Here is a 288358-nt window from a genome sequence, read left to right on the forward strand (position 1 = left end):
CACAAGAAATGAAAACCTAGGACCTAAATTAGGACCTAATTTAGACTAATGAGTTCATGGCTCTTATTACATTTACAATGGCTTCTTAAAGAAGCAACACACTAAGAAAAACCAAAAAGAGGAAGACCTTAGAAGGGTGCTCCTACACCAAGTGATAAAAAAGAACACAAGACTAAACCAAGAGATAAAAAGGCATTAGAGAATATTACGTGTGGTCCAAGCTACGAAGCCTCCTACAAGTTAATCTCCTCTTCACAATGGTGTACCTACACACATGCAAGAAAGGAAAATGTTGGGGATTGTGTTCTGGAGCCTACCTACTTGTCAAACACCCATTTTGGTGTTTCCACCTCCATGGACAACCCAAGAAACCATGAGAATAATAAAGTGATAAAGGTAATTGAAAAGATGCAATAAGAGATTGGTAAAAGATATTGGCAAATGAAAGAAAAGGATCAAGGAAACTCCCATTCCATAAATGATTGTTGGAAATGTCGGCATAGAGTGCTTGAAAAGCTACAATGATGGTAATGCTTGTAGAATATTGTCTAAAGATAATCTCCAAAAGCTTCCACCTGCAAAAGATCATCAACTTTCCCAAAGAATCCCCCCAAATTCCTTTGAAATTGATAGATAAAGGTCTTGGAAGGAAATTGAACATTGGTGGGTGCGTACAAAGGCATTATGATTCCTTCCGGGCGTAGGCATAATGATAAAACGGCCACCTGTGGACTGCCAAATTCAAGGGATGCTAGCACATTGTGTGGATGTCTTTGAGTTGCGCCAGTGTCATTGAAGGTGATAGGTTAGCGGCATTGGTGATACTTTGACCAGAGCTGACAATGATGATTTTAGTGGATAAAAGGACATGATGGAAAATCCTGACCTCTAATGACAAGGAGGAAGACACCATTTGTTTCACTAATCATGAGGGATAATGTTTTTTACATTACATTTTTTCCCCACTTTAGTGAGCATGCCCTTGCCAAGGGATATGAAGCTAAAGTAGAGGAAGATCCAGAGAAATAAAAGTCACAACAGGGAGGCAAATTTTTGTTGATCAAACGAGGTTGCCCCCAGTGAGATGATGTTTAAGATTTGGAATAGATATTGGTACTTGGTACATCATAAATATGCCAACTTTAGACTAGCCTGATGGATGGTGAGGTAGAGGAAAGGATAAGATAGCGTAATAGAAACAAATTACCTTGCTTTGGAGGAAAGCCCCTAGTTATGGAAAGATATGAGATAAGCGGCCACCATTGGTATAAGATAGGCCAGTATGGGTAGAAAATGGGTTATGCTAGATGGCCATATGATAGGGCGTGATATGTCAGTATGGATAACCATACGATAGGGCGAGATAATTGCCAGTATGGATAGCGACATGCTAGATGACCATGCGATAGGGCAAATAGGATAATTTTTTTGGCATGGGTAGCAACATGCTAGATAGCCATGCGATAAGGCAGATAAATTTAGTAAGTAGTATATTGGCCCCTAAAAAGCCAAACAAGAGAGAAAAATAAAGAATGTTTGGCCCCCATGTCAGTGATCTTGGAAAAAGATCAATTGGTTTGGCCCCCACCTAGGCAAACATGAAAAAGTAGTTAGCAAAGGAAATAAATGCAAGAGGCAAAAGATAAAATGCAAATATGATGGCCCCCCTTAGAATGATATGCATGGAAAGGTATGTCAGTCTAAGTAGAAGAGCGATTGTGGCATGTCAACATAGAAAGATGTTTTCATGGAATGCCACCAGGAGCAAGTGGCACATAGATATCCACAACATCAAAGGATCCAATACAAGAGGACAAGGGGATCTGATAGTCTAGCATCAGAACCGAGAGAAGTGTCAAAAGGATATATAGTATCACTGCGAGATGGGTGTATCGTCATAGCACCAAATTTATTGAATCTGAAGAAGAGCACATGAAGACAAAGATAAAATAAAAATTAGGGTCACCATGGAAGGCAAAGAATTCCCCCAATGCTTTGCATCGTTCCTGAATGGTGAAGAGAAAGATACAACAAATAGAAGAAGGAGATAGAAAAATAGAGGAAAGTGTAAGATAGAAAATTGCTTGTATTCGAGCACCTATGGAGTAACTCGGGTCCTTCAGAGGAGCACAATAGATAAAGATAGTCAACCTCCTATATCCAAGTACATACAGAGTAACTTGGGTTCTACGGAAGGGAACAAATATATAAAGCAAGCACGGAGGAACACAATCATGCATACATGCAAATAGATGTAGAGGAAAGATAAAAATCCTAATGATCAGCCCTTAGGAGGGGATCATACTATAGGAGATCATCGTCCTTGAGGAGAGCCTCATCCTCCCAATATAGATCATAGGGAGAAGGGGAGAAAGCTCGAAGAGGGAATATCAAAAGGGCTGCATCGGGTACCTCACCAGCAATGAGAGAAAGAGATGAAGCAACAACGACATCTTCGTCTATAGGCTCGGAGGAGGCAAGGGTCAGCGATCACGTAAAGATCATAGACAAGGTCAGGATCAAGGAGGCAAACATGAAGGCTTCTGTGGAGGAAGCAGGTGGTCCTCACTTGGAGAAGATAAAACAATAACAGGACTATCGGCCTCTGGAAGAGGGGTAGTAATAAATTTGGGAGAAGACGGGGCCTTCTTGATGATGCACATAGAGACAGGTAAAATAGCAGGCACTAAGACAGGTAGAGGAAGGGGTGAGGAACATACCTATGAAGACTTGCATCATCAAAACTCCAAGATAGGGCCTTGTTTGAATTTGTGCTTACATGGGATAGGAGTTTCAGGCCTCCTACTAACCATAGCAGGCTGAAGGATCCCAAGAAAAATTGGATGCTGGAGCGGTGGTGAAATAGGTGGGGCAAACAAAGCTGCACTGGGCACCACTTGTGTGTGCAACATATTAAGTTGTCGAGACATGCGAGACATGTCTAGCAAAAAAGTGATAAGAGGAGGTTCTAGGGAAGGAGCGATGAAGACCTGCACCCACTTAGGGGGAGGTTGATCGAAAGCCCCTGAAGCGGCAGGGAGCCAGATCGAAATAGATGTAGAGACAGGAGCAACCGAAGGGATAGGCTCTGAATTAGTAGCACAACACACTGGTTCTGATGGAGGTGGGGACCACCAATCAAATCCTGAGAGAACTAAAGAGAATTGTGCTCCATAGGAGAGGCCTCTGGAACTATTTCAGGGACAGGAGAAGGCCCAACTATCACAACAAGAGGTGCATCTGGGAGAGGCACCACATTCAAAGCAACGGGCGCCCTACCTTGCTTCTCTTGAGGAGTTGTTGGAGGAACCGAGGATGCCAACATAGCCTATGACGAAGGAGAAAGTGGAGCTGATGGAACATGAGAAGAGCACTTTCTTTTCTCATAACGCGAGGGCTGAGGAATATCAGCCATGATCAGGAGCTCGAAGGGAGGGTGGGCCATGAACTTCGACAGCATGGGTGCCTTTCCCTTTGTTGCACTAGGTTCAGTCATAGGAAAAGTAGACACCACTAGAGGTTGTGTAGTCCTAGGTGGATGCGGAGGTCTGTTCGATGGAGCAGGCTTAATTTTGACCCTTGATGATGAGGGGACATGAGGCACTACCCACGCAAAGACCAGAATTGATGGAGGAGGGGTCGATGCAGAAGGTGGCAATGAAAAACTAGGCTACATAGATCTAGGGGCCAACTCCCCCATCTTATATTTATAGTAAGTGTGGTACATTAAATATTCACGGGGAAGAATGGGCCCCACCAGATCAAGCCAAAATCGGTCCAAAGAAAAATCCCCACAGGCGAGCAGGGGTCGATATCCAGTGTCCTAGATGACATGCACCATGCCCTCATGGAGGAACTTAAGACATTTGTGGACAATTGAAGGGATTGCATCCATGGAAATCAACCAAGGGATACCAAGCTTAACTCAGAAGAAGTCTGACTTGGGGATGATCACGAACACAAAGGACACCGCCTTAGGCCCTACAAGAACCATCAAGGTGATACTACCCAAGGGGCAGATACAAAACCCATCATGCATCCTCAAGGTTGCATGGAAATCATCATACGTAGGCCTATTCCAACCATTCACAAAGAGAGTCTCCTTTGTGATAATGTTGACTCTGCTCAATGGGTCAACTATCACTCCTATGATAGTTTGACCGTTCAACATGGCAGGGACATAAAGGGAAGTAGGTTCTTTGCAATACGGGGCATCTAGAGGGGCAAATGACAATGACAAATCATATACCTTCCCCTTCTGGGTTAGAGGTGTGCTAATGGGGGTGATGGTGACCATGTTCACATATGGACCATCATCCGAAGAAGGCTCAGATACAAAAATGAAATTCGTCAAGTTCAGAGGGAAGGGATCGGTGAAGATTTGCAAGTCACTATTGGTTTTGTCAACAAACTTGTTTGATTTGTGTTTTCACGCATCCACCTTGATTGCACCACTGTCAATGTGGTCTTGGAAAATATGCCAAAGGCAATAACATCGCTTAGTATCATGACCAGGCACATGGTGATAATGGAAGAACTTAGATCCATTATACAACGGGATAGGGTCGACTATCAGACAGTGGTTTAATTTTTGAAAGGGTGATGAGATTGTCTTTCAACAACCATTGCATTATTCTCAAGTAAGAGTCATTCAACTTAGTGAAGACTATTTTTTTGTGGAGCTTGTGCAGTAGCCATTGAAAAAATAACCACAACATTAGTGACGGCTTTATTCTTTTGAGACCCATCCATGGACATGCCTACAAAGGACACACCACAAGGGTTTGAAGAGGCATCTTTGAACTGCGACATAGTGTACTGGTAGTCAGTAAGAGCAGAGCACATGTTAGCGAAGTTCTGATATCAATTAAGGGATAGTTTCTCCCTCAATGCTGGATGTTGATTGCCGATAAACTATTAGGATAACCAGTGAACAACTAAGAGGGGGTGAATTAGTTGTTAATAGATTAAGAGAATTAAAGCACTTAAAACCTTATACTAGAATCACTGATTAAGCATTAAAGCATAAATGAAAACTAGAGAATCAATACCATAAAACTATGATAATTATTACCATGATTTGTACGTGGAAAACCTCAATGAGGAAAAACCATGGTGGGAAACCCTACCCACAGTATAATGATACTTCGGTAGCAAGTATATGATTACAATAGGGGCCTGCACATGCACGAAGGCACACTTCCTAGAGCGCACTGCTCATCACAATGGAGTCTCACTAACTACAAAGATGTCAACCACCTCAATTTATTTGGACTATAATCCAGAGAGAAGAATTGTCGGTGATAGCATCAAACATTGCAAATTATAGTTCCGATTAAGCTCAATACCGGAGGTCTAAAACCTCTTACATAAACCCAACTCGATCACCTATGATCGACCAAATCCTTTGCACAAATGATTATTACATTATTCGCTCCTTGCCTATTCCCATATGTCCACACCTAACCTATAATGAGATCTTACATACATTTATACCAACTCGGGACCTAACCAATTTGGTCGGCCACATAAATGATAATACGATAGATCCATTACATAATCCTAAAATAAAATCATAACACATGTTGACCTAAGGCCAAACAAATATCATCCAATCAATAAAACATACCGGAAGTGCATCTGAGGATCCACTAACACATTTCATGCAAACCGGTCCATAACCTAGATAGCACTAGATCTAAATCAGATCCACACACGCCAAAGAAATGACACCAATCAGTCGAGGCATGAACACAATCACCATTAGCATCCCAAATCCCTCCTAGAAGCTACACCAACACCACTTATGCATTACATCAAAGATCTTCAATAAAGCTCTACCAGTGAAACCCTTACTAAACCAATAAAGCAAGCTTACTAGAACATAAGATAGCATCCAATCATCAAGTCAATACCAACTGACTGAAACATACTTCAGAAACATATGAACCAGCCATAGAAGCATATTCCATCATCTAGATCATACCAGTGGATATCAACTGATTAACTTCCCAATCCAATCCATCTATCAAAAGCTAGTAAATAATCATAACAGCAAGAGTTGATATCAATGACAAAACATCAGTGCAACACATAATCAATTCCATCATATGGCCAAAAATCTCCCCCTTTGGCATTGATGGCAACACTAGATGTGAAAAACATCCAAGTACAAAGAAAATGCCAAACAAGTCTCCCCTAATGGAAGACCACCAACAATCTCCCATGAAATGATATAGCAATGAAGCTCTGAACCAAAACTAAATCAAAAAGACCAAATACCGCCAAAATCCCCCCAAGGAGTACAATCAATAAATAGCAATGGTTTTTCACATATATTCCTCCCCCTTTGACAGCAATGCCAAAGAATCAAATAGAAAATGAAAACTCTAAATCTGTGAAGGTGCGGTGGCAGGGGGGTCAGAGGCTGAGGCCGCCAGGGGCCAGAGAAGAAGGGCTGTCAGGGGCCAGAGAAGCAGGATCGTCGGGGGCCGAGGACTGGCGGGGGCCAGAGAACGGGGCCGGACTGTCTGTCCACGGTATTGATTTTTTTTTTTTTTTTTTTTTGAAAAATCAGAATCCGGCCTGCATGTCGTAAAAAGGCGAAAAAAAAAAAATTTGAAATTTTTTTCTCAAACTGTGTACCAGGGTCGTATGACCTGGATCTAGGGAAAAAATACTCCTAGAGGCTCAGGAACCAAAATAGGTCAAATTTTATATGACCATAGGGGTTTTCGGGCCTTTTGAGCATGATGGTGAGGTCCGTTTAGGCCCAAAGTGCTAAAAAAAAAAAGCCAATCCCTAATTACATAAAAAATTTCCAAAACCCCAGATCTGCTTCTAATGCAAAAATTCTCAAAACAAGAACAGGTAGCTGCAGATCTGAAGCTCTGATACCATGTTGGAGTTGAGAAAATACAACACCACAGGAGCCCAAATGATCTCTGCAAGCTAAAAAACTATTACAAGGAGAAGCAAGGAAGCAAATGACAGAAGAAAGAAATACACAGAAAATATGCTCAAAAAGAGAGAACTCAATATTCACAAAATGTATAATGTAAAAAACCTTCTTCTTCTTACAATGAAAAGAATGAACTCAACCTTTAATAGGTCAAGAAACCCTAAAAGGGAAAACCTAGGTTTGCACATAATAATTAATAAAAGAATTAATTATTATGCACCTAAAGCTAGCTTAAGTGTAAAAGAGATAAAGGGAACTTAAATAATTAAACAAATATTGTTTAATTAATCAAGTAAATACTTGAATACTCTAACAACTACTCCCCTTGAGTAGTAGCATTGATTCATTAATCTGGAGCAAAAGGTAGCTCTGATAATGCATATCAGACTGATGCACAACTGCATGAATTAAGTCTCTACCAGAGGGGTATAAAGCCCCAATCTATCTCTCAAATACTCAAATGATTCCTGGGACAAAGGTTTACTAAAGATGTCTTCTATGTGCTCTTTAATGTTCACATAAACCAATCTGACTTATTTTGCTTCCACCTTTTCCTTCAAAAAGTTATACTTGATTGATATCTTCTTAGTCTTGGAGTGAAATATTGGATTCTTTGATATGTCAATAGCTACAGAGTTATCACAATGGATAACTATAGGATCATTACAACTCACTTATGTATCCTTCAACATCTACTTCATGCACAAAACTTGAGTACAATTGGTTGCGGGTGCAACATATTTAGCTTCAGTAGTAGATAAGGACATGCATGACTGCTTCTTGTTGATCCATGAAACCAACTTCTTCCCAAGGAAGAATGCTCCATCAGATATGTTCTTTCGGTCATCAACATCACTTGCCCATTCTACATCTGTATATGCACATAAAGAAAAGTTGTCATCTTTAGGGTACCATAAACCATATTTAGTTGTACCTTGCAAATACCGGAATATCCTTTTTATTGCACTTTCATGATTTTCTCTTGGATTACTTTGAAATCTTGATACAATATTGACTGCATTCATTATATCTCATCTAGTTTGAGTTAAATATAGAAAACCACCAATCATGGATTCATATCTTGTAGAATTTATTGAAGGGGATACATCCTTAAGTGACAATTTTTCACTTGTAACCATAGGAGCACTAACCAGTTTAGAATTTTCCATACCAAATTTCTTCAAAAATCCCCTTAGATACTTAGTTTGATAGATAAAGATGCCTTTGTCAGTCTGAGTAATCTACAAACCTAGAAAAAATCTTATTTCTCCAGTCATAGACATTTCAAATTCACTCTGCATATTATCAGAAAATTCCATGCACAATTTTTCTTCACCCCCAAAAATGATATCATCAACAAACACTTCAATAATCAGAATATCATCATTAGTGATCTTATAATATAGGTTACTATCAACATTACCTTTTATAAAATCAAGCTTCAAAAGATACTTATCCAACCTTGCAAAGCAAGCTCTAGGAGCTTGTTTTAGTCCATATAGGGCTTTCCTTAATCTGCAAACCATATTTTTATCATCTGTCAGTAAAAATCCATTTGGTTACTGAATAAATACTTCCTCTTCAAGTTCTCCATTTAGAAATGCGCACTTAACATCCATCTGATAGACCTTGTAGTTCTTATAGGCTACATAAGAAAGAAATAGTCTAACAGCTTCAATTCTAGCTGTAGACACCTAAAAATGGTCAACGCTTGCGGGATCATACTTTAACATTTGCGCATTGCCTCATTTTAAGTTTTTGCATCGCATTAACATTTCTCCTATGTCACGCACTTGGTTTTTATCATTTGCGAGCATCGAGTCTTTCTTCTTCATTCTTCATCTATCTCGCTTTCGAATTTGGTCTTGTCGATAACAATCTTTAATCATGATTTTGGTTGATCTTGCCAATCTCTTATCAACTTGTCAATCTCGTCATTTTACAATCGATTTGACATCGATCATCATCCTTCTCAATCGTGTCAATTTGGATCAATTTGTCATTGTTCCTCGTCAATTGGCGCATTTCATCAATTAAATCATTTATCACATTGGTCATTTATCAATCCAAAATTAAATCATGATCGAGTCAATTATCTTTCAAGACCTAATTGTCATTCTTGCATTGCTAATTCATCTTCTAGGGTTTTGTGATTTCATCATTTAACCTGGTTTGTCATTTCCTCCTTTAGGATTAATAAATTGTTTATTTATCCTAAGTCTTCTCATTGCAATTAAATGTTTATTTAATTGGCTAATTATTCCTCTTTGTGAATTAATTAATAAATGACAAATTATTAATTAATTTACCTATTTCTTAATTCCTAATTTTCCTCTTTTTCTATTTTCCTAATTTTCTAATTCCTAATTTCAATTTCCTCCTATTTCTCTCCTAAATTCATGGAAATGACATAGAAATTTGTCATAATTTGTCATAATTGACAATCAATCAATCCTTGCATAGCAATTTGTCATAAATCATCAATCAACAAATTTTGCATAGAAAGTGCATAATTTGTCATAATTTGTCATAATTGACATAATTGATTTGCAATTTCCTTTTGAATTGAATCATGCTAATCTTGTCATCTCTCCAATTCTTCTATAAATTGGATGATCTTCTTCAATCAAACCCCTTGATTCCTAATCCTTAATCAGACTATCGAATTTACGCTTCTAGTACTCTTGTGCCAATATCAATCTTGCTTTCTCAATTAGGTGTATGCACTTGAAGGTGAGATCCACAACTATTTGGAGAGGAAAGAAGAACAATGGAGCCGCATGGAAGGAGCATTCAAATCGTCATCTGGTTTGCACAATCATTAGTTTTGTATGCTTTGTTTTCATGTCTCTATTGAATGTGTCTTAGGATAGATTCATTGCAATGAATGCATTTGTGATTGAGCTATTATGTTTATTTTGTTTGTAATGATTTCCTATTTCCTAATGTACACTAGCTACCAGTGCAAAAGTTTCACCATAATCAATTTCTTCCTTCTGAGAATATCCTTTGCAGACCAATCTAGCCTTTTTCTTACAACTTGTCCATCCTCATTCAGTTTTTTTCTAAAAACCCATTTAGTTCCAATAACATTCTTATTTTTAGGTCGAGGAACCAAAGTCCAAGTATTGTTCTTTTCTATCTGATCTAATTCATCTTCCATAGCTTTCATCCAACATTCATCTTTACAAGCTTCAACTACTAATGTCAGTTCAATCTGAGAAATGAAACATACCTCTTGATTTGTCAATCTTCTCCTTGTCATAACTCTCATGTTTTTGTCTCCAATGATCTGATTTTTAGAATGATTTAGCTTTACACACCTTGGTGTTTTCTGATTTTTCAGGTTCTTTGTGCTTCTCTTCAATTACAATTGATTTTTTTGATGATGTCAGGGTAACTGGTTCAGTAATTTGTTCCAGTAAAGGAACTACCAGTTTAGTTATGATCATTTTCACTGTTGGTTCACTGTCATAAGATTTAGCTTGGTCTTTGTACTACTCATCCACTTTCACATTAGCGCTCTCCACAATTCTCTGCAATCTTTTGTTATAACATCTATATGCTTTACTTTTAGTTGAATAACCAATAAATATTCCTTCATCAGTTTTAGGGTCAAACTTTCCAATGGAATAATCTATTTTGATATAACACTTACTTCCAAATATTCTGAAATATTTAAGAGTAGGTGAATGACCAAACCATAATTGATAAGATGTCTTACCAAAATATCCTTTGATATGAACTTTGTTGAATCTATAAATTGTTGTACTTATTGCTGGCATTTGACACTCAATTGGTTGGTTTCAATATGTTGTCATTGATGGCAACATGGCAACATGTTTTGGCTTCATATTTTAGTTTAGTTGTGTATTGGTAGACACTTCACTAGAACAAGCATCGGCAAGATGGAAGGAATTCTTTGGTTACCGACAATGAAGGCTAACATGGTTTATATTCAAGTTATCGGTATTGAAGGCCAACATCATTTGGGAAATCTAGCATCGGCAATTATTTTTGATATTTATGTATAGATATGTTATTTAGCCAACATGTATATTAATTTTGTAATTATCTTTGTAAGCCGACATAAGGCATGATGAATTGTAAAGGGTATATAGGTCAGTTGGTTAGATCATTTTGACATATGAAAGATGTGTAAAGATATATGGAAGGTTGTAATATGAATTTTATGTAAGAGGGTATTCCAATAAGGGTTTAAGGTTTTAGAACGGAACAGACAGAGCTTAACCGGAACTATATTCAGGCATAGAAGATGCTATCATTACAATTCAATCATTTCTTTGGGTTGTACTCTGGATTTTTATGTAATCAGTAACGCTCCTTTTGTGATTGAGTAGTGTGCTCTAGGCTGTAGGGCTTCTTGCAAGTGCGAGCCCCTATATTTTGTAATATCTTTTCATAGAGCCAGTGGATTGATATTGTGGGTCATAAATCCCACCATGGTTTTTCCTCTTTGAGGTTTTCCACGTATAATTCTTTGTCTTATGGTATTCATTTGTATGATTGGCTTATTGGTTGTTTTACTTCTTTCAATTCTATATGTATCGGTATATCGGTTGGTGAATGCATGTTTTAATAAGGTTAAAATTAATCATTTCAGTAGAACACTGATTCAGCCCCCCCCCCCTCTCAGTGTTCTTGGATTCCAACAATTGGTATCATTTTGTGCCTCGAAGGAAGTTTAACAGCTTGAAGAAGATCTTGAATTTGGAATCCATGGATATGAGTTTGAAAAAGAAAATTAAGGTAGCACTTGAAGATTATGATGTTGAAAGGATGAAGAACTTGAATTTAAAAGATGAATTGCTCAAGAATTCATTCTTGTCCTACAGGAGAGACTGTAAACTATTCAGGCTAGGAGGAAGGAACTTTTGTAGAATGAAGATAATGAAGAAAAAGATGCCCTTAATGAGAGATGTCTGAAGATGAGTTAGGTGAACATGGTTATGAGGAATGAAATGTAAGCTATAACTATGAGGATGTCAAAAGAGATTGACGACCAAAAGAAAAAGAAGAAAATCTTAATGTATGTTTGAAAAACAAATTTGAAGAATGTTGAAGGATGGTTCATGAAAATGATATGTTGAGAACTGATTTAGTACAAACCCAGAGTAATGAACAAGAGATTGAGAGACAAATGATAATTCTGAGAGATGATTTGACTATTGCAAGTGGGTATAAAGAAAAATTCAAGATTAGTTCAGCACAACTTGATGAGTTATTGAAAAGACAAAGGCAGAATGGATATTCCAGTGGACCTGGATTTGAATAAGGACAGAGTTCTAGTACTGCTAGTGAAGACAAAACCATAAGGCACCAGTAAGGCAACTTAATTCTTATAAATTTAATGGTAGATGCTTTGTTTGTAATAAATTTGGTCACATGGCTAAGCAATGTAGAAATAGAGAAAATCAAAACTATAATCCTGCTCCCAGTCAATTTTTTGAATGCAATAAGTATGGTCATAAGATAGAAGATTGCAGAATGAATGTTAAATGTTACGCATGTGGAAAATTTGCTCATATGGCTAATCAGTGCAGGTCAGGCAATTATACCAGTTTTACCAAAGCAATTCAAAAGAACAATGTTACATGTTATGCATGTAATGAGGTTGGATATATTGCTAAGTTCTATAGAAGTAGAAATCCACTGATTGGTAATGAAGGATCAAATGAGAAAGGGAAAGAGAAGGTAAATGAAATCCAGCAAGATCATACCTAGAGATGGGTCAAGAATTCATAAGAACAATCAGTAGATGGAAACACTCTGGTTACTCAACCGATAGAGAAGGCTGCTCCACCACTGGCAAGATGCTCATCCGGTAACTAAGGCAAATGCCTTAGGGGTAGGCAAAATTCATCATAATACTGCTTATGCCCTGGGAAGAGGTTCTGAAGATTTTCCAGACATTGGAGATGCTTATCCGGCATGGAGATGTTTGATCAAGATTCAGTATCTTCCACCAGAAGTCATTCATGTCAATGATGGATTAGTATTTCTTGGAGGTTAAAAGGATGAATTCACTTCATTTCTGATCACTTTTCATTCAGATAAATTTAGAGAGATTCAAAGGAACTCTAAGGTGATTCAGTGCAATTGATATCATCTTGAGCAATTTCACTAGCGATCGGAAGAGTTCTTTAGGGTTTTTTAGTGGCAGCTATTCACAGGTATGTATCTTTCATCATGGAAGTAGGATCATCATCTGTACCTATGTTTATTGTAAGTCCTACTATTGTTGAGGTCAAGGACTGTCCTAGGTCTATTTTTAAATTATGCCCACATATATCTACTTGGATGATTCAGTTGGCACATTTTCCCATGTCCCGGAAGGAGTCATGTATGTTGAAGATATTAGAGCTTACATTCACTATCATATTGAGGATTTGGGAATGAGTGATATTAAGATCATGTACATGAGTGAGTTAATGGGAGATTCTAGAAAGGTTAAGCCTGAGTACTAGCATATTGAGGATCTAGGGTTTACCAGCATTCTGGATATTCCAGAATTTGAGGATGAAATTGCAAGATATGTCTTAAGCAGAGTACATGGGGAATTTATCTGGTTAGATAGACCGTATAAAATCTCGAAGGAGGCCATCAAGGAAATCACCGGTTTACCGTAGGTTGGACAACATTCGGAAAAAAAAGGTTTCTAATGATCAGGTCAACAAGATCACCGGTGCAACATTAGACAAGCGATCAATGAGGATTAGTACTGTCACCGATAGAGATGTTAGATTTGGAAGCATGGGCATTGGTTACAAGGTAACACAATCAAATTGATTGAATTATATTTCTAGCTCATGCATTTATGCAGCTCATAAAATGATGAGAGAAAATGAGAAGTTAGATCTATGTGGTTGGATGTTGGATGAATTGTCGATTAACCTAGGAAATATAAAAGGAGAGAAGAAAGAAACATTTCAGTATGGAAACCTAATTGTTTATTTAATGTTGTTTTTCATCAATGAGACTCCCGGCTTTGGGAAGAGACAATGGGCGTTTGATATCCCAGTAGGGAGGCAACTAAAATAATCCATTGCTACATTGGGTAGTCAAAGAGATGACAAAGTATGGGGTTATTTTAAGGAATTCCAAAAGGCTATGAAATCTAGGGAAAGGATTCCAAAGCACAATGTTGAGAAGTACTCAACCGAGATATGCTTCATGGTTAAGAAAGATGAGACTTTGATGCAATTTGTAAGGCCCCGGAAGATTTGGATTGAGGAAATGGGTTATGAAGTTGATACACATATTCTAGATGCATATGCACAAATGCTAATTGATACACCTATTGATGAGGCAGTAAAAACATTTGGTATTGCTAAGCAGAAAAAGAAAGAGGTTGAAATTGAGTTTAACTAGAAGAAGAGGGAGAAGCAACAGGGCAAGGCAAGTAAGTTTGTGGAATAGGTTTCACAAGACATTAAAGCATTAATTAATGTTGTTCCAGAGAAAGGTAGGAAGAGAAAAGAACCAGAAATATTCATTGATCCAATTGCAGCAGAATCTGGATCTGATGATGACATACCCTTAGTATTCAAAAGGGTATTGAGGAAGAAAACTGAAGAGACTTAGGTAGAAGCAAAGAAGAAACCGGTTAGGAAAGTTACTATCAGTGTACCGGTATAGAAAAGAGCACCAAAAGAAACACCTTCAGCCCCATCCGGTACTGGAAGAAGGAAGAAGATGGATGCCATTAATCTGGCACTTGTCATCGATAATGTAACTATTATTCCACCAAAGACTTGTGTAGAATTAGTAGATGAAATAAATAAAGATGGTATGTTCAAGAATGTATAGTTTTATTATGAGCATTTGGATAATAATGAACAGAGAGAAGTAGACGAATTAGTTTTGTTGTATTTGGATATTTATAAGAAAGCCTTGTTAGAAATTGAAAACCAAATACCAGCACAGTTATATGAAAAAATAGATGCTAGAAGATTATCAACAATGGTGGAGGATAGGAATATAAAGATTTAGGAGTTGTTATCTGTTTGTGTTTCTATTACTCTAGTAGAGATGGACATGACTCTTGAAGTTGTAGATAGGAAAATATTTCATAGCAAGCATAGAATAATCAGTCTTATGTTAGGTAGGGTCAATGAGATAGTCAAGGAGACCCACAAGGCATGGTTTAAGTTCTTTGAAGCAAACCGTGGTTTTTATACTTCACCAGATCCAAAGACTAATACTACAGACATCCCGGTTGAAGGAAAAGGTAAAGGTAAAGGTATTGTGGGTACTTCACCCTCAATTTTGAAAAACATTAAGATATTGGATATAGAGCCCCCAATAGAAACTAATGTAAAATAAAATGTTGAGATACCAGCAAAATCAGAGAGTGTAAAGGTTGCAAGTGTATAGGTTACTAATGTTGAGGACGATAGTCCTCCAGATCAGAATGTATAGGATGAGGTCATAGTTTCTAAGGAGGAACTGGTAGTAACTAAGACTGCACCAAGTGGAGAAGCCACTGGTGCAAGTGAGGAAGCTATAAAAGTTAAACCATCAGAAGAGAAGAAAGGGGAATCCGGCAGGGAACTGATAGTGAGTCCATCATTGTTGTCAATCGACACCTCGCAAGTTGAACAGAAAAGCATTACCAAGATGAGTTCTACTAAACTCATGATGATGGTTGCACAGAAAATGATGAAGGGTCTATGGACAAAGGGGTTATTGATCAATCTATCATTGTTTTGCATAGACTTTTTTTGGAGTGTAAATTTGACAAAGAAGTGAGCCCATCCGACAAGCTTAAAATTATCATAGAGCACATTTCAAAGGATTTTCAATCTCTCTAGCAAATAACAAACCGATAGGCATTGGAGCAGTTTACACAAGCAAAGAGATCAATGTTTGATCAGATCATTGATTTGGAGAAGAAGGAGATTCATGATAAGTTGAAGTTGATAGATAACTCTTTGAGGTAATGTACTAATATTTATAGAGTTTGTTGTAACACAGGTTTACTTATAGTAGATTTTGATAAAAGGATTAAGGATATTCAAGAGGAGATTATAGGTATAGTCAGTTCTTTTGATGGTTCACATTCATTCATTACATCTATTGATGGTCAGATTTTGGTTTTGGAAGCTCAAGTTTCTACTCTTGAGAAGGAAAAAGATAAAATCATAAGGAGAGCCAAAAGTCTTAGAGGATTGGTGAGTCCCTGGTTGGATTCATTAAGTGTACATAAGAAGGAGTGTATAGATATGGTTGGTAATCCCACACCAATAGAGCTTAATGAGAAAGAGTCAGATGCCCATATTCTTAATGGACTTTCTTGTGTTTCTGGCACACTAAAATAAGGTTGGGATACCTATCTAGATCTTTTGGAGAAATCCTATCCGGATATTTTCAAATACATTCAACTCCGATAAGGTATTATGGGACATTCTTTGTATAGTCTTTTATTCTTTGTCTCGGTTTATGTTATTTTTGGGCACTGATGTCAAAGGGGGAGATATATTGATGTGAAAAAATTTGAGTTGTATATGTTAGGGGGAGTATAGGTGAATAATATTCAGGAGATATGGAGTATTTTTTATTATGATCATAGATGGATATTCAGCTCAGGAGGAGCAAGCTCGAGATGAAACCGACAGATGGAAACCATGATCATTTTTCACATGAGTGTTGCCATCAATGCCAAAGGGGGAGATTGTTGGAAATTGACACTCAAATGGTTGGTTTCAATATGTTTTCATTGATGGCAACATGGCAACATGTTCCGGCTTCATATATTGGTTTAGTTGTGTACCGGCAGACACTTCACCGGCACTGGCACCGGCGGGATGGAAGGAATTATCTGGTTACCAGCAATGAAGGCCGACATGGTTTATATTCAGGTTATTGGTATTGGAGGCCGACATCATTTGGGGAATCCGACAACGGCAATTGTTTTTGATAATTATGTATATATATGTTCTTTAGTCGACATGTATATTCATTTTGTAATTATCTTCATAATATTACATAAGGCATGATGAATTGTAAAGGGTATATAGGTCTGTTGGTTAAATCATTTTGACATATGAAAGATGTGTTAAGATATATGGAAGGTTGTACTGTGAATTTTATGTAAGAGGGTATTTCGGTAAGGGTTTAGGGTTTCAGACCAGAACAGATAGAGCTTAACCAAAACTATATTCAGGCATAGAAGATGCTATCATTGCAGTTCAATCATTTCTCTGGATTGTTGCCTGGATTTTTATATAGTCAGTGAGGATCCTTTTGTGATTGAGCAGTGTGCTCTAGGCTATAAGCCTTCCTGCAAATGCAAGCCCCTAGATTTTGTAATATCTTTTCATAAGGCCAGTGGATTGATATTGTGGGTCACAAATCCCACTGTGGTCTTTCCTCTTTGAGGTTTTCCACATATAATTATCTATGTTATGGTATTCATTTATGTGATTGTCTTATTGGTTCATTTACTTCTTTCAATTCTATATGTACCAATACACCGGTTGGTGAATGCATGTTTTAATAAGGTTAAAATTGATCATTCTGGTAGAACACTGATTCACCCCCCACCTTCTCAGTGTTCTTGGATTCCAACACTTACTGTTGTTTATGGTAAAAATGGAATAACTGAAGAGGGGAAAAGACTAGTGAGGTGGATTAGATAGCAAATATGCAAATCAAACATATAGATATATGAAATTGAAAGACATAATAGGAAATGCTCAAAACAAGAATGAAATACACATACCTCACAAACCTTGTACCTTCTCCTTCGGATGGAGCTTGATGAAGTGAAGACACCCTTGGATGATGCTCCACTTGATGTGCTCCTCTTGCTTACTTAATATGGATGGCTCTCCAATGTTGTGCACAATATGAAATGGATTTTGGAGGATGATATGGATGAGGTGATTAAGTGTGGATGAGATATGATTTTGACATGGTAAGGTTGCTAAGATGATTTTCCTAGGCTCAAAAGGGCAGCATAAGATTACTAAGCTTGGAGATGAAAAATGGAGGGATGGAGCCCTCAATTTATAAGAAGAGGGGAGGAAAAATGGATGGTTAGGATGGATCCAAGATGGAGGGCTAGGATTGCTTGTGAGATCACACAAGGCCCAAGAGAGGGTGTGCAGACCAAGAGATATGCCTTAAAGGCATTTCTTGTCTCCACACTCCTCAAGGTGCATTGGGAAGACTTCCCAAGGTACCTTGAGAAGAGCAAGGTGCGTTGGGAAGACTTCCCAATGTGCTTTGAGAGGAGCAAGGGATGTGACATTCCTTGAAGAATGGAGAGGAGGAATTTAAAAGTCTCCAAAAGGGGAGAATCATGGGGATTGGAGGGATAAGAAGGAATTAAAAATTCCTTGGGAGAGGAGATGCCTAGAGCATTGTGAGATTTTGAAAATCTCACATTCACCTAGGAAAAGAGCATTAAAAGCTAGTGGTTGGATGGAAGGGACAAGGAGTTGACTTTGTGGCTAATCATGAAGATTAGCCACTAGCAACTCATTAGGAGGGGATTAGAGGAAAAATTAGGTGGGATTTGGATTTGTAAGAGGATTTGACTAGGTGAGAGAATGAGTGGAGGGAATTAAAAATTAGAAGAATAAGGTTAAGTGAGTTTAGGGAGTTGCTAGAAGAATTGATTAGGTTAATGATGGATTAGGAGGATGATTTGTAGGAATCGTGTACGTTAACTAATTAATCAAAATTAATTAGCTAAGAGGAGGATTTGAGAGAATTTAACTTTTTAGAAGAATAAAGAGAGCAATAGTGACAATATTAATTATAATTAATTAATTAATTATGTGAGGAATTAAAAATAATTAAAATAATTATTTTTAAGTGTCTACATTTTGCCCCTCTTTTACGCAGCGGCAAATTTGGTGATGGGTAGAAGATAGAAGAAGAATGAGATGCCCCAGTGTGAAGCATGGGTGGTGTATGTCCCCTCAAGAATTTTTTCAGAAAAAAGACAAAAAAATCTTGAAAATAGAGGAAGAAGAATTAGGGTGGAAAGGATAAATGAGGAAGAAAAATATGAAGTTGTCGTGAAGAATTTGGAAAGAAGAATAGGAGATGTGAGGTCGCGGAGGAAAAGGGGCCCTCATGGGGGGCCCATATAAGCCACAACGGGCCCAATGAGGGGTCATTGTTACACACAAGCCTTTGAGCCACTCAGAGCGAAGAAGAAGAGAAGGAGAGATGGACCGCATTCCCATTCATGATCACCGCACCGAGAGGATCCGACAATTTGACCGACCGATGAGCTATGGACCACCGGTGAGTAGGTCTATGCCTCTTTTGAAATTTTTGCTTTTAGGCAAGTTTTTATGGCTAGAATTAGGGGTGGAGATTAGGCGAGGCGCTCGTGCTGATCATCATTTCAGTGCACATGCCCCTAGGTCAGCACGAGAACTAGCAATCAGCGTGGGCACTCATGGTTGGGTTAATTAGAAGAAGGGTTTTAGGAGGGAAGTGGGGGATCAGCACGAGTGGTCGTGCATTAGCGCGAGTGGCCACACTTTGACACGAGCACTCCTGCTTTAGTGCGAGCGCCCAAGGGGTAACACGGGTGCTCACATGAAGGGGGAGGATCGACACAGGCTGATTTTGACCGATTACAGCAGGAGCGGGATAGCTATCGAGCGAGGCTTCATTCCATGGAGGATGAGCTGTAGGTAGAGAGGGCTCAGAGGGAGAGCATGGAGGTAGATTTGGGGTGGCTGACATAGCAGATAGCTGATCTGACAGAGAGTCTCCATACTACCAGGACAGAGGTGGATTCCTTGAGGGTGGAGGGGGAGGAGGCAAAGAGGATGTTGGAGGAGGCCCGGATAGGTACAACTATTGCAGGGCTCGAGGATTCTCTTCATCGACAGGATGTTGAGTTAGAGGGATTACGAGCTAGAGTGCAAAGGGAAAAGGTAGAGGCGACATGGTTGCAGGGGGAGAGGGATGCAGCTCGACAGGCATTGGTGCTGGCAGGATTAGCACAGATATTTTCTAATAGTCTGCAGCAGTGAGAGAGAGCCGAGAGGTCAGCCCAAGAGGCATAGTATTACAGGGGATTATATCATGGAGTGGTGCCTATAGGACAATGAGCAGCCTCGTATACTGAGAGTGTGTGGTCTCAGACGACCCATAGTCAGCGACTGACTCAGAGTCAGCAGACAAGGGGATCAGTGGGTTTTCGACCACCAGTAGGGGGTGCAGAAGGATTAGGGGGGAGGTACAACAGAGGGGGGTGGTGAGACAGGAGGGGAGAGCTAGCTCCTTGTACTGCTTGTGTATTATATTTTGTCCCTTCGGGGTGATCATTGTATCATGACAGACACATTTTCCTCTTTATATATATACATGATTTGATTGGTGACAGATGATGTGTAGCATTTATTGTGATGGATTATTTTTGTTCTTCTTAAAATGTCATATGTGGATGCAATCATGAATGTGTTATGTAAACTTATTTTGTGATGCAGAGTGGATGCTTATACATGTGTATTTATGATGTGTTGTTAACATGATTTTTGGATGCAGGATGAGTGATTTTTATGTTTTTATGTATAAATATATATATGAAATAGTTTTGTGGATGTCTAATGATTTATGATGCAATCTAAATGTTATATGAATGAATATTTATGTGATGCAACCTAAATGCAGCCTTATATGCTAAATGTTTTGTGGAAAAATGACTATCTAAACAATGCAATCTATATTACGTGAGTAAATAACACAAAGAGGGAATATGCCAATAATAATATAATGATCTTAGATAGAAGAATATGGAATAGATGGGTAATGGGGGAAATTGAGAACTCCATGGGATTATTTGAGTTTAGAATTTTATGGAATGATGTTGAGATTTTATGCACAACAAATGTGGAGAGCCAACCTAGTTTGATATTGCCCTAGGTGACTTGCACCACTGATTATGAAAATCAAGATGCTATGAGTAAACCAGGGCGTGAACTGACTCTCAGATAAACAGGAATTCCTTACACACAGCTATGCAAGTGTTAAGAAACACTGATACAGAGTTGTGGGTATGTGCAAGGAGACCCTCAAACACATCAATAACCCTTGTACACAAAAAAGGTAGGTGTTGACAAACACTAATACCAAATCATTGGTTTATACAAGAGAGATCTAAAACATGCAGTGCTATGAAAATATGCCCCAGTATACGCCTATTGTAACATACCTAGATATGGAAAAACCTAGGCAATCGTAAATAGTTGCAGTCGTAGGGCAAAAGATGCAAGTCTAAATGAAAAGATCCAACAAAATCTAACAAGTCAATTCTTCTATGACCAAATGATACCTCTTGCGAAGAGTAGGACTTAGGATGATGGATTAAGTTGCTAGCCGAGGGAAGGCATCATCCCTAGGGAAAAGTGGATTTGTGGATTTAGGCAAGCAATTTAATGGTGTTTTGGAAGGTGACCTGTGGACTTGGGATTGTTTTTCAAGACTTCTTGAAGCTTACAAAGAGGCATGAAAGCTCAGTTTAATGGGATATTCCTTATTCATGACTCAGGCGAAGACTCATCATCATACGCGTGTTTTATTGGGAGGGGGAAGAGAAGGAATGTTGCGAATGGCCAGACTGAATGGCGAGTGATTTGCAGTGTCGATCTGATAGACAGTGGATCCATTTATTTACCTTGGCCCCTACATGGAGGTTTTCACCAATACTTGTCCATAGCGCCACAAAGTGGTTTTCACTGGTGGATGAATTGTTTTTCTTTCTTTTTCTGATTTTTTTTTTTGTGTGTGTGTGCCACAAGGTGCTTGTTTGCCAGGTTTTCACCAAAGTGACGATTTTTTCAGGATCTTTTTCTCATTGTTTTTTTTGTATTTTTCTTGATTTTTTGATTTTTTGATTTTTTGTGATTTTTGACAATTTAAGACTTTTTGAGGACTAGGCATAAAAACTTTTGAAGTGCATGATATTCATTGGATCATCCAAATGATCACCTTCAGGAGTAGCCAATTAATAAGCTCTTGATCCATATTTTGTTGTGATTACATATGGTCCAAGCCAATTAGGCTTGAACGTGCCTTTCTTTTCTCTTTCTTGTAGATTTTTCTGATTCTCCATGAGGATAAGATCGCCAATTTGAAATTTTTGGGTTCTGAATTTTTTGTGATAACTCATATGCAAGTAGTTCTGATATACCCAGAGATGGTTCAAGGCCTTGAGGTGCCTTTCATCTAACAATTCTAGCTCTGGTAAGGGGGCAATTCTGTATTCTTCCTCACGTAGGATGTTTTGCAGTGATACCCTTAGAGAAGGGATCTCGATCTCAAGGGGAAGGATGGCTTCAGAGCCAAAGACCAGGGAGTAAGGGGTGGCACCCATGGGGGTGCAGATGGAGGTGCAGTAGGCCCACAAAGCAGGATGGAGTTGGAGGTGCCAATCACGACCATCTTCATTGATTGTCTTTTTGAGGATTTTTATTAGGGTTTTGTTAGAAGCCTCAGCTTGGCCATTGCCTTGGGGGTAATATGGAGTGGAAAAGCGATGTTGGATGTTGAATTTTTGGCAAATTTCTTTGACATCTTGGTTTTTGAATTGTCTGTCATTATCTATGATGATAACTTTTGGGATGCCATATTGGCAGATCAGGTAGTTCAGGATGAATTTGGATATTTGCTTGCCAGTGGTAAAAGTAAGAGGGATAGCCTCCACCCACTTGGTAAAATACTCAGTGGCGGTGATGATGAACTTATGTCCATTGGAAGATGGAGGGTGAATTTTCCCAATGAGATCGAACCCCCACTGTGAGAAGGGCCATGGCATAATAAATGGCTGCAATTCTTGTGACGGTGCATTAATCTTGTCGCCATGTTGTTGGCAAGGGATGCATTTCTTCACATAGTTATATGCATCTACTTCCATCTTAGGCCAATAGTAGCCTATTCTCAAAAGTTTTTTAGCTAATGTGAGCCCACTTGAGTGTGCCCCATAGATGCCCTCATGTACTTCGCGTAATACCCATTCTGCCTCTTGTTTATCTAAACACCTTAGGAGGGAACCATCAAAATGCCTTCTAAACAAGGTGTCTCCAAGGATGGTGTAACGAGCACATTAGTGGATGAAAGTTTGTTGTTGGGTTTTAGTGAGATGTGGGGGAATAATGTTGTCTTTGAGGAAAGAAAAGGTTTCTTGGTACCAAGGGGACTCGGGACCAACGAGAACACACACCATTTCAGACTTTGGTAGGTCATATGCTGGTATAAACAATTGCTCAACCTAGAACTTGCACTTCTGACTGTGTGTTGGCATTTGAAGGAGGGAGCCAATGGTGGCCATTGCATTTGCAGCCCTGTTGTTTGTTCGTGGGATTTAATAGAACTTGATTGCCGTGAAATGTTGCTTAAGATCTTCAACCATAGTACAATAGGGAAGGAGTTTATCATCTTTTGTCTGGTACTCATTGTTGACTTGTTTTATGACGAGCTGAGAATTGCCATAGACTTGTAACTCCTTTATTTTCTAGTGAATGACCAAGCGCAAACCTATGATAAGTGCCTTGTATTCTGCTATGTTATTAGTACATGTGAAGGCTATCTTGTATGATTTTGGGATGCCATCATCTTGAGGTGTGACCAATAATATTCCTTCCCCTGATCCATTTTGGGTGCAGGAGCCATCAAAGTATAATCACCATTTGGATGATGTGGTAATAGTCATGATGAACTCATCTAGTAATTCTGTGAGAAGAGGATGGTCTCCTGGAAGTGGAGCTTCAGCCAACTGATCTGCAATGACTTACCCCTTGATTGCCTTTTTGTCCACGTATTCAATGTCAAACTCGCTTAAGAGCATGACCCATTTAGCGGTTCTGCCAATGAGAGCAGCCTTTAACAAGAGATACTTTAGTGGATCAATTTTAGCAATTAGTTTTGTTTTGTTGTTTAGCATATAGTGTCGAAGTTTCTATGTGCTGAACACCAATGCTAAGAATTCTCTTTCAATGGGGGTATAATTGAGTTCATACCCTACCAATGTTTGACTGATGTAGTAAATGGCATGTTCCTTCCCTTGGTCATCTGTTTGTGCCAATAATGCACCCAATGCCACTGTAGTAGCATATATATATAGAATAAGGGGTTTTTCGGGAGTAGGCGGCATCAACACTGGTGGTGATGCTAGATATTATTTTATTTTCTCAAAGGCCTTTTGGCATAAGAAATCCCATTTGAATTTTGTGTCCTTGCGCAAGAGGTGTGCAAATGGATGGCACTTATCTGCTAGTTGTGAAATAAAGCGTCTAATAGATTGTAGTTTCCCCTAGAGACTGCGTAGTTGTCGGAGAGTTTTTGGTGGAGGCATTTCCATGATAGCTTTTACTTTTGTAGGATCAACCTTAATGCCTCTGTGGTTTACAATGAATCCTAACAATTTTCCCGATGTGACTTCAAATACACACTTTTTGGGATTCAGGGGAAGTTTGTATTTTTCTAATCTTTCGAAGATCTAATTAGAATAGGAATGTGTTCTTGTCTTGTCTTGGATTTGCCTAGCAGATCATCCACATAGTCCTACATAATTCTATGCAAGAGGTCATGAAAGATTGTTTTCATGATGCGATGATATGTAGCTCCAACATTTTTAAGGCCAAAAGGCATGACTTGGTAACAGAAAGTACCCCATGGTGTTGTAAATGTAGTTTTATGTTGATCCTCATCTGCTATTCTGATTTAGTTGTACCTGGAAAACCCATCCATGAGTGATAGCATTTCATGTCCTGTTGTAAAGTCCACAATCATGTCTATATTGGGGAGCAGGAAATCATCTTTAGGACAAGCTCTATTTAAATCTCAGAAATATGTGCAGATGCAGATGCCTCCAGTGGGTTTGCCGACAGGTACAATGTTGGAAACCCATTCAGCGTAGTCTATAGGTTTGATGAATTTTGCATCTAACATCTTTTGAAGTTCGGCCTTGACTAGGAGAGTGATATGCAAGTGCATTTTGCACAATTTTTGTTTTACAGGTTTTGCATCTAGGCAGATGACAAGATTGTGAACCACCAAGGCGGGATCCAACCCTAGCATATCGACGTAGGACCATGCAAAATTGATTTTTACCTCTGTAAGGAAGTTGATAAAATCTTGTTTCTCTTGTTCTGTGAGTGACTTAGCAATGAGCACATTTTGTGGGATGCTTTTGGTGCCCATGTTGATGCTATCTATTTCTTCTATCAGCAAATTTGATATGTCCTGCAAAAGGTAACCAATGGTAGGGAGGTCAAGTCCCTCATCGTCAAGTGCCTTTTCTAGGTTTTCCCTTTCGGATACAACCTTTATTTTTATTTTTTCCTCACCCAAAGGCACCTCAGAGAGGTTTTCACCTAAGGAATCATGTTTTTTGCTTTGATTATCTTTTTTGCGACTAAGGGCATTGACCTAACTACCAAAGTATCCTTTTTCATGTAGTCGAATTCCCCCTACTCTGTTACAATCTTCCAAATTTTGCATTGTCAGGAGAGTAATGAGAGCATTATCATTGGCGCAAATATCTAATGTGGGTTTGTCTCATTGGCCCCAGTCTATGAGCTCAAGATGGACAAGATGTATCTTGTGTGGGGTGGAAGGGGAGATGGGGGAAATGGTATTGACGTGAGTGTCAAAGAAGATATCATTTTCATATTCATAAGGCATTTCATATAATTCCTCCTCATTAGCACTTTCAATATCCAAAGAAGGACTAGAAGGAGCACCAGCGATAGTAATCTTAGGCACCGGGGTGTATCCCAAGCCTTTGTTGTATTTGTAAGAGATAGGATTTATGGGTTCTTTTCTTCCCTTCTCCTCTGGTCCCAGGCCATGTCCTTTGTAACCCATTTTTTCAACTATGACTGATGCTTTTGGATACATCTTTTTGGATATTTTTGCTGGATCTTCATCCTTGATGAGGAGGTAGAGTAGAAGTTGGTCTTCTTTGAGCATGGTGGGCTTTTGTTCTCAATGTGCTTCCCAAATCAATCCCTAGGCACAAATGGGATTCTTCTAAACCTTTCTCCTATCTCCTCCTCTCTATTCAACACTGCTTGCACCCTATTGTATTGGACATCACTCCTCCTTACCTTCCATGCTAAGGCATTCAAGTCTGAAATGAGGTCCTCTTGTGTGTCACCAAAAATGAACAAGTTTGGTTGTCCAACTGGCTGAATCTCCTCTCTTCCAGGAATGGGCAACTGTTGTAGAACCATGGTTTACCTAATCTTATTTACACCTTTAAGAATTTCAATCATATTAATATATTGATTGAGCATCTGGACAGGTTTGCAAAGTATGATGACTGTCCCTCACCTTTCAAGAATGAAAATATCCAAATTGGATGCAAAGAACGTTGGTTTACTCAAGGCAACTTCTAGGTTCAAATGGTCATTTTGATCAAATGACTTAATGCAATGATATGGAGCTTGTAGTAGGGTGTCTCAGGGATTAACTCATCAATTTTGATGATTTGAAGCAATCATTTACTTTTCCTTCCTTACCGATTTCATGAAATTGTCAAATTTGCTCCAAAAAGGCTACTAGAATTAGCCCTAGTTTCTAGTGAAAATTGTTCACCCTGCTTAATCTATTAAACTTCATGACAAACCCTTGGAGATGTGGTCTATTGCTGATAAATACTCGAGGATTTTTTCTATGGCAAGTACTGTATGGACTATTTGAGGACTGTCCCACAAAAGAGGCATTTTTCAAGGGTTTTTGAAGGTTTTAGTGAGGGTTTGCAAATTCAAGATCTTCTCCATGATGCTAGACCCACTTTAAGTGTTCAAACCTTGATATGAAATCTATCAAACACTTCAAAGGATCCAAAGGCCAACTTAGAATATTTTCATTATGTCAAACAATTGCCATACTGCTGCCCTTACACAGAAAAAACAGTCTAGAGGACTGGGACAGCAATGTTTTTAAGATTTTGCATACTTTTTGAACATTTGTAAACCCAATACAATGAAAGTATACCAAATATGGATGCAAAAAAGACTTAACATGAGTTTGAACACCCTGCAAAGCAAATAAGAAGGGATTTTTATAACTGTTGTTCATACACTGCCATCACTGCACTTTAACAGCATTAATACTGTTACACTTTCTTTCTTTGTTTTAATTCACTTCTTCACTCTGTCCTTGGTCTGCAAAAAGGTGTTAATGGCAAAGTAAAACAATACATATATCCTCTTCAAGGATCTTGTAAATTTGAATGCTTAAGAAGATGCCTCAAAACATGACAGCATTATGAGACTGTGACAAAGAAATACACCTTTCTAGGATCCTTATTTAGGTCCTTTACAATCAAATTGTGCATCTTGTCTTCTTAGCATTAAAAACATCTATAAATACATTTCATGATGCATGAAAAGGGAATACATCATTCCATACTATCCATTTAGAGAGGTTGGCAATGAGGATCTAACAATGAAACAGTGACTCACTGTTTTGCAGTCTGTTTACACCTTTGCTTCTTGCATCCAACCAAGTCATGAGAGAGACAAGGATGGTAAAATACAAAAGTGACTCTTGCCAACTTATTTCTTCTTCAAAATTTCAAAGTACAGTGCTATGAACAACAAAGTACCATTCCAACAAATTTAAGGATGCCCAAGCCAAGTTATTCACTTCACATACTTGCCATGGGCTTACAAACACTTGTACATTGCTAGAAAAGGAAAATAGATATATGGTATAGTATGTACAGAGGATCCAACAAATTTCCTCAAAGCCATGGATAAAGAGACTTTGAAGAAATTAGTTGGACCATGAATGATCTTCCATTGGAACCACAAAACAATGCCTTTCCCAAGAACACTTCAAACAAAACTTGTTCTAAATCACTACTCAAACATCAAATGAGTTCACAAAAATCAAAAACAGGAGTAGTATGGACTCATGGAGCCATGGTACGGACTGTACTCTCAAAAGTGCAGGAAAACTAGTTAAAACTCACAAAATACAAGAACAAACAAGTATTTATTTTATTTTTCCAACATGAACCACACATACAATGATGGGAACATGGTTTTTATACATGTGCCAACTTATTGAAGCCTTTGTATGGATAGGTACAGGCTGGAACTAACCAAAACCACCAAAAGTCACTTTTTTGCACTTTTTGACAGCTTTTTGACAACTTTTGACAACTTTTGTTGCTCAAAAAGTTGCATTTTGACTCCCGGTGACTTGGCACTCAAACCAATGGCTCAAAATCATTAGAAACACTAAATAAACATTCTCCAATGCCTTTGAAGGCTTTACAACATCAAAAATTCAAAAATGCTCATTTGGACCCAAAATTGACAGTTTTTGGCCCACTGAGAAAAAAACAAAAATCTTGGAAACTCTTAAACACAAATGAATTCCAAACCTTATTACACCACAAAACAAACCTATTAAACCTACTAGAAGCATAAAATAAACACACATGCTTAATTTGTAACAAAATGTTATACCTGCTAGGATTTGAGCATTCAGGTGCTCAGGTGCTCCTACACCATACTCCCCTAAGGACAAAGAAGTCATGTGACTCCTTTGGGCAGTAAAGAAAGAGGAATTCCAGCTTTGAGAAAGTCATTTTCAGGTATCCATGTGGCTTCAAAAGCTAGTTTATCCTTCCACTTGATGAGATGCTCCAAGTAGGTATGGTGTCTTGTCTTTTTGATGACTCTTGAATCTAGTACCTGCTGAGGAATGGGAGTAGAAGAAGAGGGGAGAGAAAGATCAGAAAGGGAATGAGAAAGATCTGAAACTCTTTGTGAATCTAATGGTAGCTCCCCTTTGAATGGCACCAAATCAGCAACATTGAAAATAGGAGACATAGAAACTTCATTAGGCAAATCAACTTTGTAAGCATTATGGCCATATTTAGCCAAGATTTTGCATGGTCCTACTCTTCTCATTTGCAACTTAGTAGGAACTCCTTTTTGTAACCATGACTTGTTGAGATGGACCATCACATAATCACCCACTGAAAATTGAACATCTCTTTTTGAAGCATCAACTCTCTCCTTAACCTTTTGAGTAGTTTCCTGTAAAGACTTCTGTACCTGCTCATGAATTTCGTTCATAGACTATGCCATATCTTCTGCTGTACCACTCACATGCTGCAAATTAGTTACATCATTTAAATCAAAAACACCTCTAGGATGCATTCCATAAACAATCTAAAATGGGCTCTTACCAGTGGATCTGTTTACACTGTCATTGTATGCAAACTCTGCCTAATGGATGAGTTGATCCCAACTTTGCCCATATTCTTTGGTAAGACATCTGAGTAGGTTACCTAATGTTCTGTTCACCACTTCTATTTGGCCATCTGTCTATGGAAGGTAAGCTGAGCCAAAAGACAAGTTAGTACCCAATTTCTTCCATAAAGTTTTCCAAAAATGACCTAAAAACTTAGCATCTCTATCAGATACAATACTGGATGGCAAACCATGAATTCTTACAACTTCTTTAAAGAAAAGAAAAGCAATGTGACTAGCATCATTAGTGGTTTTGCAAGGTATGAAATGTGCCATTTTACTGAATCTGTCAACAACCACAAAAATACTATCACACCCTGCTTTAGTTCTAGGTAAACCTACCACAAAATCCATACTGATGCAATCCCAAGGCCTAGAAGGTATGGGAAGAGGCTGATACAAACTAGCATTAGTGCTAGTACCCTTGGCTTTCTAACATACCATGCATTGCTCAACATATTTCCTAACATCTGCCTGCATCTTAGGCCAAAAATAGTGCCTCTGAACCAATTCCAAAGTCTTATTAAGACCAAAGTGACCACTCAAGCAACCATTGTGCTTTTCCTATATCAGATTCTCCCTCATTGAACCTTTTGGCACACATAGCTGTCCACCCCTAAATAACAATCCATTCTGTAAAGTATAGTCAGCATATTCACTATGAAAAGTATTCTAGAAATCTTGACAAACCTTGTAAATATCAGCAAAATCAGAATCATGTGGATATAAATCCTTAAAACATTCTATACCAATACTTCTAATATGAATTTCTTGAACAGTAAGTAACCTCCTACTCAATGCATCAGCTGCTTTATTGCACTGTCCTTTCTTATGCTTGAAAGTAAAGGTATATGCTTGCAAAGACTCTACCCATTTAACATGTCTGTGACTAAGCTTATCCTATGAATTGAGAAAACTAAGTGCCTGGTTGTCAGTGTAAACCACAAATTCTTTAGGAAGAAGATAATGCCTCCATTTCCTAAGTGTCTGAACCAAAGCATACATTTCAAGATCATATGAAGAATATTTCTTCTTAGCATCATTAAGCTTTTCACTGAAAAATGCAACAGGTCTATTATCCTGACTCAAAACAGCGCCAATAGCAATATTACTTGCATCACACTCTAAGGTAAACAATTTGTCAAAACTAGGTAGAATCAACACTGGTTGGGTAGCAACTCTGACTTTCAACAATTCAAATCCCTGGTTGGCTGCTTCTGTCCACTGAAATTTCACTTTCACACCACCCTTAATGGTTTATAACATAGGTGCACATATTTCACTGAAACCTCTAATGAACTTCCTATAAAATTGAGCAAGTCCATGAAAACTCCTGACATCACTAGCATTCTTAGGGGTTGGCCAATTAACTATGGCTTCTACCTTACTTGGATCCATCTTCAAATCACCCCCTGAAACAACAAAACCCAAATAGACCAGCTCTTGCTTAAGGAAATCACATTTCTCTAGATTGATAGTAAGTTGTTCATCATTCAATCTTTGTAAGACAATTTGCAAATGTTGGAGGTGTTCTTCCTTGGTTTGACTGAAAATTAAGATGTCATCAAGGTACACAACTACAAACCTGCCTATGAAGTCATGTAACACCTCATTCATCAATCTCATAAATGTACTGGGTGCATTTGTTAACCCAAATGGCATGACTAGCCATTCATACAACCCCTCATTTGTCTTGAAAGCTATTTGCCATTCATCCCCCTCTTTGATGCGGATTTGATGATAACCACTTTTTAGGTCTATCTTACTGAAATATTTTTCTCCCCCTAAACAATCCATAAGATCTTCTATCCTAGGGATGGGGAATCTATACCTGATTGTGATCCTGTTTATTGCTCTTGAATCTGTACAAAGTCTCCAAGCCCCACCTTTCTTAGGTGCTAACACTGTGGGTACTGCACATGGACTAATACTTTTTCTAATCAATCCTTGGTCTAAGAGCTCTTGGATTTGTCTTGCCACTTCCTGATTTTGTTCAGGTGTCATTTTGTAAGCAACTTTGTTTGGTAAGGATGCACCTGGGATGAAGTCTATTTGGTGGCTAATGGCTCTCTAAGGAGGTAGAGAGGTTGGTTGACCATCATTAACAATTGACTTAAACTGATCTAGAAGTTGCTGCACCTCATATGGGATTTCTACCTTCTTTTCTTTCTTTTCATCAACTGGTTTTGTTACTAATGCAAAACCTATGCCATCACCTTCTTTTAAGGTATGAATGAACTCCTTTTCACCAACTAACAAAGTGTGAGGAACTTGTGGTTTTCTGCCCTCTCTTTCTTCATTAATGGACTGAATTTTATAGTTGATACCATTCTTGAAAAATGAGTATGAGTTTTTTTCACCATCATATTGTGCTTTCCTGTCAAACTGCCAAGGTCTTCCTAAAAGCAAATGACAAGCACCCATAGGTAGTATATCACACAAAATCTTATCTTGGTACTCACCTATGTTAAACTCTACCCATGTTTGTTCACTCACCAATACATGCTGCCCTTTTTCCAACCATGTGACCTTGTAGGGCTCATTGTGTTGTATTCTAGGTAGATGAAGTTTTGTAGAAGCTTCTTCTTATATGATGTTATCAGTTGATCCTGAGTCAATGATAACTTTGCACACCTTTCCTTGTATCTTACATTTGATCCTAAAAAGAGCTTTCCTTTGAGACATATCTTTCTGGGATGGTTCTTTCATGAGGACCCTCCTGATCATGAGGTTTTCACCTTCTTCTGATGGTAGACACCTTTGATTTGGTGTGGTTTCTTCTTGCACAAAATGGACTCTCTTATCACCTCCTTGAGATGAGCTTGGATTTTCTAGGCATCTATATGTTGGATGGCCTAGTTTCTGACAGTTGTAACACTTCATGGTGGAGAAGTATGAACCTCTTCCAGGTCCATTAGATCTACCCCTTCCTGGGTTGCCTGATCCCCTACCCCTATAGTTGTGTCTGCTCTGAGAATCCCCACTTTGCTCAATAAGCTTAGACTCTCCTTGGGACCTATGATCTGTGTTTCTTCCCCCAAAACTACCTCTATGACTGCCTCTATTTCCTCTGCCTCTGCCTCTACCATTCTATTCTTGTTTCTTCTTATTTCTCTCTTCTACCTTCAGTGCTAATTGAAAACACTTATGTAATGTGTTGGGACACCATAGGCTTAACTCTTCCCGAATATTCCATCTTAACCCATTGAGATACCTAGCTACCCTGACATTTTCATCTTCTTGTACCTTAGATCTAAGGCTTAGTTTTTGGAATTCTTCAGTGTAACTACTGACATCTAGGTCTTTCTATCTCAAGTTTTGTCTCTTCCTATGTAACTATATTTCATAATCTTCAGGCATGTAGGTGTCTTTGATTTTAGTTACCATTGTCTTCCAGGTAGCTAGGGGTTTCTTTCCCTCTTTCACCCTTTCCTCTTGGATGAACTTCCACCAAGTTAAGGCTGCCCCTCTCATTCTGGATTTGGCTACCTTCACTTTCTATGCTTTAGTAATGCCATCACATTCAAAGTGATTCTCTAGACCCTCTATCCACTCCATTAGTGCTTCTAGTTCCATCTTGCCACTAAAAAGGGACACTCCATCTAGGGCCTTTCCAGTCAAAGCTTTCAAAGCTTGTAAAAAGGTTTCTTGTTCTCTATCCAAGATTGGATCTGGTTCTGGGACTTCTTCCTCTAAGGTTTCCTTCTTATCTTCATCATTTTCTACTCTCTCACTGACTTCTTCAATCTTGACTTCTACTTGGTTCAACTTTTTTTTAAGTTGTTGTAATCTTTCCCTAAGGAGTTTATTTTCTTCAACCTGATCCTCCATCCTCTTTGCTAACTATGCATTGGTCACCATGTTGTTGGTGTTGTCTCCCACTAACTCACTACCTAACATGTGCTAATCTCTCAACCCAAATGTGAATTGGCTTTGATACCACTATGATGAGCAGGTAGAGTAGAAGTTGGTCTTCTTTGAGCTTGGTGGGCTTTTGTTCTCAATGTGCTTCCCAAATCAATCCCTAGGCACAAATGGGATTCTTCTAAACCTTTCTCCTATCTCCTCCTCTCTATTCAACACTGCTTGCACCCTATTGTATTGGAAATCACTCCTCCTTACCTTCCATGCTAAGGCATTCAAGTCTGAAATGAGGTCCGCTTGTGTGTCACCAAAAATGAACAAGTTTGGTTGTCCAACTGGCTGAATCTCCTCTCTTCCAGGAATGGGCAACTGTTGGAGAACCATGCTTTACCTAATCTTATTTACACCTTTAAGGATTTCAATCATATTAATCTATTGATTGAGCATCTAGATAGGTCTACAAAGTATGATGACTGTCCCTCACCTTTCAAGAATGAAAATATCCAAATTGGATGCAAAGAACGTTGGTTTACTCAAGGCAACTTCTAGGTTCAAATGGTCATTTTGATCAAATGACTTAATGCAATGCTATGGAGCTTTTAGTAGGGTGTCTCGGGGCTTAACTCATCAATTTTGATGATTTGAAGCAATCATTTACTTTTCCTTCCTTACCGATTTCATGAAATTGTCAAATTTGCTCCAAAAAGGCTACTAGAATTAGCCCTAGTTTCTAGTGAAAATTGTTCACCCTGCTCAATCTGTTAAACTTCATGAAAAACCCTTGGAGATGTGGTCAATTGATGATAAATACTCAAGTATTTTTTCTATGGCAAGTACTGTACGGACTGTTTGAGGACTGTCCCACAAAAGAGGCATTTTTCAAGGGTTTTTGAAGGTTTTAGTGAGGGTTTGCAAATTCAAGATCTTCTCCATAATGCTAGACCCTCTTTAAGTGTTCAAACCTTGCTATGAAATCTATCAAACACTTCAAAGGATCCAAAGGCCAACTTAGAATATTTTCATTATGTCAAACAATTGCCATACTGCTGCCCTTACACAGAAAAAATAGTCTAGAGGACTGGGACAGCAATGTTTTTAAGATTTTGCATACTTTTTGAACATTTGTAAACCCAATACAATGAAAATATACCAAATATGGATGCAACAAAGACTTAACATGAGTTTGAACACCTTGCAAATAAAATAAGAAGGGATTTTTATAACTATTGTTCATACACCGCCATCACTGCACTTTAACAGTATTAATACTGTTACACTTTCTTTCTTTGTTTTAATTCACTTCTTCACTCTGTCCCTAGTCTGCAAAAAGGTGTTAATGGAAAAGTAAAACAATACATATATCCTCTTCAAGGATCTTGTAAATTTGAATGCTTAAGAAGATTCCTCAAAACATGACAACATTATGAGACTGTGACAAAGAAATACACCTTTCTAGGATCCTTATTTAGGTCCTTTACAATCAAATTGTGCATCTTGTCTTCTTAGCATTAAAAAAATCTATAAATACATTTCATGATGCATGAAAGGGGAATACATCATTCCATACTATCCATTTAGAGAGGTTGGCAATGAGGATCTAACAATGAAACAGTGACTCACTATTTTTCAGTCTATTTACACCTTTGCTTCTTGCATCCAACCAAGTCATGAGAGAGACAAGGATGGTAAAATACAATGATGACTCTTGCCAACTTATTTCTTCTTCAACATTTCAATGTACAATGCTATGAATAGCAAAGTACCATTCCAACAAATTTAAGGATACCCAAGCCAAGTTATTCACTTCACATACTTGCCATGGGCTTACAAACACTTGTACATTTCTAGAAAAGGAAAATAGATATATTGTACAGTATGTACAGAGGATCCAACAAATTTCCTCAAAGCCATGGATGAAGAGACTTTGAAGAAATTAGTTGGACCATGAATGATCTTCCATTGGAACCACAAAACAATGCCTTTCCCAAGAACACTTCAAACAAAACTTGTTCCAAATCACTACTCAAACATCAAATGAGTTCACAACAATCAAAAACGGGAGTAGTACGGACTCATGGAGCCATGGTACGAACTGTACTCTCAAAAGTGCAGGAAAACTAGTTAAAACTCACAAAATACAAGAACAAACAAGTATTTCTTTTATTTTTCCAACATGAACCACACATACAATGATGGGAACATGTTTTTTATACATGTGACAACTTATTGAAGCCTTTGTATGGACAGGTATAGGCTGGAACTAACCAAAACCACCAAAAGTCACTTTTTTGCACTTTTTGACAGCTTTTTGACAACTTTTGGCAACTTTTGGTGCTCAAAAAGTTCCATTTTGACTCCCAGTGACTTGGCACTCAAACCAATGGCTCAAAATTATTAGAAACACTAAATAAACATGCTCCAATGCCTTTGAAGGCTTTACAACATCAAAAATTCAAAAATGCTCATTTGGACCCAAAATTGACAGTTTTTGGCCCACTGAGAAAAAAACAAAAATCTTGGAAACTCTTAAACACAAATGATTTCCAAACCTTATTACACCACAAAACAAACCTATTAAACCTACTAGAAGCATAAAATAAACACACATGCTTAATTTGTAACAAAATGTTATACCTGCTAGGATTTGAGCATTCAGGTGCTCAAGTGCTCCTGCACCAATCCTCTTCCCAGTACAGCCATGAAGAGACATCTACTTCGAGGCTCTCCTCATCAAGTGGGCCCCATTGCTGGAAGGTGGTGTCTTGGCATTGCATGACTAGTTTTGGGTTCTTTTTGAGCTCTTTCAGTTTGCCAAATGACTTAGGGGAGAGAGGGAGGTTCCTTATTAATAATACATCCTCAAATTTGTATTCTCCATAGCCATTGTCCAAGCTCTTGATTTGATTATCTAGTTGGGATGAAGTGGAGGCAAAATTTGATGTGTCAGATGGAGGGGTTGGCGAGGGTCTATTTAGTGGGAAATGATACGGATATTTCCCCTCTAGTGGTTTGCAATATTGAAAAGGTTGGGGGTCACCTTTGATAGTGATTTCTCTTCCATTATAGGGAAATTTGATGCATTGGTGATAGGTGGAGGGCATGGCCTGCAAGGAGTGAATCCATGTCTGCCTGAGGAGAATATTATAGGGGAGATCAAGATCTATTACTTGGCAAGGGGTTTCAATTATAATGGGGCCCACTTGAAGAGGTAAGGTGATCATGCCTTTTGAAACTCTTTATGCGTCATCATATGCTTTTATGGTGATCCTTCCTAATGTGTCTACCAAGTCCTCGAAAAGTCCCAATTGTTTTATTAATTTGTATGCACACAGATTAAGTCTGGATCCACCGTCTATCAAAATATGTTTGACCTTATGTTTTTGGATAAGGGCTTCAATGTGCAAAGGTTTGTTGTGATCTTCATCTATAGGAGCATCTTTGGAGGTAAATACAAGGTGCTGTTGGGTAGCAAGGTTTCCAATAAGAGCTTGGAATTGAGTGGCATTGATGTTATCAGGAATGCGGGACTCAAGGAGGGCTTGTTCCAAAATTTTCTTATACATAGGGGAAGTCTTGAGAAGTTCTAGAATGGAAATCTATGTAGGGGTCTTCCCAAGTTGATCCAGGAGGTCATATCGGTGGGTAGAAGACATGGGTGGGGGGGTTTGGCAGGGGAGGAACTCCTTGGATAGTGACTTTACCTTGGCATGTGGTTACATTACAGTCATTTTGGGAGGTGGGAGGCATGGCTCCTTGAATGACTATCCTAGCCGGATTTGGTCTTCTTTGGGGAGGGGGAGAGTTAACTCCTTGGATAGTTATGACATTAACATGGTTGTCTATAGGCTCGATGCGACCCACTAAAGAGTCAAAGCCAGTTATGTGATTTGTATAGTCATAACCCACTACGTTAGATGATGAGCCTTTTCCTTTATCATGCTTCGGGAATGGTTCCTGGTACATTTTAAGTTTGTCATTATTATTACCAGGTTTTGCATTTTCTACTTCAATCTCACCCCTATCAATGAGATCTTGTATGTATATTTTGAGCTTCATGCACTTTCGTGTGTCATGTCCCTTGATATGATGATACTCACAATACTCATTTTCATTGTACCATCTTGGTTTAGGTTTATTGGGATCAAACGGGCAAGTGATTGGAAACACCACCGCACCTGCTTGGACAAGTTTTTGAAACACCATTTCAATAGGCTTAGCAAGAGGAGTGAAGTCTCTTGGAGCTCTATTTTTTGATCGAGGTGGTCATCCCTAGACTGAGACATTGTTGTGAGGTTTTTGGGATTGATTTTGATTGTTTTGATTGTTGTATTGCTGATTATTGGTGGTGGTTTTTTGGGAAGCAGGCACTGTTTCGACCCATTTTGCATCAGTTACACCATCATTGACCACATTTTTGTTTTTAGACCAGAATTTTGGCTTGTCGTTAGGATAAGAGGGAGAACTTTGTGTCAATTTTTGGTAATGTTTCAAGGTCCCTTCCTCCAACAAGACATGTTCAAGAGAGAGGCCCTTATCGGTCAATTTTTGGAATGATTTGATACATTGGGATGTCAAGGGTCTGGAAAGTTCAAGCACCAAGTTCTTTTGAAATAGCTCAATTTATGTTGTTCTGGCATGTCCCACTGGAATTTTCTTGATTAGTTGTCACCATCTTTGTAGGAAGTTGGCGAAAGTCTCTCCAGGCCTTTGTTTTGTGTTACATAGGTCCATCATAGAAATGTCATTAGTCATGTTGTAAGCATAGTGGGCCACAAATTTCTCTACCAAGTTTGGAAAGGAGACAATGGAACCTCGTGGTAGAGATAAGAACCATGCTAGGGCGTCTCCTGTGAGACTCTTGGGAAAGAGTCTGCGAAGATAAAGGTCACTGTAGGTGACTTCTTGACATAAGATGTGGAATTCCTAGACATGGTCGCGGGGGTCTCCTTTGTCCTCATACTTGGTGAATTTAGGGATCTCAAATCCTGGAGGGTACAGTGCAACAGATATAGATGGGTCATAAGGACAAGGGCAAAATTCCTCAAACGAGTAAGGTTTCCTTTTGTTAGTCCCTTCTTTCATGTCCCTAATGATATTTTTCATGTCTTGAATTTCCTTGATGAGGTCTTGTTGTGAATTTTGATAATTATGAATTGTATTTGCCCCAAGAATTGGATGAGTCAAGGAAGGTGCACCACCACCGATGTATTGATATGATGAGGAGGAGGGGATGTAAGATGTGATAACCAATGTCACAGGGATTTGAGTGATAGTTGGTTGTGGTCCACAAACTGTTGTGACAGGATTGATTACGGCCCGGATAAAATTTGCGACATTGTTGCTAGGAAGGGAATTTTGTGGAATAGAAATCTCTGGTTGAATGGAAGGAGGTGGCATAGAAGCATGTTGGAGAATAGATGAGATCGGATTTGATAATGGTATAGATGGTAAAGAAGAAGGAGGTGGGATGGAGACCACTGTGGGAGGCGCCATGGGTGGCATTGACTGAGCTTGGATGATTTGTGGGGCTGAAATTGATTGAGTTTGGATAATAGGTGCAACACTTTGTGAGGAAGCAAGGTCTCCTTGTGGCTGTTGGCCGAGGGTGGGTTTATCAAATTCGGGTGGAAGTTGAGCTCCATTTTCAAGGAGGGTCTTTAGAAGTGCAGTAGGATTGTGTTGGATGAACTTTTCAATCATCTCTTGGTTATAAGAGTCCGCTAGAAAGGTTTGCACTTCCAAGGAGAGTTCATCTTAGATAACCATGTTAGGATTTTGGCTTTGATCGTGATTGCTAGGTTGCCCACTTTGTGTAGGATCTTGTGTGGGATCTTCATATAGGACACTAATGTCTGGCATGCCATATTGTTGTTCAGCCATCTTTTTCTTTTGGGATCAAGTTGTGACCATACACGATGAGAGTTATAAAAAGCTTGGAGGAGGAAATCTCTTGATGAAAGGACTTAGCAAGATGTTTATGGAATTTTGGATTTTGTCTTTGATGACAAAGGATTTTTTTGATTGGTGGGGTTCTTGGATTAGAGCCTGAATTTGATTAGGATTTGACACCTTAGTCCTTTGATGAGGATTTTAGGTGGTGAATTAAACCACAAGCAAGGTAATGACCAAGTTACATAGAATTTAGACCTGGGAATGATGATTAGAAAGCCTCTCTTATACTAAGGGTTGACTAATGACCCTAGGCAAAGTAGAGACGTGAGTTAAGAGTCTTGATCAACTCAAAAGGATTAGGCAAATGATACTTGGAGAGGATTCTTCTTCAAGCATGAGAGCCAATTGATCAATGATGAGGTCTAAATGGAACTTCACAAGGTATGCAACCTTGAAGTGAGGTTAAATTGGATTAAAGGATGATTGGATTTGGATTTTTGATGATTGATTTGATAGTGGTGAGAGATTGATTTGATGTGCTAAGTCCTTAGGAATTTTGAGGATGATTGATTGAGGAGGTGTGATAGTGATGACTTAGAAGAAAATTGATGACTAGGTTGTTCTTGGCATGAACATGACTCAAAAGAGGATCAATTTGAATGGCAAGTTGTATGAAGGGACACGACCACCTAGATTTTGACGATAGTTAGTGCTTCAAAGAAGGAATCTAAACCTTAATGGAGAGCATAGACTCTTAGTTTGTCACTTGAGCTTATGAGACATGGGACGGACGGAGTTTTGACGTAGTTTTGGATTTTATGTGGGTAATGACTTGGATAATTGCTTGTGTTTGGACAAATGTTTTGCAAAATGTTTGAGGATAATGACATGTTTTTAGTCTACTCTTGGCAAGTATGTATCAACCAAAGAAAACATAATGATAAAATGCATATTAACTCAAAGACAATCATGCTCATATACAACATTCTTAAGGCTGGCAAGGACAATAGTCATTGGATCCTAACTGGTTTCCCAGCTATGCTTACCCAAAGTGAACACTTAGATGTTTGACCCTACTAGCTCCCCTCCACGGAACTCACTTCTCGAGGCAGCCAAGCATCAATTCCCATGAAAACTCCTCATGGCAAATTTTGTGTCTCTACTAAGGGCTGTAAAAATATGGGTGGCTTCGGAGGTCCGACCTCCTGCACCAATGACTAGAAGGTTTTTGGCCACTATAAACAAGGTGTTTAGTAAGTCTTCCCGTTAGGAGCTACCCTTTGCAATTGCGTAAGTGCAATTGAGGCCTATATCCCAACGAAGCATCAAGAACTTAGTAGTCATGCAAGCGTGATTGAGATCTCTAGGATCCTACTAAGCACCCAATGTGAGAGTGAACTCTCATATAGCCCCAACCATTGACCCTTTCGTAGTCAACTACCTATTTAATATAGTGAGTTGGGAACCCCAAGTTTGGGTGTACTCACTTGGGTCGTTCCCCTCTTACCTTCTCAAAGAGAAAGTTGGGAGGGCATGCCCACTAGAGGTAAACACACAATCAAACAAGAAAACATTGGAGGGTCTAGATTTCTGATCGTCTAGTTAGACAAGAGCATACTCTCCTGCCTTTACGCTTTTCTTAAAAACATGCAAGACAATGGTTCATTCCATTTTAATTAATATCTAGGTGCCTAACTTAAATAAATGCACAATATTTGGTTGAATCTTCTAGGCAACCTACAAAACAGCAGGATTAGTAGTTTTTCTGATTTTTTTGAGTCTTGGACGGTCGGATTAAACTACAAAACTAAAAAGATGGAAATTATTCCTAATTGTACTGCACAGACAGTGGATGCGCTGAAGTGTAGTCAGCCACGCCGAAATGCTTGCGTATGCGCTGAACTAAATAAACCCGCAGACAAAAAATGACAGAACATACAAAATAGAAAAGGACTTTATACCTGTCCATCATGCTGGTCAGAAACACTCGCGTTGAAACACCTGCGCTCATGCTAAATCTAAAAAATGAGATCTGTGGGAGTTAACGAGTAAAATTTTCCAAATTTAAATTCAAATAACTGGGCGGGAATAACATAAAAACGCTCACGCTGATTAAAAATCGCCCACGCTAAAACGCCTACGCACACGATAAACAAACAGACAGATAGTAAAGTTTTAAATTTTAAACTGCAAGTGGAAAATTTTTAAAAAAGTGTCAGGTCGGTCGCGCTGATGTGCTAGTGCTTGGGCTGATGCGCCTTCGCTCGCGCCGAAGTAGGTTTTTCTATCGTGCTAAACCTGAGTCACTTGCACTAGTTTGCAGTCTCTCGCACTATTCTGAGACCTGCGTCTCACAACTCACAAAAACTTGCAAAAAATATTAGTTCTTAGGGACGTGGGTCCCACTGGGTGTGCCAAAATGAAGAGGGGAAAAGACTAGTGAGGTGGATTACATAGCAAATATGCAAATCAAACATATAGATATATGAAATTGAAAGACATAATTGGAAATACTCAAAACAAGAATGAAATACATATACCTCACAAACCTTGTACCTTCTCCTTCGGATGGAGCTTGATGAAGTGAAGACACCCTTGGATGATGCTCCACTTGATGTGCTCCTCTTGCTTACTTAATGTGGATGGCTCTCCAATGTTGTGCATAATATGAAATAGATTTTGGAGGATGATATGGATGAGGTGATTAAGTGTGGATGAGATATGATTTTGACATGGTAAGGTTGCTAAGATGATTTTCCTAGGCTCAAAAGGGCAGCATAAGATTACTAAGCTTGGAGATGAAAAATGAAGGGATGGAGTCCTCAATTTATAAGAAGAGGAGAGGAAAAATGGATGGTTAGGATGGATCCAAGATGGAGGGCTAGGATTCCTTGTGAGCTCACACAAGGTCCAAGAGAGGGTGTGGAGACCAAGAGATATGCCTTACAGGCATTTCTTGTCTCCACACTCCTCAAGGTGCATTGGGAAGACTTCCCAAGGTACCTTGAGAAGAGCAAGGTGCATTGGGAAGACTTCCCAATGTACCTTGAGAGGAGCAAGGGATGTGACATTCCTTGAAGAATGGAGAGGAGGAATTTAAAATTCTCCAAAAGGGGATAATCATGGGGATTGGAGGGATAAGAAGGAATTAAAAATTCCTTGGGAGAGGAGATGCCTAGAGCATTGTGAGATTTTGAAAATCTCACATTCACCTAGGAAAAGAGCATTAAAAGCTAGTGGTTGGATGGAAGGGACAAGGAGTTGACTTTGTGGCTAATCATGATGATTAGCCACTAGAAACTCATTAGGAGGGGATTAGAGGAAGAATTAGGTGGGATTTGGATTTGTAGGAGGATTTGACTAGGAGAGAGAATGAGTAGAGGGAATTAAAAATTAGAAGAATAAGGTTAAGTGAGTTTAGGGAGTTTCTAGAAGAATTGATTAGGTTAATGATGGATTAGGAGGATGATTTGTAGGAATCATGTAGGTTAACTAATTAATCAAAATTAATTAGCTAAGAGGAGGATTTGAGAGAATTTAACTTTTTAGAAGAATAAAGAGGGATTGATTTATTAAATAAATCAGTCACATACTATAGTGAGAATATTAATTATAATTAATTAATATTGAGGAGAATTTGAATTAACATAATTAATTAATTAATTATGTGAGGGATTAAAAATAATTAAAATAATTATTTTTAAGTGTCTACAATAACAATATTGAAAGACTAAATAGATTCAACCACAAAACCCTAGCCTAACAACAACAAAGATCCACCATAATATATGAAGATTATCTAAGACAATGCAAATCAAATGAAATCACAAAGATTATACCATCACATGTCCAATAGGGTTTGGATCTCCATTTTTCCTATCTCCATTGATCTTTCTTGATATATTTGCTCTCAAATTTTATGTGTGCACAAGAGCTCAACAAAGAACGGAAATGTGGTTGCTAGCTTGATCGCATATGAAAGTTTGAATGCTAGAATGCTTGAAGGTGCTAGTAGTTGAATAGGAGGATTGATAATGAAGGAAGCATCTCCTTATATAGAAGACATTGTAAGAAATGGAGGGATAAGATTGAGAGGTGTAAAAGATAAGTGGTCGGTTGGGATTAGAGGGTAGGTAAAAGAAATAAGAAAATAATGAGAGGGTAGGTAGTGTAGGAATTAAGAGATGAATGACATGTGTCATGGGTAGAAAAGGCTAATGAATTAATTAAATAAATAAAGATTTATTTAATTAATAGAGGAAGTGGGATCAATTAAATAAATAAAAGTATTTATTTAATTTAGGAAAAGACAATTAAAATAAATAAAGGTATTTATTTAAATGAGAAATAAGGCTAGAAGAGGATAAATGAATTAATTAAATAAATAAAGATTTATTTAAGTAATAGAAGAATTAGGCTTAAATAATTAAATAAATAAAAATATTTATTTAATTAGACATGACAATTTTAGGTGTCTACATTTTGCCCCTCTTTGAGACAATGCAGCTTGTTGCGTTGTTTCGAAGAAGATAAGATGAACTAATACAAAGTTGCCCCAATATGGGAATGATATGCCCCCTTGAGAGATTGGATAAAAATGTCTAAAAAGATCACAGACAATCTCTTGATAAGAAAGAAAAGCCAAAAAAGACTGACAAGATAGGATAAAGTGACAGAGTCATGGAATAAAGAAGACTGACTCGGGAGATGAGGGCTAGGGTAGTCTATAAAATAGACTCTAAGGGAAAACATCCTCATTGTCATCCACACACCTAAGAGATCAGAGTGCAGAGAGAGCATAGAGCAGTCAGCAATCAATAGTGATGGCATTGGTGCGTAGATTCGATCGCATTCACTGATATCAGAGGCTAGCAGATGCAGGAGAGCCGGTAAGTACCACAAAACCTCCTTGTACTTTGTTGCATTGATTGTTGTCATAAATGCATGTTAGGTAGGGTAATAAATGCGCATTAGGTATGTCTTTGAAAATGTCAAGCGGGTCAAAATACGGGAAGGCACGTTTGGGTAAGCTAGGCATGTCTTTGTTTGTGTCAGGTGCGTCTGTGTCGAATACATGCTTATGTCTTCAAGGTCAAATCGACAGTTCTATGATAAACATACGTTGTTGATTGGATAAGCTGCTAAGAGGATACACTCAAGAAGGTCCTCTAGGGAAGACTAAGATAATATATAGGGCTAGGATTGATAATTCTGTGATAGAACATACGTTGTCTATTGGATAAGCTACTAAAGAGGGTACACTCAAGTAGGTGCCCTAAAAGATAAAAGAAGCACTTTGTGATGAACAGTGAGTAATACTAGGATAGAGTTCCATATGATACATATAAGCACCAGGATAAAAAAAAGTAGCACTTTGTGATGAACAGGGCGTACCACTAGGATTGACACAATTGATTTGCTTGACTGCAGGGGGACCTACTGATGATGGAGTCACGAGAGACATTCCCTTCGACTCAGAGTTTATGAGTAGAGCTGACATTCAAGGATAGAGCAGCAGTTGAGGCTATGGGCTTACGATATATTATGTATATGTCATAGTTTCAAGCAAACATGGGATTGCTGACAGCATTAGTTGAGAGATGGTACTTCGAGACATGCACTTTTAATTTACCAATGGATGAGATGATAGTCACCTTGGAGGATGTATACAGGATACTGAGGATACCAATCATTGGGGAGTTAGTTCCTTACAATCAAGAGGGAGATCAAGATGCACTGAGACAAGTGTTTCAGGATCCAGGGCTAGAGATGAGGGCAGGACATGTGGAGTGGGACACTATGACAAGGGGAAGATGGAGAAGAGGAGGAGGATGAGCTACTATCCTTGAGAGAGATCTTCCAGGGACATGCAGATGAGATCTAGGATTTGGAGAGGGATGGGGCCAGGCTCAAGAGACAGTTGAGGGACACTAAGAGGGAAAGAGATCAGGCTATTTAGCGCTACACAAAGGCTGAGATAGCACTGAGGGAAGGGAGGGAGGTATCAAAGGACACAAGATCCAGATACGCCTATTTTCTATAGGAAGGGGAGGAGTAGCCTACTAGAGAGACCTGTACTATGGATTGGTGCCACCAAATTAGTGAGCTAAGAGCTTTCGGAGACCATCGCGGACTACAATGACCACTGGAGGGAGAGATAGGAAACAGGCATCTAGTGGTGGGGTCATGGGTCCTCCACCACCACCAGATAGAGGGGGTAGGAGAGATGATCTTGGGGTGGGTCCTTCCAAGGCTCAAACTTCGTTGAGGTTGTTGGATATCATTGGCATATGATGAACCGGTATGTTGATATGATGATAATGTATGTTGTCATTGATGTCAATAAGTTCATGTGAACCTATATGAAGAGGTATGAGGAGATTCAGTGAACCAGTGTTGGGGTTTCACTAAGTGTGATTACTTGTTGGTAGTCTCAGCTCTATGGTTATCGGCTTGTCGATCCAGCTTGTGTGACGAACTGATGATACTCTATGATTGAGGTGCCACATCAACTTTGAGTGCATAAAGGATTGAGGCATAAGAAGATCGACCATGTTTGAAGTCTACCTCAAGAATGATTATTCTTCTTAGTGGCATAAGAAGAAAACATGATGGGCTACTGATTCCCATGAGCGGTGATGAATGAACGATGTAGATTTACTTGTGATTTATTTGAAATTGTAAATGCTCTATTCAATATGTTTGGACGGTCAGGATGAGACCGCCTGTGTTGTAAACCTAAGATGTTTAGGGTTTAGGGTTTATGCCACCGACCTTTCTGTTACCTATAAGGTCGATGATGTTTGTATTGAAAATTTGTTGGCAAATATTGTGTGTGTATCTGAGTGAAGAGATACTTGATACTTGCCAGACTAGTAAAGAGGGAAACTGTAGAGTGTGATTGTAGAGTAGAGGATACGAAAAGGATCTGCCTTGGCATGTAGTGTTGTTATCAAACCATAGTTTTACCTGTTGTATTTTAACCATTGCAACAGTTGGAAAATCCCTTTACTGGGTAGCTTTAATTGGCTTATTGTAAAACCTGTAACCAGGTGACTCAAGATCATTGAGTTCTTTAAATCTTCTAGCGAGGTAATCTTTAACAGGGTATATAGCCATCCCTTAACTAGGTGATCTCTAACATGATCGGTTCCTAACAAGACCTTATTGTAAAGTCTTTAACCGGACTAGGCTCCTAATAGGGTGAGCTTCAAAAGACTTCAAAACAAGCTTGTGGGTATTCATTCCCACCGTGGTTTTTCCCATTTGGGTTTCCACGTGAAAAATATGTGTGTCATGTGTTATGTATTTTTCATGTGATGTTTATGAAGTATTTGGTTGAAAGATCATGCATGCAGAGTTAATAGGTTATGGTATTACTAGCATACCATATGCATATGTTTATGGGTGAAAGTTGATGTTGTACATTAATCGTATTTGAAGTATTTATACTTATCAGTTTATGGTGTCCAGTGTCTTACTATGTTTGACCGGTATTGCCATGGTTAAGTTCAGTAATGGTGATAACCAGTTGGTATTGCTTTAGCTAGATAAGTTGTTGAGAGTTTTTATTTGTACTGATTCACCCCCCCCTCTCAATATCTGTTGGGGTATCTTTTGTTCATCATTATTCATCAAAGGTCAGCTGGCTCTGAGGGAGGGAGTTTAACATAGCCTTAAAGGGATCCCTATGTATCAGTTTTGTACCATTTTGTATGATTATGTAGACACCTTTGGGTGATTGTAGCCATATGTATTTTGACATCATTGTATCATGCCACTTATGATTTTGAGATATATATATATGAGATGATTCATCCTTGCGGAAGCTATATACATGTGTACCTATGTGATGTTGGTTCTATGTGATGCTTATGATATGGATGCAAATATGTACATGATGAAATGCAATATTTTTTGTTCTTTTTATGTTTCTACATGTTATGCATGATGCAAATGTGAATATATGAAATGCATGAATATGATAATGCAAATAACTATTTACATGATGAGAATCTAAAATGTGCTAACATGTATTGTGTGCAGGATGTGATGTAATTGTGATATCTATATGTATGTATGAAATGCTAATATGTGGCAATGCAGGTGCAAACTACATGAAATGCAACTATTTTTTGGCGTGTCATTATACTCAATCATGTGATAGCAGGCTACACAGACTCCAGAAGCACAATGGAGGTCAATCAAGAAAGGGAGGTGGAAGATAGAAGATATGGAAGTGAAAGAGCTTCTTGTGTTATTATCATCATTGATCTTTATTATGGCAAATAGGTTATGACAATCCAGGTATATGTTTGACCCAAAAAGTCATTGTACCCATTTGCATGGAGATCAGATAGTCGCAAACAAGGAATGCCCCAGTTCATACTAGACTCATAGTGTCCTCATATCCTTGGACAAGTCATAGCATTACTAAGAGACAATCCACAGACAGCAAAGAAAAATAGATGATGATACCCCATCATTGCCTTTCTACTCAAAGACATCTTGGAGATAGAATCTCTAGTCAGAGACATCCCAGAAAAGCTAAAAGACATGTCACCAAAAAATAAAACCAAGACTCGACACCAACATCCACTGAAGTCCTCAAGTTTAGTGTCTCTTGTCACTTGTATAAGTCTTATTTGATTGTGGTCACAATGTTTACTTTCACAAAAGGATAGATAGCATTGAAACATAATGTTGTCTGAGTCTGTTGAAAGATTTAATTTTTTGAAGCCCATTGTTGCTGTTGTGTCTCATCTGAACTGACTGAATCCATGAAACTGATACTTTATTGCGAAGAAGGCGAAAATTTATTGTGGATCAGCGATGCAAATGTTGCTTTATTGTGGATTGTGTGCAGATAGACTAAAGAAAACTAGAAGAAACCATACTCCTTGTAACTTGTGATGCTCTTAGTTCCACACCCATCACTAGACTTAGGATATTCCTTAGCCACAGATAGGAGCTGATTTATTATGGATGGAAAGGGGTGAAAAGGAGGGATTATTATGAATGGCTAACCAATCTTAGGTAGATCAATAACAAGCCATGATGGGAATGGGTAAGTTTATTATGGATGGATAGGTTGTGAGTGTGTGTAAAGTGAAGGATGATATCAAATCCTGAAGGAGGAAGGAGTAATGTCTCTACACATGACGTCGGTGACCCGGTTTTCACCATGGTACTTGCTAGGGCGCCACCGAAGTGATTTTCACCGTTGGACAAATTTATTTCTCTTTACTTCTTTTTTTTTTTCATTTTTATTGTGTCACAAGGCGCCTATTTGCCAGGTTTTCACCAAGTAATGATTTTTTTATTTTTATGATTTTTTTGTATTTTTGATTTTTTTAATTTTTTTTTTCAATTTTTTTTTTTTTGTATTTTTGAATTAGGATACTCTGAAGAGCTATGTGTAAAACCTGCGAAGGTGCATGTTGTTGATTGGATCTTCCAAAGGTTCACCATCTAGTGTTGAGAGCTGATATGCACCAGATCCATAGAGTGTTCTAATGACGTAAGGACCAAGCCAATTTGGTTCGAACTGACCCTTTTTCTCTCTGTCTTGCTGATTTTGAGGATTTTCTCTGAGAAGTCACCTACCTCAAATGTGTGAGGCGTTATCTTATGATTATAGCTGCATTTTTCCTTGACTGAATGATGTGTAGCTAGAGTGACTGTCTTCCTTGATAAAGGAACTAAGATATAATTACTAGAGTGTGGACTACACAGTCCCATATGCATGTCACCTAAAGAAGTTTGGGCATCCCTGGTAACAAAGTCCCTTGAGGAAGATCCATTAAAGGTCCATGATGTATCGCCAAGAGGGGATGGATGTGTGTGTTGTTCACCAAAAGTGATAACCCAAGACACCTGCAAATCTATCTATGAGATAGCTGATCTCAATCAATGAAACACCTCAGGGCTTGGACAACATAACATAGGATCCTAATGATCCTCCTGCACTTCAGGTTCTGCTAGACCTATGGGGGGACACCCTTTTGATGCACTAAATACAACAATTATAGACACATAACTGCATCAACACTAAGCAGATAGATCATTTCACAAGCTCAATAGGTTAGGAAACATTACAGATTGGCTAGATCTATACAAACAATAGGATGAAACAGAGCTTGGAAAGAATAGAACACACACCCCTAAACATAGAGGGAAATAGATTTATCTTTTTAAATGTTTGATCTGAAACCATCCTGAAATCTGTCAAAGACCAGTGCCTTGTTCTTAGGGCAGCAGAGTCACTCACAGAACTACAAATATAAATCATAGATGCAAGTTTGTTTTCCTTAAACAAGATATTCATGCATCAATATCTTATATTAATGCACTATTTGATTCATTCACAAATTCATCATATTTGGATACATATTTCATTATTTATGACTGACTATAGAATTTAAACTCTTCATTGAAGAATGCCTACAAACAATCATACAATCTCCTTGAGATGACAAATTTCATCCTCCTTGAGGATTGAATTCATAATAATGAAAAAAAATATCACAGAGACAATCTTGTGGGAAATTACTCATGCCTGACACAAGTAAGACCTGCAATTAAAACCATATTTACAACACTGCACTGCAATCTCTATACCCTGAAACCAAACAGAACCATTTACAAACTTGGGTCATGATATTCAGAAAGTGGAAGCCATCAAATTTGGAGCATTTTCCAAATTTTTGGAACCCTTACAACTGAGAAGAATTGAGAATAAAAAGAGAGAGGGAACCAAATCAAATCTGCAACTGAATTGCCAAGTGTCTCCTCTCTAACTGAATTTCATTCCCATGGAAACTACTTCCAAAATATCTAATTTTTGCCAAAATTAACTTCATAATCAGATTCCACACTCTGAGAGCTTTCTGAAAACATATAACACTTTATATTTTGGTCAAAATTTAAACACTGGGCGAATTAATTCCCATTTGTGCTCAATTATTTAAATTTTTGAATTATTTGATATAGTTTAAACTATATCATTTACAATTTTAATTTTGATTTTTTGCCTTGAATGTGCTCTGATGCCTTGCCATGTGGCAGGATCTGATTGGCTGATGGAGTTGACCGGATGCCACCTAGGATGACACCTCATCACCACCACGTCATCTGCTTTGTCACTGCCACTTGGCCGCCACGTGTACGCCACCTCAGCACCACATCATCGCCACCTCAGCGCCACCTCACCAGGACCCGCCTACTGGACCACTGACTGTACCCGCCACCTGGCTTTTGCATCTTCACAGGGTCTAATATTCATGCATCTTCAATCTGTGAAACCGCGCGGGCTGTCAATCCATCTCGAACTTGCTCACTCGTTAAGCCGGCCTTCCTCTACAAAATTTCACCTATCTGTCTCGAGAAGCGTGCCTGCGTGGGGTCCACCTGGTCGCCACTCAGTCATCTCCTCTGTCACCTCGATATCTGTGCTCGTGCATGGGCCCACCTTGGGCGCCCATAGGCACCATCTGTCAAAAGCCTTTATGGTTTAGACATATTACTACTATAGGCTATTCCTTATAAACATTAAAAAATACCACTTCCCAGTGCATGTGGGATATTGTGGTTTTGCCTGTAGTTTCATGTTTGAAGCTTCTCCCTGGGTTTTAATGGCAAGTTCTTCTATTTGCACAAAAATGTTGATGCCCAAGCACCACGCAGGAGAGGGAAAATGCTGGCAAGGTCATGAACATTAGCTTTACAGCAGCCAAATGCATTTGCTACATGCTTAATATGGCCTCCAAACAGCCACGCAAAGGGGTTTTCTATTTCTGAATGCATTTTAATGTTTCAAATTCCTTTGTATAGATAGTTACCCTCTGTAATATGTCTGCAGTTGCATAATTTTTTAAAGCTACGACTTGCACGGCATGCTACTTATTTTCCTTGGTAACATATTGATAGCACAAATACTTCAATCGATGGATTTTCTACATTTTCTCATGCCATGCAAAGAACTTGAATGCTGCTATTGTGTCTGTAGCGTAGAAATTAGGAATCATCACAAGATAAGTAGATCAAATCAAAACATTAAACATGATAGCTCAATCATGAGAGCACTCATTGCAAATGAACCTAATTCTAAAGCACATTCAATGGAGGTATGAAAACAAAGCATTCAAGAGTAAAATTATGCAAACCAGATGTACAATTGAATACTCCTTCCATGCGGCTCCATTTTTGTTCTTTCCTCTTCAATGGGTTTGTGGATCTCACCTACAAGTGCATACACAATTGAAAGCAAAAAGCTCAAGAGTACTAGAAACGAAAGTTTGGTAGTTTTGATTGAAATTCGGGATTCGAGATTCAAGGATTAAGAATCAAGGGTCAAGGGATTTGATTGAAGAAATTCATCCAATTTATAGAGAAATTGGAGAAAAAGATCAAATTAGCATGACATGGATATTAGAGGCAATTGATTTCAAAATGGGAAAATTGAGTGGAAAGAAGAAGATTATGACACCTTCTATGTCATGAATTATGACATATTTCCAATGCAAAGCTTAGAGGACTAGAACCTTATGACATCTTGCTATGCCAAGAGTATGATGCATGAAGCACAAAAATAGGGAGCACTAAAGACAAGTTAATTAGGTGGAATTAAATTTGACAAATTAGAAAATAGGTGGAAATTAGGAATTAGAAATTAGAAATTAGGAAATTGATGAAAATTAGAAATTAAGTAAATTAATTAATAATTTGTCATTTATTAATTAATTCACAAAAGAGGAATAATTAGCCAATTAAATGAATATTTAATAGTGACAAGAAGACTTAGGATAAATAAATAAATTATTTAATCCTAAAGGAGGAAATGACAAACAAGGTTAGATGATTAAATCACGAAACCCTAGAAGATGAATTAGAAATGCGAGAATGACAATTAGGTCTTGAATGTCGATCATGATTTTGATTTTGGACTGATAAATGACTAATGTGATAAATGATTTGATTGATAAAATGCACCAATTGACGAGGAACAATGACTAATTGATCCAAATTGACATGATTGAAGAGGACAAGGATCAATAGCAAAATTGATCACAAAATGACAAGATTGACAAGGACAAAGATCGACCCAAAATCATGATTGAAGGTTGTTGTCGACAAGACCAAATTCGAAGGCGAGATGAATGAAGAATACAGAAGAATGACTCGATGCTCGCAAATGATAAAAACCAAGTGCGTGACATAGGAGAAATGTTAATGCGACGCAAAAACCTAAAATGAGGCAATGCGCAATTGTTAAAGTATGACTTCGCTAGCGTTGACCATTTTTGGGTGTCTACATTTTGCCCCTCTTTGAGACAATGCGATTCTGAGCGTTGTTTCAAAGAACAATAATAAAAATGCCCCAGACAATAATAATGACATATGCATGCCCCCTCGAGGAATTGGCCGAAAACATGCAGAAAAGAGGCCAATTGATCGATAAGAATGATAGAAAATGATAGGATCAAATGGACTACCAAGACTGACGGAAGAAATGTTAGTAAGAAGAAATTAGACAAAGGATAGTTAGAGATGAAGAAAAACTTGCTTTCAGTAATGCACTTTGTAGGTGAGAACCTTTATTTTTATTTAGCAAAATGAATGCGTAGCATCATGGCATTGAAGGCCAGAGCTGAAATGCAACCCTTTTTGCGAAAGACAGACACAACATAGACAAACGACAATCACAATCAAAGAAAGAGACCATGAGCCATCCCGGTCACTCTAAATCACTCAGTGACATCATCGAGCAACATAGGAACATGATCGAAGCCAAAGATAAATCAATAAGAAGATAAGACTCACAAATTCAAGCAAATCAAACAAACATCTTGATCTTTATTGTCAAAATTTGAATGTGCTGATAGGACGATCGTGCTGTCTGGTTTCAGGAAATGCGGTACCCCGTCTAAGATAGGACACAGTCTAGTTTCGAGTATACCACACCCTGTATAAGACCCATGATAATGTGACAAGGACAAATGATTTTTAATGCGGATATTCGATTGATAAGACAATTTGGATTAGTTTGAATGTTTGAGTTGATTGAAAAGGTTCATCTGTTAATGCGTGATTTCAGTTAAAGCATAATGTTTGATTGTGAGTCGTTGGATGTATACTCAGTGAGATGTCGATGCATAAAGGGAATACTTTATTGCAAAAATGCATTTTTTTTTTGAAATTTTTTCAGGACATTATTTGATTTTTTTGGAATTTTTTCAGGACTTTTTTCAATTTTTTATGGATTTATTCAGGACTTTTTTCAATTTTTATGACTTTCTTCAGGACTTTTTTCAATTTTTAAGACTTTTTTTAAAGACATTTTTCAATTTTTATGACTTTTTTCAAATTTTGCCCCCAGTGTCTAGCAAGGCAAGGAATATGACAGGTGAATAAATAGGCTTGCCGCAATAATGGTGGATAGAGGGAAGACAAAGGCCTTTTATTATGGAGACAACGCAGATGCAATTTCCAAGAACTATTGCGTGATGGGACAAGAGACTGGATATGATAATGTAAAACAGGAACATGGCATGAGGGACATGTCAAGAGGTTTTTGAAACCAAGTTTTTATTTTACGTCCTTATGTCAGATCAAGATCAAGGAATGAAAATGAGTGTATGGATAGTGATAAGATATGGATAGGATAAGCAAGACCAATAATGGATAAGGGACATGGACTAAAGGTCAGGATAGGATACGGGATAATGGCAGAAAGTTGCAATAAGACAGGGAATATGGATGAAAGGTGTAATAAGCAAATGGATAAATGACCAAAAGCTATGATAGACTAAAAGCTGCAAACAAGATACGTGATGCTCATGAAGATTGTCAGCCTTATCAAGATCAAAGGTGGAAAGAGGAAATGGACATGAGGGACAATAGGATATGAAGGGTAATGACATGGTAGGATAGTGAAGGGCAATAGGATATGAAGGATAATGACATGGTATGATAGGATAATGAAGGGAAATAGGATATGAAGGAGAAAACCTGCCCCTAAGTGTAGTGTGCAAGAAGTTCATAAATTACGCATGATGCCTGTTTGCCAGGTTTTCATCATGGTACTTGCCCAAAGCGCCTGTTTGCTAGGTTTTCACCAGTGGACGAATTATTTTCTTTATTTTTTTTTTTTCTTTTCTTTTCTCACTTTTTTTATTACTTTTTTTTTTTGTATTTTCTTTTTTCTTTTTGACTTTTTTTTTATTTTTTTGGATTTTGACTTTTTCAGAAGAAGACGGACACATGATAGGGAATGGAAGAAGGACTCAAGCGTCTTTTTTTTTTTTTTGGATAGTAGCCTTGAAATAAATGGACTATGACCTTTAAAAGTATGCTCAAAGACGTTGGTAGGAGAAGGACATGGAAAATGAGATGAGACTAAGGCAAGGATTTATGCAAAGGATTCGATCAAAGGGATGGAAGGATGGAAAATATGCATTGGATAATGGATAGGGTATTGCAAGAATTGGGCTTGAGTGGATGGAAATGAAGGCAAGATCGACATTGGCACACACCTTGAGGAGTGATGGACTGATGGAGGACAAATGTATTTTGGATATTGAGATTTTGATAAAGGAACGACTATGGATTTTGGGACATAAGGGCCCAAAACGGATGAAGAAGGTGGTGGAGAAATAGACTTGGAAGGTTTTGATGGAGGAACAACAATTTTGGATGCCAAGTTGGATGTTTCTTTTTGTGCTTCAAGGAGCTTCTTGGGAATCCACATGGTTTTTGACTTTTCATGCTTTTGTGGTTCCTTAGAGTGCATTGCTTGCACAAGGGATTTAGGAACCCATATATATTTTGACTTTGCTTGATTTTGCTCAGTGGGCTTTTGTGGCCTTTTGGATATTTCCTTTTCTTGATAGATCATATTGCTCTTTGTTTTGACATGTCGATTATATTGGACATGTTGATCTTTGAATACATGTGGATTGCTAGACTTATGACTTCTATACTTGGCATCCAAATTGCTTGGAGGAGAAAAGGAATGTCGGTGTGGATGGGAATGATATGGAGGCATGTGGGATGGATGGAAGGTTCTCCAAGATGTGTGCCTTTGCTGATGTTGCATAGGAGATGGAGGGATATAGGGACCTAGAATGGATGGAAGCGATGATGGGGAAGGTGGACATTTGGATTTTGACTTTGAAGGGATACCAATGCCTTGAGTGTGAGCTCTGTAGCCATGACCATTAGTATATTCTTTAACATGAAGGGGTTCTTGCTCATGAAGGTCTACTCCTTTGCCTTTATCAATATTTTGACTAATAGGACACTCTTTTCTTTGGGAAGAAGATGCGAGTCCATTATGAGGTCGACGTGATATGAGAGAAATAATGAGATCTTGAAGTGGATTGGATTTCACCAAAGTGGAAGAACCCATTATGCATGTTGAGGGTTCTGACACGTTAGAATCATGAGGGGTATCAGGATCACTAGGGGGACTAGGATTGTGTAGTAGACATGGTTCAATGATAGGCTCTTCAAGAGATGGAATGGAAGAAATAATGGGATCATCAAAAGGAATGAGATCTTGGAGTGTATATGGAGTATTAAGACAAGGAGATGGAGGAACAAAAGGATCTTGTGGAGGATCTGAAGGAATAATTTGATCTTGACAAGGAGGAAGATCATTGGAATCTTCTTTAAAGGTGCTTTGCTCTTGACTTTCAATGGGATCATCGGAAAGAATGGAAGGGATATCTTGATCTTTCTGAGGAAGTGGAATGTCAATGGGATTTGAAAGGACATTTTGCTCATTAAATGGAATGGGATCCTTTGGGATCGAATGGACTGGGATATCTTGATCTTGCCTGGGGAATGGAGTGCCAATAGGACTTTGGATAGGATGTACAAGAATAGGGGAATCATTATGAGTGTCTGGAGAAATGGGATCTTGGTCAACAATTGGATGGGGTGATAAGGTTTCAGGATCTTGATCTTGATTTGCTTTAGGACTCATTTCTTCGTGCTCTAAATTATCCTCTTGACATGAGGTTGGACTTTGGATATGCATGGAGGATTCTGACAAGGAATCAATGCTTTGGCATGAAGGGGATGCACTTTGAACATTTGCGATGGATTCTGGCAAGGAATCAATGCTTGAACATGAGGAAGAGGGACTTCGAATGGGGTCCTCTAAAACAGGTAATGGCAATAAAGTGCATGGTGGCATTGGGTCTTGTATTTCTGAAACATGACAAGGATGTGCATCATGAATTGGATTATCTTGGCAATCAATTATGCATAGCTCTTCGGTAATTGCATCCTTGGTTGTATTGTTTGATGAGGACAATATGGAAGGTTCTTGTGAAACTTTTAAAGGTGTAGGGATAGATGCCACTGGAGAGTCAATTTGTTTGTGGGGAGATGAGGCATTGCTAAACATAAGTGTATTATCTTTATCTTCCTCAAAAGACTCACTTAGTCGTTTCCTTAAGAGCATTGCAATAAGGCCACCTTTCTTTTTAGGTTTTGACATGATTGGACTTGGAATTTGAACTTGTTTATGATTTGATGTCATGTTTTGATATTGGACTTGATGTTGATCAGATTGGTTTGACATGTTTGAAACTTGGGTTGGTGTGTGTTGCAACCTTTGTTTTTGAATGTTTTGTGGCAGTTGTTGACATTGATATGTTGATTGAACTTGAACTTGTTTTTGATTTGATGTCATTTTCTGATATTGAACTAGATGTTGATCATTTTGGTTTGACATGTTCAAAATTCGGCTTGGTGCATGTTGCAAGTTTTGTTTTTGAATTGGTGATTGTGGTTGTTGACATTGATATTCCACCATTGGTTGAACCATTTGTTGACATTGTATAGTTGGTTGGACATATTGTTGAAATTGAACCATTGGTTGTGTTGGTTGCATATGTTGAACAATTGGTTGTGTCATTGGTTGTGATGGTTGAAAATATGATTGATAGTAAACACCTTCTTGTTCTTGTTGTGGAGGCACATAATGTTGAAATTGATGTTGTCTCCTTTCTTGTAATTGTTTCATCATCTCTATTTGGGAGAGGAGAGCTGGTATGTCTGATCGTTCAAGAAGAGATCTTACATCAATTGGCTCAAAATTTGGATTTTGACCTAGAAATTTTTGAAACATTTTGGACATTTGAGATCTTATCTTCTCACTGTTTATCACTTTTTGCTCCAATATCTCCTTTTCTTGAGGTAGTTTCTCCTCTAGTTTTTGTATTTGGACATTTAAATCATCATGATAAGTTTGACCGATATTGCCTTGTTGTTGGGTTGGATATAATTGTGATTGCCTTGGATTAAAATTTGATTGCATTGTTGGTTGATATGTCAAACTTTGTTGCATCATTGGTGCTTGGAACCTTGTTTCAATAGACATGTCACTATGCAAATGCAATATTTTTGGAATTTTTCAAGGATAATATATGATATGCAACTAAATGCGAACTAAATAAATGAAAATGCAATCTATGTTTTTGGTTGTTTTTGAAGATTTTGACAAAATTTTGGAATGCAAATCTAAGAGAGACCCTTAGGATATTGGAATGATGTCTAGACCTCAAAGGACAAAAGGACTTAAATGGCAAAGGACAAGATGACAATGTCTCCCCTATATGCTTGGATACTAAGCTAGGTTTGACGAAATGATATTGATGACAAAAGGACAAAAGGTTTGATAAGGTCTAGACTTCCTAACAATGACTTAGGGTTTATCAAAGATTTGGATTACTCAAGGATGACAAGACCTAGGTTTTTGAGACTATATGCAAAGGGACAATTAATATGCAAGTGATCTTAATATGATATGACAATGACTTAGACTTAATGAAGAGACTTGGGATATGCAAATGCAAATGTATGACAATGGTATGACTTTAATGTAAGAGGACACATGCAAATGGATGACCCTTATTGATATGCAAAGGAGTATGACTTAGGTGAAACCTAACCTTGGCAATGATCTTACAAAATGCAAACCTAGGATGAACCTAAATGTAAGTGACATGAATGTTGAGACAAGATTTTGACAAATGTTTGACAACCATGTTTTAGGAAGATGATCTTTGAATCTTGTTGAAATTTTGTTGGATGAATGTCTTTTGTGCTTAATCTTGTTTTGATCAATGTGTTTTGCTTTTGAAATGGGATAACATTCAACTTTTGACAATCAAAGAATACAAGATGTTACAACTTAGACTCAAGGCAATCATGCTCATTTCCACATTCCTTATGGTAGGCAAAGACATTAGGTACTTGAGAGGTAGACTCATTATGGGATTCAAGGAGAATACATAGATGCTTGACCCCACGGGCTCCCCTCCACGGCACTCACTTCTTAGGGCAGCCAAGCATCAGTCCCCATGGAATCTCCCCATGGCGAACTTAGTATCTCTTCCAAGTATCCGAACTTGTCCTTCTCAAGCAACTAGAAGGGTTTTTGGCCTCTAAAAACAAGGTATGTAGTAAGGATTTCTGTTAAGCGTTACTCCTTGATGTCATGCAAGCATGATTGAGACATTAAGCCCATCAAGATACCAAACAAATGTAGTCGCGCAAGCGCGATTTAGACCAAGAGGCCCTACTTAGATGTTGATATGAGAAAGAGTCCAAGGGTCATCACTTCCCAAGTAACTGCAATTCCCACGTAACACTTCCTTCAAAGCTTTCGCTCATCGGGTATTCTTTTATAGTGAGTTAGAATGCCAAGGAATTCTATCCGTACTCACTTTGGGTCGTCCCCTTCTCACGATTATCACTTGCTTGCTAAAGCAAAGTGGTCGGGAAGGCAGGCCCTCTAATGGAGACACTCAATCAACAACACAAGCATGGTATTGAAGATCTGGATTTTTGATCACCCTAAGAAGGATGAGAGCATACTCTCCTACTCCAATGTCACACTTAACAAACAAAGCAAAAAAGGGTTCATTTCCACCTATTTATAAATCACTAAGTGCCTAATTAAAAAAACTCAAACACACAATTTGGTTGTTTCTCCAAGGCAACCTGCAAAACACATGTCAGAAGTTTGATTTGTTGTCTTTGACCATCGAATCTGCATAACACATGCTAGTAGTTTGATTTTTAGTCTTTGTCATGCATATGCCAAGATCCTGCACAAATAATTAGTACCAAAATCCAAAGCACAGATGATCTGATTTATGAAAAGTAGATTACAATTTCAGTCCACTTTGAGAAGGCATAACTTTCTCATCCTAGCTCCGAATTACAAACCGTTTGATGCATTGGAAAGGTATTCAAATAATCTAGAACCAAATTTCGGAAACATCAATGATGTCTCGTCATGTTTCCGGCCACAATATTTGTCCACAAATGCACCAAAGACCCTCAAAATTGCAATTTACTAAAACATAGAAAATTTTTCAAGTAAAAACTGCATTTTTCACCTCTGTTCTGGACTTTACACAGGCGCAGAAGTTATGACACAGGTGCAAGATGTCTGACACAAGCGCAGAATGTCTTGACACAGGCACAAGACTCTTCAACACAGGCGCAAGATGCTTCACACAGGCGCAGAAGTGTCCAGAATACCCTGCACGGCCCTGTTTTTGAGTTTTTTTTGACCTGCAAATCAACTTAGAGGCACTCCAAAACACAGTAAGATGGTTAGAAGGTTAGTATTCACGTCAGGTTCACCAATTAATGTAGCGTAGAAATTAGGAATCATCACAAGATAAGTAGATCAAATCAAAACATTAAACATGATAGCTCAATCATGAGAGCACTCATTGCAAATGAACCTAATTCTAAAGCACATTCAATGGAGGTATGAAAACAAAGCATTCAAGAGTAAAATTATGCAAACCAGATGTAGAATTGAATACTCCTTCCATGCGGCTCCATTGTTGTTCTTTCCTCTTCAATGGGTTTGTGGATCTCACCTACAAGTGCATACACAATTGAAAGCAAAAAGCTCAAGAGTACTAGAAACGAAAGTTTGGTAGTTTTGATTGAAATTCGGGATTCAAGATTCAAGGATTAAGAATCAAGGGTCAAGGGATTTGATTGAAGAAATTCATCCAATTTATAGAGAAATTGGAGAAAAAGATCAAATTAGCATGACATGGATATTAGAGGCAATTGATTTCAAAATGGGAAAATTGAGTGGAAAGAAGAAGGTTATGACACCTTCTATGTCATGAATTATGACATATTTCCAATGCAAAGCTTAGAGGACTAGAACCTTATGACATCTTGCTATGCCAAGAGTATGACGCATGAAGCACAAAAATAGGGAGCACTAAAGACAAGTTAATTAGGTGGAATTAAATTTGACAAATTAGAAAATAGGTGGAAATTAGGAATTAGAAATTAGAAATTAGGAAATTGATGAAAATTAGAAATTAAGTAAATTAATTAATAATTTGTCATTTATTAATTAATTCACAAAAGAGGAATAATTAGCCAATTAAATGAATATTTAATAGTGACAAGAAGACTTAGGATAAATAAATAAATTATTTAATCCTAAAGGAGGAAATGACAAACAAGGTTAGATGATTAAATCACGAAACCCTAGAAGATGAATTAGAAATGCGAGAATGACAATTAGGTCTTGAATGTCGATCATGATTTTGATTTTGGACTGATAAATGACTAATGTGATAAATGATTTGATTGATAAAATGCGCCAATTGACGAAGAACAATGACTAATTGATCCAAATTGACATGATTGAAAAGGACAAGGATCAATAGCAAAATTGATCACAAAATGACAAGATTGACAAGGACAAAGATCGACCCAAAATCATGATTGAAGATTGTTGTCGACAAGACCAAATTCGAAGGCGAGATGAATGAAGAATACAGAAGAATGACTCGATGCTCGCAAATGATAAAAACCAAGTGCGTGACATAGGAGAAATGTTAATGTGATGCAAAAACCTAAAATGAGGCAATGCGCAATTGTTAAAGTATGACTTCGCTAGCGTTGACCATTTTTGGGTGTCTACAGTGTCCAATCATGGGAGGAACTTAGCTCATCCTTGCAATTCCCCAAGACTCCAGCTGCTACTTAGAAACCGCGCAGAGGGAGAACCACACACCATGCTATGATAGAGAGGGAGGACGTTGAGGTTTCAATGCCTTGCCATTTCCCACGTCCCTCCCCAGTCTCCTACGCTACTCTAGAGGCTTCTACGCTGGGGCATTACTCAGAATTCTACTACACTCCAAAGCCACGTACAGGGAGGCATTTTGCGTTGTCTTCTCCCACCTCATGAAGCTTGAATGTTGACTTTACAGCACCTTCCCATTCTCCACGTGCCATTGGAGGTCTATTTGGGGGCATGTGAGGAGAAGGAGGTAACTGGAATTTGCTTGTTTGAAAACCTTTAAAAGCATCCTTCCCAATCCACGCTGACATCCTCTGTAGTTTCCAAAGATTATTTTGGCATCAAATACGGTGTTGGTAGGATTAGCTGCAATCCCATTCTTAGCAAAATCACCAACAAGTCTTTCAATCGAGGGGAAAAGAAACCATAATGGGAGTGGTTACTAGATCATTAGCAATAATTTCAATTTTTTCATGCTACCACACTACTGTAAGTTATACCAAGATCAATGCCAATAGCCTTATCTTTGGTCTTTCGCCATGCTTAAATTCGAATTGTGTTGCCCACACCTCAGGGGATACATCTCTTAAACTCAAGTCAGTGGATCCATTAATGAAAGCATGAAAATAGTTGTGTATGCTCCATTGCCATACATGACATCAACCTACTGAAATGCACTGAAGTTACCATGCTCCAATGCATCCACAATGTGAATGATCGTTGAAAGTGCTTTTACTTTCCTGTTGTGCCTCATGTGGAAAACTTTGACACTGTGAGTCATGCTTTATGACTTGGAAACTTCATCCTATGATATCTTGCATGCAAAGCCAATAATTTGTTTGTTTATACTTTACCTCCACCATACCATGCTACCAGTTGCATCGGCCTGAAGTCTTGATGGCCTCCTCTATTTGCAACCACATCTTCCTGTGGAAGGAGTTACTTGAAGGGTTCTTTTTATCTGAAACCTCAACATTAGGACACCGGACCTCATTGTCAAAACTTCTTTCCCTCTTGTTTTTGGAAGATACGTGATTTTCTTTTTAGACCATTCCGTCATAAAACTAATGCACGGGCAGGAACCAGGTTGGGCCCCAAAGTGGGCTCAACTAAAAAAAAAATTCATTTTCATGCAACTGACCCCTGGAATGCTTCACGGACCTCAAACATATCTCTGGAAATGATCGGCATCGTTTTCAGATCATTAATCCGCATTTTACAACCTTCAGGCAATTACGCCACAATTTTCGCATTTAATCGCGAAGACATAATTTTCAAACATGTCAAAACACCTTTCTGGAGCTCGCCATCTGACAGACGTGTACTCTGATATACAAGGATGACTTCTACCAAACAGTTTCTCAAGACAAGTTCCGAGCGAAGAGATATTAATTTCTGAAAATGGCCAACTGGCTTTGTCGACACTGCGGACCTGATGAAGTTAATGTCCTGGCAACACATGATGCCTTTCTCAAAAATATCAAACGACCTCCGTAGGCCCTCAAATTTGAAACATAGGTACCTTGAAGTACATATTAAATCTTTGAATTCTCAGTTTGATCACCAGACTGACAAGATGCAAATGGTGCACTCACAAGAATAGCTACATTAACTGATATATCACTGAAAGTACGGATAACTGAATTTGATGGCAAAATGAGCTCTTTTGAAAACCAATCAAACGGATTGGTAGAGCCTTGAAATTTGAAACGTGGCTGATCATTTATACCAACATTAGCCTAGAACAAACATTCTGACATGATGCTTACTTAGGCAACTTTTACACTTGTGCGAAACAGGGCTCCGACTAGCTGTCGAAACAGGGACTAGTCAAACACACAAACTGCGAACGGATTTGGCTTTGAAAACTAAGCAAATGGATTCATCAAGACCTGAAATTTTGTAGGCTGACTCACATTAATGCATACAATTGAATCCATTTTTAATTTCTCCATGATGATCAACAGGGCAAAAGATGTAATCGCTCAAATTAGGCTACTCAATAAAATATGCATTTGTGCCTAAAATGCACTTCCAGCTCACCCCTCAAAATGGGTATCTCATAATCTTATCCAAATTGAATTCTGAAATTTGCACATCATTGAATAGGCCAAATGAAAGGTGTGGGACATAAATCCTAAGCCTTACCCTCTGAAAATCAACTGGCTTCATTTACCCCCTCTCTAACTAGGCCATTCAAATTGTCTTATTCAAGTACTTTTCTGACATACAGAGCAAAATTTTGAAATAGGCCTCTAAACTTGACTCAATTTTAAATAGTCCCAACAATGTGGAATAAGTGGATGAGTTATGAAGGCTTATGATTGTGAAAAAAAGTGAAAGTAGGATAGCATGATGGAGACTTAGGATCAACAAGTATACTTTTTGGCTTGAAATTTTATAACTTTTGCCCCCAATTATTTTGATATTAGGGGAGATCATCTCTTTCTATTTTTCTTTCATAGGATTTTTATCCTTGACCTTGATTTTTGCATAGTCCAATTGCTTTTGATTTTGATTTGGACTAAAGGACTTTTTTTTCAAAACTTGATTTTTGATCCCCAATTAGTAAGGAATTTTGTAATTCTTGTTGATCCAAGTCTTGAAGTGGAGTGGAAATGGAAGGAGTGGATGAAATAGTAAGGCTGTGTGAGTTATCAAGAGGGTTGGCGATACGCTCAATAGATTCTTCACTAGAACCACTCTTAGGACTATTGATATCAAGAGTTGCTTGCACCACTAGAGGAGATTTGCATTCGGACTTAGTAGCCACAACACTACGTGGTTCACACCCAATTCCTTCCAAATTGTTATAGATTGTTTCGGTCAACTGAATACCTTAGGAGATAGTGGGAGTTGATCAATATGAAAGATATACTCACCACATCCCATATCTTTAATCTTGAACCTTTCTTTGATCTCTGCTTGTTTTGATGTAGAAGCTTTCAAGGATTCTGGATCAACATATGTTGAAGATGGAAAACCTTCTCAATTGACTGGTATTATTATTTCTGATCTAGGTCACAGATTATTGCAATATATGAATGGATTTGGGTCAGCTTTGACGATCACTTCAACTCCATTATGTGGAAACTTGATACATTGATGATATGTAGATGGTATTTTGCTCATCTCATGAATCCATGGACGTCCTAGCAATATGTTGTATGTGAGCTCTAGATCAAGGACTTGACAAAACACATCTTTTGTAACTGGCCCAACTCTGAGAGGTAAGGTGACTGTGCCCTTGGAGGAATGTTCTTCGCCATCATATCCCTTGATGGTAATTTTTTTTGTAGCGTTCATATCTTTTTCTAAATATCCCAATTGTATTATTGTATTCAATGTACATATATTAAGACCAGCTCCTCCATCTATCAAAACTCGTTTTATTTGATGTTTGTGCAGGAAGGATTCAATGTGTAAAGGTGCATTATGTGGTTGGCTTATAGAGGCATCGTCAACTTCAGTGAATGTAAGAGAATATGGAATGGAAAGATATCCCACCATGGCTTGGAACTAGTCCACATTCAGATCAGTGGGGACAGTAGTGTCTCTCAAAGTTTTGTCAAGAATGGCTTTATGTGTGGGGATATGCATAAAATCTCTAGGATGGAGATAAGTATGGGCATCCTCCCTAACTGTTCTACCAGATCGTAATCAGGTTTGGTTGTTGAGGAAGTGGTGGTTTTAGTTGGAGCACCTTGCAAAGTAACCTTACCTCATTGAGTTGTGACATTACATTCAGAGGTAGATTCAAAATAAGGTCCAATGCCTTGTAGGACAACTTTGGGTCTTTGGGTAGAATTTTTAGGTTCTTTATCCTTTATGATAATGGTAGAGACATAATTATCCATTGAAATGTGATTAACAGTTGAATCAAAGTTATAGGATGCTCTGGTATAGTTGGCTTGCTCATGTGTGGCTTTGGCTTTTCCCTTGTCATGTTTAGGGAATGGTTCCTTAAACATCTCATGTTCTTGATTGGATGAATTTCCTTCAATCTCAATGTTACCTCTATCAATAAGATCTTGTATAATGTTCTTCAAGCGATGGCGATTTCCTATTTTCAGTCCTTTGCTCTTGTGATATTCACAGTATTAATCATCATTCCACCAATTTGGTTTGACCTTTGGCTCATATGGAGGATTGTCAGGAATTTTTATGATCTTGTTTGCCACTAGCTTCTTGAAAGCCAATTCAAGTGGTTCTCCCAATGGGGTATATTTCCTTCATGGTTTTCAAGTTGTTTGAGTATTCACTTGGTTGTTTGTAGAAATTGATTCAAAAAGAATGATTTTGGGTCTCACTGTGTTAGCATCGACAACACCATCATTTATTGTGTTCTTGTTCTTGTTCCAAAATCATGGCCTGTCTTTTCCTTTAAAGTCCTCTTTGTTTTCTTTGAATATATTAATTACTCCTTGTTCGATTAAGACCTTCTTTGTTGCTAAGCCTTTCTCAATGACGTCCTTGAAAATCGACAAGCAAGCTTTCCTTAGATCATAACCAATTTCTTTGTGGACATTCTGTGTGAACATTTCGACCATTTGTTTTTGTGGAATTTCATAAGAGCACCTACTAGCTAAATTCCTCCATCTTTGTAAGAATGATGAAAATGACTCCCCATCCTTTTTCTTGGTGTTGAATAAAGTGGTGACTGATATGTTTGTCTCTATGTTGTATGAGAAATGTTGGATAAAATCTTCTGCTAGATCACCCCAAGACTTAATTCTAGGTGGAAGTTGGGAGAACCATTCCATAGCTTGATCACCTAAGCTTTGTGGGAATAATCTCATCAAATACGTCTCTTTTGTTGCTACCTCAATGCAAGCCATGAAAAACTGTCTTATATGTGCCTTAGGGTCTCCTTTGCCTCTATACTTATTGAACTTAGGTGTTATGAAATGTGTAGGAAAAGGAGGCATTGGAATACTTTTGTCAAATGGATAAGGACATATTTCTCTCATTGTGTAAGTTGGCTTCAGTGTATTTATGTCCTCCATTTTCATTTGTAAGTCCTTAATTTGTTGCTCCAAATTGTTCTTAGGTGGAGACCGACTTCTTGGATCATATCCCATGCTTGTGGAACCGGGTGGAAGAGGAGCATGTTACATATATGGATGGTATTGATCATAAACATGTTCATATGGAGGAGGCCTATAATGAGACTATGTATAGGAACCACCTAGTATAGACTCATAATGAGGAATGGAATATCTATTTTGTCCATGTATACCGTACTCTATAGGCATGTCATGAGTTTTTTCTAGTGTGTTGCCCCCAAATTTGACATGGGGTTTCCTTGTGTCCAAATTTTGAGCATTCCTTTGGATATCCAATTTTTTTGGAGGTTGGTCCTTAGCATTGGTATGCAATTGTGTGTACTTATCTACATAAGACTTCCATAATAGTCTATGTAGACGGAGTTGTTCATGAGATGTTCCTTCATGAGTATCATAAGCTTGACCATGTGTATTTGGGATCTCAGATTTTTAAAACAAATATGATGGAGACTCAGGCACGAAACGTGGTCCTCTAGTACCTCCACTATTAGGTCTCCTTTGATCCATGTTGAGTTGAGTTTCTTGTATAGGTCGATTTTCCACTATTTGAGACATGTCAAAATCATGAGGTATGTTAGCTCCACTTTGTGTCATCACTTGTAAGGAATATTGTCTATCTCTTCTCATGATTTCCTCAACCAATCTATTAAAATGGGGATCCATGATGGAGTCTTCCACTTCTGCTGAATGTACGGAAAAGTTGTTTGCATTATCATTGTTGTTTGTGTTATCCATGTTCTCAACATTTTGAGTGTTTCTATAAGTGTCCATGTCAGGTAATGTGGTATGATCAGAATTGAAGAGGATATTGTTGTCATATTCATAGCCACTCATGTTTGTAGACTCTTGAGCCTCTTTAGCTTCTCTCCTAGATTTTTGGGAATGGGTTTCAACCATGAACTAGGGCTTGACCAAGATGTGTGAGACTAGATGACAAAAAATGGAAAGTGTATGGAAGACCAAGAGTTGGATGGAATGTGAATGAATCCGAGGTGTACTTGTAATGTCCAAAGTGTAAGGCCAAGTATGTATGTAGTAGAGTAGGTGTGGCTTCCAAAGAGATGATAGTTTCTCTTCATGAGGTAAGTTGACCTTGACTCTAAGTAAGACCAAATGAGACCCAAAGGTGATAGACCTTGATGAAGGACCACTTAGCAAAATGTTGTTGTATGTAGTGTGTTGACAAAGCAAGATGAGGACAAGCAAGTGACCTTTCGACTCAAGTTTAGACAAATGTGAATGTAATGCAAGGTGTAAAGAAATGATGAACTTTGTGAGACCCAAAGATAGGTTGAATTCTAAATAAAAATCTGGAGAAGTAACTTAGGAAGATCAATGAGTAGAAACTGACTACTCTTGTTTGTTGAACTCTAAGTGTTTTTCAATACTGAACACAGACATGTCTGTATACTTCACAGACACGGTTTACCAACATAGACATTTTTGAACACTGCACAAATGTGTTTCCAGAAACTGAGTGCAATTTTTCCAATGTGTAAAGATGTTGTTGTGACCAAATCTGAATTTTTGACTATTTTTCATGACAAGAGGACACAATGTTGATGAGGACTCAATGTTTGCAAGTGTTTAGACACAAAATGACTCAAAAGAAAGTGTGTTGTTTGATGTAAAAAATTTATGTTTTTGCATATAGTTGAAGACACAAAAGACACAATGTTTTGATGTTTGGTCTTGAATGTTTGAATGTTTAAACGAAGACAAGCACAATTCTTAAGGTTGGCCAGGACAATAGTTGTTGATCCCACATGGGGTTTCCCTCGAGGATACGCTATTCAGAGCAGATCCTTAGATTTTTTACTCCACTGGCTCCACCCTCGGCACTCACTTCTTTAGGGCAGCCAAGCATCAGTTCCCATGAAAACTCCCCATGGCAAACTTTGTATCTCTACTAAGAACCGTATGTGTGTGGGTCGCTCCAGAGGTCCAACCTCCTGCGCCAACAACTAGATGGATTTTGGCTTTTTAAAACAAAAAGGTGCTAGTAAGGGCATCCACTCGTGTGGCCATACATGCGACACTTTCAGCTCTGTAAATACAGAAGGCTCCCAGCCGGTAGGAGTTACACCCTACTATTGATCAAATAAATTTGATCAAACGGGTTTATGGGGAGACATAGTGTCGATATGAACTAATCAACACATGTTACCCATGTCTTTCACCATAAATACAGTTATTTATAGTGGTTCGAAAGAGGTGGGTTTTCCTCGCTACCACTTGGGTTGTTCTCTCCTCACTAGTAGTCCTAATGACCACACGGGGAGACAGGCACTCTAGAGATTAAACAAAAAGAGCCTATTGCTCAAGACACAAAAGACACTGGTTCAATTTTAGTGCACCAATTCAAGTGTTTAGTAATCTATGAAAAAAAGGCACATAGTAAAGATCAAAAACCCTTACCAAAATTCTGTAACAAAGATTTGTTAGTAGTTTTGCAATAATACCCCTCCTGCAAGCACACAAGTTAGGTAAATTTTAGATCCAAAAGACTATGAAATAGGGATCTTCGACAGGATGTTTTTTTGATAGATTCAAAGATCTGATTTTATATGAGTTATTTTGCATCATAAAAAACATACAACCTGTAAAATTTCAAGACATTTCCAAAAATGTAAGAAAATCCAAAAAAAATTCTAATTTGCTCCAAAAATTATTTTTTTATGAAAAAACATAAAAAATTCATAGAAAATGAAAAATTGATCCACAAAATCTGAAAGTTTTACTAGCAACTCCTCATAGCATTCCAAACCTGCATAAAAAAATTCCTGCAACAATTCCAAGCAGTTTGTGAGATATGATCAAAATAATGCAAAACCCTAACTTTTAAAGATCTGATTTTTTAGGAATTATTGTGCATCAAAATTAAAATCACAAAAAAAATATCCTATGTATAATTATGAGAACTTTCCAAATCTATAAACAAATCCAAAAAATTTGCTCATTTTCTCTCAACATTATTTTTTTATGAAAATGCATAAAAAATTCATAGAAAATTCAAATATGCTCTAAAAAATCTAATTTTTTTACTGTTCACTTCTGATAATGTTTTTAACCTGCAACAAAAATTGGATGCCAAAATTCAAATCTATTTGTGAGATCTGATCAAAATAATGAAAACCCTAATTTTTAAAGATCCATTTTTTTAGGAAATATTATGCATCAAAATTAAAATTACAAAGAACAAATCCTATGTATAATTTTGAGCGCTTTCCAAAAATGTAAGAAAATCCAAAAAATTCGCTCATTTGCTCTCAAAATTATTTTTTTATGAAAATTCATAAACAATTCATAGAAAATGTAAATTTTCTCCAAAAAATCTGAATTTTGGATTGAGAGCTCTTGATACTGTCTTCAACTTTCCAACAACATTTGGTGCAAAAATTCCAAGCCTTTTGTGAAGTTGGATCAGATCTTTTCAAGATCTTAATTTTGTGTTCAAAACCCTAACTGCACAAGGTTATTCTCTAAATTGTTTTACAAAACCGCAATATAGGGTTAGAAAAATCTGCAAAAAACATAGATCTAACAAAAAACCATGTCCCATAGGGCATGCCAAAATGTTTATGGTAAAAATGGAATAACAATATTGAAAGACTAAATAGATTCAACCACAAAACCCTAGCCTAACAACAACAAAGATCCACCATAGCATATGAAGATTGCCTAAGACAATGCAAATCAAATGATATCACAAATATTATACCATCACATGTCCAATAGGGTTTGGATCTCCATTCTTCCTATCTCCATTGATCTTTCTTGATATATTTTCTCTCGGATTTTATGTGTGCACAAGAGCTCAACAAAGAACAAAAATATGGTCGATAGCTTGATCGCATATGAAAGTTCGAATGCTAGAATGCTTGAAGGTGCTAGTAGTTGAATAGGAGGATTGATAATGAAGGAAGCATCTCCATATATAGAAGACATTGTAAGAAATGGAGGGATAAGATTGAGAGGTGTAAAAGATAAGTGGTCAGTTGGGATTAGAGGGTAGGTAAAAGAAATAAGAAAATAATGAGAGGGTAGGTAGTGTAGGAATTAAGAGATGAATGACATGTGTCATGGGTAGAAAAGGCTAATGAATTAATTAAATAAATAAAGATTTATTTAATTAATAGAGGAAGTGGGATCAATTAAATAAATAAAAGTATATTCTTTCTTTCCACAATGTCATTCTGCTGAGGTGTTCGGGGTGCAGATAACTGTCCTAATGCCATTTTCCTCACAATAATGGTTGAACTCACCGTATGTGAATTCATCACCTTGATATGATCTCAGACACTTGATTTCCATTAATCTCTCTATCTCAACCATAGCTTTAAAGATCTTGAATTTATCAAAGGCTTCAAATTTCTTCCTTAGAAAAGCAACCCACATCATTTTAGAATAGTCATCAATGATTAACATGAAATATCTATCACCATGAAAGCTTCTTGTATTAACAGGACCACATAGGCTAGTATGAATCAAATCAATAACATCGTTAGATTTATCAGGTATGCTCTTAAAAGAATTTATGATTTTCTTACCCATTTGACATTCTTTACATACCGGATTATGAGGCTTCACAATCTTAGGTAAATCTTTAACTGCCTTAGTTGAACTGATCTTTACAATGCAATCAAAATTTGTATGACACAGCCTCTTATGCCACAGACAAATTTCATCAATATGTGCAATCAAACATGTCTTTTCATTGGAGTTCAAATGAAAGATGTTACCTTTTGTTTGTGTTCTGGTTGCAATCTCCAAACTTGATTTGCTAATGATTTTTCACTTTCCATCCTTGAATTGTAATTGAAATCCTCTATCTACCAACTTTCCTACACTCAAAAGATTATGCTTCAGACCTTCAACATAATAGACATTATCAGTGTTATGCTTACCATCCAATAAAATGGTTCCTCTTCCTTTGATCATGTATGCCTTGTTATTACCAAATCTGAATTGACCACCATCAAATTCTTGCAGGATTAGAAAATTTCCTTTATCACCTGTCATATGATGAGAACATCCACTATTTATTACCCATTCATCTATGTCTTCAACTTTTGTTGCAAGGGCATTTTTCTCATTCTTGATAACTAGTTCTGGATCATCTTCCTTCATAACATAAAATACCCAATCTTTTCCATTATCGGATCCACTAGATGAATCTCTTGTCGGTTCTTCTTTTGAGTCATCAGTTACTCCTTCCTCATCAACATAGAAGCATGATTTATTTTTGTATTTCCTATACTTATGCTTGATCTGATATTCAGGGTTAGGCTTAAAATATCTTCTTTCTCTTTCTTCCAATTTTGAATTCCTTTCAGGACATCTAGATGCAAAATGACCTATCTTATTACATGCAAAATATTTGAAAGGAGATTTTCCTTCATACTTAGTTCCTGATGGACCTCTAGGTATCCTTCTAGCAAATAGGGCTTCAAGTTGCTCAAGCTCTTCATCTTCTTTCCCGATCTCTTCCAATTCCTTTGCATACAAAAATTTTGAATCTTGTTTTCCGGTTGATGATGTAGATGCCTTAAATGCAATATCAACCTTTGTAGCTCCAGGAGGAAAAAATTCTTCAAGCTCAAAAGCAAATATCTTCCCAACAAGAGTATCTCTATTGACAGAAGAATTAGGCTTGGTTCTTAGCTCATTAATTGTAGTTACCTTCATCTTATATGTCGGTGGAAAAACCCTTAACACTTTTGAAACAATCTCTTCCTCGCTTAGAGATCCACCATAGCACTGAATTCCCAATACAATTTCATTAACCCTTTCCATGGATGCAAAAATTATTTTATCTTCTTCCATCTTCAAGCTTTCATATCTTACTTAGTAACATTCAAGTTTTGCAATTTTAACAGTAAGATCACCTTCATTCAGAGTCTCCAACTTGTCCCATATAGCTTTTGCGAATGATTTGTCTAATAGTCCCATAATTTGCTGATCTGATAAGGAGTTTAAGAGGGCTTTTCTAGCTTTGCAATCATTCTCAATGTTCTTATCCAAGTTTGTCGGTGTAGGAATGCCAGATGTCGTATTATGAGGAGTGTAACCATTCTGAGTTATTTCCCAAATTTCCTTTCCAGTGCATCTTAAATGAGTCTCCATCTCAATCTTCCATACTCCATAGTTTGTTCCATCAAGCTTAGGGTTGTCCTTCTGGAAAACATGAGTTGAACTATTAGTTGCCATGGGATCTTCCTAAAGCAGTTAAGCTTCTGCAAAAAGAGGACCAAGCTCTGATACCAATTGTTAGGATAACTGGTGAACAACTGAGAGGGAGGGGTCAATTAGTTGTTAACAGGTTATGAGAATTAAAGCACTTTAAACCTTTGTAGACGTATAAATCTAACCACTTTCCTAATAAATATTAAATATTTATTTTAAACCCATTCCTCCTATTAATTAAATTTTATTTAATTAATTTCTTCACATTCGTCTATTTGATTAAATGAATTACTCAATTTATTTAATTAAATTCACCTAAACCTTTTCTAGCCTTTAATCAAATAAATCACTTTATTTAATTAATTCCCCTTTCTCCCTTTTTAATTAAATTTACATTTAATTAAATTGATCCTTGCAAATAAAGAAATCTAATTTATTTATTAAAATCCCCCACTTGTATTTATGTAAGTTGCATCTATTTTAGTTGAAATAAAGTTTGTTTTTTTTAATTAAAATCATTATCCTCCATCTACTTGCATTTTCCTACATCTCCCACTTGCCTTCTAAATCCCTTCTAGATTCTTCTAATCACTTCCAATTTAGCCTAATTCATCTCCTAATTGTTGGAATTGAAAGGATCCAAGAACACTGAGAGGGGGGGTGAATCAGAGTTTTGTCGGTACAATAAGATGTTAACTAATTATAACATACACATATAAATCGGTAAATGAAGAAACATATAACAGGAAGTAAATAAACCAGCCACATGAATGAACACCATAAAACACTGAATTTTATACATGGAAAACCTCAAAGAGGAAAAACCACGATGGGATTTGTGACCCACAATATCAATTCACTGGCCATATGAAAGATATTACATAGTATGGGGGCCCGCACATGCAGGAAGGCACACTGCTCCACACAAAAGAGTCTCACTGACTACAAGCTTTTGCTGAGACAAAACAGTAATGATGAACTCACAAAATGCATCTGCAATGCCAAAAAGAGTTCCGATTATAGCTCTATTATGTACTGGTTCATAAACCCTAGACCCTTTTACTGATTTCCCCTTTTCTCTAACAATGCTTTACAAACAATCTACTGATCATTGCATGATATAACTTTCATATACAAATGATCTACATACATATCCTTTGCATCATTTCTTCCTTCACATTGTTCTACACATATACTTATTTCACAATGACCTGATAAACTGACTTACATACCCGTTACAAACAATATGCCTTATGTCAGCTTACAACACGTTACAAAAGATATTCAATTTTGGCTCTATACAATAATTACAAAATGATTTTACAAATAAAACTTTTCGGATCCCAAACTGATGTCGGCTTCACCGAAGTGTTGGGTGCTAGTGCTAGTGCATGTTATGACCCTAATTACTCCAATGCTAGTATATGTCGGTGTATGCCTCCAATATCGATATCTGTCGGTATATGCCTTCTACAGAATCTTGTTGTCATCAATGACAACATATGAATCCAATGAGTGTCAATTGCCAACAATCTCCCCCTTTGGCATTGATGGTAACACTCATTTGAAAAATGGATTCCCTGTCGGTTCAACTGAAACTGAAACATGCTCCCCCTAAGCTGATTGACTATGATTGCAGTTATCTCCTCCTTTGATTCATATACTCTCTGACTGATATTTTCCCCCTAGGATTATATACACACTTTCCTTTTCTTTTCATTTTTCACATACATATACTCCCCCTTTGGCATCAATGCCAAAGACTGGTGAAAGAATTGAAAGAATTGTTAGGAATATGTGCAAAAGAATGAATAATTATAGATTACTTGCTAGAGCTTGACCAATTTCAAGATTTCTGAATAATATTTCTCTAGTAACTGTATATAAGTATCCCAGCTAGTTTTGAATGTTTCAGATATGGATACAAGTCCACTCAGTAAATGTGGAAGTAATTCTTTCTCAGTGACTTCTGCCGGTATGGGATTTGCAAGCATATCCATGCATTCCCTCTTATGTACACCAAGTGAATCCAATCTTGGACTCACCAAACCTCAGAGACTTCTTGCTCTCTGAATGATCTTATCTCTTTCCTTTTCAAAAGAAAAAATTTGGTTCTCCACAATCAAAATTTGTCCATCAATAGACGTTGTAAGTGAAGTTAGTCCATCAAAAGAGTTAGCAATATTAGCAATCTTTTCATGTAACTCCTTTATCCTCTCATCTACATTTTTTGTAAGAATCTCTATATTACAACAAACCCTTTAGATGTTAGTACACTATTTCAAAGAATTTTCAATAAGTATAATTTTCTCTTCAATTTTCTTTTTCTCCATCTCAATAATCTGGTCAAAAGAGGCTTTCTTAGCCAAAGTAAATCTTTTAAGTACTTGTCAGTTGGAAATGTATTGCAATGATTGAAAGTTTTTAGAGATGTACTATGTCAATACCTTAAGCTTGTCGGAAGCACTTGCTTCAGTTTCAATCATACAATCCAGAATCAGTCTGTGCAAAATTGTTATTGACTGATCCATTATTCCTTTGTCTGCAAATCCCTCCTTCACTAGCTTTTGAGCAGCCATCATCATTAACTCTATGGGACTCATTTCTGTGATGGATTTCTTCTCAACTTGAGAAGTGTCAATTGCCAAAAGTTTTGATGAGGAATCAACTGTCGGTATGGTACTGGGTGTCTTATCAGTCTCCTTTTCCTTTTCTTTATCCTCTCTTGGTGTATCCCTTTTCTCATCCTCTTTTGCATCGATGGCTTTGCCACTTGGTGCAGTATCTATTACTGTCGGTGAATTATTATCCACAATATTATCTGTATCATGTATATTATCTATTTTACCTTACTTAGACTGTACAAATGTTGTCTCTGTCAGTTTATCCTGTACACTCTTATATAATTGAGAATTATCTACCTATTCATTCAAAATTTGATCTGAGCTTCCCAAAATCCTTTTCCTTTGGATCTGTCCGAAAAGGTGGGAGCTATTGCCTTAGCAAATTATTCTTGAGAAGTAAGGAAATTGAGATTCTTTTGGAAGAATTTAGCCCATCCTTCTCTGGTCTTATTTATTATTTCATTGACTCTACCCATCATTAAGCTTATTTATTGAGGTTTGCTACTAAAAATTGTTCTATTGGCAACTTTTATAAATCTTTTCATTTCCTCATTATTTATAGAACCACAAATAACTAAAAGTTCAACTTCTCTAATCTCTATGTCCCTCTTAACTACATCTAATCTCCTTGCATCCAACTTATTATACAAAGATAAAGGAATTTCCTTCAAAATTTCTACCAAAGCCTTCTTATATATGTCTAAATGTAACAAAATTGCTTCTTCCATTTCATTTTGCTCATTTTCATCTAAATTCTCATAAAAAATTTGACACATTCTTCAAAATTCCATCTTTAGTTACCTCATCAATTAATTCTGCACAAGTCATATTACTAGATTCAATTGCTTCATCACTTTTTTTCTTCTTCATGTTGGGGGTTGTAGGAGTGGACAGAGTTGGCTTCCTCTTCTAAGTAGGTTTCCTTTCCGGAGGTGTGGATGTTGTTGTCACCTTTCTTACTAGCTTCCTCCTTGGTTCCACCTTCTCTTCTACTAGAGGCTTGTCAACTATCTTCCTATGTACCCTTCTGAATGCAAGAGGTTGATTATCCTATATATCAGAGTCAGGAGATATGAAGGTTGTTGGCCTCTTTACCTTTGGAGCACTATTCACTACAATTGTTGCAGCTACCATTGTCGGCTGATCTACCGATTTAGATCCAAAACCTAGTTTTGTATCTATCCTATGAATTAAATTTTGAACAAAAGAAGTCATTTTATCTATTTTATTTTCCCTTATTTTCTTATTGAAGCCAATTTTAACTTCAAGAGCCTTCTCCTCTTCAGTACCAAAGTGTTCAGTCTTATCATCCAAAGGGGCATCAAGCAGCATTTTAGCATATAGTTCAAAGATGTTGTCATCAACTTCATAGCCCAATTCAGTGACCCATATTGTTCTTGGTTCCACTGCTTCCATGAGGGTCTCATTTGTTTTCACCATGAAGCATATTTTAGTGGAGTATTTCTCCATAATGTAGTTGGAGATTCTTTCCCTCATTCTCATGTTCTTTCAAAAAGAATTGAAGAAACCCCATAACTTCTCATCCCTTTTGCTACCAAGACCAGTGATTGCATCTCTAATCTGCATACCTATCGGTATGTAATGATCCCATCATTTCTTTCCCAAACCCGGTAGCTCATTCATGAAATATAGCATCAAACAGACAATAATGTTGCCAAATCGGAATGTCCCTTTCTTAACAACTTTGATTTTTCCAAGATTTATCATTAATTCACTTCTTAACAATTTACACAAATCATACTTTCCATTATTCTTTATCATTTGATGTGCAACATGGATACAGGAACTGGAAACAGAGTTCAATCGACATGATTGTGTTACCTTGTAGCCGATGATTGTCTACCCCAACTATAATGACAATAATAATACCTCTAATTGAAATCTCAATCCGAAGTTTGGACATTCATATGGTAGAGTTTACTATTCTCATGGCTGGTGTTCATTTAGTTGTCAATCCAGGAACGTAAAACTTGAAATGGGTCTGCAATATATATGCACTAAGCTCCTTAAATGATTATTCTGTATTACTGCAAGAAAGGTAGGAATGGAAATCATAAAAGGCTAAATGAAAGCTTTACAAAATTTTGCTGAAATGATCTAATGAAAATAACAAGAATCACACCGTTCTACCTTGGCTGCAGGAACAGTCAAAGGATCTATTTCCAGTGGCTACAGGAGCAATCCAATCATGAACTTCTACTGCAACTAAGTAAAAACTAACTTCAATAATCATAAACATAGGATCACTCACCAAGTGGGCCCCCTTGGATGAGTGATATCAAACTCTCAGCAAAAGAACTATTAATAGATCAGAATAACATATTCTTATTCATTTCTTCTTAAAAGATGATTACATATTTTAAGAGAGAGAATTTAGAATGCTTGACAAAACCTCTGCTCAATCCCTTTCCATTTTGTCTAACTCTCAAAAAAGAAGGAAGAGCTTATTATAAAGAAAAGATAAACTACAATGGACAACTCTAGTTACGCCCAGAAGAAGAGGTGGATAGTCTGTCAGATGAAGGGGATAATAGAGAGCTTGGCTTCAAGAACTATGGATCTGAAACCGAACCACAGTCTTTACACGCCAAAGCGATATTTTGTGAATTAAACATGCACCAAAGTTAAACTCTCATGGTGAAGTACAACTACTCTGATTATGCCATACATTGCGCTCGCTTGAATCTCCTTCAGTTTGACCTCCATCTATCTGAACGTGATTCTCCAGTCCTTAGGTGCGAAAGAAAATCTTCCACTGCAGCATCAATTATTATCTGCACTAAAACAGAAACAACATACAAGGACATGCATATGTATCTTACTTAACTAATACATTCATTAACTCACATATGAAATCATCCTAAATAATCCGCATATCACAAGGACAAACCATTTGGCTGCAAGAATAAATTGGCATGGCTACAGGAATTAACCAACAAAGTTCAAACATGATTTCTTAAGTTTAGTTTTAAAACATGGATTACATATAGTCAATTCACAATATTTTACTATCACAATGCAACCCAAAAGATACCAAAAACCTAAGAGTCTTGATAAAAACATGTCAATACATCGACTTATCACGCCCCCCAACTTTAAGGGTTTGTTGCTCCTACAGCAAAAGGAAAATTTCTGATTTTTGCTGAAACTCTGAAATCACCAATAGTGTCCTGTTCGGTTCCCTTGGAAGGAAATTCCAATAAAATCCTTTCATTTTCTCCAGCCTGGACCATCTAGTTGTTTCTTCCACAACTAAATCATAATTATGTTCTATTGGTTGGCATGCCAAAAGTGGCCACATAAGGATAGGAGGCTGAAAGATTAATGGCAACCAATTATTGGATTTCTCCCTGTCTAGTTGTATGTACTTGGAGGCTCTTTGTATAGCTGCATGAAAATTCTGTAATGAGTAGGGTTCTCCCAGTTTTAAATGATCTGCTAGATGATTCTAGCGTTGAGTTAGCCCTTCTAGTGCTATTGTCCTGTGGGTCTGAACCAATTTCTCATACGCTTGATAGACTTCCTCTCTCATTGGAAGTACTATCTTACTAACATCATCTCTTATTAGCAACTTTTGCCAATCATAATACAGAACCCTGGGTGCTTTTGATTCCCTCCTCAATGGCAATGGACAGTCAAGTTCCAATTTTTCAAACTCCCTCGCTTGTGGTCCTATAATCATCTCATTTTGTATCCAAGACATTAGAGCTCAGAGATGGATATCCCCAATGTACAACAAAGGATTCCATTCTCTGTCCTGGGGTACAACATAGTTATGTAAATATAATTCACATAACAGATTCCTTATAGCATGTGGGGAGGTTTGATAAGCATGATAAAATTCCTCTAGTGTTTCCAAGGATGGATTAAGGTCCCTTACAATGTAGTTTAATCTGAAATTCAGATACCGTTCTTTCAAGTGCACTGCATAAATTCTTGGGGAGCCCTACACTGCATTATCTTAGGAACCATACCATAAATCTCTTCTACCTTAGCCTCCAATTATTTAATTCTATTATCTTTCTTCTCAATCTCTTTTTGTTGCTTATTAGTTATCCCTTGTAAGCTATCCTTCTCTATTTCCCATTGCTTAAAAAATGTTAAAGCAATTGATAAACTAGTTAGGGATGAAGGAGTTCTTATAGGTCCTATCTTAAACCATGGGATTTCTTCAATAAATTCCTCATTTTGGATTAGCATATCTCCCACATTTTCTTCAGGTTGTTGTGGAACATCATCAATAATCTCTTCACATTGCAATGCCACTGAAGCAAGATTTGCAAGCTTATCCATTACAATTTCTTCCTGAATTTCTTCTTGGATTTCTTCTTCCACAAGGTTTTCTTGAATTTCCTCTTCTGCGGGGTTTTCTTGAATTTCCTCTTCTATAGGGTTTTCTTGAATTTCCTCTTCTATAGCATCTTCTTGAATTTCCTCTTCTGCAGCATCTTCTTCTTCTGAAGTTTCTACTGCAATCACCTCTGCTGGATTACTCACTAGTTGAGTCTTATGTGTCCTCCTTCTTGTTCTCCTTACATACACTTTTGAAATAGATGTAGGATTTTTTGTTTTTGTTCGATGCCTCTTGGCTGCAGGAGGGATATGCGCTTCCTATGGTCGGATAACAAATTCTTCATCTGATTCCTCCTTTTCCAATTATTTTCCTTCCTTTGCAAAATAGGTGAATCTCTTTGAAGAGAGGTAGAGGGTTGTCCTTCGATTGACTCTGCTTCAATATTTTCTTCTATAATAATTGTGGCTCCTTCAGCAACTAGCAAACCCTCGTCTTCACCAGAAAGATCTTCTGCAACTATCTCTTCTTGAACCAGCGGATTATTTTCAATAGGGGCTTCATCTACCCTAAATTGTAGAATATCCTCAAACACATCCCATTCCATCTATGAAACATCTCTTAGGGATCATTGTACCGGCAATTTCACCAGTCCACGATGGCTAATAGAGTGATTTTCATATTTTTTAGTCTCCTTAGCACTTATAGAAATGAGATGATACAAGAAATTTGGGACATTAACTTGCCGGTCATGACGCAGATGACTAAGTAACTTGAAGTGAGGTGAATGGAGATTTGAATACTGTCCTTCACATGTAATATATTTCATAATATACAGAGATACCTGAGGCCAATGTGTTGGCAAAGAAACCCTTCTAGTCCCTTGCCTATCAACCATTGAGGGTCTGTCAGTAGAAATTGTGAACTCTGCCCTGGCACTCCTTGCATCCTTTGATTCTGAAAAGAGTTCTCCTTCCTGCAGCAACCCTGTGACCTCTACAATTCGCTGCTCTGTAGAAATTACCCTCAACCCTTTAACTGTAGCTTCTCCTTCATCAAAAGAATGCATAAATTTCATAGCTATTTCATCATTGAAATCCCTAATTCTCAAGAAATGATCCAGCCAGCCATGGTTTTGGAAATAATGCACACAAAAAACATCTTGCAGCAACCCTTCATGGACCGTTGGTTCATAATGAATCAGATCGCCACCCATCTTTTACTCTGATACTTCCGCAGCTTCACCAAAATGTTTGACTGATTCACAAAACCTAAAATCTATCTTAATTTTGGCGGCAGAACTTATTATTCATTCGCGTGAAATAATAATCATCATAAGTAATGTTAGTTAGGAAATCATTCGGGATAATAAATCTTATTGGGAAAAAGGACCACAAAGTACCCCCCCAACTTAACCTAGCACGTGTCCACACAGGCTGACGAGATTTCAGGTTTGGAGTGGATTAAAACAGGATTAAAATCATAATGACCTAATAAATGCATAATTAAAATAAAGTACAATATACACGTACCTACAATTGGGCGAAAATGATGGTGAAATGAAATGAAGTGATAGTTAAGAAAGTGGGATAGAGTGTAGTGGATGGAACTTTATGTACGGAGAATAATATTTCTCATGGAAATATTTTATTATGATACGGTAAATAGGTTCATTGCAAAGGCTACAGGAATATCACCTTTATCAACATGCTCAAATGCAATAGGAAGCTCATGAATTGATACCAAATCATTGGCAGTTGCTGCAGGAACCTTGTCAGTTGCTGCAGGAACTTGTATTTCATTGTGGGGAGCAAATTGCTACAGGAACTCTTCTCTAGTAGCTGGCTTGTGATAAAGTCGTAGTTGGTGTCCATTCACTAAGAGTTTAAATCAAACAGGATCTATTGTGGACAACTGGACTGCTCCATTCTGAAAAACTTCTTCTACCTCATAAGGACCCAACCATCTTGTTTGGAGTGTTCCCATAGCATCCTTATATCTGGAATCATATAGGAGTGCCCAGTCACCAACTTTGAATTTCTTTTCTCTGATATATTTATCATGCCATCTGGCTCTTTGGTTTTGAATCAATTATGTCTATTGAATAGCTATCTTTCTCCATTCATCAAGAGCATTTAATTGTTGAATGCATTCCTTCTGTGCTTCAGATAATGTCATATTCAGTTGTAGAGCTGTTCTCAAGGTTTTATGCTCAAATTCAATAGGCATCATTGTTGTTTTGCCATAAACCATCTCAAAAGGTGTAAATCCAATTGGTGTTTTCCATGTTGTTCTATATGCCCAAATTGCCTCTGAAAGCCGATGAGACCAATATTTCTTGTGGATAGACAATATTTTGGTAAGAATAGCCTCAAGCTCTCTATTGGTAACTTCTACTTGGCCATTAGATTGTGGATGATATGGAGTAGATTTCCTATGTCTTATATTGTATTCATTGACCAAAGCTTTTATCAATGTTGATGTAAATTGATGTCCCTGATCTGAGACAATTTCCCTGGGTACTCCATACCTTGTAAATATTTCTCCATAAAGAAACTCAGCTACCTTATTATCTCTTGCATGTTGCATAGCTCTAGCTTCTACCCATTTTGTCACATAGTCTGTACATACCACGATATAAGATTTGCCATTAGAAGGTGGATCAATGGGGCCAACAAAATCTAATCCCCACTTGTCAAATGGTGTAACAGATATTTGAGGATATAGTGGCATCTCATTAGATTTTGTAGGTCTACCCATTCGCTGACATCTGTCACACTTCCTTGTGTACTAAGCTGCATCCTTGTGTAGTGCAGGCCAATAGTAACCAGTATTGAGTATTTTCAGTGTTGTCCTTTTGGCAGCAAAATGACCTCCACATGGCTCATCATGACATGCATGCAAGATGTCATATGTTCCATCCTCTCTAACACATCTTCGCATGACTTGATTAGGTCCAGTATAAAATAGACAATCAGCAATCCATGAAAAGTTAAAACTTTTTTCAACTAGCAACCTTCTTTCCTTAGGAGAAAAAGAAATTGGTATCTTAGCTGCAGCTAAATAGTTGGCAATATCAGCATACCAAGGAGTAGGAGCTTGTATGAGAAACAAATGCTCATCTGGAAAAGTTTCATCTATCATTGTAGATTCTTCTTGCAATTGAAGACGTGAAAGATAATCTGCAACAACATTAGACTTCCCTAGCTTATCAAGAACTATGATATCAAATTCCTACATCAACAATAACCAGCGAGCCAGTCTACCAGTGATTGATGGCTTATTCATGAGATATGTAATTGCAGTATGATCTGTATGCACAAATATGGAATACCCTATAATATAGTGTCTAAACTTGTTAAGGGCATATATGACAGCTACCATTTCCTTTTCAGTAACTATATAATTCAATTCAGGTCCTTGCAAATTCTTGTTGATATAATATATTGCATTTTCCAACTTGTCAACTTTTTGTCCTAGCACTGCTCCTATAGCATAATCAGATGCATCAGTATGGATTTGGAATGGTAGAGACCAATTAGGTCCTTTTAGAATTGGTGCTTGAGTCAAAGCATGCTTAAGCTTTAAAAAAGCTTCATTGCATGCTAAGGTCCATTTAAATTCTGCATCTTTAGTAAGCAGTGTATATAAGAGACTTGCAATTTTGCTAAAATCTTTAATAAACCTTCTGTAGTATCCAGCATGGCCAAGAAAACTTCTCATATATTTTTGCTTCACAAGGTCATTAATATGTTGAATAACCTCAATCTTTGTTGGATCCACTTGTATACCTTGTACAGATATATGATGACCAAGGACTATTCCTTCTTCCATCATAATGAAACACTTTTCATTGTTTAGAGACAAGTTGTAGTCTTCACACCGCTGCAAAACTTTCTTCAAATTACCCAATGCTTGATCAAATTCAAAACCATAGGTTGTAAAGTCATCCATGTAAATTTTCATAATATCTTGAGAAATATCAGAAAAAAATACAGATGACTACCCTTTGAAAAGTGGTTAGAGCATTACACAACCCAAAAGGAAGAACAGAATATGCATAAGTGCCCAATGGGCAAGTAAATGTTGTTTTCTCATGATCCTCAGGAGCTATTTGTACCTGATTATAGCCACTAAATCCTTCCAGGAATGAAAAATATCTCTTACCAGCAAGAGAATCCAATACTTGGTCCACAAATGGCAGTGGAAAATGATCCTTCCTTGTGGCTAAGTTCAAAGCTCTATAATCAACACATACTTTCCATTTGCCTCCTTTTTTAGGAACTATCACCAAAGGTGATACCCATTGACTGTTAGAGATAGGATAGATAAACCCAGCTTTCAACAATTTTTGCAATTCTTCTTTAACTATCTCCTTTAGGGTAGGATTGACTCTTCTTTGAGGTTGTCTAAGTGAGCAACACTCATCCTTTATGTAAATACGATGAGTACAAACTACTGGATCAATTCCATTCATATCCTTGTAATCCCATGCAAAGGCATTTCTATGGAGTTTTAGCAAGTCCACCAAGCTATCCTTCTGAGTATCTACTATATTCTTATTGATGTTCAAATATTTATTCAATTCAACCTCTATCTTGATAGTAAGATCAATCTGATTTATATTAGAAACATAAGAATATGACAATTCCTGTGGCAACAAGGTATGCAAGATATCAGTGGCTGCAGGAAAGTCCAACCCTGCAATATTCGGAACCAATTCCTGCAATTTTTGGTCTTCTATTAATTCATTTATCAAGACCTTATAAAGGATTTATTCTTCATCATATAACTGCATGAGTGGCACTCAATTAATCATCATAAGGTGATTAATAGAGTCAATTTCTTCAGATTCCTCTCACAAAATAGGCCAAATAGCCTATTGCTACTCAAGTTGAGGTTGTGCAGGGGAATACAAGGCTAATGTTTTTGTGGAACTGCCATCTGAAATAGTCATGTCTCCTGATCTACACCCAATATATGCATCAGTTGTGGCAAGCCATCATCTTCCCAAAATGACTGGATATCCCCCAAATGTTGCTTTTGGGGATAAAATCATAAAGTCTGCAGGATATTCCCAGGAATCTAGAATGACCACTATATCTTCTATCATACCATCAGGTCTTACTGCAGAGCCATCAACAAGTTGGAGAACTGTGGGTGTGGCCCTTAAACTATCTATCTCTAGATGTTTCATTACTTCCCTTTTCATTACATTAATGGCCCCCTAGATCAACTAAAACATTTTTTATTTGACTGCCATTAATGACTATACTCACAACTGGACTATTGGCATATGAACACTACAATGAGACATTGTATGTGATTGAAGGTTTTGTCATTGATTGCAACCTTGCAATCCTATGGCACTGGCAAAGACATTATATTGGCATCAACAAAACACATTCTACACCAGCACATCAGGACACCGACACCGGCACAAAAGAAAAGAAGTATACCGGCACAGAGGCCGACAGGATTTTGTTATATAATATTTTGTTTATTATTGTAAGCCGACTTGGCAAATTGTAAAATGACTCTTATATATAAAGGAGATCATTGTAGACATTTGTAGGAGAGATATAGAAGCATTAAGGAAAATATTAGGCAGACCTAATGTGCGAAAATAGGTCAAGGGTATATGTAAAGAACAGAGCAGAAACCGGTACTGAATTTGGCATTGAAGATGCTATTGTAAAGCAGTACAAGTTATTGGATTAGTAAAATCCTTATTTGTAAGTCAGTGTGACTTCCCATTGAGCAGTGAGCTCTAGGCAGTTGGCCTTCCTGCATGTGCAGGCCCTATTGTAATTAATATTCTCTTATTGGCCAGTGAGTGAATATTGTGGGTTACAAATCCCACCGAGTTTTTTCCCACACTAGGTTTCCTTGTTAACATCTTGTGTTATGGTGTGTTTTTCATGTGAATGTTCTTAATTCTGTTTATTTCATTATTTCTTGCATACCAGTACACTGTTATATTATGTTCTGCATGTTTTAAGTTAAGAAATTCCACTCACCGATTAGATATTGATTCACCCCCCCCTCAGTATTTGTGGGACCCCTAACAATTGGTATCAGAGCTTGGTCTTCTATTTTCAAAAGCCTAACAGCTTGAAGAAGATCTTGACACCGGTAAAGATGGAAAATCTGATGAAGCAACTTGAAGGAGCTCTTACAGACTATAATGCAGAAAAGTTGAAAAATATCAAACTAGAAGATGATTTAAGAGCAGCTCAGGATATCATTCAGGCACTTCAAGAAAATTTTACCATTGCAAGAAATAAGAGAAGAGAACTTTGTGAAAAATTACAAAATGAGAATGATGAAAAGGAATCACTTAAAGATATGATAAGCAAGTTGAAACAAGAGATCATGACAACAAAAAATGAAATGCAGGATATAACTATGAGATTTTGCAAAGAGATTGAGGACAGAAAGAAGAATGAAGAAGAATTGACCAGAAGACTAAGTGATGCAGCAAATAAGAACACAAGACTTAGCTATGAAAATGACATGTTGAAGACTGATCTGATGCATACTCAGAATGACTCAAATGAACTGATGAGACAAAAAGAAATCTTGGAAAGAGAACTGGAAACTACAAATCAACACAAAGAAAAATTCAAGAAAAGCTCAGAGGAACTTGGCACCTTGCTGAAGAATCAAAAACCTAAAGGTGACACTTCTGGAATTGGCTTTGAAGTTGGTGAAAGCTTCGGTACTGCAAATACTCAGGATCACAGCAAACCGGTAAGACAACCTAACTCTTATAAATTCAATGGAAAATGCTTTAACTGTAGTAGGTATGGTCATAGAGAAAATGAATGTAGATCTAGAAATTATCAGAACATCAACACACCCACCGATTAATGTTCTAAATGCAACAAAGTAGGTCACAACTCTGAAAACTGCAAAATGAATGTAAGATGTTATGTTTGTGAAAGATTTGGACATTTATCCAATCAATGGAAAACACAAACTGGGATAGGTTATGGGAAAGCTATTCAAAAAAATAATGTAACTTGTTATGCATGTAATAATATTGGGCATATTGCTAAATTTTGTAGAAGTAAAGCAACACCGGTAGACAACAAAAGTTCTAGCTTGAAAGGCAAAGAAAAGGTCGAAGAGGTTAAACAAGAATTCTCAAAACAATGGATTAGAAAAGCTGATAAAAATATTGGGAATACTCCTCCACCGGTAGAACAAATCAATGCTTCGCTGGCAAAACAAAGTGATGCTTCACCGGAACGACAGAGCAATGCTCCACCGGCAGGAAGTTCTTCATCTAATTGAAGAAAATTTCCTTGAGGGTTTCGCAATCTATTTATACATGTGCTATTATTCCCTCGGTTAGAGATAAGAAGTTGAAAATTACTTATTACCGGCAAACAATGTTAAGTGAATACTTAACTGACATGCAATTAATGTGGTAGATGGCAAAGAGACATTATAAAGTTAAGGTTTTGGCTCCATTTCATTTCATCGAGATTTCAAATTTTCAGAGAGCGTGAAGACTCCAAGCTAAGACATTTCGAGCAAGAAGCAAGAACACTCCAAGCAATCATCCATCCAAGGTAGTAAAAGGTATTTAATCATGGCATCCACCTCTATAATTGAATACATAGCAAACCCTACTATTGTGGAAGTGATAAAAAGACCTAGGCCCGTAATTCAGTTAGTTCCTGAGATAGCAAAGAAGGATGATACCTTAGGTGCTTTTTCTCAAATTCCTAAGGGAGTTGTTTATGTTGAAGACCCCCGAATGTACATCCACTGCAACATTGAAGAGTTAGGAGATGAGGAAATCAAAACCATGTATAAAACTGTGATATGTGATAATACCGGAAATGTAAAGGATGAACACAAAATCATTGAGACCCTAGGATTTATAGAGATCCTTAGCATTCTTTAATTTCCAAAGGATGTGATTAGGATAGTTTTAAGCAGGGTACATGGAGAATTTTTCTGGTTAGATGCAATCCATAAGATCACCAAGGAAGCTATGAAAGTTGTCACAGGGTTACCAACCACCCGTAAGAGACCAGATAAAACCAAGAAGGTTTCCAATGACCTTGTTATAAACCTAACTGGTGCTACATTTGACAAAAGGTCTCTAAGGGTTAATGATGTAAAAGATGTCAATGTGAGATTCATCAGTATGATATTAGGTTATAAAGCCACTCATGCTAATAGACTTAATTCAGTTTCAAGTTTATGCATTAAGAGTGCTTATGATATGGTAATAGATAATGCAAAAATTGACATATGTGAATGGTTAAAGGATGAACTAATTGACAACCTTGGAAAGATCAAAAAGGACAAGAAAGGAACTTTCAGATTTGGAAATCTATTAGTATGCCTAATGCTACATATAACAAAATAGGTTCCCAGTATAGGTTACAAAGAACTTGGATATGACATACCAGTAGGAAAACAATTAACTGAACTATTCAATAACATGGGTGAGAACAAGGAAAACAACATTCATGACTTTTTCTAAGCATTAAAGACCAAAATGAAGAAAAGAATAAGGTTATCTCAGAAGATTGTAGACAAATACAAAGATGATATATGCTTTGTCATTAAGAAAGATGAAATCTGGATGGAAGCGGTCATCCCAAGGACAATTTGGGTAACTGAGATGGGATATGAAACAGATGATCACATAGTTGAAACATATGCTAAAGCACTTCTGGAAGCCCCCAAAGAACCAAAGGAAGAAGTATTTGGTAGTGCAAAGAATATTGAAAGACAAATTAAATCAAAGAAAATGGTGAAAAAGGTTGAGGCAGTTGTGAGGAAAGGATCCAGACAAGCAAAAGCCATTAAAGAAGATGTATTGAAGAAAACCGGCATAACAGAGGATGAGTTAGTAGCTCCACAGCCTAAAACTCACCTATCACCGGTAGGTACTTCTTCAGGAAGTGACATGCCTACAACTTTTAAAAGAGTTGTAAGAAAAAAGATCCCTCACCGGCAACCACACCTTCACCTAGGAGGACAAGGCAAAAGCAACAAGCTATGAGATCCTTGGTTAGAAAGGCCACCCCAAAGAAGAAACTTACACCTAAGAAGAAGAAAAGGACAAACAAAGATTTGGCCCCTCTTGATATACTGCTAAATGAAATCACAGAGGAAGGTAAACTGAAGAATATAGAGAAAATATATGACACTCTAACAGCCGATGAAAAAGAGCAAGTTAAGAACAGTGTTATATTACAAATGGACATGTACAAGAAATTTTTGATAGAAGTAGTAAATGAAATTCCTGATGAATTATTCAAAAGACTTGAGGCAAGAAGATAGGTAGTGATAGAGTTAGATAAGAAAATAAAAATTGAGAAGCTACTTGTTGTATATCTGGTAAACTCTCCAAAAGAAATTGATGATTTGATTGCTCAAGCAAACCGGTCAGTATTCTCTACTGCACATCGGCATATTTCACTAATGGCGGGTGTATATGGTGAAAATGGATAACAATAATAACAAGATTAAAAGGCTAAATGAATTCAACCACAAAACCCTAGCTTAACAACAACAAAGATCCACCATAACATATGAAGATTACCTAAGACAATGCAAATCAAATGAAATCACAAATATTATACCATCACATGTCCAATAGGGTTTTGATCTCCATTCTTCCTATCTCCATTGATCTTGCTTGATATATTTGCTCTCAGATTTTATGTGCACAAGAGCTCAACAAAGAACGAAATGTGGTTGCAAGTAGGATCGTAGTGTAGTCAAGTCCTCCAAATTGTCGATTAGGGTTTGATAATGAAGAAGGCATCTCCTTAAATAGAAGACACAATATGAAATGGAGGGATAAGATTGAGAGGTGTAAAAGGAGGTCGGCTAAAATTAGAGGGTAGGTAGAAGAAATAATAAAATAATGAAAGGGGTAGGTAGTGTATGAATTAAGAGATGAAATGACATGTGTCATAGGTAGAAAAGGCTAATGAATTAATTAAATAAATAAAGATTTATTTAATTAATAGAAGAAGTGGGATTAATTAAATAAATAAAAATATTTATTTAATTTAGGAAAAGGATAATTTAAATAAATAAATGTATTTATTTAAATGAGAAATAAGGCTAGAAGAGGATAAATGAATTAATTAAATAAATAAGGATTTATTTAATTAATAGAAGAATTAGGCTTAGATAATTAAATAAATAAAATATTTATTTAATTAGACATGACAATTTTAGGTGTCTACATTTTGCCCCTCTTTGAGACAATGCGGCTTGTCGCGTTGTTTCAAAGAAGATAATATGAACTGATACAGAGTTGCCCCAGTATGGGAATGATATATGCCCCCTCAAGAGATTGGATGAAAATGTCTGAAAAGATTGCAGACAATCTCTCGATAAGAAAGATGGGATAGAATGGACTAACTGGATAAAGTGACAAAGTCACGGGATGAGGAAGACTGACTCGGAAAATGAAGGCGAGGCTAAGGTAGGCTATAAGATAGACCACGGGCAAAAGACATCCTCATTGTCATCTACACCATCACGAGATCAAAGTGCAGAGCGAGAAAAAAGTAGAAGCAGTCAGCAGCGATGGCTTTGGTTCACAGATTCGATTGCATTCGCCGATTTCAGAGGCCAGCAGAGGCAGGAGAGCCGGTAAGTACCACCAAACCTCCTCGTACTTTGACGCATTTAATTTTGTCATTAATGCATGCTAGTTAGAGCAATAAATGCGCTTAGGAATAGGGTACAGAAAAGTCTAAAATCGTGCAACCGCGTCTGCGTCGGTGCCAGGCGCGTCTGTGTCTGACAGGCGCGTCTGTGTCGGTGCCAGGCACGTCTGTGTCTGGAACCGCGTCTATGTCAAATGCGGGCACATTTATGTCATGCAGAGGTGTTTGTGTTTCAAAGTCGTGTTTATAAAAAATATAGGCACGTTTATGTCATACAGGCGCGTCTATGTTGTTCAGGCACGTCTGTGTAGTCTGTAGGCGCGTTTGTGAGTTAAAAGCGCGTTTATGTCCGAAAATGCAAGGTTGTGTCTTCTAGGTCAAATCGGCAGTTCTGTGATGAACATACGTTGTCGATTGGATAAGCTGCTGAGAGGATACACTCAAGAAGGTCCTCTAGGAAGACTAGGATAGATCAAGGCACTTTGTGATGAATAGTGAGCACCAAGATAAAGTACTTTGTGATGAACAGGGAGTACCCAAAGTATGAGCAGCACTTTGTGATGAACAGGGAGTGCAAATGTGAGTAACACTTTGTGATGAATAGTGAGTGTCACACACGTAGTACTTTGTGATGAACAGTGAGTGTAAATGTGAGTAACACTTTGTGATGAACAGTGAGTGTCACACACGTAGTACTTTGTGATGAACAGGGAGTACTACTAGGATAGAAGCAACACTTTGTGATGAACAGTGAGTGTCAGTAGGATAGATAGCCATATGCATTTAGATAAAAAAGTAGCATTTTGTGATGAACAGTGAATGCCATTATAACTGACATGATTGATTTGCTTGACTGCAGGAGTACTTGCCTATGTTGGAGTCACGGGAGAGATTCCCGTCGACTCAGAGGTTGCGACCTGAGTTGTCATTTCAGGATAGAGCTTCCATCAAGGAGATGGGCTTGAGACATGTGCTATATGTGCCTGAGTTTCGGGCAAACATGGGACTGTTGACTACACTTGCCGAGAGATGGCATTCTAAGACATGCACTTTCCATTTGTCGATGGGTGAGATGACAGTCACCCTTGAGGATGTCTACAGGATTCTGCATATACCGATTGATGGGGATTTGATTCCATATGATTGTGATGGAGACAGGGAGGCATTGAGACGGGTGTTTCAGGATCTCGACCTAGAGATGAGGGCAGGACATGTGGCATGGGACACCATGACAGCCACAGGGTTAGCATTGCCAACTGTGATCGGAGGAGCTATCAGTGGGTTCTTGTGTTCAGATAGGGTGACACGAGGATTGGCAATGGGCTAGAGCGGAGCACTAGAGATACTGGTGACACAGCACACCAAATATGCTTGGGGACCATATGTGTTGGCCCACTTATATTATGAGCTTCACTAGTTTGTATACCATGGGTCAGTTAGATTGGGCTGCGGGGTGACACTACTGCAGGTTTGGACTTACAAGCATCTGTCGATTACCCGACCGATACACTTCAGGGGTAGAGGTCATGGACGCAGCTTTGTTCATTTATATGACATGATCACCTCGCAGCCGCGGATTGGCAGGTTAGAGCATTGGCGGCGAGTGATAGATGACATTGATGTAGTCATCTGGAGACCGTATCTAGGATGCGAGGAGTGGGAGGATGACACAGTGGAGCTGCCCTACACCTTCCGGAGCAGGTACCTGATTGGGTGGACGCCCTATATACTGGAGAGGCAGCTGGTGGACAGGGTTGGCCGATAGTTTGGCCGGATTCAGAGGATGGCCCGGGGATCAGGCATGTATGCCCGCACAGTCAGAGATCAGGCACAGTTTGGGCCGCTACTGTCGTATGATCAAGCCGTGACTCAGTTGGTGGAGATGATACCTCTTCCTTGGGACATGTGGCCTGAGATTGAGGATGTCGGGATGGATGTAGAGTATATAGTGTATTGGGCAGAGCATCCATTCCCATGATTGACAGATCCAGGGGAGCTATTGGATGGAGATGGAGGTGGGGATGATGATGATGATGGTGGAGGTGATGGGGGTAGAGGTCGACAGAGGTGGAGGGGAGTAGTGGGAGAGAGGCGAGTTGCACCTCGGAGGGAGGGTGGGGAGGAGAGGCAGGCTCGGGTGGTGAGGGGTCGCGGCAGATTGCCCCTATAGGTACCAGCAGCACAGGGTCCCAGGCAGGTACAGAGATAGGGACAGGTACAGGGACAGGTGCCAGTACAGGAACGGGAGTAGGGACAGAGATAGGGACAGGTACCCATACAGGCACCAGTACGGGTACAGGTACAAGGATAGGCACCCGCAAAGGAGGAGCCACAGGCAGAGGCAGAGGGGGCTGACCCAAAGGAGGATGAGCTGATTGAGCTTAGGGAGATCTACCAGGGCCAGGCAGATGAGATACAGGAGCTAGAGAGGGAGAGGGATTGGCTCAGGATGAGGCTTAGAGATACTGAGCGGGAGAGAAATCAGGCTATCCAGCGCTATACAGAGGTTGAGACAGCGCTGAGGGCTGGGAGACAAGCGGCAGAGGACACGGGGGCAGGCTATGCATATGTTCTGCGAGCCGGAGAGGAGATAGGGTACTGGAGGGACCTCTACTACGGTGCAGTGACAGCAGATCAGCGGGCGAGGAGCTTCCATAGACCGTCGCGTACAGCGACTGCTACGGGAGGGAGTCGGAGGAGGCAGGCATCTAGTGGTGGGGTCATGGGTCCTCCACCACCACTAGATAGAGGGGGTAGGCAGGATGATCCCGGAGCGGGTCCTTCAGGGGCTCAGATTCCATCGAGGCTAGGTGGCTCCGAGGGAGGGATTTCATCATAGCCTTAGAGGGCTCCCATTATATCACTGTTGTACCATTCTTTTGTATTGTAGACACCTGCGGGTGATTGTAGCCATATGATTTTGACATCATTGTATCATGACACTTTATATATATATATATGAGATGATTCATCTTTGCGGAAACTATATGCATGTGTACCTATGTGATGAGATGTTCTTATGTGATGCTTATGATATGGATGCAAATATGTATGTAATGCAATATTTTTGTTCTTTTATGTTATAAAATGTTATGCCAATGCAAATGTAAATGTATGTAATGCATATGAATATGATAATGCAAATGTAAATTGTGCTAACAGGTATTGTGTGCAGGATGTGATGCAGTTGTGATATCTATATGTATGTATGAAATGCTTATATGTGGTAATGTAGGTGCAGCTACATGAAATGCAAATTTTTTTGGTGTGTCATTATACTCAGTCATGTGATAGCAGGCTACATGAACTCGAGAAGGATGATGGAAGTCAATCAAGAAAGGGGGGATGAAAGACAGAAGATATGAAAGTGAAAGAGCTTCTTGTACGTTATCATCATTGAGCTTTATTATGGCAATTAGGTTATAAAAATCGAGGCATATGTTCGACCCAGAAAGTCATTGTACCTGTTTGCATGGAGATAAGTCAATCACACACAAGGAATGCCCCAGTTCATACTAGACTCACAGTGTCCTCATATCCTTGGACAAGTCATAGCATTACTAAGAGACAATCCACAGATAGCAAATAAAAATAGGTGACGATACCCCATCCTTGCCTTTCTAGTCAAAGACATCCTGGAGATAGATTCTCTAGTCCGAGACATCCCGAAAAAGCTAAAAGACATGTCACTAGAAAGATAAAATCAAAAGAAAACCAAGACTCGACACCAACATCCACTGTAGTCCTCAAGTTTAGTGTCTCTTGTCACTTGTATAAGTCTTATTTGATTGTGGTCACAATGTTTACTTTCATAGAAAGGATAGATAGCACTGAACCATATGTTGTCTGAGTCTGTTAAAAGATTTGATTTGTTGAAGCCCATTGTTGTTGCTGTGTCTCATCTAAAACTGACTGAATCCATGAAACTGATACTTTATTGCGAAGAAGACAGAACTTTATTGCGGAACTGTGATGCAAATGCTGCTTTATTGCGGATTGTGCGCGGATAGACTGAAGAAAGCTAGAAGAAACTATACTCCTCGAAACATGTGATGTTCTCAGTTCCACACCCATCACTAGACGTAGGATTTGCCTTAGCCACAGATAGGATCTGATTTATTATGAATGGAAGGGGAGGAAAATGAATGTTTATTATGAATGGCTAACCAATCTTAGGTAGATCAATAACAAGCCATGATGGGAATGGGTAAGTTTATTATGGATGAATAGGTTGTGAGTGTGTGCAAAGTGAAATGATGAAAGAGAATCCTGAAGGAGGGAGGAGCAATGTCTCTACGCATGGCGCTGGTGACCCATTTTTCACCATGGTATTTGCCCAGGGCGCCACCGAAGTGGTTTTCACCGTTGGACAAAATTATTTCTCTTTACCTTTTTCAAGTTTTCAATGTTTTTTTGTGTCACAAGGCGCCTGTTTGCCAGGTTTTCACCAAGTAACGATTTTTTTGTTTTATAATTTTTTTTGTATTTTTGAATTTTTTGATTTTTTTGTATTTTTGAATTAGGATATTCCGACGAGCTATGTGTAGAACCTGCGAAGGTGCATGTTGTTGATAGGATCCTCCAAAGGTTCACCTTCTATAGTTGAGAGCTGATATGTCCCAGAGCCATATACTGTTGTGATGATGTAAGGACCAAGCCAGTTTGGTTCGAACTTGCCCTTCTTCTCTCTGTCTTGCTGATTCTTGAGGTTTTCTCTGAGAACCAAGTCACCTACCTCAAATGTGCGAGGCTTGACCTTATGATTGTAGCTGTGACTCATTCGTTGTTGGTAAGCCTTGAGATGATTAAAAGCAGTTTGTCTCCATTCATCTAGCAGTTCCAGTTCTTGTAAGCGAGAGACCCTGTAATCTTCATCAGTAATGATGTTTTGCAAAGAGACCCGTAAAGAGGGTAACTCAACCTCGATAGGCAAGATGGCTTCAGAACCATAGACTAGTGAATAGGGTGTAGCTCCTGTAGGTGTATGGACGCTTGTGCGGTAGGCCCAAAGTGCAGGATTGAGTTGGATATGCCAATTACGGCCAGTGTCGTCGACTGTCTTCTTGAGGATTTTAAGGATTGTTTTATTAGACGCCTCAGCTTGGCCATTACCTTGGGGGTAATATGGTGTGGAGAAACGATGGGAAATATGGAAGCAGTCACAGAGTTCACGAACATCCTGATTTTTGAAGGGACGTCCGTTATCAGTGATAATAGAAACAGGAATTCCGTATCGGCAAATGATATAGTTAAGGATGAACATAGCAATCTGTTTTCCAGTAACTTGTGTGAGAGGCACGGCTTCAATCCATTTTGTAAAATACTCTATGGTGGTGATAATGAATTTATGAACATTAGAGGAAGGAGGGTGAATCTTGCCTATGAGATTGAGTCCCCACTGACAAAAGGGCCAAGGAGACGCAAGTGGTTGTAATTCTTGTGCTGGCGCATGTATGAGGTCTCCATGAATTTGACATTGCTTACATTTCTTGAAAAACTAATATGAGTCTTTTTCCATATTGGGTCAGTAATATCCAGTCCTAATGAGTTTCTTGGCCAAGGTAGGACCACTAGCATGTGGACCACATATCCCTTCATGCACTTCCCGTAACGCAATCTGAGCTTCATCGCTTTCTAAACATCTAAGAAGAGTGCCATCTAGACCTCGCCGGTATAGGATATCAGCTAAAATGACATATCGAGAGGATTGGCGAATGAAAGTATGACGTTGGTTATTTGATAGATCAGGAGGTAAAGTATTGTCTCGTAGGTATGTAAAAATGGAACCATATAACTGGGATTCGGGACCGACAACACATATCATTTCAGTAGGCATTATCTCATATGAAGGAACCAAAAGGTTATCCACCAAGAACTCATAGCGGGTCTCGTTTGGAGGTAAATCAATCAATGAAGCAATTGTAGCCATGGCATCTATGGCGCGATTCTACTCTCTTGGTATCTGCTCAAAGTCTATCCTTGTAAAGTGTTGTTTCAGATCATCCACCATTTGTTTATAAGGCATTAACTTTTCATCTTTTGTTTGATAATCACTAGTTGCTTGATGGATAACAAGTTGGGAATCTCCAAAAACACGAAGTTCCTGGATCGTCCATTGAACTGCAATTCGTAATCCTGTTGTTAATGCCTCATATTCCACTATATTGTTAGTGCAAGGAAATGATAAACGGTATGATTTTGGTATAGAATCCCCTTGAGGAGTTATAAAGAGGATGCCAGCTCCTGCCCCATGCTGTGTGTATGAGCCATCGAAGTACAGTTGCCATGGCTTTGCATGTGACACTGTTAAAATGGATTCATCTAGAAATTCTGAACTTAGAGGAACATCATCTATCATGGGAGCATCTGTTAATTGATCTGCGATGACTTGTCCTTTTATTGCTTTTCTGTCCACATACTCGATGTCGAATTCACTCAGTATCATTACCCATTTGGCCAGTCGCCCAGTAAGCATTTCCTTATTGAGAGGGTATTTCAACGGATCTATCCTTGCAACCAACTTAGTCTTATGAGTGAGCATGTAATGTCGTAATTTATGTGAAGCGAAGACCACGGCGAAACATGTGCGCTCAATTGGTGTGTAGTTTAGCTCGTATCCCACCAATGTGTGACTGATATAGTATACTGCTTTTTCCTTACCCCCAGCAATTTGTTGTGCTAAGAGTGCCCCCAGTGCTGTTGGAGTAGCAGTGGTTGATCTAGAACTGGTGGCATCAGAACTGGTGGATTTAGGAGATAGTCTTTGAGCGTCTGGAAAGCCTGTTGACAGTTGTCATCCCATTTGAATTTGATGTTTTTATGTAGCAGGTGCTGAAAAGGATTACACTTATCTACCAGTTGTGCTATGAATCTTCGTATGGACTGGAGTCTGCCTTGTAAGGATCGAAGTTGATTGATATTTCTTGGTGGTTGCATTTCCAAGATAGCTTTGACTTTTGCTGGATCCGCTTCAATTCCTCTTTTGGATACAATGAATCCTAGGAGCTTCCCAGAGGTTACTCCAAAGACACATTTCTTAGGGTTTAATCTTACTTTGTATTTTTCCAACCAATCAAAGGCAATTGAAAGTATGTCCAAATGTGTATTTCTGTCTATTGATTTGACCAGGAGGTCGTCAACATAATATTCTATAGTTACGTGCATGAGATCATGAAAGATAGTAGTCATAGCTCTTTGATATGTAGCACCTGCATTCTTTAACCCGAAAGGTATGACATTCCAGCAAAAAGTTCCCCACGGACAAGTAAATGCTATTTTATGTTGATCCTCGGGTGCAATTCTTATCTGATTATAGCCAGAGAATCCATCCATTAATGATAGCATTTCATGACCTGCTGTGAGATCAACAATCAAGTCAATGTTTGGTAATGGGAAGTCATCCTTTCGACAAGCTTTGTTAATGTCTCTGAAATCTGTGCAAATTCTGATGCTGCGGTCTGGTTTACTGACAGGTACCAAGTTAGAGATCCATTCAGGATAATCAATTGGATGTATGAATCCGACATCGAGTAATTTCTCAAGCTCTGCTTTGACTAGTAATGCCACTTGTGGATGCATTTTTCTCAATTTCTGTTTTACTGGTTTTGCCCCCGATTTGACTGTCAGATGATGCATTACCAAATCTGGATCCAATCCAGGCATATCAGCGTATGACCAGGCAAAGTTGATTTGTCGCTCTTTGAAGAAACTTATGAATTTTGACCTTTCAGACTCTGTCAGTGATTGAGCTAGGAATATGTTGTGTGGAACCTCTTCTGTACCGATGTTTGTTTTGATAGTCTCCTCTACCAACATGGATGATTTTTCCTCATATGATGCTGGGAGAATGTCAAGCCTTCCATCTTCGGGCACCTCAGAGAGGTTTTCACCCTCAGATACGTCCTTTCTTTTTACTTTTTTGGAATCAGATAGCGTCACAGTGTGGTTTTCGCCATAAGACCCTTGATTTATTCTTATTTTCACATTTTTGCGACTGGAAGGTCTGACACCCTCACCAAAATATGCCACGCTATTGAGTTCTATGGTGTATCTCACTTTGTGGTCTCCAGGGGGAAGATCATTTCGTATGCCTAGATAATCAATAAAAGCTTCATTGTTTTGGAATGTATCCAACAGTGGAGGTCCTTCATTATCCCAGTCAATGAGTTGGTGATGAACAAGGGGAAGGTCGTTAATGTCTTCAAAGTTAGCGGGGCTAAGAGTGAAGATGCGGTTATATTCAGGTATGTCAAGGTAATTATCGAGGTCATCGATGGCACTCTCCTCATCAATCTTGATTGTGAGCGAATCCAAATTATCATCACTAGTAGCGCATTCTGGAACAGGTGTTCTCATCCTATGTGATTTCAACCTAGAACCTTGAGACAAGGACTGTGTAGACTCCTCATGGGTTGTTTCTTGACCAACTCTGAATTTGTTATAAAACTCCTCCTCTTCTGTGGGTTCACCTGGCTCTCTGAATGTCTCGGTGAGCTCATAGTCACTGGAGGATTTGTCTGAACCCCATTCCCATTCGTTGGAGTCTGTGGAATAGCGATCCTCTTGTTGAATTTTGGCACTTTTGATTTGTGATGCCTCTTCTGTCCTTTTAGTGTGGATCTTGGAAGTCAAAAAATCAAGTCCCTTTGAGCGTTCCCTTTTTACAGTCAATTTAGGTTGTAAGGGCTCCATAACGCCTTCTTTTCGTAACCCAAGAGGGCTTTTTCCATCATACCCGAATTTTTGTAGAATCTTGAAGCCTTTGCCATATTTCTCACAGGGTATATTGATCTGATCTTGTGTGTCATCTTCAATGTCTTTGTAGAGCATTTTGTATAAACCTTCCTCTTCCAGTTCACCCCATCTTTGAAAGGTAGTAGGGTCCCATTTGAATACCATGATGGATATTTGCTTGTTAGGATGTGGCCTTCCATATTCTTTTGGAGAGCTCATGACTTGTCGTAAATACATGGTCTGATTTAAAGTGTATTCTCCCATGCCTTTGTCCTAAAATTTGCCTTGAAGTTCACCTTGTTTTGATGTCGAAGGTTTTAATGACTTAGGATCAATGTATGTCGAAGAAGAAACAGCTTCACGATTACTGGGAATGATGGTCTCAGTATGTGATCTCAAGTTATTGCAATATATGAATGAATTAGGATCGCCGTTAACTATTACCTCAACTCCATTGTGAGGAAACTTAATGCATTGGTGATATGTCGATGGGACTGCCCTCATTTCATGAATCCAAGGACGTCCTAGCAATATATTATAAGTGAGATCTAAATCTAGGACTTGACAAACCACATCCTTTGTAACTGGCCCAATTCTTAGAGGTAAGGTGACCGTGCCCTTGGATGAGCGTTCTTCATCATCATATGCCTTGATGGTGATTTGATTTTTTGAATTCATAGCTTTATCGGAATATCCCAATTGTTTAATGGTTCTCAATGTGCAAATGTTTAGACCAGCTCCTCCATCTAGCAGGACTCGTTTTATTCGATGTTTGTGTATGAAGGCTTCAATATGTAATGGTGCATTATGTGGCTGACTTACGGAGGCATCATCGGCTTCTATGAATGTAAGGGAATTTGGAATGGAAAGGTATCCCACCATGGCTTGAAACTGGTCCACGTTCAGATCAGTAGGAATGGCGGTGTCTCTCAAGATTTTGTCAAGAATAGCTTTATGAGCAGGGGATATGCATAAGAGCTCAAGGATGGAGATGAGCACGGGTGTCTTCCCTAACTGTTCTACAAGGTCATACTCAGGTTTGGTAGATGAAGAAGCGGTGTTTTTAGTTGAAGCACCTGGAAAAGTAATTTTACCTCGATGAGTTGTAACATGACATTCAGAGGTAGGTTCGGAAGAAGATCCAACACCTTTTAGGACAATCTTGGGTCTCTGGGTAGAATTCTCAGACGTTTTGTCCTTGATGATAATAGTAGAGACGTAATTGTCCATTGATATGTGATTGATAGTTGAATCATAGTTGTAAGGTGCTCTAGTATAGTTGGCTTGATCATCTGTGACTTTAGCTTTTCCATTGTCGTGCTTTGGGAATGGTTCCTTAAACATCTCATGTTCTTGATTGGATGAGTGTCCCTCAATCTCAATATCACCTCTATCAATGAGATCTTGCACAATATTCTTCAGTCGATGACAATTACTTGTTTTATGACCTTGCTTTTATGAAATTCACAATACTCATCATCATTCCACAAATTTGGTTTGACCTTTGGTTCATATGGCGGGAAATCTGGAATTGTGATCACCTTGTTTGCCACCAGCTTTTTGAAGACTGACTCAAGTGGTTCTCCCAAAGGAGTGTACTTCCTTCATGACCTGGAAGTTGTTTGAGTATTCACTTGATTGTTTGTAGAACTTGATCCTGAAAAGATGACTTTGGGTCGCACTGTGTTGGCATCAACAACACCATCATTGACTGTGTTCTTGTTTTTATTCCAAAATCTTGGCTTATCTTTTCCTTTAAAGTCATCTTTGTTTTCCTTGAATATTTTAATGACTCCTTGTTCAATTAGGACCTTATCCATCGCTAAGCCTTTTTCAATGACGTCCTTGAAGGTAGACAAACAAGCTTTCCTTAGATCATAGCCAATGTCTTTGTTAACATTTTGTGTGAACATCTCTACCATTTGTTTTTGTGGAATTTCACAAGAGCATTTGCTAGCTAGATTTCTCCATCTTTGTAAGAATGATGCAAAAGATTCTCCCTCTTTTTGCTTGGTGTTGCACAAAGTAGTGATTGATATGTCTGTCTCTATGTTGTAGGAGAAATGTTGAATAAATGCCTCTGCTAAGTCACCCCATGACTTAATTCCTGGTGGAAGTTGGGAGAACCATTCCATAGCTTGATCTCCTAAGCTTTGTGGGAATAATCTCATCAAATATGTCTCTTCTGCTGCTACCTCAATGCAAGCTGTGAAAAATTGTCTTATGTGTGCCTTAGGATCCCCTTTTCCTCTATACTTATCAAATTTAGGCATCACAAAGTGTGTAGGAAATGGAGGCATTGGAATTCTCTTGTCAAATGGATAAGGACATATGTCTCTCATTGTATATGTTGGCTCCGGTGTATTTATGTCCTCCATTTTCTTTTGTAAGTCCCTGATTTGTTGCTCCAAATTGCTCTTAGGTGGAGATCGACTTCTTGGACCATACCCCAGTTTGAGGCACCAATTGGAGGAAGAGCATGTTGCATATATGGATGGTATTGATCATACACATTTTTATATGGAGGAGGTCTATAGTGATGCTGCGTATATGGACCACTTGGTATAGATTCATGTTGAGGAACACCATATCTATTTTGCGCATGTATACCATACTCTACAGGCATGTCATGTTCTATTGTATTGCCCCCAAATTTGACATGAGGTTTCCTTGTGTCCAAATTTTGAGCATGCCTTGGAATATCCCATTGCTTTGGTGGTTGATCCTTAGCATTGATATGTGATTGAGCATATTTGTCTGCATAAGACTTCCATAATGGTCTGCGAAGGTGAGTATCATATGTTTGACCATGTGTATGTGGGACCTCTGGTTTTTGAAGCAAAGCTGATGGTGATTCAGGTACCATGTGTGGTCCTCTATTTCCTCCACTATTAGGTCTCCTTTGATCCATGTTGGAGTGAGGTTGTTGCAAAGGTCTATGTTCCATTATTTGAGACATGTCAAAATCATGAGGTATCTTGGCTCCACTTTGTGCCATCATGTGCAAGAAGTATTGTCTATCTCTCCTCATTATTTCCTCAACCAATCAATTGAAATGGGGATTCATAATGGATTCTTCCACATCTGTTGAATGTATTGATAAGTTGTCCAAATTGTCATTATGTGTAGCATTGTTGTTTAGAGTGTCCATGTTCTCAACATTTGGAATGTTTCTATAAGCCTCCATGTTAGGTAATGTAGTGTGCTCAGGATTGAAAAATAAATCGTTGTCATACTCATAAGAACTCATGTTTGCGGACTCTTGAGCCTCTTTAGTTTCTCTCCTAGATTTTTGAATTCGGGTTTCAACCATGAACTAGGTATTAACCAAGATGTGTGAGACTAGATGAAAATGGAAAAAGTATGGAAGACCAAGAGTTGGATGAAATGTAAATGAATCTGAGGTGTACTTGCAATGTCCAAAGTGTAAGACCAAGTATGTATGTAGTAGAGTAGGTGTGACTTCCAAAGAGAGGATAGTTTCTCTTGATGAGGTAAGTTGACCTTGACTCTAAGTAAGACCAAATGAGACCCAAAGGTAAGAAACCTTGATGAGGGACCACTTAGCAAAGTGTTGTTGTATGTAGTGTGTTGACAAAGTATAGTGAGGACAAGCAAGTGACCTTTTGACTCAAGTTTAGACAAGTATGAATGTAAAATGAGATGTGAAGCAATGATGGACTATGTGAGACCCAAGGACAGGTTGAATGCTAGATGAAACCTGAAGAAACAACCTAGGAAGCTCAAGTATTCCGAAACTGATTTCTTTTGTTTGTTGGACTGTGAAATTTTTCTTGCAATTTTGAACACAGACGCGACTGTATACTTCACAGACGCGGTTTCTGGACATAGACGCTACTCTATTTAACCCAGACACGCTTCTGTGATTTTCTTGTTTATGTTTGCTGGACTGTAAAGATTTTTGCAATTCTAGACACAGACGCGACTGTATACTGCACAGACGTTGTTATCTGACACAGACGGGTTTATATTCAACACAGACACTGTTATAAACATAGACGCTATTCTGCCCTTCACCAACGCGCTTATATGACTCAGACGGGGTTAAAACAGACACAAACGCGTTTCTGTAAAATTTGTGCAATTTTTTCCAATCTGTGAAGTCGTTTTGTTGTGACCAAATCTGACTGTTCGACTGTTTTTCGTGACAAGAGGACACAATGCTGATGAGGACTCAATGTTTGCAAGTGTTTAGACTCCAAAATGACTCCAAGAAAAGTGTGTTGTTTGATGTAAAATTATTTTGCATACACTTGAAGACACAAAAGACACAATGTTTTGTTGTTTGGTCTTGATTGTTTGAATATTTAACATAAGTCAAGCACAATTCTTATGGCTAGCCAAGACAATAGTTGCTGATCCCACATAGGGTTTTACCCCCGAGGCTATGCTATTCAGAGCGGATACTTAGATGCTTGACCTCACTGGCTCCACCCTCGGCACTCACTTCTCGGGTCAGCCAAGCATCAGTCCCCATGAAAACTCCCCATGGCGAACTTTGTATCTCTACTAAGAACCGTATGTGTGTGGGCCGCTACCAAAGGTCTGACCTCCTGCCCCAACAACTAGAAGGATTTGGGCCTCTAAAACAAAATGGTGCTAGTAAGGGCATCCGCTCGTGTGGCCATACATGCGGCACTTTCAGCTCTGTAAATACAGAAGGCTCCCAACCGGTAGGGGTTACACCCTACAAATGATCAAATAAATTTGATCAAACGGGTTTATGGGGAGACATAGTGTCGGTATGAACTAATCAGCACACGTTATCCATAGTTTTCACCATGAATACATTTGATTATAGTGGTTCGGATGAGGTGGGTTTTCCTCACTACCACTTGGGTCGTCCTCTTCTCACTAGTAGTCCTAATGACCACACGGGAAGACAGGCCCTCTAAAGATTAAACAAAAAGAGCCTATTGCTCAAGACACGAAAGACAATGATTCAATTTTAGTGCACCAATGGAAGTGTTTGCTAGTCTATGAAAACAAGGCACACGATAAAAATTCAAAAACCCTTGCCAAGGACCTGCAACAAAGATTTATTAGTAGTTTGGATTGTTTGACATAATCACCCCTTCCTGCAAACATACAAGTTAGGTACATTTTAAAAACCCAAAAGACTTTGTGACATAGGGGCCTTCAACAAAACATTTTGCTTCCAAGACAAGCTGCACCAATTTTGTTAGCTAGATCTGAAACATTAAATGCAAGACAAAATGGCGAAAAAATGAAAACCTAAAAAAAAATTTATTTTTTTATTTTTTTTATTTTTTTATTTTTTACATAGACGCGATTTTACCTTACATAGATGCGATTCTGCCCTACACAGACGTGATTCCACAATGCAGACGCGATTTAACACCTCACAGACGCATTTCTGCAAAAAAATGTAAAACAGAAAATCCTGCAAAGCACAGACGTGATTAAAATGATCACAGGCGCGACTTCGTGACACGGACGTGGTTCTATGAGGCACAGACGCACTTCACAGACACAGACATGGTTAAAAATGACACAGATGCGTTTTCATAACACAGACGCGCCTTTCGGAAACCTGCAAAATAAAATTTTGTCGAAAACACGGACGCACTTCAAAATGTCGTAGACGCGCCAGAAAATAAAAAACGCGATCGGAAAGTATGCAGACGCGAACATGTCGAAAATGTTGTCAGAAATGCTAGATCTGCAACTTCAAACACAAAATCTGCAACCAAAGGTTAAATGCAAAAGGGACAAGAGTCCCACCGAGCATGCCAAAATGTATATGGTGAAAATGGATAACAATAATAACAAGATTAAAAGGCTAAATGAATTCAACCACAAAACCCTAGCCTAACAACAACAAAGATCCACCATAACATATGAAGATTACCTAAGACAATGCAAATCAAATGAAATCACAAAGATTATACCATCACATGTCCAATAGGGTTTTGATCTCCATTCTTCCTATCTCCATTGATCTTGCTTGATATATTTGCTCTCAAATTTTATGTGCACAAGAGCTCAACAAAGAACGGAATGTGGTTGCAAGTAGGATCGTAGTGTAGTCAAGTCCTCCAAATTGTCGTTTAGGGTTTGATAATGAAGAAGGCATCTCCTTAAATAGAAGACACAATATGAAATGGAGGGATAAGATTGAGAGGTGTAAAAGGAGGTCGGCTAAGATTAGAGGGTAGGTAGAAGAAATAAAAAATAATGAAAGGGGTAGGTAGTGTATGAATTAAGAGATGAAATGACATGTGTCATAGGTAGAAAAGGCTAATGAATTAATTAAATAAATAAAAATTTATTTAATTAATAGAAGAAGTGGAATTAATTAAATAAATAAAAATATTTATTTAATTTAGGAAAAGGATAATTTAAATAAATAAATGTATTTATTTAAATGAGAAATAAGGCTAGAAGAGGATAAATGAATTAATTAAATAAATAAGGATTTATTTAATTAATAGAAGAATTAGGCTTAGATAATTAAATAAATAAAATATTTATTTAATTAGACATGACAATTTTAGGTGTCTACAGCGGGAAGAGTTAATGAGATGACAAAAGAAATAGAAGATGGATGGGATATATTCCTAGTTGAAAAAGAAAAACAAGAAGAGTACAAGAACCCTAAACCTATAAAGGTCTATCAGAAAGATAAAGATAAGGGTAAAGGAAAAGTTGGTGGACCACCAAGTATCAAAGTTAGAGACAGCTTACCCCCACCTTCTTTAAATACTCCACTGGTGAAAACAACAACAACTGAAGATCAACCGGTAGTTGAGAGTATGGATACAAAGGATAATAATCCTAATTCTAAAGTCCTATATACTGTGAATGTTGATACCCAGAAGATCAACATAGTAGTAGACAAAGATTCAACTGATAAGTCAGATATGGCTAATGAGCCTCCGGTAGTAGGGGAAACTAAGAAACCAGCAGATTATAAAAAGAAAAAGGTAGAGACTAGTACATAGACTGAGGAAATGAAACCTACAGAGAAACAAACAGAGCAAAAGACTCCAGAACAACAACCACCGAAACAGATACACAAGGAAATAGTGCCACCGGCAACCAGTGAAGTAGGAAAACCAGTGCTTAAAGAAATGCAGACACAAACTGACCTACCAGAGGTCAATACAAGCTTGGTTACTTCCACCGGCACTCACATTGTTGGATCATCATCAGCATACATATCAACAAATGTGACTGAGGTATTACTTGATTCTATCAAGAAAATAATCGACTACAACTCACAAGCTTACAAAGCAATTGATGATTCCATACCAATTTTGAAGGTAATTGCTCCCAACTGTAATTTAGATAACAAAGATTCTTTAGGACAATTAGATACATTGTGTAAATATATCTCTGAGAACATTGAGAAAATAAAGGAAGAGTCAATAAAGGATAAGGTAGAAATTGAAAAGTAGAAATTCTTTGATGAGGAAATAAAGAAGTGTAATAGAGATTTTGACACACTTCTACCAGAACTATGTAATTTGTTGAAAGAATACAAAAATTTGTATAAAGATACATGTAAAACAAACTTTTTGACTGTAGATATTGACAAGAAAATGAGCAAGGCATAGGATGAGATAAATAAACTTGCAGATAGCTTTGTCAACTCACCTGATACACGATCAATTTTTGAAGAGAAGATAGAAAATTTTGAGGAAGAACTACTCAGATTGGAAAGGGAAAAAGAAAGGATAATAAATAAGGCAAAACTTCTGAGATCTAAACTAAGTCCAAGATTGGACTATCTAGCATCTCTACGGAAGGAAATTTCTGAGGCACTAATACAGGGAAGCAAAACACCGACAGAGCATTTGCAGCATCTCACCAATACAGTGAAGAGAACTGAGATAGCAATAAAGGATAGTAAGAAGTTTATGGATAGTATAAACTTAATTTTGGGAGATCTTTTTCAGATTATAACTACCCAACTACAAGGTTGAGGTTATGGATAGTTGAAACTACAAACTCTACTGACATCTTGACAACCTTTGTCATTAACGCCAAAGGGGGAGTAGTGGGATGAGAAAGTTCAAAACACAGGAATCATATGCTCAGGGGGAGCTCTCACATTTTTGGTAACATTTTTTTGGACTACACATTTTTGGACACTTTTTGAAATTTCTCATGAGTGTTGCCATCAATGCCAAAGGGGGAGATTGTTGGCATATGCACACTCCAATGAGACATTGTATGTGATTGAAGGTTTTGTCATTGATGGCAACCTTGAAATCCTATGGCATCGGCAAAGACATTATATCGGCATCAGCAAAACACATTCTACATCGGCACATCAGGACACCGACACTAGCACAGAAGAAAAGAAGTATACCGGCACAGAGGCCGACAGGATTTTGTTATATAATATTTTGTTTATTATTGTAAGCTGACTTGGCAAATTGTAAAATGACTCTTATATATAAAGGAGATCATTGTAGACATTTGTAGGAGAGATATAAAATCATTAAGGAAAATATTAAGCAGACCTAATGTGTGAAAATAGGTCAAGGATATATGTAAAGAATAGAGTAGGAACCAGTACTGAATCTGGCATTGAAGATGCTATTGTAAAGTAGTACAAGTTATTGGATTAGTAAAATCCTTATTTGTAAGTCAGTGTGACTTCCCATTGAGCAATGAGCTCTTGTAATGCCCCGCCAGGAACCCTAAAGGAAAACAACACAACTAGGCAACTAAAGGGTGAAATAATTTTTTTTTTTTTAAAGACTAAGTGTACTAACTATAATCATTGCACGTTTAACAACACAATGGAAGTCTATCATAAGTTTTCCTAAGGGTAACCAATGAAGATTAATTTTCATAGATTATATTAACACCATAGTTAATCCATTTAATTAAATAAATTGAACTCTTAAGTTTAAAACTACACATACATCCAAATTTCATGATAAAGAAATAAAAGTATTCCAATGTATCCAATTTCCATAAACCATTTAAACATAAGATCAAAACAATAACATTCATTTCACTGACATAATAATATTACAATATCCATAAATACATGGCTTCCAATAATATCATTGGTTACAAGGATACAATATCAAGGTTACATAAAAGTCTGATACAATGACCACAAGGTCTCAACTGAACAAGGATCTCGAACAAGAGCTAGTACATAAACCATGATCCAAGAAATACCAGCAAAGCCTTTCCTCACATGAAGATACAATCCAGAACATCCGATGGGAAGTGGCACTACCACCCAACCATGTGATCCCGAAATGGAACCACCCCACCGTGCTAGGAGATAGTAGAAACCCTCAAGCAAGAAAAGTAAGACAAGTACAAAAGGACTACAAGACTGTGCAACCATCCATGTAACACAACTCACAAAACACTAGTGACTCTAAGAAGAGAGTGTCATCGCATAGCTTGATGGTTACCATGGTACAGCCTCCATAGGTCCCGGCCCCCATACTCGGGTTTCTCCTGGTAACCTCTCCTGAGCCTCTGGTTCTCACTAAGTCTCATGCGGACCCTACCAATCCCTTCGTGAAGACAAGGTGGTAAGTTTGTCATTCCAAGCCTTCTCGTAACATCATGAGCCCTATACAAGCACTCATCTATGCACAAGGCACATTTATCTTAATTAATATTTAAATCTACCCACCCCCTATCAATTATTAGGTTATCACTTTTAAATAACTTTCGACGGGTTATCCTGTCATCCACTTTGGGCACGGCCCTCGCTCGAAAGCCACTCTCTCTCTTAGGACACTAACAGGAAATGTTTCTCTCTATGAGAACTCTATGGCAAAACAGGCAACCATAAACAATCCTGACAAACACAGGTGATGGATACACAAATACCAACCCAAGAATGACCATTTGGACAAAAACACACAATGGATCATATCAAATAGGTTATACAACAACACCTGGTCTAGGAGAAATAATAACATAGGACACAATGACAATTTAACTAAAATTACTATGAAATAAAACTTGACTGATAACACCATTTACATAAGATCCTAATACAAGCAATCTTTTATTAAAACAGCCAAAGCATATATTAATTGCAAATAAAGATTTTCCAAATAATAAGGAAATACAACCATTTAATACAGAAACATCCATCTTGTCATTTGTCCAATAAAGTTATATATATATATATATATATTAACACATTATAATTATTATAATATTATTTATTTATTTTTATTTTTTTTATATTAAAAAAAACTAAATAACAAAAATACTACCCTAAGGCAGCGTTGCTGCCATATGGCAGTCAACGCTACCCTTGGGTAGCGCTGCTGCCCTATGGCATCACACGCTACCTATGGGTAGTGTTGCTGCCCTAAGGCAACACCCGCTACCCTTGGGTAGCGCTGCTGCCTTATGGCAGCAGCCACTACCATGGGTAGTGTGTGTGGGCATGGGTAGAGGCAATGCCTCCCCACTAAATGAATTATTAATTTATTTTTTTTAATTTTTATTTTATTTTATTTTATTTTATTTTATTAAATTTTCTTTTAAAACCTTAAAATTATTGTTTATAAAAAAAACTGTTTCAACAGCATAAATACCCAAATTCAGAATTTTATTCAAACATTTTTTTTTTTTTTAATTAGATACTCATAAAATTTAATTCAAAATTAAAGTTATTCCTTAAGTGATCAACAACTCTCACATAGGTACCATTATTTGAAAAACTATCATAACAAATCCAACAAGAGAGGATAATTTTCTCAGGTAAAATACCCTTTTTCCTAAATCGTGCAATTTCCATGCATCCTAAAATCTGACAAATTTTCTATAACAATTTTTCTAATTTTCACAAATTACATTCTTTCCACAAACAAGAATACACATCAGGCATGAGTTTTCAAACAAAACTCGAATTCACCAGAAGAGAGTTTTGGATTTGACAATTATTTTACACACACATCAAGCAGAGAAAATAGAAACATTTTTAATAAAACACAAAACTAAGAAATCATCCAACCTGGTATAGCTTTCCTGGAAGAATTTTGTAGAAGAGCCCTAATCCCTTCAATAACTTCCAACAAATTTTCTTCACCTAAATTCTTGACCTGTTCCTATGTGTTCCTGTCTGTGTTTCTAAAATAAAGACCTAACCCCTATTTAAACTAAAATTCTAGGTTCAATAGCTTTTTCACAAAAAACCTAAATTTAGAATAATAGTAATTTTTTTATTTTATTTTCTAAATTTATCACATGCAATAATTAAAAAACATTATTCCTTCTTTACTTTTCTCATGCACATTAATTAATTTCCTAAATAAAGAATTAATACAATATTTTAATTCTAATTAATTAATTTTCTAAATAAAGAATTAAAACAATACTTTAATTACAATTAATTAATTTTCTAAATAAAGAATTAAAACAATATTTTAATTCTAATTAATCCTTTTATTCATTTATTTAATTATAACTTTAGAATACAATTAATCTAATTTATTTCTAAAATAAAAATATATTTTTAATACCATGCAGCTTAATTTAATAATTTCTTTAATTAACTAAATTTATAATTTCAATGCATAAACAATACAATAATGAGATAATTTCATAAACTTAATTAATTAATTAATTAAATCCACTAAAACACTCAAATTAAACAAGTCTCAAGCAATTACCCATAAAAGATAAAATGACAAAATACGAAGACCGAACTAACTGACAAAACAACTAACTGACGACACTCATACGAATGAAACTGAGTAAAAATAGGGTCAACTACTATCTCCTCCACTTCCATCAGAAAATATAAGGCACGCTCAGACCTGTGAAGCCAAGTGGAGACGATACCCCGTACCTACCCGATACTTGTACCTGCAATATCCTACATCACTGAACCACACATGCATATATATATATAGAAAACATAGCATACACACCGATGAAGGAGAATCGCGACGTTCCCTATCTCACCAAAATGAGTGAAGGAAAATCATCCCCTTGCATCCAATACACTCGCAAACACACAACATATAATTCCACATTGCATAAATAAAGTAAAATGTCAATACATAGTAATAATACATAAAATGCCATAAATCACAAGTACTGAAATACTGCAAATAAATTATACATCTCATCTCCAAATAAAGCATAATGTCATAAAAATCTGAATAATATGTCATGGTAATGTATCCACTAAAAAACAACCAATAATAAAATATGTGTCTAATGAGTTCAAACTAGTAGGGGTACTACAGCTCTAGGCAGTTGGCCTTCCTGCATGTGCAGGCCCCTATTGTAAGTAATATTCTCTTATTGGCCAGTGAGTGAATATTGTGGGTCACAAATCCCACCGAGGTTTTTCCCACACCAAGTTTCCTCGTTAACATCTTGTGTTATGGTGTGTTTTTCATGTGGATGTTCTTAATTCTGTTTATTTCATTATTTCTTGCATATCGGTACACTGTTATATTATGTTTTGCATGTTTTAAGTTAAGAAATTCCACTCACCAGTTAGATACTGATTCACCCCCCCCCCTCTCAGTATCTATGGGGCCCCTAACATGGACTACCTAGATCAGAATACTTTGGAATAGCAATTTTTCCTAACATAATATCAACCAATTGACCCATAACATGAACTGTTTGTGGATCCTTTTTCTTTCTGCCAGGTTTATTTAGGCATGCCTCTCTCAATACTTTACCATTTATTGGAACATCCTTTATTGCTTGCAGCAATGGAATTTTAACACAAATGTGCTTCAGTTGATCAATAATATCAAAGCTTTGTTGTTGATCAGTTGAAACTTCTTTGTCTTTCAATCTATGGGGAAATGGTGGTAATATTTGATTCTGAGGTATTACATCTTTAGGATCAGGGATTGGCTGCTCTTCTTGTACCTCAGTAATAACTGGTTGAGAGGGATTAGGGAGAGTTGTGCCAAATCGAAGGTGAATATCATCTAGTGATAAAGAATATGCTGGGTGTTGATTAGCATCAGCTGAATAAGCTTGTTTTTGTTGTTGAGATTTGATATTTGGATTAGGCAACAGTTGAGTAGGTAGTTGTGTTGGCTTGGGAGGTGGTGTTGTGGCTATAGGAGGTGGCATTAAAGCAGGAGGTTGTGGCTGCTGAGCAGGGGGCTGATATCCAAAATATTGGGATGACCATGATGGGTTTCCCCTCCATTGAGAGGTAGGTTTCCAATTCCCTTGAAACTGGTTCCCTGCACCTTGAGGTGGATACCAGTTTCCCTGTGGCTGCTGCCACTGGGGGATTTGATTAGAAAATTGCTTTCCTTGGCCTTGTGATCCATACCAACGTGGATAATTACCAAAATTTTGAGAATAATGTGGTTGCCATTGGTTATTTGGTGTATAAGAATTACCACTATAACCAGAAAAGGAAAGTGGAGCAGGTGGCATACCTTGTCTTTGAAAATTTGGTCTTCATTGAGCAACATAGAAGACTTGTCCATCCTCACCTTGAATTGGTTTGAAATCAGGTACCTCAACATTTGCAACCATCTTACATCTGCAATCTTTCTTCCGCTGCTTACAATGAGGACAGAATTCTGCAAGAAATGCATCAACTTCCTCATGCTTCTTCTTAGTTGCCAATGTATCCAGCTGAGTAGTCATATTGTTTATAATGTCCTCCTTGAAATCTTTTAACAAATGGCTAAGTTCCAATCTAGAAACTCCAATTCCAGATGATGATGATGGTGCTCTTGGCTTAAATCTCCTATTCTTCTTAGAAGTAGATCTGGAATACTTCTTACAAATTTGTCCTATTTTAGCCCAAGTAGATTGTGTAATGTCACCTCCCCCCATTAGATCTAAGGAATCGGTGAATTCATCACTAATACCTCTCAAGAATATCAATTTGAGGGAATCTTCATTCAGAGTACTATGCTTGGACTTCTTGATACCAAAAAAAAACCTTTCCAGATAATCCTCAAGGCTCTCATCTTCAGTTTGTGTCATTCTAAAGATATCATCCCCATGACGATCAGTGCCTCTACAATAATCTTTGTATTTTGAAAAAAACAACCATTTCATCTCATCCCATGTATTTATTGTGCTACTACCCAAGCTCATAAACCATCTCAAGGATGACTCCTTCAAAGTGGCTGGAAAAATTTTGAGTCTATGGGCATCTGTAGTATAGTCAAAACTCCTACAGAGAACATCAAACTCAAACAGAAATGTATCCAGATCCTCTGTCACCAACCCATAGAATTTAGGAAGTGAAGATGTCGGAATGTTCTTGAGGTTATCATTATCATGCTGGTCAGAGATGGGAAACTCAAATGTTGGACCAGGTGGTGGTGGTGGATTATTTCTAACAGGAGGTGGGTTCCCTTGCATTGGACTTGTGGGGGTTATTACAATAGGCAATTCTTCTTCTTGTGGACCAAAAAGGAAGTGAAGACAACCTTCTGGAAATTCAAACTCAGGGTGATTCAAATTTTGTGGGACTTGATACAGCTTAGAAAAAGGGTTTATATCTAGAAAACTATCTTCTGCATGAGTAGTATGAGTGGGTAAAAATCTACCTCTGGCATCTCTTCTTCTATTATGCATGCAGATTCATGAAATTTCAAACAATTAACTAGAAACTAAAATAATCATAAAAGGCTCTTAGCTTGACACCATCCCCGGCAGCGGTGCCAAAAATGTCTACCCCAACTATAATGACAATAATAATACCTCTAATTGAAATATCAATCCAAATTTTGGACATTCATATGGTAGAGTTTACTATTCTCATGGCTGGTGTTTATTTAGTTGTCAATCTAGGAACGTAAAACTTGAAATGGGTCTACAATATATATGCACTAAGCTCCTTAAATGATTATTTTGTATTACTGCAGGAAAGGTAGGAATGGAAATCATAAAAGGCTAAATAAAAGCTTTACAAAACTCTACTAAAATGATCTAATGAAAATAACAAGAATCACACCGCTGTGCCTTGGCTGTAGGAATAGTCAAAGGATCTATTTCCAGTGGCTACAGGAGCAATCAAATCATGAACTTCTACTGCAACTAAGTAAAAACTAACTTCAATAATCATAAACATAGGATCACTCACCAAGTGGGCCCCCTTGGATGAGTGATATCAAACTCTCAGCAAAAGAACTATTAATAGATCAGAATAACATATTCTTATTCATTTCTTCCTGAAAGATGATTACATATTCTAAAAGAGAGAATTCAGAATGCTTGACAAAAACTCTACTCAATCTTTTTCCATTCTATCTAACTCTTAGAAAAGAAGGAAGAGCTTATTATAAAGAAAAGATAAACTACAATGGACAACTCCAGTTATGCCTAGAAGAAGAGGTGGATAGTCTGTCCGATGAAGGGGATAACAGAGAGCTTGGCTGCAAGAACTGTGGATCTGAAACCGAACCATAGTCTTTGCATGCCAAAGCGATATTTTGCGAATTAAATATGCACTAGAGTTAAACTCCCATGGTGAAGTACAACTGCTCTGATTATGCCATACATTGCGCTCACTTGAATCTCCTTCAGTTTGACCTCTAGCTATCTGAATGTGATTCTCCAGTCCTTAGGTGCGAAAGAAAATCTTCCACCGTAGCATCAATTATTATCTGCACTAAAACAAAAACAACATACAAGGACATGCATATGTATCTTACTTAACTAATACATTCATTAACTCACATATGAAATCATCCTAAATAATCTGCATATCACAGGGACAAACCATTTGGCTGCAAGAATAAATTGGCATGGCTGCAGGAATTAACCGACAAAGTTCAAACATGATTTCTTAAGTTCAGTTTTAAAACATGGATTACATATAGTCAATTCACAATATTTTACTATCACAATGCAACCCAAAAGATACCAAAAACCTAAGAGTCCTGATAAAAACATGTCAATACATCGACTTATCAATGATCATGCTAGAAAATTTTACATTTGTATCTTTAATAGTGCTTATCCTCGTTGACCTTCCATCATGAGTTGCATAGGTCATCTTTTCAACCTAAGTGCTGGAGATCTTCTTCTCAAGTTCCTGACCGACTTTGGGTAAGTCGATGACCGCCTGAATTGCTTCTTTGGTGATCATGTGAGGTCGGTCCAGCCAGATGAACTCATTATGGACCCTTCTCATAATGTATCTAATCATTTCATCCTCAAATTCTGGTATATACAGGATTCTGGTTAACCCTAGGTCTTCAATGATTTGGAATTCCGACTTGATTATTCTGGAGTTGCCTAGTATCATAGATTGATGCATTCCCTTGATTTCCTCAATGCTTAAATCCTCCAAAGTGCAATGAATATAAGCCCTGACATCTTCCACATAAACAACACCATAGGGAACCCTCAAAAATGTGCCAATAGAATCTTCCTTGAAAATAGGTCTAAGCTATCCTTAACCTCAACAACAGTGGGATTCCCAATGAAAGTAGGAGCAGATAATGATCTAGATGTCATTTCAAATAAATACCTGGATAACGATTGTCAGTTGAAATATCTTGATGACTTCTCAAAAAACTGTTGGAAATCCCTTTAGAATGTCTTTACTCGCTCTTGATCGCCTATGATTTGCCTTTGCTTTGCTTTGGTTTGCTCAAGATCGGTTTTCCCCTTTTATCATTGAGTAAACCCTAATTCTTCACTATCATAAATGCTTAGCGGTGTGCCCTATCGGATGGCAATTTCATAGTTTTATGCCAGAAAAACCTCTATCAGTGATCAATACAACTCTCCAGATCTCTTCTGAGGAATATGCAAGATTTGCAATGAATTTGCCAACCCCTAAGGCATCTGCCTCAGTTACTATTTGAATTTCCTGCTAGTGCAGGAATGCTTTGTTCTACCAGTGGAATTACTGGTGTAGTTACTGGTGTAGTTGCATCTCCACTTGGTTCTTCAGACTTTATAACCCATCTCTTGGTTTGATCTTGTTGTACTTCATCTACCTTTTGCTTTCCTTTCTCATTTTCTCTGGCATTGCTAACCGATTTAGTCTTTCTTCTATAGTACTTAGCAATATGACCTTTTTTGTTGGATGCATAACATGTAACATTGTTCTTTTAAATTGCTTTGTCATATCCAGTGTCATTCCTTGATCTACATTGGTTAGCCAAATGTCCAAACTTTCCACATGCATGACATTTAACATTCATTCTGCAGTCTTCTGACTTATGACCATATTTGTTGCAATTTGTGCATTGACCGGGAACTGAATTGTACTTTTGATTTGCTCTATTTCTACATTGTTTAGCCATATGCCCAAATTTATTAATAACAAAGCATCTACCATTGAATTTGTAAGCATTAGATTGCCTTACCGGTTTCCTCTGGTCTTATGAGTTTTGCATACCAGTTGTCTAATCTTTATTTGCAGTATCGGAGCTTTCACCTTGTTCAAATCCAAGTCCTCTAGAATCTTCATTCTACCTTTGTCTTTTCAATAGATCATCCAGTTGTGTAGCACTAATCCTGAATTTTTCTTTATACTCACTTGCAGTAGTCAGATCATTTCTCAGAGTCATTATTTTTCTTTCAAGCTTCTTTTCATTATTCTGAGATTGTCCCAAATTAGTTTTCAACATATCATTCTCATGAGCCAATCTCCCACATTCTTCAGATTGGTTCTTTAGAGAAACAGCAAGATTTTCTTCCTTCTTATTTTTGTCCTCAATTTCTTTTGACATCCTCATAGTTAGGTCTTGCATTTCATTCTCCATGAGCATATTTGTTCACTTAGCTTCTGACATTGTTCCTTAAGTGCATTTTTATCTTCATCATCCTTGTTTTGCAACAAAAGTTCCTTCCTCCTAGCTTGAGTTGATGATAACCTTTCTTGCAGAAAAAGAATGAATTCATTAGCAGAATTCAATTCATCTTGTTGTTTTAAGTTCTTCAACCTTTCAGCATCATAATCCTCAAGTGCCATCTCAAGTTGCTTCTCCATAGCCATATTTAATTATTCTAGTTTTAGGATCTTCCTCAAGGTGTTAAACTTCCTCTGAGGCACCAAGCTCTGATACCAATTGTTGGAATTGAAGGGATCCAAGAACACTGAGAGGGGGGGTGAATCAGTGTTATGTCGATACAATAAGATTTTAACTTATTATAACATACACATATAAACCGGTAAATGAAGAAACATATAACATGAAGTAAATAAACTAGCCACATGAATGAACACCATAACACACTAAATTTTATACGTGGAAAACCTCAAAGAGGAAAAACCATGGTGGGATTTGTGACCCACAATATCAATTCCCTGGCCATATGAAAGATATTACATAGTATGGGGGCCTACACATGCAAGAAGGCACACTACCTAGAGCACACTGCTCAAAACAAAAGAGTCTCATTTACTACAAGCTTCTGTTGAGATAAAATAGTAATGGTGAACATCTGCAATGCCAAAAAGAGTTCTGGTTATAGCTTTGTTTTGTACCAGTTCATAAACCCTAAACCCTTTTACCGGTATCCCCTTTTCTCTAAGAATGCTTTACAAACCATCTACTGATCATTGCATGATATAACTTTTGCATACAAATGATCTACATACATATCCTTCTCATCATTTTCTTCCTTCATTGTTTTACACATATACTTATTTCACAATGACCTAATAAACTGACTTATATACCTGCTACAAACAATATGCCTTATGTCAGATTACAACACATTACAAAAGATATTCAATGTCGGCTCTATACAATAATTACAAAATAATTTTACAAATAAAACTTTTCGGATCCCAAACTGATGTTGGCTTCATTGAAGTACTAGACGTTGGTGTCGGTTCTTGTTATGACCCTAATTACTCCAATGTCGGTATCTATAGGTGTATGCCTCCAATGTCAGTATATTTCTTCTACAGAATCTTGTTATCATCAATGACAACATATGAATCCAACGAGTGTCAATTGCCAACACTAATTATTGTCACATTCCTAAGCAAAGGGAAGTCACTTCTCAAAGCCCCCAAAGTATTCAATAACCATTAAAGGATTTATCTCTTCAAATGGTTAACCTCTAAAAGTCTTCCAAACTATTAAAGGCTCTTAAATAACCATTTATGGTTAACTTAATTCTTGCATGGTTAGAGACTTTCTCTCTAACTTAACTCTTAGCTAACCCAAGGGTCTCATCAAGCATTCATGGCTTTAACCTTGGTTATCCTATTAACCCTTGCACAAGAGTTTACCCCTTGGGTAAAAGCTTTCTCCATTGGAAAACTCTAATCTAACGTTAACCCTTACCTCCTAAGGTAACCCTCATGTCTTCTCAGGCATTTAATGCTTCTTGCATCTCCTCTCGAGCAACCTCTTGTTGACAATTGTCACCATTTCATTGGTGAGATTGTAAACATGGATTGATTAACTTTCAATATTAGCCCTTGTTAAGATTATTCAGTCTTAACCATCTATTTCCCTATTTTCCCTATAAATAGAGCTCCCATTCCTCATTTTCAAAAAAAAAAGGATCCAAGTTTCCATGCATCTACATTATAGTCTAATTTACTAAGCATTTTAGTCTCTCTTTGTTAGAATATGATCATAACATTTAGGAATATTTTCATATCATAAGATATTCATGCTAGGATAATTTGCTAATCTTTTATCATATCATCATATTCATACTAGCTTAATTATCATAGTTTTAACATCATATAGATCTTAGAATTCATCCATGCATATAAATCAAATATCACTCATTTTTGGAGTTGTCATTCCTAAGTCATTTGCTCAATGATCTGAGAGAAAAACATTGACTTTAGAGATTTTGTGAGATAGTGAACAATGGGACACCCCTTGGGAAATTGAACTAATTCAGTTAGTTCATATACTTGCACCAAGAGTCTCATTGGTGTGTGGGTCTTCTGATCTTGAGTTATTCATTCTGGTCACTGCATTTTCCCACATACATTTCTAGCGCTCACCGTTGGGCTCATCCCCAAAAATAACATCATTTTTTTGTGCTAGGAAAAGGATCTCTAACATGCTGGAATAGTTTATTAGTGCATCGGGAGTATACTTTAGTGCATCTATGGCAAACTGTAGTGCATTCAACATACTGTTTAGCGCATAGGACCCATCTTCTAGCACTTTTGAACTTCCTTTTAGCACATAACCTTCTGTACTTTTTTATGTGCATAGAAGTATCAGCATAGCACATTTGGGCATCAGAGTAGTGTGTAGGAGTCATCTTTCGGTGCTTTTATACGATTCTATAGTGTATCCTTTGCATGAGTTTAGAGCATAACTCTGACAAAGAAAAAGAAAAGTTTGTAACAGAGTTAGAAAAAAATTAGGCTTGAGTAAGCCCACCTTAAGTTTGGATTTTTCACTAACTTCCTTTTATTACGGGTTACTAATCATTTCTTGCAGGTTGGAGGAGTTAGATTTAGGAATTTTTGGTTTCTTTCTAGCTTTTCAAGTTGGTTTAAAAAGAACTCATTTCCCTTTGGTTTAAAAAGAATCTCATTTTATTTTGGGCTTAAAACAAAACAAATTTTCTTTTGGACTTAAAAGGGAATCTCATTGCAAGGTAAAAAGAACAACAAATCAAACACTTTGTTTTCTTTCAAGATTAGGTAAAACACTTCATTTGGGCTATAAAAAGAACAACAAATTTTCATTTTATTGTAAAGGTAAAAAGAAATCAATCTTTCCTTTTATTTTGCAAAGCGATTTCTATTTCAAGTAAACATGTTTTACTTTTTGTTGACTAGGATTTCAATTTCCTATTTAGATAACAAATTGCTTTGTGGGGTAAAAAAAACACCATGCTTGTTGGAGCAGCATCTCCAAATAGATCTTAGATAATCATTGCCTTGAGAGTTAAAAAGAACATTGTTTGCCTTGTCTTGAAAGTGGAAGGTATATGTTCTCCCCTTAATTGGGTGACCAAAAAACCAAACCACTCTTTCATGCTTTCTTTTACTTCAAGCACTTAAAACCTTTAGAAGGCTTTCCCTACCGAGTTGCCCTTAGGGTGCCATTAATGGCTGGTGAGAGGGGAACTACCTAAGTGGGAAATGACTTTATCACCAAGTGTTCCAACCCACTATAATCAAATGTGGAGGCTGATGAAACTCCCCTTCAACGGTTTTTCTCAGCGATTAGTCTTCCCCCAATATCTTTAAGATACGTAAAGACTTTGTTCTAAAGGTTGGGAAGCCTCCCAAGGGATTTTTTCACTGAAGACCAAATGGAAGCCTAATTACGAACCTTAGCATTAAAAAATTTGATCTGAGTCAGTCACAAAACATTGGCAATGTCATAGTGCAAGGGTGGGGAAGAATCCACCCCCAAGATCACTCACCATATCTCTCCCAAGATAACTACCCACGTATGAAGCAATTCACTTTGGGTTAATTTATGGAAAAAGGAAAAAAAATGGGCACCCCCTAGGAGGTGACAAGGTTGTTTGAGCTTACAGAGTATCGAGACTAGTGGGCTATGATATTGTTAATGACCTTTGAATAAAAAATCTTCTTGATATGTCTTGTTCATAATCCAAACCAGTGAAAACATTGGAGATTTGAAAACATCCTCAAAAGAACATACACTACTTGTTTAGCATAGACAAATTGTTATCTCTTCTATCTGATGTGTTTTCAAGTCATTTTTCAGAAGATCATCCATCAAATCACAAGTATTATTTTTCAACATCACAGCAAAAGCATTAAAACGGAGAAATCGGGATAGTTAGCGCATAAGAGCAACATCCTGGCACATCTCGAACATTCAGTAGCGCATTCCAACCAACACTTAGTGCTTTTATCACTCAAATTAGTGCATCATCAGTATCATACTGGTAAGAATTTAGATAGCACTTGTCAACATCACTATAGTGCATAAAAACATCAGCATAGCGTATTCAAAGCATATTATAGCACTTTCATACCAAACATCAACGCATAAAAGGGACATATTAGCACATGACCTATCCAATAATTTTATTATCCAACAGTCTAAAATAGCACGTAGGAAAGGTAGCATAGTGCATAGGAAACATTTTGTAGCGCTTTGAGAACATCCTTTAGTGCATCAGGTCTCTCTCTTAGCACATGGTCAAAATTAATGAAAAACAGAGACCAAACCAATCACTTTGAAAACATTGTATCAATAGTTTCAGATACCCTTTGGGTCCTCTGACAAATCCATCAACAAAACTTCAAAAAGGAAATCATAAGTGAGAAAATTTTGAAACCAACAAAACACTCTTAGAAAGAATTTTTAAATCATCAACTAGCTTGAGATCAGATTTCATCCAACAAAATCAAGGAGTATTAGAACAAGTGATCAAAGTTCCACCATCCAATGAATCCTATCAAAAAAACACTTGGTTAGGTCCTCAAGTTGTCAAATTAAGTTTCTACATCAAGAAACTTGACTCATATCATTTGACACACTTTTTTGTGGAGGCAAATTGAACTAAACCTCTACTTGATAAAGTAAATTTGAGTTTTCAAATGAAGTATCCATATCCAACATCAACATCATATCAACATTTGATCATTTGTGTATGACTACTCCTCATATTTTGAGAAAAAGGAATCTTCATCAAAAGACTAAGTTGAAGAAGAGACAACCTAGTTCTAAGACACTTATCAAAAGAAATAAATTTCTCTATATCAACCGTCAACTCTTTGCATCACATCGCACATTCTTGTGTCATATGCAGTTGTATATCCAAGGAAAAACAAACGAATTTTACAAAGATACTTTAAGAAGTAGGGCTTGCATTCAGAAAGTGGCATTCAACCAACGCCTTAATAGTGGAGGAAGGATTAACCTTGCCTTGTTTCCAAAAGTTCTTATCACTTACAACGAAACTCGACCTGAGCCACCAACTCCACCAAGAACCCCAATAGAAGAAGGAGAATTCCTCATGGTAGAGATATATTAATTCCCATTGTCACTCGATCTTAGAGAAACAAAAAGAAGGAATCACAACTAGAATCAAGTATGGGTCGTAGACTATCCAATCCTTTTGATGAATATGCAAATATGGGAGAAACAAAGATCACTGAAGAACTCCTCCAAGAATGTCAAGAGAATGAATCTTTCCAAAAACTCGTAGAAATACTTATAGAAGCAGATAAGGGAAAATATCTACTCATGCTAACTAGCAAAGGAGTCAACATTCCTGAGGATTTTGACACAAAATACTTAAGGAATACAGACAAGATAATTTTAAGAACAAGATTGAGAAGCTATGCTTATCAAGAACAATAAAGAGAAGAAGAAACACATGATCAAGAAAACATATGCAACCAAGATAAAACTCATGAACAAGACCATGTCTGCAATCGGGACAATCTTAATTAACAAGGGGAAGCTCCCCATCAAATGAAAAATGCACCCATGGCTTATCTTACACAATCCTTTTGATAGGTGATTGAACATGGTACCTTTTCCCCCAAATTCAGATATACCAAAGTATGACTAATATGATGGTAAGAGTGATCTCCATGATCATGTTCAGGAATTTTGTACCATGAACTTAGAGTTTTCTCACGATGACACATACTTAATGAGATTATTCCCAAGAAGTTTGGGAGGGAAAACAATAGAGTGGTTGTCTAAACTTACACCTCCCATCTGATCATTTGATGAGTTGGTAAACAAATTCATAGCACAATACTCCTATAACATTCAACACGCAATCACCATGTTGGATATGTGTAACGCAAAACAAAAGAGCAATGAAACATTCATGGTGTTTCTGCAATGGTGGAGGCACATGGTTTTGAGATATCCCCGAGATGTGCCTGAAAAGGAAAAGATGGAAATCTTCATCAACAATCTGAATAGTGAGATGAATTATCAACTCAAACTCCAATGTATACCCTCTTTTGCAAAATTGATAAAAAATGGTATACAAGTAGAGGAAGCTTGCATCAAGAAAGGAACATTGAAGTTCTTTGAGGAAGGTGTTAATTCATCAAACACTAACACCTTTAACAATCAAAATAATAACAACACTTTAGACAAATCCAGATTCTGGACATGGAACAAAAACATTGTTAATGATGGGGTAATTGATGCCAACAATGTGAAGTCTAAACAACCAGTGTTGACTTTATCAAGCAACCCACCTTCCAATAATGATCAAAAGAGAGCTAATCAAGGCACTAACACTTATCAGCAATATACCAACCAAGGAGCTTCAACATCAAACACCAACAAAAATCATCAAGGCAACAACAACACCAACCATAGAAACAACACAAACTAGAGAGGCAGCACTAATACTTTCCCATATCGATGCATATACACGCCATTAGGACAAACGTTAGTATCATTTTTTTGAGAGCTATTGGCAAATAAGATCATCACATTGCCAGCCACAAACAACTTTGAACCCCAAGTCAAACAACCCTAGTGGAATGACTCACATTATTGTGATTTTCATCGAAACAAAGGGCATAACAAAAATGATTGCATGAGGCTGAAGAACATAGTTCAGGACATGATTGACAAGGGCGACTTAATAGTTGATGGTCATAAAACAAATGGTGACCATGAATCCTTCAAAAATCCTCTTCCAACTTATGACAAAGGAGGAGAATCAACATCAAACAATACCAAAGGATCTCGTATTAATCACATATACGAAAACACTATCAATCACATATCGACATATGACAATCAAGTAAATGTCATAAAAAATCAAAGACAAGCAAGAACATACGTCAATAAATGTGACAACCAAAGCACAAAAATATGTCTTGAAAGGGAACACATCAACATCGACAACTCTCCCCAAGACGCAATATAACTTAGTCAATCAACTATGGATAACTCCCGCTTAGATATCTATACTTGAGTTACTCAAAGCTTTGCCAAAATACAAGGATATCTTGGAGCAACCACTTATCGAAATGACCATTCCAAATAATCTGGATATTGATTGATTCCAAGCCATGGTGGCTCATATGGTAGTGCCACACAACATATCTTTTTCTGAACATGATTATGTCTCTTTAAATCATCTACATAATACCCCACTACATATCGTGGTCTTAGTCTATAAACATCAGGTAAAAAGAGTGTTGATAGATGGAGGAGCTGGTCTCAATATCTGTACTCTAAAGCTTATCTGTGCATTGGGCTTCTCTGAGAAGTCTATTAATCCAAAAAAGAAAATCACCATCAAATCATATGATAATGAAGAGAGATCATCTGAAAGAACTGTAATACTACCTATTCAGGTAGGTCTTATACAAAGAGACGTCATATGCCAAGTCTTAGACATAGACTTGACATACAATATACAATTGGCTCGTCCATAGATCCATGAAATGCAAGCGGTGCCTTCCACGTACCATCAATGTATCAAGTTCCCCTGCAACGAACATGAAATTTCAATATCTATAGATAATAACCCTTTTTCAGTATTGCAATGCTATGGGGGCAGCTCAATATATCCTAGTTCCACATAACAGGGAGGCCCAAGCTTCCTCAACATCCAATCATCAAGAAGAACTCAAGTCTCTATCCATAGACTTCAAGCAAAAGATGAAAATCAAGGACCAAGGCATGGGGGAGTATTCTTTTGAACCCTTATGTCTATCTAAATTACCAACATCACCAAAAACTTATGGACAACCTTCCACATCAAGACATCAGGCAATACAACCCATCACCAAGTTTGATGGTAAATTTATCCAACCAGGCACACTGGTTGATGAATTAGAAAAGAGAGATATCCTTAGTTGGCTATACAAGGATGAAGAAGAAGTCAGAGTTGCTACCATAGAAGTGGCTATACCAACAAAACAATATAGAAATGGGTTCCAGATCATGCAACGAATGGAATACAAAGGAAAAAGACTTATTGGCAAGCGCCAAGAAGGCATTATAGAACCCCTGCAACTTCCTTCATAATTTGCAAGAGACAAAATAGGGCTTGGGTATGAACAAAACGCTCCACCTAGGCAGAAACAAAATCACCAACAAAAACCTCAGTGGAGAGAAAAGAAAAAATATAATGAAGACTCATGGCAAGAAGCACTACACCAAGTAGTAGAAATGACGAGGAAGGAGAAAAAGCATCAAGAAAATGAAAAACACCAAGAACTCGCCATTCAAAAAGAGGAAACTTCTTATAAGAAAGTACATCATGTACAAGGACCTAATCAAACCAAGGTTGAGCCGCAACCTAAAGAAACTTTTACTCACAGAAAAGAAACAATGTATGAATAAATGCAAAGAGTGTAAGCCATCACCGATCCTGAATCAAAACAAGTTGTTAAACTAGTGTCAATCATCAGTGATCTTTTCTCACCATACAACATACCTGTCAAATATAGTGAGGTAACCTGGGACAGTAATTCTGAAACCGATTCCAATGAATATGAGTAGGGTAGTTATTCTGATGTTACTGAAGACATTGATATGGATACCATCCATGCATACACACCCATTTCTCAGGAGGGTCAAAGCTCAAAATCTTGACCCCTTGAATTCGAACCATGACATATCTACGAGGCTAGTGAGAACAAGCAACGACAATATGAACAAGGCAATATCAAAGATAATACCATCGAAGACCTCAAAAATATCATAGGCCTCTATGAGGCCCCACCTCGACTCAGTTTGACATTTCAGTGGTTTTTATATTCAGACTATCACGGATACTTATTTTTATGCATTTTGGATTTAGAACATATATGATTTCATGATTTGGATAACATTACTATATATTGAGGATTTATTTATATGCCTTATGATATAGAACACTACATGATTTTTGAATAGGATGAATTTGCAGTGATAAATGTCGTTATTGAATTTGCAAGACTTAACTAGGATAATAGAATTATGATGTATGTTTAAGTGTGGATCAAAATTATGAGAATTAGGATGAATTGCTTATGTGAAATTGCTTGGATATAAGATGTATTTAATTTTTCAGATGTAAATTGTATGCAAGTGATGATGTGTATTATTATTCTCGTGATTTATATTATATGTGGTTATTTGAAAGTTACTAATGTGTAAATTGAGATGCACAGGAAGTTATCCATATGACCATGGAAATATTACAGAGAACCAAACCTAGACCTATGTATGTTCGTAAGCCAGGGTTTGTCTATTTGGAGAGACAACACCCCGTTTGTGTTGTATTTTATTCATAATAGTATATGATGCATGTGTGTTAAGTGTTATTTAATTGATTTGTGTAAAATCCACAAGAGACGATTTCATGTATTAATTTGTAAAAGTGTTTTCTTTGTGTCACTTGACACGTGTGGATTTAAGTTTGAATTTTTATTTTTGTCTCTTGGTGGGAAAGTGTTCAACTATAGTTGTTTTCAATTAATGTAACGTGATGTCATAAATACCTTGGGTAAAGAATCTTTGGGATGGTCAACATAGGTTTGACCCGAAAATAAACTTCAGAGGGGTTTAAAAAGGGTTAAATGAACACCTAGGGTTTAAATAAACCTGTAGTTATATATTTTCTTTTTCTACCTCAGATTTTAGCAAAATCATATTCATGCCTATAATAATAAACAGTGATAAAAATCTGAGTATTTAAATTAATCTAAGGGTTTCAAAAAAATATATATATAACTAAAATCAATAATTGCAAAGTAAATTGGCCAAAACATTATGCATTTTATACATCCATTATATATATATATATATATATATATATATATATATATATATATTATATAAATCTATATAAATAAATAAAAAAATTTTAAAAATAAACTACAAAAAAATTTAATTAAACAAAAAGTATTTTTTTTAAAATATATTTTGAAACGGGGGTTGGGGACGGGCCCGACCGAACGCACTGTGCGAAGCACAGTGGCCGGCTGGGAAGCCAAACCACTATGGTCCGCACAGTGGGCGGCGCGGCCTAGGCCACCACTATGGCCACCACAGTGGATGGAGCCACTGTGGGCGGCCACAGTAGTTCCCACCACTGTGGAACCCATAGTGAGCGGCGGTCATGGGGACGTCGCCGCCCTTTTCCCCCCTCTGTGTAACATACGCCCAATAAAAAACAGAAAACCTTGCCCTCTGCCATGGCCGCCGCCATTTTGCCTTCGGCCCTGCACAACCAAGAAAAAAAAAGAGAAAACCCTAGCCCGGTTAGGGCTAGGGTAAAACATGGATAATGTTTGTTAAAATAAAATAAGGAGGCTTATTTATTAGATTAAATAAGGGATTAGGGTTTGCATGGGTAAGCCCTTTATTCTTAATTGTATACTGTTATATTTAAATATATATGTATAATATTATTTATATATATATAAATATTTATAGTGGTAATATACCATTTTAAAACAAACAAAAAAATGTTGATGAATTTAATATTCAAGAAGAAATATTTAATCTTAAATTTAAATAGGCTGAGTTGATTTAAATATTAAAGGAAGCTAATATTTAATTTTTAAATTTATATGGGTAGAGATATGTTTAAATATTAACGAAGTTAATTATTAATTTTTTAATTTAAATAGATTAAGATGTTCCTGAAATAAATATTAATGAGATTAATATTTATTTTAAATTTAAATAGATTGAGACGCTTATCAACTGAATATCAATGAAAATTAATAATTATTTAAAAATTAAATGCGAATAACAATGGACTAGCTTTATTGTCGCTCAGTCTATTTAATTTAATATTAAGTATCAACTTCATTCATATTTTCATTCGTAAACACCTTTATCTATTAATTTTTAAATAATTATTAATTTTCATTGATATTCAGTTCATAAGCATCTCAATCTATTTAAATTTAAAATAAATAGTAATCTCATTAATATTTATTTCAAGAACATCTTAATCTATTTAAATTCAAAAATTAATAATTAATTTCGTTAATATTTAAACACATCTCTATCCATATAAATTTAAAAATTAAATATTAGCTTCCTTTAATATTTAAATCAACTCAGCCTATTTAAATTTAAGATTAAATATTTCTTCTTGAATATTAAATTCATCAACTTTTTTTTTTTGTTTTAAAATGGTATATTACCACTATAAATATTTATATATATATATATATATATATATAAATAATATTATACATATATATTTAAATATAACAGTATGCAATTAAGTCTAAAGGGCTTACCCATGCAAACCCTAATCCCTTATTTAATGTAATAAATAAGCCTCCTTATTTTATTTTAACAAGCATTATCCATGTTTTACCCTAGCCCTAACCAGGCTAGGGTTTTCTCTTTTTTTTTTCTTGGTTGTGCAGGGCCGAAGGCAAAATGGCGGCGGCCATGGCAGAGGGCGGGGTTTTCTGTTTTTTTATTGGGCGTATGTTACACAGAGGGGGGAAAAGGGCGGTGGCGTCCCCATGACCACCACTCACTATGGGTTCCACAGTGGCGAGAATCACTGTGGCCGCCCACAGTGGCGGCCCCTAGGCCGTCCACTATGGACGCCACAGTGGCTCCGTCCATTGTGGCGGCCTAGGCAGCGCCGCCCACTGTGTGGACCATAGTGGTTCAGCTTCCCAGCCGGCCACTGTGCTTCGCACAGTGCATTCGTTCGGGCCCGTCCCCAACCCCTACTTCAAAATATATTTTTTTTTAAAAATACTTTTCATTTAATTAAAAAAAATTTGTAGTTTATTTTTTTTTTATAATTTTTTTTTATATAGATTTATATTATATATAGTATATATATAAATATATATATATATATGTATATATATTTATATGTATATTTGTATATATAAATATACATATACATATACATATATATATATAATATACATATAAATATATATACATACATATATATATATATATATATATATATATATATATATATATATACACATAATGGATGTATAAAATGCATAATGTTTTGGCCAATTTACTTTGCAATTATAGATTTTAGTTATATATATATTTTTTTGAAATCCTTAGATTAATTTAAGTCCTCAGATTTTTATCACTGTTTATTATTATAGGCATGAATATGATTTTGCTAAAATCTGAGGTAGAAAAAGAAAATATATAACTATAGGTTTATCTCCTGCAATTAATTAATGACAGACTTAAATAAATTTATACCGCACTATATAAATATTGGTTTTATTATTTATTTTTTTAAATAGTAGTTAGCCTATTTAACTTCAGATTTGCTTTCTACACAAAAGTAATTAACATAATTTATTGAACTTTAAACAACAATTATAGGGCTAGGAAACTATTTAAATCAACTATCTATTTTTCTAGATTTCTATTTCTGCAACTAAGTAAATTCCAGAAAACAATAAATTTAATAGCAACTTAATAAATCTAGAATTTATTAAATTAAAACTATAGAAATAGAAAAGAAATACTTTAGATTTTATTTCTACAATTAATTATGAAATTTTATTTTTTGCAACTATAATTATCTAGGATCCATAAACTTAGATCATGCAATTTGGAAGAATAAACTGCAATATTCACATTCAAAGCAACATGCATACAATCATTAAATTCTTTCTTTATTCCCTGGATTTATTTCACAAGCATATAGGGGTAAAATAAATTCAGTTGCTTTCCCACTTTTTTTTAATATGCACAATAATCATTAAAATTCAGAAAACAACACTTTAGAAAACTGAATCTAGATTTATTCATTTCTGCTTTTGCAATATAGCAACTAAACTATTACATTTCTAGGAATTTCTTTAAAAGACACTATAGACATTTATACAAATAGGTCACTCAAATGAGGACATTTTAAATCATAATATTACATATTTCCAAAAGGATCCTGCAACAAATAATTTCATCAAACTTCCACTTATCCTAATCCCTTGCTTTCAACAACCTGCAAATAAGATCAAGGATATGACCATGGACTGCTCACCTCCCAGCCTAGGCTAACTGGTAGCCACCCCTGACCTCGGAGAACCAAGCCCTAGACGGGAAACAAACATGCAAACACAAAGGGACAGAATGCACACAAATTCAATCACACTCCCATCCCGGCTACACTGCACCACACTTTGGTGATGACCTTTTTTTAAGGGTGGTAGTGGACCAATACCCTGAGGAGAACTGCAAGTATGGAAAACATGTAGCCACCTCATGGCACACCAAATACATCAAGAATAGCAACCCCTTATTCCTTATGCCCCCCAAGGCATTCAAGCCTTATTTCCCTCCTTATGACCCCCATTGTACAAATAGGCCATGCAGCAAGGGTCACACAAAATTCCCTTGTGATCGCTCTCATAACGAGAGTCTCTCACTCGAGGGTTGTCACTTCTACCACCCACAAGATCCTCCTATCTCCCAAGAGTAAGAGGTCTTGATGACTCCCAAAACACATACAATACATAATACAAAATACCAAATGGAATTCCCAAAAGGACATACAAGGAAGCAAATCTTTTACACCAACATACTTTAAAACACATGCAAAAAGAAGCTATTTTAAGAAGAATACAACCAACCTTAATCTGCCCAAAGGTAGGTTAGTTTTGTTGAGGATGAGCTGCCCAATTCCATGGTTCTTCTCCTTCTACCCTTAGCCAAAATTCTCTATTCGAAGTCTAGTCTATTCTTTTCAAAATTTCTCGTCTCCAAAAATGGAGAGTGGGTGATTACCCACAAATTTTCTAATTCTTGCTTAAGAAGCCCATTGTGAGAGTTCTCACAAGTTTCAAAAAACTAAAGAGGAAGGTAAGATAGAATGGGAAAGGGAACTCTCATTCAAAAAGGAAAGTTTACAACTAGGTTCAATCTTCTAATTCCAATTTTTGCACAACTCAGAAAAGTCAATTTTTAGGGTGTCTAAAAGGTCACTTGGGAGTAGAAACTTGTCTTAAATTACCCCTAACCCTTAGGTATACCTTATGGGCTTTAGGAAACCCTATTAAACTACCCCTAGGTGTTCATTTAACCCTTTTTAAACCCCTCTGAAGTTTATTTTCGGGTCAAACCTATGTTGACCATCCCAAAGATTCTTTACCCAAGGTATTTATGACATCACGTTACATTAATTGAAAACAACTATAGTTGAACACTTTCCCACCAAGAGACAAAAATAAAAATTCAAACTTAAATCCACACATGTGTCAAGTGACACAAAGAAAACACTTTTACAAATTAATACATGAAATCGTCTCTTGTGGATTTTACACAAATCAATTAAATAACACTTAACACACATGCATCATATACTATTATGAATAAAATACAACACAAACGGGGTGTTGTCTCTCCAAATAGACAAACCCTGGCTTACGAACATACATAGGTCTAGGTTTGGTTCTCCGTAATATTTCCATGGTCACATGGATAACTTCCTGCGCATCTCAATTTACACATTAGTAACTTTCAAATAACCACATATAATATAAATCACGAGAATAATAATACACATCATCACTTGCATACAATTTACATCTGAAAAATTAAATACATCTTATATCCAAGCAATTTCACATAAGCAATTCATCCTAATTCTCATAATTTCTATCCACACTTAAACATACATCATAATTCTATAATCCTAGTAAAGTCTTGCAAATTCAATAACGACATTTATCACCACAAATTCATCCTATTCAAAAATCATATAGTGTTCTATATCATAAAGCATATAAATAAATCCTCAATATATAGTAATGTTATCCAAATCATGAAATCATATATGTTCTAAATCCAAAATGCATAAAAATAAGTATTCGTGATAGTCTCAATATAAAAGCCACTAAAATGTCAGACTGAGTCGAGGTGGGGCCTCACACCCTCCCCCTCTAGGCATGAACTTCCTCCTGGAGTTCATCAAAGAGGTGGGGGTACTCTGATCTCATACGTGTTGCATCCTCCCATCAAGTCGTAACCTCATCATAACAATCCCACTAGACCCTAACCTGGTCTAGCTCTCGACCTCGAAGGGCCAGCATCAGGCGTGCCAAAATGCGAATGGGCTCCAAAGCTAGCTTCCCATCCGTCTCCACCTATAAGGCATCCCAATCTAAAATATGAGACTCATCATAGATATATTTCCTCAAAACTGATACATGAAACACATCGTGGATGCGTGACAGGCTAGGTGGCAATGCTAAATGGTAGGCAACTAGGCCTATCCTCTCAAGAATCTCAAAAGGTCCTACAAAGTGAGGTGCGAGCTTAGAACCCTTTCCGTAATGGATTGGAATCTTATGCGGTCACACTCTCAAGAAGACTCTATCTCCAACCATGTAGCTATGATCTATCATCTTTGCATTAGCATATTTCTTCTGTCTATCCTGAGCCTCTCTAAGACGCTGCCTAATCAAATCCACCTGCTATTCCATATCCTAAACTATCTCAGGACCAATAGCAACTTTGTCCTCTATGCAATCCCAACTCAAAGGTGTCCTGCAAGGCCTGCCGTATAATGCCTGATAGGGTGGCATCCCCAAAGAAATGTGATGCCCATTGTTATAGGAAAACTCCACTAAGGGGAGGTACTCTTCCCACCTGGTCTGCTGATCCATGATGTACATGTAAAGCATATCCTCTAACACCTGATTAACCCTCTCTATCTGACCATCTATTTCCGGGTGATAAGCTGTACTGAAATTGAGCTTAGTGCCCATAGCTGCCTGTAATGACTTCCAAAAGGAAGAAGTGAAAAGGGAATCTCTATCAGAAATAATCTTGCGAGGCATGCCATGAAGTCTAACAATGTCTCGTAAGAACACCTATGCTACTGCTGGTGCTGTGAATGTAGTCCGGACTGGTGAAAAGTGGGCCACTTTGATCAACTTGTCAACTGTCACTAAGATAGCATCATGGTGATGAGAAGACATAGGAAGACCAATGATGAAATCCATGGATATAGTATCCCACTTCCACTCTGGTATAGCATGAGACTGGAGCAACCCACGTGGGTGGCAATGCTCTGCCTTTACTCTCTAACACTCGAGGCATCGAGCTACTATCTCAGCAATGAGCTGCCGCATTCCTGGCCAATGATATAACTACCTCAAGTCAGCATGCAACTTTTTAACTACGAGATGCACTACATAAGGAGCTCTATGAGCCTTCATGACAATGAACTCTTGCAATCCCCTAGAGGAAGGTATATAAATGCACCCTCTATGGCGTAACAGTCCATCGGACTCCAAAGAATAATCCACATATTTCCCCTCTAGAGTAACCTAAGATCGTATTACCTGACCAACCTCTGCATACCATCCATCCTCTAGCAAGTGTTGTAGTATACGGTCTCTCAAATTTGTGCCCATAGATATGGTGTAAACCTCATGACGTCTCCTACTCAAAGCATCTACAACTACGTTTTCCTTTCCTTTGATGTAGTGAATGTCAAAATCATATTCGCACAAGAACTCCATCCATCTCCTCTGATGTGCATTAAGGTTCGGCTGAGTGAAAATGTACTGAAGACTCTGATGATCTGAATGCAGCTTGAAGTGATGACCTAAAAGGAAGTGTCTCCACCTCACAAGTGCATGCACTACTGTTGTGAGCTCAAGGTCACGAGTAGGATAATTAAGTTCATGAGTCTTAAGTTTCCTAGACTCGAAAGCTATGGCCCTACCATCCTGCATAAGAACTGCCCCTAAACCCTCTCGTGAAGCATCTGTACAAACCATGAAGTCAGTTGTGGGATCTGGTACAACAAGGATAGGAGTGCTAGTAAGTGCCTTCTTGAGTTCCCGAAAGGCCTTCTCGCACTTCTCTGTCCACTCAAATTTCTTCCCTTTTACGCTGAAGAGAAGTAATAAGATGTGCGACTCTGGAGAATCCCTCGACAAAATGTTGGTAATACCCTGCTAAGCCCATGAAACTCCTAACCTCTATCACACTGGTTGGCACTGGCTAATCCATAATAGCCCTAATCTTTGATGTGTCAACTGAGATCCCATCACCAGAAATAACGTGCCCAAGGTACTTGACCTCTGATCGAAAGAAAGCACACTTTGATAAACTACCAAACAACTGGTTATCCCGCAAACACTGCAATACCTATTTTAGGTGCTCCTCATGCTCCTTCTCATTCTGAGAATATATCAGTATATCATCAAGGAACACAATTACAAAATAGTCCAGAAATGTACAGAATACCCCATTCATGAGGCTCATAAAAACCGTTGGGGCATTCGTAAGACCGAATGGAACTACGATGAACTCATAGTGACCATATCTAGTGCGAAATGCGGTCTTGTGGATATCACTCTCCACTATTCTCAACTGATGGTATCCTAACTTTAGATCTATTTTGGAAAAGACTTTGGCACCTTGAAGCTGGTCGAATAAATCATCAATTCTAGGCAAACGATATCGGTTCTTGATGGTTACTTTATTTATCTGCCGATAATCCATACATAATCGGAGAGATCCATCCTTCTTCTTAACGAAGATGACTGGTGCACCCCAAGGGGATATGCTAGGATGAATACGACCCTTCTCAAGGAGTTCCTCAAGCTATATTTTGAGTTCATTAAGCTCGTTTGTGGTCATCCTATAAGGTGCTCTGGAAACTGGTTCGGCTCCTGGTACTAGGTCTATATGAAAATCAATCTCTCTACGGGGTGGCATTCCAGGTAACTCTGATGGAAACACATCTGAATATCCCGTAAGGATAGGATGGTCATCAAGCAATGTTTCATTTTCTTCCTCTTCTCCTCTGTCACTGATAGTGATAGCAAAAATCTGACATCCCTTTCGCATGCTCTGCTTAAGCTGCATTGCGGAGATCATACGAAGAGACACGGGCCTCTAAATCCTAGTGATAACTATGGATCAACCATGATCATCCTCACACTCAATCTTTTTCAGGCGACAATCCATCTTGGCTCTATGGGCATAAAGCCAATCCATTCCAACTACGATATCGTAAGATCCAAGTGGTGTCACTCTAAGGTCTACTAAAGTGGTGGTCTTGCCAATCTGCAGCTGACATGCCCTAACCTCTTATTCCACTGACACTCTAGCCCCTGACGCTAATTCCACTTCCCAACTGACACCCTGTCTAGTTGCCACTAGCCCGTAACGCTCCACAACCAATGGAGATATAAAGGAGTCAATAGCTCCTGAATCAAACAAAATAGATACATTGTTACCTTTGATCATACCTGTAGACTCGATGACTGTGGCCAGATGCTCAGCCTGGCGATTGTCAACCACTACGAATACTTTATGGGACCTGCCCATATCACCAACCATCAGCTCTAAAGTGGCCATCTACTGGTTCCCTACCATCTGACCCTGAGGGAAATCCCTCGTCATATGCCCCATGGCTCCACATGTAGAGTAAGCACCTCGTGCTTGAAACTGGGCACCCTGAGGCCTAGAGAAAGCCTGACCTCCTGTCCTACTGGATCCGATGTACCCACCCCTAGAGGACTGTTGAGTCCTCACCAGAGGTGTGTACGACACCTGCGCTCTCCGATCACGTCTCTGTCCCTGAGTCTACCACTGCTTGGGCTTGGTGCCCTATTGATACTGTGGAGGCTTCTGCCTCTGGTTCTGTGGTGTCTGTTGCGGAGGAGGGGGTTTGGATAACCCCTATGAGTTTTAGTTGTTTCCCTTCTGTAGCATCCTAAAATTGTGACAGTTGCAATTTCGACCGCATTTGGGTCTTCACGATGGCGACGCAACACTAAACCTGAATGGAGACCCCGAAACTTGTCCACAACATCAAAAACTACATTTTTCCAGCACCCTGCCTGATCCCTCCTTGCACCCTGTTGTCCCGGGAGGTGGGACCAGAGCGCCCAACGCCCTGGTCCTTCAGGACTAGGGCGCCCAGCGCCCTGGTCCCTGGCCCTATTTTGGGCCCGGTCTCCTATGGGACTTCGGGCCTTTTGTTTGCAAATTGGAAAATAACATTTCCTGGTCGGCCTAAGGTTGGGAAAATCAGTCTTTTAACCCTAATTGGCAAGTATATAAACTACTTTTCCTCTCTCATTTTGGAGAGGATGGAAAAAGGTGGAAACAATATTCAAACATTCAAGCATTCAAGCATTCCTTCAAGCAATTGATCATTCTAAGTCTCCATTCAAGGCTAGGTGTTGCATTCAAGACAAGGATTCAACCATTGAAGAGGAAATCACATACTACAACATACAACATACAACAAACAACAACATCTATACCTTCGCATATAAGGATACAAACATCCTTACAACAAGGTATTAGTACTTGTTTTACATTACATTTACAGCATTTCTCATTTCTTGGTTAATTCCATAACCGGGGTTTGACCTAAGGGCAAAACCCTAATCCCTAACCCCCCAATCGTCTTCGCTTTTCTATGTGTAGGTTGCAGGTACGCGGCTGAAATTGAAGATCTGGAATCCTTGTGTAGAGACGAATAGATCCCCCTTCGTTTCGTGGATTTTTCGGAGGACTGTGTGCACGCCGGGCGCCATCGTCCTATCAACTTTCACTCAAATTTGCAGGACAGCGTCGTCTCGACATTTTACTGCTAATTCCAGGTCCGCAGCTTCATCCTATATCCCTATCTCAGTTTATAAGCAAATCTTTCTCACTTTCTATGTATTCCTAGCTTAATCATTCTATCTACATTCTTTACAAAAGAGGGTATCCTTGCTATCACAACCCTTGAAACTCATATAGAATCCAATCTTGCATTGCGTGGGATTGGATCTTGTGGGTTTCAACCCCTCTTTTGAATGTAAAGTCCCTCCTAAGTGAAAACCATCAACCCTAGTGACTCTCCCTTCTCTCTCCTTGGAGTTGGGGAGGGGAGAACGACTAGGGTTCGATTTTTCCACTTTACATTTTGGTGAACCCGACGTGAACATCCTTTCTGATTATTCATAATTAGATCTGAAAATTGGATTCCTTGATTACATTTCCATGTTTGATCTTTTGCAAAATTTTAGAGGTTAATTGCATAAAAACCCTGAATTTTCTTTTTAAGTAATTAAACTTGTGAAATGTTTAATTGTTAATGCTTGTTTCAGATCTGCCCTTCTATTACAAATTATCAATTCATATTTGTGCTTTAATTTTGAAAATTAAGTGGTTAAGTGTTAAAACCCTAATTTTTGAAACCCTCTTGATTCAACCTTTGTCTGACAAATTCACTGATCAAAACATCTCCAAATCGGCTGTAACTTTGGATTCCGCAATAAAATCACAATATCTTTCATCCCTAAAAATTTGGAAAAAATTTGTGAGGACCGTGTGCACCCCGAGCGCCATCGTCCCCGACATTTTTTCTGAAATTTCGGGAGCTAGATCTTACTGTATTTTTTTGCTAAAATCCAGAATTTTGGCTGATTTTATCAATTTTAACACTTTCAAAATTACAGTCAAAGTTGGTCTAGTGATTGCTTGGATTGAAGCTTCTAATCATTCAAAAATTGTTGAAATTGAAATTTGTGTCAAAATTGTGTTTCTTACAGTCCTAAATCTGAAAAGTGTGTTATCATTCATTCGAAATTTCAGTGATTTATCCAAATTTTTGCAATTTGTGACTTTTGAAATTAAGTGCTTAATTACAACAACTTTGATTTCCACTTTCAGAATTGAATTTTGCGTGAAATTGAGTCAACTTTCAAATTTCAAAACTTGCATTGCTTTTGGTATTCCCTCTAAAATCATAAAATTCAAAATTTCAGTTTCCCTCTCTTTTTCAAAATTCAAATTTTGCATTTTTCAACAATCTTGGTAGGGTTCAATTTTGAAATTGCAACTTTAATTTGGCCTATCTACAGATCATAAAATCACTCAATTTTTTCAGGTTAGCTGTAAAATCATCATAACTTTCATCCCTGCAAATTTCAAAAAAAGTTGCAAGGACCATGTGCACCCCGAGCGCCATGGTCCCGGACATTTTTTCCGAAATTTCGGGAGATTGTCCTGATTGTATTTAACAGCTTAAATCTAGGAGATTGGCTGATTTTATTGAAATTTTCTACCTCTAAAATTCAAAATCTTCTCTCTCTCTTTAGTGCATGAGTTTTACAGCAATAAGCCCTACTTACACTATTCCCGTTAGACGAAGCCTTAGAATTAAGTCTTTCCAAGGTGTAATTACTGAGGAGATGGAACCTAATTTGAATGGCCTTTTTAATGAGGACATGGGTAATTCCTCTAATCCTCTTACTGATGAAGAAGCTCTCCATGAGGTTTATGTAGAACAACTTTCAAAATTGGATAACCAATTTGATGATTTTTGACAATGGATGTCTCAAGAATACCCTGATAGTCAAGCTCTTTCATTAATTGAGGGTCTAAAATGTATGGTTCAAAGTGATAAGAATGGAATTGATATTTTGTGTGGTATTGCACACATTGTGGATTCAAATGTGATGCCTATGAAAAGTTGTGCCAAAATCTTAGGTTATACACAACCTCCTACTCAAGTCAATCATTCTATTCCTTTGACGACTTCTATTGCTAGTATACCTACTTTTACATCAAACATAATGACTACTTCAATACAAGACATTCCACCTATGATCACCAGTCATGGGGGCAATCCCTCTTCTTCAATCAATCCTCTTCCTTCATTCAATCCGACCTCTTCATTCATTCCTTCAATAAATGTTCCTATTATATCACCACAAATGAACATGACACAAGGGGGCAATTCATTTTCCATTCCTCCTTGTAGTGTTCCTCCTGTCCAATCATCTCCTATGACTAACTATCATAGTGTCCGACCACCTTACTCTCTACCTTCTTTCAATAACATAACACCTCCATCACAATCTAACACGTCTAATATGAACCCTTCGACTGAAGCAACCATTAACAATCTTGCACAAACTGTCTCTTCTTTATAGCAACAAATTGCCTCTATGAATCAATCTAAGTTTAGTGTGCCCACATTTGATGTTGCGAGCCCACTTTCTCTTGATATTGTTCGATCTATTCCCCCTAAACATGTTGAAATTCCGCATTTGGAGCTTTATAATGGTAAGGGTGATCCTCTAACACATGTTGAAACCTTTCAAACAATATGTACCGATTTTGCTTATGACCAAAGGTTGCTTGCAAAACTGTTTACTAGAACATTAAGAGATAAAGCCCTACAATAGTATTGCTCGTTGCCTTCTTATTCTATTACTTCTTTCGAACAACTTGCAAATGCTTTTATTCAACAATTTCAAAACAATATAAGTCCTAAAGTTACTTTGATTGATTTAATGCATTGCAAACAAGGTGTTAAAGAAAAAGTGACTGATTTCATTGGTAGATATAAGCATTTGTATGCTCAAATTTCTTTTCCAGTGCCTGACAATGATATTCAAAGAATCTTTATTTCTAATTTATAAAAAGACATTAGAGAAAAACTCCTGTTTTCTGAGTTTACTTCTTTCCAACAGTTGTGCGCAACTCTTCACAATTATCAACTGACTGTGAGTCAAATGGAACAATCACATCCTATGGCTCCGAGTGATAAGGGTGATAGTAGTCAACAACCATTTGGGAAGTTTAAACTGAACAGAGAGTCCATTAAATTCAATGAAAACATCATCAACAACAATGTGAATGCGGCATTAGGTGTGCCTCCTATTTCTAAGTTTTTCAAGAAAGAAAGAAAGTTTACTCCTTTGAATGAATCATTGCATCGTATTATGAATAAATTATTGGAACAAAATGTGCTTACTCTTCCTCCTATAAAGAAAATTGATCCTGCAAAGATTACTTCACCCTATTTTGATAACAAATCTTTTTGTCAATTTCATCGTCAACCTGGGCATGATACTGAAAAATGTTTTGCTCTGAAGGGTAAAATTCAAGATTTGATTGATAATAATACTATCTCTATTTCTGGTGTGAATGATAAAGGCAACACATCTGTAGCTCCTCCTAACCAAAATCTTCAGATTTTTACTGATCCATTGCCTTCTCATACCTCTAATGTGATTGATACTACTGATTCCTCTGTCTCACCTGATGATCTTGTGTCTATGACTCTGAATGTGATTAACTTTGTGGAGCAGCAGAAAATCCCTAAAGAACCTTCCATCACATTTGATTCCAGTGAAACTATCAGGGCACCTGATGGTCCTTTATATATAGTTGCAAAAGTCAAGAATACACCTTGTCGTGGAGTGCTTATTGATCCTTCTTATATGGCTAATGTCATTACTGAAGAATTTCTTTTTACTTTGCAATTGAATCAAGTGATCTATGACGAAACAAATGTGGTTGTGAAATTATTTGATGCATTTTCTTCTCCTGCAATTGGTTCTATTACATTACCTATTGAGGTCCATAACAAATCCCTTGATGTGGACTTTGCTATTATTCCATCATCCGAACAATTTCGTGTGAAGCTAGGCTATCCTTGGCTATCTTCCATGAAAGCTATTGCTTCTCCTATTCACAAATGTTTGAAATTTCCCCATAATGGTGAAGTTGTCACTATCAATCATAGTCTCTTTAAACTAGTTGAAAGAACTTCTAGCTTTCCTATTGATTATTTTTGGCCTAAACAATTCCAATCCCTTCCTCCACGAAGTGATCATCTTTTCAAATCTTATCAAAAGTGGAAAAAAGATATGATCCTATCTCTAAGTGAACCTAGAACACCCAAACTTGACATTCCTATCGTTCTTGAGAAGGACATTCGTCCTTTGAAAGATAAAACTAATATCTTTCCTCAAGAAGATTCTCAACCCATCCCTATGGATGTGACTATGCCTATATCTAATAAACTTCCTAAAAGTAGACCTATCCCTCCTCATCATGATGGACTTGGTCTCCTTCCTAAACCGAATATTCCTCCCTTATATGGAGCAGTTCCTCCTCCTTCCTCTTATGGAGAGAAGAGACCTTCCTCTTCTCCTATTATTCAACCTAAGAGACCTCAACCTAAACACCCAAGTGATAAGGATGAGAACATTCCTCCTCCTCAAAATTCGCAACTTCCTACTAAGACTAGACGAAATCGTTCTGCACGTGAACGCCGACGAAAGCGTCGTCTTAGAGCTCAGGCAGCTGCTTCTCAAACTTTGCAATCCCCAAAAACACCTTCAACAAGCATTATTCCATTTTCTCCTCAGCCGACAATTGAGCTGAAATCTCCTAAACATAAGATGCATGATGGTCTTGATCCTGTGCGAGTTAAAGATCATATTTTTATAAATCTTGGTGATGATATAGATGAAAATGTTATTCATGATGAAAATGCTACTTCTCCTGTTCATTCTAATAGTGAATATGAACTTGTTGATATTGATAACCATTTATCTAATGAATTTTCTAAAGCACTTATCCTAGCTCCTAGACAAGAACACCGCGGCTTGGGATATGAACATAGCCCTTGTTTGGATCTTGTGATAGCTCCATCTACTATGTTGGATGTTCCTCCTCTAGCGTGTTCCCTACCTTCCCGAAACATTGATCAGCAAGATCGGGGGGTAGATGACGTGCTAGACTAGTTTCATTAGCATAGCAGATTCTCTCCCCCTCTCTTTTGTTACTTCTTCTATGTGTTATTCTCATTCTTCTATTTGTTGTCCTTAGTGTTGTCTACTTGAGGACGATGCAAAACATTGAGATCTCTTTTGGTCTCTCTTATGTTGACTCAAAAGACACATGTGTTCCCTTCTTCTAGGTGACCTTCCTTGATTGGGGAATGAAGAACAATTATGCATACATACATATGATATACATGAATTATCATATAGCATACTAACCTCGAGGAAAGCAAAGTCACCTTGTAATTTGTGTTTTGTGTCTATTATCCTTGGGCTTATCTCACACTTGGGGGCTAAATCCTTCTGATAACGTGCTCCTTTCTCATTTCTTATATGTATCACTACCTTAAAGCAATCACCCCCGGTGAGGCGTGTGCAATCGCTTTAACGTAGGGGGGCATACATCCCGTCCATATCTTTTCAAGATACTTGAAAATTTCTTGACAAATTTAGCTTTGCCTTGAAAATTTTTGATATCTTTCGTGCATGACTCATAGTGAGGGAACCTTACTACTGACAGTCATGGTTCTCCCTCGTGATCTTCCCTTTTACTTTGTCAATCGAAGTCGTAAGATCCTTAGTCCACTGGGGGCTTGGTGTATCTTGCCTCCTTGATGTGGTGAAACTTTTTCAATGTTGTTTCCTTGTACTTTACCGGAAGTATTGGCGTACGCTTATACTCCCGCTAAAGTGGGGGCTAAATGTAGCGTCCTAAAATTGTGACACTTGCAATTTCAACCGCATTTGGGTCTTCACGATGGTGACGCAACACTAAACCTGAATGGAGACCCCGAAACTTGTCCACAACATCAAAAACTACATTTTTCCAGCACCCTGCCTGATCCCTCCTTGCACCCTGCTGTCCCGGGAGGTGGGACCAGAGCGTCCAGCGCCCTGGTCCTTCAGGACTAGGGCACCCAGCGCCCTAGTCCCTGGCCCTATTTTGGGCCCGGTCTCCTATGGGACTTTGGGCCTTTTTGTTTGCAAATTGGAAAATAACATTTCCTGGTCGGCCTAAGGTTGGGAAAATCAGTCTTTTAACCCTAATTGGCAAGTATATAAACTACTTTTCCTCTCTCATTTTGGAGAGGATGGAAAAAGGTGGAAATGATATTCAAACATTCAAGCATTCAAGCATTCCTTCAAGCAATTGATCATTCTAAGTCTCCATTCAAGGCTAGGTGTTGCATTCAAGACAAGGATTCAACCATTGAAGAGGAGATCACATGCTACAACATACAACATACTGTAGACACCTAAATTTGTCATGTCTAATTAAATAAATATTTTATTTATTTAATTATCTAAGCCTAATTCTTCTATTAATTAAATAAATCCTTATTTATTTAATTAATTCATTTATCCTCTTCTAGCCTTATTTCTCATTTAAATAAATACATTTATTTATTTAAATTATCCCTTTCCTAAATTAAATAAATATTTTATTTATTTAATTATCCTACTTCTTCTATTAATTAAATAAATCTTTATTTATTTAATTAATTCATTATCTTTTTCTACACATGACACATGTCATTCATCTCTTATTTCCTACACTACCTACCTCTTTCATTATTTTGGTATTTCTTATACCTACCCTCTAATCCTAGCCGACCTCTCTTTTTACACCTCTCAATCTTAACCCTCCATTTCTTATTGTGTCTTCTATTTAAGGAGATGCTTTCTTCATTGTCAAACCCTAATGACTGATTTTGGAGTACTTGGCTACACTACAATTCCACTTGCAACCACATTCCGTTCTTTGTTGAGCTCTTGTGCATATAAAAATCTGAGAGCAAGTATATCAAGCAAGATCAATGGAGATAGGAAGAATGGAGATCAAAACCCTATTGGACATGTGATGGTATAATCTTTGTGATTTTGAGTTATTTTGCATTGTCTTAGGTTATCTTCATATGTTATGGTGGATCTTTGTTCATTGTTAGGCTAGGGTTTAGTGGTTGAATCCATTTTAGTCTTTCAATATTGTTGTTATTTGTTATCCATTTTCACCATACACATTTTGGCACGCCCGGTGGGACCAAATAGTGGAGGACCAAATAATATGATGCCAGAGTCACCATCAGTTTTGCTTCAGAAACCAGCAATCCCACATACACAAGCTCAAATGCATGATACTTACACTCAAAGACCATCATGGAGGCCTTATGCTCAAACACATGCTCAAGATATGGGTCAACCAAGACAAATGGATACTCAAGGACTTCCTCAAAATTTTGACACAAGGAGACCTCATGCCAAAATTGGGGGCAACACAATGGAAAATGAAAGGCCTATTGAATATGGTTTATATGCACAAAACAGATATGGGGTCCCTCAACAAGAAGTTATGCCAAGTGCTCCATACATGTCGCAACAATATAGACCTCCATATGGACATGTCTACGATCAGTATCATCCATACATGCAACAAGCTCCTCCTCAAATGGGTGTTTCAAACATGGGATATGCTACAAGAAATCTATCTCCTCCCAAAAACAATTTGGAGCAACAAATTAGAGATCTACAAAAGAAAGTGGACGACATGGGCACATCAAAACCCACATATACTATGAGAGATATATGCCCTTATCCCTTTGATAAGAGCATTCCAATGCCTCTGTTTCCTCCGCACTTTGTAACACCAAAATTTGACAAATATAGAGGGAGAGGAGACCCCAAGGCACACATAAGACAATTCTTCACAGCTTGCATTGAGGTAGCGGCAGAAGAAACATACTTGATGAGGTTGTTCCCACAGAGCTTAGGAGATCAAGCTATGGAATGGTTTTCTCAATTACCTCCCGGTATTAAGTCATGGGGCGACTTGGCAGAAGCATTCATTCAGCATTTTTCTTACAACATTGAAACAGATGTCTCAGTTACTACCTTGTGCAATACGAAACAAAAAGAAGGAGAATCTTTCGCGTCATTTTTACAAAGATGGAGAAACCTAGCTAGCAGATGCTCTTGTGAGATCCCGCAAAAACAAATGGTGGAGATGTTCACACAAAACGTTAACAAGGCTATTGGCTATGATCTCAGGAAAGCTTGTTTGTCTACATTCAAGGATGTCATTGAAAAGGGCCTAGCAACAGAAAAGGTCTTAATTGAACAAGGAGTTATCAAACTATTCAAAGAAAACAAAGAGGACTTCAAAGGAAAGGACAAACCAAAATTTTGGAACAAGAACAAGAATACAGTTAATGATGGTGTTGTTGATGCCAACACAGTAAGACCAAAGTTCGTCTTTTCTGGATCAAGTTCTACCAAAAATCAAGTGAACAATCAAACGGCTGCTAAACCACAAAGGAAGTACACTCCATTGGGAGAACCACTTGAATCAGTATTCAAAAAGCTTGTAGAAAAAAAAGTGATCACGGTCCCAGATTTTCCTCCATATGAACCAAAGGTAAAACCGAATTGGTGGAATGATGATGAATATTGTGAGTTTCATAACAGCAAGGGTCACAAGACAAGTAATTGCCATCAATTGAAAAACATTGTACAAGATCTCATTGACAGAGGAGATATTGAGATTGAGGGACATTCATCTAATCAAGAGCATGAGGTGTTTAAGGAACCATTCCCAAAACATGACAAAGGAAAAGGCAAAGTCACAGATGATCAAGCCAATTACACCAGAGCATCTTACAATTATGATTCCACTATTAATCACATCTCAATGGACAATCATATCTCTACCATTACTATCAAAAATAAAAATCCTGAGAATCCTCCTCAGCGACCTAAAATTGTCCTAAAAGGTGTGGGATCTTCGTCCACATCTACCTCCGAATGTCATGTTACAACCCATCGAGGTAAGATCACATTGCCAGGTACCTCTACTAAGAATACCAATCTTCCGTCAACTAAGCCTGAGTACGACCTTGTAGAGCAATTAGGGAAAACACCCGCACTCATCTCTATTCTTGAGCTCTTACGTATATCTCCTGCACATAAAGCTGTCCTTGACAAAACCTTGAGAGATACTGCTATCCCTACTGATCTAAACGTGGACCAGTTTCAAGCCATGGTGGGATATTTATCCGTTCCACACTCCCTCACATTCACAGAAGCCGATGACGCCTCCATAAGTCAGCCTCATAATGCACCTCTACATATTGAAGCCTTCATACATAAACACCGAATAAAACGAGTCCTGATAGATGGAGGAGCAGGTCTTAATATTTGTACATTGAGCACCATCAGACAATTGGGATATTCTGACAAAGCTGTAAATTCTACAAACCAAATCACTATTAAGGCTTATGATGATGAAGAGCGTTCGTCCAAGGGCACGGTCATCTTACCACTAAGAATAGTGCCAGTCACAAAGGATGTGGTTTGTCAAGTCCTGGATCTAGACCTCACGTACAACATATTGCTAGGACGTCCATGGATTCATGAAATGAGGGCAGTCCCATCAACATACCATCAATGCATTAAGTTTCCTCATAATGGAGTCGAGGTAACGGTCAATGGTGATCCAAATCCATTCATATATTGCAATAACTTGAGATCACACACTGAGACTATCATTCCCAGCAATCGTGAGGCTACTCCTTCTTCAGCATATATTGATCCTGAGTCATTAAAGCCCTCGACATCCAAACAAGGTGAACCTAGAGCCAAGTTTCAAGACAAAGGCATGGGAGAATACACTTTGAATCAAACAATGTTCTTACGACAAGTCATGACCTCTCCCAAGGAATATGGGAGGCCACATCCTAATAAGCAAATCTCCATCATGCTACTCAAATGGGATCCTACCGTCTTTCAAAAATGGGGCGAACTAGAGGAAGAAAATTTATATAAAATGCTATATAAGGACGCTAAAGAGGATACACATGATCAAATTATAATACCCTGTGAGAACTATGGCAAAGGTTTCAAAATTCTACAAAGATTTGGGTATGATGGAAAAAGCCCTCTCGGACTACGCAAAGAAGGTGTCATGGAGCCTTTACAACCTGAGCTAACTACAAGAAGGGAACGCTCCAAGGGGCTTGGTTTTCTAAATCCCAAGATTCACAATAAAAGAACAAAACAGATATGGCGAGTCAAAGTGGCTGAAGTTCAACAAGAAGATGACTATTCTACAGATTCCAACGAATGGGAATGGGGTTCAGACAAATCCTCCAGCGACTATGAGCTCAACGAGACATTTAGAGAGCCAAAGGAACCTACAGAGGAGGAGGAGTTTTACAAGAAATTCAGAGTTGGTCAAGAACTGACCCATAAGGATCCCGCACAAGCTTCGTTTCAAGGCCCTAGGTCAAGATCACATAGGATGAGGACACCTGTCCCTGAGGGTGCTACTAGTGATGATAATTTGGACTCACTCACGATCGAAACTGATGAGGAGAGTGCCATTGATGACCTCGATGACTATCTTGACATACCTGAATATAACCACATCTTCACTATTAGCCTTGCAAACTCTGAAAACACTAAAGACCTTCCCCTCGTTCACCCCCAACTCATTGACTGGGATCAGGATGGACCAGCACAGCTTGATACATTTCAAAATGACGAAGCTATAGTCGATTATCTTGGCATTCACGATGATCTTCCTCTTGGAGACCATAAAGCAGGATACGCCATAGAGCTTAATAACATGGCATACTTTGGTGAGGGTGTCGGGCCTTCTAGTCGCAAAAATGTGAAAATAAAAACAAAACAAGGGTCTTATGGCGAAAACCACACTGTGGCGCTATCTGACTCTACAAAAGTAAAAAGAAAGGACGTATCTGAGGGTGAAAACCTCTCTGAGGCGCCCGAAGATGGAAGGCTTGACATTCTCCCAGCATCATACGAGGAAAAATCATCCATGTTGGTAGAGGAGACTATAAAGACAAACATTGGTACAACAGAGGTTCCACATAACATATTTTTGGCTCAATCATTGACAGAGGCCGAGAAAGCAAGGTTCATAAGCTTCTTTAAGGAACGACAAGTCAACTTCGCATGGTCTTATGCTGATATGTCTGGACTAGACCCGGATTTAGTAATGCATCATTTAACAGTCAAACCGGGGGCAAAACCAGTAAAACAGAAATTGAGGAAAATGCATCCACAAGTGGCATTATTAGTCAAGGCAGAGCTAGAGAAATTACTGGATGTTGGATTCATACGCCCAATTGATTATCCTGAATGGATTTCCAACTTAGTACCTGTTAGCAAACCAGATCGCAGCATCCGAATATGTACAGACTTCAGGGATATCAACAAGGCTTGTCCGAAGGACGATTTCCCATTACCAAACATTGATTTAATTGTTGATCTCACAGCAGGCCATGAGATGTTATCTTTAATGGACGGATTCTCTGGATATAATCAGATCAGGATTGCACCTGAAGATCAACATAAAACATCATTTACTTGTCCATGGGGAACCTTCTGCTGGAATCTCATGCCCTTTGGGCTGAAAAATGCAGGTGCCACGTATCAACGAGCTATGACTACTATCTTCCATGATCTCATGCATGTAACGGTGGAAGATTATGTTGACGACCTTTTGGTTAAATCAATAGATAGAAATACACACTTGGACTTACTTTCAGTTGCTTTTGATAGGCTGGAAAAATACAAGGTAAGATTAAACCCAAAGAAATGTGTCTTTGGAGTAACCTCCGGGAAGCTCCTAGGATTCATTGTGTCTAAAAGAGGAATAGAAGCTGATCCAGCAAAAGTCAAGGCTATCTTGGACATGCCGCCACCCAAGAATATCAGTCAACTTCGGTCTTTACAAGGGAGACTCCAGTCCATACGAAGATTCATAGCACAACTTGCAGATAAGTGCAATCCTTTCCAGCACCTGCTACACAAAAACATCAAGTTCAAATGGGATGAGAACTGTCAACAGGCTTTTCAGGCACTCAAAGACTATCTTTTGAACCCGCCAGTTTTGATGCCACCAATTTCGGATCAACCATTGCTACTTTACATATCAGCTACTCCAACAGCACTGGGGGCACTCCTAGCACAACAAATACCTGACGGCAAGGAAAAAGCAGTCTATTATATCAGTCGCACATTGGTGGGATATGAGCTAAACTACACTCCCATTGAGCGTGCATGTCTCGCTGTGGTCTTTGCTTCACAAAAATTACGACATTATATGCTCACTCACAAGACTAAGTTGATTGCCAGAATTGATCCACTAAAATATCTTCTCAACAAAGCTACACTTACTGGGCGACTGGCCAAGTGGGTAATGATTTTGAGTGAATTCGACATTGAATACGTGGACAGAAAAGCCATAAAAGGACAAGCCATCGCAGATCAACTGGCAGATGCTCCTATGATAGATGATGTTCCCCTACAGTCAGAATTTCCAGATGAGTCTATTCTAACAATGTCACCTGCAAAGCCATGGCAACTATACTTTGATGGCTCATACACACAGCATGGGGCAGGAGCGGGTATACTCTTTATAACTCCTCAAGGCGATTCTATACCAAAGTCATACCGCTTATCATTTCCTTGCACCAACAATATAGCGGAATACGAGGCATCAACAACTGGGTTAAGAATTGCAGTTCAGTGGAAGATCCAAGAACTTCGTGTTTTTGGGGATTCTCAACTTGTCATCCGTCAAGCAACTGATGATTATCAAACAAAAGATGAAAAGCTAATGCCCTACAAACAACTGGTAGATGATCTGAAACAGCACTTTGCAAAGATAGAGTTTGAGCAGATACCAAGAGAACAGAATCGCGCTGCTGATGCCATGGCTACAATTGCTTCGCTCATTGATCTACCGCAAAATGAGACCTGCTATGAGTTCCTGGTTGACAACCTGCTGATTCCGTCATATGAGATCACTCCTACGGAAATGATATGTGTTGTTGGTCCTGAATCCTAGTTATATGGTTCCATATTCACATACCTTCGCAACAATATCTTACCTCCCGATCTATCAAACAACCAACGCCGCACTTTCATTCGCCAATCCTCCCGATACGTTATCCTAGCTGATATCCTATACCGATGAGGTCTAGATGGCACCCTCCTTAGATGTTTAGAGAGTGACGAAGCTCAGATTGCGTTATGAGAAGTGCACGAAGGGATATGTGGTCCGCATACTAGTGGTCCTACCTTGGCCAAGAAACTCATCAGGACTAGATACTACTGGCCTACTATGGAAAAAGATGCATATCAGTTTGTCAAGAAGTGTAAGCAGTGTCAAATTCATGGAGACCTTATACATGCACCAACACAAGAACTACAGCCACTTGCATCTCCTTGGCCCTTTTGTCAGTGGGGACTCGATCTCATAGGCAAGATTCACCCTCCTTCGTCCAATGGACATAAATTCATTATCACAGCCACAGAGTATTTCACAAAGTGGATTGAAGCTATGCCTCTCACACAAGTTACTGGGAAACAAATCGCTACCTTCATCTTGAACTACATCATTTGCCGATACGGGATTCCTACTTCCATTATCACCGATAACGGGCATCCTTTCAAGAATCAGGATGTTCGTGAACTCTGTGAGCGCTTCCATATCTCTCACCATTTCTCCACACCATACTACCCCCAAGGTAATGGCCAAGCTGAGGCGTCTAATAAAACAATTCTCAAAATCCTTAAAAAGACAGTCGACGACGCTGGCCGTAACTGGCATGTCCAACTCAATCCCGCACTTTGGGCCTATCATACCAGTGTCCGCACACCTACAGGAGCTACACCCTACTCACTTGTCTATGGCGCTGAAGCCATCTTGCCTATTGAGGTCGAGCTACCTTCTTTACGGGCCTCCTTGAGAAACATAATCAACGATGAAGACTACAGGGTCTCTCGCTTACAAGAACTAGAACTGCTGGAGGAACGACGACACACTGCTTTTAATCATCTCAAGGCTTACCAACAACGAATGAGTCGCAGTTACAATCACAAGGTCAAGCCTCGCACATTTGAGGTAGGTGACTTAGTCCTCAGAGAGAACCCCAAAAATCAGCAAGACAGAGATAAGAAGGGCAAGTTCGAACCAAATTGGTTTGGTCCTTACATCATCACAGCAGTATATGGATCTGGGGCATATCAGCTCTCAACTACAGAAGGTGAACCCTTGGAGGATCCTATCAACAGCATGCACCTTCGCAGGTTCTACACATAAGCTCTTCGGAATATCCTAATTCAAAAATACAAAAAAAATCAGAAAAATTGCAAAAATACAAAAAAAATTATAAAAACAAAAAAATCGTCACTTGGTGAAAACCTGGCAAACAGGCGCCTTGTGACAACAAAAAAAATTGAAAAATTGAAAAAAATAAAGAGAAATAATTTCGTCCAACGGTGAAAACCACTTCGGTGGCGCCCTGGGCAAGTACCATGGTGAAAACTGGGTCACCAGCGCCATGCGTAGGGACTTTGCTCCTCCCTCCTTCAGGATTCTCTTTCATCCTTTCACTTTGCACACACTCACAACCTATTCACTCACAATAAACTTACCCATTCCCATCATGGCTTGTTATTGATCTACCTAAGATTGGTTAGCCATCCATAATAAATCGGATCCTATCTGTGACTACGGCCAATTCCTAAGTCTAGTGATGGGTGTGGAACTGAGAACATCACATGTTTCGAGGAGTACAGTTTCTTTCAGCTTTCTTCAGTCTATCTGCGCACAATCCGCAATAAAGCAACATTTGCCTCGAAGATCCGCAATGAAGTTTCATCTTCTCCGCAATAAAGTATCAGTTTCATGGATTCAGTCAGTTTCAGATGAGACACAGCAGCAACAATGGGCTTCAACAAAATCAAATCTTTCAACAGACTCAGACAACATATGGTTCAGTGTTAATCTATCCTTTTTGTGAAAGTAAACATTGTGACCACAATTGAATAAGACTTATACAAGTGACAAGAGACACTAAACTTGAGGACTACAGTGGATGTTGGTGTCGAGTCTTGGTTTTCTTTTGATTTCATCTTTTTTGGTGACATATCTTTTAGCTTTTCTAGGATGTCTTTGACTAGAGATTTTATCTCCAGGATGTCTTTGACTAGAAAGGCGAGGATGGGGTATCGTCACCTATTTGCATTTGTTGTCTGTGGATTGTCTTTTAGTAATGCTATGACTTGTCCAAGGATATGAGGACACTGTGAGTCTAGTATGAACTGGGGCATTCCTTGTTTGTGACTATCTTATCTCCATGCAAACAGGTACAATGACTTTCTGGGCCGAACAAATGCCTCGATTGTCATAACCTATTTTGCCATAATAAAGCTCAATGATGATAACGCACAAGAAGCTCTTTCACGTTCATATCGTCTATCTTCCATCCCCCTTTCTTGATTGACTTCCATTGTCCTTCTCGAGTCCGCGTAGCCCGCTATCACATGACTGAGTGTAATGACACACCAAAAACATTTGCATTTCATGTAGTTGCACCTGCATTACCACATATAAGCATTTCATACATACATATAGATATCACAATTGCATCACATCCTGCATACAACACATGTTAGCACATCTCACATTTTCATTATGTAAATAATCATTTGCATTATCATATTCATTTGCATTACATACATTCACATTTGCATCATGCATCTCATATAAAACATAAAAGAACAAAAATATATTGCATTGCATCATATAAGCATCCATATCATAAAACATGTATCACATAAGAAGCATTTCATCACATAAGGTACACATGCATATAGCTGCCGCAAAAAAATGGATCATCTCTCATATATACTCAAAATGTGTCATGATACAATGATGTCAAAAGAATCATATGTCTACAAAAGAATCACTCGCAGGTGTCTACAATACAACAATGGTACATCTACTGATACAATGGGAGCCCACTATAGCTATGAGGAACTCCCTCCCTCGGAGCCGCTTTGCCTCGACGGAGTCTGAGCTATAGATGGACCTGCCCCTGGATCCCCCTGTCCCTCTGGTGGTGGTGGAGGCCCCATGACCCCACCGCTGGATGCCTGTCTCCTACGGCTCCCTCTCGTAGCCGTCGCTGTGCGCGACGATCTATGGAAGCTCCTAGCCCGCTGATCTGCTAGCACGGCTGCATAGTATAGATCCCTCCAGTAGGCGATCTCCTCTCCGGCTCGCAAAACATATGCGTAGCCTGCCCCTGCATCCTCTGCTGCCCGCCTACCTGCCCTCAGAGCTGTCTCGGCCTCTGTATATCTCTGGATGGCCTGATCCCTCTCCCGCTCTGTGTCTCAGACCCTGATCCTGAGGTGGTTCCTCTCTCGAACCAAATCCTCAATCTCATCTGCCTGGCCCTGGCAGATCTCCCGCAGCCTCACCACCTCATCCTCCTCAGAGTCTCCGCTCTCCGCCTCCGCCTGTGGCTCCTCCCCTACAGGTGCCTGTCCCTCAACCTCTGCCTGCACCTGTCCCTGTGCCTATATAGGTACCTGTGGCTGCACCTATCTCTGTCCCTCTGCCTGCACCTGTCTCGGTCCCTGTCTAGGACCCTGTGCTGCTGGCACCTGTAGGGGCAGTCCACCCCATCCTCTCACCACTGGAGCTACTCTCTCCTGTCCTCCCTCCCTCCGAGGTGCCACCCACCTCTCTCCCACCACTCCCCTCCGCCTCCGCCGGCCCCTACCTCCATCCCCTCCTCCATCATCATCATCTCCTCCACCCTCTCCATCCACTGGCTCTGCCGGATCTGTCAATCTGGGAAATGGATGCTCTGCCCAATACGCAGAGTACTCTGCGTCCATCCCTGCATCATCTACCTCTGGCCACATGTCCCATGGCATCGGCATCATCTCAGCTAACTGTGTCACTGCCTGATCATATGATAGCAGTGGACCAAACTGCACCTGATCTCTGATCGTAGGGGCATACATGCCCGAGCCTCATGGCATCCGCTGAATCCGCCCGAACTGCCTGCACACCCTGTCTACCAGCTACCTCTCCAGAATATAGGGCGTCCGCCCCATCAAATACCTTCTCCTCAACACATATGGTAGCTCCAAGGCATCGTCCTCCCACTCCTCGCACCCCAGGTACGGCCTCCAGATCACCATGTCAATATCATCAATGACTCGCCTCCAATGCTCCAATCTCCCAATCCGAGGCTGCGATGTGATCATGTCATACAGGTGCACGAAACTCTGTCCCTGTCCTCTGCCTCTGAAGTGAATGGGTCATGTGATGGGAAGGTGCTCATAGGCCCACACCTGCAAGAGAGTCACGCCGCAGCCCAAACCCACTGATCCGTGGTACACAAACTGATGCAGCTCATAATACAAATGTGCCAGGACACATGGCCCCCATGCATACCTAGTGTGCTCTGCCATCAGCGTCTCCAATGCCCCTCCCCAGCCCACTGCCAATCCTCGTGTGGCCCTGTCTGGACACAAATATCCACTGATGACTCCCCCAACAACTGTCGGCAATGCTAATCCTGTGGCAGTCATGGTGTCCCAGGCTACATGACCTGCTCGCATCTCCAACTCAGGATCCTGAAAAACCCGTCTCAATGCCTCCCTGTCACCGTCACGGTCATAGGGAATCAACTCTCCATCAATAGGAACATGCAGAATCCTATATACATCCTCTAATGTCACTGTCATCTCACCCATCAGCAGGTGAAACGTGCATGTCTCTGAGTGCCATCTCTCGGCCAACGCAGTCAGCAACCCCATGTTTGCCCGAAACTCAGGCACATAGAGCATATGTGTGAGACCCATCTCCTCAATGGAAATCATGTCCTGAATCGACAACTCTTGTTGCAGTCTCTGAGTCGATGGGAATCTCTCCCGTGACTCTAACATTGGCAAATACTCCTGCAGTCACACAATCAATCTTGTCAGTTATCGTGGCATTCACTGTTTATCACAAAATGCTACTTGCTACCTAAATGCATCTGGTTATCTATCCTAGTGACACTCACTGTTCATCACAAAGTGTTGCTATCTATCCTAGTAGTGCTCCCTGTTCATCACAAAGTACTACGTGTATGACATTCCCTGTTCATCACAAAGTGTCACTCACATTCGCACTCCCTATTCATCACAAAGTGCTGCCTATCTTGGTGCTCCCTGTTCATCACAAAGTGCCTGGATCTATCCTAATCTTCCTAGAGGACCTGCTTGAGTGTATCCTCTCAGCAGCTTATCCAATCAACAGCGTATGTTCATCACAGAACTGCCGATTTGACCTAAAGGACTAAACCCATGCATTTAAACACATAAACGCACTTTTACAACACACACGCACTTTTCACTCCTAAACGCGCTTATAGACTGCACAAACGCGCTTCTGAAACACAGACGCGTTTTATGTACACAAACGTGCCTATACCAGACACAAACGTGACCAGGGAACACAGACGTCCCTACATGACATAAACGCTCCTATAAAGCACAGACGCTGCTACATTTCACAAACGCGTCCGCATTTAACACAAACGCGGTTCCAGGCACAGACGCGCCTGGACCCGACACAGACGCGCCTGTTGGACACAGACGCGCTTGGCGTTGACACAGACGCGGTTGCGCATTTTTGCACTTTTTAAATATCCTATTCCTAGCGCATTTATTGCTCCTAAACATGCATTTATGACAAAACTCGAAATGCGTGAAAGTACGAGGAGGTTTTCGGGTACTTACCGGCTGGTCGCTGGAATCGGCGGACACGGTCAAATCTATGAATGAATGCCATCACTGCTGACTGCTGCTGCTCTTTTTTCGCTCTGCACTGTGATCTTCTAAGGGTGTGGATGACAATGAGGATGTCTTTTGCCCGTGGTCTATCTTATAGCCTACCCTAGCCCTGGCCTTCATTTCCCGAGTCAGTATTCTTCATCCTGTGACTTTGTCACATTATCCAATCAGTCCATTCTATCTCGTCTTTCTTATCGAGAGATTGTCTGCACTCTTTCCAGACTTTTTCATCCAATCTCTCGAGAGGGCATATTATTCCCATATTGGGGCAACTCTGTATCAGTTCATCTTATCTTCTTTGAAACAACGCGACAAGCCGCATTGTCTCAAAGAGGGGCAAAATGTAGACACCTAAATTTGTCATGTCTAATTAAATAAATATTTTATTTATTTAATTATCTAAGCCTAATTCTTCTATTAATTAAATAAATCCTTATTTATTTAATTAATTCATTTATCCTCTTCTAGCCTTATTTCTCATTTAAATAAATACATTTATTTATTTAAATTATCCCTTTCCTAAATTAAATAAATATTTTATTTATTTAATTATCCTACTTCTTCTATTAATTAAATAAATCTTTATTTATTTAATTAATTCATTATCTTTTTCTACACATGACACATGTCATTCATCTCTTATTTCCTACACTACCTACCTCTTTCATTATTTTGGTATTTCTTATACCTACCCTCTAATCCTAGTCGACCTCTCTTTTTACACCTCTCAATCTTAACCCTCCATTTCTTATTGTGTCTTCTATTTAAGGAGATGCTTTCTTCATTGTCAAACCCTAATGACTGATTTTGGAGTACTTGGCTACACTACAATTCCACTTGCAACCACATTCCATTCTTTGTTGAGCTCTTGTGCATATAAAAATCTGAGAGCAAGTATATCAAGCAAGATCAATGGAGATAGGAAGAATGGAGATCAAAACCCTATTGGACATGTGATGGTATAATCTTTGTGATTTTGAGTTATTTTGCATTGTCTTAGGTTATCTTCATATGTTATGGTGGATCTTTGTTCATTGTTAGGCTAGGGTTTAGTGGTTGAATCCATTTTAGTCTTTCAATATTGTTGTTATTTGTTATCCATTTTCACCATACACACATACAACAAACAACAACATCTATACCTTCGCATATAAGGATACAAACATCCTTACAACAAGGTATTAGTACTTGTTTTACATTACATTTACAGCATTTCTCATTTCTTGGTTAATTCCATAACCGGGGTTTGACCTAAGGGCAAACCCCTAATCCCTAACCCCCCAATCGTCTTCACTTTTATGTGCGTAGGTTGTAGGTACGCGGCTGAAATTGAAGATCTGGAATCCTTGTGTAGAGACGAATAGATCCCCCTTCGTTTCGCGGATTTTTCGGAGGACCGTGTGCACGTCGAACGCCATCGTCCTGTCAACTTTCGCTCAAATTTGCAGGACAGCGCCGTCTCGACATTTTACTACTAATTCCAGGTCCACAGCTTCATCCTATATCCCTATCTCAGTTTATAAGCAAATCTTTCTCACTTTCTGTGTATTCCTAGCTTAATCATTTTATCTACATTCTTTACAAAAGAGGGTATCCTTGCTATCACAACCCTTGAAACTCATATAGAATCCAATCTTGCATTGCGTGGGATTGGATCTTATGGGTTTCAACCCCTCTTTTGAATGTAAAGTCCCTCCTAAGTGAAAACCATCAACCCTAGTGACTCTCCCTTCTCTCTCCTTGGAGTTGGGGAGGGGAGAATGACTAGGGTTTGATTTTTCCGCTTTACACCTTCCAATGTGGTTTCTGGAATCCATAAGTCTGAGGTGTGGGATTTTGGTTCTGAAACTGATCCCTATTATTTTGTGGTCTGACCTGAATTTCCTCAGCTATCAGTGCCTTCTCCACGGCAACCCGACGGCTCTCTAGAGCGGACATCCTAACTGGCCTGGCTATACCAACATTTAACCCTCTGATGAAGCGGTTTACAAGAAGTTTCTCATCCTTTAGATAATCTACATAAGGCAACAGCCCAAAGAATTTGCTCTCATATTGGGTTACTAATAAGCCCTTTTATTGGAGGTCGTGAAATTCGTCTATACAACGTTGTCTAAAATGTTCTAATAGGTACCTCTCGTGGAACCTCTTTGTGAATATCTCCCAAGTGAGAGTATCAGGAACTAATCCGCATTTGTACTCTTCCTATCTCCACCAAGTGGAGGCCGACCCTCTCAACAGATGGACTGTGACATGTGCTTTTAGGTTGCTCTCGTAAGAACGCAAAGCAAAGCACCTCTCAAGACTCAAAAGCCATGCCTCAGCCTCTACCCCATCGGTAGAACCTCCAAAAGATGGTGGCTGGAGGTGCATGACCTCCCTGATAAGATCCCCTGGATCCCGATGAGCTCTCTCAAAATAAACTGGTTCCACCACTGGAGGTGGTCCTGGTATGTGCACAAACTCTAGCTCATTTCCACCCTGACTCTCTACAGGAATAGGAGCTAGGCACCTGCTTCGTTCTCTATCAACTGATCTATGACTCCCATAGTCCTGATTTCTAACCTGAGGGTTCTCTGCTGGAATCCTTTCCTGAACTATGCCAATAAGATTCTGTATTGCTTCTAAGAGGTTTCGGTTAAGTTCATTTGGCTGTTCGAGAGGTGCTCCTGGGTTCTCTTCTGGAACCGATTCCTCCCTAGCTACCTCTTCGTGTGCTATGCGCACACGCCTAGGACCCCTTCCGCGCTTGTGAGCTTGTTGCGTTGTCGGAGGCATCCTAAGAGGAAAATAAAGTAAAATAAATAACTAATTTCTTTTAGAATAATATTAATTCAATTAAATTAAAATGTCTTATAAAATCAATTTAACAAAAATAATTTAAATAATCTAAGGCGAAACGTAAGTGGAGTAAGGTTCCTAGTGTGGAAACCTGGCTCTGATACCAAAATGTCATGCCCAAAATTTAGGGCAAGAACGGAATAAAAAAAAAAATTTAAAAGACCATAACTTAGAGCATTAAATTGACTAATTCGAGATACTCGACATGTTTTGTCTTAACTACATTTAGAATTAACTTTACCTACTAACTTAAATAAACAAAAATAATTTAAAAATTAAATACGAATAACAATGGACTAGCTTTATTGTTGCTCAGTCTATTTAATTTAAAATTAAGTATCAACTTCATTCATATTTTCATTCGTAAACACCTCTATCTATTAATTTTTAAATAATTATTAATTTTCATTGATATTCAGTTCATAAGCGTCTCAATCTATTTAAATTTAAAATAAATATTAATCTCATTAATATTTATTTCAGGAACATCTTAATCTATTTAAATTCAAAAATTAATAATTAACTTCGTTAATATTTAAACACATCTCTACCCATATAAATTTAAAAATTAAATATTATCTTCCTTTAATATTTAAATCAACTCAGCCTATTTAAATTTAAGATTAAATATTTCTTCTTGAATATTAAATTCATCAACATTTTCTCGCCACTGTGGAACCCACAGTGAGCGGCGGTCATGGGGACACCGCCGCCCTTTTCCCCCCTCTGTGTAACATATGCCCAATAAAAAAATAGAAAACCCGCCCTCTGCCATGGCTGCCGCCATTTTGCCTTCGGCCCTGCACAACCAAGAAAAAAAAAAGAGAAAACCCTAGCCTGGTTAGGGCTAGGGTAAAACATGGATAATGCTTGTTAAAATAAAATAAGGAGGTTTATTTATTAGATTAAATAAGGGATTAGGGTTTGCATGGGTAAGCCCTTTAGACTTAATTGTATACTGTTATATTTAAATATATATGTATAATATTATTTATATATATATAAATATGTATAGTGGTAATATACTATTTCAAAACAAACAAAAAAATGTTGATGAATTTAATATTCAAGAAGAAATATTTAATCTTAAATTTAAATAGGCTGAGTTGATTTAAATATTAAAGGAAGCTAATATTTAATTTTTAAATTTATATGGGTAGAGATGTGTTTAAATATTAACGAAGTTAATTATTAATTTTTGAATTTAAATAGATTAAGATGTTCCTGAAATAAATATTAATGAGATTAATATTTATTTTAAATTTAAATAGATTGAGACACTTATGAACTGAATATCAATGAAAATTAATAGTTATTTAAAAATTAATAGATAGAGGTGTTTACGAATGAAAATATGAATGAAGTTGATACTTAATTTTAAATTAAATAGACTGAGCGACAATAAAGCTAGTCCATTGTTATTCGCATTTAATTTTTAAATTATTTTCATTTATTTAAGTTAGTAGGTAAAGTTAATTCTAAACGTAGTTAAGACAAAACATGTAGAGTATCTCAAATTAGTCAATTTAATGTTCTAAGTTATGGTCTTTTAAAAAAAAAATTATTCCATTCTTGCCCTAAATTTTGGGCATGATAGCCTCACCAATATCCCAAACAACTATAACGATGACTCTATCATGACACTTACAGTAGTTGATCTTACCCACCAAATGACTCCTTACCACTCATATATCCTGATCTCATAAACTGGGAAGAACCCGAACATCATGATATACAATTATTTCTAAACGATGAATCCATTGTCCAATACCTATGCTCGGTCAACCCGGAAATGTACTCCACCAGTGAACAAAATAACAATATATGCAATCAGGGGAGTGCCAAGTCTCTTAGTCACAAAAATAAAATAAACAAAGGATCTAATGGTGAAAACCAGTCAATGATAGTATTAGATCGCAAAAAAGTCAAAATAAAGGATGTATCTGAAGGTGAAAACCTTTTTAGGGCACCTAAAGATGAGAGACTTGACACTCTTCCTGAACATTTTCAAGAAAGGTCACCAATATTAATTGAGCCAACTCAATCAATAAACATTGGCACTAAAGTGTAGTAATCAAAACCATACACCTAGAAAAATGTCTCATAGAAGAAGAACAGCCAGGTTTTATCGAATTCTTCAAAAAAAAGCAAATCAATTTTGCTTGGTCTTATGCTGACATGCCAGGGATAGATCCGAATCTAATCATGCATTACCTATCCATCGCTCTTGGAGCTAAACCTATCAAGCATAAATTAAGAAAGATGAATCCACATGTGGCATTATTGGTCAAAGCAAAACTAAAGAAGTTATTAGATGTCAGATTCATCGACCTATAGACTATGTTGAATGGATCTCAAACATTGTACCAGTTTCAAAACCTGACAAAAGTATTAGAATATGCACAGACTTTAGGGGTATCAACAAAGCATGTCTGAAGGATGACTTTCCTTTACCAAGCATTGACATTATTGTAGATCTAACCGCGGGCCATGTAATGTTATCATTAATGGATCGCTTCTCTGGCTATAATCAAACCAAGATAGCCCCAGAAGATCAAGATAAAAATGCATTCACCTATCCATGGGAAACGTATTGTTGGAACGTCATTCCTTTTGGCTTGAAAAATGCTAGTGCAACTTATCAAAGAGCCATGACAACAATCTTCCATGACATGATGCATACTTTCATGGAGGACTATGTGGATGATTTACTAGCTAAATCATTCACCTGAGAAAAACACCTGGGCATACTAGATAAAGTATTCCAATGATTGGAGCAACTCAAGGTCAGACTAAACCCTAAGAAGTGTGTCTTCGGGGTCACATCCGGCAAACTTTTAGGATACATTATATCAAAAAATGGCATCGAAGTAGATCCAGCAAAGGTTCAGGCTATCATGGAGATGCCACCTCCTAAAAACATTAGCCAACTCAGATCTCTGCATGGATGGTTATAATCCATCAAATGATTCATCACTCAAATGGCAAATAAATGTCTCCCATTCAATCATCTACTTCATAAGATAATACCTTTCAAATGGGAAGGCAAATGTGCATAATCATTTCACCAGCTCCAAACAATATCTGATGAATCCGCCAATTTTGGTACCTCCGATAGCAAGCAAGCCACTCATTCTCTATATATCAACAATAGAAGTATCATTGGGAACACTACTAGCACAAGAAGATCCACCAAGAAAAGAATGGGCTATCTATTACATCAGTAGGACTTTGAACGGATATTAACTCAATTATACATTCATTAAGAAGGCTTGCTTAGCAGTGGTATGTTCTTCTCAAAAGTTATGCCACTATATGTTAGCCCACACAATCAAGCTGGTGGCAAAAATCGATCCTCTCAAGTATCTACTCAACAAGGTAGCTCTCACAGGATGATTAGCTAAATGGGTCATGATTCTGAGTGAGTTTGATATCTAGTACACAGAATGTCTAGCTATCAAAGGATAGGTAATTGTCGATCAATTGGCAGAAGCACCATTACCAAACCAACAACCATTGTAGGTGGAATTTCTAGACATGAATGTACTCACTATCATACCCAAGAAATGGACCCTATACTTTGATGGATCCTATACATAACATGGATCGGGTGTAGGCATCCTATTCGTCACTCTAGAGGGGCACACAATTCCAAGATATTATAGACTAATGTTTCCATGCACCAACAACATTGTTGAATATGAAGCCTTGGTAACAAGAATCAAGGTGGTTGTGGAATGAGGAATCATAGAATTGAGAGTCTATGGGGATTCTCAATTAGTTATCAACCAAATCAATGATTACTATCAAACAAAGGATGATAAATTAATGCCTTACAAGATAATGGTGGACGATTTTAAAAAATACTTTGTGCACATCACCTTTGAGAAAATCCCAAGATTGGACAACAGAGTTGTCGATTCAATGGCCACTATCACTTCACTTCTACAAATTCTAGAAAAATAGAATCGTTACCAATTCCTAGTGGAGCAATTATTTTCCCCAGCCAATGACAATTTTGCATCCCAAGTCATTTATGCCCTAACTAGTTCAAATACACCTCTATACGGGAAGATCTATGATTATCTCAAAAACAATACTCTCCCTCCTGACCTATCTCGCAACCAAAAATGCAGCTTCATCCGGTAAGCTACTCGCTATACCTTAACCGCTAACACACTTTACCGCCAAGGTCTAGATGGTACTCTTCTTTGATGCCTTGATCGTAATGAATCTGACTCTGCCTTACATGAGCTTCATGAAGGTATATGTGGCACGCATTCAAGTGGTCCTACTCTTGCCAAGAAACTTTTGAGAATGGGATATTACTGGCCGACAATGGAGAGAGTCTAATAAATTTGCTAGGAAATGTCCTAAATGTCAGATTCATGGTAACCTCATACATGCACCAACACAAGAGCTACAACTATTCACCACATCTTGGCCTTTATGTCAATGGGGACTTGATCTGGTAGGAAATATTCATCCTTCCTCTTCAAATGGGTATAAGTTCATTATCACCCCCACAAAGTACTTCACCAAGTGGATCGAAGCAATCCTGATGACCACCATGACTGGAAAACATATCTCATTATTCATCCTTAACTATGTCATTTATAGATATGGCATTCCTAGTTCCATCATCATAGATAATAGACGTCTTTTCAAGAATCAAGATGTACAAGAGCTATGCAAATGATTAAAAATCTAACATCACTTCTCCACACCATACTACCTTCAGTAGAATGGTCAAGCAGAGGCATCAAACAAAACAATCCAAAAAATCCTCAAGAAAATAGTAAATGATGCTGGCAAAGATTGGCATGTACAACTCAATCCGACACTTTGGACCTATAGAAAAAGCATCAGGACACCTACAGGGGCCACGCCATATTCATCGATGTATGGTTCAGAAGCAATTCTACCTCTGGAGGTTGAAATCCCATCTCTCCGAGTATCTTTGAAGGACCTCATACCAGATGAGGAATATCGAGTAAACAGGTTGCATGAACTAGAGCTTCTTGATGAAAAATGATAATGTGTCTATGACCATCTCAAGGCATATCAGCAATGAATGTGCAGAAGCTATAATCATAAAGTCATCCCATGGGCTTTCAAAGTCAGTGATCTCGTACTAAAAGAAAATCCCATAAATCAGCAGGATCGAGAAAAGAAGGGGAAGTTTGAACCTAACTGGTCGGGACCCTTTGTTATCATATCAGCCTATGGATCAGGAGCATATCAATTGTCAACTTCAGAAGGGGATGTGATCAAAAAACCAACCAACAACATCCATCTAAATAATTTCTACACTTGAATCATCCAATGCACAGAAAAAGAAAGAAAAAAGCAAAAAAAAAATCAAAAAAGCAAGAAAAATACAAAAAAAATCAATCAAAAAGTGCAATAAAAACAAGTGGTGAAACCCTAGCAACAGACGTTATTTGTGAGAGAATGAATCCTCTATCTATCAGTACTCATATCTTTGATCCATCTAGTCTCAGCTAATAGCCATCGCAAAACAATTATACACGCAATGTTATCCCGGACATACTTAGCGTAGTCACTATCCTTGATTATCTAAAAACAGTTATCCATAGCATATCCCACCATGGCTTGGTGATCAAAGTATATATCCACATCAATAAGCATCCATAACTGGGGGCAACATTCCTCTCACTTTGGAATTCAGACAACAAACAAAGATCGCAGTATACTAGGGACCAATGTCAAAAATGCTCATCGGGCTAGAAAACAGGATCATTCCCCAACTACAACTTCAACACACACATGATGGATGATTTTTATGAGTTATGATTTGTTTACATTTAACATAAATGTTTGACTATTTGTATCTGGATTTCTGAATCATTGGATCTCCTGAGCTACTCAAGGATGCACTAAACTAGAGAAGTGACAAAGGAATCTGACTTTTTCTTTGGTTTTCTGTCTGTGAGATGATCATTTGTATGGTGCAAATTTGTCTCGAGACATGATTGGAAACATATCATTGAAGACATTTTCCACTTTGCACATAAAAATGGTTAACTCTTGTCTGTTTTATGCAAGCAACATTCAGGTCGTCTTGGTTCAATTATACCTCGATGCTTGTATTGTCTTGCAATATCAAAAATTCGTGTAAGTTTTACTCAGCTCCTTATGGTTCAAATATACCATGATGCTTGTATTAAACTTTCAACATATCAAAATCTCAATGATGACAAAAAGAGCACAAACAAATGACTAAATGGGAATGACAACGATAGAATTAAAGTATCATTTAGCTGCATATCATTCTTAAATCTTACATATCATTCTCATATCTTGCATTTAGTTGCATATCATCTTAAATCTTGCATACATATCACATCATTAACATTATCATACATCTCATTTTCAAGATACATCTCACATCATTATCATTATCATACATCTCATTTTTAAGATAAATCTCACATCATTATCATCATCATACATCTCATTTTCAAGATGCATCTCATCATCATCATCTAGTCACATTCATCATTGCATCCATCACATGCATATTTATTGCATCATCATGGAATCTTTCTTCACTTTCATATCTTCATCATTCTTCCAACTATCATCTATCATATCTTATAAAGGATGTATCTTTCCTGAAACCAGACATTTTGATCATGTCTTATATAGGATATATCGTTCCTGAAACCAAATGCTTTGATCATCTTTGTCTTATACAGGAGGTGTCATTCCTGAAACCAGACTTGATCTCAATCTTATCAATTCTATAATGTCTTATATAGGATGTATCTTTCTTGAAACCAAACATTTTGATCATGTCTTATACAGGATATATCATTCTTGAAACTAGACGCTTTGATAATCTTTGTCTTATATAGGCGATGTCATTCCTGAAACCAGACTTGACCCCAATCTTATCATTTCTGATCAATCTTATCAATCTAATCAATCTGATCAATCATATCACTATCCCCATACATGAGCATATCATATCGACAACATGTAGAATACTAGATCACATTGTTAGAAACATCTGCATCATCATCTACAAAAGTCATATAGATTAAAAACATATCATATAGCTCATCAAAATCAAAATCACTACATCCATATCATATCATCATGCACATGTGTGACCACATGCTGATCCAAAAAAAAATCAATTATACAAGCCAGAACCAATTGTCAGTCAAAACAAATAAATTTCCAAAGTCCCTAGATATCATATTGCTATCGAAATCAATCAATCCAAGTTCTATATCAAAAATCAATCAATCAGGACCCATATCTAAAATCAAAGTTTCATATCAAAAATCAAAGACCCATATCGAAAATCAAGGCCCATATCGAAAATCAAGACCCATATCAAAAATCAATCAAGACTCATATTGAAAATCAATCTGTAGACACTTATAAATAATTATTTTAATTATTTTTTAATTCCTCACATAATTAATTAATTAATTATGTTAATTAAAATTCTTCTCAGTATTAATTAAATATAATTAATATTGTCACTATAGCATATGATTGATTTATTTAATAAATCAATCCCTTCTTTATTCTTCTAAAAAATCAAATCCTCACAAATCTTCCTCTTAGCTAATTAATTTCAATTAATTAGTTAACCTACATGATTCCTACAAATCATCTTCTTAATTCATCATTAACCTAATAAATTCTTCTAGAAACTCCCTAAACTCACTCAACATTATTCTTTTAGTCAAATTCTCCTACAAATATAAATCTCACCTAACATTTCCTCTAATTCCCCTCCTAATGAGTCGTTAATGGCTAATCATCATGATTAGCCACAAAGTCAACTCTCTGTCCTTTCATCCAGCCACTAGCTTTAAATGCTCTTTTTCTAGATGAATGTAAGATTTTCGAAATCTCACATTCCTCTAGGCATTTCCCTCTCCCAAGGAATTTTTAATTCCTTTTTTATTCTTCTAATCCCCATAATATCCGGTTTTGGAGAATTTTTAATTCCTCCAATGTATCTTGTAGAGTGTGGAGATACGAAATGCCTTTAAGGCATATTTCTTGGTCTCCACACCCTCTCTTGGACCTTGTGTGACCTCACAAGTAAATCTTATCCCTTCATCTCGAATTCATCCAAGCTATCCGTTTTCCTCTCCTCTTCCTATAAAATAGGGTTCCATCCCTTCATTCAAAACATCTTGAAATTCAGTAAGCTTATGCTGCCCTTTTGAGCCCAGGAAATCATCTTGGCAACTTGATCATCTCATCCTTATCATTTGTGCACAATATTGGAGAGCCATCCACATCCAGCAATCAAAGGAGCACATCAAGTGGAGCATTATCAAGGGGCGCCTTCACTTCATCAAGCTCAATCTGAAGGAGAAGGTAAAATAGCAAGGTGAAATGGTCTTTTTATGATATTTTAGCATTCTGCATGTTTATTTCATTATGTTTTGATCAGTTTACCTTTCAAATCTATTTTTCCCTCTTCATTTTGGCACACCCGGTGGGACTCACATCCCTGAGAACTAATGTTATTGTTTTTTTTTTAATTTTTTGTGAGTTGTGAGATGCAGGTTCCAGAATAGCACGACTGCAGAAAAAAAAAAAAAAAAATATATATATATATATATATATATATATATATATATATCTTTTTCGCAGGTTCCAGAATCGTGGCTCTACATTTCTGTGCGATAGCTCCTCCTTATTCTCTTCTATTTCTTTCTTTTTTTTCTGTTTCTGTTGTAGCACGACAGCTCTGTTATCTGATTTGTTATTTGATTTGTTGTCTGTTCTGTTTTAGTATAATCTATGCGAAAGTAGGAGAGTATGCTCTTGTCTATATAGACAATCAGAAATCCAGACTTTTCACTTTTCTATTCTGTTTAGCACGACTGTATGCTCTAACCGTAGGAAAGTGTGAAAATAGGAGAGTATGCTCTTGTCTATCTAGACAATTAGAAATCCGGACCTTTGACACTTTTCTATCTATGTAGTGCTACTGTCTGCTTTGTTAATCTGTCTAAAAATTTTAGGCGCTAACTGTAGTCTGCATTTAATTTATTTATTTCCTGTTATCTGCTCTGTTTAAATATAATCTGTCTGCCCGCAGGAAAGTGTGAAAGTAGGAGTATGCTCGTCTATCTAAACAATCAGAAATCCGGACCTTTGACATTTTTATTTTATTCTGTTTAGTGCAACAATTTGCTCTATTAAATCTAGGGTTTCTGTCTACTCTATTAAATCTAGGGTTTCTGTTTTGTTAAATTTAGGGTTTTTGTTCTGTTAAATTTAGGGTGTTCTGTTAAATCTAGGGTTTTTTCTATTTTTTCGCCATATCTTCTTTATCTTGACTCCATTTCCCTTCAAACTTCACCATATTCTCTACATTGTCATTTTCCACATTTCTTCCTTGGAGGCCTTATCTCAAAAATCCACTTTTTGAAGCCCAAAATCCCATATTTCTCTATTTTTAGGGTTTGTCATAACTTCTTCCCTTTTCATCTAATCACCTCCAAATTTTTCCCATATTATCCATCTTCAACTTTTGCTTCTTTGTCCCTCTTGGACAAATTTTCCCATTCCTTCATCTCTCCTCCAAAATCCCCATTTTTTCGCTTGCATATCCCTTAGAAAGTGGTAAAAACCTAGTCAAACCCCATTTACCCATCAAAGCTTTCTTCAAATCCACATTTGTCAGTAGTAAAAAAGTTTTTATTCATGTTTTTCTATTTATTCCCAAAAAATTAAAAAAAATTAATATTTTTGTCATTTTGTTGATTTTTTGCAGGACGCTTGTTGAAGACTATTTTTCCAAACTACTAATCAAGTTGTTTTGCAGGACGCTTTTTGAAGACTCCATTTTTCAAACTATTAATCAAGTGGGTTTGCAGGTTGCCTAGCTGATTCAACCAAATATTGTGCATTTATTTAAATTAGGCAGCTAGATATTAATTAAAATGGAATGAACCATTGTCTTATGTGTCTTTAAGAAAAGCGTAAAGGTAGAAAAGTATGCTCTCGTCTTACTAGATGATCAGAAATCTAGACCCTCCAACCTTTTCTTGTTTGATTGTGTGTTTATCTCTAGCGGGCCTGCCCTCCCAACTTTCTCTTTGAGAAGGTAAGAGGGGAACGACCCAAGTGAGTACACCCGGACCTGGGGTTCCCAACTCACTATAATAAATAGGCCATTGACTATGAAAGGGTTAATGGTTGGGGCTATATGAGAGTTCACTCTCACATTGGGTGCTTAGTAGGATCCTAGAGATCTCAATCATGGTTTCGTGACTACTAAGTTCTTGGTGCTTCATTGGGCTATAGGCCTCAATTGCACTTGTGCAACTTCGAAGGGTAGCTCCTAAAGGGAAGACTTACTAAACACCTTGTTCATAGTGGCCAAAATCCCTCTAGTCATTGGTGCAGCAGGTCGAACCTCTGAAGCAGCCTATATTCTTACGGCCCTTAGTAGAGACACAAAGTTCGCCATGAGGAGTTTTCATGGGAATTGATGCTTGGCTACCCTGAGAAGTGAGTGCTGTGAAGGGGAGCCAGTGGGGTCAAGCATCTAAGTGTCCACTCTGGGTAAGCGTAGATGGGAAACCAATTGGGATTCAATGACTATTGTCCTTGCCAGCCTTAAGAATGTTGTATATGAGCATGAGTGTCTTTGAGATAATATGCATTTAATCATTGTGTTTGCTTTGTTTGATACATACTTGCCAAGAGTAGACTAAAAACACATCACTATCCCCAAAAAATCTTTGCAAAAATATTTCTCAAGACACAAACAAATTGTCCAAGTTATTACCCACACCAAGTTCAAAATTGCGTCAAAACTCCGTCCATCCCATTTTTCATAAGCTTAAGAGAGAAGGTAAGAGTTTATCCTCTATGTCAACATTCAAGTTTGTCCTTTGAAACACCTACTATCATCCAAATCAGGGTGGTCATATCCCTTCATACAACTTGCCATTTAAATAGATCCTTCATGTTCATGCCAAAGACAACCTAGTCATCAAGTTTTCTTCTAAACCATCACTACCATACCTTCTTCATCAATCATCCTCAAATTTCTTAAGTCCTTTCATCCTCAAATTTCTTAAGTCCTTTCATCACAAATTTCTTAAGTTCTTTCATCCACAAATTTCTTAAGTCCTTTCATCACAAATTTCTTAAGTCCTTTCATCCTCAAATTTCTTAAGTCCTTTCATCACAAATTTCTTAATTCTTTTCATCCTCAAATTTCTTAAGTCCTTTCATCACAAATTTCTTAAGTTCTTTCATCCACAAATTTCTTAAGTCCTTTCATCCTCAAATTTCTTAAGTCCTTTCATCACAAATATCTTAAGTCCTTTCATCACAAATTTCTTAATTCTTTTCATCCTCAAATTTCTTAAGTCCTTTCATCACAAATTTCTTAATTCTTTTCATCCTCAAATTTCTTAAGTCCTTTCATCACAAATTTCTTAAGTCCTTTCATCCTCAAAATTCTTAATTCCTTTCATCACAAATTTCTTAAGTCCTTTCATTCTCAAATTTCTTAAGTCCTTTCATCACAAGTTTCTAAAATCCTTCCATCACAAATTTTCTAAGTCATTTCATCACATTTTTCCTAAGTCTTTTCATCACAAATATCGTGTATGGTCGCAACTCGATCCCAAAAGAAAAAGATGGTTGATCAAAAATATGGCATGCCAGACATTGGTGTCCTATATGAAGATCCCACACAAGATCATACACAAAGTGGGCAACCAAGCGATCAAGTTCAAAGCCAAAATCTTGACATGGTTAACCAAGATGAACTTTGTCCGGAAGTGCAAACTTTCCTAGCGGATTCTTATAACCAAGAGATGATAGAAAAGTTTATTAAACACAATCCTACTACACTTCTGAAAACTCTTCTTGAACATGGAGCTCAACTTCCACCTGAATTTAATAGATCCACTCTCGTCCAACAACCACAAGGAGACCTCGCTCCCACACAAAGTGTTACACCTACTATTCAAACTCAATCAATTGCAGCCCCATCAATCATACAAGCCCAATCAATGCCACCCGCGACACCTCCCACCATGATCTCCATCCCGCCTTCTTCCTCCTTACCATCCATACCACTATCAAATCCAATCTCATCCATTCTCCAACAAACTTCTATACCACCTCCTTCTATTCAACCACATATTTCTATTCCACAAACTTCCCTTTCTCCCAACAATGTCACAAATTTTATCCAGACCGCATTCAATCCCGTCACAACAGTTGGCGGATCGCAACCAACTATCACACAAACCCCAGCAACATCGGTCATCACATCCCACGTTCCCACTTCCTCATCATATCAATATATTGGTGGTGGTGCACCTTCTTTAGTTCATCCAATTCTTGGGGCAGATACAATTCATCAATATCAAAGTCCACAACAAGACCTCATCAAGGAAATTCAAGACATGAAGAATATCATCAAAAACATGAAAGAAAAGACTAATAAAAGGAAAGTTTACTAATTCGAAGAGTTTTGCCCTTGTCCTTATGACCCATCTATATCAGTTGCACTGTATCCCCCGAGATTTGAGATCCCTAAATTCACCAAGTATGAAGGCAAAGGAGACCCCCGCGACCATGTTCGCGAATTCCACATCTTATGCCAAGAAGTCTCCTATAGTGACCTTTATCTTTGCAGACTCTTTCCCAAGAGTCTCATGGGAGATGCCCTGGCATGGTTCTCATCTTTACCACAAGGTTCCATTGTCTCTTTTCCAGACTTGGCAGAAAAATTTGTGGCCCACTATGCATACAACATGGGTAATGATGTTTCTATGATGGACCTATGTAATACAAAACAAATGCCTGGAGAAACCTTCACCAATTTCCTACAAAGATGGCAACATCTTATCAAAAAATTCCAGTGGGACATGCTAGAACAACATCAAATTGAACTATTTCAAAAGAATTTGGTGCCTGAGCTTTCAAGACCTTTAATATCTCAATGTATCAAATCCTTCCAAAAATTGACCGATAAGGGCCTCGCCCTCGAATGTGTCTTGTTGGAGGAAGGAACCTTAAAACATTACCAGAAGTCATCACAAAGTTCTTCCTCTTATCATAACAACAAGCCAAAATTCTGGGCTAAAAATAAAAACATGGTCAATGATGGTGTAACTGATGTGAAGCGGGTCCAAACCGTGGCCACTCCCCCAAAATCCACCACCAATATTCATCAATTCAACAATCAAAATAATTCAAATCAATCTCAAAAACCTCACAACAATGTCTCAATCCAACGACGACCACCCCGATCGAATAACAAGACTCCATGAGATTTCACTCCTATTGTTGAGCCTATTGAAGTGGTGTTTCAAAAACTTGTCCAAGCAGGTATAGTGGTTTTTCCAATCACTCGCCTGTTTAATCCCAATCAACCTAAACCAAGATGGTATAATGAAAATGAGTATTGTGAATACCATCGTATCAAGGGACATGATACATGAAAGTGTATGAAACTGAAGATCTACATACAAGATCTCATTGATAGAGGTGAGATTGAGGTAGCAAATGCAAAACCTGGTAATAACAATGACAAACTCAAAATGTACCAAGAACCCTTCCCAAAGCATGATAAAGGAAAAGGCTCATCATCTAACATAATGGATTATGACTATGCTAATCACGTAACCGGTTTTGATTTTTTAGTAAGTCATATTGAACCTACAGACAATCATGTCAATGTCATAACCATCCAAGGAGTTAATCCTCCTTCTTCCCAAAGCAGACCAAGCCCGGCTAGAATAGTCATTCAAGGTGCCACGCCTTCCACCGAGGAAGAGTCACCATCCAAGGAGTTCCTCCCCCACAAAACCCTCCACCCATGTCTTCCACCCGCCGATATGACCTCCTTGATCAACTTGGGAAGACACCCGCGCAGATCTCCATTTTGGAACTTCTCAAGACTTCTCCAGTCCATAAAGAAATTTTGGAACAAGCCCTTCTCTAATCACGCGTTCCTGATAACATCAATGCCACCCAATTTCAAACCCTCATTGGAAACCTTGTTGCCCAGTAACACATTGTATTTAACTCCAAAGATGCTCCCGCAGATGAGGACCATAACAAACCTTTGCACATTGAAGCTCTCATCCACAAGAACAAGGTCAAACGTATCCTGATAGACGGTGGCTCCGGGCTTAATCTGTGTACATACAAATTGATAAAAAAATTGGGACTTTCTAAGGATCTGATAGACACATCAGGAAGGATCACAATTAAGGCATATGATGATGTAGAAAGAATTTCAAAGGGCGTGATCACCTTACCTCTTCAAGTGGGCCCCATTACAATTGAAACCCCTTGCCAAGTACTAAATCTTGATCTCCCCTACAACATTCTCCTCGGGAGGCCATGGATTCATTCCTTGCAAGCCGTACCCTCCACCTATCACCAATGCATCAAATTCCCCTATAATGGAAGAGTGATCACTATCAAAGGTGATCCCCAACCTTTTCAATATTGCAAACTATTAGAGGGGAATGGGCATTCTAGATGGTTCCCTCCTAAGGTGTTTAGATAAACAAGAAGCCGAATGGGCATTACGCAAAGTACATGAGGGCATCTATGGGGCACACTCAAGTGGACTCACATTGGCTAAAAAACTTTTGAGAATAGGATACTATTGGCCTAAAATGGAAGAAGGTGCATACAACTATGTGAAGAAATGCATCCCTTGCCAGCAACATGGTGACAAGATTCATGCACCGTCACAAGAATTGCAGCCATTCATTACACCATGGCCCTTCTCGCAGTGGGGGCTCGATCTCATTGGGAAAATCCACCCTTCATCTTCCAACGGACATAAATTCATTATCACTGCCACCGAATACTTCACCAAGTGGGTAGAGGCTATCCCTCTTACTTTCACCACCGACAAGCAAATATCCAAATTCATCTTGAACTACCTAATCTGCCGATATGGCATCCCAAAAGTTATCATCATAGATAATGGTAAACAATTTAAAAACCAGGATGTCAAAGAAATCTACCAAAAATTCAACATCCAACACCGCTTCTCCACTCCATATTATCCCCAAGGCAATGGCCAAGCTAAGGCTTCTAATAAAACCCTAATAAAAATTCTCAAAAAGATAGTCAATGAAGCGGGCCGTGATTGGCACCTCCAAATCCATCCTGCATTGTGGGCCTACCGCACCTCCATCCGCACCCCCACAGGTGCCACTCCTTATTCCCTAGTATTTGGTTCTGAAGCTATCCTTCCCCTTGAGATCGAGATCCCCTCTCTAAGGGTATTGCTGCAAAACATCCTACCAGAGGAAGAATACAGAATTGCCCGCTTACAAGAGCTAGAATTGTTAGATGAAAGGCACCTCAAGGCCTTGAATCATCTCCAGGTATATCAAAACCGTCATGCATGAGTTATCATAAAAAATTTAGAACCCGAGAATTCCAAGTTGGTGATCTTGTCCTCATGGAGAATCAGAAAAATCTACAAGAACAAGAAAAGAAAGGCAAGTTCGAGCCTAACTGGCTTGGACCATATGTAATCACAGCAAAATATGGATCAGGAGCTTATCAGTTGGCTACTCCTGAAGGCGATCCTTTAGATGATCCGATGAATATCATGCACCTCAAAAGGTTTTATGCTTAGTCCTCAGAAAGTCTTAAATTGTCAAAAAATTAAAAAATTAAAAAATTAAAATAAAAAAAAAGAAGAAGAAAAAATCAAAAAAAAAAAGAAAGAAAAACAATTCGTGGTGCTATGGGCAAGTATCTGGGTGAAAACCTCTGTGCGGGTGCCAAGGTAAATAACCAGATCCACTGTCTATCAGGTCAATACTACAAATCATCTACCATCCAGCCCACCCATGCACAACATTCCTTCTTTTCCGTCTCCCAATAAAACATGCGTATGATGATGAGTCTTCGCCTAAGTCATGAACAAGAAATGTCCCAGTGAAACTAAGCTTTCATGCCTCTGTATAAGCTTCAAGAAGTCTTGAGAAACAATCCCAAGTCCATCCTAGTTCTACTCTTGGCAAGAGGTATCATTTGGTCGCAAGGAAGAGACTTGTTAGATTTTGTTAGATTTTTTTTTTCATATGGGCTTGCATCTTTTGCCCTACAAATGCCACTATTTACGACTGCCTGGGTTCTTCCATATCCAGGTATGTTATGATAGGTACATACTGGGGCATATTTCATAGTATGGCATGTTTTGGATCCTTCTTGTATAAACCGGCGACCTGGTACTAGTGTTTATCAACACTTACCTTCTCGTATACAAGAGGTATTGGTGTGTTTGAGGGTTTCCTTGCACAAACCCACAACTTTGTATTAGTGTTTCTTAACACTTGCATTATTGTGTGCAAGAAATTCTCATTTGTCTATAGAGTCAGTCCACGCCCTGGGTTTCTCATGGCATCCTGATTTCTATAAGCAAGGGTGCAAGTCACTCAGGGAAACATCAAACTAGGTTGGCTCTCCACATTTGTTGTACACAAAATCTCACCATCATTCCATCAAATCCTAAACTCAATAATCCCAGGGATTTCTCAATTGCCCCCATTTTCCTCCGCAGTCTCACATCTCTTATTCTTCTTTCCAAATACCTCATGACTACTTCATATATCCTCCTCATTTATCCCTTCCACTCTAATTTTTCTTCCTCTATTTTTCTTTTTTCTTTTTTTTTCTTTCCTCACATAATCAATTATGATTCTAATCATGTCTTATACAGGATGAATCCTTCCTGAAACCAGACGTTGTGATCTAATCATGTCTTATACAGGATGAATCCTTCCTGAAACCAGACGTTGTGATCGATCATGTCTTATACAGGATGTATCCTCCCTGAAACCAGATGTTGTGATCTGATCATGTCTTATACAGGATGAATCCTTCCTGAAACTAGACATTGTGATCTGATCATGTCTTATACAGGATGAATCCTTCCTGAAACTAGATGAGCTGATCATGTCTTATACAGGATGAATCCTTCCCGAAACCAGATGCTCTAATCATGTCTTATATAGGATGAATCCTTCCTAAAACCAGACATTCGTTGTGATCGATCATGTCTTATACAAGATGAATTTTTCCTGAAACCAGACATTGTGATCAATCATGTCTTATACAGGATGAATCCTTCCTGAAACAAGACACTCTTATCATGTCTTATACAGGATGAATCCTTTTTGAAACCAGACGTTGTGATCAATCATGTCTTATACAGGATGAATCCTTCCTGAAACCAAACACTTTGATCATCTTTGTCTTATACAGGATGAATTCTTCTTGAAACTAGACTGAATCTAGATCTTATCAATTGAATCAAATCAAATCTATCGGGATATCAATTTTGCAAAACTCCAAAGATCAAATACCTCAATTGATCTCCCGAGGGGGCATCACCATACCGTAATCTATAAATCAAGAGCCGGGGCATCCTATCAAACCAATATCAACATCAAAACAAGATTATTATTTGAATCAATGCGTCATCACACCTCGCTTCAAAGAGGGGCAAAATGTAGACACTTAAAAATAATTATTTTAATTATTTTTTAATTCCTCACATAATTAATTAATTAATTATGTTAATTAAAATTCTTCTCAGTATTAATTAAATATAATTAATATTGTCACTATAGCATATGATTGATTTATTTAATAAATCAATCCCTTTCTTTATTCTTCTAAAAAATCAAATCCTCACAAATCTTCCTCTTAGCTAATTAATTTCAATTAATTAGTTAACCTACATGATTCCTACAAATCATCTTCTTAATTCATCATTAACCTAATAAATTCTTCTAGAAACTCCCTAAACTCACTTAACATTATTCTTTTAGTCAAATTCTCCTACAAATATAAATCCCACCTAACATTTCCTCTAATTCCCCTCCTAATGAGTCGTTAATGGCTAATCATCATGATTAGCCACAAAGTCAACTCTTTGTCCTTTCATCCAGCCACTAGCTTTAAATACTCTTTTTCTAGATGAATGTAAGATTTTCGAAATCTCACATTCCTCTAGGCATTTCCCTCTCCCAAGGAATTTTTAATTCCTTTTTTATTCTTCTAATCCCCATTATATCTGTTTTTGGAGAATTTTTAATTCCTCCGATGTATCTTGTAGAGTGTGGAGATACGAAATGCCTTTAAGGCATATTTCTTGGTCTCCACACCCTCTCTTGGACCTTGTGTGACCTCACAAGTAAATCTTAGCCCTTCATCTCGAATTCATCCTAGCCATCCGTTTTCCTCTCCTCTTCCTATAAAATAGGGTTCCATCCCTTCATTCAAAACATCTTGAAATTCAGTAAGCTTATGCTGCCCTTTTGAGCCCAAGAAATCATCTTGGCAACTTGATCATCTCATCCTTATCATTTGTGCACAATATTGGAGAGCCATCCACATCTAGCAATCAAAGGAGCGCATCAAGTGGAGCATTATCAAGAGGCGCCTTCACTTTATCAAGCTCAATCCGAAGGAGAAGGTAAAATAGCAAGGTGAAATGGTCTTTTTATGATATTTTAGCATTCTGCATGATTATTTCGTTATGTTTTGATCAGTTTACCTTTCAAATCTATTTTTCCCTCTTCACAATCAAGACCCATATCAAATCAATTCCCATATCGAAATCGAGAAACATATCAAAGTTCAATATCATATCAAAAATCCATCAATTAGGATCCATATCAACAATCAGGACCCATATCGAATCAAGACCCATATCAAATCAGGACACATATCGAATCAAGACCCATATCAAGTCAGGACCCATATCAACACTTGAACCATATCGACAATCAGGATTCATGCCAATGCAACCTCAGTGGACATGTGGGTCATGCACATGCTATGCCCAGATTAGTCTTCCTCATTTCTTCAATATTCCTTTTAAAATTTATCAGTAGATAAATATTGAAAAATTTAACAATTCAAATCATCCAACTTTCAAAAATCGTCCTACATTGCGCCATTGCCCCGGACATCATAATTTTCTCAATTTATCTCCCGAGAGGGCATCATCAATATCGTTCACCAAATCTACATCTAGGGCATCATATCGACATTTTGACACACAACATCATATGGATCAAACTTTGGAGGCATATCCAGCAAATTTTCTTTGAATCAACATGTGCACACACGTCACTTCAAAGAGGGGCAAAATGTAGACGTATAAATCTGACCACCTTCCTAAATAAATATTAAATATTTATTTTGACCCCATTCCTACTATTAATTAAATTCTATTTAATTAATTTATATACATTCATTTATTTGATTAAATGAATTACTCAATTTATTTAATTAAATTCACCTAAACCTTTTCTAGCCTTTAATTAAATAAATCACTTTATTTAATTAATTCCCCTTTCTCCCTTTTTAATTAAATTTACATTTAATTAAATGGATCCTTGCAAATAAATAAATCTAATTTCTTTATTAAAATCTCTCACTTGTATTTATGCAAGTTGCATCTATTTTAGTTGAAATAAAGTTATTTTATTTTATTTTTAATTAAAATCCTTCTCCTCCATCCACTTGCATTTTCCTACATCTCCCACTTGCCTTCTAAATCCCTTCTAGATTCTTCTAATCACTTCCAATTTAGCCTAATTCATCTTTTAATTATTGTCACATTCCTGAGCAGAGGGAAGTCACTTCTCAAAGCCTCTTGATAGCTCTGAAAATTGATTACATGAGAATTATCAATTTTGAGCTTAAACATTGATTGTTCTGGTTTTTATTTGCATCCTCTGTCAAGGTCCAAGGTCTAGGGTTTAGGGTTTATTAAAATTTCTTATGTTTTGTGAAGAAAACCCTAGCAATGATATATTTTGTCATTACTTTTTCCCACTTAAAGCCAAGGGTTGTTTACCATGGGTGGGGCCATTTTATTCTTTAAGTGATAAGTTGAGTTAGATCGGTTTTTGAAGTGATTTTCCTAAGGTGCATAAAATTTTCTTCCTATAGTCAGTCTCCCTTTAATATTTGTGCCCACGCCCGTGACTTTCCTAAGTCCGAAAGTCCTAAGTATTTCAGTCAGTTGCTAAACAAAGGATGGATCTGATGGCCCGCACATCCCCGTGGTTGAAAGTGTGAGGGGGTTACGGACCATGGCATCACGAGATGATGCCACGTCTTCTCAGTGGAAAATGACAAGCTGGCGATGTAGCCGATTGAGGCATTATATTACCATTTCTCAGGTGGTAAAAACTCATTTAATAATAGTCCTATCAATTGGCACGTGTTCAAAATGAACGACGATGTTATGTCCTGAGGTGAAAGGTGCCCAATTTTTAATTTTGGAGGAGTTAACGGGCACTGTGCAAAGCAGTAAAGCGTGAAAAGATCTAATGGCCCCCATATTCCCATGATGGAAGCTGCAAGGAAATTATGGACCACGGCATCATGAGATGATGCCACTTTTTTCGGGCTAACCAGAAAGACTTATGGTGGGGCCACTAACAGAGTTTTTTTGAAAGTTGATTTGGCATTGATGGAAGGTCAAATGTCATGTCGATAAGCAATGATCATTAGATTTTCTAGGTTGGGTAAGATCTATGACTGAGTTTCAAATGTGAAATTAGGAGGGATCATTGAAGACACCAATCATAGCTTGTCTGGGAGAGATGGGATGAACAGGATACAGACTTGTTGACTCAGGATGATTAATGACAAGTTGGGAGATTTAGATGTCGACTCAGTCTAGGAGGATTATCTTCAAATTTTCTATTGAGCAAAGGACTGATTTAACAAGGCAAGGATGATATCTCAGAGATGTGAAAGGATTAGGATAAGCTTTAGGTTCAGGTATGATGGATCATGAGTTCTCTGATGAGTTCAGAGATTTGCTTGTTGACAGAGATCCTAAAGCAGAAGAGTGTACACCCATGGAAGAATAAAATCACTCGCATCAGATGAACCTTGATAGGAGAATACAGTGGATGTGATATGCATGATTTGTAGTGTCCATAGCTGGTAGGTTGAATTAAGAGCACCGGAGTGATGATTTTTCACAAACAGGCACTACTTGATGAAGTGTTTTAACTATAAGTACAGCAAGGTGGTGATTAAATTGGTAGAAGAGTATGAAGCCTTTTCATTTTTTGAGTGCAGTTTTTTCTTTTATAAGGGGAATGATGTTTGAGAAAGGTCGTAAATGGAGTTGCTATATGCTCTGTGATACCAGCTAGATGTTTTCCCTCATGTGTGAGATTTTTATTGTCAGAGGGGATGTGAAAGTGGAGAGGATTGCCAGAGGGGGTGTGAAAGCCATTTCTTATGAAGAAAGGCCATGCATGGCACAACCTCTGCTTCTACTCTGTCACTGGATGGCAGGGGGTTCTGAGAGAGAGCCCGCAGAGGAATGAAAAAGGAACATGCCTAGGTAGGGAGTGGTATTAATTCATCCATGTAGTTGCAAGGAAGTTGCAACCCCTCCCCAGCATATTATGTTTCCCCTTTAACTCCTCCTTCCACTTTCTCTGATCTTGGGCATGAAGGTTGAAGCTCCTCCTCAAGTTTAGAGGTGACTTTTCTTCTTGTTGGGACCCTGTTTCCTTTCCCATCATGGAAATGCTCAATAGGTAGAAGCACAACATCTCACACTCCATCTGAAGGTGTCAGGGTGATAACGGCATGGCTCAAACGGTTTTGCTCCTACCAATTTTCAGTTAAGAACGATGATTCACAAGTGCCAGCACATGGATATGTAAACATTTTTGTAACACAATTGCATACAGCCTTTTAGGGATAATTGTTAAGAATGAATCTATTGTTGACGTGTGTCTTCTGGCTGGAGGCTTGTTTCTCCCTTTATTCTATAAAAAGGGAAATCATGGCCAGAAGAAGGGTTTGGATTTTTCGGGGAATGTCTTGTAGGTTCAGTTTTCTTGTTCCTTGGGTTTTTTCCTAGTTTGTTTCCAATAGTGAGTCTAGGTGAAGCAAAGAAGTTGTACAGTCTTTTACAGAGTAAATAAAGAAATTTTTTAGTGTCAAGTTCTACACAGGTTCTTGAATGAGTTATATGTAAATTTTATCTTGTGACAGAGATAGCATTTTGTCTAAATAAAATAGAATTCTGACTCTTTTCTCTCCATTGCATGATTCTATCAATTTTTAAATGAAATCAATCAAGAGTTTATTTTATTTAGTGCATTGTTTTGATGTATGTATCTTTATGTTTATGATTCGGCCCAAGGGGTCAATTAAATTGCTTAAATAGAGTTGCAAAATGATAGGGCTTGTGCAAGGATTTTAGATAAGTAGTTTTGGGTTGGGGTTACAAATGAGATATATTGTAAGGCAGTATTATCTTTGATCTTATGTTATCAAATCAAATTCTGTCATATTTTCAGGTTTATGCTTTATATCTTCCAGGTTCCCAATGGAATAAGGCACTAATTACTGCTTGTAACCAGCTTTATTTATTAGCCTTGTTTCAGTTTTAACTGATGAATCTCTATAATCTTTTAAATATCAGAGTATCATTTGTCGAGTTTTTATGTATTTCCTGAAAGTTGTCCCACCCATCTCATACTCTAGCCTAAGGTTGAGGATCACAGAAGGACTTCCCATCCTTGAGAATTCTCCCTTTCTGTTGACTCCTTTTATGAGATAATCTGCTTTGTTTTCAGTAGATTCCTGAGTATCGTTATAGAGAGCAGGAAGTTCACTGATGGGATTACCCTCTCGGGTCCTGCACAGCCCGAAGTGTAGAAGGATCTTGTATCCTTGTTAAATTTGGTCCAAGATTGATGGATATTGATAGTTGGAAGTGGCTTTCCATAGGTATTTGCAGGAATCAGCTTGGTCTCTACCTTGTGGTAGTGTAAGCCCATTTATTTTGGGAACCAACACCTCCAAAGTGTTCAATAACCATTAAAGGCTTTATATCTTCAAATGATTAACCTCTAAAAGTCTTCCAAACCATTAAAGGCTCTTACATAACCATTTATGGTTAACTCAACCCTCTTGCATGGTTAGAGACTTTCTCTCTAACTTAACTCTTAGCTAACCCAAGGTCTCATCAAGCATTCATGGCTTTAACCTTGGTTATCCTATTAACCCTTGCACAAGAGTTTACATCTTGGGTAAAAGCTTTATCCATTGGACAACTCTAATCTAACCTTAACCCTTACCTCCTAAGGTAACCCTCATGTCTTCTCGGGCATTTAATGCTTCTTGCATCTCCTCTCAAGCAACCTCTTGTTGACAATTTTCACCATTTCATTGGTGAGAATTATAAACATGGATTGATTAACTTTAAATCTTATCCCTCGTTAATATTATTCAATCTTAACCATCCATTTCCCTATTTTCCCTATAAATAGAGCTCTAATTCCTTATTTTCAAAAAAAAAAGGATCCAAGTTTCTATGAATCTACATTATAGTCTAATTTACTAAACATTTTAGTCTCTCTTTGTTAGAATATCATCATAACATTTAGGAATATTTTCATATCATAAGATATTCATGCTAGGATAATATATCATGCTACGATAATTTGCTAATATTTTATCATATTGTAGCATAGGAAATAGGAAATCATCACAAGACAAGATAAACATAATAACCATTAGCTCAATCACAAATGCATTCATTGCAATGATCTATCCTAAACAACACTCAATAGAGACATGAAATAAAAACATTCACAATTAAAGACATATGCAAACCAATAGCAGATTTGAATGCTCCTTTATGTGGCTCCATTGTTCTTCTTTCCTCTTCAAATGGTTTGGTTGTGGATCTCACCTACAAGTGCACACACACAATTGAAAGCAAATAGACGAGATTTTTGATCAAGAGTACTAGAAGCATAAATTCGATAGTCTGATTACCAATTATTAATCAAGGGGTTTGATTGAAGAAATTCATCCAATTTATAGAGGAATTGGAGAGATGACAAGATTAGCATGATAATGATTCGAATGGAAATTCAAATCAAGAATAGCAAAATTATGACATGTGTATGACAAATTGCTATGCAAGGATTGATTGATTGATGATTTATGACAAAATTATGACAAATTGACATGTCATTCCCATGAATGTAGGAGAGAAATAGAAGGAAATGAAATTAGGAAAAAGAGGAATGAGGAAATTAAGAATTAGGAAAATGATGAAAATTAGGAAATTAGTGAATTAATCAATAATTTTTCATTTATTAATTAATTCATTCACAAAGAGGAATAATTAGCCAATTAAATGAACATTTAATTGTGATGAGAAGACCTAGGATAAATAAATAATTTATTAATCCTAAAGAGGGAAATGACAAACCAAGTTAAATGATTAAATCACGAAACCCTAGAAGATGAATTAGGTCTTGATGAAAGATAATTGATTTGATTTGATCATGATTTTGAATTGATAAATGACCAGTGTTGATAAATGATTTGATTGAGATTGGTTGACAAAAATCAATGACAAATTGACCAAATTGACATGATTGAAAAGGACAAGGATCGATGACGAATCGATTGCAATATGACAAGATTGACAAGGACAAAGATCGACCCAAAATCATGATTGAAGATTGTTGTCGACGAGACCAAATTCGAGAGCGAGATGAATGAAGAATGTAGAAGAATGACTCGATACTTGCAAATGATAAAAATCAAGTGCGAAACATGGAAGAAATGTTAATGCGATGCAAAAACCTAAAATGAGGCAATGCGCAAATGTTAAAGTATGACTTCGCAAGCGTTGACCATTTTTAGGTGTCTACATTTTGCCCCTCTTTGAGACAATGCGATTTTAAGTGTTGTTTCAAATAACAATAATGAAAATGCCCCAGACAATGATAATGACATATGCATGCCCCCTCGAGGAATTGGCCGGAAACGTGCAGAAAAGAGGCCAATTAATCGATAAAAAATGATAGAATCGAACGGACTGAGAATCAGAGATCGGATGTGTGAAGGACAAGCAATTAACAACACAAAAGACTGTGACCAACATAAGATGGAGAGGATGCACGTCCATCTATGCATGGACAAAGATCTAAAAATGGGACCAAGAAAGTGAAAAGAGCTCATTTGCACTAGCCCAAGAGGAGAATTTGTTGCTCTGGAAAAGGACACTTGCAGAGAGATGGTGAACATTCCAAGGGAAGATCACCTCGTAGAACATGTACGCACATTCAGATGACTGGACGATGCAGGAGCAGCGGTATGTATCTCAAAAACCCATGTTTTCAATTTGATGAATTTTGATTGCTTGCGGGACATTGCGGGGCCCACAGGGGATGCAGAAACTGACTTTTGCGCTTGTGTGAGGTCTTCTGCGCTTGTGTAAGGTCTTCTACGCTTGTGTAAGGGTACACAAGCACAGGTTACATGACACAGGCGCAGGTTCTTTGACACAAGCGCAGTTTCCTTGACACAGGCGCAGTTGTGCATTGGGAACTCAATTTTGGTCCAAAACGACATGCAAATGATCTAGAAAAAGGGGACAAGGGTAGTATAGGTCAGATTAGATGAAAAACACCCTGATTAGACATGAAAATGAGGAAATGCAACCCATAGGAGCAAACCCTAATACTAACAAAATTTGCCCCAATTTGTGATGCAGAGCCGACAGTATCCGTTGATCACACGGGAGAACCGACCTGACTGCTTCATGCAACGACATAGACTCAGGAGCACAGAGAGAGATACCTTAGCAGGACTTGGGATATACTATGTCACGTTCATGCCTAAAATTAGGGCAAACACAGGACTGCTTACCGCATTGGCAGAGCGATGGCATTCAGAGACTTCGTCCTTCCATCTGGCGACTGGAGAGGGGATGGTGACATTGGAGGATGTATGGTGTATCCTCCACATTCCAATTCATTGAGAGATGATAGAGTATGACCCAGTGATAGGGAGAGACGCGTTGTGCAGATTGTTTGAGTGCGACGCAGATGATCTGGATATCATCGAGAGGGAGATTGGCTAGGAGAGCATGGTGTCAGAGTATGATCGGCGATACGTGGTGATAGCAGTGGTGATAGCATGTCTACTAGCAGGAGATAGACGAGGACATGGATTCCCTATTGGATGGGGAAGAGTACTAGAGCAGATGGTGAGAGAGGGGACGGTCTATGCATGGGGACCATGTGTACTGGCTATGTTGTCTTTTCAGCTGCATCAGATAGCATATCAGGGAGTGCAGAATTTGAGCTGTGGAGTCACACTACTGCAGGTATGGGCATTTGAGCACATAGCGATATGTCGACCGATTACAGATAGATAGGTAGTACCACACCGACCATATGTGTACTGCTATGGGGGAGCACTGAGACAGGGTCCTTTTGGATACATACTATACTGGCGACATGAGCTAGACAGACTGAGAGAGTTCATATGGAGGCCATATCGTGATTGTTCGGGATGGTCAGATGACAGTGAGGAGTTACCATATTGTAGACAAGAGAGGTACCTGATTGGGTGACCAGTGAATCGCCAGAGAGTAATTGAGTTGTACCTACCAGAGAGATTCAGACAACAATTTGGAGAGAGGCAAGATGTACCTAGGAGAACTGCACACTTTCCCCGATCTCACAGAGAGACGAGTCAGTGGGGGAGTATGATTCAGCCACACATAGCCTATGCTAACTTTGCACGGCTACAGCTGAGATAGTGGGATTGGAGGTCAGATGTGGTGGACGCTGGGATGACAGATGAGTATGATAGATGGTTTGCACGACGGCGGCCAGTGCCATTGACAGATCCGGATATTCCAGTGCCGAGGTGACAGGAAGACTTCCCACTCACAGGAGAGGAGGAGGGAGATGAGGAGGATGAGGAGGAGGATGGTGATGAGGATGGGGATGATGAGGACAGAGATGAGGATGAGGGCAGGGATGACGAGGACAGAGATGAGGATGAGGATGAGGATGCCGGAGATGGGGATGGGGATGACGAGCAGGAGGCATGGTAGGATATCCCCATAGAGCCAGAGACAGCTAGGACAGAGGAGATGGAGATGTGCAGGGCTACCATAGCGAGTCAGCAGGATCACATTGAGACTTTAGAGAGACAGTAGGACCAGTTCAGAGCGGAGATAGCTAGACTCACAGCGGCTCGAGATGCAGCGATTGCTCAAGCACAGCGAGAGGAACAGAGAGTCACTGAGTATATTGGGTTGATTTGGGATGCCAGTGTACGGGAGCTAGGACAGATGTTGGTAGAGACTGGAGAGGAGATACACCATTGGAGGACACTATACGAGAGTGCAGTTCCACTAGAGCAGAGAGCACCTTCATATCGGGCACGATCGAGGACAGAGAGCAGGGCATGCTCTCGGAGGTCATTGAGTAGCATGGGGGTGAGTGGACCTATGAGACCACCATAGCCAGGACCAGGAGGGACATCATCCGCGACACATGGCAGGGATGAGGAGGACAGAGGGAGCACCCAGTGACAGAGGCACGTGCTCCTTACGACAGATAGTGGACATTATGTAGTTTGACATTTTGTAGTCAGCCTGCGGGCCATACTTAGGACAGACAGTCCGATTTTGTACTCCGATATTTATTGTGGCAGATGATATGATATGCATCGATATGATGAGATGCAAATGATTTATGTGATTTTCCATGTATGGATGACTTATGCACTATTTATGTACCTTTGTGGAATATGTATGGATATATTTTTGTTTATGCGCTTTTTGATGCATTGATAGTATGAAATGGATAAAATGCTTGATATGATGCTGGATGTAATGCAAATGTACTAACCAAATGGATGCAGGATGCAGTATGTATGGTTTGAAATCAGAGCACTAGACCGAACTGACCAGCCGACCGGACGGAAGAAATGTTAGTAAGAAGAAAATGAAATAGACAATAGTTAGAGATGAAGAAAAACTTGCTTTCAGTAATGCACTTTGTAGGTGAGAACCTTTATTTTAATGTAGCAAAATGGATGCGTAGCATCATGGCATTGAAGGCCAGAGCTGAAATGCAACCCTTTTTGCAAAAGACAGACACATCACAGACAAACAACAATCACAATCAAAAGAAAAGGACCATGAACCATCCCAGTCACTCTAAATCACTTAGTGACATCATCGAGCAACATAGGAACATGACCGAAGATAAATCAATAGGAAGATAAGATGCACAAATTCCAACAAATCAAACAAACACCTTGATCTTCGTTGTCAAAAGTTGAACGTGCTGATAGGACGATCATGCTGTCTGGTTTCAGGACATGTGGTACCCCGTCTAAGACAGGACACAGTCTGGTTTCGAGTATACCACACCCTGTATAAGACCCATGATAATGTGCCAAGGATGAATGATTTTGAGGGTGATTGATATGACAATGTTGATCAGTTTGAATGTCTAGTTTGAGTGAAAAGTTCATCTGTTTATGCATGATTTCATTAAAGCACAATGTTGGATTGCGAGTCGTTGGATGTATGCTCAGTGATCTGTCTTATGCACCAAGAAGATATTTATTGCAAAATGCGTGTTTTTTGGATTTTAATGTTTTGAAAAAAAATTTGTTCATTTTTTCAGGACTTTATATGACTTTTTGGGGATTTTTTCAAGACATTTTTCAATTTTTTTAGAGATTTTTTCAGAACTTTATTTGATTTTTTTGAATTATTTTAGGACATTTTTCAATTTTTTTGAATTATTTCAGGACATTTTTTTCATTTTTTTGAATTATTTCAGGACATTTTTCAATTTTTAAGAGATTTTTTCAGGACATTATTAAATTTTTATGATCTTTTTTCAGGACATTTTTCAATTTTTTTGAATTATTTCAAGACATTTTTCAATTTTTATGATTTTTTTTTCAGGACATTTTTCAATTTTTTGAGATTTTTTCAAGACATTTTTGAATTTTTATGATCTTTTTTCAGGACATTTTTGAATTTTTATGATCTTTTTTCAGGACATTTTTGAATTTTTATGATCTTTTTTAGGACATTTTTGAATTTTTATGATCTTTTTTTAGGACATTTTTAAATTTTTTATGATTTTGCCCCCAGTGTCTAGCAAGGCAAGGAATATGACAGGTGAATAAATAGGCTTGCTAAAATGTTGGTGGATAGAGGAAAGACAAAGGCCTTTTATTATGGAGACAATACAAATGCAATTTTCAAGGGCTATGGCATGATGGGACAAGAGACTGGATATGACAATGTAAAGCAGTGACATGGCATGAGGGACATGTCAAGAGGTTTTTGAAACCATGTTTAAATTTTGCGTCCTTATATCAGATCAAGATCAAGGAATGAAAAAGAGTGTATGGATAGTGATAAGATATGGATAGGATAAGCAAGACCAAGAATGGATAAGGGACATGGACTGAAGGTCGGGATAGGATACGGGATAGTGGCAGAAAGTTGCAATAAGCCAGGGAATATGGATGAAAGTTTATAATAAGCAAATGGATAAATGACCAAAAGCTATGATAGACTAAAAGTTTCAAACAAGATGCATGATGCTCATGATGATCCTCAGCCTTGTCAAGATCAAAGGTGGAAAGAGGAAACTGGACATGAGGGACAATAGGACAAGGAAGGGTAATAGGACATGAAGGAGTATGACATGGTATGATAGGATAATGAAGGGCAATAGGATATGAAGGAGTATGACATGGTATGATAGGATAATGAAGAGCAATAGGATATGGAGGAAACCTGCCCCCAAGTATGGTATGCAAGAAGTTCATAGATTACACATGACGCCTGTTTGCCAGGTTTTCATCACAGTACTTGCCCAAGGTGCCTATTTGCCAGGTTTTCACCAGTGGATGAATTGTTTTTGCTTTACTTTTTTTCTTTCTTTTTTTTTTTCTTTTTTTTTTCTTTTTTTTTGTATTTTGACTTTTTTGATAGAAGATGGACACATGATTGGGGATGAAAGAAGGACTCAAGTGTCTTTTTGTTTTTATTTGGATAGTAGCCTTGAAAAAAAAATGGACCATGACCTTTAAAAGTATGCTCAAAGACATTGGTGGGATAAGGACATGGAAAAAGAGATGAAACTAAGGCAAGGATTTATGCAAAGGATCGGATCAAAGGGATCGAAGGATGGAAAATATGCATTGGATAATGGATAGGGTATTGGAAGAATTGGGCTTCAGTGGATGGAAATGAAGGCAAGATCAACATTGGCACACACCTTGAGGGGTGATGGACTGATGGAGGAAAGACGTATTTTGGATATTGAGATTTTGAGGAAGGAATAGCTAGGGATTTTGGGACATAAGGGCCCAAAATGGATGAAGAAGGTGATGGAGGAATAGCAATTGTAGATGCCAATTTTGATGTTTCTTTAGGCTTTTGTGCTTCAAGGAGCCGCTTAGGGATCCACATGGTTTTTTATTTTTCATGCTTTTGTGGTTCCTTAGAGTGCATTGCTTGCACAAGGGATTTAGGAACCCATATATATTTTGACTTTTCTTTATTTTGCTCAGTGGGCCTTTGTGGCCTTTTGGATATTTATTTTTCTTTATAGATCATATTGTTCTTTGTTTTGACATGTCGATTATATTGGACATGTTGATCCTTGAATACATGTGGATTGCTAGACTTATGACTTTTATACTTGGCATCCAAATTGCTTGGAGGGGGAAAGGAATGCATGGATGGATAGGAATGAAGTGGACTTCTTTTGGATGGATGAAATTTACTCAAGGATGTGTGCCTTTGCTGACCTTGCATAGAGGACGAAGGGATATAAGGACCTAAGATGGATGGAAGGTATGATGGGGAAGGGATATGTTTTGATTTTGATGGAGGGATACCAACATTTTGAGAGTGAGTTGTGTAGACATGACCCTTAAGATCTTCTTTGATATGGAGGGGTTCTTTCTCATGAAGGTCTACTCCTTTACCTTTATGAATATCTTGACTTGTAGGAGACTCTTTTCTTTGGGAAGAAGACGCGAGTCCATTATGAGGTGGATATGATATGAGAGAAATAATGAGATCTTGAAGTGGATCGGATTGCACCAAAGTGGAAGAACCCATTATGCATGTTGAGGGTTCATGAACATCTTGCACTGACATGTTAGAATCATGAGGTGGATTAGGATCATGAGGGGGAGTAGGATTTTGTAGTGGACATGGTTCAATGACAGGCTCTTCAAGAGATGGAATGGGAGAAATAATGGGATCATCAAAAGAAATGCGATCTTGGAGTGTATATGGAGCATTAGGACAAGGAGATGGAGGAACAAAAGGATCTTGTGGAGGATTTAAAGGAATAATTTGATCTTGACAAGGAGGAAGATCATTGGATTCCTCTTTAAAGGTGCTTTGCTCTTGACTTTCAATGGGATCATCATAAAGGATGGAAAGGATATCTTGATCTTTCTCAGGAAGTGGAATGTCAATGGGATTTGAAAGAACATTTTGTTCATGAAATGGAAGGGGATCGTTTGGGATTGGATGGACTGGGATATCTTGAGCTTGCTTGGGAAATGGAGTGTCAATAGGACTTTGGATAGGATGTACAAGAATAGGGGAATCATTGTGAGTGTCTGGGGAAATGGGATCCTGGTCAACAATTGGATGGGATGATAAGGTTTCAGGATCTTGATCTTCATCTATTTCAAGACACATTTCTTCATGCTCTAAATTATCCTCTTGACATGAGGTTGGACTTTGGATATGCATGGAGGATTCTGATAAGGAATCAATGATTTGGCATGAAGGGGATGCACTTTGAAAATTTGTGATGGATTCTGGCAAGGAATCAATGCTTGAACATGAGGAAGAGGGACTTCGAATGGGGTCCTCTAAAATAGGTAATGGCAATAAAGTGCATGGTGGCATTGGGTCTTGTATTTCTGAAACATGACAAGGATGTGCATCATGAATTGGATTATCGTGGCAATCAATTATGGATAGCTCTTGGATAATTGCATCCTTGGGTGTATTGTTTGATGAGGACAATATGGAAGGTTCTTGTGAAACTTCTAGAGGTGTAGGGATAGATGCCACTGGAGGGTCAATTTTCTTGTGAGGGGATGAGGAATTGCTAGACATAAGTGTATTATCTTGATCTTCCTCAAAGAAGTCACTTGGTAATTTCCTTAAGATCATTGCAATAAAGCCACCTTTCTTTCGAGGTTTTGACATAGTTGTATCTGGAATTTGAACTTGTTTGGCAAGAATTTGGTCTTGGTTTAATGTCATGTTTTGATATTGGACTTGGTTCAATTGTTCTGACATCTTTGAAACTTGGCTTGGTGTGTGTTGCAACCTTTGTTTTTGAATGTTTGGTTGTTGTTGTTGTTGATACTGAGTTGTCCATTGAGTTTGTTGTTGATACTTGTGTAAAGCGGAAAAATCGAACCCTAGTCGTTCTCCCCTCCCCAACTCCAAGGAGAGAGAAGGGAGAGTCACTAGGGTTGATGGTTTTCACTTGGGAGAGACTTTACATTCAAAAGAGGGGTTGAAACCCACAAGATCCAATCCCACGCAATGCAAGATTGGATTCTAAATGAGTTTCAAGGGTTGTGACATCAAGGATACCCTCTTTTGTAAAGAAATGTAGATGGAATGATTGAACTAGGAATGCATGAAAAGTGAGAAAGATTCACTTATAAACAGAGATAGGAATAGAGGATGGAGCTGCGGACCTGGACCCTACACACAGAAAAGAGAGGACGATTGGGGGGTTAGGGATGAGGGGTTTGCCTTTAGGTCAAACCCCGGTTTTGGAATTAACCAAGAAATGAGAATGTTGTAAATGTAAATGTTTGTAATGTAAACAAGTACTGATACCTTGTTGTAAGAATGTTTGTATTCTTACATGCGAAGGTGTAATGTATGTAGTATGTTGTATGTTGTATGTGATCTCCTCTTCAATGGTTGAATCCTTGTCTTGAATGCAACACTTAGCCTTGAATGGAGACTTAGAATGATCAATTGCTTGAAGGAATGCTTGAATGCTTGAATGCTTGAATGTTTGAATATCGCTTCCGCCTTTTTTTTCATCTACCAAAATGGGAGAGGAAATGTAGTTTATATACTTGTCAATTAGGGCTGATAGACTGATTTTCCCGACCTTAGGCCGACCAGGAAATGTTATTTTCCAATTTGCAATCATAAAGACCCGAAGCCCCATAAAAGACCGGGCCCAAAATAGGGCCAGGGACCAGGGCGCTAGGAGCCCTAGTCCTGAAGGACCAGGGCACTGGGCGCCATGGTCCCACCTCTAGGGACAGCAGGGTGCAAGGAGGATCAGGCCAGGGTGCTGAAAAATGCAGTTTTTGGTGTCATGAACAAGTTTCGGGGTCTCCATTCAGGTTCCGTGTTGCATCACCATCATGAAGACCCAAATGCAGTCGAAATTGCAAGTGTCACAATTTTAGGATGCTACAACTTGATAGTCGGCTGGACATATTGTTGAGATTGGACCATTGGTTGTGTTGGTTGCATATGTTGGACAATTGGTTGTGATGGTTGAAAATCTGATTGATAGTAAACACCTTCTAGTTCTTGTTGTGGAGGCACATAATGTTGAAATTGATGTTGTCTCTTTTCTTGAAATTGCTTCATCATCTCTATTTGGGAGAGGAGAGATGGTATGTCTGATCGTTCAAGAAGAGATCTTACATCAATTGGCTCAATCTTTGGATTTTGACCTGGAAATTTTTGAAACACTTTGGACATTTGTGATCTATTCTTCGCAATGTTTTTCACTCTTTGTTCCAAAATCTCTTGTTCTTGAGCTAGTTTCTCCTCTAGTTTTTGTATTTGGAGACTTGTTTCATCATAAAAAGTTTGATCAATGTTGCTTTGTTGTTGGGTTGGAAAGAATTGTGATTGCATTGTCGGTTGATATGTCAAACTTTGTTGCATCATTGGTGCTTGGAACCTTGTTTCAATAGACATGTCACTATGAAAATGCAATATTTTTGGAATTTTTAAAGGACAATATATGATATGCAACTAAATGCGAACTAAATGAATGAGAATGCGATCTATGGCAAGAATGCAACCTATTTTTTTGGTTGTTTTTCAATATTTTGACAAAATCATGAATGCAATTCTAAAAATGAGACCCTTAGGAAATTGAAATGATGTCTAGACCTCAAAAAGGACAAAAGGACCAAGTGACAAAAGGACAAATGACAAAGTCTCCCCTATATGCTTGGATACTAAGCTAGGTTTGACCAAATGACATTCATGACAAAAAGACAAAAGTTTGATAAGGTCTAGACTTCTTAACAATGACTTAGGGTTTATCAAAGATTTGGATTACTCAAGTATGACAAAACCTAGTTTTGACACTATATGCTAAGGGACAATTACTATGCAAATGACCCTAATATGATATGACAATGACCCAAGCTTAATGAAGAGACCTAGGGTATGCAATGTATGACAATGGTATGACTTTAATGCAAGAGTACACATGCAAATGGATGACCCTTATTGATATGCAAAGGAGTATGACTTAGGTGAAACCTAACCTTGGTACTTGACAATGAATTTAGCAAAATGCAACCTAGGATGAACCTAAATGTAAGTGACATGAATGTTGAGACAAGATTTTGAACAATATTTGACAACCATGTTTGAAAGTGTGTTTTGAAGATTTGTTGGACCTTTGTTGGATGAATGTCTCTTGTGTTTAATCTTATGTTTTGAATCAATTTGTCTTGCTTTTGAAATGAGACGCAATTCAACTTTTGACAAGTAAAGAAGACAAGATATTTTAACATAGACTTAAGACAATCATGCTCATTCCCACATTTCTTATGGTAGGCAAGGAAATTAGGTACTTGAGAGGTAGACTTGTTATGGGATTCAAGGAGAATACATAGATGCTTGACCCCACGGGCTCCCCTCCATGGCACTCACTTCTCAGGGCAGCCAAGCATCAGTCCCCATGGCGAACTTAGTATCTCTTCCAAGTATCCGAACTTGTCCTTCTCAAGCAACTAGAAGGGTTTTTTGGCCTCTAAAAACAAGGTGTTTAGTCAGGATTTCTGTTAAGCGTTACTCCTTGATGTCACGCAAGCGTGATTGAGACATTAAGCCCATCAAGATACCAAACAAATGTAGTCGCACAAGCATGATTTAGACCAAGAGGCCCCACTTAGATGTTGATATGAGAAAGAGTTCAAGGGTCATCACTTCCCAAGTAACTACAATTTCCATGTAACACTTCCTTCAAAGCTTTCGCTCATCGGGTATTTTTTTATAGTAAGTTAGAATGCCAAGGAATTCTAGCCATACTCACTTTGGGTCATTCCCTTCTCACGATTATCACTTGCTTGCAAAAGCAAAGTGGTCGGGAAGGCAGGCCCTCTAAAGGAGACACACAATCAAAGACAAAAGCATGGTATCGAAGATCTAGATTTCTGATCACCCTAAAAGGATGAGAGAATACTCTCCTACTCCAATGTCACACTCAACAATCAAAGCAAAAACATGTTCATTCCAACCTATTAGAAATCACTAGGTGCCTAAAACATTTAAAGACAAACACCAAGTTTAATTGTTTCTCCAAGGCAACCTGCAAAACTCAAGTTAGAAGTTTGATTTCTTGTCTTTGACTATCGATTCTGCATAACACATGTTAGTAGTTTGATTTATTGTCTTTGCCATGCATATGCCAAGATTCTACATAGATAATTAGTACCAAAATCCAAAGCACAGAAAACAGAATGCAAAAACTAAACCAATTTCAAGTAAAACACTTCATTTTTACCCCTGTTATGGACTTTACACAGGCGCAGAACCCATGACACAAGCATAGAATGTCTTTAACACAAGCGCAAAATGCTCAACATAGGCACAGGTTGCTCAACACAGGCACAGAAGTCTCCTGAAAACCCTGCACGACCCTGTTTTTTGGGTTTTTTGGCCTGCAAATCAACTTGGAAGCACTCAAAAACACCATAAAGAGGTTAGAAGGTTAGTGTTCACATCGAGTTCACCAATTAATGTATGTTAGGAAATAGGAAATCATCACAAGACAAGATAAACATAATAACCATTAGCTCAATCACAAATGCATTCATTGCAATGATCTATCCTAAACAACACTCAATAGAGACATGAAATAAAAACATTCACAATTAAAGACATATGCAAACCAATAGCAGATTTGAATGCTCCTTCATGCGGCTCCATTGTTCTTCTTTCCTCTTCAAATGGTTTGGTTGTGGATCTCACCTACAAGTGCACACACACAATTGAAAGCAAATAGACGAGATTTTTGATCAAGAGTACTAGAAGCATAAATTCGATAGTCTGATTACCAATTATTAATCAAGGGGTTTGATTGAAGAAATTCATCCAATTTATATAGGAATTGGAGAGATGACAAGATTAGCATGATAATGATTCGAATGGAAATTCAAATCAAGAATAGCAAAATTATGACATGTGTATGACAAATTTCTATGCAAGGATTGATTGATTGATGATTTATGACAAAATTATGACAAATTGACATGTCATTCCCATGAATGTAGGAGAGAAATAGAAGGAAATGAAATTAGGAAAAAGAGGAATGAGGAAATTAAGAATTAGGAAAATGATGAAAATTAGGAAATTAGTGAATTAATCAATAATTTTTCATTTATTAATTAATTCATTCACAAAGAGGAATAATTAGCCAATTAAATGAACATTTAATTGTGATGAGAAGACTTAGGATAAATAAATAATTTATTAATCCTAAAGAGGGAAATGACAAACCAGGTTAAATGATTAAATCACGAAACCCTAGAAGATGAATTAGGTCTTGATGAAAGATAATTGATTCGATTTGATCATGATTTTGAATTGATAAATGACCAGTGTTGATAAATGATTTGATTGAGATTGGTTGACAAAAGACAAATTGACCAAATTGACATGATTGAAAAGGACAAGGATCGATGATGAATCGATCGCAATATGACAAGATTGACAAGGACAAAGATCGACCCAAAATCATGATTGAAGATTGTTGTCGGCAAGACCAAATTCGAGAGCGAGATGAATGAAGAATGTAGAAGAATGACTCGATACTTGCAAATGATAAAAATCAAGTGCGAAACATGGAAGAAATGTTAATGCGATGCAAAAACCTAAAATGAGGTAATGCGCAAATGTTAAAGTATGACTTCGCAAGTGTTGACCATTTTTAGGTGTCTACACATATCATCATCTTCATACTAGCTTAATTATCATAGTTTTAACATCATATAGATCTTAGAATGTGTTCATGCATAAAAATCAAATATCACTCATTCTTAGAGTTGTCATTCCTAAGTCATTTGCTCAATGATCTGAGAGTAAAACATTGACTTTAGGGATCCTGTCAGATAGAGAACAATGGGACACCCCTTGGAAAGTTGAACTAATTCAGTTAGTTCATATACTTGCACCAAGAGTCTCATTGGTGTGTGGGTCTTCTAATCTTGAGTTATTCATTTTGGTCAACGCATTTTCCCACATACAACCTTATACCGTAATAACTGATTAAGCATTAAAGCATACATGAAAACCAAGGAATAAATACCATGCAACCATGACACGTAATACCACAATTTGTAGGTGGAAAACCTCAATGAGGAAAAATAATGGTAGGAAACCCTACCCATAGTCAGATGATACTTCTGCAGTAAGTATATAATTACAATAGGGGCTTGCACATGCAGGAAGGCACACTTCCTAGAGTGCACTGCTCATCATAATGGAGTCCCACTGACTACAGAGATGTCAACCACCTCAAGATATTTGGACTACAATCCAAAGAGAAGAACTATCGATGATAGCATCAAACATGCCATATTATAGTTTTGGTTAAGCTCAATACCAGAGGTCTAAAACCTCTTACATAAACCCAACTCGGTCACCTATGATCAACCAAATCCTCTGCACAAATAATTATTACATTATTTTCTCCTTGCCAATTCCCATATATCCACACCTGATCTATAATGAGATCTTACATACATTTATACCAACTTGGGACCTAACCAATTAGGTCAACCACACAAATGATAATACAATAGATCCATTACATAATCTTGAAATAAAATAATAACACATGTTGACCTAAGGCCAAACAAATATCATCCAATCATTAAAACATCCTAGAAGCGCATCTGAGGATCCACCAACACGTTTCATGCAAACCGGTCCATAACCTAGATAGCACCAGACCTAAATTAGATCCATACACGCCAAAGAAATGACACCAATCAGTCGAGGCATGAACATAATTACCATCAGTATCTTGAATCCCTTCTAGAAGCTGTACCAACACCACTTATGCATTACATCAAAGATCTTCAATAAAACTTTATCAATGAAACCCTTACTGGACCAATAAAGAAAGCTTACTAGAACATAAGATAGCATCCGATCATCAAGTCAATACCAAATGACTGAAACATACCTCAAAAGAATATGAACCATCCATACAAACATATTCCAACATCCATATCATACCGGTGTCAATCAATTGATTAACTTCCCAATCAAATCCATCTACTAGAAGTCGATAAACAACCATAACAGCAAGTGTTGACATCAATGACAAAACATTAGTGCAACACATAATCAATTCCATCATATGGCCAACATAAACATCCTTTGCAGATCACTATCTGGTAGGGCAAAGGGGATCTTAGTGGAGATATCTTGATACCTCCAAATGAAGTCTGTGATATTCTCATTAGGTTTATGTTTACAATGAACAAGGTCGGCAATAGTGACCCTGCTACCAATGTTTGCCTAAAATCACTTTAGAAATAGATACATAAGCTAATTGAAGGTATGAATGGAATGATCAGGAAGAGATCTATACCATTCTAGCGTTGTCCCCTTGAGGGAGCGTGAGAATAGCTTCAGTGGAATAAATTCTAGACTATGGTAATCACTACACATAGTCATGAAGGAATCTGTGTGCACATTCAGATCTCCATCACCTTTAAACCTATCAAACGTCAAGGACTCACTGGCAGTCTAAAGGATAGTATTCAGGATGGTAATGTCAAGGGGACTCTTCCTATAATACATAGGCACAAATGATTGACCAGAGGCAGAGGCTTAGTTTGTTAGCTACAACTACAACTGTCCCATGTTATGCAAGATTGTATTCAGGACAAGATTAGAAGGCGAAGGAGGTGGAGGTGGGCTAGTTCTACTGCCACCTCCACTGAAACCTCCAGAATGACTAGTGTCATCGGCAGCAGTAGTGCTAGTGTTAACCATAGATATCTAAGTCATAGCAGAAGCAAAGGTTGAGCCACTAGACATACTCGTATAACCCAGCAAAGTAGTGAAGGCATTGATACCATGAATAGTGGGCCCAGGGTTGACCATATGCATGGACAAACTAGGTATGTCAACACTCTACTGGGAACCACAAACATCTGACTGACCATCCTAAGGAGAGGCATCTACTTGGGGTACATGATTCTTCACAATCATGGACAACGTTCTTAGCATCTCTAGGCCTCTCTTATCTGAGGTAAGCATATCCCTTAGGGTATTAACTACATTCCCCACTTGGGGGAGAACATTCTCTCAATTAAGAAACCCTTTGAAGTCTCTCAGGTTCTCCTCTAAAGACTGAATTCAGTCAAAGTCGATAGTGACAGTGGAATCATGGTCAACAATAGGAGGAGAAGGTGGTAGAGATTTTGTTGGGGAATTGTTTTGGGAACTAGCAGTTGAAGAGCCACCCATTAAAGGGATTCTAAGAATACGGGAAGTGAGAAACTCATTTGGATCAGGGAGAGGATCTTTGTTCATCATGTTGGGTAGAGGAGGGCTGTAATGATCAGGGGGGAAGCTCCTTCTAGATGATCTCCTAACCACAACTCATGTTGTAGTCTGATTCATAAAGCTCATAGACGAGCTACACGACATTCAGGACCACAGCACGGGGATACAGAAAAGTTGGTTTAAATAAGATGAAAATGCCGAAAGGAAATGCAAAAATTTTATCGGATGCAAATGCTTGTTTTTGTTTTTGTTTTTGTTTTTTTTTTTGTTTTTTTTTTTGTTTTTGTTTTTGTTTTTGTTTTTGTTTTTGTTTTTGTTTTTGTTTTTGTTGTTTTTTTGTTGTTTTTTTGTTGTTTTTTTGTTGTTTTTTTGTTTTTTAAACTTTGTGAAAAATTTCAAAGACTAACGCAACTAAATGAAGCAAAAAGTAAATAATACAAAGACAATCCTGATTCACATCAAGTTCACCAAAATGTAATGGAGGAAATTTGCTACCTCAAGGATGATGGATCCTTGAGAATAAATTATCCCTTGGATGCCTCCTCAAATTGGTGCTAATTTGATCGAGGCGATATCACAGTTATGCTAAAGTGTCAGAAATCTGAGAGGACTCTTTGAATGGCTCTTTGAGCCTCTGTCCCCGAGATGAGCCTACAGAGCTAGAACACCAGCGTGGCGCACTGTCATCCTGTAGGGACGAAGCACAGAGTCTGAGCAAAAAGCTTTATGTGCACTAACATAATGTATGAATTGATAAAAAGGTATTAAAATAAAGTGATAACACGGAACATGAAACTAAACTAAGAGATAAAAAGGAATCGGAGAATGTTACACGTGGTCCACGCTATGAAGCCTCCTACAATTTAGTCTCCTCTTCACAATGGTGTACCTACACACATGCAAGAAAGGAAAATGTTGGGGGTTGTGTTTTGGAGCCTACCTAAGTCAAACCCCAATTTTGGTGTTTCCACCTCCATGGACAACCCAAGAAATCATGAGAATAATAAAGTGATAAAGGTAATTGGAAAGATGCAATAAGAGATTGGTAAAAGATATTGGCAAATGAAAGAAAAGGATCAAGGAAACTCCCCTTCCATAAAGGATTGTGGAAATGTTAATATAGAGTGCTCGAAACATTGCAACAATGGTAATTCTTGTAGAATGATATCCAAAGATAACCTCCAAGAGCTTTCACCTGCAAAAGATCATCAACTTGCCTAGAGAATCCCCCAAATGCCTTTTAAATTGATAGATAAATGTCTTGGAAGGAAACCAGATGTCAGTGGGCACATACAAAGGCATTAGGATTCCTTCTAGGTGCAGGTGTAATGCTCAAATGGCCACCTATGAACTATCAGATTTGAGTGATTCTAGCACATTGCGCAGACATCTCTGCACCATGCCTATGTCCCTTAAGGTGACAAGTTGGTAGCGTTGGTGATACTTTGGCCAGAGCTAACAAGGATGGTTTAAGTGGACAAAAGGACTGGATGGCAAAGCCTAACCTTCGATGACATGGAGGAAGACGCTATTTGTTGCACTAATCACAAGGGATAAGATTTTTGACATTACACATAGGCTTTCTCAAAATCTAGTAGAATGATAACCACATCATTCCCAACCCTTTTAGCCCAATTTAGACCTTCCCAACCAATCAATAGCTTTTCAATAATATATCTACCTTTAATAAAGCCAGTCTAGGTTGGGCTAATAATGCTAGGCAGGATGCTAGTGTCTTCTATCAAGCATCTTAGCTAGAATCTTGTAGGACACATTCAAGAGGGTTATTGATCTCTAGTTTCTAATGTTTCTCTTCTCCCCTTCTTTGGATAGTAACTTTTATTTCTTTATTTATTTCCTTACCCAAAGTACCAACCTTGATTGTGCATCATTGTAAATCTCAAAAATGTCATATATCACCCATGATATATTAGCTTTGTAAAATTCAATAGGGACGCCATCAGCTCCAAGAGACTTGCCATTGTTAAATGATAGAATAGAATTCTTGATCTTAGTTGGAGATCTTCTTACCTACTTTCTCCATCATACTAGGTGAGAATTTCCTTGGAATCGACCTTCTACACATTCTTTGGGCATCTTGGCATTCTATTTTTTTGTCATCAATAGAAAAGAGTGCTCTATAAAAATGACAAAAGACTTTGGTGATGTCTTTGTTATCATGGAGCTGCTGATTTTTATCTTGAATAGGACCTATTACTTCTTTTCCTTGCTTTATTATTTAGCATGTTGAATAAGAATTTCAAACCTGTATTACCTTCCTTCGGCTAGTTCATCCTTGCCTTGACTCTAGCCCCCTAAGCCTTCTTGGTCTGATATTTCCTTAATGCATGTTGAGTAACCTTAAGTTTTTAATTCAACTCAAGATTGTTTGAATTATTTTGTATATTTTCTTCAACATCAACCAAATCTTCTTGGAGTAAACATTCATTCTTCCTACTGATAATGGAATTTCATTTCCCTATAATTCTTAGGCTTTTTTGCATATTACAAATCAACCTATTTTAGTTTTCCACAAGTCCCTCATTGTGATTCGGAAATTTAGTAATGCTTCTAAGAGTATGGATTCCATAAAAAATGTCTTGTTGTGTAAGGAGGTCCACATTTAGCTTAAATAATGTACTCTTCATATCTTTATTAGCCATTTCTTTGTCCTTGATGATAATATTAGCTTTTATAGAATGATGGTCTGACAACACCCTTGTGATTACTTAGACATAATTAGCATTAGTGATATCATCAAAACATAACATATCTTTATGAACATACATTCTATCCAACCTGCAATATGATCTTTTCCCATCGCCTTGGTTATTACACCATGTAAACCATATAATTTTACTATCTTTTTTATTTCCTTCGAGAGGATCATATAGCTTAAGTACCTTGTTCAATTTTGACTGGAAGAACTTTTCATTTCCTTTCCAACCCCATTTATTCTCCCCCTTCTTGTCATCCTCGTTCTCTCATATTGAAGTCTCCAGTCATAATCTACAAAGAAGGTTAGAAGCCATCTATTTCCATGATGTTATTCTTTAGTTATACTCATTTGGTGCATACACTGAACAAATGCCAAAATGTGTCTCATCCTTCCTAATTTCAACCCAAAGACATCTATTACAAGGGGAGATACCAAAATTTTGTATACTATTACTCCATCAGTAGCTAACAAGTATAGAAATCCCCCCCACTCCCTTTTTCATGCTTAGTGAGCATGGCTTTATGATGTAGGAGCATCCCCACTCTATGAGCAATCTTGCATCAACCAAAAATATTTCCTTTCAGTTTAGTTCTTGTTCAGTTCAGTGTATAGTTTTTTGTGTTCTTGTCGGTAGGTACTGGTAGTTGCTTGCTTTTCATTGCAAATCTTATTTTCCATTTCCAGGCTGGTTCATGTGCTTAATTCCATATTTTTCAGTCCACTTGAATTCTTTTTCAGCTACTAATCGCTCTCAGATGATTGTTTCTGGGTTCCAGGATAGTTCTTGTGCTTACCGGTTAGTCTTCCTTCATTATCGGAGCGGTTCTTGGCATGTGGATATATTTGGGGTCTTGTCCAATGTTCTTTGGCATGTGGCTGACCTTCCTACTGATCTGCACTTCTTGGTTGTTTTCCAGAAGAATTTATTTCATTCTTAGGGCTGACCTAGTTACACGTTTCAGTTTTCTGCATTGGTAAATGTAATCTTTTGCAGTCGACTCGAATATGTTCTAGAGGGTATATAGGGTATTATGTAATCATTTATGGAAGAGGGGGAAGTAGAAATTAGAATAAGGATTGAGATTGGTGATTGGTGATCCAGTTGATTCTGAGAGTCCCAGTTGGATTGTATCTGGCTTGTAGCCTGCATGTAACCGGTTGACTACCAGATGTTCTATGATGATTGTATGATGACAACCGACTGGTTGTCAGACATTCTAAGAAAATATTATGATCTATTTCTATAATATTGCTATGTTTTCTTGTTGCTTTCATTATGTTACTCTTGTTGCATAAGCCAATCAATTCTCTTTTGAGGGTTTTATCAGTTTTGGCTGCATCAATTGGTATCAGAGCTGGTTATAAACTGGTTGGTGGAAGAGTTGTTTATGAACCTTGAGGCATTCCTTTGGGTGGATATATCATTTATTGGAGGGAGGTTGTGCGTGTTCAATAGATTGTCGAGGAGAGGCAATTGAAACCGGTACTCAGATCATCGAGTTGAGGCAATTCACTGGAGCAGAAGAGGAGATGTCGCCTAGAAGGACAAACCCCTGGAGGGTAGAGAAGATGATGGAGGACTTCAAGAATGAGGTGAGGAACGAAATCTAAAAAACATTGGTTGGTTTGCGGAGGAACCCTGAATCTGAGGATGAGTATCTAGAAGTCAATGAACAGGTTGAAGGACCGGAAGACAAAAGAGAGGAAAGATTCCTAAGAGCAGTGGCGCAAGCGATTAAAGTTCATAAAGTGGAAGTTTCAAAATTTTCTAGAACATTGAACCCAGAGGATCTAATTGATCAGATCGAAGAGTTGGAGGATTACTTTGGTTGGCACAGACTAGGTTGAAAGGGCATGTTGCCTTATGGTGGAAGGAATTGCAGAAAGACAGAGTAGAGAATGGTGAAATGAAGATCACCTCGTGGAGATACATGGTTGCAAGTCTGAAGGCCAAGTTTGAGGATGTCAAGGACCCACAGAGAGTTTGGTTGGCACAGACTAGGTTGAAAGGGCATGTTGCCTTATGGTGGAAGGAATTGCAGAAAGACAGAGTAGAGAATGGTGAAATGAAGATCACCTCGTGGAGATACATGGTTGCAAGTCTGAAGGCCAAGTTCATACTGAGAGACTATGAGTTGGAATTGTTCAAGAAGTTGCAGAACCTGAAACAGAGAAACATGACTATGAAAGAGTACACATAGGAATTCTACAGGGTGATGACTAGATCTGGACATAGAGAGATGGATAGAGAAAAGGTGGTGAGGTACATAAATGGACTTGCATTTAAAATTCAGGATGGGATGAGTATGTTGAGGGTTTCTATAGTTGAAGAAGCTTACCAGTATGCTTTGAAGGCTAAGGAGAAGATGAGAAGAAGACAGTCAAATAACCCTAGAGGGAAGGAGAGATTCAAGGGATAGATGAGTATAGAGAAGAAAAATGTTGAAGAAGAATCAAAACCTAAGTGGAGTAAAGAACTGGAACATAAAACACAGAGGAAAGGTAGTGCCAGTACTGGTAGAGAATTTCCCGGCAAATATTTCAAGTGTGGGGAAACCAGACATAGATTTTATGAATGTAAGTAGGGAATGGCAAGAAGTTGTGTGGCAAATGAGGAACCAGAAGGAGAAGTTACCAAAACTAATTGTACACCAAATTAAGGAGAATCCCTTATGTTCAGAAGAGTCATAATAGAGTAGAGCAGTGAGGATACTGGATCTACTCACAGAAAGAGTCTTTTCTAGACTATGTGCAAATCAGCTAGTAAATGTTGCAAGGTTATTATGGATAGTGGAAGTACAAATAATTTGGTATCTGAGGAGATGGAAAGAAAGCTCAGATTGAAGAGGCTTGAACATCCTTGTCCTTACAAGGTAAGATGGTTACAATATGCTCAAAAGATATGAGTAAAGGAACAGTGTTTGGTAAATTTTAATATTGGGCCCTTTTAAGGATGAGGTCTTTTGTGATGTTGTATCTATGAGTACTTGTCATGTCTTGTTGGGAAGACCTTGGCATTTTGATAGAGGAGTTATTTATGGTTGTAGAAGAAACCTAATCACTATTGAGAAAGATGGGCAAAAGTTCAAATTGACTTCTTTGAAGGAGAAAGAGAAGGAGGTGAAGAATCTGAGCCCTGAGAAAAGTTGTAGTACTAAGAAACCAGTTGCAGAGGTTATACCAAAAGATGGCATGAAGGATCTAATATATAATCCTAATGGACAGATAGAACTGGATGATAGAAAGATTATGGTGACAAAATGGATGAAGTCTTGTGGCATAAACAAATCAAAGTTGCAAAAGAAAGAGAGCAGTAAGCAGAGACAATGTACAGACTTGAAGCAAAGGAAAAGAAACAAAGGGAGTCAGGGGTTAGAGAATCTGGTTGAGGTCCCAAATGAGCTAAAGAAGAGGTTTGCAGATAAGGAAGATGTTTGGATCAGAAATGAGCATCTGGTATTTATCTTGAATCATTTTTGATGTTCATGAGTTGCCTCTCATGGAACATCGCTTTCTATCTGGGGTGTCTGATGAAGGAGCATCCCCGATCTATGAGCAATCTTGCATCAACCAAAAATATTTCCTTTCAGTTTAGTTCTTGTTCAGTTCAGTGAGCATTTTTTTGTGTTCCTGTCGATAGGTACCAATAGTTGCTTTCTTTTTATTGAAGATCTTATTTTCAGTTTCTAGGTTGGTTCATGTGCTTAATTCCAGATTTTCAATCCATTTGGATTCTTTTCGGGCTAGTTATTGCTCTCGGTTGATTGTTTCTAGGTTCCAAGATAGTTCTTATGCTTACCAATTAGTCTTATTTCATTACCGGAGTGATTCTTGGTGTGTGGATATATTTGGGGTCTTGTCTAATGTTCTTTGGCATGTGGCCGACCTTCCTACTGATCCACACTTCTTGATTGTTGTTTTTTGGAAGAATTTCTTTCATTCTTAGGTTGACCTAGTTACACATTTCATTTTCCTGCATTGGTAAATGTAATCTTTTGTGGCCGACCCACATATGTTCTGGAGGGTATATATAGGGTATAATGTAATCATTTGTGGAAGAGGGGGAAGTAGAAATTAGAATAAGGATTGAGAATGGTGATTGGTGATCCGGTTGATTCTGAGAGTCTTGGTTGGATTGTATCTGGCTTGTAGGTTGCATGTAACCAATTGACTATCAAATATTCTATGATGATTGTATGATGATAACTGGTTGGTTGTCGAAGGTTCTAAGACAATATTATGATATTTTTCTATAATCTTGCTATGTTTTCTTATTTCTTTCATTGTGTTACTCTTGTTGCATAAGCCGATCAATTCTCTTTTGAGGGTTTTACCGATTATGGTTGCATCACTTTAGAATCATTCCATATGAATAAGGTTATTTTCTAATTGAAACCCCACCATTTTAACTTATTGGAGAAACAAGAAGTTCATATCCTTAGTCTGACGACATAGATTCCTGATAATGTATTTCCTATTTGGAGACTCTAGTCCCTGAATATTCCAACTTAAGTAGTGGATCATCATTTATTAATCAAAGGGATTTGTTTTACTACTTCTACATAACTGTTCAAAGCATTCTTGGATATCACTTCCTTTCCCCTTTTTACCATCTTTCTTAGCACTATTAATATTGCTGACATTTTTCCTTTTTCTCCTATTTTTACTTGGGGACACTTTTTCCCACTCATCGGCCTCTTTCATTTTAGATTCAAAGGGGGAGAAACATATGTACTATCATCACCACACAAACTCATTACTTTCTCTATTATACAAGACACTTCTATAACTTAATGACCATATTGAGTCAGATAAGTTAGAGGATTGTAAATCGCAAGAAGGTGGAGTATGCTCCACAATAGCTAAAGAAGGTCTAGTTCTTAGCCTTTTGGGGGTTGTTCAATCAGCACTAAACCTTTAGGGTTTGTTTGTTTAGTAGCAATATGAGGGTTTGGAAAATATTTTTCCAATCTATTTCTAGTTTTGACCATTTCTTTCAACTTATCTAATACTAATTCTTGAGCATTTTTTGCATGAGGCAAGGCATTTGAGAGATCCTTCCTTTCATTAGATGCTTAAAAATTATTAGTCTTAACTTGTGGATTGTCCTTTTATTTTTTATCTTGTTTACTTACCTACTTATCATATTGTTTTTCATCAAGAGAACCTACAAGTTCCTATTCATTTGAGGGTGAAGTCATGATGACCTCCATATTGTCACTAGTTAGTCTTTCTAGAGGAGCATCAACAAGATTTACACTACTCTCCTCCACCAGTTCACCATGCTTGTAATCCTCCATAGGAAAAAAAGTTTCTACATTATAACCCACTTTTTTTACTTTCCCATTTCATTTATTGTTTGCAATTTTAGGGCAATCTCTTTTGTGGTGTCAATCAGATTTACACAAAAAACAAGAATTTAGCCCACCCAGAGCCTCAATTTCACATTTCACTACCTATTCTATGACTAAAAATTCAATCATTTCAGGTATTTTAACTCCTTCATTGAAGGAGATCAAAACCCTAGCATTCATGTGGGGTAGGGTAATGCAAGATTCTTCTACTTGTAATGTTTTACCCATAGGTTTTAATAATTTAGGTAGAAACTCTTGGCATGAGACGTTGCATTGATGATCAGTTGTTGTCATTGATGGAAACTGGCATCTGGTGATTCATATATCCAATCCATAGTTTGTGATTCCTTAATTCTGAAAGATTGATTGAGGTTCAGTGAGGTCTAGTAAGAAGAACAGTGTAACCGGTAGAGTGTGAAATTTGGTGGTCAGCGGATTATTTTGGTTAAATATTTTTCTTTGTGGATCTGGGAAATGTATTGTGGATATATAATTCATCTTATTCTATGATTCTAACCTCTGGTGTTAAGTTTGGCGTTGGTTAGAAGATCCGATAGACCATTTTTCCGGTATAACAGTGTTTTGGTGTAGTAACGTGTAAAGATTTGTTGTGCGGATCGTGCGGAGTAATTTTGATGATTTTTTATGTGTTCAAGGTTGATGATTCGACATATGGAAAATGTGTAGACATCTTGTTTTTGTCTAGATAGTTGTTTTGGATCGGACTGAGCCAACTTGGATTACATGTTTCATGTTGCGTGTTATGCGGTTTTTAGGCCGACGTGGAATTGATCTAACTTGATGATGCAAATATATTTATCTAATTGATATTATTATTTGAAAAGTGTGTGATGATGGAGGAAGATTGTATGAATGATTGTGCGAAGTTTTGTACAGTTTTATGCTCTGATATATGACAGAGCAGCAAAACGGAGCAAAGAGATAGAACAGTGGCGAAAGACTAATTGCGCTTAACTAAAACTGCTTTTTGGCATGTGTAGATACTACTATTCAGTTCAAACATTCTTATTCTTATTTGTAATCACTTGTAAGGCAATTATCCTTCCTCTAGGTTGTATCCCTCTTTTGTATTTGAGTAGTGAGCTCTAGTCAGTTTGCCTGAATGCATGTGCATTCCCCTCTATAATATTATTATACTCATGATCATAGTATTATGATATTGTGGGTCTCAATCCCACCGTGGTTTTTCCCTTAACCGATTTTCCATGTAAAAAACTTGGTGTTGATGATTGTGGCTTTGTGTTTATGCATTTTCTTTACTTCATTTGCATAATGTGGTTGTATGATCAGGTTATTGAATTCATTTTTGTTGAACACTGATTCCCGCCCCCCCCCCCCTCCCACTGTTAGTGTTCCCTTGATTCCAATAGAAACCTACAGCTCTATATTGGAACATTCTTAATCATAATCTACCTAGGTGTTAAATAAAATAGGATTTCACTTTGAGATACATTTAGTGCACATTGAATGGCATTGAATAAGGAATTCCCCACATTCCAATACTTCTTTTCAACAATATTTTTTTGCATATTGTGATTCTTTAAGAAAATAACAAACAACCCTTGTTGAATCATCCTGCAAAATGTTATATACACCCCTAGTTTCCTACCCCAAATAGTGTTCAACCAATTATCAAGGAAAATTCTTGTAGGCATGGTTTTACTATCCAAACACACAAAGAAACTAGTTATAATTTTAAGCCTTGTTTCCTTTTTTTTATTGCAATTATCATTTCTTCATTAGGGTTTAATCTTAGCACCTTAGGAAGGATAGAACCTTACCTCCTTCGGGTTGTCCTCAGTTTGCTTCTCCTTCACTTGGGATGGACCTTGGATTGTCTCTTTTGACATTTAAAATGACTTACACTAGTATCTCTTCGACTTCTTCTTCCTGCACAAATTCTTTGAAATTTTTTCCACTCTTTTTATCTCCATTTAGAGTTTCCTAAATAATCTTATTATCACTTTGGTTCTCCTTTCCTTCTTCTTGTTCTTTCATTTCCACACAAGATGACCAAACCATAAAAGCATTTGTGTAACCTGGAACCTATAGACCATTGTGTAATATGGTAATGGATCTACAATTTAAAAACAAGAAAAAAAATAATAAATATTGATGACAAAGAATACCAAACCAACGGTGAACTACGAAGCAAACCAAGCATAAAGAACATGATTACCAAGGCAGGCACAAATAAAGTGGGGTGGCCAAGATAATTCCATGAGAGTGTTGGAATCAAGGAACACTGAGAGGGGGGGTGAATCAGTATTCTATCGGAATGATCAATTTTAACCTTATTAAAACATGCATACACCAACCGGTATACCGGTACATATAAGATTGAAATAAGTAAAGCAACCAATAAGCCAATCACACAATGAATGACATAACATGGATAATTATATGTGGAAAACCTCAAAGAGGAAAAAACACGGTGGTATTTGTGACCCACAATATCAATCCACTAGCCATATGAAGAGATATTACAAAATATAGGGGCCTGCACTTGCAGGAAGGCTTATAGCCTAGAGCACACTACTCAATCACAAAAGGAGCCTCAGTGACTACATACAAATCTAGACTACAATCCGGAGAAATGAGTGAACTGCAAAGATAGCATTTTCTATGCCTAAATATAGTTTTGGTTAAGCTCTGTTTATTCTGATCTGAAACCCTTAACCCTTACCAAAATACCCTCTTACATAAATATCCTCACATACATGATTTATCTCACATATCTGGCATTAAATTCCATACCTTACATCCTTTATATCACAAAATGATCTAATCAACTGACCTATATACCTTACAATTCATCATGCCTTATGTCGGCTTACAAAGATAATTACAAAATCAATATACATGTCGGCTAAATAACATATATACATAAATATCAAAATTAATTGTCGATGTTGTATTTTACAAATGATATCGACCTCCAATACCTATAAACTGAATATAAACCATGTCAGCCTGCATTGCCAGTAACCAAAGAATTACTTCTAACCTGTCGGTGTCGGTGTCGGTATCGGTGAAGTGTCTGATGCTAATGAACCAAACCAAAATATGAAGTCGGAACGTGTTGCCATGTTGCCAGCAATGACAAAATATTGAAACCAACCAATTTGAGTGTCAATTTCCAACAATATCCCCCTTTGGAATTGATGGCAACACTCATGTGAAAAATGAAAATGGTTTCCATCTACCGATTTCAACCTAAGACTGCTCCCCCTGAGCTGAATATCCATCTATGATCATGATCAAAAATACTCCATACCTCCTGAATATTTTCACCTATACTCCCCCTTATGTATACAACTCCTTAACTTTTTCACATCAATATCTCTCCCCCTTTGACATCAATGCCATCAAAAGAAACAAAAACCAGGATGAAGAGTAAAAGACTGTACAAAGAATGTCCCATAATACCTTACCGGAGAAGAATATATTTGAAAATATCCGGATAGGTCTTCTCCAAAAGCTCTAGATAAGTATCCCAACCTAATTTGAAAGTGTTAGAAATAGATGCAAGTCCATTTAGCATATGGGCATATGACTCCTTCTCTTTAAGTTATGTCGGTGTGGGATTACCAACCATATCGATACACTCCTTCTTATGTACACTTAATGAATCCAACTGGGGACTCACCAATCCTCTAAGACTTCGATCTCTCCCTATAATTTTATCTTTATCCCTCTCAAGAGAAGAAACTTGAGCTTCAAAAACCAAAATCTGAGCATCAATGGATGTAGTCAAAGAATGTAATCCATCAAAAGAATTTACTATACCTACAATCTCTTCCTGAATATCCTTAACCCTTTTATCAAAATCTGTTGTAAGTAAACCTATGTTACAACATACTCTATAAATATTAGTACACTGCCTCAAAGCATTATCTATCAACTTCAACTTATCATGAATCTCCTTCTTCTCCGAATCAATCATCTGATCAAATGTTGATCTCTTTGCCTGTGTAAACTGCTCCAATGCCTATTGGTTTGATATCTACTGGAGAGATTTAAACTCCTTTGAAATGTGCTCTATGATAATTTTAATCTTGTTAGATGGGCTCGCCTCTATCAAACTTGCACTCTGGGACAAGTCTATGCAAAACAGTGATAAATTGATCAATAACCCCTTTGTCCATAGACCCTTCCTTCATCATTTTTTGTCCATCCATCATCATGAGTTCAGTAGAACTCATCTCGGTAATTCTTTTATGTTCAACTTATGAGGTGTCGATTGATAACAATGATGGCCTCACTATCGATTCTGTATCGGATTCCCCTTTCTTCTCCTCTGATGGTTTAACTTTTATAGCTTCTTCAGTTGAATCGGTGGCTTCACCACTTGGTGCAGTCTTAGTTACTGACAGTTCCTCCTTAGGAACTGTGACCTCAACCTATACATTCTGATCTGGAGGAGTGTTGTCCTCAACATTAGTAACCTTTACACTCTCTTATTTTGTCGATATCTCAACATTTGTCTATACATTAGTTTCTATCAGGGGCTCTGCATCTAATATCTTAATGTTTTTCAAAATTGAGGGTGAAGTACCCACAATACCTTTACCTTTCCCTTCAACCGGGATGTTTGTAGTATCTGTCTTTGGATCTAGTGAAGTATAAAAACCATGGTTTGCTTCAAAGAACTTAACCCATGCCTTGAGAGTCTCCTTGACTATCGCATTGACCCTACCTAACATAAGACTGATTATTCTATGCTTGTTGTGAAAGATTTTCCTATCTGTAACTTCAAGAGTCATGTCCATTCCTCTGGAGTAATAGAAACACAAATAGATAACAAGTCCTAAATCTTTATATTCATGCCCTCTTCCATTGTTGATAAACTTCTAGCATCTAATATGTCATATAACTATGCCAGTATTTGGTTTTCAATTTATAACAAGGCTTTCTTATAAATATCCAAATACAACAAAACTAATTCCTCTACTTCTCTTTGTTCATCATCATCCAAATGCTCATAATAAAATTGCACATTATTTAGCATACCATCTTTAGTAATTTCATCTACTAATTTTTCACAAGTCTTGGGTGGAATAGTAGTTACATTACTAGATACAAGTGCAAGATCAATTTCATCCATCTTCTTCTTTCTTCCAGTACCAGATGGGGCTGAAGGTGTTTCTTTTGGTACTCTTTTCTATGTTGGTACCCTGATAGTAAATTTCCTAATCGGTTGCTTCTTTGCTTCTACCTTAGTCTCTTCAATTTTCTTCCTTAATACCCTCTTGAATGCAAAGGGTGTGTCATCATCATATCCAGATTCTGCTGCAATTGGATCAATGAATATTTCTAGTTCTTTTCTCTTCCAACCTTTCTCTGGAACAACATCAATTAATGCTTTAATATCCTATGAAACATGTTCCACAAACTTACTTGCCTTGTCCTATTGCTTCTCCCTCTGCTTCTAGTTAAACTCGGTTTCAACCTCTTTCTTTTTCTACTTAGCAGTACCAAAGCTTTTTACTACTTCATCAATAGGTGCATCAATTAGCATTTGTGCTTATGCATCTAAAATTGTGCATCAACTTCATAACCCATTTCCTCAATCCAAATCTTTCGAGGCCTTACAGCTTCCATCAAAGTTTCATCTTTCTTGACCATGAAGCATATCTTGGTTGAGTACTTCTCAACAATGTGCTTTGGAACCCTCTCCCTAGATTTCATAGCCTTTGGAATTCCTTAAAAAAAACCCATACTTTGTCATCTATCTGACTACCCAATGTAGCAATGGATTTTTTTAGTTGCCTCCCTACCAAGATATCAAATGCCCATTGTCTCTTCCCAAAACCGAGAGTCTCATTGATGAAAAATAGCATTAAACAGACAATTAGGTTTCCATACCAGAATGTTCCTTCTTCTCTCCTTTGATCTTTCCAAGGTTAATCAACAATTCATCCAACATTCAACCATGTAGATCTAACTTCTCATTTTCTCTCATCATTTTATGAGCTACATAAATGTAGGGGCTAGAAATAGAATTTAGTCAGTTTTATTGTGTTACCTTGTAACCAATGACCATGCTTTCGAATCTGATATCTATGTTAGTGATAGTACTAATCCTCATTGATTATTTGTCTGATGTTGTGTTTGTGATCTTATTGACCTGATCATTAGAAACCTTCTTTTCTAGACGTTTTCCAACTTGCGGTAAACTAGTGATTTCCATGATGTCCTCCTTCGAGATCTTATACAATCTATCCAACTAGATAAATTCTCTATGCACTCTTCTTAAGACATATCTAACAATTTCATCCTCAAATCCTGGAATATCCAGAATGTCAATAAACCCTAGATCCTCAATATGTTGGTACTTGGGCTTAATCTTTCCAGAATCTCCCATTAACTCACTCATGTACATGCTCTTAATATCAATGGTTCCTAAATCCTCAATATGACAGTGAATGTAAGCTCTGACATCTTCAACATACACGACTCCTTCTAGTTTACAAGAAAAAGTGCCAACCGAATCGTCCAAGGTGGCTATATGTGGGCATCATTTGAAAATCAGCCTAAGATGGTCCTTGACCTCAACAATAGTAGGATTTGCAATAAACATAGGTACAAATGTTGATCTCGCTTCCATGATGAAAGATAAATACCTATGAATAGATGTCAGTGAAAACCCCTAAAGAACTCTTCCGATAGTTGGTGAAATCGCTCAAGATGATATTGATCGCACTGAATCGCCTTAGACTTCCTCTAAATCGCTCTGAATCACTTTGAATGCAAAGTGATCAGAAATGAAGTGAATTCATCCTTTTAACCTCTAAGAAACCCTAATCCGTCATTGACATGAATTACTTCTAGTGGAAGATACTGGATCTCGATCAAACATCTTTATGTCGAATAAGCATCTCCAATGTCTCGAACATCTTCCAGAACCTCTTCCCGGGGCATAACTAGTATTGTCATGAATTTTTCCTTCCCCTAAGGCATCTGCCTCATTTACCAAATGAGCTTCATGTCGGTGCAGAAGCAACCTCCTCTGTCAGTTGAGTAACCGAAGCATTTCCATCTGCTGATTTTTCTTCTGACTTCCTGGCCCATCTCTGGGTATGATCTTGTCAGATTTCATTAACCTTCTCTTTCCCTTTCTCATTTGATCCATCATTACCAACCTATGGATTTTTGCTTCTACAAAACTTAGTTATGTGACCAACCTCATTGCATGCATAGCATGTAACATTATTCTTTTGAATTGCTTTGCTAAAACTGATGGAATTGCTTTACCTATACTGATTAGCCATATGACCAAATTTTCCACATGCATAACATTTAACATTCATTCTACAATCTTCTCTCTTATGACCATACTTATTATATTTAGAACACTAACCGAGAGTAGAATCAAGGTTCTGATTTGCTTTATTTCTACTTTGCCTAGCCATGTGACCAAATTTATTACAAACAAAGCATCTACCATTAAATTTATAAGAATTAAGCTACCTTACCGGTGCCTTATGGTTTTGATCTTAATTAGCAGTACCGGAACTCTGTCCTTATTCAAATTCATGTCCACTAGAATCTCCATTTTGTCTTTATCTTCTCAATAATTCATCAAGTTGTGTTGAACTAATCCTGATTTTTTCTTTATACTCACTTGCAATAGTCAGATCATCTCTTAGAATTATCATTTATCTCTCAAGCTCTTGTTAATTACTCTAAGCTTGTACTAAATCAATTCTCAACATATCATTCTCATGAACCAACCTTCCACATTCTTCAAATTTGTTTTTCAAAGATACAACAAGATTTTCTTCCTTTTTCTTCTAGTCCTCAATCTCTTTTGACATCCTCATAGTTATAGCTTGCATTTGATTCCTCATAACCATGTTCTCCTGACTTAGCTTCAGACATCTCTCATTAAGGGCACCTTTTTCTGTGAGGCCCTACCCCGACCCATCCTATCTCTTCAGTTATTTTCATATTGGAACTATTATGGATGCTAGTTTTGACACACTATGGATATAGAACTTTTTATGATCCCATGATTTTTGGTAATATTGATATATATTTGATGCTCCATTTCTATGCCTTGTGCATTATAGAATATTATATGATTCTAGATTAGGGTAATATTGTGATGATGTATGTTAATATCTGAATTTCAGGATTTGTTATAATGTTAGAAATATGTTTGCATATCTTGTAGATGGATCAAATTTTGAGGATTATGATGAATTGCTTTGATTTGTGACAAATCGTAGTTTATAATGACAAGTCTTTGTAGAATGGATGTATTGTATTCTAATTATGTGTTTTATATTATATGAGGCTATTGGGAAGTACTAATGTTTAAATTGAGATGTGCAGGAGATTATCCATGTGACCATGGAAATATTATGGAGAATCGAGCCTAGGCCTATGTGCATTAGTAAAACCAAGGGTTGTCTATTTGGAGAGACAACACCCCGTATGTATTGTATTTTATTCATAAATGTAAAATGTTGCATGAGTGTAAATTGTATTTATTGAATTGTTTAAATCGTTTAAGGGACAATTGCCATGTATGTAATTGTGATGTGGAATTATTTTGTAGTGTCACTTGACACCTATGTGGTATGTTGTGTTGGCAATTTGTCATGTCACCTTTTTGGAGAGTTTTATTTTTTGTTAATTGTTATATCTCCTATTTATCCTTGAAGGAACCAAGAAATCTAGGTTAGTGAGCCACAAGGAGGGTCAACTCAGAGTTGACCCGTAGGTTAACTTCAGGTGGACTTTCTGAGGGTCAAATCAACTCCTAGAGTCAATTTTAGAGCATTTCTATTAGGCCTCATGGGGTACCTATGGGTGAAGGCCAAAATTGGCCATGTGTCTTTCCCTTAGGACTTGTTTAACCACCCAAAAAAGTGGTTTTCCCAATATGGATGAATTCCATCTATAGGAGTGTCCTCCTTGGTAGGATAACCTTCTTGAAGGGAGTAATCCCTCTTCCCAATTCCATTTTCCCTTCTCTAGACACCTAGGTTAGGGAGTGTGTAAGACCTAGGGAAGACCAACCCAATGGGGGATCCCTCACTCTATCCAAGAGGTTGGGAGGAGTGAGAGAGGCCTTCTTAGGCTAAGAATGGAAGCTTAGTGAGATAATCACCCACTCTCCATCCTTGGAGATTTTTGGAGAAATTTTGGAGGAAAAACCAGTTTTAGGATAGCAGATTTGGGGGGCTAAGGAATTTGCAGAAAAAGATTAGAGGATTGGGTAGCTCTGCATCAAGCTTTCCCTTAGATTTCCCTTGGTAGGTCAAGGTTGGTGTTAGTTTTCCCCTCTTATGTAAATGTAAAAATGTTATAGAATGTTTGAATGGAAATTGTTGTAACTCTTTATTTATGTTGTATTTGTAAAATTCAATGTGTTTTCTTGTTTATTTCTGTTTTATGCATTGTTGTGTTGGGAAGTGTTCAAGACCATTCTTTCCTTGGGAGGAAAGATTGGTCTTGGGGGTGGAAGAAGTTTGACAGCCCTTAGGGTGAGAGGCTCTCATTTTGAGAGTGATCTCAAAGGTCTGTCCATGAGACCCTTGCTGCTTCCTTTTGTGTTATTTCTCTTGGGGGTCATAAGGGGGAGCAAATATGGCATGTTTGCCTTTTTGGGGGTCATAAGGGTGTAGGGATTAAGGATGAATTATGATTATGCATTCATGGGTGCCATGAGTTGGCTGTAAGTTTGATTTAGCAGATTTCTCCCCTAGGGTACTTGGTCCACTTCCACACTAATAAGGCATCACATTTTGTGATGGAGTTTTTAGCTTGGGAAGGGGTGTATCTGTTGTGTTATTTTCTTCCCCTTTGCTTGTTGTATTGCTTGGTTGTAACCCCGTATAGGTCTTGATTCTCCAAGCTCGGGGGTGGCTTCTGGTAAGCCTAGGCTGGGAGGTGAGCATCCCATGGTCACAGTCCTAAAAATTTATATGCAGGTTGCTAGGAAAAGATCTAGGAGTTGCAGATTTTTATTCAGATACAGATTTCCTATTTAAATGCAGAAAAAGCAAAAAGGAAATGTAATTTTATGAATTGTAGCAAAAAAAAAATGTAAATAAAGAGCTTTAGGTTGTTTTCTTTTATCCCCTGTATAAAGATCAGGAATGAGAAGACTGGTTAGATTATTCACCCATTTTATATATGGGCCAATGTAATTTAATATTCTGTAAGCAATGTAATTTTTACTTAAATTTTGATGCCTATTATGTTGCTGTAGACTACATCTAAATCTCTTTTTCAAAAAAAAAGGGGTCTATTAACTTGTTCATTTTCTGCAATATTAAAGAAAAAGAAAGGAATGCATTAGGTTTCATTATTTACTTGCATAGTTTAGTTACTGCTATTATATTGCTGTGAACTCTGTTTAGACCTGGTTGAAAAGGATCTAGTATTTTTACATTGTTGTAGAAAGCATGATGTATGACTGTTAAAAAAATAAAGAGAAAGGGAAGACAAATAAGATCTATTCATAATGTTGTTAAAAGACTAAGATCAGAATGTTTAAAAGTTAGAATCTCAAAACAAAATAAGGGTTTCCATCCCTATGGTCTTAACATTTATTTAAATATATCTGTAAATATATAAGTATATATATATTGAAAAATATATACTTATATATATATAAACTTCTATATGTGTTTATCCCTGCAACAAAAAGAAAAGGAAACATATTTTGTCCTTGTGTATTCTTGTTACAAAAAAAAATTATATATAAAAAAATTGCATGTTGCTGTGTTAAAAATAATTCAAACAAACTTCCTAACCCTATCAGGCATATATATATATATATATATATATATATACCCCTGCATCTGAATCATACTCAATGGATACCTTTTAAAAGAAAAAGGGGTATATGTATGTATTCTGGTCATAGCAATGAATACATATATATATATATATATATATATATATATATAAATATATACATATGAAAATATATATATATATATATAAAAATATACATATATATATATATACTTTTATATTAAAAAAAGAGTGAAATATTAAAAAACCACAAAAAAAAAAATTGGAAAATGGGAGTACCGAGCTGAGCCACTGTTTGTTAACACAGTGGACGGCTCACGGCCGAGCCACTGTGTTCACACACAGTGGGCGGCGCCGAAGGGCACCACATTGTGTGTAAACACAGTGGAGCGGACACGTCCGCCACTGTGCTACACACAGTGAGCGGCGCCCGCCACTGTTTGTATACACAGTGGGCAGCGGTAAGCCCGTCCGCCACTGTGTGTGCACACAGCGGCTTCTGGGGGAGCCCACGCTGAAACTCTCCGCTCTTCCCTCTACGCAATCCCTCCGTCGTGCCCTAATCCATCATACCTGCAATCTCACACACTCCAAAAACAATAAAAAAAAGGGGGGTTTAATAAACCCTAACCCATTTCGGGTTAGGGCATAAAATAATAAGAAAATAAAACAAAGTGGGAATATATAGAAATGCAACCCTAACCCAATTTCGGGTTAGGGTTAGCATTTTAGGAATTATATATATATATATATGGGAGATTTAAATGGGAGCTTTAAAATTTAGTTTTAATTAATAAATAGGGTTATTTTAATAATTGAATTATTATATGTTTTTTTATTTCCTTAGAGAATTTAAATTTTAATATAGTTAATTTAAAGGGGTTTAAAAATGAAAAGTTAATATAATTGGCAAACTATACCCTAAACCAAATTAATTTATTTAATTAGTCAATAGATTATCCTCAATTTAATTGTGGACAGTAGGTTATATTGTAAATGGGGAAAAATTTAAAAAGGAGAAATTTTAAAATTAATTTCATGAACCTTAAGCCCTTGAGACTGATTTTGGCCGGATCGAAATTAAATCGTCAAAATTAAGGGTTTAGGGAAAATTAGAATTGGCTTTAGCTTATTGTCGGTTTTAGTGGGCAAATGACATTATAGTAATTCGAACCCTCATCGGTTGGATTTAAATAATAAATTTTGCATGTGCATCAATTAATTAATAGCATTATCATTATATGATTGGGAATGATTTAATACATTAAGATAACCAATTAACCCTTGTTTTAATTAGCGACAACTTGATTTAGGTAATTGAGCTAGCTAACTAATCCGTGATACTAATTAATCTCAACCAAACAAGTCGCTCGTTCGAGTTGGTTAATTAACCCAACCTTAGTAAGTGAATTTATTTACATCCTAGATAAGACAAAACTCTAATAAAGTTATTATTTTGTAGAATATGTAGCGAGTTCATGATGTCAAAAAAAAAATTTGTTGTTCCGTTTTGTGCCCAAAAGTTGGGCACGACATTTTGGTATCAGAGCCAAGTTTTCCGACACTAGGAACCCTTTCTCCATTACGTTTCGCTTTAATTATCTAAATTAATTAAATATTTTCCCAAATAATATATATATATAAATATAAATATATGAAAATTAAATTATTTAATTATTTATTTTTTTATTTTATTTTTATTTTCTCATTAGGATGCCTCCGACTACGCGACAAGCTCACAAGCATGGAAGGGGTCCTAAGCGTACACGTATGGCACGCGAGGATGTTGCTAGGGAGGAACCGGTTCTAGAAGGGAACCCGGAAGCACCTCCCGAACCACCGGTTGACCCTAACCAAGACATCTTGCTAGCTCTTCAGAACTTGATTGGGATCGTGCAGGATAGGCTTCCAGCAGTGGACCGTCATGCAGACAATCAGAACTCAGGGAGTCATAGGTCAGTAGAGAGGGAATGGAGTAGGAGTCCACCTCCTAATTCCATAGAGGGCGAGGCAGAGCATGAGCCAGAGTCTGTTCACCTGCCCGGACCACCTCCAGTAGCGGCACTTGTGTACTTTGAGAGAGCACGTCAGGAACCAGGAGATCGGATTAGAGAGGTTTTGCACCTCCAGCCACCATTTTTTGGAGGGACTACTGACAAAGTAGAGGCTAAGTCATGGCTTTTGAGCCTAGATCGGTGCTTCGCATTGCGATCTTATGAAAGCAATCTAAAGGCACAGGTTGCAGCCCACCTTCTCAGATCGATAGCCTCCACATGGTGGAAGCAGGAGGAATTCAAGTGTGGACTCACTGCAGATACCATCACATGGGAAATCTTCAAAGAGAGGTTCAGAGAGAGGTACCTATCAGAGCACTTCAGGCAGCATCGGATCGATGAGTTCCATGACCTTCAGCAGAAGGGTCTCTCAATGACCCAGTACGAGAGTAAGTTTATTGAGCTCCTACCTTATGTAGATTACCTGAAGGATGAGAAGTTGCTCATCAATCGATTTGTCAGGGGACTTAATGCTGGGATAGCAGGACCAGTGAGGATGGCCGCTCCCGGAAGCCTTCGAGTTGCCATAGAGAAGGCCCTTATAGCCGAGGAGATTCAGATTAGGCCACAGGACACGAGGGATCGGTTTCAGAACCAAAACCCGGCTCCCCAGTCTTTCAAGTTTCAGAAACCGCATTGGAAAGGCAACCATAGAAATGTTTCAGGGTCCTATAAACCCCCTCCTCCGCAGCAGTCACAGCAGAGTCAGAGACAGAGGCCCCCTCAGGGACAGCAAGGCTCCAGGCCCAAGCAATGGCAGTCACAGGGCCCTAGGCATGACCAGAGAGCACAGGGTACATATACACCCCCAGTACGGGCTCAGCAGTCCACCAGGGGTGGGTACAATGGTTCTAGCCGGACAGGTGGGCATCCTTTTTCCAGGCCGCAGGGCGCACAGTTCCAGGCACGCGGTGCTTGCTTCACATGTGGAGCCATGGGGCACATGGCGAGAGAGTGTCCACAGGGTCAGATGACAGGAAATCAGAGGATGGCAACATCAGAGCCTACAATTGGGGATATGGGCAAGTCCCATAGAGTCTTCGTAGCGGTTGACAACTGCCAGGCAGAGCACCAAGCCACAGTCATCAAGGCCGCAAGTAAGATCAAAGGTAGCAGTATTTCTATATTATTTGACTCAGGAGCAACTGACTCCTTTATATCTCCATTGGTTGTGGAGTGTTGCGGGCTAGTGGCAGTGAGCTAAAGTGTCAGCTGGGAAGTGGAGTTAGCTTCAGGGGCTAGAGTGTCAGTTGATTCAGAGGTTAGGGGATGTCCGCTCCAAATTGGTAATACCACCACCTTAGTAGACCTTAGAGTTACGCCACTCGGATCTTATGGCATCCCACTTGGCATGGATTGGCTTTACACCCACAGAGCCAAGATGGATTGTCGCTTGAAAAAGGTCGAGTGTGAGGATGATCATGGTGCCCCCATAGTAATCACTGGGATTCAGAGACCCATGTCTCTTCGTATGATATCCGCTATGCAGCTTAAGCGAAGCATGCGGAAGGGATGCCAGTTGTTTGCTATCATGATCAGTGACAGAGAGGAAGAAAATGAGAAGGAGCCTTCCATAGATGATCATCCCATCCTTGAGGCATTTGCAGATGTGTTTCCAGCAGAGCTACCCGGTATGCCGCCTAGCAGGGAGATTGACTTCCACATAGATTTGGTACCAGGATCCAAGCCAGTTTCGAGAGCACCTTATAGGATGACCACTCATGAGCTTAATGAGCTCAAGATGCAGCTAGAGGAACTCTTAGAAAAGGGTCACATTCATCCTAGTGTCTACCCTTGGGGCACACCAGTCATCTTCATGAAGAAGAAGGATGGATCCCTTCGGTTGTGCATGGATTACAGGCAACTGAATAAAGTAACCATCAAGAACCGCTATCCCTTGCCGAGGATCGATGACTTGTTTGATCAGCTTCAGGGTGCTAAAGTGTTTTCCAAAATAGACCTGAAGTCAAGATATCATCAGTTGAGGATTGTGGAAAGTGATATCCACAAGACCACGTTTCGCACTAGATATGGCCACTACGAGTTCACTGTGGTCCCATTCGGTCTTACGAATGCTCCAGCTGTATTCATGAGTCTCATGAATGGGGTATTCTGCACCTTCCTCGGCCGATTTGTGATTGTGTTCCTCGATGACATATTGATCTATTCCCAGAACGAGAAGGAACATGAGGAGAATTTGAGGCAGGTTTTGCAGTGTTTGAGGGACAACCAGTTGTTTGGCAGTTTGTCGAAGTGTGCTTTCTTTAGATCAGAGGTCAAGTACCTAGGGCATGTTATATCCGACGATGGGATCTCAGTTGACCCATCAAAGGTCAGAGCCATTATGGATTGGCAGGCATCTACCAGTGTGATAGAGGTCAGGAGCTTCATGGGCTTAGCAGAATACTACAGACGCTTTGTTGAGGGATTTTCCAGAGTTGTACACCCCATCACATCCCTCCAGCGAAAAGGGAAGAAATTCGAGTGGACAGAGAAATGTGAGAGGGCTTTTCAGGATCTGAAAAGGGCACTTACTAGTGCACCTATTCTTATTGTGCCAGACCCCATGGCCGACTTCATGGTATGCACAGATGCTTCCTTAGATGGATTGGGGGCAGTACTTATGCAGGAGGGTAGGGTTATAGCATACGAGTCTAGGAAACTTAAGACTCATGAGCTTAACTACCCTACGCACGACCTAGAGCTTGCAGCGGTTGTACATGCACTTGTGAGGTGGAGACACTTCCTTTTAGGTCATCACTTCGAGCTTCATTCAGACCATCAGAGTTTGCAATACATTTTCACCCAGCCTAACCTTAATGCACATCAAAGGAGATGGATGGAGTTCCTTTGTGAGTATGATTTTGATGTTCACTACATCAAAGGAAAGGAGAATGTGGTCACTGATGCCCTAAGTAGGAGACGACATGAGGTTTACACCATATCCATGAGCACAGATTTGAGAAACCATATTTTGCAGCGATTGCCAGAGGATGATTGGTATCTAGAGGTTTGTCAGAGGATCCGTAATCAGGAGGCCCTGGAGGGGACGTTTGTGGACTACTCTTTAGAGTTCGATGGTTTATTATGCCATAGAGGGCGCATCTATGTACCCTCTCCTGGGGGTTTGCGAGATTTCATTATCATGGAGGCTCATAGAGCTCCTTATGCAACACATCCCAGGGTTAAGAAGATGCATGCTGACTTGAGGCAGTTGTATCATTGGCCAGGAATGCGGCAGCTTATCGTCGAGTTAGTAGCCCGATGCCTTGAGTGTTAGAGAGTCAAGGCGGAGCACCACCATCCAGGTGGGTTACTCCAGTCCCATGCTATACCAGAGTGGAAGTGGGATACTATATCCATGGACTTCATCATTGGTCTTCCTATGTCATCTCGTCGCCATGATGCTATCTTGGTGACAGTTGACAAATTGACCAAAGTAGCCCACTTCTCACCAGTCTGGACTACCTTCACAGCTCCAGTCGTCGCACAGGTGTTCTTGCAAGACATTGTCAGACTTCATGGTGTTCCATGCAAGATTATTTTTGATAGGGATTCTCTCTTTACTTCTTCCTTTTGGAAGGCATTACAGGCAGCGTTGGGCACCAAGCTCAATTTCAGCACAGCCTATCATCCAGAGACAGATGGACAGACAGAGCAGGTTAACCAGGTGTTAGAGGATATGCTCCGCATGTACGTCATGGATCATCAGACCCGATGGGAGGAGTACCTGCATTTAGTAGAATTTTCCTATAATAATGGGCATCACACTTCCTTGGGGATGCCACCTTTTCAGGCTTTGTACGGCAGACCATGCAGGACACCTTTGAGTTGGGACCGTATCGAGGATAGAGTGGCCATAGGCCCTGAGATGGTCCATGATATGGAGCAATAGGTAATTTTGATTAGATAGTGCCTTAGAGAGGCACAGGATAGGAAGAAGAAATATGCAGATGCAAAGCGGATAGACCGGAGTTACATGGTTGGGGATAGAGTTTTTCTGAGAGTGTGACCGCATAAGAGTCCAATCCGCTATGGAAAGGGTTCTAAGCTTGCACCTTGCTTTGTCAGACCTTTTGAGATCCTTGAGAGGATAGGACAAGTTGCTTATCGCCTAGCTTTGCCACCTAGCCTGTCACGCATCCACGATGTGTTTCATGTGTCAGTTTTGAGAAAATATATCTATGATGAGTCTCATATTTTAGATTGGGATGCCTTGCAGGTGGAGTCGGACGGGCAGCTAGCTTTGGAGCCCATTCGCATTTTGGCTCGCCGGACGTTGGCCCTTCAAGGTCGAGAGCTAGACCAAGTTAGGGTCCAGTGGGATTGCTATGATGAGGTTACAGCTTCATGGGAGGATGCAGCACGAACGAGATCACAGTACCCTCATCTTTTTGATGAACTCCAGGAGGACATTCATGCCTAGAGGGGGAGAGTGTGAGGCCCTACCCCGACCCATCCTATCTCTTCAGTTATTTTCATATTGGAACTATTATGTATGCTAGTTTTGACACACTATGGATATAGAACTTTTTATGATCCCACGATTTTTGGTAATATTGATATATATTTGATGCTCCATTTCTATGCCTTGTGGATTATAGAATATTATATGATTCTAAATTAGGGTAATATTGTGATGATGTATGTTATTATCTGAATTTTAGGATTTGTTATAATGTTAGAAATATGTTTGCATATCTTGCAGATGAATCAAATTTTGAGGATTATGATGAATTGCTTTGATTTGTGACAAATCGTAGTTTATAATGACAAGTCTTTGCAGAATGGATGTATTGTATTCTAATTATGTGTTTTATATTATATGAGGCTATTGGGAAGTACTAATGTTTAAATTGAGATGTGTAGGAGATTATCCATGTGACCATGGAAATATTATGGAGAATCGAGCCTAGGCCTATGTGCGTTAGTAAAACCAGGGGTTGTCTATTTGGAGAGACAACACCCCGTATGTATTGTATTTTATTCGTAAATGTAAAATGTTGCATGAGTGTAAATTGTATTTATTGAATTGTTTAAATCATTTAAGGGACAATTGCCACGTATGTAATTGTGATGTGGAATTATTTTGTAGTGTCACTTGACACCTATGTGGTATGTTGTGTTGGCAATTTGTCATGTCACCTTTTTGGAGAGTTTTATTTTTTGTTAATTGTTATATCTCCTATTTATCCTTGAAGGAACCAAGAAATCTAGGTTAGTGAGCAACAAGGAGGGTCAACTCAGAGTTGACCCGTAGGTTAACTTCAGGTGGACTTTCTGAGGGTCAAATCAACTCCTAGAGTCAATTTTAGAGCATTTCTATTAGGCCTCATGGGGTACCTATGGGTGAAGCCCGAAATTGGCCATGTGTCTTTCCCTTAGGACTTGTTTAACCACCCAAAAAAGTGGTTTTCCCAAGATGGACGAATTCCATCTATAGGAGTGCCCTCCTTGGTAGGATAACCTTCTTGAAGGGAGTAATCCCTCTTCCCAATTCCATTTTCCCTTCTCTAGACACCTAGGTTAGGGAGTGTGTAAGACCTAGGGAAGACCAACCCATTGGAGGATCCCTCACTCTATCCAAGAGGTTGGGAGGAGTGAGAGAGGCCTTCTTAGGCTAAGAATGGAAGCTTAGTGAGCTAATCACCCACTCTCCATCCTTGGAGATTTTTGGAGAAATTTTGGAGGAAAAACTAGTTTTAGGATAGCAGATTTGGGGGGCTAAGGAATTTGCAGAAAAAGATTAGAGGATTGGGCAGCTCTTCATCAAGCTTTCCCTTAGATTTCCCTTGGCAAGTCAAGGTTGGTGTTATTTTTCCCCTCTTATGTAAATGTAAAAATGTTATAGAATGTTTGAATGGAAATTGTTGTAACTCTTTATTTATGTTGTATTTGTAAAATTCAATGTGTTTTCTTGTTTATTTATGTTTTATGCATTGTTGTGTTGGGAAGTGTTCAAGACCATTCTTTCCTTGGGAGGAAAGATTGGTCTTGGGGGTGGAAGAAGTTTGACAGCCCTTAGGGTGAGAGGCTCTCATTTTGAGAGTGATCTCAAAGGTCTGTCCATGAGACCCTTGCTGCTTCCTTTTGTGTTATTTCTCTTGGGGGTCATAAGGGGGAGCAAATATGGCATGTTTGCCTTTTTGGGGGTCATAAGGGTGTAGGGATTAAGGATGAATTCTGGTTATGCATTCATGGGTGCCATGAGTTGGCTGTAAGTTTGATTTAGCAGATTTCTCCCCTAGGGTACTTGGTCCACTTCCACCCTAATAAGGCATCACATTTTGTGATGGAGTTTTCAGCTTGGGAAGGGGTGTCTCTGTTGTGTTATTTTCTTCCCCTTTGGTTGTTGTATTGCTTGGTTGTAACCCCATCTAGGTCTTTATTCTCCAAGCTCGGGGGTGGCTTTTGGTAAGCCTAGGCTGGGAGGTGAGCATCCCATGGTCACAGTCCTAAAAATTTATATGCAGGTTGCTGGGAAAAGAGCTAGGAGTTGCAAATTTTTATTCAGATACAGATTTCCTATTTAAATGCAGAAAAAGCAAAAAGGAAATGTAATTTTATGAATTGTAGCAAAAAAAAAATGTAAATAAAGAGCTTTAGGTTGTTTTCTTTTATCCCCTATATAAAGATCAGGAATGAGAAGACTGGTTAGATTATTCACCCATTTTATATATGGGCCAATGTAATTTAATATTCTGTAAGCAATGTAATTTTTACTTAAATTTTGATGCCTATTATGTTGCTGTAGACTACATCTAAATCTCTTTTTCAAAAAAAAAGGGGTCTATTAACTTGTTCATTTTCTGCAATATTAAAGAAAAAGAAAGGAATGCATTAGGTTTCATTATTTACTTGCATAGTTTAATTACTGCTATTATATTGCTGTGAACTCTGTTTAGACCTGGTTGAAAAGGAGCTAGTATTTTTACATTGTTGTAGAAAGCATGATGTATGACTGTTAAAAAAAAAAAGAGAAAGGGAAGAAAAATAAGATCTATTCATAATGTTGTTAAAAGACTAAGATCGGAATGTTTAAATGTTAGAATCTCAAAACAAAATAAGGGTTTCCAGCCCTATGGTCTTAACATTTATTTAAATATATCTGTAAATATATAAGTATATATATATATTGAAAAATATATACTTATATATATATATAAACTTCTATATGTGTTTATCCCTGCAACAAAAAGAAAAGGAAACATATTTTGTCCTTGTGTATTCTTGTTACAAAAAAAAATTATATATAAAAAAATTGCATGTTGCTGTGTTAAAAATAATTCAAACAAACTTCCTAACCCTATCAGGCATATATATATATATATATATATATATATATATACCCCTGCATCTGAATCATACTCAATGGATACCTTTTAAAAGAAAAAGAGGTATATGTATGTATTCTAGTCATAGCAGTGAATACATACATATATATATATATATATATATATATATATATATATATATACATATGAAAATATATTTATATATATATATATATAAATATACATATATATATACTTTTATATAAAAAAAGAGCGAAATATTAAAAAACCACAAAAAAAAAAATTGGAAAATGGGAGTACCGAGCCAAGCCACTGTGTGTTAACATAGTGGACGGCTCATGGCTGAGCCACTGTGTTCACACACAGTGGGCGGCGCCGAAGGGCACCGCACTGTGTGTAAACACAGTGGAGCGGACGCGTCCGCCACTGTGCTACACACAGTGAGCGGCGCCCGCCACTGTGTGTATACACAGTGGGCGGCGGTAAGCCCGTCTGCCACTGTGTGTGCACACAGTGGGCGGCACTTCCCGCCACTGTGTGTACGCACAACGGCGTCCGGGGGAGCCCGCGCCGAAACTCTCCTCTCTTCCCTCTACGCAATCCCTCCGCCATGCCCTAATACGTCGTACCTGCAATCTCACACACTCCAAAAACAATAAAAAGAAAAGGTGGGTTTAATAAACCCTAACCCATTTCGAGTTAGGGCATAAAATAATAAGAAAATAAAACAAAGTGGGAATATATAGAAATGCAACCCTAACCAAATTTCGGGTTAGGGTTAGCATTTTAGGAATTATATATATATATATATGGGAGATTTAAATGGGAGCTTTAATATTTAGTTTTAATTAATAAATAGGGTTATTTTAATAATTGAATTATTATATGTTTTTTTATTTCCTTAGAGAATTTAAATTTTAATATAGTTAATTTAAAGGGGTTTAAAAATGAAAAGTTAATATAATTGGCAAACTATACCCTAAACTAAATTAATTTATTTAATTAGTCAATAGATTATCCTCAATTTAATTGTGGACAGTAGGTTATATTGTAAATCGGGAAAAATTTAAAAAGGAGAAATTGTAAAATTAATTTCATGAACCTTAAGCCCTTGAGACCGATTTTGGCCGGATCGAAATTAAATCATCAAAATTAAGGGTTTAGGGAAAATTAGAATTGGCTTTAGCTTATTGTCGGTTTTAGTGGGCAAATGACATTATATTAATTCAAACCCTCATCGGTTGGATTTAAATAATAAATTTTGCATGTGCATCAATTAATTAATAGCATTATCATTATATGATTGGGAATGATTTAATACATTAAGATAACCAATTAACCCTTGTTTTAATTAGCGACAACTTGATTTAGGTAATTGAGCTAGCTAACTAATCCGTGATACTAATTAATCTCCACCAAACAAGTCGCTCGTTCGAGTTGGTTAATTAACACAACCTTAGTAAGTGAATTTATTTACATCCTAGATAAGACAAAACTCTAATAAAGTTATTATATTGTAGGATATGTAGCGAGTTCATGATGTCAAAAAAAAAATTTGTTGTTCCGTTTTTGTGCCCAAAAGTTGGGCACGACATTTTCTTCATTATCTTTATTCTACAAAAGTTCCTTCCTCCTAGCCTGAACAAATGACGGTCTCTCCTATAGGACAAGAATGAATTCCTAAGTAGAATTCAATTCATCTTGTAACTTTAAGTGCTACCTCAAGTTGCATTTCCAAACTCATATCCATGGATTCCAGATTCAGGCTCTTCCTCAAGCTATTAAACTTCCTCTGAGGCACAAGGCTCTGATACCAATTGTTGGAATCCAAGAACACTGAAAGGGGGGTGAATCATTGTTCTGTCGAAATGATCAATTTTAACCTTATTAAAACATTCATACACTAACCAGTATATCGGTACATATAAGATTGAAAGAAGTAAAGCAACCAATAAGCCAATCACACAAATGAATACTATAACACATAGAATTATACGTGCTAAACCTCAAAGAGGAAAAACCACGGTGGGATTTGTGACCCACAATATCAATCCACTGGCCATATGAAGAGATATTATAAAATATAGGGGCCTGCACTTGCAGGAAGGCTTACAGCAAAGCACACTACTCAATCACAAAAGCAGCCTCACTGACTACATACAAATCTAGACTACACTCTGGAGAAAAGAGTGAACTACAAATATAGCATCTTCTATGCCTGAATACAGTTTCGGTTAAGCTCTATATGTTCCGGTCTGAAACCCTAAACCCTTACCGAAATACCCTCTTACATAAATTTCCTCACATACATGATTTTTCTTGCATATCTCGCATTACATTCCATACCTTACATCCTCTATATCACAAAATGATCTAATCAACTAACCGATATACCCTTACAATTCATCATGCCTTATGTCAACTTACAAAGATAATTACAAAATGAATATACATATAAGCTAAATAACATATATACATAAATATCAAAATCAATTGCCGATGCTAGATTTCCCAAATGATGTCGGCCTCCAATACTGATAACCTAAATATAAACCATGTCGGCTTGCATTGCCGATAACCAAAGAATTCCTCCCAACCTGTCGGTGTCGGTGAAGTGTCTGTCGGTAATCAACCAGACAAAAAATATGAAGTCGGAACATGTTGCCATGTTGACATCAATGACAACATATTGAAACCAACCACTTTGAGTGTCAATTGTCAACAGAGAGATGGAAAAACCTCACACATGCAAACCCAAAGCCATTTGTTACCCTTCAAACCTTGAAATTATCTCTCTTTAATTAAATTGAATATTTTGTATTTATTTAATTATTTTATCCCAATGTCTTCCATTAATTAAATAAATGTTTTCATTTATTTAATTAATTTACTAAATCTCTTTTTTCTAATTAAATAAATATTTATTATTTATTTGGATCTCTCTTTCTTAAATTAATTAATTATTTTATTTATTTAATTTATCTAGCTCTTTCCTCTATTAATTAAATAAATGCTTTTATTTATTTAATTAATTCACTTACCTTTTTCCTCTTCTAATCCTAGCCCTCCAACTTGTGCACATGGATCATAATCTAAATTTGTAGGGATGTGACAAATGTCAACTATCTCTTCATTCACATTGTGTTTTCTCTAAAGTCAACCCACATCTTAATCTCTTCCAAGTTCATCTTTACCTACCCTCTAATCCTATTGAGTCTCTTTCATATATGAGATCATGTTTGTTCATTATTTCACCTTTTAATATAAACCTTACATTCTTAGGATGATCTCTATAAAAGAGGCTTCCTCCCTTCATTCCTAAAGAACATCTAGAAGCAATCATACCTAAATTATTTTGTAGATCTATTGAGTTTTGTTAAATTAGTTTTTAGATCTAGGATTAGAGGTTGGATGTTATTAGTACTTACAAATAGATTCAAAATTCAGCATAAATAATAAAAAAGTAAGGAAAAGGAAGTTAGGGATATGACAGTGGGGTTCACTATAAACTCCAACTTGGTATTAAAGCACCAAATTTGTAGCTTCTTGCTGAAATTTTTAGAGATCCAACCTTGAGGAAAAAATAATCTCATCCTAAAATGAAACAAGCATCATTGTTTTATCTAGAACAACCAAAAACATAAGGAATGCCTATCACTTCATAAAATTAGCGAAGTTAAAAAAGCAAAAAAAATAGTTGCAAGACCCTTGCACAATAAATTGTGCCATCTTGTTGTCATCATTTCTTCTCTATTTGTGTGCAGGTACAAGCCTATTTCCTTTTTTATGAGGTTTTTTAATTTTTTCTACAAAATCAAAAAAAAAATGGTTTTTTCTCAAAATTTTCCCATATTTTTTTTCAAAAAAGCAAAAAAAAAATTGATTTAAAAAAATTATGCAAAGCATTGCACATGCAATACCTTGGAAGATTGTACAATGTGGTCCCCACTCCAATTGACAATTCATCATACTAGTGACACAACATTTTCCCATCATGACCCCCACAAACCCATCAATATTCAAATTTGACAAGAACATTTTGATAAGCCTTGGATATATCACCGACCATAAAAACCAATCGATATCAGGTGAATATTATACTTGCCTCCAACATATCCCAATAAGTATCAAGGAATATTTTGTGGAATCTATTTTTTTAAGCGAGTCCACTTTTTTTTAATGAACAAAAAATATTTTGATGACAAGGGTAAATATTCTATCTACTAACATCAACATGATTTTAGCTCCTATACTTATGGCCTCTCACCTATCTCCTATTTGATCCTAAGAGAGAAATTTTTATTTTTATTTTACCATAACCTGGATGTGCAAAATCAAAATTGAGAAAACAAGATATTGTTGAAAAGTTGGTTCTGAGCATTTTTTAGTGATGTAGGTCTCATAATTATATTTTTCTACTATTATAGGTTATTCTTAGTTAAAGTTAGATCATCATTTTCTAATTCCAAGTGTTGGATTGGTTGAAAGGAATAGAATACTCGGAGGGGGGTGAATCAGTATTCCCACATATTCTAAAACTTTCTCTCAATTTTTAAACCTTTTATTGATATACCAAATTCATCAATTAAACTTATCAACATGAAATAGCAAGTGTATAATAAACAAGAAACACAGCCCCAAATGGAATATCAAATTTTATACGTGGAAAACCCAAATGGGAAAAACTATAGAGAGTGTTAACTCTCAAGATAATATAACTACTTATATGGTGTTTACAAAAGGGGTGGCTCACTATCGGAATGCTCACTGCAATAGATACAATGAACTGAGAAAAGTTGCATCTCCAAATTCATGAGATCAGTTCCAGATTAAGTTCAGGTCACAACTCACAAAACTTATAGTAGATCCAGTAAAGGATTATTATACCACTATCCACAATTACCTACAACAGATCTAGTAAAGGATTAATGCAACACTAACCACAACTTTGCATGCTCCTTACTCTACCACACAACACATACTTTGCTAATTCACACTCTACTCTTCTTCAATCTTTCTATACACACACACTCTCTCTCTTTGCTCCACTGCTTCCAAATTACACATATATATTTATATTGTAGAGGGGATTTGTCACCTCCAAATGATGAATCTCAAAGGACAAATTGATCCACTGCTACCTCACTCAAACTGGCGCTAAGGTGAGCCAGGGGATAAAAATGACAGAGTTAAGTAGTTAATCACAATCCGAGGCTCTCAGACAACTATGTCAAGCCTCTATCTAAAGGACGAGCACACAGGTCTGGGACACCAGTGCCACATGCTATCATCCTATATGGATGAGGTACAAAATTTGTACAGGGAGTTCTAGGTGTGACTATAATGTAATAAAACACAAAAAGTAATCAAGATAAACTAGTAAATGCGATATATGAAATAACCAACATAAAATGGAAGGATAAAAAGGGAAGAGAATAGACAAACAATAGATCCACACTATGAAGCCTCCAACCAAATGAATCTTCTCTAATACAACCTGCACACAAGCAAGAAGGAAAGTTGGGGGTTGTGTTTTGGAGTCTACCTCAGTCATACTCCCATTTTGGTGTTTCCATCTCCACGAACAACCCAGATAGATTCATAGAATAAAAGATAAATGCAAGATAAAATAAATGATAGATGATAAATGATAGAAGAGGGATGTGATAAATCCCAAGATGCTCAAAGACAAGATATATAGAATGATATAAAGATATTACCAAGAAGGCTTGAGAAAGCCAAGAAAGTTGCACGAGATATTATGAGAGCTTGATAGTGCTATAGAAAACTAGAGATTGTTGTAGCAAGTGAGTGAGAGAGAAAGAGCACGTTGTGAGAGCCTAGAGATAGAGATTCTAAGAGAGGTTGAATAACCAAGAGATCCTGAATAAAGTGAAAGATGGATTTAAAAGAGAGATAAGAGGAGGGAAAGAGAGGTTCGTGAGCTATCTAGAATATTCAAAGTCATTTCCACTGACATACGCAGGTGACAAGTGGAAAGGCACGCCCAGAACCAACATTCAAACATTGAGATGTTGCAAGAAAAATACATGACACACAGACATCCATGTGGCATGCTAGTGTCCTAATGAATCATGCTCAAAAATGGTAGGAGACAAGGGAGACACATGGCTAACCAAACTGACACCATGAGGGAGCTGCTAGGAAGGATGGCTTGAGCTTCTTGAGAGGGAGAAGGTTGATGCAAGGGCTGAAGTGAGCCTACTCAGGTGCTATAGGAATGGACACCAAAGTGGTTACAAAAGATGCAGGGCAAATTATAAAGGGGTTTGCAATTTACGACACTACATATATATATATATATATACCAAAAAGCTTATACAATGGGATAATATGTCACCCAAGCACAAATAATATGCTACTCAGATCAACACGTTATCCAATAAAACCTTAACCAAAAAAATGATAACAAAGTTAGCCTCCACAAGATCTCCTACACACTTCCTTCACACATTTTATTTACCAATGCATATACCTTAATTACTGGAACGGGATAGGGGTCTATCAAACCCATAGATACGGTCCCATAAGCACAAATCTCCAATCACAACAACTCCTAACTCCAAAATATAGATACCATGTATACCACAGATGATAGAACATAAAACATAATAGATACAATCAGATACAATTGATACCAGGACATAATGTAAACCAAGATAAACACAACTTAGGAATCTAGAGATGAGGATCTTTTGGAAATAACTCTAGTAGATCATTTAAGCCTTACTGCATCATATCTCAAACCTTTCTTCCAGCAATACCAAAACTGCTTCTAACAGTATACACCATGCGGTCCTAACCAGATAACCAGATTTGACATTAATGACAATAATGACAATATTCACACAAGTCTAACAATCTCCCCCATTGTCATTGATGGCAAAAAATCTCAAAAAGAAATGTATCTGCATGTGACTACCCCTAACTCATATATCTCCTTATTTCTCCTAATCCATTACCATTCTCCTATTTTATTTACCTTTCTCTCCCTTTGACATCAAGGACAAAGGATGCCTTTGATGAAAAATAAAAGAAAGAAATAAAATGAATACTTTCAACTACAAAAAGAATGTCAAAATTGTGTACCAACCCAAAAGAATTTTCAACTGCTCTTCTTCTAAAATATTAGTTAGTACTTTTCCCTCAATTTTGGAAGAACCTCCCAAGAATGCACAACCAATTTTATGTTAACTGATAAACTTTTGCATTCTACCAACAAATCAACAACATGAGAAAAGTTGTCTAGAACAAACTGATTCTACTCATACTCAACTGCACTATCAAGTAATGTCGAGAAATGTTCTAACTTTGCTTCAACAATCTCATTCACTTTCCAGAAAACGCTCACAAAATCTTCTCTTTTCCTTTGCAGAAATAATAATTCAGCCTGAAGGGAATTTATCTTTTTCCTTTTCTCTCCATCCTTGTCACTCAAAAAATCAAATGACTTACCCAAGGAGCTCAATTCATCTTCAACAGCATTAATTTTTGCTTTATGCTTCACTATAGTTTTCGGCCATGAAAGACAGTACCTGTGAACTCTTCTAGCACTACTAATACACTCTCTCATATCCTCAATGCATATGGACATGGCTCTCTATGTAGCATTGCACTTCGTTAGCATACTCTCCATATCATCACCTTCTTCTTATGAATCTTCAACATCAACAGGTTGCTCAATCAATTTTTCTATTGCAATCTCAAATAGGGATTCTGGAAGTACATCACTAACATCTTCAATCTTGATATTTTTCTAGATCAACTGATTGATCAACACATTCTCAATTCTATCGGCCTCTATGGAAGTCAGCCACATATTTCCAATCTTCCTTAGTCCATATTCACTGCCAATAATCTCCAGCAAGTTAGATTCATCATCAGATTTGGATGCCTTTTCTCTCTGCTCTGCAACAACCATCTCTCCCTTAGCCACATGATATTTCTAATCTTTAATTACAATAATATATTTCTCCTTCTGATTCTTCTTTCTCTTCTTATATTTCAGGGCATTGGAAGGCACAAACTCTCTCCTTTTCCTCTTATTGGAGGAAGAACATTCTCTAGAAGAACCGGTAGCAAGGGATACCAGACTGATTATTCACATATCTAGAAAAGATTTGAAATAAAAATTGCATGCATCCTCTCTCTTATCCAATCCATTCAAATATCTAAAGATCTACCTTGCAATCGGGACTCCCGATTCCCATATCACGTTCTCCTTAGCCAGAAGGGATCCTAGACAATACATAGCTAAACATACAAGTAGCGATCCAAACTGGAAGGGGTAACCTTTCTCTTTTGACATCTTGATATTCTCTAGAAATAAATCCCTTAATATTTCACACAAGTCAAACACTCTATCTTCCATAACAGGCATATGTGCTATGTATACAACAATAGTCGAAGTGGAACCTTCCCTATTCCTAAAATAAATCTTGTAAGAAATGTCATATGCAACATACCTCACTACAAGATTGATAATTTTATTGATAATCAACACTCTCTAATCACCCATCACACCGATTAGGGTTTCAACTTCTTTATTCTTTATTGATTTCTTAACTAGAATAGATTTACTGTCACACAAATCAGTAACAACTTAAATAATATCCTTCATGATTGGATAGGGCTTATCCAACATAATGCAATTATTTTGCACATGAATAAGAATTATTGTGATCACCTCCTCATCATCAAACCAGGAAAATTTAGTCCATAGATTCAGTCCTTTATGCTTGAATTCCTTAATCTTCTACAAGTTTGCGTCACTCAATCTTTTTTCCACATTTTTTATCTTTTCAAGGTTAAATTCATCTAGAAATACCTTCTCCACAATCTGAAAGTCTTTGTAGCTCGATTCTCCAGCTATCATCTTGGTTTCCATAATTATTCACTCTACTTCTCTACTCTACTACTCTCCAACTTCTCTCAATCTCTTCAAGCACTATTCTCCTGATAAAGAAAGATGATCTCAAACATTGACACTTATCTTGTCAAAATTCTCCTTTAGGGTTTTGTCACCAAAATGTGTCTTGTCGATAATGTCAGCACAAACCTCTAATTACCAAATAGCCTCTCCAACATAGTCATGTCAGACTAACAACATGATCCACTCAAAAGGGGAGAATAAAAGATTTTCCTTCAAGAACTCCCCCTGAGCCAAAGCAATATACTCAGTTATCGGAGGAAGAGGTACCTGCACTCGATTTCGGTATATCAGGCTTTCTTTCATTCTTCACCTCCTTCTTTCTCAAACCAAAATTTATTTTTTCTTTGATCCAGTAGCCTTCATTACACTCTTCTCAGTAGACTTCTCCATATTTTCATTTCTTTGCTAATTAGCATAATGTATGGATTGCCTACACTTGTAACAACTGATGTTCTTTTGCATTGAATTTACTGATTGTGTTCTAGATTTGCACTAATTAGCTTTGTGACTATAACCATTTCATGTATGAAAACATCCATGCAAGTTATTATTTAATTCATTTTCTCCAATTGGATTATGATTCTAACTCATAGTATGATTTCTACAGTGATTTGCCTTATGATCAAACCTCGTGCAATTGTAACATTGAATGCTTCTACAATTTGCAGCCTTATGACTAAATTTATTGCATTGAAAGCAATAACCATTAAATGATGGGTACCTTTGCGCATTTGGTTGATGAACCAGTAGCCTTCTTGCATTGGTATTCTAATTCTGGGTCTTGCTTCAATCTTCTGATTTCTTCTCTACTTCTACCTCTTTGCTTTTGTCTTTGTCATTCTGATTTGAATATTCATCGAGTTGAAATCCAAGTCCAGAATTGTCTAAATGAGATTTCTACATGTTGATCAATTCTTCCAAGAGCTTACTACTATCAAGAACCTTACTTTCTACCTTCAACTTCTTCACTTCTTGTTCTAGCTTCTCACATTCTTCAATCTTCAGCTCGATTGATTTTTTTAGGGTTTTCTATCTATTGGAAATTGTTGCTACTAGGATATGTTGTTGTTATTGATGTCAACATATTCTTGTGATTTATTGCTTTGGTGGTTTCAGATTGGTTTATTGGGATCATGGTCCAGTATATGGAGTATTCCTAGTATTATTATATCTTTTTGTATTGGTTTCTGTGATCTGGAAGCTTAATTAATCATAATATATGATCCGGTTTACAGTTTCATTTTCAGATCAGTACTTTGCAGAGTTTGGTATTTCCTCTAGTATATTCCAGTGTGATCAAATCTTGTGCTACAATTTTGGGAGAATGTTTACATGTTCATGTGTATCTACATTTCAGATGGTTCATGATTTGGTACTCTACAAGCTATCTTTCTAGTCTGAGTTGTTGTTGTTTGAGTGTTCTTGAGTTTCAGGCATTGATCGATGAAGCTTTGATAAGTGGTGCTAGTAAAGCTATTTTGGATGGTTCTAATGTGCTTGTTGGTGTTTCTTGATCATGTTCTATTTGTTTTGGTGGTCCACATTGATTCTTGTGCGCGTTCTTGGTGATTTGTTAATCCAATGATATTCTTCCTGTTATGCAGTATTCTTGGTGGTGTAGCATGTGGCAGTTGATCTTGGTGAGATTTTAGGTGGTGATGAGTGTTTAGAGATTTGTTTAGGTCCATGTTATGTCATGTATATCATTATATTGGTCTGGTGGTCGATCTTTGTATCGTTTAATATAAATTTATAATTATGAAATGAGGGTTTAGTCGGTCTTGTTTCCAAGGTTGGTGATCGGTATAGATAGATGATTTAATCATGTAGTTTGAGTGTTGATGTAGTGTCTACATTATCAGCGAATGGTAAAGGTGTGAACAAGTGAATACATCCTTTCGCATTGTGATTGAGAAGAGATTGAAGTGTTGCAAAACAAATAAATGTGCTTAACTAGAACTATCAACAAGCATTTGTAGATGTTATTCTTTCAGTTCATTTGATTCTAGATTGTTTTCCGAATATTTTGTAAGTCGATGAGACTTCCTTGTAAGGTAGTGAACCTTCCATGAGGGTTGTAGCCTTCCGAGTTATCAAATGTTGAGTAGTGAGCTCTAGGTAGTGAGTCTGAATGCATGTGAATTCCCAATTGTAATATTTACACATACTACTGCAGAGTATCATCTTATTGTGGGTAGGTTCCCAACGTGGTTTTTCCCTTAACCAGGTTTTCCATGTCAAAATATTGGTGTTTGTGTGTTGTGTTATCAATTTTCTTATCTTTGTTGTTATTGCAGTTTATCATATTTGCATTTGAAGTTATGTTTGATAATCTGGTGAAAACTAATTCATGCCCCCCCCCCTCTCATTTTTCCTCCATTGTTGCTGCCAACAATTGGTATCAAAGCTAGATCCTCCGGAAGAAGTCAGACCGCTTGAGGAGATCCGGGATGGCAACTAGAGTTGTTTTCTTTAAGAAGGAGAGTCCAAGATTTGATGGAAGTAACTATGCTATATGGAAGAACCAGATGGAGGTGCACTTGAAATGTCTAGGAGAGGATTACTGGAAGATTACAAAGGATGCCTATTTTTTTCCTCAGAATGGACCGGTTACTGTTGTTGAGATCAAGGATGCTGAAAATAACATTACAGCTAAGGAAGCATTGCTGAGTGCCCTGACTAATTCTGAGATGACTAATGTGATGGGACTTTAGACTACACATGAGATCTAGAAGAAGCTTGAGACCTTGTATGAAGGAGATAAACAATTCAACGTTGTTAATTTGCAAAGTTTGAAAGGTAAGTATGAGATGCTAATGATGGGAGAAAATGAGAACATATCAACCTTCATAGCTAAGGTAAATGACCTTGTCCTAGGAATTAGATGTGCTGGTGGAACCCTTGAAGAAGATGAAATTGTTGCTAAGGTGTTAAGATCATTTCCTCCTACTTAAAAACATAAGGTAGCTTCTATTGATGAGATCCAAAGTGTGACTACTGTGACAAGAGATATGTTGGTTGGAAAGATTGTTGCATTTGAACTCAGCGAATTTGGTGAATTTCATGAAAAGTCTGAAACAACATTTAGAGCATTTGTATCTAGAAAGCAGAAGTATGATCCAGAAGAATGCAAAGTATCGAGATATTAGAGAGAGAGAGAGAGAAGAGAGATAGAAGAGAAAGAAAGAGAATTGGATGAGCTTGATTGCCTGGAGATTGCCTGGAGATTGCCAAAAGTGGCTGGTAAGTATGATGGAAAATTGCCTCTAAAATGTTTCTCTTGCAATAAGATAGGACATTTTGCTTCTAGGTGCCTAGAGAGAATGTCTAAATATGATAGGCATGATAAATATGATAAGCATGACAGGAATGATAGATATGAGAAGCATGAAAAGTATGATAAGCCTTACAAGCCCAACCAGAAGTTTAAACATCGGAAGAACTGTTATTATGCTACTGATGAAGGTGTTACAGATGAAGAGTCTAAAGGAGAGGAAATAGTGTTTATTTCTATTAAAGAAGATGGACTGGTACCTATTGATTCCACAAGTTGCATTATTGAGGAGAAAGCTTTAGCTACTAAAGTTGAAAAGAAAGATGAATGGGTGATTGACAGCGTTTGTTCACATCATATGACCGATGATAAAAGAAAACTTGTGAGTATGGAAAAGTATGATGGTGGAATAGTAAGATTCAGAGATGACAAAGCTTGTGTGATCTATGGTAGAGGTTCTATTTCTTTTGATGGTAAGCATAACACTGATGATCAGTTGACAGTTAAAATAACTGGAAGACAACTGAGAGGGGGGGTGAATCCATTGTCACAAATTATCGGAGCTATTAGCATATTAAAACTTTAATACTTGAACTCAAAACATTATTATTGGAATAGCAGTTAAACCAATTAAGCGTAAACAATAATCACAGAATAAAACCATCCACATGACACCAAGATTTATACGTGGAAAACTAGATAACCATGGTGGGAAGCCTACCCATAGTCAGATAATACTTCTACAGTAAGTATGTGAATTACAATTGAGGGGCCTACACTTGCAAGAAGGCCAATAGCCTAGAGCGCACTACTCATCACAAAAGGAGCCTCACTGACTACATAGAAATCTAGACTACAATTCGGAGAAGTGTTGAACTGCAAAAGATAGCATCTCCTATGCCTGAGTACAGTTCTGATTAAGCTCGATACCAGAGGATTGAATCCTCTTACATACACCCAATTCAATCTCCAATGATCAACCAAATCCTTTGCCTGAATGATATTACATTATTTGCACATTACATTCCTTGACCATGACCTCTAACATAACCATGATGATCTACAATGAGATATTACATCTATATATACAAACCCTCGACCATAAATAATTAGGTCAGCCACCAGATAATAAACCAATTACATAATTAAGAACCATGTCAGCCTTAGACAAAACAAATAATATCCAACACATAAGACATGTCAAAAATACATCGAGAGGTCCAATCCACACGTTACATTAAAGTCGGTCCATAACCTAGATCAACCAGGACCCAGTATAGGTCCACATGCTACAGCAATGATCTCCATCCACCAAGTCTCAAACATGATCACCAACAGTATCCTGAAACTCCACCAGAAGTTGCACCAACACCACTTATGCAATTCATCAAAATCTCTGCCAGTGAAACCCTCGTCAAAACCAAAAACTAAGCTTCTAGGCAAGCAGGATAGCATCTGATCACCAAACCAAAACCAATAGACCAAATATGAGCATGAGTAACATGAACAAGCCAATTCCATCACCAAACTATATTGGAGCTTACCGGATCATGCCGGATTCAAATCAACCAGAAACCACTCAACCTACTGGAACCAAAAGGGTTCTGGTAAAGCATCCAAACAGGTAGTGTTGGCATCAATGCAACACATAATCAATTCCACCAAATGGCCAACAATCTCCCCCTTTGGCATTGATGGCAACACTAGATGTGAAAAAAATTTAAGTACCAAGAAATGCCAAACAAGTCTTCCCCAATGGAAGACAGCCAATAATCTCCCGCATACAGCTCTAAATGTCAATATCTCTTCCTTTACTTTTCTTATTAATATCTCTCCCCCTTTGACTTTTTCTTTTTCTTTCTTTGTCTTTTTCACATCAATATCTCTCCCCCTTTGACATCAATGCCAGAAATCTGATATAAATATCAAAGAAAAAACATAAACCACTGAATCACAAAGCTGACTACTCCCCCTGAGCAGTAGCATCCCACATCAGTGCCGAAATGAATAATATCTCTAATAATGCATGTCAGACTGATTCCAAACCACATCAATCAAGTCTCTACCAAAGGGGCATTAACTCCCAATCTTTCTCTCAAGTACTCAAATGATTCCTTAGCCAAAGATTTAGTGAAAATATTTGCAATCTATTCTTTAGTGTTCACATAAACTAGTCTAATTTTATTTGCTTCCACCTTTTCCTTCAAAAAGTTATACTTGATAGATATGTGCTTGGTTTTAAAATGAAATACTAGATTCTTTGATATATCAATAGAAACAGAGTTATCAAAGTGAATAACTATTGGTGCATCACAATCCACCTTTATATCCTTCAACATTTTCTTCATCCATAAAACTTATGTACTATTAGTAGCAGCAGCAACATACTCAGCTTTAGTAGTAGATAAAGAAGTACATGAGTGTTTCTTGCTGATCCATGAAACCAACTTCTTTCCAAGAAAGAAAGATCCACTGGAAGTGTTGTTCCGGTCATCAATATCTCCAGCCCAATCAGCATCTGTATATGCACATAAATTAAAGTTATCATCCTTAGGGTACCATAAACCATATTTTGATGTACCTTGCAAGTATCTAAAATTCATTTTCACTGCAATCTCATGGTTTTCTATAGGATCACTCTAAAATCTTGAAACAATACAAACAACACTCATAATGCCAGGCCTAGTCTGAGTCAAATAAAGCAGACCTTCAATCATAGATTTGTATCTTGTAGGATTTATCTATGCAGAAACATCTTTTCTTGTCAATTTCTCACTTGTAACCATAGGAGTACTTACCAATTTAGAATCTCCCATACCAAATTTCTTCAATAATTCCTTAGCATATTTAGTTTGACAAATTAAAATACCTTTGTCAGTCTGAGTAATCTGCAAACCTAAGAAAATTTTTATCTCACCAATCATAGACATCTCAAATTCTTTCTCCATATTCTTAGAAAATTTTGTGCATAACTTATCTTCACCTCCAAAAATAATGTCATCAACAAATACTTCAATAATCAGTATATCATCACCATTGATCTTATAATATAAATTACTATAAAGATATTTATCTAATTTTGCATACTAAGCTCTAGGTGCTTGTTTCAATCCATATAAAGCTTTCCTTAACCTGCAAACCATATTTGTATCATCTAATAGTGAAAAACCATTAGGTTGCTCAATATAAATTTCCTCATCAAGATCCCCATTTAAAAATGCACATTTAACATCCATCTGATAAACCTTGTATTTTTTATAAGCAACATAGGCAAGAAATAATCTTATAGCTTCAATCCTAGATACAGGTGCAAAATTCTCTCCATAATCAATTCCTTCCTTCTGGGAATATCCCTTACAAACCAATCTAGCCTTATTCCTTATAACTTGACCATCCTCATTCAATTTATTCCTAAGAACCCATTTAGTTCCAATAACATTTTTATTTTTAGGTCGGGGAACCAAGTTCCTTGTGTTATTTTTCTCAATCTGATCTAATTCTTCTTCCATATCTTTCAACCATTATTAATCTTTACATACCTCAATTACTAATACTAGTTCAACTTGTGAAATTAAACATACCTCATTAGTTGCCAGTCTTCTTCTTGTCATCACTCCATTGCTCTTATCCCCAATGATCTAATCATTTGAATGATTCAATCTCACATACCTAGGAGTCTTCTGACTTTTTGTTCCTCTTCCCTATTCTTTAGTTAATGTATAATTATCTGATACTGCCAGAGTAACTGGTTCAACACTCTATTTTGGTAAAGGTGTTATCGGTTCAGATATAATCATTTCCACTGTTGGTTCCTTCTCATAAACTCTCATTTGACTTTTGTTCAGCTCATCTACTTTGACATTAGCACTCTCCATAATTTTCTACAATCTCTTGTTATAACATCTATATGTTTTGCTTTCATTAGAATAACCAACAAATATGCCATCATCACATCTAGGATCAAATTTCCCAATGATGTCGTCTCTCCTGATATAACACTTACTACCAAAATTTTTGAAATACTTAACATTAGGTGTATTGCCAAACTATAATTCATAAGGTGTCTTACCAGTTTCTCCTTTGATATGTACTTTGTTGAATGTATAAGTTGTTGTGCTCACTACTTCTCTCCAATAGATATAAGGTAGACTAGCTTCCATCATCATTGTTCTAGTAGCATCCAAGATAGTTTTATTCTTCCTTTCCACAACTCCATTCTGCTGAGGTGTTTGGGGAGCAGAAAATTGTCTTCTTATACCATGCTTCTCACAAAATTTATTAAACTCACCGGATGTGAATTCTCCACCATGATTTGACCTCAAACATTTAGTCTTCAATCTTGTCTCAATTTCCACTTTATCCTTAAAGATTTTAAACTTTTCAAATTCTTTAGATTTCTCTTTTTAAAAAGTAACCCACATTATTCTAGAATAATCATCAATGATTAGCATGAAATATCTATCACCTTGAAAACTTTTAACTCTAGTAGGGCCACACAAATCAATATGAATAATATCAAGAACATCATTTGATTTATCTTGTATACTTCTAAAAGAGGTTCTGATCTATTTACCCATTTGACATTCTTTACATACTGGATTATAGGGCTTCATAATCTTAGGTATATCCCTAACTGCCTTAGTTGAACTGATCTTCATAAAGCAATCAAAATTCACATGACACAACCTTTTATGCCATAGCCAACTCTCATCAATCTATGTAATCAAACATGTCTTCTCACTGGAGTTCAAATGAAATATATTACCTTTTGTCTGTGTACCAGTTGCAATCTCCAAACCAGATCTGTTTATAATTTTGCATTCTCCATCCTTGAACTGTAATTGAAATCCCTTATCTATCAATTCTCCTACACACAAAATATTATGTGCTAAACCTTCAACATAATAAACATTGTCAGTATTTTTCTTACCATCCAATGATATAGTTCCTTTTCCTTTGATCATACATGCTTTGTCATCTCCAAATCTAACTAGACTGCCATCAAATTCTTACAAAGATAGAAACTTCCCTTTATCTCCAGTCATGTGATGTGAACAACTGTTGTCAATTACCCATTCATCCTTGTCTTCAATTTTAGCAGCAAGTGCCTTCTCTTCAGGTACATTCTCTTCCAATACCGGATCATCTTCTTTGATAGCCAGGAACACCCATTCCTTCCCATTGCTAGAACCACTAGGAAAATCTTCTGTCGGTTCATCATTGGAATCAGTAATGCCTTCCTCATCCACTATGTAGCATGATTTGTCTTTGTTTTTCTTGTATTTGTACCTTTTCTGATATCCAGGGTTAGGCTTAAATGATCTTCTAACTCTTTCTTTAAATCTTGAATTTCTTTTAGGACATCTAGATGTAAAATGGCCAATCTTATTACATGCAAAACATTTAAAAGGTGTTTTTCCTTCATACTTACTTCCTACCGGTCCTTTAGGTACTCTTCTAGTAAATAGTGCTTCAAGTTACTCAAACTCATCATCTTCTCTTTTCATATCTTCTAATTCCTTTGCATATAAATCTTTCCAATCTTGCTTACCAGTTGTAGATGTGGAGGCATGAAAAGAAGGTTCAGACTTCATGGCTCCAGTAGGTCCAAATTCTTCAAGCTCAAAAGATAGTTTCCCAACCAAGGTATCTATGTTAAAAGATGTATTAGCCATTGTTCTCAACTCATTAATAGCAGTAACCTTCATTTTGTAAGCCAATGTTAGGGCTCTTGGGACTTTAGAAATAATTTCATCTTCGCTCAGAGTTCCACTACAACATTGAATTCCCATAACAATCTCATTTACCATTTCCATGAATGCAATAATCCTTTCATCTTCTTCCATCTTTAGGTTTTCATATCTCACCCAGTAACCATCAAGTTTAGCAATTTTTACTGTAGGGTCACCTTCATTTAGAGTCTCCAACTTATCCCATATAGCATTTCCAGATGATTTGTCGGTTAATCCCATTATTTGTTGATCAGAAAGTGCACACAAGAGGGCTTCTCTTTCTCTACAATCATTCTCAAGCTCCTTGTCCAGGTTTGCCGGAGGAGGATTTCTAGATCTTGGATTATAAGGTGTGACACTATTTTGTGTGATCTCCCAAATCTCCTTGCTAAGACATCTCAGATGAGTCTCCATCTGAATCTTCCATATAGTGTAATTTGTTCCATCAAGCCTCGGTATATCCCTCCAAAAGATATCTCCAGAAGAACTAGATGAACTTGAACTGTTAGTCACCATAGGATCTTCCTCACATGATTAAGCTTTCTACAGAGAGGATCAACACTATGATACCAATTGTTAGATAGTTCAAATAACTGGAAGACAACTAAGAGGGGGGGTGAATCAGTTGTCACAGATTACCGAAACTATTAGTAGATTAAAAATTTAATACCAAAACCCAAAACATTAATACCAGAATAGCAGTTAAACCAATTAAGCATAAAAAATAATCACATAATAAAACCATCTACATGACACCAAGATTGATACGTGGAAAACCTGGTAAAGGCAAAAACCACGATGGGAAGTCTACCTACAGTCAAATAATACTTCTGCAGTAAGTATGTGAATTAAAATTAAAGGGCATGCACTTACAAGAAGGCCAACAGCCTAGAGCGCACTGCTCATCACAAAAGGAGCCTTGCGGACTATATAGAAATCCATACTACAATCCAGAGAAGTGTTGAACTGCAAAAGATAGCATCTCCTATGCCTGAGTACAGTTTCGGTTAAGCTCAATAATGGAGGATTGAATCCTCTTACATACACCCAATTCGATCTCCAATGATCAAATAAATCTTCTGCCTAAATGATATTACATTATTCGCACATTACATTCCTTTACCATAACCTCTAACATAGCCATGATGATCTACAATGAGATCTTACATCTGTATATACAAACCCTCGACCATAAATAATTAGGTCGGCTACCAGATAATAAACCAATTACATAATTACAAACCATGTCAGCTTTAGACCAAAAAAATAATATCCGACACATAATACATCTCAAAAATACATCAAGAGGTCCAATCCACACATTACATTAAAGTCGGTCCATAACCTAGATCAACCGGGACCCAGTATAGGTCCACATGTTATAGCAATGATCTCTATCCACCAAGTCTCGAACATGATCACCAACAGCATCCTGAAACTCCACCAAGAGCTGCACCAACACCATTTATGCAATTTATCAAAGATCTTCTTCAAAATCTCTACCAGTGAAACCCTCGCCAGAACCAGAAACTAAGCTTCTAGGCAAGCAGGATAGCATCCGATCACCAAACCAAAACCAATAGACCAAATATGAGCATGAGTAACATGAACAAGCCAATTCCATCACCAAACTATATTGGAGCCTACCGGATCATGCCATATCCAGATAAACTAGAAATAACTCAACCTACCGAAACCAAAAGGGTGTCGAGCATCCAAATAGCTAGTGTTGGCATCAATGACAAAACATCAATGCAACACATAATCAATTCCACCAAATGACCAACAATGATGTCTTGTATGTTGAAGGTTTGAAACATAATCTTTTAAGTGTTGGATAGATGGTTGACAAAGGTTACGATTTGCAATTCAAGAATTGAAAATGCAAGATCCTAAATGCCTCTAGTATAGAGATTGCATCAGAAACTAAGACTAAAGGTAATATCTTTCATTTGAATGCTGGTGAGAAAAGTTGCTTGATTGCTTAGATTGATGAAAGTTGGTTATGGCATAGGAAAACGTGTCATGTTAATTTTGGCTCAATGATTAAGATCAATTCTACTCAAGTTGTTAGAGATTTGTCTAAAATTGTTAAGCCTACTAATCTGGTATGTAAGGAATGTCAAATGGGAAAGAAAACAAGAATTTCTTTCAAGAGTAAGAAGCATACATTTGATGGATTTCTAGATCTTGTGCATACCCTATATGGACCTACTGCAATAAGAAGTGTGCAGGGTGATAGATATTTCATGTTGTTGATTGATGATTATTTCAGGATGATGTGGGTTGCCTTTTTGAGGGATAAATCAAAAGCATTGGACCAATTCAAGATATTCAAAGAAAAGGTTGAGACTAAGACGGGACTAAAGTTGAAATGTCTAAGATCAGCCAAAGGGGGATAATTTTATTCTGATGAGTTTGACTCATTCTGTGATAAGCATGGAATTAGAAGACAACTATCTGCTCCTAGAACCCCACAGCAAAATGGGGTTGTTTAAAGGAAGAACATGACTATCTTGATGATGCAAGGACTATGCTAATTGAAGGGAATGTTCTGAATATCTATTGGAGAGAAATTGTTAGCATTGTTGTTTACACATTCAACCGAATACATATAAAAGGTGACTCCAGTAAGACTCCGTATGAGCTATGGTTTGGTCATGTTCCTACTATGAGATATTTCAAAATATTTGAAAGAAAGTGTTATATTAAGAGAGATGAGGGTATAAGAAAGTTTGATGCAAGAAGTGATGAAGGAATTTTCTTGGGATAATCAACAAAGAGCAAAGCTAATTGGTGCTACAATAAGAGACTGAGAAAGATAGTGGAAAGTGCAAATGTGAAAGTTGATGAGAACTATGGAAAAGAAAATAGAGCATACGGATATGATGGTGATCAAAATGTTGTTAAAGCTAATTCAGACAGAAGAATTGAAGCAGAATGATCCAATAGAGATAGTTAATCTGAATGTTGTTGCTACAAGTGAAGAGGTGTAGGAACCTAAAAAACCAAATAATCAAAAGACTCTGAGGTATGTGAGATTGAATCATTCTGAAAATTAGATCATTGGTGATAAAAATAAAGGTGTGATGACTAGGAGAAGGCTAGCTTCTGAAGAGGTATGTTTGATCTCTAAAATTGAACCTAAAGATGTTGTTGAAGCTTGCAAAGATAAAAATTGGATAAAAGCTATGGAAGAAGAACTGAATCAGATTGAAAATAATAACACATGGGAACTTGTGCCTAGACCTAAAGACAAGAATGTGATTGGTACTAAATGGGTATTTAGGAACAAATTGAATGAAGTCGGTGAAGTTGTCAAAAATAAAGCAAGACTGGTATGCAAAGGATATTCACAGAAAGAAGGGGTTGATTATGAGGAGACTTTTGCTCCGGTAGCTAGACTTGAAGTTGTTAGACTGTTGCTTGCATATGCTACTTATAAGGATTTCAAGGTATATCAGATGGATGTCAAGTTAGCCTCTCTGAATGGTGATCTTGAAGAAGAAGTCTACATTGAGAAACCTGAAGGATTTTCATTGTCAAATGATGGAGATATGGTATGCAAACTGAAGAAATCTCTTTATGGGCTGAAATAAGCCCCTAGAGCCTGGTATGCTAGATTGGATAAGTATTTACTGAAATTGGGATTTAATAAAGGTACAATTGATAGTAATCTATATCTCAAGATAGAGAATGATAAAATTTTGATTGTTGAAGTTTTTGTTGATGACATTATATATGGAGGAGATGATAACTTAAGTATGAAGTTTTTTAGTGATATGTAGAAAGAATTTGAGATGTCTATGATAAGAGAAATGAAATTTTTCTTAGGATTGCAAATTTCACATATTAGAAAAGGTATTTTTATATGTCAAGCTAAATATGTAAAGCAAGTGTTGAATAAGTTTGGGTTAGAAGATTCTAAACTAGGTGGAACTCCTATGGTGACTGGCTGCAAATTATCTAAGAATGATGAATCTTTGAAAGTTAATCAGACCTTCTATAGATCTATGGTCGGTGGACTACTATACCTAACTCAAACTAGACCTGACATTATGCATGTTGTGTGCATGGCTGCTAGATATCAAGATGATCTGAAAGAGAGTCATGTCACTACTGTAAAGAGGATATTCAGATATCTAAAAGGAATTGTGAATTATAGTTTATTGTGTTTGAGGAATGATAATTTCATGTTATATGCTTACACTGATGCTGATTGGGCTGGTGATGTTGATGACCGGAAGAGTATCTCTGAAAGTGTATTCTTTTTGGGTAAGAAATTGATTTCATGGGCAAGTAAGAAACAAGATTTGGTTTCCCTATCTACTACTAAAGTTGAGTGCATTGTTGCTGCCAGTAATTGCACTCAGGTAGTTTGGATGAAACAAATGTTGAAGGATATCATAATTATCTATGATGAGCCTACTATCATAAATTGTGACTATTCCACTGCTATTAATATGTCAAAGAACCTGGTTCAACATTCAAAGATTAAACATGTATCAATCAAGTATTATTTCTTGAGAGAAAAAGTCAATGAAGAGGAAGTGAAGCTAGAGTATGTGTCTACAAAGCAACAAATTGTTGATATTTTCACCAAGCCTTTTCCTATAGATACATTTGTTTATTTGAGAGACACGTTAGGGGTATCTACCCCTCCTGATGGCAACTAGATCCATTGAGTTGCATCAATCCAGTGGACTTCACGGTCTTATCTTTTTGTGTGGATTGATGAGTTTATGTTGCTCCTCTGATGGAGTAGTCTCTTTGTGGTTCATTTGAGCTGGTTGTAATCATGATTTGTCTATTATAAGAGGGAGAGTAAGTTTGATTTTCTATTTTGAGAACCTTTATCATTGATGTGAAAGGGGGAGAGAAAGCATGTGAGAAAATGTCTTATCTACTATTGGGAAGCCTGATCTTAGGGGGAGCTTGTTGGAGATGTTTTCTTTCTTTGCATTGATTATTTTTCACATCCATATGTTGCTATCAATGCCAAAGGGGGAGATTGTTGGATATTGTTGCTGCTAGGATATGTTGTTATCATTCATGTCAACATATTCTTGTGATTTATTGCTTTGGTGGTTTCAAATTAGTTTATTGGGATCATGGTTCGGTATATGGAGTATTCCTAGTATCATTATATCTTTTTGCATTGGTTTTAGTGATCTAGAAACTTAATATATTATATCAAATAATCCAGTTTGTAGTTTGGTTTTTCTGATCAGTACTTTGTAGAGTTCACTATTTCCTCCAATATATTTCGGTGTAATTAGATCTTATGTTACAATTTTGGGAGAATGTTTTAGATGTTCACGTATATCTACATTTCAAATGGTTCATGATTTGGTGCTCTGCAAGCTATCTTTCTAGTCTGAGTTGTTGTTGTTTGAGTGTTCTTGAGTTGCAGGTGTTGATCGATGAAGATTTGATAAGTGGTGTTGGTACAGCTATAGCGGATGGTTCTAATGTGCTTGTTGGTGTTTATTGATCATGTTCTATTTATTTTGGTGGTCTGCATTTATTCTTGTACGCATTCTTGGTGATTTTGTTGATCCAATGATATTATTTGTGTTATGCAGTATTCTTGGTGGTGTAGTGTGTGGCGGGTGATCTTGGCAAGATTTCTGGTGGTGATGCATGTTTGGAGATTTAATTTAGTTCCATGTTATGTCAAGTATATCATTATATTGGTCTGATAGTCTATCTTTGTATCGTTTAATATAATTTTGTAATTGTGAGATTAGGGTTTAGCCGACCTTATTACTAAGGTTGATGATTGATATATATAGATGATTCGGTCATGTAATTTGAGTGTTGATGTAGTGTCTGTGTTATCAGAGAATAGTAAAGGTGTGAACAAGAGAATACATCCTTTGACATTGTGATTGAGCAGAGATTGAAGTGTTGCAGAGCAAACAAATGTGCTTAACTGGAACTATCATCAGGCATTTGAAAATGCTATTCTTTCAATTCATTTGATTGTGGATTGTTGTCCAAATATTTTTTAAGTCGGTGAGACTTCCTTGTAAGTAGTGTACCTTCCTTGAGGGTTGTAGCCTTTCAGGTTATCATATCTTGAGCAATGAGCTCTAGGCAGTGAGTCTAAATGCATGTGCATTCTCTATTATAATATTTACACATACTACTGTAGAGTATCATCTTATTGTGGGTAGGTTCCCACCATGTTTTTTTCCTTAACCAATTTTTCCACATCAAAATATTGGTATTGTGTGTTGTGCTATCAATTTTCTTATTTTTGTTGTTACTGCAGTTATCAAATTTGCATTTGAGGTTATGTTTGATAATCCAGTGAAAACTAATTCACCCCTCCTCTCAGTTTTCCTTTATTGTTGTTGCCAACACTATCTTGTTCTTCTCATCAAATTTCTACATCAGATCTTCTGTTGATGTGAAGATCTGGTTAACACTGAGAGGGGAGGTGAATCAGTGATAACAATAAACTGCAAACTTTCACCAATCTAAATAATACTTCACAAAATAGTTCATAACCAGTATCGGTAGCTGATCTAACAATCACTTAATGCGTATTTTTAAAAACATTACTGTTAACAACTTAATTGTTCATCATTAAAGTAAAGACATCAAATGCATAACTCAACAATCCATCCACAATAAAACAAGACCTTCTTCCTCTAAGAGTAAAAAACCTAAAGGCAGAATCCCCCAGATTAGCCTTTCCTCGGAGGAGGAGGTCTTTGAAGACTCAGAGAAGGAGAACCCTCAAGGGCCACTGAAAAAGAAGACTAAAGTTCACACCCAGACCAAAAATAAGCATAAGAGAAAGGAGGAGAATGTTAAGGAGCTGGATGTTTATAAGCAGGAAAGGACCTTGGAAGCCGAACAGAATCCGGAGAAGGTGACTATGGATGAGGACCTTAGGGCTGAAGACACAACTACTATTCGGGACACCCCAAAAAAGGAATAGGATATCCCTGGTAAGGTTGATCCTCCCCCTAATTCTCCTCTAGAGGGTATGCAAGGTTTCATGGATACTATGGAGTGGCTTATAACTGGTTACAAGAAAGTTGTGGATGACAACAAAAAACTTAGTAACAAATTTCAGATTTTGGAAACCATCAACACTAGGGAAGGGAATACCATGGTTGATTACATAAAGGACCTGAAAAATACCATTGCTAAAGCCGAAAACATAAGAGACTCCTTCAACCCCAGGTTTGAGAAAATAGAGAAAGATCTGCTGGAAAGGAAAAATCTTGCAGACACTAATGATCAAACTATCTCGGGTACTACCAGTAAAGTCGTAAAAATTGAGGAGTGTGTGAAGAGCATTATTGAACAAAGTTTAAGCATCCTGAATATTTTTGCTAGCAACACTAACACTCTCATCAGCAAATTGGATGAAGAGAAGGAGATCCTGGATATTGACCCGGACACTGAGGGTATAGGGGAAGCTCAAGGACCCAGAACCCGTACTAGAGGCAAAAAGAAAGAAAAGAAACCTAACAAGGACCTGGAAGATCTCAAAGTTGTTGGGGCCACCTATGACCAGCTGGTGAAAAAGGCGGAGGACCTGCTGAAGACTATAGCTGTGTAGTGCTTTCCTTGTTTCTTTGTTGTTTTTATCTTAGTTGTCTTTTTTATTTGCTGGCTTTTTTGCCAGTCATTTTGTAAGTGGTTCTTAAGTACTGGACTTTTTAGTGTCATATCTTAATCTCCTTTGTTAAAGGTTTTGGGTCCTGAAAACCTATTTTCTAATTAATCAGAACAATCCATCCACAATATGAACACAAGGATTTTTCACATGGAAACCCAAATGGGAAAAACCACAGTGAGAATTGGTACCCACAAAATAATGTACTCTTTTAAAATGTGCCTTGTTAGGAGCCTAGCCCGGTTAGGACCTTTACAACAATGCTCGATTAAGAGCAAACCCTGTTAGGAGTCACTCGATCAAGGGATTTTACAAATTATCTATGTTAGGAGATTTACCCTATTAGGTGTAACCTCGCTGGAGGATTTAAACTCAAGTTGTTGAGCTACTCGGTGAAGGGATTTACAAGATCAGGCATGTTAGGACCTACCCGATAAAGGGATTTAAATGATGTTACAACTGTAAGGAAATAACAGATAAATGATTTGATCAATGCACTTCTTTCTAATACACATCCTCTTCAGCTCCAATCTGCTTCTCTCATGCAGACATCTCAAACTGGTTCAGCACACACACACACTTCTCTTATCACTGACACAATAAAACTTCTAAAACTTGACCTAAATAACCTTTACAATTAGGTCAGTTACAAAACCCTAATTTACAATGAGTCTACATCATAGATCATATCAGATCATTACAAATTATTACAATTCATCATATAGATCATTACAACAACTTTCAAGACAATTACAGCCATTGAATGATCATAACTCATCACCGCACATCGATTTGATAAGCTATCAAACCTGTATCACATTTTGCTACTTCCAAGAAATTTGATCCTTGAACATGCCAAAACAACATCTTATCTCTTCACATAGATTCTAACATGTCATCATTAACTTATGAACATGAAAGAATCACCGCCAAACCATAAAACATCACCATTCAAAAGATCTCGATATCGGTTCTAAAACCCTGGCTGATTAAACAACAACCAATTACAAACATGACTTCTGGTTCTCCAAACATGATGTGGTTCATTTCATAGACTCATTATGATGTCATAATCACACATTCCAAACCGCAACACTTAACTCAATACAGATCACAACCGCAACCATCTCCTTCTTTGTTCATGCTTACCGGTTCACTATCACTTGATAGTTTTGCTTTCCAACTCAACTCATTTCAATCCATTACCGGTTAGACTTAACCAGTAGACTTAGATGACATACCAAGCATAAACAAAAATGGACAAATATGGTTGCCATCAATGATAACACAAATAATAGATCATCACTGATCATCAAGCATCATATCATAATTATATCATCACCAACAGTCAATCAATATATCATCACCAATAGTCCTTTAATATATCATCACCAATAGTCCTTCACTGATACACTAACATCTCCACCATCATCTCCATCAGTTATGTCAACATGTCAACATCTTTAACGATCTCATTTTCCTACTTCAACTAATTTTTAACCTCCTTATGTCTTAATTTGAAATTCTGAATTTTCTCTCTCAACTTCCACACACATGCATTTGCTACCTTCACATTTTCTTTCAATTCCTCATTCAGATTCAACACTTTCCAGATCTTCAAGAGTTGTCTATATTTCTATTGGAAAATGCACACTCCAGTGAGAAATTGTAGGTGATTGAAGGTATTTTCATTGATGGAAACCTTGCAATCCTATGATACCAGCAGGCTCCGACACCAGCAGACTCAACACCGGCATACAGATCACCGGCACCAAAAGGAAGATTACTGACACCCTAGATGACAGGAATTTTATTTAAATGTATTTTGTATTTAATTGTAAAATCTTTTGTAAGCCGACTTGGAAGATTGTAACATGATTCATATATCTATGAGATCATTGTAGATCATTTAGAAGTAGTGATAGATGAAAGGATTAATGCAGACCTAATATGCGAATTGTAAGGCGGATATTGGATAAGGGTTTATGTATGTAGCAGATCTTAAACTGGTACTGAATCTAGCATAGTAGATGTTGATCTAAAGCAGTACAAGACATTGGATTTGTATAATCCATTTTGTAAGTCAGTGTGACTTCTTTTTGTAATTGAGCAGTGAGCTCTAGGCACTTGGCCTTCTTGTATGTCCAGGCCCCTGTTGTAAATAGTAATATTCCCTTATTGGCTAGTAAGCGAATATTGTGGGTCACAAATCCCACCGAGGTTTTTCCCACACCGGGTTTCCTCATTAAAAATATTGTGTTATGGTGTATGTCTTATATTGTGGTTATTGCTCTTATTTACTGCATTATTTTTGGTTTACCAGTACACAGTTTTGATATGCTTTTCATGCTATAAGTTAAGAAAATTATTATATCGGTCAGATGTTTATTCACCCCCCCCCCCTTCTCAGTATCTTTGGGAATCCTAACAATTGGTATCAGAGTCTAGTCATCTATTTTCAAAAGCCTAACAGCTTGAGGAAGATCTTGACACCGGTAGAGATGGAAAACTTGAGAAAGCAATTGGAAATAGCTCTTTCAGACTATGATGCAAAAAAAAGTGAAGAATATCAAACTTGAGGATGATCTGAAGGCTGCACAGGATATTATTCAAGGACTTCAAGAAAATTTCACTATAGCAAGGAATAAGAGAAGAATGATGAAGATGAAAAAGAAACTCTTAATGATCTGGTAAACAAATTGAGACAAGAAAACAGTACAATGAAGAATGAGATGCGAGATATGACTATGAGATTTTGTAAAGAAATTGAAGATAGAAAGAAGAATAAATATGACTTGGTTAGAAGACTGAATGATGTTGGAAATGAAAACACAAGACTTAGTCATGAAAATGATATGTTGAAGATAGATTTGATGCATACACAAAATGACATAACTGAACTCATGAGACAGAAAGGAATCTTGGAGAATGAACTGACTGCTGCAAATCAACACAAGGAAAAATTCAAGAAAAGTTCAGAAGAAATTGATGACATGCTGAAGAATCAGAAACCAAATGGTGATGCTAATGGCCTTGGATTTGAAGTTGGTGAAAGCTTCGATACTGCAAACAATCATGATCATAGAAACCTGGTAAGACAACCTAATGCTTACAAATTTAATGGAAAATGCTTTAACTGTAACAAGTATGGTCATAGAGAAAAACAGTGTAGATCTAAAAATTATCAGAACACTAATACACCCACCGGTTAATGTTCTAAATGCAACAAAGTTGGTCAGAATTCAGAAAATTGCAGAATGAATGTAAGATGTTATGTTTGTGGAAGATTTGGACATCTATCTAATCAATGCAGAACACAAACCAGCATAGGATATGGGAAAGTTATTTAGAAAAACAATGTGACTTGTTATGTTTGTAACAAGATTGGACATATTGCTAAATTTTGTAGAAGCAAGACACCACCGGCATATAACAAAGGACCCAACTTGAAAGGTAAAGAAAAATTTGAAGAGGTAAAGCAAGAATTCTCAAAACAATGGATCAGAATGTTGATGGGAATACTCCTCCACTGGTAGAACAGAGTATCACTCCACCGGCAAGAGACTCTTCATCTAACTGAAGGAAAATCCTTTGGGGGTTTAGCAACAAACTGAAAAACATGCTAATATACCCTCAGTTGATGGTGAGAAGTTGAATTACTTCTTTACCGGCAGATGAGTTAAGTTGTGACTTAACCGGCAAGCATTAAATGTGGTAGTTGGAGAAAATAACATTATAAAGTAAGTGTTTTTGGCTCTTTTTCATTCACTGAGCGTTCAAATCTTCGAGAGCGCAAAAATTCCCGAGCGAAGGCATCCTTAGCGAAAAAGTGAAGCAGTTCATCCAAGCACTCATCCTTAAGACAGATTGAGGTATTTATAACTATTGCTTCCTCATCCACACCTGAATTTATTGCAAACCCTACTGTGATTGAGGTTATCAAGCGACCTAGACCCGTATTTAAACTTGTTCCTGAAATAGTGAAGAAAGATGATACCCTAGGTGCATTTTCTCAAATTCCTAAGGGAGTAGTATATGTTGAAGACCCTAGGATATACATACATTATCATATAGAGGAATTAGGAGATGATGAAATCAAGAATATGTATAAGACTATGATTTGTGATAAATCTAGAAATATCAAATCGGAACATAAGATAGTGGAAACCCTAGGTTTTACTCAAATCCTTAGTGTCCCGGATTTTCTCAAGGATGTTATAAGGATTGTGCTAAGCAGAGTTCATGGCGATGTTGCCATTTGGCATTATAACAGACAAGGAGAGATTGTTGGCATTTCAATAAGGATATTGAGAAGGTTGTTGATGATTATGGATAAAATTGATTAAGGATGTTTACTGTCTTAATATTATTATTTTGTCATTGATGTCAAGAAATTGATTTTCTAATTCAGTATGATGTTTCCATATCTTGAGAAGTATGATTTGATGAGTATAAAGATGTCGGTAAAAGACACAGAAAGAATATGATGGATAAGGGGTGAAATAAGTTATTCAATGGGCAACTATTACTGAGTTAGACAATGATGAGATCATGATGATTAGATTGTTTCGATATCCTACATATGTTATTGATTGAAAGGTTAATACTATACTATGTTACCAAGCAAAGAACCTAGACGGTAAACCCTAAGGTTATCTCTATTGGTTAATGAAGGCAGAATGTCTACCGAGTGAAGTTTAGTATTTACCAAGTTGCAACCGAGTAATAACAGAATGCATTGAATGAATAAAAGCATTATTTAATGAAGGAAGCTGATGAGTTGGCTATGATTAAATGATTGGTATGTCGTGAATAAAGTTTGTTAAAGAATCTATGGCAAAGGATAATCGGCAGGAAGATCTACAGCTCATATTGAACCGCAATACCCTAGCACAAGTTCCAAGAAATATATGCAAGTTCCAAGGCGGGGTAAAACATTTTCAAATCTAAGGATACATTGAGACTGGTCAAAGTTTGAAGATCTGATGGCTATGATTGATCATGAGAAATGTGTTCAAGGAGATTAAGTGGTTGGCGAATTGTTTATAAATAGGGAACTATTGATAAACAATGAATGCGGGCAAGTGTATGCACAGGGATGCGACATAATGATTACCGAGCATAGAAGCTTGAAGATCTATTTTGAATAATAGAGTATAGAGCCCAGCAGATGGACAAGATTAGTTCTATGTCTATATTGTATTGAGCAAATAAGAATCTTCTTTAGCATTTTAGATGTGAAGTTGCAGATAGATTTGTATTATTGTTATTTTGTGAAGTGACAGAAAATCTCTTAACCGAGTGGACTTAACAGTCTTATTTGTAAAACCCTCTAGCAAGGTGACATTCTGATTGAGTGTGAAATCCTTTAACAAGGTCACTTCTAACAAGGTGAAGATCCTAACAGATCTGAGGGAAATCCCTTAACCAGGTCACATCTAGCAATGTGTTTGTAATCTTTAACAGGATTTGCTTTTAACCGAGCATACTCTAGAAGAGTATATTTCTTAGTGGGTCCGAAATCCCATAGTGGTTTTTCCCTATTTGGGTTTCCACGTTAAATCTAGTGTTATGAGTGTTAAGATGTTTATATGCTTTTAAGTTTGCATGTTTAGTAGTTTTGGTTATATTACTGAAGTATGTGTTACCGAGGTTGAATCTGATGTTTTTATGGAAGATTAAGTTTGTATGATTCACCCCCTCCCCTCTCATCTTTAAGTATCAGAACTATCAGGCAAATTCTTTTGGTTGGATTCAATTCATAAGATCACCAAAGAAGCAGTTAAGGTAGTAACAAGGTTACCTTCCACCAGTAGCAAGCCTAACAAAACTAAAAAGGTCTCCAATGACACAGTAATGGACCTAACCGGCGCAACATTTGACAAGAGATCACTTAGAGTCAATGATGTGAAGGACATAAATGTCAGATTTGTCAGTATGATTTTAGGCTACAAGGCTACACATGCAAATAGGTTAAACTCAGTATCTAGCCTATGTATTAAAAGTGCATATGACATGGTTAATGATAATGCTAGAATAGATGTGTGTGAATTCCTTAAAGATGAATTAATAGACAATCTGAAGAAGATCAAAGGAGATAAGAAAGGAACTTTTAGATTAGGAAATTTGCTTGTATGTTTAATGTTGTACATTACTAAGCAAGTACCTAGTATTGGTAGGAGAGACTTTGGTTTGGATATACCGGTAGGAAAGCAACTATTGGATACATTAAATAACATGGGAGAAAATAGAGAGAAAAAGATAAATGAACATTTTGAAGCACTAAAGGCTCGAATGAAGACAAGAATTAGGCTGCCTCAGGCAATTGTGGATAAATATCAAAAGGAAATATATTTTGTAATCAAGAAAGATGAAATCTGGATGGAGGCAGTTGTCCCTAGGACAATCTGGGTAACTGAAATGGGATATGAAACAGATGATAACATAATTGAAAATTTTGCAAAAGCCCTCCTTGAAGCACCAAAGGAACCCTCTGAGAAAGTCCTTGGAAATGTAGAAACAATTGAGAGTGGTATTAAATCACAGAAAAGAGTTAAGAAAGTTGAACAAATAGTGAGGAAGGGAACTAGACAAGCTAAAGCAATGAAGGAAGATGTATTAAAGCAAACTGGTATAAAGGAAAGTGAGTTGGAAGGACTTTAATTACAAACTCATCTTTCATCGATTGCAACTTCTTCTGAAAGTGATATACTGGCAGTATTTAAAAGGGTAGAAAGGAAAAGAAAACCCTCATTGGCACCCTCACCTACACCTAGGAGAACAAGGCAAAAGCAATAGGCAGTGAGGCCTCCAGTTAAGAAGTTAACTCCAAAGAAGAAGAAGGTAAAACAAGACATTTCTCCATTGGATAAACTCCTTAGTGAAATAACAGAGGATGGAAAGTTGAAAAACATTAGCAAATTGTATAACACACTTTCCACTGATGACAAAGAAAGCATAGAAAATAGTGTAATCTTACACTTGGACATCTACAAGAAATTTTTGATAGAAATTGTTAATGAAATACCCACTGATCTCTATAGGAAACTTGAAGCTAGAAGGGTAGCTATTGTTGAGCTGGATAAGAAAATAAAAATTGAGAAATTACTTGCAATTCACCCAGTGAACTCACCTGAAGAGATTGATCAATTAATCAGTGAGGCCAACCAGACAGTATTTTCAACTGGTCACCGGCATGTAGCACTGATGGCAAGAAGAATGAATGAAATTTCAGAAGAGACTATGGACCAATGGGACATATTCTTTGTTGAAAAGGAGAAACAGGAAGAAATCAAAAGACCCAAGACTATCAGAGTATATCAAAAGGACAGGGATAAGGGGAAAGGTAAGGAAGGTGGACCTCTGAACCTAAAAATAACTAATAACTTACCCCCACCTCTTTCTGATACTCCACCGGTAGAAACAGTTGACACACAAGCAGCTATAGAGAGTATGGAGACTTCTGAAGAGGATACAATCTTGAGTCTGAAGTTTTGTATACCATGAATATAGACACACAAGAGGTAAACATTGTGGTAGACAAAGAGACCACTGAGGACAAGAAGAAAGATATGGCTACTGAGCCACGAGCTCTAGATGTTGAGGTTGGAGTTAGTGAGACTGAAAATATAAACACTAAAAAACCTATAGATACAAAGAAACTGGCAGAGGACACCACTGAGAAACCATCTAAAGCACCGGTAAATGAAACTGAAAAACAATCAAAGGTGAATACAGAGAAACCAGCAGTGCATACAAAGACTACATCTGAGAAACCGGCAGTTGAGAGCTTAGAGAAATCCTCTGAGGCACCGGAACAGAAACAGGAACACCAATAGGTTGATACACAGGTTGAGAAACAGGCTGAGATTCAAACAAAGACAGTGCCACCGGCAACAGCTGAAAATCCTAGACCTTTGCTAGTAGAAATGCAAACACAAACTGACCTACCAGAGGTCGAGACAAGCAAAGGTACTACTACAATGGATAGCATGGAAATTGTGAAGATAGTTGGGCAGACATCTAGTACTTCAATGACAAAATTCAGACCAATGAACGTGGCAGAGGTATTATTGGATTCTATTAAGAAGATCACTTAATGTAATGCACAAGCCTATAAGGATATTAATGACACAATTCCTATTCTTAAATTGATAGCACCCAAGTGCATTGTAGGAAGTAAATATTCTTTAGGTCAACTAGACACATTGTCTAAATACATCACTGGTAATATTTTGACAGTTGATCAGATAAATGAGGACACATTTAGGGAGAGAATGATTAAGCAGAAAGACAAATTCTTTGAGGAATTAGTGAAGAAGAATAAGGAGAAAATAGAAACCTTATTACCAGCACTAGGAGAAATAATTTTGGATTTCAAGAAACTGTACATAGACACCTGCAAAACTAATATTTTGGCAGAGAACATAGATTCGGAGATCAGCAAAGCTCAAGAAGACATTAACAATATTGCTCACAATTTAATAGGATCATCAGATTCATTTTTGGAAATTGATAAGAACATTGCAGATCTTGAAGAGAAAATTGAGAAGTTGGAAAAAGACAAAGAGAAGATAAAGGATAAGGCAAAGAACTTAAAATGCAAACTAGGTCCTAAACTAGATTACCTCATTTCTTTGAGAAAAGAAAATTTTGAGGCTCTGGTTCCCGAACTTAAGACACCGAAAGAGAAAATGGACATACTAACCGGTACATTTCAGAGAATAGAAGTGGCATTAAAGGATAGTAAAAGATTCGGCGACAGTCAGAACTTGGTATTTCCAGATTGTAACCCCCCGGTTACAAGGATCTAGGCAGAAACCACACTCCACTGATAGAGAATGATAACCTTTTTTATTGATGTCAAAGGGGGAGTAGTGGAAATGAGAAAAATGATCAGAACAAAGACATCATCAGCTCAGGGGGAGCATACATTTTTTACAACACAGTTTTGGTAAGACATTTTGGCACTTTTTGGACAATATTTTTTTATTTTTTCTCATGAGTGTTGCCATCAATGCCAAAGGGGGAGATTGTTGGCAAATGCACACTCCAATGAGAAATTGTAGGTGATTGAAGGTATTTTCATTGATCAAAACCTTGCAATCCTATGATACCAGTAGACACCAGCACCGATAGACTCAACACCGACATACAAATCACTAGCACCAAAAGGAAGATTGTCACCACCCCGGCCAACAAGAATTTTGTTTAAATGTATTTTGTATTTAATTGTAAAATATTTTGTAAGCCGACTTGGCGGATTATAACATGACTCATATATGTATGAGATCATCATAGATCATTTAGAAGTAGTGATAGATGAAAGGATTAATGCAGACCTAATATGTGAATTGTAAGGCAGATATTGGATAAGGGTTTATGTATGTAGCAGAGCTTAAACCGGTATTGAATCTAGCATAGTAGATGTTGATCTGAAGTAGTACAAGACATTGGATTTGTATAATCCATTTTGTAAGTCAATGTGACTTCTTTTTGTAATTGAGCAGTGAGCTCTAGGCACTTGGCCTTCCTGCATGTATAGGCCCCTATTGTAAACACTAATATTCCCTTATTGGCCAGTAAGCGAATATTGTGGGTCACAAATCCCATCGAGGTTTTTCCCACACCGGGTTTCCTCATTAAAAATACTATGTTATGGTGTATCTCTATGTTGTGGTTATTTCTCTTATTTACTGCATTATTTTTGGTTTACCGGTACACAGTTTTGATATGCTTTTCATGCTATAAGTTAAGAAAATTATTATACCAGTTAGATACTGATTCACCCCCCCCCCCCCCTCTCAGTATCTTTAGGAATCCTAAAAAATTCTTCATCCAACTGAAATTCTCTGGTCATACTCATTGGTTCCATGATTCAACCAACAAGGATCTCCCTCAAGCGGTTAATCAACCAACTCTCTTATACCAATTGTTGGATTGGTTGAAAGGACTGGAATACTAAGAGGGGGAAGAATCAGTATTCCCATACATTCTAGAAAAATTCACTCAATTTCTAAACCTTTTACTTATATACCAAATTCATCAATTAAACTTATCAACATGAAATAGAAAGTGCATAATAAACAAGAAACACAGCCACAAATGGAACACTAGATTTTATACGTGGAAAACCCAAATGGGAAAAACCACGGAGAGTGTTAACTCTCAAGATAATATAACTAATTATATGGTGTTTGCAAAAGGGGTGCCTCACTGTCAAATTAAAAAAATGGATCACTCTTGGAATTCTCACTGCAATAGATACAAATGAACTGAGAAAGGTTGCATCTCTAAATGCATGAGATCGGTTCCAGATTAAGCTTAGGTCACAACTCACAAAACTTGCAATAGATCCGGTAAAGGATTGTTGTACCACTATCCACAAATACCTGCAACATATCCAGTAAAGGATTACTGCAATGTTGACCACAACTCTACATGCTCCTTACTCTGCCACACAACACATACTCTGTTGATTCACACTCTACTCTTCTTCTATCTCACTACACACACACACACTTTGTTCCATTGCTTCTCTCTCTCTCTCTCTCTCTCTCTCTCTCTCTCTCTCTCTCTCTCTCTCTCTCTCTCTCTCTCTCTCTCTCTCTCTCTCTCTCTCTCTACACACACACACTGATAATATGTCGACCAAGCACAAATGATATGTTGCTCGAATCAACATGTTATCCAATAAATACTTAACCAAAAACATGATAACAAAGTTCACCTCCGCAAGATCTCCTACACGCTTCCTTCACACATTTAATTTACCAATGAATATACCTTAATTATCGGAACAAAATAGGGGTCTACCAAACCCATAAGCACAAAAATCCAAGAACAACAACTCCTAACTCCAAAATATAGATACTATGTATACCATAGATGCCAAAACATAAAACATAATAGATACAATTGGATACAAATGATATCGGGATAAAATGTAAACAAAGATAAGTAGAACTCAGGATTTTGAAGATGAGGATATTTCATAAATAACTCCAATAGATCATTTAAGCCTTTCTACATCATATCTCAAACCTTTCTTCCAGCAATACCAAAACTGCTTCCAACAACATACACCATCTGGTCCTAACTAGATAACTAGATTTGACATCAATGACAACAATGACAATATTCACACAAGTCTAACACCAAGCTCGCAATTTTTTGCTAATATCACTGATTTCATGATCATTGTAGTGATGTAAAGGTATTTTAGAGCTTGTTAGTTTCATCTATGCAATTTAAACTCCAAAATCTTCTACATGTACATTTTATTCATTTTTTGTATCTTCACATTTTGGTTAATTACTTGTATGTTTTGGTACTTGGAAAGAATTTGTTTGCATGAGATGAACTCGTTTGATCTAATTTACATACAATGAGTTTATTGGTCTCTATTTTTTTATTTGAGGACGTATCATGTATTTTTGTGTTCATCCTTCTACCATCATCCTAAAAAAGGATAATTATGAGTCGTGGAAAAATGCTATTGTGACACATCTTAGGTGGCTTGATCTCTTGTCTTATTTGTATGGAATCATACTTGAACCAGCCACACTAGAAGGTAGATCAAATTGGGGTATTATCATTGACCATCCTATAGAAGTGATTTATTCTAGTGTTGACCCTAACATTATGTACGTTGTATGAAGCATTAATTATCCCCACACACTTTGGACTAGACTTTGGGAAATTAATGGAGACCCTCATATCTCTCCATTCCCAAAGGATACTACTAAAAATTGTCTTGTTTCCCTTGTACATGTAGATTATATACCCTTTTATGATGATACTTTGGAGGAGCTTGAGTATATCATGAGTCTTGCAATTTTTTATGATTTAGAGGCTTACCTTCTCATTTCTACTCCTCACATCAAGACCCCATCTTCATATTTTGTTGTTTTTTATTATCTTGGTATTTCCACATCCATTCTCCTATTGGTTTAGTACAATAGGACATCCATCATCTTCCAAATATAGCTTTGCTTGGGATTCATATCTTGTAGATATATCATCCTTGTTTTCGGAGCCTCAAGTTATAGATTTAGAGGATTATCCTAAGGACATTCATCTCATTTTTTATTGACATCCTATTGCCTCCTTTTAATTTTGGAGTCACCATCCAATTTTATTTTTCCTAAGTGTTCCTTACTGCTTCACGTTTCAATCTTCTGATCACAGACTTTATGATTTTTTAAAGTCACATCGCACAATATGTCCCTTTTCAAAGCTTGATGTGGGGTTAGAAAGTTTTGAAAGCCTCTGATCACCTGATCTCCCTTTGTAATGTATTTTGGTCGCTCTAGCGTGGGTTGAGAAAAGTTTGTAAGTCCCGACTATAGGTTCCTAAGTTCATGTTTTCCCCGACTAAGTGGCTTGTCAATCTCACCTAGGTCTTGGTGCACTGCCTTTGTGTCAAGTCATTGTACGGGCTAACGTTGTTTGCTTTGTCAGCAGGAATAAGCCGAATTAAAGGACCATTTTGAAAGGTGAAGTAAATGCAGTATTTAAGGCATGTCACATCCCTCGAGGACATAGATGGGGTGGCAGATGATTTTTGAACCAACTTTCATTTTTGAGTCTTCACAATGTGCATTATCTAGCTTGTGTCCATGCAGAGTGTAATACAAAATTACTTGGTTGTTGTGCGAGACATGGAAATAGAGCAATTGAATCTAGAGACTTTCCTGCAAGAGCTTGAAGGAAGTGAGAGAGCCCCATTGCGAGAAAGATATTTTCAGCATGGCTTGCCTTTCACAACTGGTTTTCCATCTACTGTACCTTGTGAGGATTTAATTATTGCATGCTCCAAAAGATACAACCCGGAGACAGAAGAAATCTGAGCAGAGGGTGGTAGAGTTGTAGCACGGAGTAATGTTGAAAGCACCTCCCACACTTTGTGCCTCCCTAAGAGAAAAGCCTCTGAAAAAAATGTATGTTCTAGCTGGTGAAGAGTATTTAAGAACACATGGGGATTGGTGTATGAACTGCATCACCCGAAATTGGTTAAAATCTAAAAAGGGAGGTAAGTCTCAGTTGTCTGCCAAATTAAAAAGAATGCACTTTAAGGATGAAGTTGCAGAGATTATAGCCCTCTTGCACCATTTTTTAGGGAATTCTTGTACTAAATTTTTTGAGTTTTGGATGTACTATTTGTGGAATTTTTGTCAGTCCCTTGTTTTTTATATGTGTTTGTATCTTATTTTCATCTTAGCTAGTCAAGAGTTTGCTTGGTTGGGGTTGGAATTGCATAATCATCTCCCTGCATTCGCACCCATCTACCAAAAATTTCCCCAACTCACCATGTGTAAGGGTATGCAAGATTTTTCCCATGTCAATGATGCATTCCTAATGGGTATTGTTAGAAAATTAGAAGGAAACCCTAGCCAAAATTGTTGAGAAGGCCCCGCTGAAATTGCCTCAGTTCCCATATAATTATATTGTGTTTCTAGAAGTTTGTCGCCAGATGGTTGTTGTAAATGTTAAATATCTAAACATGGGGAAGAAAGGATACTCGTTCCCATTATCCACATTTCATTTTTCTTGCAAAACAAATAGTGTTGCTAAGGCCATGGGACCAATTCTGGAGAAGTTTCATTTTCTATCTATATCGTCTAGAAGTAGTTTTGATAGAAAGGGATATGTGAAACGCCATTTGTATGGAGCCAAAGGTTATATGCATTGACCGAAGCTTGAATATTTCTGGGAGGATTGTTTAGATGATATTGAAGTGTTTACGAGAAGTTTCATGAGGCTTTCTCTGCAGTAAATCCTCACTTTTGGTGTTTCTTTTAATGTTCTTGATGATGTGATTGAAGATGAGGTCATTATTGACCCAGAGTATCATACTCTTACTTATGCAGACCCCACATAAATTGATTGGTCTAAAGAAGAGGTCTCAGACCTAACGGTTTGTACTAGTCTAGTCTTGAGAAGGATATCTAACTGGTTAAATAGCAAGTAGAAATAGCAGGTCAGCTCCTCACAAAGCCAAAAGTCATCATCTTGCAGAGAGAAAGGGGAAATGTCCTCTTCCTCCGTTCTAGCATCAAAAACTAAGTCTGCAGATAGGTTACCAAACTAAAACTCTCAGTCAAGTGGTGATGGGGAGAGACCTGAAGCAACTGCTACCAGACTAAACTTGACCTATGATCAGGATGATGGAATTGTGCCACAAAAAGGAAAATCTCCCCTGGTTGATTCTGAAGGTATCTATCAATAGATAATTGATGATCATTCTTTTTCTGATTTTCTTGAAACTCCCTCCTCTACTGTACAAAATATTTCTAGCACTATTAATAAAGAATCAAGACTTGAAACAACCTCTCCAACATAGCTGAAGATGGAAGTAGAAAAGGAAAGAAAAGTGTTCACCCCTATTTCCAATGAGGTAGATACAATTGCACTGCTGCTACAAAGTTCTCGCAAGCCTAAAAAGGCTAAACGAATGTCTCAGATCATTTCTAACTTTGTATCTGGTCATCAACTCCTAGAGATTGTCAATCCTATTAAGGATATGAATGCAAGTGACATAACAGAAAAGAATTATAAAATTAGTCATGTGGATATGGGACCTTCTACTTTAGAAGGGGGTGTCTACCATGTCGACTTTTCAGTTCATGCATTGATTAAAAGGGCTTAGGAGCGAAAGAAAAAGAACCTAGAGCTGCAATCCCAAGTGCAGTCATTGAAGGATTTCATTTCATCTATTATAAATCCTGCTACTGGGGAGGCTTCAAGTTCACATGTGCAGGGACTTGATCCAGATACCCTAGAAAATATCAAAGGTAATTTAGGATATGCTAAAGTTGTCACCGAATGGATAGATGAAATGTATAGAGTTGGTGTTAGTTACATTACTAAATTTTAAGTGTTATATGTGAACATTTGGAATAAGAGAAAGGAATTATTAGCTGAGCTACAGCAAGTCAGAAAAGAACATGGGAGCATATTTGTGCTTTCAAAGGAGGTTACAGAGCTCACATCATTGAGCCATGCTACTTTAATGACTGCAAAATTGGTAGAACATCCTAAGGAGGTTGATATTACCTAGCGTGAAGCTTTGGAATGGAAGGAGAGAATCTATCATGACTATATCAATGACATTGATGATGCTCTAAAACACTACTTGAATGATATGTTGAAAATAAAAAATAACCTATGTGCTTTGGATGTTGGCCTCATGGACAGCTTTGAAGAAAATGTACGGGAGCTTGGTGAGATGATGGGCCAATTCAAGGATAATTATCAAAAAAATATTAGGGATCCTCAAAATATTTCCTTGGAATCCTTTAAAGGATTGTGTTACTTGTAGATGCATACCACTACCTTTGAGTTCGAGATGGATAAAATGCACAAAAATATTGCCACTACTGATGGGTTAATTTCAAAATGGAGGACAAGACTGCGTATCACAGCAGTACCAATGGACTTGAGCTTGGAGTTGATCGTGAACATGTACCGTGAATATAGACAAAGTCTTAAATCCTAGAAAATAGCACATGCTGAAAAGGAGGTGGAGATCATTGGCGATAATGAACCATAAGCTTAATAGACGAGGGCAGTTTCATGATTTTACTATTTTATTGTTTTTCTTGATTATTGGCTTGGAAGCCTAAAAAACTTATTTTTAAATAACTGTTGTCTTCAAGAAACCATTTTCTCTAAATGTTTTAAATAGCTAGACTTAGTTTCTCTTCAGGATATTTTGGGAAAACTTTGTTTTACTCTTAAGAGAAAAAACTTCTTTAAGTATATTTTTGTTTACTATTTTGAATATAGAAAAACTGCTAGTGGATTTAGATATTGATAATCTTTGAATTATGATATGTGGATGCTTTCTATTCTTTTGAATGGTTATCAATGGTTAGATTTATATTTGAGATGGTAGATGATTTAAATTTTTTGTTACTGCAAGAATATTATCTTTGAATGATATTTTGTGGTGATTTGGTTTATTCGAAATCTAAAAACTCTAAATAGTATTTTGTTTTTTATGCATTCCTATACAAAGCTTTCTGGTTAAAATCTCTTTCCTTATTTGCTTTCTAGTTAAAAGCATTTCAGTTAATTCATTATTCATTTAATATCATCTAAAGGTAGTTGCCACCTTGTAAAATAAGAAGAGAATCAATCAGTAGATAGTTTGTTTAGATTGGTTCAACTATGGTTACATTTGTCACCTTTGTGGGCATGAGAATATAGAGTTAGGTGATAAATCTATCAACCAACACATCCACCTCATTGTTGTTATCCTTCTATCTTCATCGCCTTTGTAGCTTGTTCCACATTAGTCTTTATATGTTTCTAGTTTGACATCATCTCATTTTCACATTATGCAATTTGAGTATTGTCCAAAAAACACATAATTTAGATTTAGATTCTCTAATCTTCCAATTTATGGGAATGACTTTTCTAACCATCAATAGATTTATTTCTTCCCAATGAGAGAAATCGTGTTTGTAGGCAATGGATTGTGTTTATTCTTCAAACTTTCATCCTTGGTATACGAACTACTATTTATGGGGGATTCATATCCTCATTTTCTTTCTTTTATTGAGGTGATATATATTGTAATTGTGTGACAAAATCAGTCCTTAGGGGTCACATCAAGTCATCATTTCTCTAATGTAGTTATTTTATTTCTCATTTAGAGAGGAGATTTTCCTATGTGGTTGTCTTTTTTTTATGCTTATAATATATTTTATTTGTTTGTATGTGAGTACCTCATTAGGTCTTGTAGTTGGGACCCATCTGTGCATCCATCACTGCATTCATCATTAGGTTTTTAACTTCTCTCTAAGTTAATCTTAAGGCAGAGAGGCATTAGAGTAATTAGGTAATCACCTTAGGAATTAATTAATCAATCATTAATTACTTAGGTCCCCTATTACTTTATTACACTTAAACTAAACTAGGAATGTTTTTTTTATATTTAAATTAAGCTATTTTTAGGTTTGTTGAACACCTAGCAGGATTGTGAGGGGGGGGTAATCAGAATGGAACTTTAAAAACAATAATTAATTAACTTATTCAATCTCAGCACTTTAACCATCAACACATCAAAAAGAAACTCATAAACACATGAACACCAAATATATATGGAAAACCCAAACAGGAAAAAACCACGGTAAGAATCTAACTCACAATATGAATAACAATGTTTATAACATTTTAGGCTTGTAGCCAAGGAGCACCAACACCTAGAAGACTTGCAGAACTAAGGTGCACTACCTTAGGATATATACAAAAAGGACTTGTGTAGTTGAAGAACACTTTTTTAGGATGAGATAGCAACTATTGCCGAAGGGCTCACCATCTATTGGATATTGCTAAGAGTTTGTTGTAATGATGTGTTGTCATTGATGTCAACATATTCTTCTATGTATTCCTGTGTTGCAGTCTAATTAGATGAGTTGGTTTGGTCAATGTGTTGTAGTTGACTTGTTGTGGTTTAATGGGTTTAGAGATATTTATCTCTAGTTGATTCAGTAGAAGTTTTAGTGGTTCACATGACGTTTTGATTGTGTTGTGTGATCCGGTATTGAGGTTGTTCTATAATTGTTTGTGTTATTCGGTATTATAGCTTGTGCTCCACATTGCTTTGGAATTGTTATATCTTGGTTTGTGGATTTGGTAGAGTATTTGGGACGTTCATATGTGTCTTTAATTCAGATGGTTCATGATTTGGAAGTCCGCAAGTGAATCTTTCAGTTTGGCAGTCACTTTGGTTTGTGTTCTTCAGGTTCGGTATAATGAAGATGGAGATCCTAGTAAGTGGTGATGTTGCGGTTGTTTCTGATGTGATTCACATTGCTTGTGGATGTTTCTAGATTAGGTCCTATCCATGTTTATGGTTCGCATTGATTGTTGTGCACATTATTGACCATTTTCTTGATCTGGTGGTGTTCTTCATGTTATGCGACATTCTTGTTGATTGTAGTGTATTGTTGATGATCAAGGCATAATTCTTGGTTGTGTTTCTTGCATGTGGTGTTGGTTTAGGTCCAAACTATGTCTTAGTTGACATTGTTTTTTATATATAATGATGAACAAATGATACCCTAACTGGTACTGAGAGGGAGGGGTGAATCAGTACAAGCAAAAACTTTCTCAACACTTTATCATATTAAAACAATGTTGATCGGTTGTCTTCACCACTGAACTTAACCATGGGTATACCGATTAAACACAAATACTTCAGATAGCATTTGACAGACCTTAAATCTTGATGACTACTTCCTTATATAATCAACCATGAGTTATATCAACAATACCACAATCATTTAGCACTACATGCATAACTAACTTAATCAGCAACTACTCAATCATCACATGAAAACTCACAACCCATAACACATAGATTTTTCATGTAGAAACCCAAATGGGAAAAACCACAGTGGAGATGAATACCCACAAGCTTGTTTTTAACTCTTTTGAAGTCCGCTTTGTTAGGAGCCTAGTCCAGTTAAATACTTTACAATAAGGTTCTTTTAGGAACCGATCCTGTTAGAGATCACCCAGTTAAGGGATGGCTATAAACCTTGTTAAAGGTTGAAACCCTGTTAAAGGTTACCTCGCTAGAGGATTTAAAGAACTCAATGAACTTGAGTCACCTGGTTAGAGGATTTGCAACAAGCCTGTTAAAGCTACCCAGTCAAGGGATTTTTCTTTTGTTGAAATGGTTAGAAGTCAACAGGTAAAGCTTTGATCTGATAACAGCACTACTTGCTAAGGCAGATCCTTTTCAGCTCCTCTCCTCTGCAATCACACTTTGTAGATTCCACACTCTGGTTTGGCAAGTATCTCAACATGTGGACACAAACACATCATTTTCCAACACAAATAATAACAAACATCGTTGACCTTATAGACAATATTTAGGTCAATAACATAAACCCTAAACCCTAAACATTTTAGGTTTATAATTACAAGTGGTCCAATCCTGACCATTAGATCCATTGCATAGAATGAAGCGATCTAAAATAGATCTTAAGTCATTTTTCATCATCCATTCTTCACCACATCTGGAAATCAGTAACCCATCATGCACACTTCATACACCGCTCAGAACATCACGCATTCCCGAGGTCGACATTCAAATGCATTCAATCTTCATTCTCACAAGCACATAGCTGATGTGGCACCATGATCTCATCATTATCTCTTAACTAACTCATCACAGAATGTCATCGGTTGCACCACATAGGCCAAACCAGAAACCCTAGAGCTGAACAGAGACTACCAAGCGATAGTCACACTTAGTGAACCTCGTCACCGATCCACTCCATCCTAGTTGACCATAACCACTTCCAATCTTCATACCAGTTCATATCGGTTCACCTATTGACATCAATGACAACATGCATTGTCACCGCTTCATCATATGCCAACAATTTTGGTTCGCATGTATGGTTGTAGCGTGCGAGGTTAATATTTTGCAATTTATGTTGAGGGTTTAGCTGACCTTGAAATATAGGTTGATGATTTGTATAAATATATGTAATATCCTTTTGTGAGATATATATGCATTATATATGTGAGTGTTTGATCGATTAAGTGTGCGAACAAGTGTTATGATCTTTTGAAAATGTGAAGTGAAGTGTGTGGTAGAGCAGATCAGACTATGCTTAACCAGAACTGTAACCAGGCATGTGAAGATGCTATTTTCACAGTTCATGTAACTTGGATTATTGTATGAAACTTGTAAAGCAGTGAGCCTTCCTCAGGGTTGTAGCCCTTCTTGTAATTGAGCAGTGAGCTCTAGGCAATGTGCATGAATGCATGTGCATTCCCCATTGTAATATTTACATTTACTCCTAACAAGGTATTATCTCATTGTGGGTAGGTTCCCACTATGGTTTTTCCCTTAACTGGGTTTTGCACATCAAAAATATTGGTGTTATGTGTGTTATTAGTGTGGTGATGATTTATGCTTTCATTGTTAATAATCTAATCTAAGTTTAAGTTTGAGTTGTGTAGAGTTTGAGAGAAAATTGATTCACCCCCCCCTCTCAGTTTGCTGCATTGTTGCCAATGATTGGTATCAGAACTAGATCCTCCAGAAAAAGAGTGACCGCTTGAGGAGATCCGGGATGAAAACCTTTTCTTTTAAGAAGGATAGTCCAACATTTGATGGAATGAATTACACTCTCTGGAAGAACCGGATGGAATGTCATTTGAGATGCATCGGTGAATACTATTGGAAGATTACTAAGAATATGTATAATGCTCCTCAGAATGGTCCTAACACTCTGGATGAGATAAAGGAAGTTGAATTCAATATTAGAACTAAGGAATCAATGTTGAGTGCCTTGTCTGATTCTAAGATGACTAATGTGGTGGATTTGCAGACTGCTCATGAGATTTGGAAGAAGCTGGAGACTTTGTATGAAGGTGATAGCCATGTGAAATTTTCTAAGCTGCAAAGCTTGAAAGGAAAGTATGAAATGCTGAAGATGGGTGAAGATGAGAATATTACCTCCTTTATGTAGAAAGAAAATGAGCTAGTGTTGAACATCAAATGTGTCGGTGGAGTATTGGAAGAATCTAAGATTGTTGCTAAAGTGTTGAGATCCTTGCCTCCTGCTTACAAGCACAAGGTTGCTGCTATTGAAGAGATCCAGACTGTGATAGATGTGACTAGAGATATGTTGATTGGTAAGCTTGTTGATTTTGAGTTGAGAAAATTTGGTGGAGCCTCTCCTAAATCTGAATATCCATTGATGGCTACTGTATCTGGGAAGTAGAAATATGATCTGGGAGAAAATTCAACAAGAGCATCCAGATATGAGAAGGAGATGAGAGAGCTTGAAGAAGATGAAAGAGAGCTTGAAGATATTGAATCCTTATTGCCAGAAGATTGCCTAAGGGTACCGATAAGTATGAAGGAAAGTTGCCTCTTAAATGTTTTTCATGTAATAAGATAGGACATTTTCCCTCAAGGTATCTAAAAAGAGTTTCTAAGAAGCCATTTAAGCCATATAATTCTAAATATCAGAAGAAGTGTTACTTTGTTGTTCATGAAGGTGTGACGGATGATGAGTCTAAGAAAGGAAATTCAATAGATGAATGGGTGTTCATTTATATAAAGGAAGATGATCTTGTGACTACTGATTCTACTAGTTGCATTGTTGAAGAGAAAGATGAATGGGTTATTGACAGTGGTTGATCTCATCATATGACAGGTGATAAGAGTAATTTTGTGAATATGGAAAAGTATGATGGTGGTGTAGTAAGATTTGGTGATGACAAAGATGGTATAATCAGTGGTAGAGGTTCTATTTCTCTTGATGGTAAGCATAATATTGATGATGTCTTATATGTTGAAGGTCTAAAGAATAATAATTTGAGTGTTGGACAAATGGTTGATAAGGGATATGACTTGAAATTCAAGAATGGAAAATGTAAGATCTTGAGTAGCTCCAGAACTAAAATTGCATCAAGTAAGGTAATATCTTTCACTTGAATGTCGGTGGTAAAAGTTGATTGATTGCCCATGTTGATGAAAGTTAGTTATGGCATAGAAGGATGTGTCATGTGAATTTTGACTACATAGTTAAGATAAGTTCTACTCAAGCTGTAAGAGAACTGCCTAAGATTGTAAAGCCGTCTAATCTAGTATGTAAGGAATGTCAATTAGGGAAGCAGACAAGAGTTTCTTTCAAAAGCAAACAATATGCTTCTAATGGGATATTGGATCTTGTGCATGCTGATTTGTGTGGTCCCTCTAGAGTGAGAAGCATACAGGGTGACAGGTATTTCATGTTGTTGATTGATGACTATTCAAAGATGATGTGGGTTACTTTATTAAGGGAGAAATCTGAAGCATTGGAGAAGTTCAAGATTTTCAAAGCTATGATTGAGGCTGAGACTGGATAGAAGATGAAGTGTTTGAGATCTAATAGAGGTGGTGAATTTATCTCTGGTGAGTTCAATTCCTTTTGTGAAGAGCATGAGGTGAAGAGATAGTTATTTGCTCCACGAACCCCTCAACAAAATGGGATTGTGGAAATCAAGAACAAGATAGTTTAGGAAGCTGCTAGAACCATGATGATTGAAGGAAATGTTCTGCATGTCTATTAGAGAGAAGTTGTGAGTACTGTAGTGTATACCCTTAACCGAGTGCATATTAAAGGTGATACAGGTAAGACTCCTTATGAGTTATGATTTGGTCATGCTCCTATAGTTAGTGTATACACCTAAAAATTGTCTGAAGATAGTTAATTAAATACAGAGTTATTTGATTAATCCCTCTTCCCAATTAATTGAATTCACAAGCAATTTGATTAATTTATCTATTCATCTACTAGTAAATAAATCTACATGGTTTATTTATATAATTCATTTCATATCCCCCTTTGATTAATTAATTGCCCCCCATATAAATTAATTCTTCTAATCCCTAATTAAAATTAACAAATTCAAGTTTGTTGAGATTAATTATCATTTTCCAAATTATTTGAATTTCTAAATTCAAATGAGCATATGCCTCCTAACTTCTAACCACCTCCTAACCATCCTCTAACCTCAACCATTCCACCTAACCTTGGGTTTAACTAATCCTATCCTATATTGCACATCCTAACCTCCTTATCCTAACCTCCTATGGTGTGGATATTCTCCCCTTGAGACACATGGCACTTTTGCCACATTTCTCCTCCCTTGTACACTTTCCCTCTCATGAGCAAGGCTCCTTGACACTTGTCACCACAGAGATGACAAGTGTCCCTTCCTCCAACCTCTTCTCCAACTTCCTCAATCTTGGCCCTTGATATCTTCATATCAGATCTGGATCGTTGATTCCTGCCACCTCAGCTTTGGCCTTGGAATTCCTATAAATATCCCCCATTTTGGAGCAATAATGATCCCTTGCATGCATAGTTTTAGCATCATTACTATAGGCAATTGGCATTTCAATTATCTAATAATTAGCATTTTGGATTAATCATAGCATGTTAATCTAGTTTCTTAGATCATGCATTTCATATCATTTGCATAATCAATCATGATCAAGTAGCTACTCAACTCTTGAGTTGCCACTTTGGAGGTCATTGCTCCACTAAGAGCCAATCAATCCAACACCTTCAAGGTCCTCAAAAATAGAGGAAAATGGGACATTCCAAGGAAGGCTTATGGTTTGCATCTTAAATTTAGTTTTCAATTAAGCTTTCCATTATGTTTTATTGTCTCATTATATATGTATGCCTTTCTATATACCACATTTTTAGCATCACATTAATTGGCGCCCAACGTGGGGCCTAGCCCCTTTGATCTTTAACAAGTTTGCTTGCAAGAAATTTCATTGACAGGTTGGTTAGCTCTTTCAGTGGGTAGATTAGCTCTTGTGGGCTCCTGAATCACGTCCTTGGTCTCTATTGTAGCATCTCGACATCTCAAATGGCATTTATGGGAGACTTCTCAACTCTGTTTTCATATTTTTATGTACTTTAGCATTTTGGGTATGTTTTGTAGCATTTCTGGTATATTTGACAGCATTTTCAGTCCATTTAAAAGTGTTTCTGGTGTGCAGAGTAGCGTTTTGGGTCCATTTAGCAATGTTCTTGGCACATATGGCAGCGTTCTTGGTCAATTTGATGGTGTTTTCAATTTTTTATTGATTTTTCAAATGTTGTATGTTGCATTCCTTATTTCTACTTCTGGACTATCATTTTCCTGAACCTAATTTATAGATTGTTGGTTTTGTAGGTACTCATTTCATTGTAAAAGACCAGAGTCATAAACCATTTCATCGTCAAAGAATGCAGTATAAACTACTAACTTTGTTTGCAGCCGCAGGATTTTGCACTTATTTTTGTTAAATTAGGCACATAGACTAATTACAATGGAAATGAACAAACATGTCTTATGTGTTTTGATGATAGGCGAGTATGCTCTCACCTTTCTTAGGTGATCAGAAAGCCAAACTCATCTTTTGCTTTCAATAGTTCATATCTTTAGCGGGCCTGCCCTCCCGAGGAGCCTATAAGGTCGGTGAGAGGGAAATGACCCAAGTGCGAACGGCTAATGCCAAGTACTCCAACCCACTATAAAATAAACATGATTTGATGAAAATCAAGTCAATGGAAGTTCTCAGGAATATCTCTCCTCCGTACCTTCAGGTATATCAAACCTTGGTTTTCAAGGCTGGGAGACCTCTTAATTGAGTTTATACCCTGACGCATCAAACGGATCACTTACTAATTCAAATTAAAATTAGAAGCTACCTGGTTTACCTTCGAACATTATTAAATTCTTAGTGCATGTAAGGGGAAGAATCTCTCCTTAAGATACTCACCATATGTCCCTTGTGAGTGTATGTGTGAGCTCCCCTTTTGAGACCTTATTGCTAGGCTCATAATGGTACTCCACTAGCTCTCGCAAAGGAAATAACACGGGCGCCCTTTAGGGGTTGACAAGGTTGTGTGAGCTAAAAGGGTACCAAATGTGGGCTAAGAACTAATAATGAAGCCAATCTCCTTAGGATAGACTGAATGATGTATTTTCAATTGTTCAAAACCCGTGAAAATTTGGGCTTTCTTTAAAGCTTCTTGAACATACACTTTATGTGTCCTTTGGGACAAAAATGCAATCTGATTTTTGTGTTTATAATTCAAGTCAAGATATCATCCATTGAAATACAATAAAAATTGCAAACTCAAACTTCAAATTGTTAAATTTATAAGTTTCACAGCAGATTAGCTCTTTTGGTCCAAACAGTCATTGTTAGGATTAATGATAGTCCCAAAGATACTGAGAGGGGGGGTGAATCAGTATCTAACACATTAATAGAATATTTAACCTTATTAAGTATTTTGCATTCCAAAACAGTGTACTGGTAAGCAAGAATTAATGCAGTAAATAGGAACAATAAAGATAGCATAGAAAACACACCATAACACAAGATGTTTAACGAGGAAACCCGGTGTAGGAAAAACCTTAGTGGGATTTGTGACCCACAATATTCACTCACTGGCCAATGAATAAATATTACTTACAATGAGGGGCCTGCACATGCAGGAAGGCCAACAGCCTAGAGCTCACTACTCAATCTACAAAATGGAAGTCTCACTGACTGACAAATGGATTATGAAAATCCAATATAATGTACTACTACAATTCAGCATCTGCTATGCCAGGTTCAGTACCAGTTTAAGCTCATACTATAACCATAAACCTTATACAAAATTTGCCTTAATATTCGCTTATCTCTTCTACCATATCTGTCATATATACATCATTACAAAATGATTTACAAGATCTCATACATATATGAGTCTATTACAATATGCCATGTCGGCTTTACAAAAGATATTTACAATTAAATACAATAATCAAAATTTTATTCATGTCGGCTGGGGTGTCGGTATACATTCTTGTCGTTGTCGGTGAAGTGTCTATTAGTGTCAGTGTCTGCCGATGATTTACCAGATGAATGCCACAAGGTTGTTGATAGGTTGACATCAATGAAAACACCATCATTTCTCACTAGAGTGTAGAATGCCAGCAACTCCCCCTTTGGCATTGATGGAAACACTCATAAGAAAAATCCAAAAATCTGTTTCCAAAAATAAAGTCCAAAAAGTTACCAAAATATGTGTGCTCCCCCTGAGCAGATGATCTCCTCTGAATAGCCATTTTTCTCTGTCTACTACTCCCCCTTTGACATCAATGATAAAGGTTGTCAAAAATTGTCAAATGAGTGCAAAATTTCACCTTGAAGTTTGTAACCGGTTGGTTACAATCTGAAATATGTCGGCCAAAACCAAGTTTAAACTTTATATGAATCTATTGCTATCCTTCATGGTTGCCTCAGTTCTTTAGATTATACCGGTGAGATGATGCATATGCTCCTCTGGTGACTTTTGCCCTTGAATTAATGCCTCAGAGATCTCTTTCCTCAGAGAGTTAAGGTTGTCAAATTTAGGACTAAGTTTATGCTTAAGCTCTCTGGCATTTTCCTTGATCCTTTCTTTCTCTTTCTCTAATTTTTCCATCTTTTCCTCAAATCCTGCTATCTCTTGCTCAATAACTAATATAGGTTCAGATGAACTAATGATAATATCAGCTATATCATCTATTTCTTTTCAATATCTTGTGTTAACAGATGTGGCTTGCATGTGTCCATGTACAGTTCCTTGTACTCCAAAGTTGTTTTATTCAGTGTCGGTAAAAGTGTGTAAATGTGTTTCATGCACTTCTTTATTGTTTCCTCAAAGAATTTTTCTTTTTCCTTTTCCATTTTCTCTTTGAATGTTTCCTCATTTATTTGATCAACTGTTAAAATATTTCCAGCAATGAATTTAGACAATGTGTTTAACTGACTTAAAGAATCCTTTACTTGATCTAAATTGCATTTTGGTGCAATCATCTTAAGAATAGGAATAGTGTCATCAATTTCCTTATAGGCTAATACATTACAATCCATTATCTTCTTTATTGAGTCCAGAAGTACCTCTGTTACATTTGTAGGTCTGAATTCGCTCAGTGAAGTACCAGATGTCTGACCAACTACCTTTACTATCTCAATGCTTGCAGTACTAGTAACCAATCTGCTTGAGTCAATCTCTAGTGGATCAGTCTAAGTTTCCACTTCAACTAGCGATGGTTTGGGCTTCTCAGTGATTACCATTTGTACTGTCTCAATGTGTACCTATATCTACTGGTTTCTCTGCTGGTTTCTCTGTATTATCTACTGTCGGTATCTCTGTGTTATCCACTGTCGGTATCTCTGTCTTTGTCGGTATCTTTGTCTCTGTTGGTTTTACTGTGCTAGCATCTACACTACCAGTACTTATTCCATTGTCCAAAGGTTTCTCTGTATGCACTGTTTTCTCTGCTTTCTCTGCTTGTATTCCAACCTCAATATTTTCTATCGGTTGCTCAATGTTTTTAGTGTTAGCAATATTATTTTTCACTTCAGTGCTATCCTTGTCCACTACTATGTTCACTTCTTGAGTATCAATGTTCATGGTGAATAAAATTTCTAACTCGGGATTAGTGTCCTCATGTGGTGTGTCAACATTTTTCAGTAGCCGTTATGTCCTCAGTTTGTGTCGGTGTAGTAACCAAAGGTGGTGGTAGGTTGTCAATTAATTTTATGTTTGGGAATCCACCAACTTTACCTTTTCCTTTGTCTTTGTCCTTTTGATAAACCTTGAAAGTTTTCTTAGGTCTGTTCAACTCTTCCTATTTTTCCTTCTCTACAAAAAAGATATCCCATTTGTCTAATGTTTCCTCTACAATTTCATTGACTCTACCATCCATTAGGCTTACATGTCAGTGTCCACTTGCAAAAATTGATCTGTTCGCTTCACTAATAAGTTCATCAATTTCCTCTACAAAGTTAACCAGATGTACAGCTCGAAGTTTTTTAATATTTAGTTTCTTATCTAGCTCCATAACTATAATCCTCTTTGCATCTAACCTCCTGTATAATTCATTAGGCAAATCATCTACAACTTATATTAACACTTTCTTGTATATGTCAAGATGTAGAATAATGTTGTTCTCAATACTTTCATTTTCTGCATTAGTGAATGTATTATACAGTTTGCTAACATTTGCCAAGTTGCCTTCATCGGTGATTTTACTCAATAAGTTATCCAGACGTGGTATGACCTGTTGTTGTTTCTTCTTAGGTGTCAACTTCTTTGCCAGTGGTCTTACTACCTGTTCCTTCTGCCTTGGTGTTCTTTTTTTCTTGGGTGGAGGAGAGGGTACCAGTGAAGGTTTTCTCTTCCTATCAACTCTCTTAAACTCAGTAGGTATCTCACTGTCAGATGATGTACCAACCGGTGAGATGTGTGCCTCCAGTTGTAATCCTTCTAGGTCACTTTCCTTTATTTTGGTTATGTTCATTATGTTTTTTTTTAATTTCCTTAACTTGTTGTGTTGCACTCCTTATGTATTTTTCTCTTTTCTTTCTTTGTTTCATTGTTTGTACACCACTTTCTATTGTTTCTATATTTCCAAAAACTTTTTCTTTTGGTTCTCTAGGTGCCTCTAACAAGGCTTTAGCATAATTTTCCATGATATTTACATCTGCCTCATACCCCATTTCAGTTACCCATACAGTTCTAGGAAGAACTGCCTCCATCCAGATTTCATCCTTTTTTATCACAAAACATATTTCTTTGTTGTACTTGTTTACTACACTTTGTGGTAGTCTCTCCCTTTTTTTCATTTTAGCTTTGAAGGTTTTGAATTACTCTGTTATATTGTTTTCCTTGTCAGTTCCCATACCGGTGAAGATTTCTAGCAATTGTTTTCCTATCGGTATATCATACCCAAAATCTTTCTTTCCAATACTGGGAACTTCTTTTGTGAAATATAACATAAGACATACCAAAAGATTACCAAAATGAAATGTTCCTTTCTTATCACCTTTTATCTTTTTCAGATTATCTATCAGTTCATCTTTTAGCCACTCACATTCATATATTTTTGCATCATTATTCACCATATCATAAGAACTTTAATGCAAAGACTGGAAACTGAGATAAGTCAGTTTGCATGTGTGGTCTTATAACCTAGGATCATGCTTATGAATCTGACATTTTCATCTTTGACATCATTTACTCTCAGTGATCTGCTATCATATGTTGCTCCCGTTAATGTCATGACAGTGTTATTAGGAGCCTTCTTAGTCTTATTTGGCCTACTACCAGTGAAGGGTAGACCTGTCACTGCCCTAATTGCTTCTTTGGTGATTTTGCAAACTGAATCTAGCTAAAGAAATTCTCCATGAACTCTACTAAGGACAATTCTTACTACCTCAGGAAATTCAAGGATGTCCAAGATTTCCACAAAACCTAAAGTTTCAATTACCTTGTGCTCGGGTTTTACATTTCCATTTTCATCACAGATAACAGTTTTAAACATTTTCAACATTTCCTCGGAACCTAATTCCTCAATATTGTACTAAATATAGATTCTAGGGTCTTCAGCATAAGCAACACCTTTTGGAATTTTTGAAAAAGCGCCAATAGAATCATCTTGCTTGGCTATTTCAGGGATAATCTTAAAAATGGGCCTAGGGCATTTCACAACTTCCACAACAGTAGGGTTTGCAATAAATTTTGGAGCAGAGGAGGAAGCCATTGAAAAATACCTTAATCTGCTTGATAATGGTTGAGTGCTTGAGATAAATCTCTTCACTTCTTTGCCTTGGATGCCTTCACTTGGATTTCGTGCTCTCTAAAAGTTTGAATGCTCGGTGAATTTAAAAAGAGGGAAAACCAATTATTTATAATGTCTTTTCTTCCAACAACCACATTAAATGCTTGTCGGTTAAGTGAAACTTAACACATCTACTAGTAGAGAATAAATCCATCTTCTCACCATTAACTGAGGGTAAACTACATGATGTTCAACTTGTTGCAATACCCCCAAAGGGTTAGTTCTTAGATGGATGAAGAATCTCTTGCTGGTGGAGTAATACTTTGTTCTACCGGTGAAGGAATAGTGTCATCAACATTCTAATCTATCTTGCTAATCCATTGTCTTGAAATTTCTTGCTTTACCTCATCAACCTTTTCTTTGCCTTTCAAACTGGGTCCTTTATTATTTGTCGGTGAAGTCTTTCTTCTACAAAATTTTGCTATATGTCCAATCTTGTTACAAGCATAACAAGTCACATTATTTTTCTGAATATCCTTTCCATATCCTATGTCAGTTTGTGTTTTGCATTGATTAGGTAAGTTCCCAAATCTTCCACAAACATAACATCTTACATTCATTCTACAATTTTCTGAATTGTGACCAATTTTGTTGCATTTGGAACATTGACCGGTGGGTGCATTAATGTTCTGATTGTTTCTAGATCTACACCGATTTTCTCTATGACCATACTTGTTACAGTTCAAGCATTTCTCATTAAACTTGTAAGCATTAGGTTGTCTTACCAATTTACTGTGATCATGATTGTTTGTAGTACCAGAACTTTCTCCAACTTCAAATCCAAGTCCATTAGTATCTCCATTAGGTTTCTGACTTTTCAGCATATCATCAAGTTCTTCTGAACTTTTCTTGAATTTCTCTTTATGTTGATTTGCAGTAGCCAACTCATTTTCCAGAATTCTCATTTATCTCATAAGTTCAATTTTATCATGTTGCATGTGAATAAAATTTGTCTTCAACATATCATTTTCATGACTGAGTCTTAGATTTTCATTTCTAGCATCATTGAGTCTCCTAGTCAAGTCATCTTCATTATTCTTTTTGTCTTCAATATCTTTACAAAATCTCATAGTCATGTCTTGTATTTCATTCCTCATAGTCATATTTTCTTGCCTCATCTTGTTTATAAGCTCATTAAGAGTTTCCTTTACATCATCATCACTTTGCATCTTCTCATGAAGTTATTTTCTCTTATTCCTAGCAATAGTGAGATTCTCTTGAAGTCCTTGAATGAATTCATGTGCAGTCCTCAGATCATCTTCAAGTTTGATATTTTTCAACTTCTCTGAATCATAGTCTACAAGAGCTTCTTCTAATTGCTTTCTTAAGTTATCCATCTATACCGGTGTCATAATCTTCCTTAAGCTATTAGGCTTTTGAAAATAGAGGACCAGGCTCTGATACCAATTGTTAGGATTAATGATAGTCTCAAAGATACTGAGAAGGGGGGTGAATCAGTATCTAACTGGTTAACAGAATATTTAACCTTATTAAGTATTTTGCATTCCAAAACAATCTACCGGTAAGCAAGAATTAATGCAGTAAATAGGAACAGTAAAGACAGCATAGAAAACACACCATAACATAATATGTTTAACGAGGAAACTCGGTGTGGGAAAAACCTCGGTGGGATTTGTGACCCACAATATTCACTCACTAGAAAATGAATAAATATTACTTACAATGAGGGTCCTACACATGCAGGAAGGCCAACTACCTAGAGCTCACTGCTCAATCTACGAAATAGAAGTCTCACTGACTTACAAATGGATTATAAAAATCCAATATAATGTACTGCTACAATTCAGCATCTGCTATGTCAGGTTCAGTACCGGTTTTAGCTCATACTATAACCATAGACCTTATACAAAATTTTCCTTAATATTTGCTCATCTCTTCTACCATATCTGTCATATATACATCATTACAAAATGATTTACAAGATCTCATACATATATGAGTCTATTACAATATGCCATGTCAGCTTTACAAAAGATATTTACAATTAAATACAATAAACAAAAGTTTATTCTTGTCGGTTGGGGTGTCGGTATACATTCTTGCCGCTGCCGCTGAAGTGTCTGTCGGTGTTGGTGCCTGCCGGTGATTTACCAGATGAATGCCACAAGGTTGCTGGTAGGTTGCCATCAATGACAACATCATCATTTCTCACTAGAGTGTAGAATACCAACAGTCACACTTTCAGTCCAAACATTAGCTCTTTTGGTCCAAACAGTCGCACTTTCAATCGAAACAATAGCTCTTTTGGTCCAAACTATCGCACTTTTAGTCCAAACATTAGCTCTTTTGGTCCAAACAGTCGCACTTTCAGTCCAAAAATTAGCTCTTTTGGTCCAAACAGTCACACTTTCAGTCCAAATATTAGCTCTTTCAGTCCAAACAGTCGCAATTTTAGTCCAATCAGTATCTCTTTCAGTCCAAACAGTCGCACTTTCGGTCCAAACATCAGCTCTCTTGGTATGAATGTTAACTTTCTCATATTTCAACATTAACTCTCCAAGGTTGAGCTTGCTAGGTATAAACATCAATTTTCTCATTCTACACATTACTCTTGGGGTCAAAATTACCATTGTCTAAGTTCTAACATTACTAGTTTAAGCTTTAGAGTTCTTGGTCTAATCGTCAGCACTCTTGGTCTAAACGTCAGCTCTTCTGGTCTAAACGTCATCTCTCTTGGTCTAAACATCAGCTCTTTTGGTCTAAACTCCATCTCTCTTGGTCTAAATGTCAGCTCTTCTGGTCTAAACGTCAGCTCTCTTTGTCTAAACGTCAGCTCTTCTATTCTCAATGTCAACTCTCTTGGTCTAAACAACTACTCTTTTGGGTTGAATGTCAAATTGCTCATGTTTCAACACTAGATCTCCTAGTTTGCACTTGCTAGGTCTAAATCTCAGTTATCTGAGTGTGAAAATCAAAAATTTAGGTCAAAACAACAATCTCCTAAGTACAAACACCCAATTTGTTGAGTCTAAACATCATTGTTTTGAACTTTAGAGTCGTTGCACTACAGAACAGCGTTTTTGGTATGTTCCTCAGCGTTCCCGATTAGTTTGTCAGCATTTCTGGTTAGTATAGCATCATTTATGGTCATTATAGCAATGTTTCTGATCAGTTTGTCAGCATTTTTGGTCAATATAGAAGCATTTCTAGTTAATATAGTAGCATTCTCAATCAGTTTATCAATGTTTCTGGTCATTTTATTAGCATTTATGGTCCATATAGAAGCATTTTTGGTCAGTATAGCAATGTTTCTGGTCAGTATAGCAGTGTTTCTAGCCAGTTTGTCAGTGTTTATGGTTAGTATAGTAGCATTTCTAGTCAATATAGTAGCGTTCTTGATCAGGTTTGTTAGCATTTTTGGTCCATATAACAGTGTTTTTGGTCAGTATAGTAGTGTTTCTGGTCATTTTGTTAGCGTTCTTGGTAAACTGCACCAAAATCAAAAAATAAAAACAACCCATTTCTCATATAGTCAAACATAGAGACTAGTTCATCTTCTCGGGTCAATCAATCAGGTTATCTTTTGCTAAAACAGATTCAAATAAAGATACACTAAGGTTCTCAAGTATTCATCTCCAACAAGTTTAAGATCTAACATCTCAAAGTGCAACATCACACCTTCTTTGATAAACTGATCACTCAAAACATAGTTTCTCATCAGGATCTATCATCCTCTATCACGAAACTGCAACATTTGATCAGGATAACCTTGTCCCACATCATAGGATATATCATTCCTATTGGACTTGGTTTTATCAAAATCATCATCACTGCACTCCAAATTAAGATCAAAAAACTTACAAATCTACAAATACTTGAAGTATCTTTTCATGTCATGTCACTTTATCATACCTACCTTGACAGTTGGTCACTTATCGAAACACCTTTTAGACAATCGAATCCTTGCAATGGAAATAGAAACATTCAAAATAACTGAAGAGAATAGAAACATGGAATACCAAAGCAAAATACAAGAAGAAGACATAACAGGTCAACATATCAGAGCAATCAAACAAGTCCAAAATCAAAATCCAACTATGTCAAAACCTCACAAGGATTCAAATGCATCTCCAAAGAAAGGTGGCTCTTTTATGCAACTCTTCAAGAGATCCCTAAGGGATTTTGCTGAGGAAGATCAAAACCGCACACCTATGTCTAGTAATGGCTCATTCCCCCATAAGCAAATTGACTCTCCAAAGGCATCTATTCCTACACCTCTTAAAAACTTGCAAGAACCTTCCATAGCGTCCTCACCAAACAATACACCCAAGGATGAAGTTCCCCAAGGGATATCCATAATGGCCATCAAACCTATTTCAGAGGATCCTATTCAAATCCCATCTCCTTCATATCTAAGCATTGATTCCTTGCAACATCCCCATAACACTCCCTTGCAAATTGAAGTCCTCATTCATAGAATGCTCGTTAAATGTGTCCTAATAGATGGGGGAGATGGCTTAAACATTTTCTCATTGAGTCTTGTCTGTGCTCTAGGTTATTCAGAAGATGAAGTTGATCCCCAGAAAAAGATCACATTCAAAACATATGATGAGGAAGAACATTCCTCTAAAGGAATTGTGATATTACCCATCAGAGTGGGACCTTTGCAAAAAGAGACAGCATGCCAAGTTCTAGACTTGGACTTACCATACAACATACTCTTGAGAAGACCCTAGATACATGACATACAAGTTGTTTCATCAACATATCATCAGTGCCTAAAATTTCCCTACAATAGGCAGGAAATCACGATCTCAGTAGACTCAAATCCATTGCAGTGTTGTAATAATCTAAAACCAGCTCAAGAGGTCAGTGTTCCACATAACAGAGAGGCGGCATCTTCAAGCACACAATCCAAGGAACAATCATTTGCATCAAGCATGGAAAAACAAATGCAGCTAAGAGATCAAGGAAATGGAGAATATTCACTATCATGGAAAAACAAACAAGAGCAACTTGAGATTGAAAGGGAAGAAGCAGATGTAGATGTCAATCTAGTTCATGTGTATGTAGGACAAATGTTAGGAACTAACCCACTTGAATTAGAATCACATTTGGTTGACTTGGACTTAATCGAGGACAATCAGGAGCTACTTGTGCGAGGTCATTCTAACGAGAGTATCATTCTAAACATAGAAATTTAAATTGAAAGCCCTAACATCTCTATCATGACCCCTAATATCTTTGAAACAATTCACCCTGAGGATCTTTTACCCTTAATCCATCCTGAACTTATGGAGTGGGAAAATGAAAGACATACCACCATTGATACCTTTCCTAATGACCATGCCATATCCTTATATCTTAATGCAATCGAATCCACAACAAATTCCACCAGCGATTTCGCTAACATATCTTCGAGTCACGTGGGTGCCAAATCTCCTAGTCGCAAAAGTAAAAATAAATAAACAATATCAGGTCTACTGCCAAAAACTATTTATTGGCAACACTAGACCTAGAAAAAGTAAAAAGAAAGGATGCATCTAACGGTGAAAACCTCATCAAGGCGTCGGAAGATGGGAGATTTGACACCTTACCTGAATTTTATCAAGAGAGGTCATCTATCCTAATAAAATCGACAGAGGCAGTTAACATTGGCACAATTGATCTACATCTAGCAATCTCTCTATCAAAACATGAAGGGGAACAACCCTTCAAAAGATGGCAAATCAATTTTACCTGGTCATATATAGACATTCAAGGGTTAGATCCAAATATTATAATACCTCACCTGAATATCAGTCCAGGAGAAGGCATCGATAATGGGACACAACATGGATCAAGAGAAAGCATTCTATTCATCACACCACAAGGTCATATGATTCCAAAGGCATACAAAGTAAGCTTTCCATGCACCAACAACACAGCAAAATATGAATCTTTGGTTATAGGTATCAAAATGGCTATAGAATGGAACATTACACAACTCCAAGTCTTTGGAGACTCTCAGCTCGTCATCAATCAAATTAATGATGATTACCAAACAAAGGATGACAAACTAATACCTTACAAAAAAGTGGTAGATGATTTCAAGAATTATTTTGTAGAAATAAATTTTGAGAAAATTCCAAGGAATGACAACAAAGCAACAGATGCCATGGCAACACTTGCTTCTCTATTGCAGACACAGGAAAATCAAGAGCGTTACAAATTCATGGTGGAAGAGTTGTTTTACGTTGCACATGATTGTCCTGATTCCCAAACTATCGGTCACCTTGTTGGGCGTGATTCCTCCCGTTATGGCCAAACTTATACATACCTAAAAGATAACACCCTCCCTCCGGATTTCTCAAAAAATCAAAAGAGAAACTTTATTCGCTAATATTCCCATTATACTCATGTCACGGTTACCCTTTTTAAATGAGGTCTGGACGGTACTCTTTTAAGATGTCTCGAACAAGAAGAATCTGAGAAGGCCTTAAATGAAGTCCATAATGACATTTGTGGCATTCGTTCAAGTGGTCTTACCCTTTCAAAAAAACTCATACACTTGGGCTATTATTGGCCAACTATGGAACAAGATTATTTTCAGATAGCTAGAACATGCAAACAATATCAGATCCACGGGAATTTGATTCATGCACCAGCACAAGAACTCCATGCTTTGGCAACATCTTAGCCTTTCTACCAATGGGATCTTGATCTAGTAGGAAAGATAAATCCTTCTTCATCCAATGGTCAAAAATTCATCCTTGTAGCTACAGTTCACAAATTGGATTGAGGCAGTACCTCTCACAAATATCACAGGAAAACAAATTGTTATATTTATCTTGAACTACATTATATGTCGCTATGGAGTACCCATGACCATTATCACTAATAATGGGCCACCATTCAAGAATCAGGATGTCCAAGAACTATGTGAGAAATTCAAGATCCAACACAAATTTTCCACACCCTACTATCCACAAGGAAATGGGCAAGCAGAAGCATCAAACAAAACTATTTTGAAAATCCTCAAAAAGATAGTGAATGATGCTGGCAGAGATTGGCATATTCATTTGAACCTTTCTCTATGGGCCTATCATACCAGCATTCGCACACCAACAGGTGCCACACCTTTCTCTCTTGTTTATGAATCGGAAGCAATACTACCAATAGAAGTAGAGATACCTTTTCTATGAGTATCATTAAAAGGCCTTATCCTAGATGAAGAACAACGAGTCTCTATATTGCAAGAGTTAGAATTGATCCATGAATGAAGACAAAATGTCTTTGATCATTTAAAGGTATATCAGCAAAGAATGTGCTGAAGTTATAATCACAAGGTCAAACCATGAGTCTTTCAAGTTGGGGAACTAGTACTAAAGGAAAATCCACAAAACCAGTCAGATCGAGAAAAGAAAGGGAAGTTTGAACCAAATTGGTTAGGTCTGTTTGTGGTCACAGCAATATTTGGGTGAGGAGCATATCAGCTATCAACACATGATAGGGATCATCTCAAGGAACCCATTAATAGCATGCATATGAAGAAGTTTTATGTCTAAAAAAATAGAAAATCCAAAAACAGTGAAAAAGCAAAAAAATCCAAAAATAGTGAAAAAGCAGAAAAATCCAAAAACAGTGAAAAAGCAGAAAAATCCAAAAATAGTGAAAAAGCAGAAAATCCAAAAATGGTGAAAAAGGCAGAAAATACAAAAATAGTGAAAAACAATGAAAAAATAAATAAATAAATATGAGAAAAAGTGCAATAAAAATAGATGGGGAAAACCTAGCGAACAGGCGTTATCTGTCAACTAGCTCTTCTATCTATTGGTCCATGCATCCTTCTGCTTGCATTCCTTTCCATCAGCATTGTTCATATCCATAATAAAGCTTTTGTACATACGCAGGCATCCCAAGTGATTTCTCGTCATGGTTTGGATCATTGTATATATCATAATAAAGTTTGTTTCTAGACTGGGGGCAAAATCCTGAACCTAGCTGGGGGCAAAAATTTCCATCATTTTGAGCTTAATCAAACAGGTAGAACAACAGTTAGGCAACACTTGTCAAGTGAAAAGTTGAGACACATCCAACGTTGAACATAAGATCACATGG

The sequence above is a fragment of the Cryptomeria japonica genome, chromosome 3 (genome assembly GCF_030272615.1).
Source record: "Cryptomeria japonica chromosome 3, Sugi_1.0, whole genome shotgun sequence".
Classification (NCBI taxonomy): Eukaryota; Viridiplantae; Streptophyta; class Pinopsida; order Cupressales; family Cupressaceae; genus Cryptomeria; species Cryptomeria japonica.